Source organism: Acomys russatus, chromosome 28 (assembly GCF_903995435.1).
Source record: "Acomys russatus chromosome 28, mAcoRus1.1, whole genome shotgun sequence".
NCBI classification, from domain to species: domain Eukaryota; kingdom Metazoa; phylum Chordata; class Mammalia; order Rodentia; family Muridae; genus Acomys; species Acomys russatus.
Genome location: NC_067164.1, coordinates 24732826 through 25021183, shown reverse-complemented (window position 1 = coordinate 25021183; position 288358 = coordinate 24732826). Strand labels below are relative to the sequence as shown.

The window sequence follows — 288358 nt, the reverse complement described above, 5'->3', positions numbered from 1 at the left end:
CAAGGAAGAATCAGTGATGATGGGGGGTGGGGGGGGAGGGTCTTCAGTTGCCTTCTCCGGCTTCTTCATCCTGCTGTTCGCTCATCCAGAGGGTGAGGTTGTCTCGCAGCAACTGCATGATGAGAGAGGAGTCCTCACAGGGACCCTCATTTAATGTGCCCGGCTATGGCATCATCAGAGGCTTGTTCAGCTAAGAGGAGGGCCGGCTCTGGTGCATTATGGATCTCATAGTAGAACACAGAAAATTTGAGGGCCAGGCCAAGCCAGATGCGGTGTCTTCTGATGGGAAGACCTTGTTTTCGGGCCTCACTTATCAACGCTTCTAACCTCTGATAGTGACAAGCCGGAGGCAAAGTCCTTCTCACGTGGAACCCAGAGATATAACCACAGTGACATATGCTGCCGAAGAATTCCAAATTTGAGTGGCAGAATAAGATACTATAATAGCCAGTAAAAATTTCCATTTTGCCAAACCTTCCCCCAAGTTTTGATCTAGAAAACTTATGTTTATTTGTTCATTATCCCTTTCCTTTGTCTCCTGCACTAAGGGCATTGCTTGCATTTTACTGGTTTGGTTAAAAAATGGGATGGCACTCCTAAAGATTTTATTTTTACTTTCCAAAAGCAAAAGGTGCAGTTGAGAAAAACGTCTAGCAGAATTGAAAATCAGTTACTTCTGCAAGGACAGATGTTTCAGAGACTTTAAGAATATATGTTCTCAAACTCATTTATTTTTAGACACCTTGCCACTTAAAAATGCACAAAATTTGCTGGCCGGTGGTGGCGCCCACTTTTAGTCCCAGCACTTGGGAGGCAGAGGCAGCTGGATCTCTGTGAGTGTGAGGCCAGCCTAGTCTACAAAGTGAGTTCCAGTCCAGGACAGCCAAGGCTACACAGAAAAACCCTGTCTCACAGAAAACAAAAGAAACAACAACAACAACAACAAAAAACAAACAAACAAAAACCCACGAAATTCAATTTTGTCTCTAATTGTATTAGGCCTTTTTTTTTTTTCTGGTACTTGTCCTACATCTGGGACTTAATAGAAACATTGCTTTTAACTGTGAGCCTCAATTCCCTTCTCTACCCAGCTTCTTACCAGTACATAACCTGCTATCTCCTATTTGCCTGCGATCCTACCTTTTTAGTCTCTCGGAATGAGGCAATTAGGAGCACTGGAGTAATTTAAAAAAAAAAAACAGTGAAGAAGGAGCGAGCAAGTGAGCGGTCGGGGCAGGGCGGGTGCACCAGGCGAGGAGCAAGCGCCACAGGGGGGGGGGGGGGCGGAACGAGAGCAGCCAGACCCACCGCCTTCATGAAGGCGGTGACAGGGCTGAATGAGCCTCTATGGAACGGAAGGTCGGAATCGCCTCTCTGTGACTTACAAGGATGTAGTTGGTGCCAGGCAGTATTCTTGGAAGATCATTAGCAGCATTGAGTGAGCAGAAACCCATAGCACATGGAAATGAGAAGAAGTTGGAGAAAGTTAAGGCTCACCAGGAGAAGACTGAGAGGGTTAGGGTTAGGAGACAGTTTGTAATGATGTCTTGGCGCTGCTTGACAGGTCCCTAATCAAGAACGGCAATGATTTTCAGCATGAGAGCAAGATGTTCTACCTGAAAATGAAGGGCGATTACTACCGCTCCCTGGCAGAAGTGGCTTCTGGGGAGAAGGAAAACAGTGTGGTTGAAGCTTCTCAGGCCGCGTATAAGGAAGCCTTTAAGATCAGCAAAAAGCACATGGGGCCTTATGGTTTTCCACCTCACCTGACAAAACTCTGAGGAAGCTAGCAGACTGTATCAGCCACTTCTTGTAGTAAAGAGAAGAGATCCACGCTGGCTGATTTTAAGAGTATACATGGGGGCTAGAGAGATGGCTCAGTGGTTAAGAGCGCCGCCTGTTCTTCCAAAGGTCCTGAGTTCAATTCCCAGCAACCACATGGTGGCTCACAACCTTCTATAATGTGATCCGATGCCCTCTTCTGGCCTGCAGGTGTACATGCAGGCAGAACACTGTATACATAATAATAAATAAATCTTAAAAAAAAAAAAAAAAGAGTATACATGGATAATTTTAAAGGCAGAAATATTGCAAATATCCATTAATTAAAACCATTGACCCAACCAACAGTACCTGTAAGCATTATTCCTTTCCCCAATCTTCCTACATGCATATTATTACGTGGCACATACATTGTATTTTATACTCATTCTACTCCTCCCACATTATGCATAATCTATTACTACTTGAAAAATCAAGCCAAAACTCAGATGCTTTAAAACAAAATGCTAACAGGGGCTAGAGAGATGGCTCAGTAGCTAAAACCATTGACTGTTCTTGCAGAGGATCCAGGTTTGATTCCCGGTACCCACCTCAGAAAGCTCACAACCAGCTGCGACTCTAATTCCAGGGGACTCAGCTCCCTCTTCTGGCCTCTACAGACCTCTGCATGCATGTGGTACACATATTCAGTTAGATAGACAGACAGACAGACACACACACACACACACACACTAACTAAATAAATCCAAAAGAAGATTTTAAAATGCCAACAAGATTTTGTAATCATTCTTGAATATGACACTAAAATACAGGGCAATAATAATTTAAACAGGTGGTTTGGACTACGACAACATTTAAATGCTATGCACCAAAGGACACACACTCAGTGAATAAAGAGTCAACTCATTAAATGGGAGAAAAGATTTGCAGTTGCATCTACAGTCTTGAGAGTGTTGTAAAAAAAAAAAATGGCTAGTCAGTACATAAAAAGATCCTCAGTATCACTTACCTAGAAAGATGATAAACAAGACGCCATAACACACTACTTTAAGTTTGTTTGGCCTGTTTCTATAAAACTAACAAGCATTAGTAAGAATGTGGACAAAATGGACTTTTTCTATTCTTCTAGATATAAAATATCAAATGATATAGCTAGCGTGTGTGTGTGTGTGTGTGTGTGTGTGTGCAAATTAACCTTTAAAAAGAAGGAGAGTCTGACACATACCCCCACACAGAGGAAGACATTTTATATAAGTGAAATAAGTTAATTACTAAAAAGAAACTGTATTACTTATACATATGGGGTCCCTAGACTGATCAAATTCATATAGGTAGAAAGCAAGAATGGTAGGTGCTATGGAGAAAGCAGCTCTTTAGTGGATATAGACCTTCATTTTGTATGATGAATAGAGTTGTAGGGATAGATGAATGGCCATGACTACATGGCAACGTGATGTACTTGAACAGCACTGAGCTGGATGTGGAGAAGTGCTTAAATCCAGGTGTGATGGTGCACACACGTAACAAGGGCTTGGCACAAGTCCAAGAGAGAAACTCAGTCTATACTACTTAAGTTGAGTTCCTCACTAGTCTGGGCTAAACAGTGAGCTAAGCCAGTTGGGGATGAGGGGGAGCCTAAGTTAACATTGTAAGGTGTTTTATGTATAGTTTGCCATAATAAAAATAAAAGTGAAATCAAATCAATAACTGTCATTATTTCCTTCATGAACCCACAATCTGGGCAAAGATAGATATTATGGTTGTGGTTGAAGATCTATTTCCAGGATGTCTCACACATGGCTATCAAGCTGGCGCTGCTGTTGGCTCAGGCTGTCTGTCAAGAGCATCAGCTCTCCAGATGGCTAGCCCCAGGAGCCTTCCGTATGGCATGCTATAGTGCTTTGATTCTTAGAACAATATGCAAAGATCCATGGGCTGAAAACTGACAGTTTCTTCAGATCCTGAAATGGTAAGAGTCTCGCAGTGTTCTATTGATCGAGTAGTGAAAACAGTAACCGTCAAGCAAACAAAGAAAAAAGCAAAAAACCAACCAAATCAAACCAAAGAACATAAAGGGTAAGAAACTTGACACCAGACATGGTGGCGCACACCTTTAATCCCAGCACTCAAGAGGCAGAGGCAGGAGGATCTCTGTGAGTTTGAGACCAGTCTGGTCTACAAAGTGAGTTCCAGGACAGCCAGAGTTACATAATGAGACCCTGTCTCAAGAACAAAAAGAAAAAGTGGCCAGGCAGTGGTGGCGCACGCCTTTAATCCCAGCACTCAGGAGGCAGAGGCAGGTGGATAGCTGTGAGTTCGAGGCTGGCCTCATCTACAAAGCTAGCCCAGGACAGTCAAGGCTACACAGAGAAACCCTGTCTCAAAAAACCATTAAAAAAAAAAAAGAAAGAAAGAAAAAGAAAAGAAAAAGTGTCAAAGATTTTGCAGCCATCTCTGGTCACCCACACCAGTTAGCTTATTCTAGAACTTCCCTCCAGCTGATAACTTATCTTCACGACTCATTGGCTCAGCCTTTCACAGAAGTAAATCCCTCATGTGTGGCTGCCACTGGATCTCTAGCGTCCTCTGAATATATTGCGGAGCCTCAGAGCCACTATTAACTTCTGATTCCATCATTTTTCAGTTCGCATAATTAAGAGTGAGATTGTAATTGGCTCAAATTTCTATTTCTTGTGAAGCCATGCAGGACATATTAGCCAACAATGGATGCACTGGCTGCCATTACATTACATCCCGTGTTCTTAGTTAGCACCAGTAGCCAATGGGGATATGTTGTATGATACAAACCATGGGTGTTATTGCTTCTCTTTTTCACATAACAGTGAGCATGAGGATCAGAGGCATGAATGTAGTTGTGGGATGTCTGTGAATTCAGCAGGCACCATCTGTTCCCCCAAATAAAGTAGGGCCCTTAGTGGTACTGGAAATATTTATATAGATGTCAACTGCTACATGTCATCAATATATTCAAAATAACACTGCTTGATTCTCCCTTTCTTGTGATAGTTAATCTTGGTTGTCACCTTGACATACCTGCTAAGAGGGACTCTCAATTGAAAAAATTGTCTACAACAGGCTGGTCTGTGGGCATGTCTGCTGGGCATCTTGCTGATGGCCAAGCCCACATTGGGTGGCCCACAGCCTGGGCTGTAGAAGAAAGGTAGCCGAATAAGGCAGGGAGCAAGCCGGCCAACAATGTTCCTCTGTAGTGTCTGGGACTTCCCCATTTACTTCTCTACCTTCTTTTTGAGCAGGGTCTCTCTCTGAACCTGGAGCTCACCAAAGTTGCTAGACTAGCTGGTCCACCAGACCCTGGCATCTTCCTGCCTCAGCCCTCCCAGCACTGGCATTACAGGTGCATGCCACTGTGCCAGCTCTTTATGGCCATTATGCCTATGCCGCGGACACCTTAGTTACGGAGACATCCTCCCAGCTCTTCATTTTATTGGTTATGGTTCACATTTGACTTTGTTATTGGACTATTTTGGTTGGCTTTGGTCTTTGATACAGGGTTTCTCTGTGTCGCCATGGTTGTCCTGGAACTCACTCTGTAGACCAGGTTGGCCTTGAATGCTGGGATTAAAGGCGTGTGCCACCGACCCTTGGCCTTGATGTCTGACTTTAAGTGTTGCATTTCATGCCTCATCTTTTTCTTATTCTGAGTGAGATGTACTCTGCACAAGAGAGCTTTGATAGCAGACTTAAAACGAGAAATGGGAGAGATGGTTTGTATGTCAATGAAACACAAGAGAGTCTGAAGCTCCAAGGACAGGCAGACAAGAGACAAGAAGAATGAGTGAAGGCACCAAAGAGGACCCTGTTCATAAGAACCCTAGGCAGTTGTCACCTACTGCATGTGTACACGTGCGTACAAAGCTGGCATAAATCTGATATACACTCAAGAGGTAACACGTACCAGCAGACTCAAATGTTCCGGATTTCCTCTTCTGCAATGAGAGGTGATGAGCCCCATGTTTCACACACTACTCTATTTTCACCTGGTGACACAGAAAAGTGAGTTTCCAAGGTACTCACATTGCCCTTTCCGCTTTCCTCAATGAAGCCAGAGCTATCTTCTTAGAATTCCTTAGATCGGGGCTGGAGAGATGGCTCAGAGATTAAGAGCGCTCACTGCTTACTCTTTCAAAGGTCCTAAGTTCAATTGCCAGCAATCACATGGTGGCTCACAACCATCTATAATGAGATCTAGTGCCCTCTTCTGGTGTACAGCAGGCAAAATACTGTGTACATAATAAATAAATCTTTTTTTTTTTTTTAATTCCTTAGATCCTCTCTCTCTCTCTCTCTCTCTCTCTCTCTCTCTCTCTCTCTCTCTCTCTCTCTCTCTCTCTCTCTCTCTCTCTCTCTCTCTCTCTTAGTATGAAACTCTCTAGTGGCTGCCAATAAAATTAGAATGAAAGACAAATGCCTTGCTATTGGCCAGCTGGCCTTCATGAGCTAGCCTTTACCTGTCTTTCCAGACTGATTTTCTAAATTTTATACATTCACTCCCATGACCCAGCACAACAGTGTACTTCCTTGGATTTCTGCAGCCTTCATTTCACCTGTGAAATCTCCACTGCACTGGCATTGGCTCATAAAGCTTACACAGTTCTGGTCACTCTCTGTGTTACTGTCAATATTTTATGCCATGCATTGCTACCAGATTTACCACAGATTTGTCTTCGCTTACTAGCTACTACAGCCAAGACATTATTTCTTCCATCCGCAGTAAGCAGACAGTTGCCTAGCGTCTCTCACGAGGTCTTGGTAAATGTCTGTTAGATGTATATGCGGTGAGAACCATCACTCACAAACAGCCAGCTCTCCGCTAGGAAGCTCTTTCTCTTGGCAGTACAAAACTCTAGCAGTACAAAACACCCGTCTGATAGACCTTGCCTGGCCTCCAGGGGTTGGAGAGTCAAAAAGATTCAATAGCTATGGAGAGATTAACCCTTAGGAATAGTGATGGTGGCAGCTCAACTATCAATAATGCGACTCACTAGAATCCAGGTGCCCTTCCTTTCTTATCTGCTGCTGCACCCTGATGTATGGCTTTAAGAGCTAAGGTAAGAATTTATACATTGGTCTGCCTTAAGAGAAGAGCAGTGAAAGAATAAAGACATAGAACATAAAAACCAACTAAAAGCACTATTTTGATCAAATCCACAGAGGGAAGTAACTATCATAGCACTGATGTGTCACTGTAACAGAAGCAGAGCACAGAGTGATGTGTTTGGCTTAACAGGTGCCAGACAACATACAGACTAACAGTACTTACTTAGAAACAGTCAGAGGCCCACAGTTTCGGAAACAAAACCAGTACCAACAAAACATAGAGTGGAAATTGTGAATTTCAGATATTCAGTTTCTCAACAACAGTTTTACTTTTTTTTTTTTTTTTTTTTTTTTTTTTTTGAGATAGGGTCTCTCTGTGTTGCCTTGGCTATCCTGGACTCGCTTTATAGACCGGGATGGTTTCAAACTCATAGCGATTCGCCTGCCTCTGCCTCCCAAGCACTGGGATTAAAGGTGCGCACCACTATGCTCGGCCATTTTTACATTTCTAGTTTATGGATTAGACCATTAGTGGTATAAATAAGAGTTGAGGAAACATGCAAAATGTTAGCTACATGCCTTACATGCTGAGGGGTAAAATACTGATGGGTAAGGTAGACTATAGATATGCTTGAAGAGGAAATGCCACAAGGACAGCATTGCATCCTGCCAACTCTATCTTGCCCAAGTGTTTTTTACATTGACACTACGGGGTGCCCACATGAATGAACTTTGTGTTCCGCACCATAACCTGATCATCAGCACAGGTGATAAGACAGGTACAATTGACATGTATAGCATCTGCTGCAAACATGTGGAAGCCATGGCTTCTGCTGGAGCTCAGCTCACTACAGCTGAGGTGTTATAGCGTGCGGATGTCTATCTTTCTGCTGTGACAAATCGCCAACACCAAAATTTTACAGTTGGCAAAAAAAAAAAAAAAAAAAAAAAAAAAAAAAAAAAAAAAAAAAAAAAAAAAAGAAAGCACCTTGCACAGGTATAAATAAGAATAAACTGCAATCTCAATGCTAATTCTATCTCCGAGGAGAAGCTAGCAACTACAATGACAATTGTATAGTCTCAGTATTTCTTTCTGCCCTGATAAATTTCAAAATCAAAGCTTCATAGCTAGAAAAATTAGCCAGATCGACATGTATAAGGACAAATTTAACTCCCATGCTGTTATCCTAATTGGAAAGAAAATCGCAATTGAAACAATCTTGTTTCTATGACTATAAGGTCAGGAGAAACTATCTTTTTCAATTTTAAAATATAAATTGTTGGGTCTCTTAGAAAATCATAGTAGAAGCCGGAGCCTGAGGCAGGACAGTCAAAGCCGCCTGGGTTTCCAGCTGCTGCATGGCAACAAGAGTTTCTCCAGACTACAGGAAGTGAACAAACTCAGGAATCCAGGGGTTTTCTCCCAGTCTAAGGTCAAAGGTTGGCCCCATCCACATTGCCGCTGTTCTCCACTTTGGTTCAGGCTTAGACATCATCTCCTTCAGCATCCTGTCAATAAAAATATCTGAGTATCCGTTCAATTCCAAACATGCATGAGCAATGTTCCCATGGAGCGTACATTCCAGGCAAAAGAGACAGATAGATAATAAACAAATAAGCGTATTTCATGGTATATTACAAGTCTGTGTGTATCTATGGTTGAGGAGAGTAAAATCAGATGACAAAAAAATGGATGTGAAGGAGTATGTTTAAATAAGACAGCTTAGAGAACAGGACAGCTATAAATATTTAAGATAATGAGGGATGCAGATGTGTGGTCTCACAGGGCTACAGCAGTAGCTGAGTGCTTGACTTCTTCCTGCTGTCCCAGCACCCACATTGTGCTGCTCATAACCGCCTGTAACTCCTGCTCCTGGGGATTGGACAGTGTCCTCTACCTTATACAGATACTTGTACACATGTGGGACATAGTCACACAGACAATCACACAAATAAAAGTATTAAAAGAAGAAGAAGAAGAAGAAGAAGAAGAAGAAGAAGAAGAAGAAGAAGAAGAAGAAGAAGAAGAAGAAGAAGAAGAAGAACCAGGTTATGTGGGCTCCTGGAGTCTAATATTAAGTGTAGTTGACGAGTTGGAGGGATTAGCACAAGGCTAAGGTTACATGTTAAAGGAGCCCCATCCTCCTTAGGATGGGTCTGCGTACTCCCTAGAGGACGCCTGAGGACTCCGTTTCCATGAGCACAAATGAAGCAGAAAGGAAGCGAGGGTCAGATGCAGCATATCTGATGTGTGATGGTCCAGAGCCTTGCGTCTATCTCTCTGGTCTTAGAGGATACAAGCTTGCACTGGGGCGATGGGGGTGAGGGGGGAAGAAAGAAAGCAGGGAGCTGTGAGGTGGGATTAACTGGACATGCTGGAAAATGAGATCTGACAAGAAAGCAGAGCTTTGACTCCCAGATTCCTGTCTTGGGAAATACATTGTATGTGTTGCATGAAGCTAATATTTTATTTTGGGAGGAGGTGGGGGATGGACTGACATTCACTTCTTACTATCAGGGGAAATAATGCTCTCTCCTGTCAGTCACAGGCTTAACACACTGTCTTGTTTCTAACTCGATCCAGCATTATTAAACACTTACATAAATAATGGATTACCTTGCCTTCTGGGAACCTGTTCCTTTAGCACCCAGACAATAGCAGCAGGCTTAGTACTGTCGGTTATGTTAATAGGAAAATCTAAATTCTTCATGCTGAGAATAGATCAATTCCTAGAAGAAAGCTGGGAGAGGTAAAAATATTCCTGTGCTGAGGCAAATACAGGAAGAAAACAGCCTTTGTGGAAAGAACACCTTCAGGAGAGGACGGCAGCAAGCGAAGTGCAGCACAGGGGAACAGGTCCACTGGCCTTCGAAAAGAAGGTCCTCAGGAAGCAACAGGACCCTGGCTGGCCCAATCTGCATCCAGAGAACTGGGAAGACCAGAACTCAGGGTCACAGGTCACAGGAAGAGCAGTGGGACTCTGGTAACAATGGTGAGGACTAAAGGAAAGAACCAGAGTCAACCCTCCCCTCTGGAACCAGAGAGAGCAGAGTGGGTCCTCAGTGAAGAAAGAGGACACAGTCAGGGCATGGTTCTCCCAACTCAGTATCTACCAACCAAGGGCTGAAAATATTTGCAGAGAAATTGACATCTATACAAAGCCTATGTAGACTTCTTCCTGTCATTTTTCCCTAAATAGTAAAGTATAATAAATATTCTCATGGCTTTTGTTATATTAGCTGTTTTAGGTGATCTAGAAATGGCTTTAAAAAAAAAAAAAAAGTCAGGTGGTAGTGGTGCATGCCTTTAATCCCAGCACTTGGGAGGCAGAGGCAGGCAGGTGGCTGTGAGTTCCAGGCCAGCCTGGTCTACAAAGAGAATCCAGGACAGTCAAGGCTACACAGAGAAACCCTGTCTCAAAAAACCAAAACAAGCCGGCCGTGGTGGCGCACGCCTTTAATCCCAGCACTGGGAGGCAGAGGCAGGGGGGTCGCTGTGAGTTCGAGGCCAGTCTGGTCTACAAAGTGAGTCCAGGACGGCCAAAGCAACACAGAGAAACCCTGTCTTGAAAAACTAAAAACAAAACAAAACAAAAGAAATGACTTAAAGTACAATGGAAGGATATGCCTAAGACGGACGCAAGCGTTAAATTGTTTTATATCTAAGGGACTTGAACATCGTCAGATTTTGGCTTCTTTGGAGTCCTGGAACAAACGCCTCATGGATACCCATAGTGAGCCCCCTTGACAGGCAAGTAAGGGAAGAACAGAGAAAACAGCAAATAGGGAATAAAAATAAGAGTAGCTCTAAAGGGCTGGAGAGATGGCTCAGAGGTTAAGAGCACTGGCTGCTCTTCCAAAGGTCCTGAGTTCAATTCCCAGCAACCACATGGTGGCTCACAACCATCCATAATGTGATCTGATGCCCTCTTCTGACATGTAGGCATAGCACTGTATACATAATAAATAAATAAATATTAAAAAAAAAAAAGAGTAGCTTTAAATATAAGGCTTCCCTCTTTATAAAAATGGGGGCAAATTCAATTAACGAAAGCATGAACCCCACCCAGTCTTGGACTTTTGCACTAATTTGAGGCGTTTGAACAGCCAAGTTTTAAAAGAGCTGACTTGCTATAGTTGACCACGCCACAGTACCAGGGAGGTGTCGCTCACGAAGACAGATCTCCTGCCTCACTGCTATCATGAGATATCACCCTGTCCTGTGGCATTAGTAGGTTTATAAATTTATTTTCTAAAGATGGTATCAAGGAATAATTTTCATACTTCTACAGTTTCTACTGAAAAAAAAAAAACAAATTTCTATCAAAATTAAAGTACAATATTTGTCATAAATATTAATTACTAGTAACTAGTAATAAAATAGCTAACCAGACAGAAGTCAATGTTTTCAAATTGGATATGGTGGCTCCTGCCTGTAATCCAAACACTAAGAAGACTGAAGGCAGAGGTTCAAGGCCAGCTTGAGTTTGTTTTCAAAAGCTCATTTTGAATTAGAGCTTTAGTTTTATGTAAAAGTTAAGGATTTTGGGGGAGCTGGGCATGGTAGAGTACACCTGTAATCCCAGCACTTGGTAGGCAGAAGCAGGTAGATCACTGTGAGCTTGAGGCCAGCCTGGTCTACAAAGAGAGCTCTAGGACAGCCAGGGCTATTACACAGAGAAACTCTGTCTCAAAAAGCCAGAAGAAGGAGGAGGAGGAAGAGAAGAAGAAGAAGGGGAAGAATTTTTTTGGTTGGGACAGAAAAAAAATCTCGTTGTTTTTGACATTTGACACAAGTTAATGTATCCCAAACTGGCCTCTAGCTCATTATATCTGCCCGACCTTGAAATCCTTGAAATCCTGGTCTTGGCAGCAAATCTATGTCCCAAGTTCTGAAATTACAGATGTGCTCCAGCACACCTGGATCAACGTTCAACTTTTAGCACTGAATCCAACTGTCAGATACTTCATCTTAAAAATATAAGAGTTGTGACTTTTTTCTAGAGATTAAAGTAAAATATTTGCCTTCATCTTTATAACAACAATATTTACATTAAATTATAATCTAGCAAACTATACAAAGAAATTAATTTTAACATATTAATCACTTGTATTATTTCCATTTTCTCTAAAAGTATTAATTTCTTACATTTTAGCAATTTCTGTCTCTACATTGCAAACCCTTTGGGAGAAAAAAATTAGTTTATTATCTTGGTAATTTTCCATTCCCTACAAAACCTAGAAACAGCAGACATTTTAAAAATAATAATGGAACAAATCAAATATAATGTTGATCTCTCTATATATATCTATGTGTGTGTGTGTGCATGCGCACAGGTTCATGTATATACCTATATGAGAGTGGGGTACACTCGCCCACGGAAGCACACATGGAAGCCAGAGGTTGACAGGTCAGGTACCTTCCTTCATCTCATACCATGTTTTTGTTTTGTGTGATTTTGTTTGTTTGTTTGTTTGTCTGGTTTTTGTTTTGATGAATGCCTCCACTCAGGCAAGTCTAACAAAAAGCATGAAATTTGCTTACTGCCCTCAGGAGAGAGCCTTAAAGATAGATTTTCCTGCTCAGTAACTGAGTCTGACGCACAGCCAGAGAGCACTGTGCAGGACCTGAGGAAGGCAAGCTGTGCTTATCTTAAAAGTGCCAGCTACAATGAGTGACATAGCAGGAGGGTAGGATGTCCAATGGGAGCTGTAGTTAAAAGTCACGAGGACAGAGGTTCTAAAACGAAGACATGGCCCCATCGTCTTGAAGCTTCTCACTTGGGCCACTCTAAGCAGTGTGAGCCAGCACAAGGCACCAGGTGCGGTCCTCCATCCTCAGGAGAACAGCAGTGGTGATCAGTGACTACTGCTGGCCACACTGAGCTCTAGAACCAAGGAGACCACAAGGAAAGACAGTGGCTGCTGGGTAATGCTGGTGCCCTTAATAAAGGACTAGACAGAATGACAGAGAAACATTAGACAGTTAGGCCATAGCTAAATTCTGCTTGGTATATTAACCAGAGACATTCTTTTTTTTTCCTCTGGGAGTCTTGTTTGTCCTGGACTCACTCTGTAGACGAGGCGGGCCTCGAACTCACAGAGCTCCGCCTACGTCAGCCTCCCTGAATGCTGAGATTACAGGCATGCACCACCATGCCCAGCAACCAGAGACTTTCAAATGGTAACTTTTAAGCAGAATTTTCAAAGTGAGTGTACACGGCCGGGGACGTAACTCAGTGGTTGAGCACTGACTGGCATGTCCAAAACTCTGAGTTCAACTCCCAGCACAGAAAGAATTATCATCATAGTAAAAAGAGTAGAGGACATCAGTATGTCACAGCGGTCCATGGAATATATGCCAGCACCGGGCTCCCCATCATCTTACCACTCTGTGTTTTTTAAAGTGGGATTATATTGTATGCACCATTTTATACACAGGGTTATCTCTCAGAGAACATATAACATTCTTTTATTTAGAATCAGTGAGTTTCAAGGCACAGGAAAAAGTCACAGAATCTTAGATCAAATACAGGGTTTCCATAGGAAGCCTGGAGGCTGGGTGCTCAGCAGACCTTGAGCACGTGCTCAATTTCAACACAACACAACTATACTTTCTGTGTCTTTAAACTATGGTAGACATTTTAATTTACATTATCCTTGACCTGAAAGCTACAATGACTCCAGCAGAATCAACTGATGGGAGAATGGTTATCTCAGTCTGCCTTTAAGTGAATCCAGTAATTTAAATCTTAAGTAGTTACAGAATCCCAAACATTTCTACTATAACACCGAGTCTTCAGGCGGTGGTGGCGCACGCCTTTAATCCCAGCACTTGGGAGGCAGAGGCAGGCAAACCGCTGTGAGTGCAAGGCCAGCCTGGTCTACAAAAGTGAGTCCAGGACAGTCAAGGTTACACAGAGAAACCCTGTCTCGAAAAAACAAAAACAGAAACAAACAAACTCTGACTCTTTTTCTTCTTTTGAAACAAAGTACCGAACAGCCTACTCGGGCCACCGGCTCACTATGCACACAGGATGGCCTTGAACTTCTGAGCGTCCTGGGCCACAATATGCTGCTGTTGATACTGAACTTCTTGTTCAATCTCACATTCACAGTATCATTTCTTTCCTGTCAGGGGATTAAGTTCAGGGTCCTGCATGCAGTAGGCACTTCCATCTCCAGACTGTCCCCCGTGCCTCTATCACATCAAGAACAACCTTGGTGATGTGCCATGATGGTATATGTAGGTGATATATACTTTGGGACACTTGCGTAGACCCCAGGTTTGGTTTTTACTTTTGTTTTTTCAGATATATAAAAACCTGTGATGCCTGTCAGCGTACCTTTGGAGACAGGTAAAGTTCATAATTGAAATTCTTAAAAAGAATATCTGAGGTGTGAGATGATAGAGACTACTAGTCATCCAGTTAAAATGTCCTTCCTTCTTTCTAAACGGAGGCTGCCCAACTAATCTGCATCACCCAGGCTTCTTGGGAGATAAGTGTGTCCTTGTGACTAAGCTTTCAACTATATCAGTATAGGAGTAGGGATACAGGTTTCATCTTTACAGAACTGGCATGCGTCCTCCTAGTACTGGGTTGGTAATGTAGCTGAGCCTCCGTGCAAGCTTTCCAAAAAGGGACAGAGCAGAGAGAGGGCATCAAATGCCTACTACTCACATCAGGACATTGTAGAGCCTATGTGTTCCATCTGAGAACATTATTTAGTACATATGGTGTCCAGAAAGCTCACATTGACTTATGCTCCCTGTGGTATTATAGGAAAGTTCCATTTTTTCTATAACTGACTCAACAGAAAGACTTATTTTTAAATCATTTTTTAACTTAAAAAAAAAAAAAACTGCTACGCAATTTGAATGTCTCTCTGGTTTTTTATCATTTGTGGTTCTTCGTTTATAGATTTCCAGTTTCTATTCTTTAGTGTCTTTCCTGTCATGAATTTGTAAGAACTTTTCATAGAAAATGTGAGAGAAAAAAGATAAAATAAGATGAGCAAAAACATTTCTTTCTGTGAAACTGGGAGATAGCACATGAGCAGTTTACTATGTGGGTCTCTATTTTTGCACATTTGAAATTGTCTATAATAAGAAGTGAAGTTTTATGCTAAACGTGGTGCATACGCTTGTAATCCCAGCACTTGGGGGATGGACGCAGAAGAATCAAGACTTCAAGCACCCTCTGGGCTATACAGCAATTACAACAGCCCTGAAGATGTAACAAAACCAAGTATCAAAAAAAATTACAAAGAAATAAAAATTTTAAATATATTTTTTCTCACAATTTACTGAAAAGACCTAAAAGCAATAACCAAAACTAATGTCACAAAGGTAATATACATAATACATATAATATAATACATATCATACATATAATTTAATTCAGAGTCTTGTTCTGTAGGCCCAGGCTAGCCTCAAACTTGCTGAGTTGCCCAGGATGGTCCTTGTGACTCAATTGGCTTCTATAGGTCTCATCTCTTACCACTGTTGCATTGAATTTAGGAGGCAGAGGTCCACAGACATTCAAACTGAAGCATAATAGCAGTCATTGTAAGACAGTTATTAGAGAAAAACTATAGACGATAAATGCAAAAGCCATGATAGAACAAACAAGGAGTAGCAAGAAAAAAACTAAATAAGAAACTTTAGTTAGAAGAGGGCCGGTGGTGATTAAAACCTTAATCCCAGCACTCCGGAGGCAGAGGCAGGCAGATCTCTGTGAAGTTGAGGCCAGCCTGGTGTACAGAGTGAGTTCCAGAACAGCCAAGGCTACACAGAGAAACTCGGTCTCAAAATAACACAACAACAAAACAAAAACAAAAACGATCCGGGACAATGTCCCAACAGCAAAACCAGATGACTAAATCTGAACAAGTGGTCCCTGCACTCAGGAAGCAGACAATCTCTGTGAGAATGAGGCCAGACTGATCTACATAGTGAGTCCCAGGCCGGCCAGGGCTTCAGAGAAGAACCCAGTCACTCACACACACACAAAATAAATAAACATATATATATGAGACCAGTGATGAAAATTGTCAATCCGTGCTTTGAGCCACTGGGGACATGTGACATGGTGTGGTATGGTAAACATCACATCACACCGATGATCTGTCAGGCAAAAAGTGAAAATGGAATATAAATAAAAGCTTTCAACGAACTCTAGCTTAAGACGGACTGAGTTAAACACAGCTCCCTGGAAACAACTGGACAACATAATCATTTGGTATGTCTGGAGATTCGAGACCCACTGTGTTTTTAAATAAGTCAGTGCTAAATTTAAAAAGGATGGAAATAAGACTATTTGGACTCGATGAGAACAAATAATGTGTGAGTCTCCTGTGCATCCTATCAGCGTGCCATCTGTGAATTCTGTTTGCCTCTTAACTTAAGTAAACAGTCACTTTATTTGTATAACTGGGGGAATTTCTATATAGATTATGTATTAAATAATACGAAGGAAATCATTATATTTGATTAACAATGACTATGTTTATGCTAAAAGAAATGCTTGCTTGTTACTGGTATAAAACTATTTTTGGACAAAATGACCTAGCATGAGAAGCTTACCTTTAATATTGCATAGAGGGCAGGAGCGATGGCTTGGTGGGTATAGTACTTGCTTTAATGCTCCTGTAAAACCCAGGCATGGTTGCACATGACTGCTGTTGAGGGTCAGAGACAAGCAGATCTTGGATCTCATTGCTCATCCACCCACTAAAACAGGGACCTCTGGTTCATGAAAGCCCTTGTCTGTAGAAACTAAGGCAAGTGGAAGGATAAAGAAGGAAAGTGTAAAGAGTGAAGGCGTGTGAACAAGGGTGGCAAACACTGATAATTGTGTTGTACTGACAATGGACGTGTGAGCGCTCCCTACCTAACCCTCCGCTTTGGGCAATTTGGAAAAGTACTAAGCTTGTTCTCTTTATCTGATTCCAGATTTGGTCTTTTGAAGCTTGAACAGATTCGGGGTCCAGGACAGCTCAGTTCTCCACAGACACACACACAGATGTGCCAGGGACTCCCAAGAGTGTAGTGAAAGAAAGCCCCCAGGATTCGTATGAAAGTCAGACCTCACTCTCCACTCAGCGGTGGTGAATGTCCTGTCCATCTGCTAGGTCTGGGTCGGGGTTCGAAATTTACTGCCTATATTATCCTTGGCTGGTGCCATAGTTTGACCAGGTCCCCTGGATGGGGAGGCCTGGTGGCACTCAGAGGAAGGATAACAGGTCACCAAGAAGAGACTTGATACCCTATGAGCATATACAGGGGGAGGAGGTTCCCCTCAGTCACAGGCATAGGGGAGGGGAGTAGGGGGGAAGCGGGAGGGAGGAAGGAACAGGAGGATACAAGGGATGGGCTAACAATTGAGATGTAATATGAATAAATTAATAAAATATTAAAAAAAAAAAAAAAAGAAAGCCCACAGGAGAGAGCAGGATTCAGCCTGACTTGGGAGCATCTCCCTACATTCCCCCGACCCCAACATGTACCTTGGAATGGGGCGCTTTACCACTTGGCAGTCAAGTGTTCTATGTGGAGAATAAGGGAGGGAGACAGAAAGACCTGGAAATGTGGAGACGCTGGTGCTTACACCATTTCTACTTTACTTTTCTTACTTAGATGTGGCTTGGAATAGGAAATGGAAAACTGATAAAGTTCCAGATCTGGCCAACTGTCTGTTTCACTCACGATGTTTGCTGGACACAGCCAATTCAACTGATGTTTGTTTGTTTGTTTGGTTTGTTTTAATATGGCTGTTTTTATGATGCAGTGGCAGAATTGAGTACTATTCTAATACCTGTGCATGTTCTTTGAATAAATACAGCACACTGAAGTACTCACTTTTAAATTATGTATACCAACAAAATTTACGTCAAAGATAAAGAGTGTATTTGAAGTCATATGCTGACCACTTATCAAGCGTACACTTTTTTTCCTCTTAATCTCTGGTATATCAGCCCGCTGAAATTGCTTTAACAAACAAACAAACAAAAACACTTCCGATTAGGTGGCATTTAAATGAGAGGAATTTATTTTGCAGAGGCCCAGGTCAGAGTTTTATCAGACGTGGTATTCAGAGACTGTATGCTGGTTCACCAGTCTTCTGTGCTGTGTCTTCAGATGAAGGACTGATGCCCTTTGAGGCTTCTTTCATAAGGGCACTGACCCCGGTCATGGCACACTGCTCTATCCTCCTGTCATAATCTCTGTCCTGCCAATGACTTGCCTCAAATTCAACTCTCCTCTCTCTCTCCCTGCACTGCTAGAGCCGCTCCCTGTCTGTCCTCACGATAGTTGGGCGCATCTTGTCACTGGCTCATTCTGTCACATCTTTCTCTTCTTTGTCACTTTGTCTGCCCCTCAATTAGACATCACTGTTTGGGATTAAAGGTGCGTCCTAAGGGTGTGTCTTATTCCAGCCAGAGGGATCAAAGGTGTGTGACTCACCTGCATTCCAGCTGGATGACACAGACCTAGGTCTTTGGATACGATCCCTTGCCAGAGCAGCCATGTTGCTGGGTGAAAATTCTTCTACAAGTTTCTTTGGAGTCTAGGACAATTAGTCTCACCGATACTATAAAAGATTTCATGATTATGACATGCATTTTTTAATATTTAAAGCTTTATTATAAATTTTAGTTTTTATTACATTAGCCATGTGGTGACGTCTTTTGGCACTTTGTTTTGTGGAACTTGTTACTTGGTTAGTTAGTTAGCATTTTCCTGGAGACAAAACCCAAGGCTTCATGCATTTGAGGCAAGCATGGTGTCACTGAGGTATGTATAGTCCTGGCCCTAATTCTTATGTCCATAGTGCACAAATGACTTCAGTCTTGCTTTTTGTATTGATGAATGACAGAATAAGTGAATTGGAGTGAATTTATTGTTGGTCACATCCATCTCTGACCTTTTGAACTCTATGAAATTCAACTTGGATAATACACATAATTTTTCTAGGAAACATTGTTTTCATGAAAGAAGTTCCATATCTTTGAAAGTTACATTATTCAGGCTGGTATTCTTTAATTATTTATTACCATTTTCATTACTACTGCTGTTTTTATTGGAGTTTTGGAACAGGTTTTCATGTAGTCCAAGCTCCCTCACACTCACTGTGTACCTAAGACTGGCCTCGAACTCCTGAACCTGCCATCTCTACCTCTTGACTGCCAAGACTATAGGCATGACCATGCCCAGCTCTCACTTGTATTGTTTTTTTTTTTCATATGATTTTTTTTTTTTTTTTTTTTTGGTTTTTCGAAACAGGGTTTCTCTGTGTAGCCTTGGCCATCCTGGACTCACTTCGTAGACCAGGCTGGCCTCGAACTCATAGTGATCCACCTGCCTCTGCCTCCCGAGTGCTGGGATTAAAGGCGTGCGCCACCACGCCCAGCTTCCACATGATTTTTTTATTCTTATTTTGTGAGTATGAGTGTTTTGCCTGTATGTATTCCTAGAGCCTGCATATGCCATAAAAGAGCACCAGCTCCCCTGGAACAGGAGTTACAGACAGTTATGAAACACCCCACCCTGAGGGGGGAGAGGAACTGAGAACTCCACCCAGATCCTTTGAAAGGGTATTCAATGCTGTTAGCCACTGCGCCATCTCTACAGCCTATATTCCATTTTTTTAAAAAACAGCTATTATTGTTTTTGCTTTAATTTTAAGGGCACTCACATATGTATATATAATATAAATATATGATGAATTTATACTTTCTTTTGAATTTTGTTCATATTCTATATGCATATCCATGTGGTAATCTAGTCTAAAAATCATGACACAGTAACCAATTTTAGACTGTAGACTCCCCAAATTGTCTTTCTAAACCAAATGTACAAAGCTACTCCCACTTTTGTGTTTGCCACATGGAGCTTTAAATGCTCGTATATGTGATCTATTTTTAGCGAAGCTAAATCTCTCAAAATGAGCATAGAAGGATTCCTGCTCAGAAAAGGCCAATGGAACAGCAAGATCTAAGCCAGCAAATACGGAAGTGACACATGATGTGTTTCTCCCACACAGCGTAAGACTTTCATTGCTAGAATTTTGTTTGTTTGTTTGTTTTTCGAGACAGGGTCTCTTTGTGTAGCTTTGGCTGTCCTGGACTTGCTTTGTAGACCAGGCTGGCCTCGAACTCACAGCGATCTGTCTAGCTCTGCCTCCCGAGTGTTGGGATTAAAGGCATGTGCCACCACGCTCGGCCACTAATATTATAAAATACATGGGAATGTACAAAGCGAGCAGTCAAGCAAACGCTGCAAGATTCACCCTTGGTGATGCGCTGATGCCCTGGCAAGACCCGGATGGGACATCTGCTGTAAAGAACGGTTCTCATGGCTTCAGGAATGTCCACATCGGTTAACACCTTCTGCCTGCATTAGGTGTTATTCTGGCTGGTTTAATGTGAACTTGCCATAAATGAGAACCGCCTGAGCAGGGAGCCTCCAGAACTCCCATGATGGCCTTGATCCTTGGAAGGGCTTTCTCAGCAGGAAGATCATCTCGCCTTCTCCTTGCCTGATCTTCCCTCCCACTTCCCTGTTCACTTGCTCTGCAGCTGCTGCCGCTATTTCCTTCGCTGACGTCACAACCAGCCTTTCCAAGCTTTTGTCATAGATTAGTGACCAGTAACTCCCATTTCTGGGATTCCAGTGCCAGACTGGGACTGCCTACTGCTGAGGCCCTGGCCAAATGGTGGTTATTGACGCCCAGAGAGAGCCAGCTATTGTGGGACTGCTTTGACTGCTGAGGCCTCACCTGCAGGACCCGCTAGAGGCTTCTCAATGTCTCAGAAGTGACTAGGCTCTCTGGTATTTTAAAGATCACTTAACACATACATATGTATGTGTCTATGTACACATATTCGTGCGTGTGTGTGTGTGTGTGTGTGTGTGTGTGTGTATTTTCTTGATTCTGTTCCTTTAGAGGGCCTGACTAAAAAGGTGTATCATTTCAGCCATTTTGTTGACAAGGTAAAGAAATAGTTTTGCTTTTTATGATTAAATAGGAAATGCTAAAGATGCTCACTAATTGTATTAATTTTTAGGAAAAACTTGTGAAATCCTGAGGTGACTGTGCTTTCAGAAATTGCTGAAATATTGATAACATTTGTTTTCTGTTTGTGTTCTAGATACTTAGTGTCAAAATGGAATTCTAATCTTTAGTCAGCATCCTAAGGAAGACTGTTCACGCCCCACGTTGTTACAGTGTGGAACAGTCTTCTTTATTGTTAAAATTAAGGCACCTCTCCTCATATTTCCATGTATAAATTAAATTATCAGTTAACTGTGGTTTTATTATCAATCAAAGTCTTCTGCTCTAGCAGGGGAAACACATCATGTGTCACTTCCATATTTGCTGGCTTAGGTCTTGCTGTTCCATTGGCCTTTTCTGAGCAGGAATCCCTCTATGCACATTTTGAAACATTTAGCTTTGTTAAAAATAGATCACATTCACGAGCATTTAAAGTTCCATGTGGCAAACACAAAAGTGGGAGTAGCTTTGCACATTTGGATTAGAAAGACAATTTGGGGAGTCCACAGTCTAAAATTGGTTACTCTGTCATGATTTTTAGACTAGATTATCACATGGATAAGTGGAATATAGAATCTGAACAGAATTTAAAAGAATATATATATATATATATATATATATATATATATATACACTTTTATTCATGACTGAAAAAAAATCAAGCAAATGCAATAATTGAAGGGTTTTTGTTTGTTTGGTTGGTTGGTTGGTTTTTTGGTTTGGTTTGGTTTTGGTTTTTTTAGACAGGTTTTCTCTGTGTAGTCTTGGCTGTCCTGGACTCACTTTATAGACCAGGCTGGCCTCAAACTCACAGCGATCTGCCTGTCTCTGCCTCCTGAGTACTGGGAGTAGTTGAAGTTTAAAAAAAAAGAAAAGAAAAGAAAAGAAAAATGGGGCTGGAGAGATGGCTCAGAGGTTAAGAGCACTGTCTGCTCTTCCAGAGGTCCTGAATTCCTGAGTTCAATTCCCAGCAACCACATGGCAGCTCACAACCATTTATGCTGAGATCTGGTGTCCTCTTCTGGTATGTAAGTGTACCATTCCCACAGAACACCGTATACATAATAAATAAATCTTTAAAAACAAAAACAACGAAACAGAGGTAGAGAGATAGCTTGGTCTACAGAACAATGACCACTACCCAGGCTCAATTCTCAGTGCCCACGGTAACTCAGCCATCTGTAATTCTAGTTTAAGGTATCTGAGTATCTAATGCCCTATCCTCCGAGGGTGCCAGGCACAAATAGGGTCCACAGGCATACATACAATCAAAATACTCAAGACACATAAAAATAAAATTTTATAGAGACTGGAACATCATCTTCGTTTCCCAGTCTTTTGGCTTGAACTCAAGTGTAGCATTCATTCTTATCAGTTCAAAAACGGGAGCATCCGATCAAAACATGGCAGGCATGCACCTGTAATCTGAGCCCTGCAGCAGCACAGGCAAGAGAACCAGGAGTTCAAGGTCACCCTTGACCACGCAATGAGCTGGAGGCCAGCCCAGGATACCCGAGACCCTGTCTCAAAACCAAACAAAGAGAGTTTTTTTAAAAAAGAACTGCGACATCTAATTTGTAAGTTGTTATAGCTAACCTTGTGCACTGAAGGTGAGAAAGCCAGGGATGCCCCTGGGAAATTATCTGCACCGTGGTGCTCCCATAGGGCCTTTGAAGTAAACAGGGCAAGGTGCTCAACCATCTGACCTAAGGAGTGTTCAGCATTTGAGAACATGTGATGGCTAGCAGCCATTGATTTTCAGTCTGACAGGCTCTAAAGTCATGTAAGAGACAAACCTTTGGGTATGTTTATAAAGAAAGTTTTAGATCAGGTTACCTGAGATAGAATCACACTAATTGCCAGCAGTACCACACCAGGGGAACAAAAAAGAGAAAGCAAGCTAAGAACCAGCGTTCACTGCTTACGGCCCCCCAGCTGTGGATTCAGCATGCAGCAGCTTCACCCTCCTACTGCCAAGCTTTCCCCACATGATGAACTGTATCCCTTCAAACCATGAGCCACAATTACTGCTTTCCTCCTTAAGTTGCTTCCTGTCAGGTATTTTTAGCCAGAACAGCAAGAAGAGTAATTATTACAGAGAATTTGCTTGTGTGTCCGATAGCAGTATATTTAGCATCCGTCTTATTTTTACATCTCAGAAGTAAGAGCGGGAGATGGATAAGGTAGCTCAACAGATGAACACGCTACCAGTGTTTGCCTAGCATGCGGGATGACCTGGGTTCCATCCTCAGCACCACAAAAAAGTCAGGCAACCAACACAGCAATGCCTGCAACCCAGCACTCAGGAGGTGGCTGCTGGGCAGTAGAAGTCAAGGTCTTCCTCGCCTGCCGAGCAATTTCAAGGCCAGCTTGGGGTAACAAGACCTGGTTCTCAAAAATCAGTAACAATTTCACGAATGACTAGTTTCTCATATCAGGTATATTTCTTTGTGAACTCCTGGATTGCACTAGCTTTCGTGTGTTGTGTGTGTGTGTGTGTGTGTGTGTCTGTCTGTCTGTCTGTCTACCACATGTATGAGGGTGCCTATGGGTACCAGAAGAGGGTATTGGATCTCCTGGACCTGGAATTATGAGCAGTTACAAGCAGCCCAACATAGGTTCTGGGAATCAAACTAGGGTTCCCTGGAAGAGCAGCAGTGTTCTTAATTGCTGAGCCATTTCTCAGGCCTACCTGTCAGTTTTTTAAATGTTTAAAAATTTTGTTACATGTCACCTAAGCTGCTTAACCTCTCTAAGCTTCATTTTACTCAACCTTAAGATGGTCATTGTAATAATATTATGATGTAGTTACAATAATGTGCTGTAATTGTAACAATGTTATGATGTAATTGTAACAATGTAATGACAGATTTGCTATGATCATCAATCTGGATGTTATGTAAAAGAACGAGTTAGTCTGGCATGGTGGCACATACCTTTAATCCCAGCACTTGGGAGGCAGAGGCAGGTGGATCACTCTGAGTTCAAGGCCATCCTGATCTACAAAGCGAGTCTAGGACAGCCAAGGCAACACAGAGAAACCCTGTCTCAAAAAAAAAAAAAAAACAAAGAAAACAAAAAGCAAAAACAAACAAACAAAAGAACGCATTAGAGCCGGGTGGTGGTGGCGCACGCCTTTAATTCCAGCACTTGGGAGGCAGAGGCAGACAGATCGCTGTGGGTTCGAGGCCAGCCTGGACTACAAAGTGAGTCCAGGACAGTCAAGACTACACAGAGAGACCCTGTCTCGAAAAACAAAACAAAAACAAAAAGCAAAAAGAACATGTTAAAATTCTTTGTTAGTTGATAGGAATAAACCCTTGAGCAGGGTTTATAAGCCTACGGAGATCAACCAGGGATGAGTGAGGAGTTGTATGAGATGATCCTGTATCATGCTACTTGTACAGAAATCTTGGTTTTTAAGACTTTAAAGTATTGGCAGTGGTCAGGTATGACAGCGCACACTTATAATCCAAACACTCAGGAGACAGAATCAGGATCTCAGTGAGTTCCAGGCCAGCCTGGTCTACATAGCAAGGTCCAGGTCAGCCAAAGCTCCATAGTGAGACCCTATCTCAAAAAAAAAAAAAAAAAAAAAAAAAAAAAATCCAATAACAATTTTAAAAACTGACATTAAGCTGAGAGGTAGAGGTACACATCTTTAATCTCATCACTTGGGAGGCAGAGGCAGGAAGATCTCTATAAATCTGAAGACAGCTAGGTCTACAAAGAGAGTCCCTAGACAGTCGATTCTACACAGAGAAACCTTATCTTGAAAAACCATAAATCCTGACAGTAAGGTACCCTGATACTATACTGTGATGACATGCCTAAAACTGGAAAATAACAAAATTTCTCAAATAACATCACCCTGAAAATCCATGTAAGATATGCATCGGGGGGGGGGGGGGCTAGAAATATGGCTCAGAGGTTAAGAGCACTGGCTGCTCTTCCAAAGATCATGAGCTCAATTCCCAGCACCCACACGGTGGCTCGCAACCATCTATAACGAGATCTGGTGTCCTTTTCTGGCATGCACTCATTACATGCAGACAGAACACTGTATACATAATAAATAAATAAATCTTTTTAAAAAAGATATGCATAAGAGCAGAAGGAAGTAGTGACTTAGATTACAATGATTACAATCATGTTCAGGCTCAAAGAATCACTCACATTTAAAACTATGACTATGCTTTTAATCTTTCTTAGTACAAATTTTAATTTAAATCAATCTAAAACTTTCATTTTATTTAAAGAGGTTCCAACCAAATTAACTTATTTGCTAATATGAGAGACAATTATATACACTAATTTGTAGAGGAATGTTAATTAAGAATGTTAATTCCCTGGCAAGAGGTCACATCCAAAGATCTTCTAGGTCAGTGTGATCCAGCTGGAATACAAACACACCTTTAGCAGGGCATGGTGGCGCACACCTTTAATTCCAGCACTCGGGAGGCAGAGTCAGGAGGATCGATGTGAGTTCAAAGTCAACCTGGTCTACAAAGCGACTCCAGGACAGTCAAGGCTACACAGAGAAACCCTGTCTCAAAAAACCAAAACAAAGCAAACACACCGTTAATCCAGGAGACAGAGGCAATCAGATCTGAGTTCAAGGCCAGCCTGACATAGAGCAACTTTCTGGTAAAGAAAAGCTTAGGTCCAGGTGCGGTAGTACACACCTTTAATTCCAAACAATGAAGTTAGTCTGTAGAAGGAAGCACCCATGTTGGAAAGTGATGTCTAACTAAGTGGCAGAAAAAAGTGATGAATCAGAAGATTTGACAGAATAGGATACGCCCAACTCTCAGGAGAAGAGAGAGCAAAGAAAGGGAAGGGAAGGAGCAATGCAGAGAGGGAGGAGGAAGTTTTACTTGGACAGTAGTAGAGAGACGGGTTGCAGAAAGAGAACTCAGAAGAAGAGCGAAGGAACCAGAGAATGAGAGGGGCCAACAGATTAGAACAGATTGCTTGAGTTAGTTTGAGACCAAGCAGAGCAATTCAGGGGCCGAGAGAAAACGCCAGAGAGAAAACGCCAGATTGAATAAATCAGCTGAGAGAGGAGTTTGACCCAGAACAGCTGACTTGAGTCAGCCAGCTATGATCTCAGAAAGAACAAGAAAGTGTGAGCTCATTAAGCAGTTAAGTGTCAGAGGCTAAAACATTCGAGGCCTGGGATAGATTGTATGGAGACTAGAAGCTTCCAGGACTAGGCAATGAGCCTCTGAGAGATAACAATTGAAAAAGGCAAATAAAGTTCCTTTGACAGTAATTTGATGATCCTGTATAGTAACTGCAAATGACCAAATTTAACAGACAATCCCAAGGATCTGTTTATTTGCTCTACCACTAACGTAGCCCCAGCCTACAGACTGAGCTTTTATCTCTACTGCTTTTCCTGACGTCTCGGTGAGTCCCTCCACTCTCACTAAAACAATACTTACACATAGATTACTACTAAAGAACTATCTTTGAGCCAAATTTCTCTTCAGAATTGTAATTCTCCCCCATTTAAATCTCCCGGTTTGTGGGTGTTTCAGGGGGGTCATATTTAGACTCACAAATCTCTTAAAAATGAAGCATCCATACTCTCCACCCAGCCAGTCACCTAGCCCCTCCCCCCAACCCCCCAGCGCCCGGCACACTGGCACTAGCACTCGCTAGCCTACTTAGCTGCAAAGTCAACCTTTCAATAGTTTCCCTTCGCTCTTCAAATTCACACAAAAGGCTTCACGGTTTCCCATTAGGAGATTTATCATCTCTCCAGCTCTCGGGAGGCAGAGGCAGGTGGATCGCTGTGAGTTCGAGGCCAGCCTGGTCTACAAAGTGAGTCCAGGATGGCCAAGGCTACACAGAGAAACCCTGTCTCGAAAAACAAAACAAAACAAAACAAAAAAAAAAAAAAAAAAAAAAAAAAAAAGAAGAAGATCTATCATCTCTGCCTTAGGATTCAACACAGTAACAAGAAGAGACACTAAAACAGTACAAGAGAGGCATAAAGCAGGGCTAGTGCACACAGAAAATCAGCTAAGGGGTCGAATTTGTTTTTCCCTAAAATTTGAGAGAAGTAGCTCATATTTTGAGTCTGAACAAATCTGCCATCAAGCCAGGGTGAAGGATAGGATATGAACTATTGTATAGGAAGGGGGTAGTTGTGGTTAACCAACCACAGTCAGGAAAGACAATACACGTTAAAGTGAATGAAGATCCCACGTCATGCTTCAAACCTTGTTTAAACTCGTCTCCTGTCTACTCGAGGACCAGCAGTTGGGACACAGGCTGCTAAGGCTCTCCCATCGATGCTACTGCTTCTACTAGATTTGACCCCTGATGCTCTTACGGAGCCAGCGGTATCTGGTCTTTAATGTATTTGCAACCACTGTGAGGAGTTGGGGGTCACACTAAAAGATAAGTCATTGATCCAACGGGCACTTGTCCTGCTCTCTTTAGCCAAGATACTAATTTAAAAAGAAAAAAAAAAGAAAAAAGAAAATTGTCCTAATCATAGTGATGAATGATACAAGCCTGAGTAGTGTTTATGATTTAGTCGGTGGTGATCCATCTCTTGTTCCATTTGCCACCCCGCGTCCACAAACTAATGAGATAAAGCTGTTTGTTTTCTCAGTTTGTCACGGGAACGTTGATCTGCTCCCTGCTTGGGCTTGGGGGAAGACACGACTCTCATTATTTTTTAAGTGGAGTCAGTAACCCTCTTGTATTATGTAGAAGCAAACAGCCAATCAATATCCAGAGAGTTAAGTGCAATATGTCTGCGCCAATAACGGAGGAAAGCAGAGGTCGGGCACAGAACAGAGCAGAGCGGCGAAGCAGATAGAGCAAGAACAGGAATTTCACACTGGCCAAAGGAAACTGAGAGGAAACGGGGCAGAGACAGAGGAATGTAAAGCCTCACTTAGGTGTGGGAGCCACGTACAGGTGTCTACACAAGAGAATACCACTGAAGGATGGTGGGTTGAAGAGGGACCAGAGCACAGAAAAGGGTGTGGCAGCTGGGACTGTGGGAAGTGAGGAGAACTGCCCATAAATGTTGGGCACAAGCTCTCTCTTACTCCCTGAGGAGAGAGCTACAGTTGCTATGCTTACCCACCTGAGCCAGCTACATAATTCCATCTCTAGAGCCTTGTGGGGAGTTTCCACCAACCATACACCTTATACAATGAACTATAAATATTTATCTCTGTGCCCCAGAGAGTCCATAGTTCAGGGAGATGAACTATTTGTGTTTACGTAAAAAAAAAAAAAAAAAGTTCAATGCCTCACAGTGCTCAAGTCTCCAGGTTCAAGTACATTGCGTAGAAGTTTCTGTATACTTAGTTTACTTCTGCCTAATTTTTGGAAACAGTTTTAGCTCCAATTTAGACTGTTTCTTGAGGCAAACTTTGTGCTGGTGGCAGTGGCGGCTGCAGTGGTATTGCAGCTTGAACTAAGGACTTTGCATATTCTAGGCAAGTGCTTTGCCACTGAGCTATAACCCCCAGCCTGGACTGATTATCTTCCCACGGGGATAATTATAAAAGAAAAAGGAGGATGGGAGATAATATTCCAGGGACCAGGTATATAAAATAGAGTTATTGCCCAGCACTCAGGAGGCAGAGGCAGGCCGATTGCTGTGAGTTCGAGGCCAGCCTGGTCTACAAAGCGACGCCAGGATAGCAAAAGCTAAAACAGAGTGACCCTGTCTCGAAAAAACAAACAAACACACAAACAAATATATAAAATAGTTATTGGAAATGGTGGCTCACACCTGTAATTTCATCTTTTAGTTTGCTTCTCTTTTACTGTGATAAAAATTTGAACAAAAGCAACGTGGGGGTAGAAAAGATTTGTTTAGCTTACAAGTTCCAGCCTGTCGCTGAGGGATCCACAGTAGGAAGTCCGGGCAGGCACTGGAGCAGATGCCACGGAAGAACGTTGCCTGCTCCCCGTGGCTCAGTTTGTGGTTTTTATATAACCCGGCCCCACGTCTGAGAGTAGCTCCGCCCATGGGCTGGGCCTTCTCAACCCCAATCAGGAATATGCTCCCCCATCGCCACGCCCACCGGCTGAGTCCGAGGGGGTAATTACGCAGTTGAAGCTCCTTCTTTCCCAGGTGACACTAGTTTGTGTAAAGTTGAGAAAAGTAACCAGCATATCCCAGTGCCTGCAGAGCAAAGACAGAAGTTTGAGACCAGTCTGCACGACACGGTAAGTTACAGGACCACCAGGGCTACAGCGTGAGCCCTTGTTTACAAAGTCAGGTGGGAGGAAGTGTGGGGTGTGGCTAAAGCAGACAGCCCAGTGAGGGGGGAGGGGAGAGGAGGAGAGGTGGGGGAGGGGAGACGGGGGAGGGGACGGGGTGTTTCTCTGATGCTGCCACATCTAGGAGAAAGAATCATAAATGAGGGCGTTTGCAGCACTATGCACGGTTTTAGGAAAGAAGCGTGCACAGAACTTACAGTCAATGAATCTTTCTTTCCTTTTTTTTTTTTTTTTTTCACCCTTTTGGTTTTTTGAGACAGAATTTCTCTGGGTAGCCCTGGCCGTCCCGGACTCTCTTTGTAGACCAGGCTGGCCTCGAACTCACAGAGATCCACCTGCCTCTGCCTCCTGAGTGCTGGGATTAAAGGCGTGCGCCACCACGCTCAGCTCAGTCAATGAATCTTGTTAACCTAAGACAAGAGTGCTCCTTAGGCAGGCCACGGTGCTCCAGGCTGTTTTATTCCTGAAATGTGGAAGGATGCATGACTTTGGCCTCAGGAGTACAGTTTTTCTTCACAGTGTCTCCAAGTCAGAACATTCTACTCTGTCACTGCCCAGTTTGCTCACTGAAGACAGAGCATGCATATGTGCTTTCCTTTCTTCCTAATTCCATGTGTAGTGTTATGCCCCCACCGTCCTCACTCCTTATGTACTGTGAGGGTTTAAATGAAAATGGCTCCCATAGCCTGGCGGTGGTGGCTCACGCCTTTAATCCCAGCACTCGGGAGGCAGAGGCAGGTGGATCACTGTGAGTTCGAGGCCAGCCTGGTCTGCAAAGTGAGTCCAGGATAGTCAAGGCTACACAGAGAAACCTTGTCTCGAAAAAAACAAAACAAAAAACAAAAACAAAAAGAAAGAAAGAAAATGGCCCCATTGGCTCATAGGGCAGGGCACCATAAGAAGGTGTGGCCTCGTTGGAGGAAGTGTGTCACTGCTTTGAGGTTTCAGATACTCAGGTCAGGCCCAGTGTGGCACTCTCTTCCTCCTGTTTGCCTCTCCAGCACTATGTCTGCCCATGTCCCTCTATGCTTCCCACCATGACAATACTGACAGTGGACTAAACCGCCAAACTATAAGTCAACCTCAATGAAATGTTTTCCTTTATAGGAGTTACCATGCTCAGCCAGGCATGGTGGCTCACACTTTTAACCCTAGCACTCAGGAGGCAGAGGCAGCTGTAGATCTGAGTTCAAGGCCAGCCTGGCGTACAGAGAATGTTTCAGGACAGCCAGGGCTACACAGAGAAACCTTGTCTCAAAAAAATAAGAAAAGGAAAAAGGAAAAAAAAAAAAAAAAAAAAAGAGAGAGAGAGAGAGAGAAAAAGAAAGAAATGAAAAAAGAAAAAAAGTTACCATAGGCATGATGTCTTTTTATGACAATGGAAACCCTAAGTAGGACATGTACCCAATTCATTTTAGGACTGATAGCCAGGTGGTGGTGGCACGCGCCTTTAATCCCACTACTCAGGAGGCAGAGGCAGGCAGATAGCCATGAGTTCGAGGCCAGCCTGGTCTACAAAGCAAATCCACGACAGTCAAGGCTACACAGAGAAACCCTGTCTCGAAAAAACAAACAAACAAAACAAAACAAAACAAAAGACTGAACTCAGCCGGACACAGTGGTGCACACCTGCAATCTCAGCACTGTTTGGACTGTTGGACTGCATGATACTTGCGAGATTGAGGTTAGCCGGGCATGGTGGCATAGGCCTGTAATCCCAGCACTCAGGAAGGCAGAGGCAGGCAGATCTCTGTGAGTTCTAGGCCAGCCTGATCTACAAAGTGAGTCTATACCTTTAATCCCAGCACTCGGAAGGCGCATCCTTTAATGCCAACACTTGGGAGGCAGAGGCAGGCACATAAGAATTACAGTGATTTAAAATTAAAAGCTGCTTGCAAAAGGCAGGATGAAATCCAGGGTGAATGTCCTTTGTGATCTAAAAATAAATACACTTAGACCTTGAATTTATATATAAAGAGAAAAGGGGGCCGGACGTGGTGGCGCACGCCTTTAATCCCAGCACTCGGGAGGCAGAGGCAGGCGGATCGCTGTGAGTTCGAGACCAGCCTGGTCTACAAAGTGAGTCCAGGATGGCCAAGGCTACACAGAGAAACCCTGTCTCGAAAAACCAAAAAAAAAAAAAAAAAAAAAAAGAGAAAAGGGAATATGAGTATATTTATCCACCTTATACTAAGGTATATTTAGTTTCAAAATTTTCAAAAGAATTTCAATTGAAAGATAATACATTTTCTGTTGCAAAAACAAAACAAAATAAAAAACAAAAACCAAAAACAACCATTTTTCCCTAGGAAAGATATAACCTGCCGAAAAAAGGAAACCCCATATTTAGGGTTGGGCCAAGGTTGTGTTTTTATATTTCCAAGAGAATAAAAGCATCCAATGAAGGAATCCAGAGACCACTGGGCAAGTGAAACATCTGAAGAAAAAGGACAAATCATCAAGGAAAAATGTGACAAGAAAAAGAGTAAACTGGCCCTACCCACCTAATTGACAAATGGTCTTTATGTGGTCCCAATTCAATTAAAAATTAAAGCTGGCTTTGGGGTGCTCTCCTTCTCTAAGCCCACAAATGCTTCTTAAAGGAAAACCAAAATATCTGCCTCATATCAAAAGAGCCACCTGGTATGGGACAGAGGAAAACAAAAAATAAGGGACTATTCTATAGCTACTGATCTCATAACCTTTTGGTTGCTAGTTGACTCTAAAAACTATCTTAAGGTATAAATATTACCTCAAAATCTGAGTGACTATTATGTGTGTATAAACTTTCTATTGTGATACTAGTAGTCTTTTCTTTTTTGTTTTTGTTTGTTTTTGTTTTGTTTTTTGAGACAGGGTCTCTCTGTGTTAGTCTTGGCTGTCCTGGACTCGCTTTGTAGACCGGGCTGGCCTGGAACTCACAGCAGTCCTCCTGCCTCTGCCTCCCGAGTGCTGGGATTAAAGGTGTGCACCACCACTGCCTGGCTGATACTAGTAGTCACACAGAGCACTAACTAGTTCTAGAAATAAGCTTCACCTAGCTTCCTGTACGTTTTCCGGTTTGAGTCTGAAGCAGGTAACTAGGAACTAAGTTTTTATACCTCAGATGTACTTAATACATTGTGGTCCACAAACCTTTCACAGTTCTGCTGGATATGGCATTTAAAATGTTTTAAGTTTTTACAATAAACCGTGGCCATTTCTAACAGTAACCTTTGCGGTCTCCAAGAAGATTATTGGGCCCTGCAGTGACAAATCCACGTGGATTGTGGTAATGCTAATCACTGGGGGAAACTGTCCCATGCCTCTTCTGCCACCTGGTTCTGCACAAACCATGGGTACCTTTGGTTTGACTGCTGTCTCCTACCTAGACAGGATTGCCACTAAGATGACAAACACCCAAAGATCAGCTTCAGGCTACGAACTGCTGAGGACATTCAAATTGATGAGTTCATAGGAGACTGAACATTTTACAGAACTTTGAACTCAAAAACAGTTGATCCTAAGACTGACAAATACAATCAAGCTGGACACTGTGGAAAGCTTGGCAGAAATAACTTCCTTATTGTTACTAGTCTTACCATGCAGAGTTAAAATCTTTCCTTTTTATTTAGACAAAAAGGGGGGAATGTTAGAGGATATTTCTTCACATTCTTGTAAAGAGACTGTAACCTTGCCTTAGGCTGGGCCCAAGGTGAAATCAGTCTCGGGTGGCTGGACCCCAACTGAGACTTTGTCTCTACAAACTAATAAAGATCTTAGATAGACTCAGAGAGAGGCTCCGCCCAGGGTATTGTATTGCAAAGGACCATGGATTAGGGGGCTGGGGGGGTTGGTGGGGGAGGGAAGCTGGGAGGAGGAAGAAGAAGAAAAAAAGGAGAAGACATTTAGGGAATTAGAGTGAGAGAGATCAGGGGTTCCTGCCCATGGTGCGGGGAGTTGGAGGGTTTGGCAGAGGGCAGGTGGCGAGCTCAGTGGATTCCTCCAGGTTTGGTGTGGCTTCTTCTGTCAGATGATCTGCTCGACTCCTGAGATTCCGCTGGGATTTGCCCCTTGGAACTGATGATACCCAGAAGGTTTCATTCTTGTTCTCCTTGATCTCCTTTCCCTCCTATTTAGGGTAGTTGGGTTGTAAGGGAGGTACATGACTTTAATAAATTCCTAATAAAGTATAATCGTTAAGGAATCAGAGCCAGCACACTCTGGACCCTGAGATTGTGTTGTTTTCTGGAAAAAAAAAAACCTGTTTCTAGTTATGTGGCTCAGTCCTACCACACACCATTAATCCAAGAGCTTTCTACTTGAGTACTGTAAACAGGACTAAAGCTTTCTACTTGAGTACTGTAAACAGGACTAAATAGCATCAGCCTAGGTCAAAAGGTGGAACAAACAACCAGTTGGCAGGGAATGAACATAGGCAAAACAAAACAAAAACAGCGAGATTAAGAGTGAAACAGAATGGATAGTCACACAGGAAGTAGAAGGAAGGGACAGTCAGTTTGAGGTTTGGTTTGTTTGTTGTTTGTTTTTTGTTTGACACAACGTTGACGTTGAAGAAGGAGAGATTCCTTCTGGGACATAGGCTGAGGAGTAGGGCCAGCTGGGTGCTTTCTCTGCCTCTCTGAGCTATCAGTCTTTCACCCCAGCATCTGGCTCCCAAGTCTTTATTGGTAACATCAAACGGTTGAGATTTTGTTTAAAAAAAACCAAGCTGGTGGTGATCTGTGGTCTCTCCACTCTCCTGGCAGCCATAGTATTATTTTGTTTCTACCTCTGCACATTTCTGTACTAATAGTTGTGGTTTCGTGCGCTGGTAGGCAGGTGGAAATGAAAGTTTTCAATGTCTCCTTTCTGTTCCTAGAGTAGTTTAAACTGTGCTGTTAGGTCACAACTTGAGCAGTCTGTTTTTATCCACCCTTTCTCCTTCAATTTCCCATAATAGTAGAAGCTTTGAAATAGAAGCAAAGATACTAAGTCAAAGGTCTGGGTCTAGATTTCAAAACAAGAAATGTTTTGGCAGGTCACACACACAAGAATGAGAAGACTTGCCGGGCGGTGGTGGTGCACTCCTTTAATCCCAGCACTCGGGAGGCAGAGGCAGAGGCAGAAGGATCACTGTGAGTTCGAGGCCAGCCTGATCTACAAAAGCGAGTCCAGAAAAGTCAAGGCTACACAGAGAAACCCTGTCTCGAAAAAACAAACAACAACAACAAACAAACCAGAATGGTGAGTCTTCCTCCAATTGCATCCCTGGCGCACTGCTTCGGTATAGATAGCTTCTCCTTGTGCCCTCCCTGGAAGGGAGGACTGGGAGGAGGTGGCAGGATGCCTGAGAGGGTGACAGGTCACTGCCTTTCCCTGGTGACCTTGTCTACTGCAGCAGTGGAGACAGGACAGTCGTGATTCCCCAGGAAGTGTGGGGACCCTGAGAATACAGGAGATGTGGGTCCTGGGTTTGCATTATCTCCGCCTGCCACCCCGGCCAGAACACCATGAGGATTTTCACTCATAAAACAATTTTTATGCAGAGCGCCATCACTGAGACAAGCATCGGGAGTAAGTGGGTTTAGGAAACGGTCCCAGCTTTACAGAGCTGAGTATGAAGCATCAAGAAAACAATTGGCAGCAGGGCGTGGTGGCGCACGCCTTTAATCCCAGCACTGGGGAGGCAGAGGCAGGCAGATCGCTGTGAGTTCAAGGCCAGCCTGGTCTACAAAGTGAGTCCAGGATGGCCAAGGCTACACAGAGAAACCCTGTTTCGAAAAAAAAAAAAAAAGAAAAGAAAAAGAAAAGAAAACAATTGGCGGGGCTGGAGAGATGGCTCAGAGGTTAAGGGCACTGCCTACTCTTCCAAAGGTCCTGAGTTCAATTCCCAGCAACCACATGGTGGCTCATAACCATCTATAATGAGATCTGGTACCGTCTTCTAGTGTGCAGACATATATGCAAGCAAAACACTGTATATACAATAAATAAATCTTTAAAAAAAAAAAAAGAAAGCAATTGGCTCTGAGCTGAAGGTCTGGGTTAAAGATACTGGTTTATAGCATCTGTGTAGCCTTGGAGTCACTAGACTACTGAAAAGAGCAGTGGGTGACAGCATTCCCTTAGCAAACAGGAACTCGGGGTCAGGCAGAGGAAACAGACCACGTGAAGGGGAAACAGCGTGAGAAGCGGCAGGCAGGGTCGGTGCTCCTGCACGAGGGAAGAGCTTGGCGTCGGGAGAGAGGATGTCTAGGATGGTGGGAGATGCTATTTCCTGTTGCATTAGGAGTGCACTGAAGACTCTGGTGAGGGTTTCAACAGAGAGGAAAAGTAGGAAGTCAGTGCCAGACTTGGAGGAGAGTGGATATCAGAAACTGAGGTATGCCCACTTGTAGCCTCACAACTTGGGAGGCCAGAGGTCCCAAGTACTCATAGAACCAGGCTCTATTTTAAAACCAAACCAAAACAAACCAGACACCCCCAGAAGTTACATATAGTTATAGTCAGTGTTGAATGTCATAGGTTTATTAAGGGGGCGGGGACTGATTTCAAGCACCAGTTTCACCAGGAACACTCTCTCAGACACAGCAGAGTCATTTTTAACCAGATATCTGAGTAGTCTATGGCCCAGGGAAGCTGACACATAAAAATTCATTTTCACAGTCATTGAATTAAATTCAGATTTATTTGAAAAATATTTGGCATAGTGTGTGTGTGTGTGTGATGTAATTGATTTTACAGGACCTTAAATTCAATATCGGATTTAATTTCTTGAGAAGGCAAGAAACAGAACCCTCTCTATTGATGAATGAGTCTATGTAGAGGGCTAAACTGTTGGGAAAAAAATTTTTTTTAATACAGAATGAGACATGGGGTGCTCATCTGCAATCCCAACACCGGGGGAGCAGATTCAGGAGGGTTATGAGCTTGAGGCCTAGCTTAGCTACATAGCAAGACTGGCCTGGGATGCATAGTAGGACGACATGAGTTGGAGGCTGGACTGGTCTACACAGCAGGATTCAGGCCATGGAGGGATGCATTATGAGAAGATGTGAGGGGACAGAGGCAATGGCTCAGTGGGTAAGAATCCTTGCTGCTCTCCCAGAAGAACTAGGTTGAGTTTCCAGCACCCACATGACAGCTCACAATCTGTTACTCCAGTTCTAGGGGTCCAGTATCCTCCTGTGGCCTCCCAGAGCACCAGGCACATGGTGCACACACACACATGTGTGTGCAATCACTTACATACATGAAACAAACATAAATAACTAAATTGAAGGCAAGAAAAGAGTGGGTTGTGTTTCTGGTTGTTTTATTTGTTGTTGTGTCATCCTATTTTTCACTGCCTGGAAGTTCTTCCAAAAGTTCCATGAAAAAGAAACTTTATTTTTTTAAAGGTAGCAGATGCCAAGAGGAAAGGAAGAGACAAAACATGAAATATCAGCCATAGAAGGTCTAGGAAAAGCTCAGTTGACACTCGCAGATGCTTCCCAAGTAAAATAGTGCCTTAAAGACAGATTGTTTCCAAGTGAGCGACCCCGTGACTTCCATAGCAGAGCCCAGTAGGCAACTGTGCTGGAAAAAAAAAAAATTATTTTCTAGTCTTAGCACAACATATAGCAAAGAAATATGAAAAAAAAAGAACTATATGGATATTTGAGTATTCTAACAACAGAGCCCATGTTTAAGGTGATCAATAATCCAGAATATTTTATCCATTTATTAGGTTAATATACTTCATTAAGCTGTGATAATTGCTAATAGCTTGTCAACCCGTGTCTACTATGAGTTAAAGGTTTTTTAATGGAAAGTAATGTAACCAAAACAGGAGCAGTGAAAAGCTCCGACAAACCCTGACTTGCCCTGCTGAGTTTGCAGGTTTAAGCCAGAAAATAAACCAGTTCGCCTTTAATCCCAGCATTCAGGAGACAGAGGGCAGGCAGATTTTTGTGAGTTCGAGGCCAGCCTGGTCTGCAAAGTGAGCCCAGGACAGCCAGGGCTACACAGAAAAACCCTGTCTCGGAAAAAAAATAAAAACAAACAACAACAAGAAAAAAGGGCACCCATGATGAGTGTCACAGAGGAAGGATGTTTTTGGTGCAGGTGAAGAAGAGGCCAGGTGGGTGGACTGTATAAAGGTCCTGTGGCAGATGGATGATATAAAGAGACTAAAAGCAGGCCAGCATGAAAAAGTACAAGACATCGTGTTCTGAGCTGAGCCGCTGGAGGCTGGTGAACCATTCCCTGTCCCAAAAGCCATGACTATTTCTTCAGTAGAAACAGGATTGGAAGGAGCTCAGCGAAGTGTGCGTGGACCAGAGGTGATACTCTGTTCGTAATGGGGAAACCAGAGTGGCATCAGAGAAAGTGGAAAGCATCGTTTGCATTTAAGAATATGCAGGAAGTCAAACTGATAGGGCTCAGTAATGCGCTTGATGGAGAGGTGAAAGAAATCCAAGTGTCACAAATGAGTCTTGGGAGGTTTCTGAGTGAAGCAGTTACCCTTGAGACAACCAGGAAGGGCACTTCTTGACAGGTTTGAGCTTTGATTGTAATCAGTACAGCAGGGCTCGGGTTGTGCGCCCATTGACAGTTCTTCGTGTGCACCGTTAGGGTAGAACCGAACACTCCAGTATCCTCTACCTGGTACTGGTACACAATTTAATGGTCCTGAATTTGAATATAAGAAGTGAATTAAGACAGGCGTGGTGGCGCATGCCCTTAATCCCAGCGCTCAGGAAGCAGAGGCTGGTGGACTGCTGGGAGTTCGAGGCCAGCCTGATCTACAAAGCGAGTTCAGGACAGCCAAGGCTACACAGAGAGACCCTGCCTTGAAAAAGCAAAAAAAGAAAAGAAAAAGAAGTGAATTAAGTATACAACACCCCTTATATTTTGAGCACAATTGGCAGACGTCAAACAGGCTGGGGATGGGGCTAACTTGGTTTGCCTAGCATGGGGAGGCTTTGCTTGAGACAGTAGGTGTGGCAGTGTACACATAATCTCAGCTCTTTGCAAGCAGAGGCAGGAGGATTGTGGAAATTCCAAGCCAACTAGGGCTACCTAAGGAGACCTTGTTTCAAAAAAACAGATAAACAAAAGACAATAAATTCCCAGATTCCCCCCCCCCCTCCCCATAAAGGTCTGATTGACGTTTTCACTGTAGCCGGTAGATGGCAGTATTTTACCTTGTTTAAGTGTTTGTAATTGGCTTTTGTTTTGAGCCCTCCAAGCAACCCATGAAATAACAGTGGCTTTTGAGAGCTCACCTTACACTTTTTGATCCCAAACTCCTTTAAACTCCTGTTCAACTTGCTTCTTACTTGTTAGTTGCAAATAATTGTTATTAGTTTTGTAAACAGGAAACTCGACTTTATTCTTTTTTTTTCATATTTCTACAAAATGCAGCTCAGGTTGGCCTCCAAATTTCACTACCACCTTTATCTTCTTTAACTTTATTCCTTCGCATTTTTTTTTTCTGAAAAAGGCCAATAGTGATCAGAAATTCCAAAGATAAAGTTTAATGTATTTAACTGAATAGGGCACAGTTAATGATTTGACTGGCTTTCCTTTCCCATGGGGAAGATGAACCCCTGCAACACTGGTGCCTCTGGATTTGGGACTTAGCTACAGGCAACCCTCTCATTCCCATGCACGTGTCTGCTGACAGCCTTTGATGAAATTTTTCCTGTAGGTGTTTGATGAGTGACTTAAACCCAGTACACATACTGCTGTCTTGTACTTGTGGGGAAAAAAAAAATCACAAATATGCTCATTTTAAGGCTCTAAACTCTTCATAACTCCATAAAGAAATATGAAGAAATGGAAAATCAACATACAGATGGCCTTGAGTTGTGCCGAGCAAGTCTAAGCCCATCCTGGCCTACACAGTAATCATCTCAAAAGCAGAAGCAATGACAAAATATCAAGAGGCGTCAACTCTGTGCAGAAATAGGATTCCTTTCAATGAGATCTTCCAAATATCCCACTCCCATTATAAACATGATCATTGTGATAATCAAGAGGGGACTGTGGCTGTCCCATTTCTGCCTGTGGTCTTGTTACTCTAAAGCTTACAAAACCTTCATTACTTAAGTATAAACAGAAACAATACACCAAGTTACAAGCCCCCCAAACAAAAGGAACGCTCCAGTACCTCCTTTGAATGTATGTACAAGAACAGAAAATGCCTCTAATTGGACCTTTCCAGATGCATTTCTCCCCAATTAGAGTCAGTAATGACTCTAAATGGCACCGTCTTGGGGACAGCTCATCAGTTAATTATAAGGAGTCCTCTAAATTGAGGAGGGAAGGGTGATACTCAGTTTTGATCAGCAGATAAATATGGCTTGTCATTATTCACTTGATATTTTAGACAGTCCAGCAGAGGAAAACAAGGAACAGAACTAATTGTCCTTTACAAAGAACAGAGATTGTGTGAATAAAACTGACCATTTACTTAACTTTGTCTTCTTTCTGGGGTGTGTTTTTCTGGAGCATTCCATTCACATGGCCCCCCCAGAGACTCCCATTTGCTCTCTTCCATCTGGTTATTCTAAACAAGGGAAAACAATATGGTAATTTTATTGTTGTAGCTAATAACCTGGAAAATGGAAAAATACATTTTAAATATAATAGTGACATAATTTAGCAGCTAAGTAAAATTTGAATGTCAACGGCTAAAGCCCTGCATAAGTTTTGTCTTCTAGAATCCATAGCATTCTATATTCTAGTAACATCTTAAAATTCTAGAATTTACACATATATACATATATATATTATATAATATATATAACCCCATATGCCCAAGTTTAAATTAATTCTTCCACTTTATAGTAAAATATAAAAGAAGCCATTGTGTAGATAGAAAACTCTCAGCTCATTGTTTATCTTAACCATCACCGCCTTTCTCATTTAAAACACGCCTTTCTTTCCATGGCATGTTTCTTGATTATCCTACCTCCATCTTTCAATTGTGCTTTACTGGGTTGTCATGGAGGTTGCAGTCACCTTGACCGTGTGGTGTGGCAGCCTCTCCCTTGCTGTTGCCTACAGTCACCTCCTGAACTGAACTTAGGAATCAGACTCCTGGTGCAGAACTGTTTAGAAATAGCCTTTCAGCTTTCCCTATCCCCCAAGGAGTTTGTCGCACATGCCTGGAGCTCCTTCCATCTGGCCTCCGCACAAAGGGCTTATCGCATTTTAACACAAGTCTTTGTTTTATGGGAGTGTGTACTCCTCCGAGTGAACACCTATGGCACAAAGTCATGTTGCTGGAGAACCTGATCTCACCAATTTTGTTTTTGTTTTTGTGTTTTTTTAATGCTTAAACCCAAGATGACAGAAACTACAATTGGCTGGCAACAAAGAGCAAGGAAGGTAAGGGCTGTGGTGATGACAGATCTGAGGCAGAGCAGAGAAAAAGCCACTGGGAAGGGTCTTTTCCTGATCATTCTTCTTCTTCTTTTTTTTTTTTTTTTTTTTTTTTTTTTTTTTGGTTTTTCGAGACAGGGTTTCTCTGTGTAGCCTTGGCTGTCCTGGACTCGCTTTGTAGACCAGACTGGCCTCGAACTCACAGCGATCCGCCTGCCTCTGCCTCCCTAGTGCTGGGATTAAAGGCGTGATCATTCTTATAATACTGATATTTGTATGGCTCAGTAAACCAAGAGAAGGCAGCTGCATTTATGTTTGTGCACTAGAAAAAACAAACCTTTGTGAGATATTGTCTAAGTGACACCAACAAGAAAACTGAGGCATTTGCATACTGATGTAGCCTTGAATTTTATTGCAGTGTTATTTTTTTCAACAACAACAACAAAAAACCCATTTATAATCAATGTACTAATGACTTAAATTTCATTAATTTTTTTCTTTCAGTGTAAAGCAAATTTCAGTAAAAAGAATCCGAAACCACATATTTAGTTGAAAATCTCCCGTTTGAAAGTGCATGGTGGTCATAATGTTGACTCAACTGATTTTCTCATCCTATGGAATCATGGCACCCAATAGCCCTTCTTTTCACCATGCTCCCAGAGTTAAGAGTCCAGAGTTTTGTGGTACTTTTATCGAAGGATAGACTGGAGAAACAAAACCTAAAGAATAAACATCAAAGGGTCCAAAGATTAAGAGCAGGGACACCAAAACAGAAGCAGGCACACCCCTCCCCCACACTGCGACTTGGCCTGTAATGATTTATTTAAAACTGTATTATAGAATGCTATAGCAAAGATAGTTTGGGTTTAAAAGAATTCTTCAGATGGCACTGCCTGAGTTAACACATATGAATTGCCAGTATAGTTACAGGTTACTTTATGAGCACTAGAGATAAAAACATCAGAATCCTGTATCCCACCCCCCTACCCCTCCAACCCAGACCCTTAGAAGATGCTAATCTTGTTATTAAGGCTTTTTTTTTTTTTTTTTTTTTTTTTAAGGGTTTTGTTTGGCATATTCTTTTCAGAACTTAGTAAGATCTAAATTTTTATTCTGTAGCCTATCCCTACTCTCTTGCCTTCCCTGCCTCTCTCCCTGGCCTCAAACTCAGAGCAAGTCCTCCAAGTCTTCACCCCCTCTCTTCCCCAACCTCATCCTGCCTCAGCAGCCCCAGCATAGGCCTAACAGGCATGGCTTTCCACACCTGGCATGTTCCTTGCCGTGGCCCCAACATACCACATGCAACATAACCGTCTGGGGGTGCCAGCAATGTGTAATGATGTAACAAACAGCGAGCAAATCGTTACAACTGGATCCAATTCCAAACACAAACTAGATTTTAAAAAAGGAAGCAGCAAGTCCAAATTGCTTCGTGGTTTTTTGTTGTTGTTGTTGTTTTGTTTGTTGTTGTTTTTTTTTTCCCCTTATAGGAAATCTTAAAACTGCTGTAGATTGCAGCGTTGGGAAAACAAGCTCAGGATTCCAGTTTCTGTAGTGCCACTTCCCCACTCTGAGCTGTTTAAAGTTCAATCATGCATGCTGACTCAGTTTTGTCCCCATTTGCCAGAACAGATCTGTGACCCAAATGGTCGGCTGGGTTGACTATACACAGAGACTAGCGGATGCCCGCTCAACTGTTTCAGGTTTACCAATACTGATTTTGCCCAAACATTGTGTTGGTCGGGTCCGTGGGAGGTATAAATAATGCTCTTTCCAGAAGGAGCAAACCTAACGCCTCAGTTGAAGGTCTCAAGGTCACTGACCCAGGACAACCCTGGACCTTGGAATCTCGGGGTCCTGAGCGGCATCGGGCAAGGTGGGGGGTTCGGGGCTGCATAGTGAAAGAGCTAGCGTGGGCAGTTCTTTTGTACTCTAGCTAGAGTAAAAATGAACGCAGGCTTGCGTGTTGCCATCGCTGGTGACAGCATCCAGCAATGGGTGTAGGGTTCAGGGGCGGCGCGCGCGCGGTGGCGGTCCTTTCTCAGCAGGGTCTCCCGAGAAACCAGAGGAGAAGGTGAGCACCAAGATCGGGGAACCGGGGTTCCGGCAACTGGGGCGAGGAGCGCGGATTCCCGCTGCGCTCCCGCCGAGGGTGCGGGAGCGCGGGAGCGCGGGAGCGGCGGCTAGGGAAGGAAGTGGGAAAGAGGAAGGAAAGGCGGGAGGGGCCGCGCCGGGCGGCTGCAATTTCTGTGGCCGGGCTGGTAGGAGGAGCGGGAGGAGCGGGAGGAGGATCCCGAGCCGTCCGTCAGCAGGCGCGGGAGGTGGAGAGAGCAGGAGGAGGAGGAGGATTAAAGATGGCCACCAGCAGCTGCGGGAGACGGCCACCAGCCTTCACTTTCCGGGATGTTCCCCGCGGCCCGGCCCGGCTTTGATGGAGAGGAGCAGCCGGTGCAGCGCCGAGGCTGAGGCGGCGGCGGGGACCCGGCGAGGGAGAAGACGCGTCGGAGCAGAGACCCAGGCCGGAGGAGGGAGCGGCGGCGGCGGCGTCGCTGTCCCGGCAGCCTAGCGCGGCTTGCCGCCCGGCGGTCCCGCAGCTCACCGACTGCAGCGGGCGCTCGGCCCGGCCTGGGGGGTGGCTCCGGGGCCCCGCGCCCAGGCTCGCCCGGTCCGCGGTGAGTGCTGCTCGCCCGCCCGCGGGGCGCTTTGTTCCTGCGGGGCGGAGGCGCTGTCCGCGCGGCCCCGCGCCCGCCGCCGGGGACAGGCCGCGGCCCAGCCGCTCCCCCCCCACCCGCATCCTCCGCCGGGCCTGGAGAGGGCGCCGTCGGCGTCGGTCCCCGGGTGGCCGCGGAGGGGCGTGCGGGGGGCCTCGGGGTTGGGGAGGGAGGCGGGGGTGAGGAGGCGACCGCCACTCCGGGCAGGCGGGGGCGTAACCTGGCTGCCCCCGGGATGGGAGGGGGTCAGGCGGGTCCCTTCGGAAGGACCCTCCGGGTGACCATTCCCGGATCCCCCCCCTCCTCCCTCCCCCTCGAGCGCCAGGGCGCAGCGGAGCGCGGCCTCCATCCCTCGGGCGCCGTCTCCAGGGCCGCGGGCCTCTCCTGGCTCGTCCCTCTACGCCCGTGCTAGAAACCCTTCACGGTGGAAAGGACCTGGGATGCTTCTGCGTGAGGGATGTGGTGGGCATCACCAACATCCATGGTTATGGCGGGGTTTAAAAAGCAGCGGTGACCTTTCCAACCAGAGCCCTCTGTACAGTGATTGCATCGGGGGTGCTGCGTTCCATTGATTTTTTTTTTTTTTTTTTTTGAGGATTTGAGTTCGAGAGACAGAATATGAGGTCTTCCTTCGTAGAAATAATAGGATAAAATTGGGTCTAACAGATGTTTACCATATGCATGGCTTTTCAGTACCTCACCGATGGCTAAGTGTTTTCTGTGGGAAAATGGTGCTTATGCATATGACAAACTATTTTTGTACACTAATAGCTGTGGATGGGTCAATACCAAGTGCTTATTATGTTGTCTGAAAAGCCGACAGAAAAGAAAAACAAGTCCTTTGCGTCCAGACAGACGGCTTATATTTCCAGGCTGGTGTCTACCAGGCAGGTTTACATCAATTCGTTTTCACTATCAAGACATATTACAAATGAAAATAACAAAACAATGAAAGAATTTGCTGTTTTACAGGAAAGCTAAATGTGGTATTAGTATACACACACACACACACACACATACATATATATATATGAAAAAATTCCCTCTTTAAAAAATAAAAACAAAAACTTTCATCGTGGGCCCCCCAGTGTAAGAATTTGCTAGCTTGATACACTTCTATGCTTTAAAAAAAAAAATCCGTATTGCATTGGGTTTGAAATCAGTATGTGTTATACTTAGAACAGTTCTGCTTCGAACAACTAGAAATACAGGTTTTTAAATAGTTTTTTTCCCTTAGTTGAAACCCATTCATGTAAAAATATGCTTCTAACAAAATTTCTGTACAAACGTGATATGAGTTAGAAAACACGAGGTTCTGAAGTTACTTGAAAAATATGAAAGTTAAGCAGCACTGTAAAATTCCAGTATCAGATTCTGTACTTTGAAGATGCTGAATTTGGCAAGTCTTCACTGTTTACACCTGACATTATCATCCTAAATATTACTAATGTGCTACATGTAGTAGGGTCCTAGAGTTTCCAGGAATTATCCTCAGGATATAGCATATCTTAGCGCTCCCCACCCCACTCTTATCTGAAACCACAAAGGATTATGAATGACTGGACATAATAGCTACAGAATAAATACCCTGCCTGGGTGTGGTGGTTCATACCTGTTGTGCTGGTACTTGGGAGGCGGAGGCAGGAGAATAAATAGCTGAGCCTAGTAGTTGGCCAGTCTGAGCAGCACACGTGCCACCTTCTCAAAAAAAAAAAACAAAAAAACAAAATTAAACAAAAAACCCTGTATTTTGCACCTGGCTGTGTCTAAGGTCTGTGATGGGGAGTATAGCAATATAACATACCAAGCTGTTTTTCATGACTTCTCAGTCACACATTAGGAAAATGTGGAGCCCAATGTTGTACAGATGGGGAATCAGGCAATTTTGAAAGTCTAGGGCCCAGATGGTCTAAATTTAGAGCCAGCGATGACAGCTGATATATGTTAAGAGGAGTAATTGATGTTTTAGGGCACCAATTAGACGTGAAAATGTATCTGGGAGTCATAGTAGCATGGTATTTTGGAGCCATAGGCTTGCCAGAGAAAGAGCTCGGTCATAGGGCTTGCTTGGGTGACCCAGGTATGCATGCTGCTCTGCAGTGACACCCCAGGCCCACCCACACTCCAGTTTTAGTGCTAGTGTTTTCTGTGATTACAATTTCACACCCACCCCTCTGCCTCTTCATCTTCACTTCTATTTATGCTGTGTGCAACTACTTGTCTGGCATTTGCGCTGATTTCCAGCCCTCTCTTGCATACCTGATAACATTTATCAGTAACACAGTTCACAGATTAATGATGTCTTTAGTTTTTTTCTCGGGTTTGGTTTATTCAGGAATCATCTCCACCAAGTGAAATTTTCCCTATATGTGCGCTTGGGCAGGCTCTATTACAGACTGGGGAGGCCTTTCATGCCTCTTTGCAACCCTTGACAACCATTACGGCTTCTGTAGAACGCGGTTCGGGTGCATCGGACAGAATGTTGCCTTTCGTGTCTTCGTGCGTTAAGCAGAGCTCCTGTGTCCATAGTCATGGGCTAGTAAATGTTAGCAGCTCTGGTAATTACCCTAGTGTAATAGTCACCATGGCCTACGTTAAGCTTTATACACCAACATGGGAAAGTCCTGAAAACTCAACCAGGGCCTCTGTTTAGCTGGTTCCAACCAGCTCTAGCATATTCTGAGTTTCTTTTTTCAGCTGAGCACCATGACTTCTTAGCATGGTCTCACGTTTCGTCCATTCATGCTTGGTGTATGTTTGAACTCTCCATTTTGGTTAGTTATGAGTAAAGATAATTTCGGACGTCAGCATGCAGGTTTCTTGACTCACCATGCAGAGGTGGGACTTGTAGGTCCTAGCATAAGGATTGATGGATGCACTGATACCAAACTCAGCGTAGCACACCTTTGTGAGCCCTTGTTATTGTCAGCTGATACTGCTTTGGCCACTTGCTGTATGTATATATGCTTTTAATATTTTTGACTTCTTAGCTCTTAATTTCAGTAGTATTTGTGACAACAGGGAGTTTAGGACAGACATTCCATGAAACAAATTTTCATCTCAGTTGTCAGCCATGATCGCATTTTGATGGCCATAGCATAATCATCAAGGACGTTTCCTTGTTGCTGTGTGCAGCTTGGGTATCAATTTGACTTTACATTTAATTTCACCAGGTTGTTTGTTTGTTTATAAGCTCATTAGATGTATTTCTTACAGTTGTAAAGCTAAAGCCAGCTGTGATCCCAGCACTTGGGAGCTGGAGGCAGGAGGACCAGAAGTTTCAGACTAGCCTCAGTTAAGTTGCAGGTTAGAGAATGGAGCTGTGATTCTAGTGTGGGCAAAAGGCTGGGCTGGATTATATAAATTCATCATAAACATTTACAACTTTTGTTTTGTTTTTTGTTTTTTGTTTTGTTTTGTTTTGTTTCTGTTTTTCGAGACAGGGTTTCTCTGTGTAGCCTTGGCCATCCTGGACTCACTTTGTAGACCAGGCTGGCCTCGAACTCACAGCGATCCGCCTGCCTCTGCCTCCCGAGTGCTGAGATTAAAGGCATGTGCCACCACGCCCGGCAACATTTACAATTTTTAAGTGCTTACTTACTTTTAAGTGTGTGTGTGCGCGTGTGTGTGCGCACACGTGTGCACATGTGTGTAAGGGCCCCTAGAGGCCAGAGGCATGGGACTCCCTTCAGGTGAATTTGGAGGCAGTTGTGGGATTCCTGATGTGGGTGCTGGGAATTGAACTCAACTCCTTTGAAAAGCAGTATGTACCCTTAACTGCTGAGCCATCTCCAGTTCCCTAAGCATTATTATTATTACTTTTCCCAGACAGGGTTTCTCTGTGTAGCCTTGGCTGTCCTGGGACTCACTTTGTAGACCAGGCTGGCCTCGAACTCACAAAGATCCGCCTCCCTCTGCCTCCCGAGTGCTGGGATTAAAGGCATGCGCCACCATGCCGGGCTCTAAGCATTAATTTTAATAGTAAAGATACATGTTTAATTTTTAGAATACTATATTATCGATTAGGAAAGGATTGTAAAATACAGCAGTTAGAAGTTTATATATAAGTAGCTACATTAGAATACAAGTGAGTAAATCATACTCACAGTTTTAGTGCCTGCAATGTAAGCGGGGCTTGTGTAACCTCACACCTGTTTGGTCACTGAGTCATACCTCTGTTACACTCATAACAAGCATCTTGTGCATGTAATGTAGCTTGCAGAATATTTGTCACAGCTTAGAGCTCAGTGAAAGAGACCCCTGAGCAGGGCCTTGCCTACACGATGTCCTGGTGTATACGAGGTGGGGGGGTCCTGAGAACCCAGACTTGAGGTTGGTCAGGACTTCCTGGAAGAAGTGCCGTCTACCTGGAGACACCCGGAGTGTAAGTGGGTGACATGGCTTTGGGGTGTCTACAGAATGTGCACACGCCCACATAGGAAGAAGGCTCAGTAGTGATGCTGTTGTCAGGTAGCCAGTCCTGCGCTCCTTGCCCAGTCTCACCTGCACTTAGGATGGCCAATAGAAGTAAAACCTGAGGAAAAACCCAAACAGCAAACGCATGCTCTGTTAGTGAGTTGTTATTTTGATGCTTTCCTGTAGGAGGGGGCATTTATAGTCTGAGTACCTTTAACTGTGTGGACTTTGATCTTACCCTCAGATTTTATTTAAAAAAAATTTTTTTTATTCCTATATTAGTATAGGAATAAAATTGTGGCATTACTTTTTAATATATATCCCTACTTCAGTATATTTGGTATTTATTGTTGCCATCTTTTATCATGTTTTTTTGTTGTGCACTATTTATTAACCCGTAAAGCTATGCTTTTTGTGCTGATAAAGGATGTTTAGTTTTTCACATGGAGCAATATATCTGATGCCCAGTCGTTTACTTCTGGGTTTTGAAACAGTATGTGTTTGATTTCTTTTCTTTCTTTCTTTTTTTTTCCTTTTGAGAAATGGCCTCCATAGCATTCCTGGGCTCATGTGATTTCTTTTGCGCCAGCCCATGTTACTGATGGGCCGCACTGTTTTTTTTTCCCCCCAAATGCTCCATGTCCAACTGCCATTTAAATGACACAAGGCAAAAGCAGCCCAAGCCATGAGTCCTAGGTGTGTGTGTGTTGGTGTTCAAGTGCTGGTCCACGCGTGGCCACTGAGAGGCTGCTCAGGCCTGTCTACCTCAGCATGCCTGAAACCCGACAGATGCTGGCTCTTGCAGGTGTGTCTGTCCACTGTGCCTGCCTTTTAAGCTATAAAAGCTTCGATGCCTGTGCTGCTACCCGACTGAGACCTGGAAACTCCCACCCATTCCTCAGGGTCCCTCAGGCCTACATCCACAGAGGTCTCGGATCCTCTAAATATTCCTCCTTCTCGTCGGCCTCTTCCTCCCTGAGTTGGTTGTCAGCCCCCTTTGGGATTGGTGAAGTGTTACAGTGATCTTGCAATGATCTCAGCTCCATCCTACCCCCTTCACAGAGATTCCCCTGTACCCTTTCCACAGTGAATTCTGTCTCTTTGTCTTTCAGCTATTTTTCCTGCATAAAATCTTTGCATCTCCCGACTTACTATGAAATCGCTGGGAAAGCAGCTCGGTCAGATGGAGACAAAGGTCCGTGTGACCTGGCCCCAGCTTTTCCTGCCCTGTCTCTGATAGCCATTTATTTGTTCAGTTTACAAAACAGGAGGGAGTACCTGCTGTCTGCTGTGCACGCTGCAAGGTAGCACAGTGCTCAGTCGGTCATATGGAGGCATTGATAACACATGAGTGCTGTTGTCAGTGACATGGACAGGCATGTAACAATTTTGTGCTCAGTTACAGTGTTCAGTATAGCTGTCAGCTCCCCTATGTCCCCGAGTGCTATAAGTGTCATGGAGTAACAGGCTGGGTTCAGGGGGTTCAGAGGGTAAAGCCAGGACTGGGGCACTGTATGGGTGGCGTTGACATTTATAGATGAAGAAAGTGTCTCTGGTGGAGAAAAACCTGAAGCAACTGGGGTGAGGCGAGCAGGTGCTGAGGCCTGACACGGGGATGTGTGCCATGCTGGCTGCACAGAGATCAGAGTGGAGCGGGAGTCCGTGTCCTTAAGTAGCGACTTTGATTTCCAAGTTCAGGAACTTGTGGCCCATGTTGCATTCTCTGAATGGACAGAGTTGCGTCCTCGACTTCTACCTGAAGAATCAAAGTATGCCACTGTCACTGGCCCCTTGTGTCCCCTTAGCACCCACGTCGCACCGTGTTTGTCTCCCATTTGTCTGTACCTCTTTGGGGTACAGAGGAGGGCTAGACTTATTTCCGTTTCTGAGTTCTTGTTTCAAAGGATTAGTGTTTGTGGAATTAGGGAACCAATGAAAATGGGATCTGCCCTCGATAGCTGGGCACCCAGTGACACTGCAGTGATTCCCAGCTCCTGTGGTTTCGGTGTCTGCCGCACACTGAGGATTCCGTGCTCTGCCTGGTGAGCTGTGTGCATAGGTGTGGTCAGTCAAGTGCATGTCCACACGCTGACCCTGATAGCTCTCTTCATCTGCTCCCCTCAAATGGACATCCCCCAAATCCTACAAAGCATCTCATCGTCACTGCCTTATCCCTACGCTGATGTTGTACTCAAGAAACGCCACACAGTAGGGAAGATGACCTTTAAATAAGGGAACACGGGAGCAAAGACATGGAAAAATCACTGCAAGCTAAATACAAGGGCTCATTAGAGGGGGCTTGACTCACTCACTCTCCTTTTTGCCTTTCTTTAGTGGACTTTTCTTTTCTTTTGAGGTTATTTATTTATTTATTTATTTATTTATTTATTTTGGTTTTTCGAGACAGGGTTTCTCTGTGTAGCCTTGGCTGTCCTGGACTCACTTTGTAGACCAGGCTGGCCTCGAACTCACAGCGATCCACCTGCCTCTGCCTCCCCAGTGCTGGGATTAAAGGCGTGCGCCACCACGCCCGGCCCTTGAGGTTAATTTTTTTATGGCCACATTAGTCTTTATTTGCAAGATATTGACAGGTCAAATTCTGTGTACAACTTGAAACACTTTTGAAAAAAATCTAGCACCAATGGCTTTACTGTTTCATTTGGCTGAACAAGGAGTTGCCTTGTAGTTTATTTACTCAACTATGTTGGTTTAGGTCTTTGGTAGTTGTTTTGTTGTTTTTGTTTGTTTGTTTGTTTTTGTCTTTTTTGTCTAGATGTCACAGATTCCAGCAGAGACTTTTCTTTTTCTTTTTTCTGAGACAGGGTTTCTCTGTGTAGCCTTGGCTGTCCTGGACTCCTTTTGTAGATCAGGCTGGCCTCGAACTCACAGCGATCCGCCTGCCTCTGCCTCCCGAGTGCTGGGATTAAAGACGTGCACCACCACACATTTTAGTGGCATCCTAGACATTGTTTGCTACCTGCAGTTCTAAGCCACCTGGTTCTTATTCCTCAGACTTCCAAGCCCTCAGGTTCCTGCTATTTTTAGCTTCCCAGGAAGGACACTGGGAGACAGGAGCACTGACTGCCCCTGAGGCGCTGAGAGGCTGGCGGCAGAACAATTACGTCTGTCAGTGATATGAGTCTGTCCTCCCATTACTGTTTAACCAAAGGGCATCATAGCCAGTAGGTTGAATACAATAGCTCATAAATACTGGGTTATGGATCTTGCATAATATGTTATATTTTGACCATCTACGCTGTGTATTTCACAGAAGGCTCCTTTATTGCCCCCCCCCTTTTTTTTGTTGGTTTTTGGAGACAGGGTTTCTCTGTGTAGCCTTGGCTGTCCTGGACTAGCTTTGTAGACCAGGCTGGCCTCGAACTCACAGAGATCCGCCTGCCTCTGCCTCCCGAGTGCTGGGGTTAAAGGCGTGCGCCACCACGTCCGGGTCCTTTATTGCCCTCTTGGGTTTAGTGCTTCGATTTTAGTTCTTCGTTAGAGTGCTTTCATGTGCACTTGGGGTTTGTCTTTCTTTCTTTCTTTTTTAAGGATTTTATTTGTTGTGTATATGAGTGCTCTATCTGCATGTATACTGCACACCAGAGGAGGGCATTGGAGGGTATAGAGAGTTGCTGGGAACTGAACTCAGGTCCTGTAGAAGAGCAGACAGTGCTCTTAACTGCTGAGCCATCTCTCCAGCCCCGCTCTTTGGGTTGTTTAATAAAAGATGCAATTTTTTTTTTTTTCCTTTTTCATTTGAGCTTTAACTTCTGGGAGTTTTCTTTTTAACTTTGCTTCCATTTGGCTATTAGTGTGTTTGAGTGTGTGGTGTGGTTTCACAGAATGTTAAGGCCTCCAGTCATTTCTGTATCACTGTTCTGTGATGTTCCACAAAAGGGCATTGTGTTGGTCAGAAGCTGCTCTACTCCAGCAAGCTCAGGACCTAAACTGATTTCCAGGCCAGGGAGAGCTGGTGTGGATGGGGCTACTGTTAGGCATTTTGGTCAGGTTGCAAGCTGAGCTTAGAAACTTTTTTTTGTTTTGTTTTGTTTTGTTTTGGTTTTGGTTTTTCGAGACAAAGTCTCTCTGTGTTACCCTTGGCTGTCCTGGACTCACTTTGTAGACCGGGTTGGCCTCGAACTCACAGCGATCCGCCTGCCTCTGCCTCCCAAGTGCTGGGATTACAGGCATGCGCCACCACGCCTGGCTGAGGTTAGAAACTTTTAAGTCACTAGGTATATGAGGGAAGCGGCAGTAGACTGAGAGAGCGGTTCTTATCATTTCTCTCTAAATGACTGAGGCGGTGCAGCTCTCTGACCCTTTCTGTATGGCCTGGTCCTTTTATAGTGGGTCTCAACTTTCCTGATGCCGTGGCCCCGTAATACAGTTCCTCGTGTCAGGGTGACCCCCCCTAACCATAAAATTGTTTTATTGTAATTTTGCTGCTTTTATGAGTTATAATGTAAATAAATCTCTGTGTTTTCCCATGGACTTAGGCGACCCCTGTGAAAGGGCCATTCGACCCCAGAAAGGCCGAGACTTGGTTGAGAACCAGTGCTTTAAAGCATCTGTTGTTAATACTGTACAGGGACCGGGCTGAAGACCGGATGTGAGGCCCCTCGCTCCGTAGGCTCTGTCTGCAGAGCTGTGTCCCTGTCCAGCCTCTTTGCCCGTGCTTTCCATTTCAGACCCTCGACTTAATACTGACCTTTGAACTCTGCCACATACTGCCTCAGTTTAGTTGTCTGTTTCTTAAGCCTTTGGTACTTACATGTGACAAGGTAGTTTCTGACATGTCAGTTGGTATGTTGTCAACACCTAATGAATCCGTACATGTTTGGTACCAGCCCAGCCCAGCTTCCTCTTCCTGTGTGAAGTTTCCTCCTGGCCAGTTTCCCTCTGTCCTAAAGCCAGTAAGTATTATGGACGTTCAAGAGGCCTGCCATCTAAATGGGAAAAAAACCCAATCAGATTCGTGGCCTTTATTTGGTCTGTTCGAAAGTTAGGCCCAACTGTCTTGTGTTCCCTGCTGTTTTCACCTGCTCTAACTAAAGCATGTGATTTGGGGAGTATTAAATTTTTGCAAAGGGCTCAGCACTTTTACAAGAATCCCTACAACTGTATTTTTTCACAACACGAATGCTACGTAGAGTATTTTATTTATTTAGTTTTTGTTTTTTTTTTTTGAGACAGAGTCTCTCTGTGTAGCCTTGGCTGTCCTAGACTTGCTTTGTAGACCAGACTGGCCTCGAACTCACAGCGATCCTCCTGCCTCTGCCTCCCAAGTGCTGGGATTAAAGGCATGCGCCACCCGGCTTTACTTAGTGTATTTTAAGCACAACTTTGGACAAGCACTTTACCTGTTTTAATTTCACTTAATATTTATTAAAACCGTGTTTATTACCTTGCTGATTGTTTTGAAGTATTTATAAATGCATAGGAAGTAGCAGGGGAGGGGGAAACAGTCTCTTGTTCCATCACCCCAGCTAACAGCTCTGTGCCCTTGCAGTGAGTGGCTTACATTTTAATACTAACAGTGTCTGAGTGCTTCACTTGGAGACATGTTGGCAAGTGCAGGAATGTCAGTGTTTTCATCCCCTGTGTCTTCACTCTGTAGGAACCCCACCAAAGGGGTTTCTTTGCTGCATTTTCTACTGACAGTTAACTGGGCAAGGAGCTTGTTATTTTCAGCTTGGCAAATATGTCACAGCCATGGACAGTACTCATGTAAAAATTTTAATTACATGGCATTTATCATAATTCCTCTTTGTTTAGACTTCTCTTTTAATAAGTACTAAATTCACTTATTAGGTACTTTCATTCCTATCATGTAAATGAGTGTGCAGAGAAAGAAGTACTCAGTCATCAGTCAGGGATGGTTTACTGTTGTTTGCGCATGCTCAGAATCGAGGAACTTTTCGGGGGAAGGAAGGGCGTTTGCGGTGCACTTCGCTGAGCCGATACACAGCGCCATCACATAGTGCAGGTCAGCACAATGTTCTATAAAAACAGCATAGGCGGGAGGTTGGTTTTCATTATGTATTTGAGTAAAGTGTGCATAGTAATATCGTAAAATTGTGTAAGTCTTACAAGAATAAACGCTAAGGGCTTGGGATTTAGTTTGCTCAGTGGAATCCCTAGACAGCATGCGCAAAGTCCTGGGTTACAGCCACAGCACTGGATAAAATGCGCGCGGTGTCCCATGCCTGTAATCCCAGCCTGGGGAAGATTGAGACGGCAAATTCAGAAGTTCAAGATCATCCTCTGCTACATTAGCTAGTTTAAGGCCAGCCTGGGCCTCATAATCAGATTTCTTTGACTAAAGTCTCCGCATCTGGCTCCAAGCTCTTACTCCACGCTGTTTCTAGAGCACAGGATTAGGTGATTTAGATGCCAGGAGTTGTTTGTTTATGAGACAGGGTCTCCCTCTGTGCCACCAACTGGCCTTGAACCAAGAATCTTCTTAGGAATCCTCCTATGAATTCTGGGCTATGCGGGCTTCAGTGTCGTGCCTGGCTTAGATGTTAAACATCATATTTAAGTTATCAAGTGTAAAATAAAAATAAACTCATTTATCTTGGGAATAATGGTTGTGCACAGACTGCCTAGTAACTTGATGTCACTTGGTTTAGTTGTGTAACAGGTTGCGACCAAATTAAAAGCGAAAGGGATTACCCTTGCCCAAGACTCAAGAGATACTGCAGCCCTTAATATTAATTTCCGTGACTCCTCCCGAAGTGTCCATCAGTAGTGATGTCAAGACGTGGTTTTGCCGTCTTTATTTCCATAGTACAGGCACAAGAGTAACTTCCTGGTGTGCACAGAGGGTCTATGGACCCTGAGAGGTCACGTTCATTGGTGTGAATAGGAGGACCCTAAGGCAATACTTGGTCCGAGTGACAGAGGAGGGGTGAAAGAATTTCCTTGGTAAAAGCTTCATGAAAATCTTTATAAAACAGTATAGTATTTGCATTTAACACACACAGTGTAGATTACATAAAATACCGAGAATAAAATACCCAATACCATAGAAACACCAAGTAAATGCTTATAGCACTGAAGCATTTAGGAGGTTTACAAGAAAACAAAAGTTTTACGTGTTCAATGTAGACACATTTTGTATTTTGTAATGCCCGGCATTGAATCCAAGCTCTCATTTATCTAGGGAGCCATTCTACCATTAAAATGTACACTGAGTCCTGTTCCCGCTCTTTCATGCGTTCCCATCCAAGGTTGGTTGAATCTATGGATTCAGAACCTATAGTTATAAATTCTCAGTTTATGGTAACATAGTCTATTGGATAAATGTCAGATGTGCTTTGAGTATTTAATTTGTCAACTACATAATAAATCAGATGACTTTTATCTTTGATCAAAATGAAAATTGATTTATTGCTTTTTTTTTTTTTCTTTTTAATTTCAGAGGTTCCAGTGTTTAGGTATTTCTATTTTATTTTACGTATACTAGTTCTGAAAGGATTTGGGGACATTATGGGATGTAGAATTGCTGAAGTAGCTGTTAGTGGTTAGCTTAAATGTCTCAGGGTAAAGAGAAAGGACAGTGGGTGGGTGACAGGAAAGGGCAAATGCGTTCTTTTTGTGTAATGGGGTAGTCTGCCGTGGGTACCTGGTCTAGCCCGAAGTGTGTCCTCCAAACCAATGAAGAATAGAAATGCTTGGAACTAGTAGTTAGTTGTGCAACAAATGTTAGTGGGATTGTGTCATAATGTCCACTGTGTTCCCCACCTCCTTCTCCACAGAGACCTAGATTAGCATCTGACTCACCAGAGGCGCTCGGTGACGCCCAGCCTGTCTTAGGTTACATAAGCACACATGGGTTGGCATAGGTGTCTATAGTCTCTCAGAAGGAGATGGGGAGCCCAGGGAAGGCATGGCAGGCTGCTGAGAATGCTGCAAGGCCATGGCAGTCACTGGCGTTCACCTGGGTGCTTGGGGCAGGCTGGTGGGGTGGGGGTGGGGGGGGGGTGGGGAGGGGAAGCTACCTGTTGCGGTTCCATGAAGACAAGTGTATCGCTCTGTATTCCACAGCTTGGAGGCAAGCAGTGTGTCTTTTTTTTTTTTTTTAAGATTTATTTATTATGTATATGTTATTCTGCCTGCATGTATGTCTGCACTCCAGAAGAGAACACCAGATCTCACAGATGGTTGTGAGCCACCATGTGGTTCCTAGAAATTGAACTCCAGACTTTCGGAAGAGCAGCAGGTGCTCTTCACCTCTGAGCCGTCTCTCCAGCCCTGCAATGTGTCTTTTTTAAAGAAAGATGTTGACTTTCTCTGTGTGGACTTTCATATATTTTGAGTTTTTCTCATCAGTCTTGACTAATTTCCCACTGCTGGGGATCAGCCCTAAGGCTTGACACATAGGATGGAAGTCTCATAACACGTATCTCCATGACATTTTTTTGATAATTGTTCACTGTTATTGGAAAATGTTTAGAAGTGAGGTCTGCACTCTCGCCTCTCTTCTCAGTCTTGCTGATAACTAACGTAGCCAGGGTTTACCCCAGGGTGCAGTTGTTGCTTTGCATATTCTGAGCCACACAACTGAGCACGAGGAGCTCATTTAAGAAGCACATTTGTAACGGAAGAATTGCTTGCACCTCTGCATCTGATTGTTACTTAGGTGTTCATAGTGCCCAGTGTGACAAAGCTTAGAAATCCTCTTACACAGTCTGTTAGGTAAGTTGATGGCCCTGTTTGTGGCCTCCACTTTCTTTTTTTTGGTTTTTTGAGACAGGGTTTCTCTGTGTAGCCTTGGTCATCCTGGACTCACTTTGTAGACCAGGCTGGCCTCGAACTCACAGCGATCCGCCTGCCTCTGCCTCCCGAGTGCTGGGATTAAAGGCGTGCGCCACCACGCCCGGCTTTCCACTTTCTTTTTTAATATTTCCTCCTTGTACTGGTTAGCATTTTTTTTGTTTTGTTTTGTTTTGTTTTGTTTAAATCAGTTTGACACAAATTGGAATCTCCCGGGAAGAGGGACCCTCAACTGAGCAAGTGTCTCCAGGTTGGCCTGTAGGCAAGACTGTGGGGTGAGGTCTTGATCGATGATTTACGTGAAAGACCTGCCCACTCAGGGTTGCCACCTCTGAGCAGGTGGTCCTGAGCAATTGGAGACTCTGGGCCAGGAAGCAGTGTTCGTGTGTGGAATGGTCTCTGCGTTAGTTCCTGCCTCCACTTCCCACCGTGGCTTCCCTCGGTGAGGCCCCAACCCAAATAAATAAGTGGAAAAGTGGACTTTCACAAATAAGTTTTAAGCTGGGCCTGGTGGTGCACACCTTTCATCCCGGCACTCGGGAGGCAGAGGCAAGCAGATCTCTTGAGTTCGAGGCCAGCCTGGTCTACAAAGTGAGTCCAGGACCGCCAGGGCTGTTACACAGAGAAACCCTGTCTCAAAAAACAAACAAACAGACGAGTTTTAAACACAGGATTAGATTTTGGAAAATATGGTGTGTCTTGGTCCTGGAAACCTGAATGGGGGTAATGCTGGAATGGAGAAACAACACAAAGAAAGGAGAGATGTGGATAGAAAAGCTGGCATTGGGTGGACCCAGGGAGTCAGTGTGCCATCGTGTAATTCATGGGAGGACCGATTAGCTGGTCTCTGGGAGGTCTCTGTGGGGGAGCACTCTCAGGCTGTAAATGTCTGAAAAGAGGAAGCTGAGGCTGAAGCTTTCTGCACACACTGGCATCTGTCAGCATTTGCACTTGGGCCAGGGGAAGTCTCTGTGATTTCCCCTGACCCAAGGCACCCAGGACCTTATCTGCTCCCCATGGGAAAACATTATAGAAACATAAAGGTAGATGGAAAATAACTGCTTGACAAGAGGGTGTGAGAGTTGGGCTTGGGAATCCACAGGGACCTGGTTTTGGTTGGATCCTGTCTTAGGACTCACTCTGTACTGTACTCCTGAGGGAGGGCAAGGTCCTCCCTGATGCTTAGCATCCCTGATGATTGTGTCGCAGGACGGGTGACACACCTTTACTTCCACCTGAGTCCTTTTCTCCCCAGGCACGTGTATTAAGTGTCCACTTCATATGTGGGAAGTATGAGGTGGCCTGGATGCTGTGCCTCAGCACACAGGCGTGTGCTGCTGGTTTTGATTATGAAGAATTAGCCACACAGCAGCCTCTGTTCCCAAATGCCCTTGGCTTCCTGCCTCTCTGGTGTTTGCAAGTCCAGAGTCAGCCTGTTACACTTGTCTGGCAGCTCTGGCCTCCCAGGCCTCCGGCAAATATACATGCTTTCCTCCCCCAATCCTGGCTACTTGGCATTTATTGCTTGCACCGTAGAGGACCTCATTTTCTGTTTGTTCTTTAGATGGGTGTCACACTTGTAAAGAAGGCCAGTGACAACAACTTTAGCCGGCCATACTCCAGCAAAGCAGGATTTTGATGAAGTGCTAGGAATTCCCTTTGAAGGCTCTAGTGGGCTTAGAGGTCTAGTGAATTTTATTTATTTATTTTTTTGTTTTTGTGTTTTGTTTTTTGTTTTTTTTTAGAGACAGGGTTTCTCTGTGTAGCCTTGGCCATCCTGGACTCAGTTTGTAGACCAGGCTGGCCTTGAACTCACAGCGATCCGCCTGCCTCTGCCTCCCTAGTGTTGTGTTTTGTTTTTGAGACGCTATGTAGCCTTGACTGGCGTGGATTATTTTGTGTAGACCAGGCTGGCCTCGAACTCACAGATGCCTACCTACCTCTGCCTACAGCATACTGGGATTAAAGGCAGGTGCCACCATACTGGAATTAGAATGAATTTCAGCATTGGTTGAAAGAGACATTGATTTATGGGGCCAAATATGTATACTAGCTTATTGTTCTGTTCTGCCCTGTCTGTTTTCTATCAAGGTTCCTGCTAAAACTTGGGAATCAGATGGTCATCCCAATATCCTGTAGTTGAGTCTTTTCACAAAATGTAATGCAGCCATTCATGTTCTCTCTCTCTCTCTCTCTCTCTCTCTCTCTCTCTCTCTCTCTCTCTCTCTCTCTCTCTCTCTCACACACACACACACACACACACACACACACACACACACACTGCCTTTCCCTGTATTTACAAGCTGTAATCTGGTGATTGAAAAACAAATCTTGGCATGAAAACATTCTGCAATTCCTTCCTGTACTGTGTTATTGTTTTAATTGCACAGTATTTCAGTTTCGCACCATTTAGGATTTTTTTCTTTCTTTCTGTTTATCTGGTTCTATATTCGGCATGTTTACTACTTGTCAACTTTCATTAAAGCTTTGTTGTATTTGTCACTGGCCAGAACACGGTGATTTCAGAGCTGGTGAGATGACAGGCTCCACTGAGTGAGATGGGTTACAGTCAACTTAGCCATGGTCAGGTGCTCAGGGGCCCTCCCTGGTGGAGAGCACGGCTTTCAGCTTTTCTTCTTGGGAATTCAGGTGAGGACACACCTGGAATCTGCGATCGGGACGTGTGTGAAGCCCTGGTGCGTGAACAGAAATGTAGCTGTGTACATGTGTCTGTATGGCTGTCTACCAGCTAGCGCCCTCTGCAGATCCTGGGCTCTGGGTGATGGCCTGCTGCCTCTCGTTAGGATTGGGACAGGTAATTGAAAGTCTGGTCAAGACAGGGATCAGGCTAGGGACCTCAGAAGTATAAAAAAAAAAAAACTGCATGTTTGCTTATAACAACTGAGCTATGAACAGGGTTAGGATGGTGAGGGAGGAGCAGCAGCAGGAATATAACAGAAGGAGCTAGAAGCCCTTGTCACCCACCGCAGGAGCATGGGAGAAGCAGGTCCAGCTTGACATTCTTTCCTGTAAAGTGCCTTTTCAGGGCAAACTCAGCCCTGGGGTTAATCAGTGACCATCCTCTGCTCTGTTGGCACTGCTGCCGGCAGTCACGAGACTGCCGAGATTGCTGACACTTCCCAGTGCCATCTTCAACAGGGAACTGGAGCTCACAGACAGAAAGAAGCAAGCTTGCACCGCGTGTGCTTCCTTGCAGAACAGGAGGATGTGAGAAAGCACTGTAGGCCCGAAGGTCCTAATGTCAGAGCTCTAGAGGCAAACCTGCAGTGTGGAGTGACAGGAAGCAAAGGGAAGGCATGCTTGTTGGGACACGCCATGGTAGTGTGAGCTTCCATGCCTCTGTTTACTTCCCTGGCACAAGCCTCGCTGGCTTGACTTTTGGTTGCACTTGAAGTGGGAGAGGGACCTCGCGGGAAGAGGAGGAACACAAGCTGCTTGCTCCCCCCCCACCCCCTCCCCCGCCGGCGTTATGTGCAGGAGTTATTTTTATTTTTATTTTTTTAATTTTTGTTTTTTGGGTTTTTCGAGACAGGGTTTCTCTGTGTAACCTTGGCTGTCCTGAACTCATTTTGTAGACCAGGCTGGCCTCGAACTCACAGAGATCCGCCTGCCTCTGCCTCCCAAGTGCTAGGATTAAAGGCGTGTACCACCATGCCCTGCCAGAAGTTATTATTTGCTGTTGAGATAGTGTCTCACTCTGTGGCCCCAGGCTGGATTTGGAATTACTACTCTCCTGCCTCAGCCACCGGGTGTTGACTGCAGGCCCGTGCTTCTACACTGGCCTTTAGACATAACACTGAAGGTAACTTTGCTAGAAAGACTTGAGTTGGATCAGCTGTATTCATATCAGGTATTGGTCCCTGCCTGAGTCAGGATACAGAGATGTGACGTGCGGCTGGTAGTGTTAAGGTTCTTTCTTTGGGCACCAAGGGCCGTTCCCAAGGAAACAGACACTAGAAGCTGCCCATCCTTCCTAGAAATGGCTAGGACATCCTTTTTGCTTCTGTCACTGCTTATGCTTACAAAGAGAGCCAGCCCGGCAGTGTGTCTTCCTTGTTTGTTTGATTCATGGTCATTTGAAACCAGGTTTTACTGTGTAGCCCAGGCTAGCCTGGCACTCCTGGCTGTGCTCCTGCATCAGCAGTGGGTACTAAGCACCCGGTGCTAAGCATTCAGGCTGGGTGCAGCTTTTCCTGTGGAAGAAGGACCCAGATGCAAGCCAAGGTACCACAGCTAGAACCAGAGCAGAGTAGAAACAGACAATGGGCAGGAAGCATCCCAGGTCCATTGTGACGGTTTCTTGGTATTTCACCATTTAAAATATGCCAACTTGTATCTGCATGAGGGAGCAAAAGGAAAACGTATTTAGGGAGGAAGATGAGAGGTCCTTGCTACACTCTAGTGACCAGTAAGGAAGTCAGTGGTGGCTGAAATCCCTTAAGTGTCTGTCTTCACAAATCCCAAGCCAGTTCACGCCATACTCAATAACTTGCTTTCTGCTACTGTTTTGGCTCATGAGGGCCACGGCTGTAGCAGGCCATCTCAGCTCTTCAGTCCCCAGAAGCTTCTTCCTGGTCTTCCCAGACTCGGGGTGCAGTGGCAGCAGCCCACCCAGTTCATGTTTGTTTCCTTTCTGTGTCTTTGCATGCGTTGGCATTTTGCTCCTTTTAAAACTGGAGATGGTTCCCTTGGCGAAGTGTCTGCTGTGCAGGGCTCAGGGTCTTGGTTTGGTCCCCAGCACCTGTGTAAAAGACCAGGCACAGGGGACATGGGCAATAATGCCAGCATTGGGTAGGCAAAGGCAGGCTGGCCAGCTGGTCTACCTCCATTGGTGAGCTCCGCGTTCAATGGGAGAGCTGCCCCCAAACAAACAACTAAACGAATAGGTGGAGAAACAAGCAACAAGGCACTTGCTGCTGACGGCTGGTCTCTGCAGGTACCTATGTGCACACCATGATTGCTGTGTACTTACACACCAAACGCACACTTGTTTGTTTGCTTCCTTTTAAATTGAGCGGCTGTTTTGTTATATATGTTGAATAGCAGTTTGTCACATCTTTGATGAATGCTCTCCCCCAGTTTACAGCCTCTCAGTTATATAAGCATTTTTTAGAGAGTAGAAGTTGCTTTTGGAGAAGTCAAAGGTGGGGTGTCAGCAGTGTGGGGGGCTGGCCACACCACATCTGCAGTCAGGCACAGAGAGACGACTCCAGGCCCAACTTTCTCCTTTCTCACTTTTCCTTTATTGTGGGACCCAGCCGCGAGCATGGTGCCACCCACATTCAGGATGAGTCTCCCTGACTCAATTAAACTTTTCTGGAAACACCCCCATGGACACACCTAGAGGTGTGTTTCATGGTGATTCTAAGTCTAGCCAAGATAGAAGTGAAGGTACCACAGCCCTACCAGTCATCAACTTGACACATTTTTATATCATAACATAACACCCTGGCCACCAAAGTGTTATTATTACTCAACATGTAAAATTGTCCGAGTCCACCCTCAGAGTCCTCGCAACCTTTGTCAGTCCCAGAACTGTTCAAAAGTCTCTTCTGAAACTCAAGCTGATCTCTTTAATTGTGAGTCCCTTTTAAAAATGGACAAGCAGGTGACGTACTTCTTAGGTACAGGGGCGCAGAGTAAGCAGTCCCATTTCAAAAGAGACATAACAGGAGGATAGCAAGGAGACACTGGGCCATAGCAAAGCCTAAACACCAGGGCAGACAGCAACCATGCTGCTCCATATCCCGCTCCTGGGGCTGACATGCACTTACCTGGGTTCCAGCAGCCATGGGCAGCCCTGCCTTCCAACTCTGCTGCCCACCTGGTGGCTGTGGAGTCTTGTGGTTACACCTGCTTAATGGTCACACACTGTGATCCACTGGGGAGTTTGGCTGGTTTTTGGAGACAAGGTCTCATTCTGTAGCCGAGGCTGCAAGGTTCTTTCGTGTGCTGGGTCTCCATTGCCACTGCTGTTTGTGACTGCTGACCTTGCCTTTCTTTTATGGGTCATACTTTTAAATACGGAGTGTGAGTTTTGGCTTGTTGATATTTTGTTAAAAGTTCTTGATGTGTGAGTACACAGGGCATCAAGGTTCCAGTCATTTCTTTTCTTTTTTTTTTTTTTTTTTTGAGACAGGGTTTCTCTATGTAGCCTTGGCCATCCTGGACTCGCTTTGTAGACTAGGCTGGCCTCGAACTCACAGTGATCCACCTGCCTCTGCCTCCCGAGTGCTGGGATTAAAGGCGTGCGCCACCACGCCCGGCTGGTTCCAGTCATTTCTAATCTCTCCGTTTGGCTTTAGTGTCATGGTACTGCTACTGTATAAGATGATTTATAAACATCTTCAGGCTGAAGAGCAGGGTAGTGTAACCAAGTATATTAAGAGACTTTGCTGTCATTTATGTAAGTAACAAGAGAAACAAGAGTATACACACATGTCCTTGAATCTATCAAGAGAGGGGGTAAGGGAAGTATTGGGGTCACAAGTTAATGAAAGGGAGTGGCGCTTCAAAGTTAACCCTTTTTATATAGGTTAGGCTTTTTCAAGCTTGCTACTTTTAATATTTCAGATGAGAATGGAAGTTGGAAAAATCCTAAATTGCTAAGGCAGTTGAACTAGGCTGTATTTTAAGTTAGTACTGTGTCCACATTAAAGAAGGCATCTAAGTTGCCTACTAGCACTGTCCTTGAGTGTTTACCCTCAGCCTGAGTGGAGGTCAAGGGACATGAGAACTCTGAACTCTTTGTATTGGGTTTTCCTTTTGCACCTGTGTGGACAAAATCCTTTAGGGGCATTGTTAGGTACACCGAGGATTGAGTTTTGAAGTTGTAACAAGGGCTTCCTCGAGAAAGGAGAGACGAACAAATACGGTCTGGGGGAAGGCAGAAGCAAGTCTTTTGGGGGTGGCTTGGAGTTGAAGGCATCAGTAGAACCCATTATTTTTAAAGCCAGCACATATTCATGTACCTGATGCACATAATACAAGTCATCATACGCACAAACCTGTTTGTATGCATGCACATCTCCACACCTGTGCTTTCTATCTCTCTCGCCATAGAAAGGCTGAGCCACGAAGAGTACACCTCCCTCCTAAACCTTGGTCTGTATTGCCGTCTCACAGGATATCCAGAGATACTCAGAGAAACAGTATATTCTAGGCTAGGCAAGCTACATACCAGGCGACCTTAGATCTTTCTTTTTTTTTTTTTTTTTGGTTTTTCGAGACAGGGTCTCTCTGTGTAGCCTTGGCCATCCTGGACTCACTTTGTAGACCAGGCTGGCCTCGAACTCACAGCGATCCGCCTGCCTCTGCCTCCCGAGTGCTGGGATTAAAGGCATGCGCCACCACGCCCGGCTCCTTAGATCTTTCTTAATGTGAGAAAATAAGAAAAAAGTAAGCCATTGATACCTCCATTGTTTAAATCTGGGATCATTCTTGTCACCCAATATGTAAAATCATGTATTTTGAAACATTAAAAATAGGAATCCGTAAACTCAGCTCCAGGGGATCTGGGACCCTCTTCTGATCTCTACAGGTGTCCACATTACATGCCATGCCATGACACACACACACACACACACACACACACACACACACACACACACACACACGTAAGTAAAAATTAAGACAAACATTTAAATTAACAAAATTAGAATCCATAGTAAACTGATTAATAGGCAAATACACGGGGAGTGGGGGGACGGGGACGGGCTCTTGCTTACAGTAAAATTCCGGTTCAAGAGCTGGAAGCCGTTAGCACGTAGCCAGTTAGCATGGCTAGTGATGGTCAGCAGTGTTAAGGATCGAAACAGCAGACGACACTGATGAGGGTCAGGTATTTCCGCAGTCTTAAAGCCTTTCCCCACTCTCTAAGTTTGGGTCAGGTGAGAAATTTGACCACACCAAGTGAGGAATAGAGAAAGTTATTATAATGCCTTAGTAGATGGCTGAGCTTTCTCTATAGAGGAAAGCACCTCTACCACAATGCAGGTAGTGGAGAAAGCAAAGGGCAGTGAGGCATATGACATATGTGATTTATCCTGGGGAGCGTGGCGGTGGCTGAGAATGGATGAACACACACTAAAATAAAACGGGTAACTAATAATAATACCCAGGTGAGCCTGGATTTCATTGTGGTTCTTGTGGGCTTTGTTTTTGCTTTTGTTTTTGGAGACAGGGTTTCTCTGTAGCCCTGTCTGTCCTGGACTCACTTTGTAGACCAGGCTGGCCTTGAACTCACAGCGATCCACCTGCCTCTGCCTCCCTAGTGCTGGGATTAAAGGCGTGCGCCACCACGTCCGGCCCGGTTCTTGTGTTCTTAAATAGTTCTTGTAACTTTTCTCTAGGTTTGAAATCATTTCCAAGTAAAATGTTTAAAACATTCTGCGCTTTATTTCAGACCATTCTCACAAAGACCTTGTTTCATTGCTGGCATCAGGATTTGGAGTGAACATTTTCACAATATTTCCCTCTTTTGGTGGTGACTCTCAGATGTAGCAGCAGCGAGTGGAAGAGCAGCCATTCTGTGGGCTGTAAAGCCTCAGCATCGTTGTGGCCAGGGCCACACCTGCTATGTCACCTGCAAAGCCTCATATGTTAAGGAAATTTTAGAATGGTTGATTTAAAATTAAAAAGTCCCTTGATTAGATTTTCCTGTTTTATAAGTTTAGAACTTTTTATTGCCATAATAGTCATACGTTTGCTAATTAACTGCCTGTCGCCACTGTCTTCTCTCCATTTCTGGGCATTGAAGATGTAGTACCAAACTAAGCAAAATTTCTATTCTCAGGGATTTTACTTCTTTTTTCCCCCTTTAGTTTTTCAAGACAGGCTCTTTCTGTGTAGCCTTGGCTGTCCTTTGTAGACCAGGCTGGCCTCAAACTCACAGAGATCCTCCTGCCTCTGCCTCCCGAGTGCTGGGATCAAAGGTGTGCGCCACCACCGCCCGGCATGGGATTTTATTTCTTATGTGTGTGTGGGGAAAGGGGGGTTATGAATAAGAGTAGAAGTTATGTGGTGATGTTCGAGAAAGATCAGAGAAGGGGGTTAGGGGATGCCAGGGTGGACTTGGAGAGACCGCCCAGGAGACATTGGAACAGTGACCTGCAGATGGGAAGGAGGGACTGCCAAATGCTGTCTCCTAAGATGCCTGCAGACAGACGAGCAAGTGTCAAGGCCTTGAGGCCGGATGTGCCTAGTCTGCAGGAAGTATAAGGAAGTAGTGGAAGGTGATGCCAGAAGCACAGCGGATGCCAGAGGGGGTCTTCTATGACAGTGTTGGTTCTTATTGTGACATAGGGATGTTCCTTCCATTGTATGATGTAGCCTAGGTGGCCTGCTCATTCTTAGCACTGTCATGAGAGAGGACCGTGGAAATCGGTAGGTCAGTCTCTAAGCTTTGACAGAAACTCATGGGAGACGTGACACAGACTGTGAGCACCACGGGTAGTGTGTATGTGGAGAGAGGTAGATTCTGGATAAGCTTTGGGAATAGTAGCTGCGGATGGGGAGTGTAGGGCGGGAAGGGAGAAGAACTGGAACATTTGAGGTTGTGAAGAGAGGCCTTCAGGTGAGGAGAGATGGGGAGGGAGTTGCCAACGAATGGCGTCAGAGTAAGAGTGAGTGCAGTGAGCCGTGCCATGTGCTGCCCATAGCTCAAGAACAGCGAGGACTGACAGCCTTTGGAGTTCACTGTGGGGGTGATTGGTTACCTCCATGGTTCAGTGGTGTGTTCGGGGTGGAGGTGGTTGGTGGGGGGAGTGCACTCAGGTTGAATGAGAGGATCCTAGCAGGCAGAAGGTACATGTGATGTTTGTGATGTGTGACCCTCACCTACAGGGGCGTGGAGGGGACGGATTGTTCATCTTCTAGGAACTGAAGATCTGCCACGAGTTGTTATTTTATTGAGTGGAGAAACTTGATGACTCAGGAGACAGCAGCCAGCGCTCTTGCTAAGCAGCAGGCTGGCATCTGCAGTGACAGGGTTAGACCAGATGTGGCCCGAAGCCAGTCCTGTGGGAGGTGGGTACCAGCAGCGCTCCCACGGCTTTCTCCTGACAGCCCGTGGGATCAGGTCAGCGTGTAAGAGGGCCGCAGATTTTATGTGGCTCTTGTTTGTTTCCTGGGTGCTTTTCATAACATGATCTGGCAGATGTCCCAGAAGAGCCATGGGTGGCTAGAAAATTGCTTATTAAAAGTTTCTTTCAGAAAATGAGTATTTTGTTATTATTTAATAGTCCACTTTGTTTAAACTCAAAGACCCCTGGAAATTGCTAAAGATTGAGAAATGGTATTTTTTTCCCCCAGTAATCTACAAACTATAAAAAGTTTAGTTCTCAGCTCCTTAGACTTTGTTCAGTAGAACCTCGTTGTTAAGTCATACAGCGAGACAGGCACACCTAACAGTTTAGTTAAATCTGGAGTGCAGGTGACTGTTTCTAATTTATATAACGGTTTTGAAATTCCGATTTTTATGTATGAACATTTGTGCATTTATCAATACTCAACCCTTTGACACTGTGTCAGATTTATCCTAAATTAGAGGCAAGCAAAGCATGATATAAAAATAAGTTATAAGGGTCAAAGTGGAAATACTGTCTAGATTGTGGCCTGTTTAAAACTTGACACCTTGTAGTTGTGTTGTGTGCCACAGTTGGAATGTGCCAGTGTCATTTCCTGAGCATTTCTTTTGGCTGAACTTATACTGAAATGGAAAGCTAGATCCACTGTCTAGTGTGTTTTGTCTGTCTTCACAGCATCTGTAGATTGCTTGCTGCTCAGAAGGGTGGTTGAGGAAAACGGTGCACCCTCGCCTCCTGTTTCCAGTTGCCTAGGCTCCGCGCTGCTTTTGCTTCTACTTACCTGATGTCTACTTGGGCCTGGCCACTCAGAACTGGCAGAGCTAGATTATTAGCAGGGAAAGCATGTGCAAAAGAGGAAAAACAACTCAGGGAGAAAGTGAGCACAAAATAGGGCCAGGCCTTTCACCAAAGGAAGCCATGACTTAACCAATAAATATGGTTTTAATTATTTTTGTTACATAAATTTATTATTTTTGGTGTTACACATATAAATAAATAAATAATAAATATCAATTAACCAATAAATATTTAGCACCATTAATGAGCAAGAAGGTGCAAATTTGGATTGCAGTTGAATGCCATTTTATATCCCAAAAGTAAGGAAGTGAAAGGATGTGGCAAAGTATGAACCATTATTGCTTGTGAGAGCGTAATTGCTTAGCACATTGTGGGGAATAAACTTGGCATCACCGTGAAAACTGAAAATATTAAGTTCTTAGTGTAAATGTACCACAGTTTCTTTATCCATTCTTCGACTGAGGGGGGACACTATGGAATACTACTCAGCTATTAAAAACAAGGAAATCCTGAAATTTGTTGGCAAATGGATGGAACTAGAAATGATCATACTAAGTGAGTTAACCCAGACCCAGAAAGACTCACATGGTATATACTCACTTATAATTGGACACTAGCCCAAAAGGGATGTCTCATGAACGTCCTCACTTACCAGGAGATTGGGATAGATGCAGGGACTTCCTATTGGGACTCTAGGTGAGAGAAGTATGGGAGAATGGGGAAATAGAAGGATCCAGAGGGTCCTAGAAACCTACAAGAAGAACATCATGACGGGTGGATCTGGGCCCAGGGGGTTCTGCACAAACCACTGCACCAACTAAGGACAATACATGCAGCAGACATTGAACCCCTATTCAGATCTATCCAACGGGCAAGACATTCTCCACAGTTGTGTGGAGAGTGGGGACTGACTCTTACATGAACTCTGGTGCCCCATATTTGACCACTTCCCCCTGGTGGGGAGGCCTGGTGGCACTCAGAGAAAGAATAAGCAGGCTACCAGGATGAGACTTGATAGGGTGTGACCATATGGTGGGAGAGGAAGTCCCCTTCTGTCATAGACCTATGGGAGGGGAATAGGGTGAAAGAGGGAGGGAGGGAGGAATGGGAGGATACAAGTGAGGGAATAACAATTGAGATGTAATCTGAATAAATTAAATAAAAACAAGAAAATATTAAGTCCTATAAGATAAGAGCTGTTTGATGTCATTTTATGGATTTACAAAGTCGTAGAATACCACCCTGTTGAAAGATACATAACTATACCACACACCTAAAGCAATGCAATGATAAGGGAGACATGAGCGTGCGTCGTTAGAGAGGGCAGGGGTTGAAGGTTTGGGATAATACAGGTAACTTCCATTCTGGAGTCAGGCGACAGTTACCTACATGTTCTGTCTGTATGAGGCAGGGTAGCCCAGGCTAGCCTCCAACTTGCTATGTAGCTTAGGATGGCCATGAATCTTGTTCTGGCTTCCACCTCCCAAGGTGCTGTAGCCCGTGAATGCGGTTCATCCTCGTTCACTGCAGAATGACCCTGTGCGATGTACACAGACCCCGGTGCTGTCCCTACTTCCTTTGTTAAATACATCCGAATTTTATTTTGGTTTTCTATTAAACACACATGTGCTAGGAAAGTTCTGGTCTCCTGTCCACGTGTCACAATTCCCCTGAAATGCATGCCTAATAATTAAGATTGTGTTTATATTTAATTTCCATTCAGTAGGATTTAGAAACACGAGCCTAGTGATGTTCATCTTATTATTTTGCTTTGCATTTAGCTAAATATTTTCAAGTAACTGTTGTAGGTAGCAAATGATGTATTTAACATATAATTAAAACTGGGCTATAGCCCTGTTACTACTAAGTTCTTGCTTAGCATTTATGAATGTTGGAAATGTAATATTGAAAGAAAGACAAGACCCCCGTTTGATGTCATTTTTATGGATTTGTGCATAGAATCCCCAGCATTCTGTAAGGAGCTGTGGTGGCTCACTCCTCTAATCCTATCCCCCTGGGAGGAGGGTGCAGGAGGCTCAGTTATGTAGTGTGTTCAAGGCTAGCCTATGCTGCACTAGACCTGTTAAGCTATGCTCTGAAGTCAGAATTTAGAACTCAAGTCATCACTTCTTGTTTCTTCCATGCTGTCATTAAAATTCCTAACATTCCTCTTAAGCTGCTGGTTCAAAGGCTTCTTCATCAGTGAGCTTGTGTGTGTGTATTGTGTGTGTGTGTCTGCCATCTGCTGAATCACACAACTAAGACATGTTGAAGATGAGATACAGCATTTAAAAAGTAACATTAATTTATTATTTATTTGCCTCTCACCGTGGGGGAGGGGTACCTGTGTGCTGTGGCATGCTTATGGAGGTCAGAGGACAACTTGCAGGAATTGACTCTTTCCTTCCACCATGTAGGTGTCCGGGATCAAATTCAGATCATCAGGTTTAGGGATAAAGTACCTTTCTTTCCAGCTTTAACTTCTAATTAAGTGCCAGCCAAGCTTGGTTGGGATAGTGGTATGTGCCTATCTATAATCCCCACACTTGGGAGTTCAAGGCTAGCTTGGGCTGCAAGAGACCTTGTCTCAACAGATAAATAAACAAATGCAAACAATAACAATGAGGAAAAAAAATCAGCCCATCGAAGACGTGAGACACTCTTCACAAGTAGATTATTTTGGATAGGTCTCTGATTTTGTTTGAGTTATCGTACTATGATTAGAGACCAACAAAGTCTTATGACTCAAACTAGTATTATGCAGGCTGACACATGCTAACGATGACAACGCTTCTGCAGGCACAGAATATTGGCCAAGAGTAAGAGTGGAGTTAGACAATCCTGCCAGACTTAGTGCAGGGTGCTCATTCCTGAACATGGGAGACGTGAGACCAAGGCAGTGACTGGTTGAAACTGTGGAAGCTTTTAGAGCAGAGTCATTGACGTCCAGAGCCTAGAGACTGCGTATCCATATGCTAGGACTCTCCTCCTGAGTTAGGGAACCACTCAGATAACCAGCGTGTGGCATGGCCAGAGTATGACCTGTGAGGGAGCATGGGGGTTTGCTAGTGTTAAATATGCACAAATCCACTTAGCTCTCACTTCTTTTACCTGTTGACACATGACAGGCACACCTAGAGAAACACTGTGGGTTTTTTTCCCCCTTCCCTTAAGGGGAGACAGTGTGTTCTGTGCTATACAAGCAAATGCCAGTCCCAGAGAGTAGAGCTGGCTCTAGCTGTGGCCCTACCACTCTGTTGGTGCTGTCACATTGCCTTTACATGACTTCTTAGGTCTCAAGTTCTTGACAAGTAAAGAAGCCAGACTGGGTGATCTGTAGCAAATACTTTTAAGTGACCTAGTTTTCACAGATTTTAAGAAAAATGATCAGCTCTATGTCATTTTAAAAAGCTGTTTACATTTCTGTGTGTGTGTGCGTGCATGCATGTGGGCAACGTTGTGTAGGTCAGTGGACAGCTTGCAGGAATCAGTTCTCTCCTTCCACCATGCGGGCTCCAGGGCTCAAACTCAGGTTGCGGTTGTCAGGCTTGGTGGCAAGCGCCTTTACCCACTGAGCCATCTTGCTGGCCCCTTTCACACATTATTTTAATAGCAAAGTTTATCTACCTTAAGCGGTGTGTTCTCGGTTGTTAAAGGAAGGTGACGGGTGACAAGGTAGGCTCACAGAAGGTGCTGAGTCAGCTGTCTTCTGAACACCCGCTGAGTCTCTCCCTCGTCTCTCACAGGCGCCATCTGCTTCAGGAAGAGAGTGCCTGTGATCCCCTGTCTGCAGATTCATGCCAGCCCAGCACACGGAATCAGGTCAGTTTCAGGACTTGATACAGCTGTTGGTAAAGGGAGCCTGGGATGGAATCACTGAGGCATATCATGTTTCCTGAGCTGTGACTTCAGAAGACCCAGGCTTCCGTCCTGGTTTATCCCTGATAGCGGGTAAATGAGGAAAGCCACTTCATCTTCATTCTTAACCCAAACTGAGCAATACAGGAAGTCACTATGTCCAGCTACAATTCTTTCTGTCTTTCCATCACTGGTCATTGTGGGTCCCTGTCAGTGACAAGACCACATGTCAGAGACACTTATCCTGACTTATCACTGAGGTTTGATGAACTAACACATCGTAAAATGAAATCATACCAGGTTGTTAGTGTGCTCGCTCACCTAGGGGAGCTTCGTGGGCTAGCAGCACTCTGTGTTGCAAGAGCCCTGGTCACTCACCCCGCTGGCCCGCCCACTGGGAACTGCCGCTCTCTGCCTCTGTCCAGTGTCACTGGCCCCAGAAGATAGGGAAATTCAGAACGGAAAGCAAGGTTTTCAGAAGGTGTATACTGTTTGAGCCCTGGTGACGTCAGTCAGCAACAGGGAGCTGGGACCATGCATAGGACTTGTTAATCAGTCATATGGTCCCCACTGTGAGTGGCCAGCTTAAGTGGAAAACAACACTGTAAGGCGCTTGTGAATCCCACAAGTCTACAACTGCCGTGACTGTAGTGTTTCCTTTTAGCCGTGGGAGTTTGACCTGCTTAGTTTTCATGGGCTCTCGGTGCTTTAGTCATGTTCTTCATGGTGCCTTTTGGGCTATGTTAGTTCTCTGCTGGTCAAAAGTCTCCCAACTGAAATTCAATTAACCAGAAAGGGCAGGGCAGCAGGTTTTGGAGTGTTCCAGGAGCTACAGTTAAGATGCACAGTGGCCACCCAGGGACCTAAGCAAAGAGGTTCCCTGTCCTTTGCACACATGTGTTGCCCTGCCCTCTGCATACACACACATTTCTCTGTCCTCTGCACACATACACATATTGCCCCGTCCTTTGCACACACGTGTTGCCCTGCCCTCTGCATGCATGTGCGCGCGCGCGCGAGCGCGCGCACACACACACACACACACACATTCTATGTCCTCTGCACACATGAACATTTCTCTGTCCTCTGCACACACGGTGTGTTTTCCTGCCTCTGGCAACTCACTGTCTTCAGCCCATTCTTTGTGGGAAGCATGCTAAGCCACTCCTCCCAAGCTGTGTCTTTAGTCTAGGCTCCCCTGGCAGGCTTTTCTGCCACGTACCAGCCTACATTTCCCAGCGTGCACTGTTTCTCAGTCACCCCAGACAAGCTTAGGATGGGCATTTAAAACTTCACATTGGCCTTTTGTTCAAAACCTGCTCTCTAAAAGCCAACAGATTTCCTCCTCCTGAAATGCAGGCTGTGGGACAGCACATGCTGAGATTCAATCCCTAGTACCAAATGAGGGAACTAAGTAGTTCCGAGAAGGAACTCAAGAAATTAAGGTGATTTGTGAATACAAACACTGAACGTGATGCTCAAAATGCCAAGTGTAAAACATTTTATAATCAGAAAAAAAGTTGTAAAATAAAATTGCATGGCTAATACTTTTAGGATTTTAAATTATAATGTGTTTTTCCTTAATTTTAAGAAACGGTGGTTAAAGTTTAGGACCCAGGAGGACTAGATGTGTCTCACTCAGTAGTAGAGCACCCACCTGCCCAGCATGGTGAAAGCCTTGGGCTTGGTCTTCCTCAATGTAGATAAACTAATGTCACCAACTAGATAAATAATTTAATAAGACTTAGGAATGTTGATAACTTTCATCACACTTTATCTCTTGCTGTGAAACTTTGTGTAATTTTTCCTTTTCTGTACACTTCTGCCTTATTGAGTAATTCCTGAGGTTTACCTGCCCTTCCTCACTGAACTGAATGTTAAATCCTTAGTAGCCCTTCCTGGGTGCTTATTCAGAGAGCAAAGTGTGCATCAGCCTTCAACAGTAGGATAATTAAAACCAGCCCCCGTAGAGTGTCCCCAGTGGGTTAAGTGAAAGCCTGCCAGGTTTTCTAACTGTTTAACTCAGAGCGTTGTTCCTTTCAGCAGTCTGCCTGGGGCAGATTTCTTGAGCTCTTCTCGTTTTGTCATCAGTAAAATGGCTTGGCTACTGGTTCTCAATGGGAGAGTAGGATATGATGGTCTCGCATAAGTGGCCTGGTGTAGTGAGTGACACTACACTTTGCTTTGCTTTGCCTGACACAGGGGAAGGAGCAGAAGGGGCACAACAGCCCTCCTCCAGGCCTTGGTAAGATGTGAGCGGGTCATTCTGCCCTGTGGTCTGTTTTACCAGGATCTCTGTTAAAAACACTTGCATGGATTAATATGATTGTGAGATGTCTGGCTGCTTGTGGGCCTCCTGAGAGAGCTGATCTTAGAGAAAAAGGCTCTGTGGGTAAGTGAAGAAAAGGGAGGAATTTAGGAGGAAGTCTCTGACACCCAAACACTTTGACCTAATTTAGTCAGGCATGTGCCCAAGCACGTTGGTTTGTTTTTTTATTTATAGAACAGAAAGGAAAACTGCTTTTTCTTTAGGAGCATATGGGATTCTTGTTAATCTCAGTACCCGGAGGCCACAGTGAAAGGAGAGAGTGTGAGGCCAGCCTGGAGCACATAGAGAGGAGAGTGTGAGGCTAGCCTGGAGCACATAGGGAGGAGAGTGTGAGGCTAGCCTGGACTGCACAGGGAGGAGAGTGTGAGGCTAGCCTGGAGCACATAGGGAGGAGAGTGTGAGGCTAGCCTGGACTGCATAGGGAGGAGAGTGTGAGGCTAGCCTGGAGCACATAGGGAGGAGAGTGTGAGGCTAGCCTGGAGCACATAGGGAGGAGAGTGTGAGGCTAGCCTGGACTGCAGAGGGAGAGCCTGTTGGAAGGAAAGAAAGAACAAACACTAATGAGTCCAATCAGAGTTCTCGGCAGTATAAGTGACGGAGAAGAACGACAGGAATTGGCCGTCTCTGGGACGTGAGCTCTCAGGGTCTTTGCACGATGGAAGTACTTCAGAGAAACTGGTCTAGACCCATGCTTCAGAAGCCCAGGTTCAGAATCCTGTGACTGCAGGGATGATGCCACATGGAAGCAGGACATGTGAGCAGCCTGACTTCAGGACAGAACAGAGAAAGGCACAAAGTCCTCTTTCTTTTTTTTTAAATTACTTAATATTTTTGTTTCATATAAATTAGGATATCTCATTACCTAGTTCACGAGATGCTTCTGAGAACCTCACAGGTATAAGTTTTGATTTAAAAGTCAAAATTTTAAAGAGCAGAGTAGTTAAAAAAGCAAATCTTACCTTCTCCAAAAATCGTAGGTAAGGTAAGCCTCGTGTCTTACCACACAGGTGTGTGTTTTCATGTCTCTGAAGGAAGACTGCTAAAATGTTTTTCAGAAAGCAAGTGATCCCACCTGAAAGAGTGCGTCATGCCAGGCTGGTGACAGGGGCGAATCTCAGGCAGACAGGACAGCGAGGACAGCGCTGCTGTGAGAGGCTGGGAGGTGGAGAGAATGCTGAGCGTCCAGGCCAGTGTCTGCTGTACCGCAGCAAGTAGCAAAGAGACTGTGTCAGGCAAGATAAAAAGTCAAGTGCCTAGACCCAGAGCTGTCCTCTGACCTCCATATGCATGTTGTCACATGCGCATGCGCGCGCGCACACACATACACACACACACACACACACACACACACACACACACACACGCACACGATTAAAAGAAGACAACCCGTCGTGCCTGGCTGTGGAGGTCTTCCCACACGCTTGGGTTCTCTAGAAATCAGTGACTACATTTAGATGTGGCTCCTCTTTCTCTCCTGCTTCTTGGATCACGCTTTTCAGGGTTTTTCATTTCTTGCACCCGCTGAAGAATGGCCTGTTCAGAGATTTAGTTTGATAATGTCACATTTATATTTGAAATCCACCCACTTCCTCTGAGTAATAAATAGTTAATGGTAATAAAAGTGGTGTTATTAGCATTTGCTGTTTCCTTGGTTTTCTTTTCCTTCGTTTGTTCTTTTAACAAGTAGATTCCCTTATTGTTACTCTAATCCTCAGGTAGGAGATGACGGACTTGTTGGCTTCGGGCCTCATTCTGTGGCTGCTCCGGTATTACAGGGACAGCATCTTGTCTCCTCCTCCTCCTCCTCGTCCTCGTCCTCCTCCTCCTCCTCCTCCTCTTTCTCCTCCTTCACTTAAAAGACCATGAGGCACTTTGTTGTGTGTGCCTTTGAACTTAGTGTTTGAAGATGCTCACTGCTATACAGGCCTGTGGGTGGCTATTATCGTAAACATGAGTTTCAAACATCTTACTCTATTGGTGAGAAAAACAAAAAGTTCCTGGTAGGAAGGTGTTTGCAGTAAAATGACCATTGGAGTCTGCAGTGACCCTGGATGAGGTTAAAATTCAATTTAGGGGGAAAGAACCTACTGGACTTGAAACTGAATCTCAAGCATTGCTGGACCTAGCTGTGTTTTTGGCATTTCCTGTGTGGATTAGTTTACTCTGGCACACTCTATCTGTGTAGGTAGGTAGATGCCATACTTAGCTTTTCTGTAGACAGTGTGTATATGAGACAGGATCTCACTTGATAGTCCTTGAAGGTTTCAAACTTGTGATCCTCCTGAGAGCGCTGGGTTATAGGCATATGATATTTTAGTGCCATATACTAGAGAACTCACGTGCAAGGAGTGCAGTCAGGCTGCCGAGGTCACAGGTGCTGTAGGCACTTGCCCTTTCACCTCTTTTCCAGCTTCCCTGTGCTCGGCTCTTGTTTCTTTCTGCTGATTGGGCAGCTTTCGGAGCTGTTTAGCGGCCCAAGTGTGAATGGAGCCAACTAGATAGTGACCCCAGTAGTGTGTCCGCTCAGCGGGAGAGGGGAGCCACAGCCCGGTTCTGAAGGAAGGCAGGCCCATTCTCAGAGGAGTCCACTGCAGCCTTCAGGGTTTGCTGCCCAGAGCAAGAAAGAGAGGACGCTCTGTGGCGCGTGACGTCCTGTGGTGTGTGGTGGGAGCAATGTGAAAAGTTAGCTGTGGTAACGAAGGAAACTGAGAAACTTGTCCTTGAAAAAGCACTTGAGGTTGAAGTCTATTGCAAGGTTACTCATTTGAGGAAGCTCTTGGTGTTTTCTCGTGCTGGGTTTTAGGCTAGACTTTATTTCTGCAGCTCTTCTTCATGAGTCTGAATGAGAAGACATTCTAAGTCTCCTGGTGGAGACGGGAATCTAACTGAACGAGTGCTTCAGTCTTACTTACAACTCTGCTAAAGACGCAGTGGCCTCAGGTCAAACCTGCTTTGTCTGAGGAATAGGGGAAAGGCTATGTGGTAACCTTTGCCGTCTTTGTAAATTTGTCTCCAAATTGAACATACCAGTTCTTATTTTCTTAAAGCTTTATTTTATTTTATTTTATTTTATTTTCTCAGACATAGTCTCACTCTGTAGCCTTGGCTGTCCTGGAACTCACTCTGTAGGCCAGGCTGGCCTTGAACTCACAGAAATACACTTGCCTCTGCCTCGGGAGTGGTAGGGCCCAGGTTTATTTCTTTAAAATGTTTGCACTTGCCTCTGCCTCGGGAGTGGTAGGGCCCAGGTTTATTTCTTTAAAATGTTTGCTCGCTTGGTGTGCAGATGCATGTCCAAACACTCACACAGCATTGCAATCGTGAGAGCCACAGGGCAACCTGCAGCAGTGTTCCTTTCATGCCATGTGGGGCTGCAGCTTGAGCGCGGGTTACCAGGTTGGCAGCACGTGCCCTTACCCTCTGCCCCATCTTTCCCGCCCTGTCCTCCTCCTCCCTTCATGCTTTACACTCAGTCCTGGGTCCCAGAAGTTTTGGACTTTTTAAGAATTAGAAAATATCCCGGGATGGTGGTACATGCCTTTAATTCCAGCACCTGGGAGGCAGAGGCAGGCGGATCTCTGTAAGTTCCAGGCCAGCCTGGTGTACAAAGTAAGTCCAGGACAGCCAAGGCTACACAGAGAAACCCTGTCTCAAAAAACGGGAGGGGGGGGGGCCGGGGGAGAGAAAACTACTCACAATATAAGAAACAGACGATGTATAAGGCATTATAAAGAATTCATGTTTTATAAAAACATAATTTCATTCTCTAGTTGATTTCCTTTGGCAAGACACTCCAGGGAACTTTCTAAATCCGTGTGCTTTAAGGAGAGATTCGTGTAGGTGAGCCACAAATCTCCATCGATGTACCAGTGACGCGGCTCTGGGCCTGTCCTTAGTGTCGGTGGAGCCATGTGCATTTGTTTATACAAAGAAAAGAAAGAGCAGTCATAATCCCAAACATCTTCTCACTTTTAACCTGACTGGAGTGGCATCTGTTCTGAGAGTGAGCAGTGGGCTTTGCAGGAACTACATGTCACCCAAGGATGGAGTGCAGCACAGGGGCATTTGCTTAGCAGATGTGGCCTTTGTTTTCAGAGGTCTCCAAACAACAAACAAAACAGAACAAAAGTCCTGGAAATCTAAAACCAAAGAGTGTGTCTCGATACACAACTCACCGCTCACTTCCTTTGCCTCTTAGGGCAAGCTCGCTGTGCAGTCCAAGTCCGTATCCAGCTGCTACCCTCTGACTCCCAGGCTCACTGGCTCACCCTGCAACCGTGCCCAGCTTGCTTTCTTCTTTTGAAGATAGTGAGACTAATATTCTTATAGAAATCCACATTCTTTGTTTGTTCTTCCTGGAGGCTGCCTAGCAACGTGGGAAAATAACCCCTCTCGTAGGAGCAGGAAGCCGCATGAGATTTAAAAAAAAAAAAAAAAATCCCAGGAAATTGGATAGTGACACCGTGGTTACTGCTTGACTGAGGTTGAAGCAGAATGTGGGGGGCCAGTGAGCCCAGGCTGGCATGATTTGTGGGGTGAGGGGTGGGCAGAGGTTGTATGCATTAGACAGTCTGTCAGGTTGTCAAAAGGCTTTTTTTCTATGTGAGTGAATTCTACAGGTAAAATTAATATTTTGCGTTGCTTCCTGCAAATTCTCCAGGTGCCGCTCTCACTTGGTGGCTGCACTACTGTACAGTAGTGGGGTGAGAGTCAGAACCAGATCCTGGTGTGAGCTGGTTTTCTCGGTGCTGGGTAAGCAGCTCTGCCCAGGGCTGGAGCCACTTCCTTCTCTGTGGTGAGGAAGCAGCTGGTGTAGGGAAAAGGAGCAGCCGCTCTGCAGCCAGCACACCCGCCTCACGCCTGCTTCCTCGGGGTCCTGGCACAGGGACCTGTGGCTGCTTAACTCCCTTCACGACCTAGCAAAGTCCTCCCCAATTCATAAAACTAAAAGATATCCTTCACAGCTGGGCCTAAGCATCAAACAGTAATAAAAATAGGATTGATACTGTCTACACCACTTGATTATTGTTGGGATTAAAGAGGCAATTTGTGAAAAATGCTGAAAGTGGACGTGAAATAAAGCAGCTACTTGGATCAAGTCAAATGGTCAAATACATGTGGAATCTCTTTGCTGAAGGAAAAAAAAAAAAAAAAGCCCTAGACAGAAAACTTGTGGATGCCCAAGAAATAACATGTGGGTATGAGCCGTGCACTTACTCTGTCCACATTGCAGAAACCTGGATAACAATGTCCTGAGAGAAACAGCGAAATGTGCTAGAAAGTAGCATTTCATTTCAGAAATTCATTTGAAGAAAGCAGAGCGAAGTAGTTAAGTACACAACGTGGAATGTGTGTGTGTGTGTGTGTGTGTGTGTGTGTGTGTGTGTGTGTGTGTGTGATTCCTTTGATCTCTCAGGGTAGAATGCTAAAGTCGGAGTGCCTGTGTGACTGTATTCATGGTCTCAGTGCATTCCTTTTGATGTTGCTTAGAGGAGATTTGTTTTATTTTTAAACATTTTTGTAAAAACAAAATAAGCCTGTCACAGCATTTGCAGTTTGACAGTATGCAGAGAGCAATGCCTGCTGCACAGGGCTAAGGGCCGTTCTCTTATCCAATTGGAATTTTAACTTGATGCTTAGACCCAGCTGTGAGGAATATCCTTTAGTTTCATGAATCTGGAAGAGCTTTACTGAATACCTAAATGTCTTTTTCCCTTGTACGGAGCTCCATCCTCCGCTGGCAGTGGCTGGGCCAGTTTAGGTAACCAGACAGGTTGCCACAGCTGGTTCCCACTGCTGTGGGCACTGGGAAGGAAACAGCTTCCAGGAGCAGGTACTCTGTCGCTGAGGTTTCCATCCGGGATCAGCTGCTCTGTGTACTGGGCTGTGCTGAGGGGACATCATGGAAGGAGGCATGATGGAGTGGATCTCGTTTTTTTTGTGGCAGATAGCAAGCACAGAGCGGGAAGGAGGGAGGGCGGGAAAGCTGGGAAGGTAGGAAGGGGCCAGGTGTCCTGCAAAGGCACACCCAATATTTTTACCCCCTTCTCAAATACTGTCACCAGCTAGAGACTTAGCCTGTCACACATGTGCCTGCAGGGGACGTTTGATGTTAAAGTCATAACATGTCACATGGTACAGGAAATAGGGGACATTTGATATTAAAGTTATTACATGTTACATGGTACAAGACATAAGGAAATATTTCAGAAGGAAATAAAGGGCCGAAGCAGCAGCTGGAACAGAACACTTACGCAATGAACAGAATATTAAGTTGAGAGAATTCGATGAGGCAAGATGGTGTGCTTCTGTGGGGTGGTTAACTGGGAAGAGGCAGGCTAGCAACACTCGGCTGGGCAGGTTTCCAGACATCGTGTTTTCACTCTTCCTGATAATGCCTGTTCCTTCTAGTACAGAGGAAGCACTGTCTACATGTGAAGTTTATTCCTTCTGTTTAGTCAGACATGGTGGCTCATACCTGTACTTATAGGATTCAAGAAGTTGAGGCAGGAGAGTTGCTACAAGTAAACTACAACCTGGACTACTGTGGTACTTTGAACAAGAATGGGTCCTATAGGCTCATATGTTTGAATGCTTAGTCATCAGGGAGCAGCATTGTTTGAGAAGGATTAGGACGTGTGGTCTTTCTGAAACAGGATTGGCCCTGTTGGAGGAAGTGTGTGTGTAGGGGGTGGGGTTTGAGGTTTCAAAAAGTCCATGCCTGGCCCAGCGTTTTCTTTCTCTTAGCCAGCGGATCAGGATGTAGTCCTCAGCCGCTGCTCCAGTGCAGTGTGTGCCGCTGTGGCCCCTTCAGCCCCACCACAACGGTCATGGACTATACACCTCTGAAGCTGGGCAAGCCCCCAGTTCAGCGCTTTCTTTTTAAAGAGTTGCCTTAGGCATGGTGTCTTTTCACAGCCGTAGAACAGTGATTGAGACAACTACATAATGAGTTCGAGGCCAGCCTGGGCTACAGAGAGGACACTGGCTCAGTCTATCAGTCAGTCAGTTAATAGAAAGAGAAACAGTGTAAGAAAATAATGTACTTATTCCTTTTCAAATGCCTTTAAAATTATTTTGAGTGCCTTATTTTTAACTTCCTCACCCCAAAATACCAATATAATTTCTCTTTCCCCCAAGAAAAGAGGCCCAAAGCGGAAGATGCTCTCAGCAGTTTCCAGCTAAGTGGAAGTTAGGTCAAGCATGTCAACTTTGGGCTGCATTTTAGGTCTTCAAGCAGTCTGTATGAAGAGCAAATTAAGCAATTTAGCTGCATACAAAGTTGGGTTGTTTTGTTTTGATTTGTTTTTAAGGACACGTATTGGCATGCACAGATCTATGGAAATCCAAGCAAGAGCTGAATTGGAATTGAAGGGATCTTTGATTTTTTTTCTCTCTCCCCTCTCCCTCTCTCCTTCCCTCTCTCCCTCTTCCCCCTCCTCTCTCTCTCATGAAAATTCTCACCAAAGGCAGGAATTGCACTCTGCAGGGAGAGGTCATTCTGCAGGTCCTGGCATCTTCGTTTTCCTGTCCAGCTTACTAGCTTTCTCCCTGTGCAAACTGGAGAAGATCTCCCCTTGACTCCTCCTGGATCTCAACATTGACCATGTTTTACATTACTAGTGTGGAACATCAAGGAATGTTCATGCTTATGAACTATTCCAAAAGTTCCTCATGGAAGTTACTTGAACCTGTTACTATTATCCAAAATCAGTGGGTCCTAGAATATACAGGTATATTGTCCAACTTCGGTATATAATAAGCATAGGTTTATGTGTATATAGCTTTATTCACATATGGTTGTGTATTGATTCTGTGAATTGGGGTACCACAAATCTGCAAGAGGAAAGCAGTACAGACAGCCCTGTGCTCACATCCTAGCCAACAGCCCTCACACAACATGTTCATAGGACCGTCCCATGTCACTTCTGAGGGAAGTGATGAAAGTGGCTTTTCAGTGTCAGCCATGATGGTGCATGTCTCTCATCCTGTGAGGCTGACACAAGCGAGTGCGTGAGTCGAGGCAAGCCAGTGCTGCATAGTGAATGCCAAGCCAGTTGTATGCCCTAGTGAGGCCCAGTCTCCAGCGAAACAAGATAAACAGTAGTTTTCCCTGACTGTGTCCAGTTGGCTCATCGGTAGTCCTCAGGGTGCTGCCTGGTTAAGTAGAGAGGATTTGCTGTGCTGTGTGATCTACAGACCAGGCTTCCCTGCGTCCGCTGTGTTGTTGTATTCGTTGCCTCTTTTTCGTTCCTTTTGCGTTTCTACACCTCTGTGTTTTCCTTCCTTTCTGTTCTGTTTCCTTCCCTTCTTTCCCACCTTTTTCCTGGAGCACTGTCCCATGGTGTTTGTGAAGGAAGCACTGACTGAATTGCTTCCCACTCGTTTCCCTAAGAGTGGCTCCCAGAGGGCCAGCAAGATGGCTTAGCAGGGGAAAGAAGAGGACCAATAGGGGTACATTGTCCTTGAACACACACACACACACACACACACACACACACACACACACACACACACACACACACACACAAAAACAAAAGACTGCCTCTGCAGTTTTCTCCTGATTAAGTTCACAGAACTCATTGGACAGTACTTTTGAGAAATTACAGAAATCCCTAGGTAATAATTTTTGCATATTTCTCAAGATCCGAAAGAAGGAAGAAATCTAAAAATACATCTGTGATGTAGTTTGTCAGTGTTGTGACTTTCAAATTCTTGTAATAACTTCTTTCCTGTTTTACTCAGCACCTGTTAGGCAATCTAGAGAGGACCATGTTCCACTTCCATCTGACCGCAGGATGGAATAGGACTCTGTAGCCGTGTGCAGGATAACTCAGGGCCATGGTGAAATGGTGGCTTTCATCCATCAGATGTGATGCTCAGGGTTGAGATCCTGGGCCACGTGAAATGGAAAAAAATGACAGTGGGCAGCATCCCCCCCCCTGCCCCCCAGGGTACTAAGTCGGGTGTGGGACCGGAGGGAAAGGCTAGGAACGTGCAAGCATTGCATAATGTAGGTCAAGGGTCAGCTTTCTGGCTTGGTGATTGGTTGCTGCTGAGCCCCTGAAACTGTGTGGGTTAGAGATGGAGCAGAGCTCAGTGTTTGAGGGTGTCCTTCAGAAGTAATTTCAACCATTACAGAAAAATTGCAAAAGACACTGTAGAGCTCATCATGTATACTTGCTTGTTGCTGCTCTTTCCTTGCAGGGACTTTATTACTCACACGTGACTGCTTTTGTATAAATAACACGCTTTAGGTTCCATCAGTACATGATAGCCCATTTGCCATAAGCCCTTCAGTGTAGGGAATCTGTTATATCAACAGGCAGATACTTCTGGGTTCTCAGGCCTGTTGATGTCACTTTCATCTCCCATCATGCTTGCTCAGTGCAGCACTGTGCTGTCCCTCCAGTGCCTGAGCTTATCTGTGGCCCTGTTTTGACCTAGGTGTTGTATTAAAGTTGCCTTTGCTTAGCTGTGATTGGACATCTGAGAAAGAACTTGAGGAGGAAGGGTGTGCTGGCTCACGGTTTCAGTGGGTTCATCCCATGCCTGGTTGGCCTCATCACTTGGGTAGAACATCATGGAGGTGGAAGTGTGGCAGAGGCTTAACTTCCCAAGAGGAAGGGGAGGTAAGGAGGACAGACCACCACAGGTCACCTTGGCAATCTCCTCCTTCCAACTAGACACCAAGCCTTCAATACACGAGCCTGTTGGGGATGTTTTACGCTCAGACTCTGGTGGTTTGGATTGGTTTGGCCCCATAGATGCATGTGTCTCAATGCTTGGCCCATGGGGAGTGGCACTGTTAGGAGGTGTGTCCTTGATGGAGTAGGTGTGGCCTTGTTGGAGGAAGTGCGTCACTATAGGGGTGGGCTTTGAGGCTCGGAGTGCTCAACTATGCCAATGTGGGACAGTCCCTTTCCTGTGGATCAAGATGTAGAACTCTCTCGGCTCCTCCTGCACCGTGTCTGCCTGCGTGCTGCCATGCTTCCCGCCATAATGATGATGGACTAAACCTCTGAACCGTAAGCCAGCCCCGCTTAAATGTTTGCCTTCATAAGAGCTGCCTGGGTTATGGTGTCTCCACAGCAGTGAAACCCCAACTAAGACAGACTGTAACAAGTCCTGACTGTCCCTTACTCTGGAGTAGTTGTTCAGTTTGTTGAATGTCGTAGGACTTATCCTGCCTTTCCCCTTGTTTTATTGTGGCCATGCTTTCTACTTACTGTGATTTCAGGTAAGCATCCTTGGATAAAGTATTACATAAGGAATATGTCTTGCCCATTATTTGAGATACAGATTTTGACCACCTGTTTCACTGTCAGATTTCCTCACTGTAAACCCCCTGGCAGCTAATGCAGTCTGTGGGGAAGGAGGCACCTTAAGATAATTTTTGGGGGGGAGGGTTCGAGACAGGGTCTTTCTGTGTAGCCTTGGCTGTCCTGGACTCACTTTGTAGACCAGGCTGGCCTTGAACTCACAGCAATCCACCTGCCTCTGCCTCTCAGGTGCTGGGATTGAAGGCATGCGCCACCACCGCCTGGCCACCTTAATATAATTAAAATGCAATTCCTTATAATATTTTTTATCTCCTGTATGTAACATTTGTTGGTGATACTTATTGGAGTTATTCTGTTTATTATTGGTGTGAATTCACAGTTTCTTCCCCTCCACCACGATTAATGAGTCATTATCCTCTCAGAATTTTGGTTCTTAAACTGCCCCATGTTGCACTGGAGTCTTCTGCCCAACATTTTTTTTTCTTAATGAGCATGTCATTATTTTTACCCTTTATAAGAAGGCTTATCATGTCCTTTAATGCTCAGCACTTGGAGTTAGTCATTGCCCTGAGTAGCTGTGAGTTCTCATCAAGAAGAAATGAAGATACAGATGCTCTCGGCATGTATGCCGGTGCTCTGTATTTTGTTTGTAGGCTCTGCCATGGAAGAAAGCTAGTTAACATATGCATCTTTATACACAAAACACACATATAAACATACATTGTCGTGTGTGTGTACACGTATATATATATGCTCCTGTTTCATAGATAAGTGTGTGAGATGTATGAGCAGTTATGTTTCGTTGTTGTGTGTTCTTTTGAGACAGGGTCTTCCGTAGCCCCAAACTCACTGGGTAGCCAAGGAAGACCTGGAACTCCTGAGTGCTAGGTTTAAAGGTGGAGCGGGCCCAGCTGTATGTTGAGATGCGGATTCACATTGATGCCTTCACTTGGCCCTCCCCATAGTAGGAACATGAGCCCCACTCCTATCAACATTTAACTAGGAAGGCACCTTTTCACGCATCACTCCATTTTCTCAAGGATTTTGTATTTCAACTATTCAACCCGTTATCTACAGTCAAGCTGGTCTGTAATGTACATTGTTAAGTGCTTTCTTATTTGGCTGTTGACATTGCCTGTAGTGTTTTCACTACTCAGAGATTTAAAATTTTTATGTAAACCCTACTTGTTAATGACTCTGTTATTGCTCTAACATTTTGCATAATGAAAACCATAATGAATTTAAATAAAGTGCTTATATAAGACAGAGAAGAACGGAAGTAGTGGTTTCCTAGAGAAACAGCACTAACTCCCACTGCTGTCATATGCCGCAGGGTTACATGTCAAGGCTGGACCCCAAAGGAGTGTGAGTTCAGTTACAGAGTAAACTCACTTGACTTTAGATTTCTCTTGCTGCGTTTTCAAACACCTTAGACCTCTCCTCACACTGTCTGCCTCCCTTCCATTCTTGCCACTCCCCACCTACCCTTGCTGCTTCCTTCCCCAGGTCAGTGGCTGATGGTTTTGTTTTGTGACTGGGGCCATCTGTGTGACTCTTAGATTGGATCTCCACTGAAGCTGTGGTGCCACCATTGGGTACACAACTAACCCTGTGAGTAGCAAGTAGTACAGCTGTGAGTGGTAAGGGTCCCCCGAGACCCTCCCATCCAGGCTGGACTGCCATGGCCAGATCGAGTGCAGACATCCACAGCCGCCATGAATTGTGATCGCAGTGGCTGTGTCGTGCCTAGGAAATGACACTTCAAAGCCTATCTTCTGGGTCTTAGATTTTTTTTTTCCTGTTTCCCTCATATTCGGTGTTTCCCTAAGCCTTAGGTTTTGTTTAGGGCCGAGCACTCGTTCACCATTTGTTTTCTGCATTGCCAGTCTACACCGGAAAAGAGAGGCTTCTCCGATTAAGGCTGAGAGCAGCCTGTGTCAGTGGGTAAGGACATACATATTTAGAAGGCAGCTCGACACTATGGAATTTGCTAAAACACAGTATTCCGACTCGGTGTTCCCAAGGGCTTATGATTTTCCCTGCTGTGGTTTTGACCAGGTCTATGGAACCATGCGTGAATTCCTTTCTGTGGTGTAGCAATCTCAAATCTGCTCAGATAGCAGCTGGTTACCCACACAGCAGTAGTGCCACTATTGCACAAGTGGGCATATCTTGCCTGGCAGATTGGTCTTGGAGATGTAGGAATAAAACTGGGTTAACTGATATTTTTCTGATCCACTCACTACCCCCAGGAAGCCTGCGCAGTAGTTTCTGGGACAACGAAAGCTGTCTGTGAGAGACGGGGTGGCCCCAGCTCAGTCCCAGCTCCATTTCTCTATATGTATCCAAGGTATATGGTGCTTTTGGCAAAAGGTTCTTACCTAATTCTGGTAGGCAACCACAAAGCATGTCGGGATCCTGTACTGTTTGGGGATCTGTTTGGGCCTCTTTGGCCAATAACTTTTTCCCCCCCCCCAAGACATGGTCTCTCTGTGTAGCCCTGGCTGTCCTAGACTCGCTCTGTAGACTAGGCTGGCCTTGAACTCACAGTGATCCGCCTGCCTCTGCCTCCCAAGTGTCGGGATTAAAGGTGTGCGCCACCATGCCCAGCTGGCCGATAACTTTTTTTTTCTTTTTCTTTTTCAAATTTTTGTCTTTATTTAATTAATTTATTCAGATTACAACTCACTTGTTATCCCATCACTTGTATCTTCCCATTCCTCCCTCCCTCCCGCTTTCACCCTATTCCCCTCCCCTAGATCTATGACTGAGGTATGACTGAGGGGGACCTCCGATCCCCACTATATGGTCATAGGCTATCAAGTCTCATCTTGGTAGCCTGCTTATTCTTTCTTTGAGTGCCACCAGGCCTCCCACAGCTGTCACTGGAGCGTTAGCTAAGGTATCTCCCCTCAAGCTCTTCTTCTAATTATCCCACATATATATCATATATATATATATATAGAGAGAGAGAGAGTTGTTTTTGTTGTGGCTCTTGTTGTTTGTTTGAGAAAGGGTCTTACTGTGTTTCCTTTGCTGGCCTGGAACTCACTATGTAGGCCAGGCTAGCCTCAAACTATGCCTCTGTCTCCCGAGTGCTGGGTTTTGAGGCACATCCAGCCTGTATTTTTAAAATTTGATTACAAGACAGTATTTTTTTTACACTTCCCTTATTTTAGTTAACTCTTCTCTCCCCTTGTCATCTTCATCACCCCATTTTCTCCAGCCTTCATCAGTACTCCTCTCTCCACTTTTATGCTGCCTACGTTCTAACCCTCTCCTTTAATGCACCTCTCTCTCTCTCTCTCTCTCTCTCTTTCTCTCTCTCTCTCTCCCCCCCTCTCCCTCTCCCTCTCTCTCTCTGGCCTTTTTTCTAGTTTCTGGCTTCCATAGGTAATCAAAATCAAATAAAAAATTAGAGATTTGAAGTTAGGCGCCACATAGAAGAGAAAGCATGTGCTGCTGTTTGGTTTCTGTGACTGAGTAACAGTATCATTTTTTTCAGTCCTACACATTTACCTGCAAATTTCATATTTTTTTCCCATTGGAGTAAAATACCATTGTATTTACATACCATATTTTCATTCCTAAATCCTCTAGGCCGGTTCCATTTCTTAGCTTTTATGAACAATGGTGCATGTGAATGTTCCATTTGCAACACATTCTGGATACATTGAAATGCCTGGAGAGTTTTGCATAAGAGCTTTTTGGTTTTGGTTTTGGCTTTTGGTTTTTCGAGACAAGGTTTCTCTGTGTAGCCTTGGCCATCCTGGACTCACTTTGTAGACTAGGCTATCCTGGAACTCACAGCGATCCACCTGCCTCTGCCTCCCGAGTGCTGGGATCAAAGGCGTGCTCCACCATGCCGGGCGCCTAAGAGGTTTTTTTTCTCCGGTTCAAGAAGCAGATTGCAGTTGGGCATGGTGGCACACGCTTTTCATCCCAGAACTCAGGGAGGCGGAGGCAGAGGCAGAGGCAGAGGCAGAGGCAGGTGGATCTCTGTAAGTTTGAGGCGATCCTGGTCTGCAAAGCAAGTTTAGAACTGCCAAGGCTACACAGAGAAACCCTGTTTCAAAAAAATAATAAAGAAAGAAAGCAGATTGCTTGCTGGTAATCCTGTGCTGAGCCTCTTGTGCTGGGACATAAATCATTTGCACAAGTAAGGAGAACGTGTAGTTCCCTTGCTGAGGACTGCAGTGCTAGTCATCCTGACAGGACAGAGAGTGCCTGGCAGGGGCAGGGTGACGAGGGTGGGGTCAGCGTGGAGATGCAGCTGTAGGGCTTGTGCTGGTTTCCCGGTGGCCATCTCCTGTGAACCGCCCCGTGGGACTACATGCTCTCTTCCCCCTGCATTTCTTGACCTCTTGTCTCTGGGGGTTTTTGTTTTTGGCTCATGATGTTGTTTATTTCCGCTCTGAAATTGCAGGCTGTCCACAAAATAGATGTTTTCTTATAACTAGCCAGACCGATAATAAAACATGGACTTTTTATGATGAGCAGTTGCCCTTTGGTGTATGACAGGGCCCTGGTTTCATGGTTAAGAACATCGGCTGTAATTTCAGGATTAGTGGATTACGAAACAGGCTCTTGATCAGCTTGTGAGGAACACCTGATCTGGTGATTGGAAACTGGTGCAGAGGGTGACTGGCTCACGCCTCTTGCCAGAACCCTGGAGCGCCTGGTTGGTGTGTGTTTGTAGCACCAGGCCTTTTTCATTCTAGTCCCATTAACTGAATTTCACACACTTACTATTTGTACTGTCCATCTATACAGGCTTGGGTGTGTTTTCCCTTTATTACACACTTTGAGTGTAGGCATTTGCTCTTGGGAATTCTCACTTTAAGCTACTATAAAGAGAGAATTTGAGAAAAGGAAATAGAAATGAAGTAAAAATAGACAGCAAGACCCCAGGCCTTCCTTGAATCCTGCATTTGCTTCTGCGGAATGTCTGAGCTCCCCTCGTGGTTGGAACACTGAGTCTGCAGAACATTAGGCCCATTTGTGAGTTTCCCTTCACTATGACCAGAGAGTTGGACACTTTAATGTCCATGTTCACTTTGAACACCATCAGTTGTATGTTGGTTTGAAATTTTGTGGCGACAAGCTTTAGATTTGTTTAAATTCTGTGACTAATACAGTAATATGTTTTATTGTGATAGAATATGCCTAGTCCAGAAGTGCTATTTTAATATTTAACTGTGATCTGTTGACACTTTATGCTTTCAAAATGTTTTGTAATCGTCACTTGAAGTTCCAGAACTTTTCGTTATCTTAGATAGAATCTCATTTTTTAGGACAGAATAATACTTTATCACGTGTATATACTACATCTGTTGTAGATTTTTTTCCCTTGATAGACAGCTGAGTCACATCTACTCTTTGCTGTCGTGAAAAGCCACTCTAAGGATCTCAGTCTCTGTAGCTGAGTCTGTGTTCAGGACTTTCGAAAAGAGCTTGCTGGACCTTATAGTGACCAGCCTTCCACATGAGTGCATGGCTGACAGCAACACAGTATCTTGGCCAGTGATAGACAGACAGACAGACAGACAGACAGACAGACAGACACTTGGTCAGCAGTAGATGGATGGATGAATGGGAAGACAGATAAATAGATAAAAGTTTATGAATTCATTCCTTGGGCTATTTCAAGATTGCATTAACCTTCTTGTTTGTGAGTTATAAGACAGCTCTCTGTATACTGGATATTAAACTATCCTAAGATATAATAGTTCCAATGATTTTCTTGTTTTCTTTTTGTTTTGTTGATGGGGTCCTTTGATATACTGAAATACTGAATTTTGCTGAAAGTCGGTGTTTCTTGTTGTTTTGGTGACATATTTAAAACAAAGCATTATGAAATTCAAGATCCTAAAGGTCTGCTCCTCCTTGCTTGTTTGAGTTTTATGGTTTCATCTTAAAATTTTACATCTGTTGTATATTAGAAGTTGACTTTTATGTGGCTATTTCTATTTTTAGAATATATTTTTGTTTTTGTTTTTAATTTACATGGAATTCTCCTTTTCCTGTTAAATGCTCATAGTCTGCCGATTGAAAATCAATTGGCCGTGTGTGTGAGGTGTTTTTCCCGGGCTCCCAGTACTGTGTGTGTGTGTGTCCATTATTAAGCCAATATTACATTATTTTGTTATATTTAACTTGCTATATGTTGGTGCTAATGAATGGAGGCGCCTCAGTTGTCCATTTCCACTTTCATTCTTGTTTTCTGCCATATAACTAGGGCAGTGGCTTGTGAGCTTTTGTGGACTCACTTGCCTACACCTCCCATGTCCCCTTAGGAGACTAGGTGAGATTACAGACACTCTGACATTCACCTGCCCTCTAATGTGGATTCATGTGCTTTGACACACTGAGCCAGTTCTCCAACCACTAACTATTACTTGTAATATGTAATTTTTAAAAAATATTTCTATTTCTAAGCTCTGGGGATGTGCAGTGGGAGAGAGTTTGCCTAGCATATGTGAGGACTGGGTGTGAGTCCCTGGGACCACACGTACACATGTATGCACGTGTGTGTGTGTGTGTGTGTGTGTGTGTATGCGTGCGCATGTGCATACATTCCTAATATATTTCTTAAATCATGCTACTTGGGATTCTTGGGCTCTGCCCCCTGACTGCTCTGGGTTGCAGCATGTGCCACAGGTCTTGCTTAAGTTTCGCTCGTAATAGTTTCCCTTGTTTTGTGGTACTTCAGAAAGTACTCAAAGTATCACATTTACAAGTTCTGATGGTTATCATCATTTGAGGAAAATGAATGCTTGGCCTAGCAAATGTTTGGTTATTCAACGGATGCTATTCTTTCTTTACAAACTAGATACTTGGGGCCTGAAGAGGGAGCTCGGTGAGTAAGAGCGCTTGTTCTTTCAGAGGACTTGGGTTCTACTGCCAGCACCTATATGGCTCAGCACCATCCACAGTTCTAGTTCTAGTGACTCCAACTCCCTCTTCTGACTTCCTGGAGTTCTAGGAATGTATGATGCACACAGACATACATGTAAGTGAAAGTAGATACTTAGAAAAGCATGGAGACACTAGATGATTACTGCATGCTTCGTAATTGGCTACAGAAAGAATACAGACGTGAAAGACAACCAGTTATGTACATGGCTAGTAGCTGATGTTTTTAAGTCGGTGGTTTGTTTTGTTTGTGTGAGACAGACTTCCATGTCCTTGGACTTATTTATTTTCCCTGAACATTCTATGACATTTCTGTGTTTCTGTATGTGGACAGCATGTCTATGTGTGCACAAGTACATCTGTGCGGAGGTGCACATTTGCATGCCAGGGCTGGTCTTTGTTGGTTCTCTCCACCTTCTGTATTGAGGAAGGGTCTTTCTGTGAACAGACTGCTTACCGTTTCTGATGCTCTGTCTCCGCCTCCCCAGAATTGAGATAATTCACGGGCCGCCATGCCCATCTGGCATTTATTATAGGTTTGGGGGATCCAAACTCAGTTCTTATGTGCTTTAACCGTGACGCCCTTTCCCCAGCCCCCTGCCTTGAACTTCTGGTCTTTACTGTGGACTGCATGTCACGCTCTGCCTCTGAAAGTCTTTGGCTAAAAAAAGACTAAGAAAGCCCAGAATGATGTCCAGCAGCTTTCTATCCCCACCAGAACCCGTGTCTCCTGTGTGTCCCCCGCCATTCTCGGCCTCTCCCCTTCTACTCTCTTCCAGATCAGCGTCTCTCTCTTGCCCCTCTCACACTTTATTTTGTTTTCTTAGTCTTGTAGGTAAGATTTTATATTTGTTTATTTCATTTTATTTATGTATTTATTATTATTCTGCTTTCTTTGGGTCAAACTCATGTTATGTAGTATCGCTTGGTCTAGTATTTGCCATGTAGTCCAGAATAGCCTCAAAGTCACAGCAAGCCTCTTGCCTAGGCCCCCTCAACTACTGAGATTTTAGATGTGAGTCACCATACCTGGCATGTATCTGTGTGTTTGTAGAGCGCTGACACAACAGTGTGAGACTGCATCTTTCCCTCCTTGATGTAGCCCAGTGGAGAGCAGGACCAGGGAGGGGCAGACCAGTAGTGATTAAATGAATAGATGTGTGTTAGTCACATGACGATGCTATTCAGACTTGCCCACTTAGAAAGACGCACATTTATTTTCCTGATTCCTGTGGGCTGGGCATTCAGGACGGGTTAGCCAAGTGCTGCTGGCTTCTGAAGTCTCAGGAGATTGTGGGCGGGACATCTCCTGGGTGTATGGTTGTGACAGGGCTGCGATTCCCTTCCAGGACGGCTCATACCCGTGGCTGTTGACAGGGGCTCAGTTTCTTACTAGTTGTCTTCAGGAAGCCCGCTGTCTGCTCACGTGGGACGCTCTACAGGGCTGCCTGTGGGTCTTCCCAGTGCGGACAGGGGCTTCCTTTAAAAGGAACAAATGGTGCATGAGAGAGAGGCAGGGGCGGCGGCCTCACATTGTCTCTTCTGCTGTGTTCTGCCACGTGGAAGGAGAGGGGGACTAGACTTGTGTTTCAAAGGAGGAGTATAAAAGAGTTTTATAGTCAACATAGTAATTTACACTTTTGTTTTTAGACCTGACCACAGTGGACATTTTCTTGATATTAAAACAGTGGTCCAATAGAAATAGTTAATAGATGTTTTAAAGAATGTTTTTATTAAAACATTTTTGCTTATTTTTTCATGATGCAAAGTAGCCAGGCTACATATAAATATACTTAATTTCATTGCTATCTAAATATTTATAATTTTATTTCAGTTTTTTTTACTGAGATTTTAGAAATGTGAACATTATCTGTTGAGTTCTGTGTTGCTTGTAAAAGGAGTATGCTGCAAATCCGCTGTATCTTTTTTTTTTTTTTTTTTTAAGATTTATTTACTATGTATACAGCATTCTGCCTGCACGACAGAAGAAGGCACCAGATCTCATCATAAATGGTTGTGAGCCACCATATGGTTGCTGGGAATTGAACTCATGACCTTTGGAAGAGTAGTCAGTGCTCCTAACCTCTGAGCCATCTCTCTAGCCCAATCCACTGTATCTTTAAGACAAAACCGTTCTATCTGTGAAATGCATTTAGGCATGTTTGACAGAAAAAGTAGTCTTTTAAATTTCATGGCCTAGAACAATATACAATAAACAAAAATTAAAGCCTTCGTTTCTTGCCCATTCAGGAAAATGTTGAGTTTTTACTGTACGCCAGGCATTTCTCTAGGCATGGAGTATTGTGACAAGACAGGCATGTTTGTTCTGCCCACTTGGAGTTCATGGTCTGGTCAGGAGTTAGACTAGTGCATAGGTATTTAGCAAAATTGATAACTACAGTCCGTGGATGGACAAAGGAAGATGTGACAAGAGTGTGGGGGGAGGTGTACCTGCATTGTCAGAAAAGCTGTCAGTAGGGTGGACTTTAAAGCTGAAACTGAGAGCTCTGTGTGCCAGGAGCTCATGCGAAGAAAGAAGGCCCTGTGGTGTGAACAGTTGGTGTGTGAGGAGTTGGAAGGATGCCGGGAGATGCCCGGCCAGAGAGTGGAACGCAGTTTGAGAGGTAGGAAGGGATCAGATTCTCTGGAGCCATGAGAAGGAGGATGGAATTTATTCAGTACACCGAGAACTATTGTTGGGTTTAAATTTACCAATTCGGGTTTCTGTTAACCAGAGGTACCTTGCCTGCAAAAGAAAGAAATCATGGACAGGAGAAAAGTTGAAAAACAGGAAAGAGGCCATTGTAGTTCAAAGAAGAGAGGGCATGGCGGTTACATTTTAAGTGATCAGAAAAGAAAGAAGGATGGAGCTGAGATCTGCCTTGTCAGCAGAGCTGATGAAGGAGACAGGAAGGGTGATACCTAGGTTGATGGCTAGAGTAGACAGGTGCTACCATTAAATGAGACGACGTTGGAAGAGGGAAATCCTAAGTTTATTTTCAACATGTTGATTATGTGCAGCCTGCCTATCTAGTAGAGAAAATGCTCAGTCCTGGAATCAGGGGCTCGGGAAGAGAGTGCAGTAGGTCATCTGGACCCAAGAAACACAGCTTTGAGTGTGCATGCACGAGCCTTGCCCTCACTGTATAAAAATGAGAAAGGGCAGCCAGAAAGCTTGCTTTGTTTATGTACACACATAAACACCAGTCTGTGTGTACGGTCATTTTTCTATTGCTCTGATATGATAGCCCCACAAAAGCAACTTCAGGGAGAAAGGGCTTACTTACTTGGCCTAGAATTTGAGATGTATAGTGCGCATCACCACAGGGAGGTCAAGGTGAAAGGACTTGAAGCAAGTGATCATTTCTTATCCACAGTTATGCACAAAGCAGTGAGTTTTAACTCGTGTGTGCTAGTTAGTGCTCAGCTCATTTTCTCTGCATTGGCACATATCAGAACCTCCTTCCTAGGGAGTAGTGCCACTCAGGTGGTCTTCCCACCTCAATTGCGCCCCCTTTCCCCCAACACTGGTCAACCTAATCGAGACCCTCACCGAGGCTCCTCCGGTGATTCTAGCTAGTGCCAAGTTGACAGTTAAGACCAAGTCACCATATGATTTGTATGTTTTTTGTATGCATGTTTTTTGTTTACTTTTGTTAATTATTTTGTGTATGAGAGAGATTTAAACCTCCCCACTGGCTCTCTGTGGAGTGAACAGGTGGCAAACGCACTTCCTAGTTGTATGACTTCGGAATGTTGCCCCTGAGCCTCACTTTATGTCCTGAAGACAGCAAGAATTACTTGTAAGGTTAATGTCTAGGCCAGTCTGTTCGTAGTAAACATAAAAGATTCTTTCATTTCCCCATGTTTTTCTCTCATTGTAGATGTGTCTGGCCTTCTTGTCATATGAATGCACACTGTCCCACTACTCTCATGTGGTTTATATTTGTTGTTTGTTTTCTGAGACAAGGTCTCACTGTATAACTTTGGCTACCCTGGAACTTGCTATGTAGCGCAGGCTGGCCTCAAACTCATAGAGATCTGTCTGCTTTTGAGTGTTGTGTGCTGGGATTAAAGGTACGTACTACCATACTTTCAAAGCCCTCATGTGTGGTTTTAGGTTTCATATGTGAAATGTATGAAACTATTCCTGAAATATTCATATATGATCTCCCCATGCTTTTATCTGTCTACAATAACTTTGATGCAGCAGCTTTCAAGACTGCTACTTACATAGCAAAAGTCTTAAAGGCAGATTTTTCAAGTCTGACGAGTAGAACAAATTAAAACAGTATCATCAATTTATTTTTTACATCTCTGTGTTAAGCTTTGAATAATTAATGTAAGACTCCGTTTCATTTTCGTTGTCCAGGGTCAGAAGTGACGTTGGACAATTAGGTGTAGAAACAATGTTTAATGTGCTTCTCGTTGTTCTGTTTTTTTCTTTCCTCTGTCCCTCACTTCTCTTTTTTTTCATCTTAAATAGAAGCGGTGGATGCAGACTGCCCTGTGTTGTAGAAAGAGCCTTCGAATGCCTTTTCTGTTTCCGGTACCTGTCCACAACCTTTAACCCTTTATTTCCCATTAACAGTGTTACAGTAAAGCCCCTGTCTCTCTCCTCCACCAGTCTAGAGAAAGTAGGAAATTCTGCTCAGTGGTTGCATCATAACCTGTTTACATCACTCCAGAGGGCCGTGGCATAGCATTAGTTCCAGCACATATATATTTTGATTACAATTTGAGAATTTTGGAAACAATGCATTTTTATTTAGAGATTAGCTTTGCCTCCTGCTGTTATTTCCCGAGTGCTAAGAGTGCAGGTGTTGCACCTCCACATCCTGCTTGTCATCCATCTTTTAGCAGATTTGGTGGTTGTGTCATGTTTGAATTGACATTGTCTTTCATGGCGTGAATAACAAAGTCTAACAGTTGGTGAGGTCTTTGATTTGATGAAGTAGGGTAGCTCTCAAACTGTGCTTCTCTGTACATTAGATCTGAGTCAGTTTGTGTTTATGTAGAGAGAGTAAGGGAATATTTTTAAATATCATGCCATGTTTTTTCTACTTGTTTTTGGTGGGTGTGGCACAAAAGTGATCCAGTTTTCCTATAAAAGGCCTTGGTCCATTTGGGTTGCTCTAACAAAACCACCACAGATTGGGAGGGTTATAAACATCAGAAACTTCTCATGGTTCTATAGATAGGCCAGGCCTGTCAATCACTGTCCAGGAGTCCGCGCTCCAGGAAAGCTGACTCGCCTGAACACTTACTAAGGCGATGGGAGGAATAATTACCCCTTAATGAAATAGCGTGCCTGTTGTTTCTAGAAGCCCCTCCTCCATGCAGTGCCTCACAGAACCTTCACCCACAGCCTGATGACTTTTAGTGTGACTTTCCCTTCCCCAGACAGTGGCTTAGGCATGCTTTCCATGATGCTCTGGGCTTTCTCACTCATTCTCGGAGCCCCTGGCTAACCCCCCCCCCCCCGCCATGTTCTTTGTCACCCATGTGCCTCCATTGCTGAACCTCCTGCTTTCTTGGACTCTTAACCAAAAGGCACATCTTTCTCTTCCTCTTTGCTATCTTCTCTTGGCACCTGCTGAGGTTTTATTTCAAACTCTAATGAAATGGTCTTCTAGCTTTCTTCTAAGCCTGGCTCTAAATTATTTTTTTAATAAGACTAGTAAGTTAAAAAGAGGTAACCCCAAACTCCTAGGTAACCGTAGTTTATTCTGTTTAGTCCTGTGCCTTAATTGACAGGGAGGTGACACGGTGATTTTAGATGTGCAGAGTGCTCATGACTTGTGTGATCCACACCTGCCAGTTGCCTGGCTTTGGGCTGCTTGCTTTACCACTGTCTTAGCAACTTTTTTGCTACTGCACCCGGAGGTACCGGGGACAGCATAACTTAAGGTTCACCTGGCTGAAGAGCTCAAAAGTCTTGGCACTGACTTGGCAAAGACTTCCCTGTGGTGTCATCACGTCGCAAAGGGTATCACACGGTGCAGCGACAAAAAAGAAAAAAAAAAACGTACTCTATGGTCGCTTTGGCTTATTCATGAAGACAGAGCCCTCATGGCTCTCATTATAGTGGTAGCTACATTTCAATATGATGCATAGAAGTAGATTTGATAGTAAGACCCAGTGTGAGTCTCTGCGGCTTCAGAATGGCCGTCCTGGCTGTGTCAAGGTTCACTGAGGTACAGCTTTTTGGGCCCAGTTAAATTTGATGCATGAAGGTTGTTATTTACTAAAACATTTTAAAATTCTTTAGAACATGCACATTGCACACACTCTACAAACAGGAAACATAAACGCAGTCAGCGAATCATGTTAAATTTATGATGTGATAAATAATTCACATACAGTGTTGATTAAATTATATAAAAAAAGGCTTATACTGGCGTTTTTATACGTTTTGCTGATTTAATGAATTTCTGTTCCACCTTAACCAATACTTGCCTCCCTGTCTTCCTTCTTTCCTTCCCTCCCTCCCTCCCTCCCTCCTTCCTTCCTTCCTTCCTTCCATCTATCCATCTTGTAGCCAGCTGGGCTCAAGCTGACTGAGCCTCAGCTGGCCCTGAACCCTACATCTTCCCACCTCTCCCTCCCAAGTGCTGGAATTCCTTGCATGAGCCACCATGCCCAGCCAGCTTTCTGGAATATCCTAATAGGAATTTACGTGCTTTGCTTAGCTACGTGAGAACGCCTGCGTTTCCTCTTTACTCGGGTGCGTTCTGACACAATGATTACCTTAGGCTTCATTTTGAAGTATCCGTTCCAACACATAGTCCCATGCCCAAGGAACTCTGTAGTGAGATGAGGCTGAAATCAAAGCCCACAGTCCCCAAAAGAAAGGAGAAGCTGTACAGACTGCGTGGCTTGGATGATGGTCGTCGTCTCTACCTTCTTTTCAGGAACTGTTTCCCGGCACAGCAGGCCAGTTCTTCCTGAAGAGTTGAATGGCGGGTGTGTCAGTCAGTCTCATCTGTAAGTTCTATAAGAACAGGCAAGAGGTAGTTCCCACCTAACTGTAGTGTAGATTGGGTTTCTAACCATTGTTCATGTGGACAGTGCATTGAATTTTGGCTTGCCTAGAAGTGTCAGGGTGGCAGGCATGGACTCCAGTGTTTCTCCCTGTAAATGGCACCATCCATTACTGAAGGTACAGTACAGTTTTGGTCAACTGCCATGGGTCCATATGCTTGAAAATGTTCACTTCTGTTCTATTTCTAAGTAGCAGCTCAGCCTGTTTGCTGTAAACTCCCACCAAGACCACATCATTCATGGTGTTACTCATGTACCAGGTGATGGACTTCTGTTCCCCTCTGTGAATGGAGCCGGCAGGATTTAGTCCATTGTCAGCCTGCTCCTCTGTGCGGGCCTGTGGTGAGGAGAGCACCATGGTGGCAAGAGGGTGGTGGGGCAGCTCTGCCCATCTCAGGGCATCCAGGATGCGGAGTGCTGAGTCTTTAACAGGTGAACCATAGAGTGACTCACAGAGTGGCAGGTGCAGTGAATTCAGCACAAGAATTTTCTTTTAAGCCTACTTTCTTTGTGGCATGGGTTAATTTTTCAGTAGTGTGTAGCTTTCGTTCAACAGCATAATTTTAATTTTTAAATTCTGAGAACATGTTTTCAGAGAGACTGAAAATTGAAAGGAGATTCTTAGAAGCCACTTATCATACAGTATGCTGGCATTGAGTAAAACTCTTTGCATACGCTGTTTCTACTTTTCTGTGACAATCCTGAAAGGGAAAAATAAGAGGCAGGGCTGGGATACGGTCTCCTTCATGGTCCCACTCACAAGTCACAGAGTGTCAGCCTCAGCATTTACTTGTTAGGACATCCACTCAGGGGGAATGGAGAAGCTTCTCCTTTTAAAGGTAGGAGGGTGGGTTGATTTGCTAGGGACTTCCTGATGTACTTCTGTTGTGCTGGGGATTTGAGTCCGCCCTCCGATGCAGGTGGGAATGACTTACAGAAGCTTAGCGTCTGAGCTGAGCACTTGTCTTCCAGGTTTTAGCCTAGATGGGTCTTTTTAGTTGTACTTGAAGGAAGTGCCTAGTGACTAGTTTGCTTTGATGGAATGCAAGTCTTCATGATTTTCAAAACTTACTTCATTGGGTTCATAAAATTTATATGTTTCTTTTAGTATGTGTAGTGTATAAGGGGTTTGCATGTATGTAGTGCACATGTGTATTCGTGTGTGTGTGTGTGTGTGTGTGTGTGTGTGTGTGTGTGTGTATGGAGACCAGAAGCTATGTTGAAAGTCTTCCTTGATCAGTGTCCAATCTCTTGCTTGAATCTAGTGCTTGCTTGTTCTAGTTTGTTGACTGACTCTGGAGATTCTTTGTCTCTGCTTCCTAAAGTGCTAGCATTATGGATGGGCCATCACATCCTCCTCAGGCTTGCCAAGCAATTGGCTGACCGAACCCTAACCCTAACTCTCTCCCTACATGTTGCTCCTATTGTAAGGGGTTGCTTTTGTGGTAGAGTGTCCCAGCAGAGATGAAATGAAATGCTGACTCTCTATTAACAGCTTGCAAGTGGGAAATAATTTTGGGAGTAGACTGAGGAAACTCGCATGTGTGAAAATGCAGACCCTGATGGAAAGCACACCTTTGTGTTTACAGCTGGTCTTCAGAGTAGGAGGAAAGTCCCACAGGGAAAGTGTAGCACACTCAGACTTAATAGTACCTGTCAGATACCAACCATCAGACTGTGCAGAAAAACCCATAGAAAAATTAGCATGATTTATTGATTTAACACCCTGTAGTGAGCCAAAGATAGCATCAGGAACGAAATGCAAGCGGGTAGAGATTCAGACCATACTTTCTACTCTGATCTTCCTGGGAAATTGCTCAAATCTGCTGGGAGTTGGGGGAGGGGGCTGCTTTGGGATGCACACCTTTAGTCCCAGCCCTTGGGAGGCAGAGGCAGAGGCAGGTGGATCTCTGAACTTGAGGCTGTGAGTTCCAGGACAGCCAGGGCTACACAGAGAAACTCTGTCTCAAAAACCAAAACCAGCCCCCCCCCCAAAAACAACAACAACAACAACAAAAGAAATTGCTCAAATTCTTTATCCAGAAATTAGAAGTATTTTTGTTTGTACTTTTCTTTTTAACTATCTGCTATTTTTTACATGTATCATCTCCAAAATTTAGTTATTAAAACTACTGGGCTCTGATGGTTGCAGGAGGTGATCAGGCAGCTCTCATTAAAAGAATGTGAAATGGGTAAAGTTTTCACAAGAATCTCCACATAACAGCTGACCTTTCCCGCCTCCTCCTCCTCCATCTTGTGAGGACACTGTCCCTTTCTTCCAAGGGATGTGCTCAAGGCACCAGCCTGGGGATGGAGCAGCCCTCATTTTCAGTTTCAGCTGCTGGGCTGCTGAAATAGGAAGGCAGCCTGGATCTTTGTTTCTGTTATCTGCCCAGATGTTTTCAGTGTGGGAGCCTCGGCTGGAAAGTCTGTCCAGAACAGTGGCTCACCTGGATGATCAGATCTTTTGTTCCGCATATCGCCCTGATGGCAATGTCACTGTTAATCTTCCTGTTGGAAGGCTGTCGTGGGTGGGGGTGTTGCATTTGGTTGTGATTATATTTGACATGAAGAGGAAACATCTGGGGAACCGGTAGCTGGTGATGTTGGAGCTGTCGAGCGAAGCAAAGGAAGTCTACCTGGTCATGGCCAGGTTGTTACATCTTCCTGTTGTTCCAGCACTGTGGCGGCATCCAGGCGGGCAGGGAAGAGCAGTGGTAGGAGCTTCATCCTGTTTATCTTGGGGCCAGAAGCTGTGGTCTTGGGCATGAAGGGCTGCTGTTGGTAGAATGCATTTTGTTTGTAACTTTGAAAAGCGAGCTTTTTCCTGGTTTCTGTTGGCTTGTGCTAGATGATTGGAGCATTGTTCTGATGGCTTAATGTTATTAAACCTTGATTAAAAGTTACAGAGCATTTTTCTAGAATATATTGACAAACATGGATGAAGTTATTTCCATGCTAACTGTCCAGCGTGACTTGCTAATAACTGAAGTGACTGTCTCTCGGCACACTTCACAGGTGAGCCATTAAGCTGGTGAGGAGGATGTTTTACCTGTTATGTTGACATTAATGTGAGCTAAAGCCATGCAAAGGTGGTGGCTGCCAAATTAGACAATACAGACTTAAGCCCCCAAGAGCTGTGGGTTGTAATCCCTATAGAAGAGGTCTGTGTGTTGAATTGCCTGAGGGCTGCATCTGTTCACCTCACTTCTGAATATTGAAGTCAAGCAGTTACCTTACTGTTCAAACTGTAGCACAGCTGTTCAGTGTTTGGTTCTGTCTCTTCTATAATGCCACGTCCAGAGTGAGTTTGTCTCAGGCTGCTACATTTGTTAAGATAGTGTGAGGGAAACAGCTATCCAATGCTATGGTGGAATGGTGGAATGTCCCTGTCACTGTGTCCCCTCTTAGGAAAACACTGATGATTTAAAGCCATTTATTTGCTCAAGTATTTTAAAAGTGCGGTTCCCATAATTGAACATTACTTAGTACTAACAGTAGAACTTTAGGAGTGGCCTTCCTAAAATCTCATGTTTTATCTCTGTGGCAATGGTTCTCACCCCTAGCACATGTTAGAAGCCATTGAAGAAACTCCCCAGCCCCAGGCTCCCTGACTGGGGCAGAGGAGGGTGTGGGCAGCAGAGCATTTTTTTTTTTAGCCTCTCCTATGAATGGAAAAAGTAGTGGGCCTGAGGTGATTAGCAGGTGTGGGTTTCTGTTGGAGTGAAACAGTCTCAGTTAGAGACTAATTCATAATCTGCCTTCCCTTTCTAGTTGGAGCCCAGATTTCCAGTCCCGAGTAAGGCGCCATCTGGGGATGGGCCCCATTGTGCTCACACACTCAGAGCGAGCTATCCCAGGAATGCCCTAAAGGTCAGTGCGTGCCAGAGGGGCCAGTGGCTTCTGGTCAGGCTGTACCAACAGTGAATGTTAGTGAAGTGCAGGGATGATTGCTTGTGAGTACAAGTGGCTTTTAAATTGACTTGATTAGCAGTGCTGTCTTTATATATTTGGTTATTTAAATATGTTAGGAAATGTGGAATGTCTGAAGACTTACATTTGAATGGGCCATTTAAAGGAGGATGTGTTGGAATGTCTGAAGACTTACATTTGAATGGGCCATTTAAAGGAGGATGTGTAGAGGGCATTCATCTGTGTGGTTATAGATGTGTAGCCTGTAAACAAAGATATTAAAAAGTTGGTGATGATGGCTCTGGGGAGGGGAGATGAGGCTGGGGTGCTTTTCAATGTATATTTTTGTATTATGATATTAAAAAAAAACCTGTGGTGTGGTAAATGAAAAAAAAAAACCATAATGGCTGAAAAATTTGTAGAGTTTTGACAGTTTTTCTTACTAGAAGTACTGCCTTTCCCCCTTTTAAAAACAGATTTTGGTTTTTGTTTTTCCCTGTGTAGCTCTAGCTGTCCTGGGATTCACTTTGTAGACCAGGCTGGCCTTGAGCTCACAGAGATCCTCCTGCCTCTGCCTGCTGAGTGCTGGGATTAAAGGCATGCGCCACCATGCCCAGGCAACCATCCCTGTTGGTTGATTGCCTCTGCTGATTTGGTCTGGATGTGTGATTTAGTGGCACTCGTCAGCTTTCCCTGTCCTGAACTTTAGGTCTAGGGTTTTTATTTTCCTTTGCATTTTCGTATGCTCCATTCAGCCCACCATGACCACAGGTTCTTCTTGAATCATGGCTCTTTCTCCAGCTCAGTCCCTCGTACCAGCACTCCGCCGGCCACACGGCTCGATGCCTGGGTGTTCTGCACCTCATTCTTTGATCCTGAAGGACGGGGAGCCCTCAGCTGATGCCATCTTGTGTTGACAGCATCACTTACCCCATCACTACTCCACCTTTCTCAGAGCAGCAGCAGCAGCAGCAGCAGCAGCAGCATTATTCAACTCATCCACCAATGTTTAGGGATTATTGTTGGCCTCACAATAAGCCTTCCGTGATCTGTTTGTGTCTGCTTCTCCTATGCAGATATTATCTCCATCACACCCCCCCCCATCCCCTCCCGCTCCCCTCCCCATCACCCCCTCCCCCTCCCAACACACACTCAAGTTCACCCTGTGTTCTAACTGTTCCCAACAGTAAGGGGACCCAGCATCTCATCTTATGCGTTTTCCTTTGTTTTGTAGTCTGCTTGCTGTTTGTCAGATAAGGCACATCCCATTGAATGGGCTTTAGTTGAGCTCACTAGATCTGGTTCAGACTTTGAACCAGAGGTGCTAGTCACTCCTGGTGCTAGTTGATGTCACATGACCCTAGGTAGTGTCTGTTGCCTTTCCTGCCACCGTCATCTGTCCATCTAGTACTTGGATGCCAAAGTGTTTCCAACCGAACAAGAGAATAGCAGTTAACATGTGCAGGTTTAATATTCTTGCTTTTAAATATTTGCACTGACTACTTCAGCGTCTTTGATAAATAAGAACTAAACTGAAGTTGGCATCTATGAAGAAGTGGGTCATTGATTACTTTTATTTGGAAAGGGTGGAATGATCATCTTTTTGAAGGAGCTGAGCGCATTCCTCACAGATGGCCCATGTGGTAATTATGGGGCAGTTTGGCTTTTTTTATTTCACATTTATTGCGTTGCTTGGATGTTTCTCTTTCTCCTCACAACATTTTCTTTGGAAATTGGCATCATTTGCCATTTGCCATTTTGTAGTTTGACGCACATGCCGTGGTAGAGATTCGCTTTTGCTTCCAAGACGCAGTGCTCTAGTGAGTATCCAGAGCTGGGTCTATGCTAATTTCTTAGTGTGCGGACCGTGGCGCACTGGATGTTTTCAACATTGCAATTAGGAGATCCTGTTGGTTTGGAGGTCATCATACCCGTCTTGCCGCTGACACTGTGGTAGGTGAGGAAAAGGATTCCATTCAGAGCTGCCAGAACCCAACACAGCTGAGAGAGTAAAGGATGCTGACATCCGTTTTTTCTCCTTCCTTCTAAAAAAATCTAAGCTCTAAAACGACACGTACTTTTACTACGTAACTTCCTAGAAACCAAAACATTGTAGTCAGCTCATAAATACTTGTTACATTGTTTCAGCCAGGAGTTCCATTCACAGTTGTAATCCCAGGACTCAGGAGGCTGAGATGGGGTCGTCACAGGTTCAAGGCCAGCTTGAGCTATATAGTACATACTAGGTCTGCCAGGGCTCTACAGCAAATCCTTGTCTGCTAGTACCAACAGGTTATTAAATGAATAAGTTCTGATAGGAAGAGTCCAGGGAGAAGAGTACGAGACCATTATCAGCCCATGGCAATAAGTGATCACTGTTTTGAGCCTGACTATAGAAAAAAGCTATGGAAATAATGCCCTTTTGGGAGAGGATTTGGACACTGGATATTTGAAGGTGAACAGTGCAGGTCATCCAGATGTACTGCTGCACTCCTGTGAATCCTAGCCCCAGGAGGCATAGGCTGGAGGCTCTCAAGTTCAAGGCCTGACTCTGGTCCAAGGTCAACCTGGGCAATTAAGATTTTATCTAGGCTGGGTGTGGTGGCACACACCTTTAATCCCAGCACTCTGAGGTAGAGGCAGGTGGATCTCTGTGAGTTCCAGGCCAGCCTGGTCTACAAAGTGGGTCCAGGACAGCCAAGGCTACACAGAGAAACCCTATCTTGGAGAGAGAGAGAGAGAGAGAGAGAGAGAGAGAGAGAGAGAGAGAGAGAGAGAGAGAGAGAGAAAGAAGATTTCATCTAGAAGAAAATACTTCTAAAACGTCCCCCAGGGGAAGGGCAGTGATAGATGCTTACCTGTTGCTCTGGCTTGCTTTCTGTTGCTGTGATAAAACACTGACCACAACCAACTTGAAGGAGAAAAGGGCTTCTATTGCTTGCAGATTACAGTGCTTTACCTAAGGAAGCCAGAGCAGGAGCCTCCAGGGAGGAACGGAAGCAGTGGTCTCCGGGGAACAGGAATACACACTTGCTTCCAGGCACGTGTTCAGCTGGCTTGCCCAGCCCAGGCCTAGGGATGGCTCTGCCCAGAGTGGGCTGTGCCCTCATTCATCAAGTAGCAATCAAGGAAATGCCCCCACAGACATGTCCAACCAGCTCAATGTGATGGAGGCAGTTCCTTCCCTCGTCCCAGGTTTGTCAAGTTGAGGACTGACACTAACTGTGGTACCTTGCCTGCATGAAGCCTGGGATTGGCGTCCAACTTTCATGTACTAGAGAAGCAGATTTTAGAGTTGTAGTTTGGATCTAATTAAAGCAGAGGAAACCGGGTGGGGTAACATAGGCTCTAACCCCAGCTGCTGGGAGGTGGAGACAAGAGGATCAGTTCATGCAGCCTCAGCCACATGGATTAGGCTTGCTGCTGTTTGTTGGTTAATTGGCTGTCCTGGACTCGCTATATAGACCAGGCTGGCCTCAAACTCAAAAGATCCACCTGCCTCTCCTGGGACTAAAGGCGTGCTGTACCACTGCCTAGCTCCAGAAGCCTTTTCTTTCCTCAGCAAAAAGAAACATTTTCCATAGACAAAATACCAAGGGAGTTCACCTTCCCTCTGCTCTTTGCACTTATAGCACAGGCTTCCTAACTGCTAAGAAGGCATGGCAGCTCTCCTTCCCAGTGTATGCATTCATGTCTGTGTGGTCCACACACAGAGAGGACTCTGACTTTAGGGATCAACGCAGTTCTTATTTTCTTCTTTTTTCTTTTTGTTATTTGTTTTGTTTTTCGAGACAGGGTTTCTCTGTGTAGCCTTGGCTGTCCTAGACTCGCTTTATAGACCAGGCTGGCCTCGAACTCACAACGATCTGCATGCCTCTGCCTCCAGAGTGCTGGGATCAAAGGTGTGCACCACCACGCCTGGCTGCATTTATTTTCATGATGATTGGCGTGGGAGATCCTCAGGGCTCTGCTGATTCCTTGCAACTCTGAGTTTGTAGCTCAGCTCAGTGCTCTCCTTTTATACGTAAGGCATGTAGAGTCCCTCCTCTTCCTTTTCTCTGTGGGTCTGTATCTCTGTCTCTTATCATATGATATAGCCCAGGCTACCCTCAAACTCATAATCCTCCAGCCTTAGTCTTCTGAGTATTGGAGCCATAGTTACGTCCCCTACTGCTAACTGCTGTATTTCATTTTTTTTTTTAAATAGCTTACAGTCATTCCCAATGAACTTAGACTATTCACAGTGTACTCCTAAAATATGATGGCAAAATAAGCTTTAGTGTGATAATGTGCATTTATGTGTTGAACTATGAATTGCAGAACCAGCACCCATTCCAGTCAGTTTAAACAGCAGTGTCTTATCACAGTATTAGAGGAGTATAGAACTGTGGAGCAGAGGGAAGGGCCGGAAGAAATAAATACTTCCCTGTCCTATGCTACAGAACACACCATTAAGGATACTTTTTAAAAAAGGATTTATGTCTGAAGATCCAGAAGAAGGTGCTGGATCCCCTGGCACTGGAGTTACAGGCAGTTGTGAGCTGCCAAGTGGGTGCTGGGAACCAAACCTGGGTCCTCTGGAAGATAAGCAAGTGTTCCTGACCACTGAGCCACCTCTCCAGCCCCAGTCAGGATGCTTCATGTGTGGGTTCTGAGGTATGTAGGCATGGACAGCTCAAAGTTGGAGGCCATATTTTGGCGTAGGACCTGATTATGTGTGTTAACTTGTATTGTGAATAGGTATCATTTTAAAATATTTGGAAAAAAAATACTCACAATAGTTTGTGGTACCATTGTCCATATACAGCATAGCCACACTTATTGCGACCACTGTTCCCACCTCCACAATGGCAGCGTTAAGCAGTTATAACAAAAACTACCTGGTAGAGTAGTTACTGTCTGGCCCCAAGGGAAAAGGTTTGCCAGCCTTTGTTCCCCGATATACACTCTAGGCCACCTCAGAAGGCTGCAGTTGCTGCCAGCAAACAGATATGACAGGGCCTGGATCTCTAGTCCCACAGATGAAAAGGAATCACAGTCAGCGTGTTCTCTGCTCTCTTCCGCCCTTGAAAGCTAATGCAGGTAGGATCGATTGGCTCATCCTTAAGTGCAGCCAGAGCCCCTGTGTGGTCTGTAACCCCTGCTGTTCAGCCTTAGAGCCTGTGAAATATACGAAGGTACATTATGAAGTCAGGCAGAATGGATGCCTGGCTTCCGTTCCTCCTGTGTTTATCATCATACTGCGGGCATAAGAATCAGAAGTCAAGTATCCCGGGGCTCATTAAGTGAGAACTTCCACTGGGCTTGGTGGCTCGTGGCTCCTTCTGAGGAGCCTGTGGAGGAAGATCTCAGGTGTGAGGCCATTATGGGCAGCTCAGCAAGACCATGTATCGAAGTTTAAAAGGAAGATACGGGATGAGGATGTGGCCTCCGGTGTGGTGCTTGCTTACTGTTCATCAGTCTTGCATTTGATGCCAGCACTTCAAAAAGCAACAGTAATGGATCCGTTTTTCACATAGCTCTAAATCACACAGAGATCAGCTGTTATTACAACTGTGTTCTAAGGAGACACTGATGATGCACTGTGTGATGGCCCCACACATGTGCTGCAGTGTCCCACTCTTTTATGTAAAGCGGAGGGAATTTACCTCGCTTCACAACACTGGGGACGGTTTGCTTGCTTTTCTTGTATTCTTTCCTTGGGACCGTTTTACCACCACGTTCTACTAGTCAGCTAACAGAGATCTTAGTGACTCCAACCAGGAATTTTGTGTCACATACTGACACCATGTAAACATTGTGTCTAGTTTATTTCTGAGCTCTTTTAGAGAAATTAGAATCTCTGTGTTTGAATTTACCTTCCTGGTAAAACAGAGCTAGGATTGGTTTATAGTTAAACGCAGAAGGTCTTTTGAGAATGTGTAGTGCTGCGGACAATAGAGAACATGTCTTGCTTCAATAGATTTGAAGCTTTGGTTCTATGTTTATTGAGGACTTTTATGTTGATTTTTTGAGGAAAACATAAACTTTAGACAGAATGTTCACAGAAAGCAATAAAAATGTGCACCAAGAAACGTGGCAAGGCTGGGCTAGACCAGGCTAAGGGGGTGGGGGTCCAGGCCCCATCTCCTCTGTGAGCACTTTAATTTGTTTAGTCATAATTATAACCTTTGAAACTAAATCTAAGTAATTTTAATCCAGGTGTTTGAAAAAGAAAAGCATAAAAATCAGAGGGAGAAACGAAAGAGGAGGGAGAGTGGGAGAGAAGGGGAGGGAAGGAGGAAGCTTTTGGGGGGCGGGGCAGAGTGCAGTGTTGTAGGGATTGCTATCTGGGGATAAAAGATGGGAGAGCTGACACTTGCTGCAAATCTGCCCTGGTGCATTCCAAGTGATTGGCTACCTGGGTTCTGAGGGTTGAGCCAGTCTCTTCACTGGCCTGGATGGGTTGATGCGATCTGGCCCCAGCAGCACAAGGTCCAGAGCTCATGGACTAAAGGGCCTTCTGTGTTTCCACTGCTACTGGATATTTAGGGGAGATAGTTCATGGAGCCTGGCTTTCATTTTTAAATCAATGTGATTATTTAGAATATTAAGGCCAATAGTTACTATTGTTGCTGGGGAGCCAGTCCTCCGCCCCCGAAGTTTTAAATCTCATTTTCTTACTCATGAAGAAATGTGTAAGAACTTTTAAAATGATGTAGCCTATTATCATTATGTTTAACTGTCTTTTTATTTGTGGTTCCCCTCAATGGGTTCCACCAAGGAATTGTTTCCTTAATATCTTGAGTGTCATTCATTTTTGAGCGTGGTTGCTAAAATCAGGGGAAATGAGCTAAAAGAACAGGAAACTCGTAAGATTGAAGAAAATGTAGTCAGGTGTACAGAACACTTCCCGAAGGTCAGCTGTGTGTGGGCATACTGGAATTCTCTCGAAAGTCTACTCATGACACAGTTCCTGTTTGTTACCAGGCTGGCTCCACCCTTGTTGGAAGATACTCAGAGTGAACAGAGGGCCGGCCATAGGCAGTCTCTGCAGCCCCCCTTTCTCCCTGTGTGTGTGTGTGTGTGTGTGTGTGTGTGAAAGCTTTTTATCTAAAATTACTTGATGTGATGACTGTATCTGAGCGTTAAAGGACGAACAAGTCATACTGTCTCTGCTAGGATTAGCTATAAAAAACAAAGATCACTGTCATTTGAATAGATAGTTATTTCCTGGGCTGGAGAGATGACTGAGTGGGTGAGGCTTGCTGTGCCCACATGAAGACCTGAGTGCAGACCCTGGCACCCATGTAAAAGCCAGCGGGGCTGTGTGCACCTGCAACCCATTCTGGGAGACAAGCCGATGCAAGGGCTCTCTTGTCAGCCAGACTGTCCAATCAGTGAGCCCCGGGCCAGTGAGAGACTCTGTATTAAAAACATAAGATGGAGATGTGGTTGAGGAAAACACCTTGTGTTAACCTCTGGCATCTACACGTGTCTTCAGGGGCATGTGCGCGCACAGAGATGGGGGGGGGAGGGGGAGGGAAGGAGGAGAGAGCTATTCCTGACTTAGCTTCCAATTAATAATACAAGTGGGACCCGGAGTTCTGTATCTTAAACTTTTCCCTAAAGCTGGTTTTTCAATCTTCCTGGCAAGTTGCCTTAGCCTCTCTTGAGTGTGTTTCTCCACTGGTCATGTTGGGCAGTAAATACATGAGTCCATTTCTGTGGAAAGACCTAACACTGTGTGCCTGAGGATCTTAGCCTGCACTTCCCAAATGAAAACTCACCCACAGGCAGGAAGCGAGAGCTCCCTTGGGGCCAACACCAGCCTGGATACTAAGCGTAGATATGGTCCCTTTAGACTTCAAACAAGTCAAGGGCAGAGTAGCTGGGGATTTCCACTTGGGAAGACTGGTTACCAGCCGGTGAGTGGAAAAGATTGTGTAAATAATTAACAGGCAGAGGCAGAGCTGCAGAAACCCGATGGGCTGCACTGGTTTGAGGACAGGCCAGGAAACACTGTCACCCACAGCCCTGCCTCAGCAGCTTGCTCTGCTCTAAGGGGGGATGCCCCTTCATCCCTCAGCACCCAACCCAGATTCTGTCTCTAGGGAGCTGGCATCATCTGGCAGTCGGCTGTGACTTCTGCTGGGCAGTACTCACCGTATCCCAGGGATCTGCCTATCCAGGGAACAGTTACCGCCTTGTAAAGGGTGGTCGTTTAGAACCACAGGTCTTAGCACACAGCCACAGTACAAATGGGAGACTATGCTGAAGTTGGTGCTGGCTCCCAAATGCAAAAGGAAGCTGTCAAAGCCAAGCTGGGGTTCTTGACCACTGCAGAATGGGCTTGGTTTTTGTTGTTGTTGGAGACCAGGGGAGGCTTGTCCTGAGAGTATAAGATCAGATGTATTGTGTCATTGAGCGCTGCACAATCTGTCTGAATGTTATTTTATTTATTTCCAGACAGGGTTTCTCTGTGTGGCCTTGCCAGGCTTGGGCTGACTTTGTAGACCAGACTGGCCTCGAACTCACAGAGATCTGCCTGTCTCTCTATTCCAGCTTGGATGCTGTTTTTGGTTTTTGTTTTAGATGTATTTATTTATTTATTATTTATACAATATTCTGCCTGCATGTACACCTGCAGGCCAGAAGAGGGCACCTGATCACATTATAGATGGTTGTGAGCCACCATGTGGTTGCTGGGAATTGAACTCAGGACCTTTGGAGGAACAGCCAGTGCTCTTCACCTCTGAGCCATCTCTCCAGTGTCCTTAGGTGCTATTTTAAAGCACTCAGTTTTATTCCTTTTTCTCCCTCATGCAGGAATCTTCCTGGAGTTGAGGGAGCTGACAGGTTTGACCCTTCTCCCTCTTTGGGGTCACTGAGCTGGACCGTGTTTCCCTAAGGACAGACACTTGCCAAGCTGTCACCACTGGCTGAGAGTCATTTCTCCTTCCCCAGAGGACAGAAATGCCCCTCCTGAGTTTATTTTTGTTTGTAGGATTCTCAGGGTACCAGGTTTAAAAACAAACAAACTACTTGAAGCTAAATACATCTGCAGATGTAATACTTTTCTTTTTACTTGGTGAACAGAAAAATTATATTATATATATTTTTAAGTTTTAGAGCAATAAAAGGAATAAAAAGGCTCAGTGAAAATAGCTGATAATCAGTTTAGACAAAAGTATATGAACTATCTCATTTAAGTACGGTTTGCTTGAGACTAACCTGAGAAATAAGTTGCTGTTTAAATATTTAATCTTAGGTGTCTAATATAAATATATTCTTTTTAAGATTTATTTTATGTGTATGAGTGTTTTAGCTGCATCTGTGTCCGTGTACCATGTGCATGCCCGGTGCCCAAGGAGGCCAGAAGGGTGTCGGATCCCCCCAAACTGGAGTGAGCTGCCATGAGGTTCCTGGAACTGGAACCCAGAGCCTCTGGAAAGGCAGCCAGTGCTCTTATCTGATGAAACATCTCTCCAGCCCCCTAAAAATAAATTCATACGTGAAACTGTCATCTGTTGGGGTTAACTGCACTCAGAAGCATTACAAAATGATTATTTCCTTTCAAAAGCTATACTTTTTAAAAAGGATTTCTTTTGTTCTTAATTATGTGTATATGTCTGCTTGTGTGTGTGTGTGTGTGTGTGTGTGTGTGTGTTCATGTCTGTTGAGTGCCCAAGCAGGTCATAGGAGGGTGTGGGATCCCCTGCTGCTGGAGTCACAGACAGTTGTGAGCCCATAGTGTAGCTGAGAACAAAACTTGGGCCCTCCGCAGGAGCAGCCAGAGCTCTCAACTGCTGAGCCGTCTCTTCAGTCTCTACTTTCAGTTTTTACTAACGGGGGACAAGCATAGCCATTCCCAAAACAGGTGTGGTCAGCTGGTGTTGTCATGTGTAGTTTTCGAGATTATTAGATTATGGGTGTGTTTTTCCATTTCTAAAAACTAATATTATAATATTTACCATCTTTCGAAGTTCTTTTTACCTATCACTATATTCTCTATGGACTCCTATTATAAATGGTGTGAGCTATATAGTTTTAATGGCCCTGTATGGTTGTGTAGTTTTGTTTTGTCTTTATTTGCTTTTAAAAACCTTTTACATTTTATTGTGTGCATATATGAGTGTAATATACGTGTGTGTGCTTATGTGTGCATGTGTATGTGTGTGTGCTTATGTGTGTATGTGTGTGCGTGTGTGTGTGTGCATGCAGGTGAGCAGATGAGCAGAGGTCAGTTCTTTCCTTTGGTCATGTAGATCCCAGCTGTCAAATTCATGTCAGACTTGGCAGCCGACCCCCTTCTCCACTGCGTGGTCCCATATGCTTTCCTGTTTCTCTTCTCAGCGGTGGTGCCTTTCTGACAGCCGTCAAGGCCCCAGCCCCAGGACGACAGCACAGTGACGTCTTTGTGCGAGCCCCACACCATGGGCATTCCTTTGAATACAGAGATCTTGAGGATGCAGGAGTCCCCATGTAGCCCTCTGCTGTCCCCTCACAGCCTGGTGCTGTCCACGCAGACGTTCTTAGCTCTGTGTGCGCGTGACTAATGCTGACCTGATAGGCATCCTGCAGCACTTCCTGTTTAGTCTGCATCTCCTGGTGACTACTTCCTTGACGCATCCTGGGTGTTTTCCTGTTTTGCCTGTCTTCATTAGGATTGCTGTATTTTGCTGACTTGGGGATTCTTTGTAAATTCTAATTGCTGTCCAGTACAGACCATTGAGGTGTCTTGTTCCATCGAGTCCTTCTCTTTTAAGATGGTTCCCAATAGGCTTTCCAGCGTCAAACGACAGCAGTAAGCTGGAAGCCCCGTGCATTTGGAGAGCACAGACCGTCCCTCCCTGAGTGGCTTCCCTTGGCCACATGCTGCGCTGCAGCTCATGGCTGCCTCCTTCATGTGCTGGTTGACTGAGAACCACGGCTTGTCGCTGCTGCCTTGAACAGAGGCAGCAGCACATGTGGCCTAGAAAAGACCAAAGTTCACAGTCGGTACAATTATAATTCAAACTGTCCTAAGTTGGAAACCACTTGTGTACTTATTTAATTTTTATTATTCTGTGTGTGTGTGTGTGTGTGTGTGTGTGTGTGTGTGTGTGAGAGAGAGAGAGAGAGTCAGAGGACAGTAATTGTACTTAATAACACTGGTCAAGTATTTCTAGTATGTATGTTTAAGGAGCCAAGGTTAAGCCCTTGACCACGTATTGGGAAGGTCCGAAGGGACGGTATTCAAGAAACATGACAACTAAACTAGGTTACTCTTAAACTGAAAACAGCCCCTATCAAACCATGCTAATCAAATCAGACAGATACAGGAAGACACCAGCCAAGGGTTAGGAGAGACACAGCCACTGTGGCTCTAGCCTCCATCCTCGAGAATACTGCTGAGTGCACGACTGCATAAAGCTACAATGCCTGGTGGCGCTCCATGAACTAAAGACCCAAATATGAGAGGTTAAGTCCAAGTCTTTGCACCTTGCTATCCCCTACCTGGGTGCTCAGTTTAAATTGTCACTTTTAGTTTTGTTCGACACAAACTGTTATCTCTGGCATGCATCTTAATCTATATTAAACATGCGATGCAGCCAGCATACATTGATACTGTGCTGTGGTCATTAAAACAGAAGGTCACCTGTGCTTCCTCAGGGAAGTTAGATGATGGCATGAGCAGTTCTGTCTTCTGCAGCCTGTGTTTTCCGGCTAAGCCTTCAGAATCAAAAGCCCAGGCTTTAAATACACTCAGTAGATTATTATTTGTTCTTAATTGTCAAATGCTGACTTACCAGACATGTTTAACCTGTGTTCCAGTTGTCTGCTTCTGTCCTTTTCCCAGGCTCTGTGTGAGCTGTTGTCGGTAGAAGACACCAGAAAGGCTTGCCTCACCCTTCAGCCCGAGGACAAGGCTGCACATGATCAGGGTCTTCGCCCATGGTGCCTGATGTTGTTACAGAACGCTTGTGAGGAAACACTCAGTTCTCCAGCACCAGAGGAGCCTTTAAAAACAATTTATGTATGTTATTATATAGTGTCAATCCTTCCGTGAGGAAGATGGGCCTCTAAAAGGATCGCATCTTGCACAAGACTAACATTCCCCACAAGGTAGGAAAGCAATGCATTTAAGGTAGTGTCTGTGTTACAAGGGTTTTGAAAACATACTGGCTAGCTGATGCAATCACCATCTCCTGCCTGAGCAGCAGGCACCTCACAATGAATCTATCACCCTAGCACTGAACATGTTATTTTTTTTTTTTTTTTTAATCACTGCTGGGCCTGCTCTTGAACACGTTATCTTAACAAGTGTGTGATGCGGAACCCGGATGAATGGTAGGGAGTATTCTTACTGACTGAATATTCTTTCCAGTATATCCTCTACCAAAATTATTTCAAACACACACACAATCTACTATTCAGTCATTTAGCAAGGACACATGGGTGGGAAAAATTAGGCACTATGAAGCCTCAAAGAAACTCTTTAAAATACAAGCAGCATTACCAACAACACAGCATGACACATGATGTGAAGTAGCCTTGTGTTCACTGGAAATCCCCTTAAGAAGTCCCAAGATGCTTTTACTGACCTCTGGTAGGGTGAGAAATGGCCTCGTGGATCGGACTCGGTGATTGGCTGTGTTGGTTAGCAGCATGCCGTGATGGCAAGGCGTGGAGTGGGGTGCTTAGGCAGTGAGCTGTGTCTGCATTTCCAGCTGAGTGGATGTGAAGTGATGGAACAGCAGACACACAGTAGGGCGTGTGTAGACTGCCTGCTTACAGCAGACACACAGTAGGGCGTGTGTGGACTGCCTGCTTACAGCAGACACACAGTAGGGCGTGTGTGGACTGCCTGCTTACAGCAGACCACAGTAGGGCGTGTGTGGACTGCCTGCTTACAGCAGACACACAGTAGGGCGTGTGTGGACTGCCTGCTTACAGCAGACACACAGTAGGGGCGTGTGTGGACTGCCTGCTTACAGCAGACACACAGTAGGGCGTGTGTGGACTGCCTGCTTACAGCAGACACACAGTAGGGCGTGTGTGGACTGCCTGCTTACAGAGCTGTGGGAAGGCTGAATTCAGCGCTGAGTTACGCTAGTTAGTAAGGACTGGGAAGAGATTACACGAGGCAGCTGTTGTGTTCTCCTGTGCTTTCTTTCTTAATTACAAAGCCTACTGTACACACACACACACACACACACACACACACACACACACGCACATGCACATGTATGCACGTACACACACATGATCACACATACATACATGTACATGTTCTCTCTCTCTCTCACCCACACACCCACACACATGTACACTCTGGCACACTCGCACACGGACATGCACATGTATGCATGTACACACATGCACATGCGCACACACACAGAACAGCTAACCACTGGTCTTAAAAGTCTTTTATGATCTCAAGGATTGCATTTTAATTTGAGTTTTATAAAACTGTTTCATGGATCTACCCACACAGTAAATGAGATGTAATTTGACATGCTGGGAAAGAGGCTGGGCTCATTGACAAGTATTTACCTTAGATAGACTTTCTTCCTTGCAAGAAATGACTGTGACCTTTCTTTATCCTTATGTTTGAAATAAATGAAGGCTAGCCTTTTTCTAAGGGTTAAGAAAAAATTAATCTTCAAAAATGATAATTTTCCACCAACTTGAACTTTTGGTATTGTTTCTGGTTCCCCTTGCTGAGAAGTTGCCTCGGTCTTAAATGGCAAATGGTGACACAAAATTTTTATCATTTAGTCCTGAGGTCAGAAGTCTGAAATCAGTCTAACAGTACAACATGTGGTGTCCAGGAGCTGTGTTCCTTCTGACGGAATTGGATGGTGTGCTGTGAAGCTCTTCCTCCCTCCCTTGTCATCCTCTGTGGGCCACCACATTCCTCCCTCATGCCTGCGTCTCCTTGACCTGCCTTCCACAGCCACACCTCACCTCACTCTCACACTCCTCCCTCTGCCTTTGTACTCACACCAGCCTGGCTCAGATCTTACAGAACATCCTTCTCCTCGTTTCAGGGTCCTTGACGTCATCATATTCACAAAGCCCTTTTAATTTCTCACTGTGTAGCCCTGGCTGCATGGAGTTAGCTGTGTGGACCAGGCTGCCCTTGAACTCACATAGATCGGCCTGCTGGCATCAAATGCATGTGCCAAGGCTGGAAAGATGGCTTAGCAGTTAAGAGCACTTGCCCACAGGGGCCTATAACTTCAATTTCAGGGAGCTCTAGAGCCCTCTTCTGGCCCCCAAGGGTACAGCACTCACGGTACACTTACATGCACTTACATACACTTATACACGTAAGGTAAAAATAAATCCTTAACCAAACAACAAACAAACACGTGCACCACATCTGGTTTTGAGAAATCGTTTTTGCCATGGAAGCTGACATACATCCTAGCAATCTGTTTTATGTTAGTGTGGATCTTTTGTCTTAGTGGGGAAAAGATTTATCTTGGCCCACTGTAAACTTGTTTTATTAATTTTCATTTCCTTTATTATTAACCAGGTTGTGCAGCTTTCCCGAGACTTTTTGTTTGTTTGTTTGTTTGTTTGTTTTTGTTCTGTGAAATGTGTATTTGTGCTTTGCTCACTTTTGGGGTGGGGTTCTCTGTCATTGATTAGAAGGTGCTCTTTGTATGTTTTGGATCTCATGCTTTTCTACTTATTAGGTGTCACAGGGTGCTCCTCTCTACCCAGTTTGGGACTTGTGTGTTATTAATGTTTCTTTCATTCATTTGGATGTACAGATAAAGTTGATTCTGTATGTGTCTAGTTTAACATTCTTTTTTACCCTGAGCATAGGGAATATTTTCCAACTTTGTTGTTTCTTTTTCTCCAACACTCAAGAGACCATATGCGGCTGGAGGATCATGAGTTTGAGTCCAACGTGGCTATATAGCAAGAATCCTTAAAAACTAGTTTGATTGTCCATTAGTGTCTAATACTGTGGTGGTGAAAGCGGAAGTGAGTGACCATGGAGCTGAACCCAGAGAGGTTCAGAGACAGAGGAGGAGTTGACATGGAACTTTTAAAAAATATATATTTTATTAATTTATTCATATTACATCTCAATCGTTATCCCATCCCTTGTATCCTCCCATTCCTCCCTCCCTGCCTCCCATTTGACATGGAACTTTGAATTAATACACAGGGTATTTCTGCTCCTATGTGTTCACAATTGCCTTAGCATTAAGGAAATCAAGAATCCGTGATAAATTATGAGGCAGCTAAAACATTTTTAGTTTCAAGCAGAGGATAGCCTCTGTGTAGGAAGCCCAGGTTGCAGCATGCATGGCAGGGTGAAGGCCTCTCACCCTGTGGTGGGCTGACTCACTTTTAGGAGGATGTACCTACTTGTTTGAAACTTTGGGGAAAGGTATGGACTGAGTAAAGAGGAGCTGGCATTTCCGTGATGTTTTGTATGTAGCAGACACTTAAGGAATTCAATTTCAGCAAAGCCCTTGTGGCTGGAATTCACAGCAGTGACCACAGCACATTGTGTGACTGTTGGCCGAGGCTTTGTCTTTAGTGCTTAATAGGCAGACACATTTTGAGGAAGTCTGGAAACAAAGGCAAATGAGTAAACTGGGTAATTCCATTTTTGCTGAAACAGACAATGATTTTGCATGGAGTTTGTGAATACTCTGAAAGCAATTTAGGTGACTAGAGAGGCATTCAGGTAGGTTCTTCCTGTGCCCGGGTTCAAGTTCCCTGCGAAGTGCAGGCTGTCCTTGAACTCAGATCTCTTGTGTCTCCACCCACAGACCAGTGGATTAAACCAAGAGTCTTAGGCACAGGAGGCAGAGGCTCAATTACTGCCCCATATCTCCAGGCCCATGTTTACTTTTCCTCATTTTGATTTTTGAGATGGGCTGGCTGAATCTTGCAATTCTCCTGCCTTAGCCTCTTAAGCACTAACATTACACATCACCCAGGGTCTTGCTGTATATAGCCCTAGCTGGTCTCCAGTTAGGGACCCTCCTGCCTTTGTTTCCCAGCTCTGAGATTGTGGGTGAGCATTGCTGTGTTTGGCGCCCTGACTGATTTAAAGTCACCTTCACTTACCTTTGCCTTGAGATACATTTACTTTATTCATGTCAACAATATTGATCATCTTTTACTCATGCATCAGGCTGTCTCTCTGTTTCTCTGTATCTTTGTGTTTCTCTGTTTCTTTATCTCTCTCTGTGTCTCTCTTTCTCTTGCTGAGACAGGGTCTCACTATGTAGTTTGGAATTAGCTATACAGATCAGGGTGGCCTCAAACTCAGAGATCCATCTGCCTCTGCCTCCTGAGTGCTGGGCTTAAAGGTGTGCTTTTTGCCTCTTTCTTTCTTTCTTTTTTAAGATTTATTTATGTATTATAATTTATACAGTACTCTGCCTGCATGTGTGACGGCAGGCCAGAAGAGGGCACCAGATCTCATTATGGATGGTTATGAGCCACTGTGGTTTCTGGGAATTGAACTCAGGACCTTTGGAAGAACAGTCAGTGCTCTTAACCTCTGAGCCATCTCTCCAGCCCCTCTTGTTTCTTACTTACCAAGTATCATCAGGTGTTGTGGGACATTACCTTTGCCTCCTATACCATACCCTTTTGTTTGTTTTGTCTGATGTTGGAAAAAGACAAAATAGCAATTCCACAGTGCACTATGGTAACAAAACAGAGTTCCCCTGTGAAGCCTGCAGGGTTGGGGTGAGTTCTCCAGAGAGGGGCAGCTGGGCTCATTAGTGAGACAGAACATGGAAGGAGGTAGCTGGAGACCTGGGTGTGTGAGTCCCACCAGTGCAGGGGCCACAGGTGAGGCCCCACAGAGTGGCTGCCCACCTACAGAGCAGCAGCAGTCACTGCCACATGTGCCTCTTCATTTTCACTGTACACTAGACCTCTTCAAGGGGCCGAGGATGTGGAGACCACAGTGAGACATGAGGGAATCTGTACCTCACCGAAGGACACCAATGATCAGATAGCAAGAAGTGACTTTAAGCAAACTGACACCTTTCAACTTGGAGGAGTGTTTAATCAGCTTTTAGTCTGGAGACAATTAAGGGGTTTTGTGAAAATTTTTCATTTGATAAGAACTAGGGTACATTACATTACAAGTTTTAAAACATTATATGCTACAATACTTAATTTTTTACGGAACAATTAATCTGGCCTACTCAGAGATTGGAATAACTTGAGAGAAAAATCTGGTTTTGCCACTTATTACACAAACGACACTTTATCTTTTTAAGTATTTGCCTATCAGAGACTATCAGTAATAAACCTGAGTAAGATCTGGTTCCCACACTGAGGAAGTTATTACATTAGTGAGCATAAAGTCACCCATACATAAATGTATCTTAAATAGATTAATAATAACAATAATAATCATGTTAATAACAACAACAACCAAAACTGTGTACCCCTGCCTATGGCAGTTTATCCTGGAGCCACATCTGAGTGGCCAGAGCCTGGGAACACAGATTCTTTGTTCTGTAGCGGTGTCATAGTAACAGAACTGAGAGCCTGTAAGGCCGGTACCTTGAGTCTCACTACTGTGAACTCTGGCAACACTCACAGGAGGGAGTGCTCTGGGGCTGCCTGTGGCATTTTTAGCCTTTTGGTGGGTGGAGTTAGTGGTCTCTGCACATTCCAAAGATTTACCTACCTAGGCTAGTAAGGGCTGAGGTAGCCCAAGCTGAGCTTGCACCTTGCAACACACCAGCCTCTCCCAAACACTGAAGGTCTGGTCATCCTGTGGGAAAGGGGCGTGTCTTTTTTTCCTCTGGGAATCTTGGTCCATACTTAAGAAAGTATTCTAAGTCCTACTATTAGGAGCGTGTCCTGGTGGGTTAAAGCTGCCTGGACGCTTGGGAACTACTTAGCCCTGAGAAGATGACCACAAGGCTGTGTAACTTTGCCGGTAGGCAAATTGAGGAGGGCAGAAAACAGGATCTTCTTGTGTGCACTGAAAGTTCCTCCAAGGCTGGGGTACTTCCGCCTGGGGGATTTGCACTGGAAGCTGCTGAGAGAGGAGGCAGAGAGTCTGAGATATTAGGCTGAAGGTTTAAAAAGATATATTTATTTATTATTACGAATACAGTGCTCTGTCTGCAGGTACACCTGCAGGGCAGAAGAGGGCATCAGAACACATTATAGGTGGTTGTGAGCCACCATGTGGTTGCTGGAAATTGAACTCCGGACTTCTGGAAGAGCAGTCAGTGCTTTTAACCTCTGAGCCATCTCTCCAGCCCAGGTTGAGTTGTTTTAATGTATTCCCAGGAATAGAGAATTAACATATTGTGGTGTCTGCTTTGCTATTCAAAAGGCAGTTCAGGAACAGTGGAGGATGTAGTTTAGTTTTATTTATCACCTTTTGACTTACTTTTTTTCTTTTTCCTTTGTGTTTTTTTGGCTTTTGTTTGTTTGTTTGAGGCAGAATACATGCATACATGCTCCAGGCTGACGTGGGACCTCTGCTCATCCTGACTCAACCTCAGAGGAGCTTGACTTTCTATGTGAAAGCCACCATGCCTAAGTTTCTGTTTGCTTTTGGTGTTGGAGACATGGCCTCTTGTAGCCCAGTCTAGTCTCAGACTCTGCATGTAATCCGGAGACTTGAACTTCTAATCTGCCTGCCACTCACTTTTGAGGGCCGGATTACCAGTGTGTGACAGCCACCATGCCGATTTATGTGTTGTTTGGGTGAGATTGGGGGGGGCGGGGTCAACCCAGGGCCTTGTGCATCCTCGGCAAGTGCTTTGCCACTGAGCCTCATCCCCTGCCTGAAATGGTTCTCGATGATTCCTGACTGCATGCATGGTATTTGACTTCCAATATTTGGCACTTTTCCCTCACTGGTTTGCTCTGTCTGATTTCTGTGACCTTAACCTTCCTACGGTCTGTTTTTATTGCCTAGCGTGAGGCCTGTCTTAGTGAGAGTTTTGTGTGGATGTGAGAAGCCGTGTTGTGTATTGTTGAAGAGAGTGTTCCTAATATCTGTAGTGGGTCCAGATGCTTGCTAGCGCTGTTTAGGAGAGACTTCCTAGAGCATATATCTTTTGAAATGCAGAGCTAATTCAGGGCCCTGTGCATGCTGAGCAAATGCTCCTCCACCCTGCAAGCCCAGCTTGAAGTGTCTCTCCTTAATTCTTGACTCTGGGATTAAAGGCTTACACCAAGAGAGAAGATAAATGGAAATTCTCCAGGATTTGCTCTATCAAATATTGCATAAGGACTTGAGGCTTGAAGCCATGTCTTTGATTTCTTTCTCTGTCAGTCCTGTGGGGTTTTGCCTCATGAGTTATTAGCTCTCACCCCTTCAGGAGTGGTGAGCTGACTGCCAACATGGATATTTCCCCTTTTTTTTCCAACGATGGCAATCTGTGAAATTAGTCTAGTTTCTCCATTTTCCCTTTTGGTTGAAGTTAAAATGGTATGCCTTTTGCCATCTCTCTACTTTATTTATGTATTTATTTGTTTGTTTGTTTTTTTTAAAGTCAAGGTCTCCTTGGGTAGGCTCTTGCTACTGTATCCAGTATGTAGATCAGAGTGGCTGCAGGCTGCCGGGGTTCCTCCTGTCCCTGCTTTTATGTCTAATAAATAAGAATATGATATGAGAAGATGATAAGGTAATAAAGGTACCAGATGCCAGATATTATGTTATAGAGGAGTTTATTAAATGAGCATGGGGAGAGAAGGAAAGGGGTTGGAGTACCCCAGAGAGGGGACGGAGGACAGAGACAGACAGGAAGAGAGGGGAAGAGTAAGAGAGGGGCAAGGTAGGTCTGTCCTTTTATATAGCCCTGGGCAGGGCCACATCCCTGTGGCAAGTAAGCAATGGCATCACAGGTAGCAGGATGCTAACACCTGCGCCTGCCCCTCAAGTGCTGCGATTATAGTCAAGTGTCACCACCCTGGCTATATGTTTAATCATTCTTATTGTGTATATGTGCAGTTACTTTCTCTAAATGCTCTCTGTGCAGCTGTGGGGCTTTCACATCATGGCTTGTTATTGATGGTGACACAGTGATTTCAGCAATTACAGCTGTGCAGTTGTGGCTACTTTGTGTCTGTTACGTAACTTTCCTCTGTTGCTTTTGTTCCTTACCTCCTCCCCCCCCCCACCCCCCACTCTTCCCTCCTTACGTTTTTCACTCAGCACTCTCAAATTACATTTATTCTTCCTTCTTCCGAATCCCAGGGACATCCGTGATAAGGTTCTGGAATGGCCCTTCCCTCAGGTGGCCGGTGCTCTCTTGCCTGGCTTTCTTTGGGGCAGTATTCTGGGTGGGACCTTTTCATACTGAAAATCTTCCTACCCTTTGCCAAAGGCAAAAGCCGGTTTCCTGCTCTGCAGCGTCAGACTGCTGTGCTAGCGCTGCCCTTGAAACCTTCCTAGGTTTTGCCTGCTGGTCCCTTCCTGCTGGCTTCTCTCTCCTGCAGCTCACCCCACTGGGGCTGTGGAAACAGTCCCGCCAAGGTTTTCACTGGTTCATGGCTACACGGGCTCCTGATGAGAAGCAGGTTTCACTCCCTTGGTCCAGTCCAAAAAGAGGCTTTCCTGTTTACTCAGTGGCTTCCTGTGTGAGGGTGAGAATCTTGCTTCAGATCTTTTGTGTTAGGATAAACTCGCTTTGCTTTTTCTTGAACTTTTTCCTGCCGCTGCTTCTCAGCACTCACTAGTTAACAACTGTATGTAACTGTACGGGCACAGCATACCTTACTGTTGACAGCCACCGATTACTTCATGTGGTGGTGTGGGACTGTTAGCCTAGAACATGGAGGCGGGGATAGTAGGACCCTGAGTCCTATGGAGCCTGGGCTGTAACGGCAGCCCTACTAAAAGTCATAACGGAGCTAAGGTCACATGACTTTACACCTTGTATGGTGCGCTTGTGACCTCTGCATTCCTATGAGGAAGCATCCTTAAAGATGGGCCAGCCGAGAAGCCAGTCATGGAACTTCCAGGTTGCTCTAACAAAGACAGCGGTTAGCTTCTAGTAAACAGTGTTTGTACGTCTCCGTCTGTGCTGTATTTACTAAGTGTGCAGTTTGTTAACCCTAAGTTTTATCAAATTGATGAACAGAAACTTTTGTTTTGACTTGAGCTCTCATGTTCTTACCGTACTTACAGTGATGTGCTCCTTTTACCTGCACTAGCTTGTTGCTTGAATTAATTGGTTTTGTGCTTTCTATAGAGACAGGCTTTCACTCTGAAGCCCATGCTGGCTCAGTTCTCATGTCTCCTGGCTTCTTGGTTATTCAAGTGAGCCACTAGGTTTAGACAGTTTTTTTAGGTACCCATTGGCCTGTGGTTTGTGATACAAATGATCCCATAGCTATTCTGGGTACGAAGGCTTGATTAGACAATCTGAAATATTTTTTTCTTATTTTTCACTAGCTCATTTCTTTCTGTATTCATTGTTTATTTACATATCTTTTAGATCTGTTTCTGCTTGTTTTGTATGTCATAATAATATTGTGTTATTTTTGTTCTTTTGCTTTGTTATAAATTTATAAATAGAAGTTATAACAGTACCTTTTGTTTTTTTGAGGCAAGGGGCTCTCTATGTAACCTCTGCAAGCCTGGAACTATCTGTGCTTCACCAGGCTGGCTTCACAGAAGTCTGCCTGCCTCTGCCTCCCTGTTCTGGAGTGCTGGGATTAAAGGCCTGCCCACCACGCTGTCACAATATATATCTTAAACACTATGAGGAATGACAGAATTTTCTCTGCCTTAGCCCAACAGCTAACTTAGAAACTGGGAAGTGGTGTAGTTGACCACATTCAGGTATGAAAGTGAAGAAGGGTTTTGGCTGAACACCCTAACCTGGACTTCAGCAGATTCTTCAAGAATACAGTGTCAGGCAGCAAGGATTACATAAGCACTGAACTGTAACAATTCTTTGTAAGTCTTTGATACAATATATAAGCACTTACTTTCATAGAGTGCCAGTAATTGTAGGTCTGACCACAAGCATTTATTTCGTAGTGTAATTGAATTATACTGATGAGTAATACCAACTAACCTTCATTAAGGTAATGTTCCTGTGAGGTGTCTGTCAGTGATAGTTGTCCTGATAGCAGAATAGCTGGCATAGCCGAGGATGCTAGCCTGGAGATGTCTACAGCATCTGCTCTGAGCTGGCGGTCATACCTGAGTGTTGTCTGGTGGTTCTTGAGTCTCTTTTGTGTGCTTCCTCCACCGGAAAGATGTTTTAAGAATTGTAAGAGCAATGAGTTTAGCTTGGAGAATGTTAGGGAATAGATCTTAACTATTTTGTCCTATAAAAGAAATGGATGGTGTTTAAACATCTTACATTGGCCTAACTCTTATGATGGCCATTGGAAGGCAAAAAGTTCAGTCTCAGAAAGTAGTAATTTGGTGGTGATGATGATAGTTGTTGTTGTTGTTGTTGTTGTTATTATTATTAGTAGTAGTAGTATAGACAAGAGTCACTCTGTAGTCCTTGATGTTGATGTCCTGGGGTAGCCTTGAACTTACAAAAACCTGCTTGCTTCTGCCTCTAGAATGCTGGAGTTCAAAGTGTGGCCACCACGCCCAGCAAGAATTTTAACCTACTCTGAATATTGTTTATGATAGTAGCACTGGCCATTAGGATCTCTTACAAGCCAGGGACCAATGTAGAATTTGAAAAGTGTGGCTCAAAACTGTATCTAGTCCATGTACTAAATTGTTGCCTTACATGTACTTTTCAGAACCCTCTAAAAGTTTTGTCCTTACTCCTCAAGAGTAATAAAAGGCTGATTTTTTTTTTTCTTTCTAGAAAGATCAAAAGGAGGAAGTGCCTGAGGAACTGCCAGTCCTTGGTGCAGCTGTTTCGGTTTCTCCTAAAATGAAGGCTAACTTAGCCAAGCTGTTTCAGGTTTTAAGCGAAGACGCCTCTGGGAGGCAGCTGGTGCCTGGACAAGGATATTCAAAGTGCAGACTGTGCTTCTGTCATTTAAATAATGAAAATCCTTTTAAAGGATTTTGGGAGGGGAAGTGTAAAGTGATTTTCAGGCATTAACATAATAGGTTAGATTAAGGAATGCTGTCTGGATTAAGGCGCATTATCCCACTGACACTTAAATACCCTCCTGTTGGCAGTACAAACGCTTTTTTCTTGTGGAGGAAAGTTAGGGTTTGTGTTGAAAAGCCTATTAAACACAATAATCTTCATAATTTAAAAACCCAAACCTGTCAACATTCCTCCCGGAAATATAACTCCTCCCAGTTTGTCCTCCCAGTGTGTATCTTGCACATCTCCCTAATCTTTTTTTTTTTTTTTTTTTTTGGTTTTTCGAGACAGGGTTTCTCTGTGTAGCCTTGGCCATCCTGGACTCACTTTGTAGACCAGGCTGGCTTTGAACTCACAGCGATCTGCCTGCCTCTGCCTCCCGAGTGCTGGGATTAAAGGCGTGCGCCACCACGCCCGGCTCATCTCCCTAATCTTTTGCTTTATAATTTTCCTCTTGAGTTGGGCATGGGGGCACAAGCCTGTAATCTCAGTTCTTAGCAGCTGAGGCCGGAGGCTTGCCATGAGTTCAGTCTAGCCAAGCCTGAGCAGAGTAGACTACAGAGCAGTGAGACCCTGTGTCCAAACCAAGCTGTATTAAGTCTCTTCCTGAGCATCCATTGCAGAATTGATTCTAGCTGTCTGTCTGTCTGTCATCTAATATTACAAGTAACATTTTATTATCTCTCAACTACTAATAGTAGTATTGGGGATGAATGTGTATGTGTGTGTGTGTGTGTGTGTGTGTTTATACATATATACAAATATATATGTTTGTGTAGATTTGTATATGTGTGCTTCCTCATTTTGAAAGTCTCTGTAACATTTTTTAAGAATTTATATATTTTACTTGATTAAAAAGTTGCACTTGTTAGCCGGGCGTGGTGGCACACGCCTTTAATCCCAGCACTCAGGAGGCAGAGGCAGGCAGATCACAATTCGAGGCCAGCCTGGGTCTACAAAGTGAGTCCAGGAGAGCCAAGGCTACACAGAGAAACCTTGTCTCGAAAAACAAAACAAAACAAACAAACAAAAATTGCACTTGTTGGGGCCATGGTAACAGAAGAAATGAATATTTATTGAATGTCAGTAAAGCGCATAGCACATCATATAGACGTTGTTTGTGTTTTACCAAAGGCTGCGCAGGAAGATGTCACAGGTGAAACTCAGATCCAGGGGGTTACAAGCCTTATGCTCAACCAGTGTTGTGGAGTTTCTGGTCTTCCCTCCTCTTACTTCTCAGCATGAAGTTCTGCTGTCCTCAGACGCCCCTCCTTCCCTCAGCCTCTGGGTACTAGAGTTAGAGTTAAGCACCTATTTCTGTGGCCTTGTTTTTAAAGTGAAAATATATTTATTGCTAATAAATTTTCAGAATCTGATTATTCCTTTATGTTAAATAAACATTAATCTCACAGTTTCCAAGAGTTATCTAAAATAGATGCATTAATGGTAAGGCAGTGATCAGAACATAGTAAAAGCTGAAAGGCCAAGAGTCCCCTCCAGCCTTATTTTTGTCCCCTGTGGTAATATAGTCTATTTATTTGACTCCCAGAGAACTTCATTAGAGAGAGGGAACAATTAACGTTCATAGTACAGCAAAAATTATATGACTCATAGGAACAAGCTCTAGTAAAAGACTTCTGCAATGAGCCCTGGTGAGAGGTGGGAGACACAGGGCAAAGCAGGCCTGTGCTCGTGCATTGAACATTGAACGGGTTAATGGAAAGTTCACATGCTGTAGAATCAGTTCAGATGCTATCCAAATCAAAATGGCCTTCTTCACAAAACCAGAGATGAATAAACAACTGAGTGAACAAAGCCCCCAAATAAACAGCCGCAGCAGCAAGTGGGCAAGCCGGCGCTCGCTGCTGTCCAGCTGTGCAGGAGGCGGGCAGGACCAATCTAGGCTGAAGGCAGAGGCTGATGCTAACATGACAGGATCTGCTCTTGTCTGAAGTAAAGTCAAAATGGAAATCTTAAAATTCACATGACCCTAGAGAGTTTTCACAGCTTACAGCAGTCTTGAAGAAAAAAACAAGAACAAAGCTGGAGACTTTGTATTTCCTGGTTCCAAAATATATCACCAATCTGCAGTAGGACTGAACGACAAAATAAAGAGCGAGAAATAAGCCCATGGGTAGTGGCAAACTCAACTTCCTTCAACAAAAGTACCAAGGACACATAATGAACAGAAACAGTCTCTGTAACAAATGTTTTTAGGGAAAGTGGGCATCCAGATACAGAAAACTGACATTACAGTCTTACTTTACAGGATCTGTAAAAACCAAGTTGATCCAGGTGTGTAATCTCAGCACTCTGGGAGGCATAGGCAGGTGGATCTCTGTGAGTTCGAGGCCAGCTTGGTCTACAAAGTGAGTCCAGGACAGCAAGGGCCACACAGAGAAACCCTATCATGAAAAATCAAAGAACAAACAAACGAAAACCAAGTTGAAATACTTTAAACTAGAACCCAAAAGCTACTAGGGAAAAGCAAGTAAAAGCTTTTTGCTATCCATTTAGGAAATAATAATGTTGGGTATGACACTAAAAGTACAGTCAACAAAAGCAGTCAGATGAGCATGTATAAGATGTGAACCTGTCTGCACAGCAAAGGAAACAATCAGGAGGGAACAATCAGGTGTGAACAGACAGCCTCCATACAGGAGGGAACAATCAGGTGTGAACAGACAGCCTCCATGCAGGAGGGAACAATCAGGTGTGAACAGAGAGCCTCTGTGCAGGAGGGAACAATCAGGTGTGAACAGAGAGCCTCCATACAGGAGGGAACAATCAGGTGTGAACAGACAGCCTCCATACAGGAGGGAACAATCAGGTGTGAGCAGAGAGCCTCTGTGCAGGAGGGAACAATCAGGTGTGAACAGACAGCCTCCATGCAGGAGGGAACAATCAGGTGTGAACAGACAGCCTCCATGCAGGAGGGAACAATCAGGTGTGAACAGCCTCCATTACAGGAGGGAACAATCAGGTGTGAACAGACAGCCTCCTTGCCTGTACCTGCTTGCGCCTGTTAAGAGGTGAAGATCTCAAATATAGAAGAGATTCAAATAATTTAGTAGTAAATTCCCAAATAACCCAACTAAAACCTGAGCAAATTATCTGGACAAATATTTCACTCCTGTGAGTGAGGTTTATATGAAGATGTGTTCAGCGTCACCCAGCTATCAAGAAGATGCCAGCCCAAACCATGAGCTGCACCTGCACCTGTACCTGGTAAGGTGGCTGTCATATTGGCCAGGAGTAAGAAAGACAGCCTCTGTGCACTGTTGGTAGGAATGTAAACTGATATATGCAATGTTCCAGCAATCCTACCTCTAGATATTGCAGTGAAATCGATCTTGGAACCTCCGTTCCCATGCTTGCCCGAGGGCTATTTACAATAGCCAAGATACAGAAACAACCCACACGCCTCCTCATGTGGTTTGAATGAGAGTGGCCCCCATAGGCTCATATATATGAATGTTTGATTATCAGTTGGTAGACTGTTTAGGAAATACAATCCATCCATCCTCACACCCATCTATCTAACTTCCTATCTTCCTTCCTGTCTGTCTGTCTATCTATCTATCTATCTATCTATCTATCTATCTATCTATCTATCATCTCTCAATCATTTACCTACGTACCTACCATCTTGTGGATCAGTTCCTGGTCCAGTGAACCTTTGCCTACATAAACTGTAAGCAAGCCCCAATTAAATGCTTTCTTTTATCATTTGCCTTGGCCCTGCTGCCCCCGAACAGCAATAGGACAGTGACTGAGACTATATAAATGGGTCAAGAAGAACGGCGTTAGTGTGGATAACCAGTGGAATATTACTCAGCCGTAGAGAACACAGAAAGCCTTTCATTTGCGAACAGTACGGATGCGCCTAGAGAACATTATATTGAGTGGGAATTAAGGTGGCATTGCAAGTACAGATACGGTATGCTGTCAGTTATATGACAAGTCAGCGCAGTAAAAAAAAGTAGGATGGTGGTTGTCAGACTCCAGAGTTTGGGGGGAAGTGGAGGAGCTGTTGATCAAGGGTGCAAAGTTCTGGACATCTGCCATACAGCACTGTGGCCCATAGTGGTAACACTGGATGGTGTAAAATCAATATTTATTTGCTAAATGCATAGATGTGCAGGTCCTCACCATGTTTTTTTAAATAAGAGTTTGTGTGTGTGTGTGTGTGTTTATGTGCACCACCTGTGTGCAAGTGCCTATAGAGGCCAAAAGGAGGCACTGAGGTTACAGGTAGTTGTGAGCCGCCCAGTGTGTGTGCTTAGTGATCACTTCCAATTTTATTTGTGATGTAGAGGCTTTCAGGGCTGCAGAATACCAGCACATTCTTAGGCCTCTTGAATGCATTTGCTGAAATCTTCTTATTAACATTTGGCAGACTTGAGTTGTATTTTCCAAAAATGAGTATGTTGGACAGCCTTGAAAGTGGACTCATTTTGTTTGTTACTTTGTAGTTAAGTGTCTTCCTCCTGTTGCCTGGCTGTCCCAGCATTCTTTGCTGCAGCGGGGCACTTGGGCACAGTAGGGACGCCATACACCCTCAGCACAGTCCAGGCAGAGCTCTGGACAGCATGGCTGCCCCTCACCTGGGAGGCGCCCTGTCACGCCTTCCTGCCTCATGGGAGACAGAGCACCAGATGCAAGCCTGTGGCTGGACCCCCACAATGGCTTCAGCTCCTTGTTCTCAGAGTTCTAGGAACTAAGTGGAGGGTAGCAGCTCAGTCCCTGCGAAGACAGAGCCTTTCACATAAAAAAAAAAAAGCAGAGCATGTCCCCTTCTAACAGGCCATTAACAAACTGTTTTTCACCCAGATTGTCCTTATCCTGGTGTTCTCCCAGACTTCCTGGTTCCTGTGTTAGACTTCCTGGTTTTGTGTCTGAGATTAGCTAATTCCCGGCACAGCTGGAAGTGACTGAACAGCTGTTGGTACTTTCTACAAATGTGGTTGAAGTCAGGGCTTAGTTTACTGACTGTGGGTCCACCATGCATTGTACATAACTGCACATTGTCCACTCATATGTCCTTACCTGAAATACACAGCCTCAGAGTTAGCCATCCTTACACACGCGGTCCATTGGCTTCTTTGCTGTTTCTTTAAAAAATGTCCATCGCTGTAATGAACTAATAAGAATTAAACGTTTCCAAGCCAACTTAAGAAATGGGCTTGGAACCCCTACCCAGATCTAGCCAATGGTCAGAACATTCTCCACAGTTGAGTGGAGAGTGGGATATGACTTTCTCACGTACTCTGGTGCCTCACATTTGACCATGTCCCCTGGAGGGGGAGACCTGGTGGCACTCAGAGGAAGGACAGCAGGTTACCAAGAAGAGACTTGATACCCTATGAGCATATACAGGGGGAGGTAATCCCCCTCAGGAACAGTCATAGGGGAGGGGAATAAGGGAAAAATGGGAGGGAGGGAAGAATGGGAGGATACAAGGGATGGGATAAACATTGAGATGTAACAAGAATAAATTAATAAAAATAAATAAATAAATAAATAAATAAATAAGAAACGGGCTTGGAACCCTAACCTCAAAACATCCAAAGTCAATCTTTTTATATTTACAACATGAAGGGGGATTTCGTTGCACTCAACTCATGCGTTTTTTAGACTCACAAATTGCTCAAAATTCTTCACATCAAAGCATCAAAACTAGAAACTTTGTGGATCTTGATTTTGGGTGTTTTGAGGTTAGGGTTCACTCTCTGACTTTATTCTTTTTCCATGTGCATAGCTGTTAAGCCACATGGTAGTAATAAAGTTTGTGGTCCCTTTATGACTTGAATTTGCTGTTATATGAGTCAGAAGCATTTTTTTTTAACTCACCCCGTTATATTGTATGTAAGTTTTGGAGCTGTATGGCTTGTGTGGTTGAGGTTGTGTGGCTCATAGGGTTGTTCTGGGGGTTTATCAACGGTAGCCCTGCATTTAAAGAGGAAAACAGTTTAAAGAAGATTGTTCAAACTGCTCATATGCTTGCTTGTCCGAGGCAAGGCAGGACCGTGTTGACTGTTCGTGTCTTGACATTTTCCTGCAGGAACAGAAGCGTGTTTCACCCACCAGCCAAGATGAACATGGTGAAGAGGATCATGGGGCGGCCTCGACAGGAGGAGTGCAGCCCGCAGGACAACGCCTTGGGCCTGATGCACCTCCGCCGGCTCTTCACCGAGCTGTGCCATCCTCCGAGGCACATGACCCAAAAAGAGCAGGAGGAGAAGCTGTACATGATGCTGCCGGTGTTCAACAGGGTGAGTCCAGCTTGCCGGGTCCATGCCTTCCTGGACTGCCGGGAAGGTCGGCGGTGCGTCTCAGGTGGGTCTTGTAGTCAGTCATCTGTAATCACAGCACCCGAGATTCTGAGAAGGTTGCAGGTTCGAGGTCAGCCTGGGCTACAGAGGGAGACCCATCTCCAAAACATTTCTTTTTTTTTTCACTCTACATTTCTGTAGTGAGAGAGGGTGCCTGACGTGGAAAGCGGCTGAGTTTAAGAAGAGGGAAGGTTGTTGGTTGCCATTGTGTTATTCCGTTGTGCTTCTTAATCTCTCTGCCATCCACTCTCTCTCCTTCCTGTCCTCTTCCCCTCCCTCCCTAGTTTCTGATTGACCCTATCATCTTCATTTCTGTATTGTCCTCTCTGTTGGCACATCTTCTGGGAACTGTCCAGGCATTTCTCTTCTCTTAATGGTCCATGCTGGTATTTAAGGATAAGAGGTTGATGTGTGGAAAGGTGGGAGCTCAGGTGGCACGATGCCGTGGCTCGGTTACCCAGCTTACATAGACGAGATCTCTCCTAGTTACAGTATCCACAGGGCTCGTTTTTTGAATGGGAGCAGGAATCTTTCATAAGCTTGGCGGCCAGTGTTTTCTTAAAGCCACCTGAATCTTATCAACCCCTGGATATGAGATTGAGTGTTCATATTAAGTACACAGATGCTCATTTAATCTTCATTTTTTTCTTGTACCACAGCCTTGTCCTCAGTCTGTACTGGTGTCAGAAACTTCAGTTGTTTATTGCACTAGAGAGGGACAGTCACTATTTTCTAGGTTGTAAAATAAAAATAAGATTATCCACTTACAGTGGTTGCTTTTATAATTACTGTGTTAACAATCCTGATCAACGAAACTTAAGGGGAACATAAGGTTTTGGCTCACAGTTTGAGGTCACAGACTGTCATGGTGACGGAGCTGCAGTGGCAGGAGCTTGAGGAGTCTGATCACATTGCTTCCACAGCCAGGAAGCAGAGAGAAACAACATTCAACCCTCAGCTTGCTTTCCCACATGCTAATCAGTCAAGGTGCATCTTCCTACCTCAGTCAGTATAAACTTGGTTCACACACCCAGAGGCCAGGCTAACCAGACAGCCCTCACAGGTGTGCCCAGAGGCCAGCCTAACCAGACAGCCCTCGCAGGTGTGCCCAGAGGCCAGCCTAACCAGACAGCCCTCACAGGTGTGCCCAGAGGCCAGGCTAACCAGACAGCCCTCACAGGTGTGCCCAGAGGCCAGGCTAACCAGACAGCCCTCACAGGTATGCCCAGAGGCCAGGCTAACCAGGCAGCCCTCACAGGTGTGCTCAGGGGCCAGCCTAACCAGACAGCCCTCGCAGGTGTGACCAGGGGTTAGCCTAACCAGACAGCCCTCACAGGTATGCCCAGAGGCCAGGCTAACCAGACAGCCCTCACAGGTGTGCCCAGAGGCCAGGCTAACCAGACAGCCCTCACAGGTGTGCCCAGAGGCTAGGCTAACCAGACAGCCCTCGCAGGTGTGCCCAGGGGTTGGCCTAACCAGACAGCCCTCACAGGTGTGCCCAGAGGCCAGCCTAACCAGACAGTCCTCACAGGTGTGCCCAGAGGCCAGCCTAACCAGACAGCCCTCACAGGTGTGCCCAGAGGCCAGCCTAACCAGACAGCCCCTAGTGGAGCTAGAAGACAGTGAATTGAGGAGTTGAGTAGGGGATGAAAAGAATATACTAGGCTCTGATAAATTTGAAAGAAATTAGAACAAACTGTATTTACCCTTTGATCACTTCCCCTGGTATGAGGTGTCTTACCATGCCACAGAGGAAGAGGATGCAGGCAGTCCTGATGAGACTTGATAGGTTGGGGTAGTTGGTAGGGGAGAACGGCTCCGCCTCTGGGAGGACTAGGGGAGGGGAATGGTGGGAGGGAGGGAGAGAGGGTGGGACCAGGAGGAGACGAGCGAGGGGGGCTACAATTGGGATGTAAAATGAATAAATTAAAAAAAAAAATAAGATTAAGAAAAAGAAGAAGTTGTCTTAGTCTGGTGTTACTATAACAAAATACTTGAGGTTTGGTACTTTGTGTAAGAAAGAGGTTGGGGGGTCTAGACAGCAAAGGTGCTAGCAGCCCAACAAGGGTTTTCCTTGCTGAGTCATGCTATAGAAGCAAAAGGCAAGAAAAAGTTTATTTGGTTTATGGTTCTAGATCGCAGTCGATCATTGACGGAAGTCAGTGAAGAAACTCACACAGGAGCAGAAAACGGAACCATCGAGGGGTGCTGCTCCCTGGCTAGTTCACCCTGCTTTCTTAGACAGCCCTGGACCCTCCCGCATCAGTCACTAAGAAAATGTCCCCACACACAGACTTGCCCAACGACCACTGTGATGGAGGCCGTTCCTCATGTGAGGTTCCTCTTTCTGGGGACTGTGGTCTGTGTCCAACTGGCAAACCCAGCAGCATATACGGAGGTTTAGGTTTTTTGCTTGTTCACAGAATTTTCTGTTTTTATTTTTGTTTTTATTTTATTTTTTTAAGACTAAAAAGATTCAGGCTTGCTAATAAAAAGAGACCAAGGCAGGGAGAAATTTGTGAATTTTCAAGGACAATAAACTTAGATCAAAGAAAGAGAGAGTGTAGCGTCAATTACAGGTGGGTGAGTGAACGCTGGACAGAGGAAGTGACTGAGCTCCTGCAGAAAACAGATTTGTGGTGGTGTTGGGTAAGATCTTGCTGGTTGTCATTGGCAGAAAATGTCCTTCACGGATCTGAGGTAAGTAGACGGAATAGGTAACGGAAGAAAATTTTAATTTTTGAGATATTAGTGCAGACAGCGAGAAGCTATAACAGTCGGTCAGTCTTGAGAGTGTAGGGAACATTGGAGGTGATGGATCTGTGCTGGGTCTTGTCCAGACTGTCCTGTTGGGAGTTAGGAGGTGCCTCGTGTTTGGGATTGAGGACTTGCTGGATGGTCAATCAGAGTAGCTGGAGTGAAAGGAGCGAGGAGCAAGATGGTTGCACAAATCATCGGTTGGGCTGTGTTCCATAGAGTGCAGAGGTAATAAAAATGCCAACACATTCAGAGAGCGCACGTATGGGTTTTTTTGTTTTGTTTTGTTTTGTTTTTCCTCCCTGCCAAGAATGATCAAGGAGGAAATGGTAGATGATGAAAGCACAGGAAGAGGTAGTAAAAGGTTTAAAAACAGCGGAAATTGGCTGTGAGTGGGTCACTGTTTCAAGCCCTGTTCAGAAAAGTCATTCGTTTTATTGGAACCAGTTGTAGAATGTTGTTTTTCTACTTCATATTTGTCATTTAAAAAAAAAAAATAACATTCATGATCTGCTACTGGCTACTGATTAGTTTAAGATAACTCCTTTCTCTCAGACTATGAACATTTCAAAGGAATGATATTTTAAAACAGGCACGAGAACTGCTTTCAGCTTTTCTATTGCAGTTCTTTGGGTTGGAACACAAGTAAAGTTATTTTTATAAAACTGTTTTTGTTTCTCTCTTAACCTAGCCATCACCCAAATAATCGAGACTCAAACATATTTGCTTAGTAAGTTTCACAACACACCATGTAGCATTCATTTATTACTTTATTCTTGACCCTCTAAGCTAATCTGGCTTCTTGTTTACCAAAATTCCCAAGTACTTGTGCCTTGTGTTTTACCCTTCTCCAGCTCCTCTCCTGATGTCTCCTGGACCTCTCCTGGGGATGAATCCCCTACCTCCTCCTCTAACTCCTCCTCCCTGGCTGGCAGGAAATCCAGCCCTGTTCTCTCCCCTGCTCCTCTGATTGGCTATAAGCTGCTTTGTTGGCATATCAGGAGACAGCTGGGGAGCATTGTTTACATAATATTGAGACAGGAGATTCTCAGAATAAGGATTACAATTAGATACGGGTTGGAAGCACAGAATCCAGCATTTGAATTACACGATAACCCTTACGCCTACAAAACTCAGAGCCTCCTGTGTTCAGATAAGTAGTCTGCCCCTGCGCAGCCTGCCCAGCTCATTCCTCAGCTGTCAACATGAACTCCTAAGTGATATCTGTCATGTGTTGTCCCCTCATACACACATATACACGCATGTATGTGTGCATCCTTGTGTGTGTGAGTATGTGTCCAAGTGTGTGTGTGTGTGTGTGTGCACACTCGCGCGCTGTGGACAGGCCCCTTACATGCTTAGGCAAGTGTTCCACCCTAGAGTTACACTTATCTTCCTAGAAAATTCCCAAGTAATGTAAAGATTGAATGCTATTTCTATACCATCATGACCACTTAAAGTATATACAAATTATATTCAATTGTGTGAGCAACAGCAATCACAAATTACATTTCCTTTAAATCTACAAATCTATAGTCAATTGTTTAGTAATGTTTGGCCACTTGTGAATGAACATTCTGTGCCAGTAGGAAATATTTGAATGAATGGCTCAGTATGGTGTTATGGCCAAGTATTCATATAGTGTTTACTGAAAACCAGCTGATTTTTGTGAGTTTGCTTGATTTTTGTTTTGTACAGAGTAAATCACCATGGTCAGACACAGTCCTCTCTGTGGCGTAGCATCTAAAGGTTTGCTGTAAGTGTTACTTCACATGGGATTTTCCACATCAGGAGACATGACTTGGGGTTGACATGTGCCGAGGAGTTCTTCTGGGCCAAGCTTCATGCACAGTTCTTGAAAAGCCCCCACCCCCACCCCCAGCCCCTCCTCCATCCTCACGGGCTTCATCGTAGTCCTGCAGGGTAGCTGCTGTTATCCCCTCTCAGACCACACGATTATGGGGAGTCTAAGAACAGAGGATAATATTTACTCAGCATTCTAAAAAATAATTAACCTTTATGTCCAAGAGCAAAATCTCACAGAGGAAATACTTAGAATTAAGCCCTTGGAATGAATAGGTTTTTATGTCTGAAATTTTATAAAATGCCAGTGTTAATTATCACAGTATATCATCATATTATTTTGAAATGAATATTTATAAACTTGATCCTCAAGAAATTCCTCTTGCTTTTGAAATTACTTCCAATTTATATTTGAGAAGTATCCAAGTTGAAAACTGTCCAAACCCCCTACAAGTGATGTTTGCTTTTACAATTGTTGGCTTTAGACAGGGACACACATGTTTAGAACCAGCTAAGAAAAAGATCCCAAATTCAAACAAATGATCTGTTTGTGGCGTCTTTTATATCCATAACAATTTATTTTAGGACTAATGATGGACAGTTATTGTAACTTAATTTTACGTATCACATGTATTTAGGAAACAAAAGATCCTGTGTAGAAGGTTTTTGTAAACATTATAGCTTCTTTTATTAGTTATATCTACTTCTTATTAAATAATATCATTCAGTGCCGGGCGTGGTGGCGCACGCCTTTAATCCCAGCACTCGGGAGGCAGAGGCAGGCGGATCGCTGTGAGTTCGAAGCCAGCCTGGTCTACAAAGTGAGTCCAGGATGGCCAAGGCTACACAGAGAAATCCTGTCTCGAAAAACCAAAAAAAAAAAAAAAAAAAAAAAAAAAAAAAAATCATTCAGTGACAAATATAGACTGGGCTCCTAATTTATGCATATCATTAAATAGCGCCATTAATTTGTTTTCTCTGAATATGCCAAAAAAACTTAGTTTTAAGTGCAAAGAAAAATTTCAACATTTAGATAGATATTAGAAATTGCTGTTTTAAGGAGGCTTAGGGAATAGCATACCTCTCACATGAGGGAGGCCCTAGGATTGATTCATGATACTGCTAAAATTAAATAACCCATAAAAATGTCCCCTTTAGCAACAAGCCAAGCTCTGTCACTCCCCAGTATAGTGTGCATAGTCACCAAAATAGGGCTTAGACGAAGTTTAACTGATAAAATTATACTGAGTGCTTCTTGGAACCAGACTGGCCTCATTTGTAATCTTGTCTTCTCTCTACATAGTGCCATAGGTTAATGTCATTGACCTTAATTCCCTTAACTGTGAAAGAGGATGCTACCAGCACCTGCCTGCTCTGTAGAGTTTAGTGAAATATTAACAACGTGTTGGGTGTTTGAACAGTGCTAGAAACACTGTAAATCCTTGTTATTTCTAAGTATTCTTACTATTGAACATGGTACACAGTGCTTTTTGTTTTTCATATCTGTCATTCCTCCCCATCCTCCAGACTTGGTCACCATTGTTACAAAATTGTCACACAGCCGCCCTTTTCTGATTCGAATGCATTAAGAGTCTCCTTGACTCTCTCCCTTACTGGGTGGGGAATCATTTGAGCAAAAGTCCCAGAAAGATGGAGAGGAAGAGTGAGAAGAGGGAGGAAGAAAGAGGAGGAGAGAGGCAGGATAGAGGACTACAGTCTTCTGCCTCGCGGCTCCACGCTCTCCCAACAGAGGGTCACATGGTGAAGTTTGTTGAAGGTGGTGAGTAAGCATGCCTGTATTTACAGATGGGAGTTACTGTAGTCAGTTACAGAGAGCACACCTCCTTCTCTGCTCCCTGATGGAGTTACTGTAGTCAGTTACAGAGAGCACACCTCCTTCCGTGCTCCCTGATGGAGTTACTGTAGTCAGTAACAGAGAGCACACCTCCTTCTGTGCTCCCTGATGGAGTTACTGTAGTCAGTTACAGAGAGCACACCTCCTTCCATGCTCCCTGATGAAGTTACTGTAGTCAGTTACAGAGAGCACACCTCCTTCCATGCTCCCTGATGGAGTTACTGTAGTCAGTTACAGAGAGCACACCTCCTTCCGTGCTCCCCGATGTGCCAGCTTCACCAGCCTGCGGTTTTCCTCGCTGTGCTCCTCCATTTTACCTTGGTCCAGGCCGCCTGGACTCTTCATCCTCTACCACTGGGGCCTCATTTGCACTTTTGAGGGTTTACACAGCTCTGCCCTCACTGAAGCATCACATAGTGCCACTCTTGGGTTCTATGTCACCATGTCCTCAGGCAGACTTTTGTAGCCAGCCTTCCTCCACTCTGGCCGTTCTTTTTCATTCTTGCACATAGTTACCTTCATTCTGAAAGGTTTTAATTGTTTAAGACAGGGTCTCATTGTGTATGTAGCTCAGGACTTCCTGGAACTTACTGTGTAGATCAGACTCACCTTGAACTCACAGAGACCCACCTGCCCCTGTATCCTAAGCGTGCAGATTAGGGTGTGTGCTGCCATGCCAGAATTTTTATTTTTATTTTTTTAATTACGTGTGTATATGCATGGACTGAAAAGTCATCAAATCCCTTGGTGCTGGAGTTTCAGGTGACAGTGAGCCTCCTAATGTGAGAACTGAACCTGGCCTTCTGCCAGCACAGCAAGCGCTCTCAGTTGCCTGAGCCATTGCTCTGGCATCTTAGCTTTATTTTAATCTCAGTATTTGTGTTTATATTTATTTTTGGTACTTGGGCTAAAACCCAGGGACTCATACATTCTAAGAGCATGTCTACCATTGAGCTGAACTCCTGACTTTAATAGTTATTAATTTGGCTTTTGAAGCAAAATCTCTCTGAAGTTTCAAGGCTTCCAGGCTATAGGATTATAGGTGTGAACTATAAATTGTTAAATTTTAGTGTGGGTGCAGCTGTTCGTGTGTGGGGGTGGGGGTGGTGGAGGGGGTACTAGGGAGTGAACTGGGCCATTATAATTTTTAAGTTGATTGCTTAACATTTGTCATTTGAATTAAAATGTGCACTTGGTGAACACTAGAGCGTGGCCCTACATTTACCTGTGAGTTCACAACTCTTAGAGCACTGCTTGGCACAAGAGGGAAGCCGGGAGTATTTGGGAATGAGTGAGTGAAGGCTCAGGAGCACTGTTGCCTTAGGCTGCTGTGGCATTTGTGTGGAGGAAGCCATGCTTGTTCATTTCAAATGAGCAGCTAGAACAAATCCTTTTTATCTTTTCAAAGGATTTCTTGATAAAAAGAAAGGAATAAAATTCAAGCTTGCTTGAATCTCTACATTCTTATACTATGGAAGAGATAACTGTTTTTATAAACTTTCTTCAACTCTTATAAGTGGTAAAAATTCATGTGTGTGTCATTAGTGGGTGTCTGATATTTTTATCTGTTTTTGTGATTTGTTTAGGAATATCAGCAATATAGCCCCGCTGCCAGGCATGTTTTAAAGCCCTGAGCTCAGACCCCAAGGTTTCCAAAAAAAACAAACAAAAAAACCCAAAACAGAGTTATGGGGCTTACTTAACAACAGGTGATATATTTAAAACTAAAAGTATTCTTTTATTAAAGAAAACGGAGAAGCTCACATGTAGATAGCACACATGTATGACAGATGCCGAGAAGTCCACATGCATACACACATGTATGACAGATGCCGAGAAGTCCACATGCATGCACACATGTATGATGGATGTCTCAGTGATCACCTAGGAGCGTGTTCTCTTTTGACTAACCAGCAACACCTGTGACCAAAATATGGGAGAATAAAGAGTTCTTTTTAGGCTTTGAGTTTGCGGTCCCTCTGGCTTTCTATCTCCTGGTTTATTGTCGGTTTGCTTTTGGGTTTTTGAAGCAGTGTCGTACTGTCGGCCAGACTGGCTTGGGGCTCTGGGCTCCCTGTCCCAGCCTCCTGAGCTGTAGGTCGAGATGTGAACGCCCATGCTCACTCTTAGCCCAGGGTTCCTCTAACAGTCTCCAAGTAGCATGTGCTTGTAGGAACAGTCTGCATATGAACAACCAGTCTTACCTAGGGCGTGTTCGTGCAAAAGCCTTGTGTGCTGTCAGCTTGGGAAAGAATGTAAAAGTGTGTGAATTAATGTTTTATCTCTTTATAGTGACTTTTGAATAGTAATAATATGAATACTGTGTTATAAATGGGACGTGTTATGACAGCTTAAAAGACAGAACTCCCTTTCATCTGTAGAGAACATTTTTAAACATTAAATCTATCTACGTAGCTACACAAATCTTCTTATGATGGTCCATCCTGGTTTCATTTCTTCCTTCTTTGCTGAGCCCACAGAATTATTAGAATTGTTTATTCTAAAGTTCACTTGTCCTAAATTTCCTGAAAAGAAGTTTGTTTATGAACCTTCTATCTACTTGTCTATCTCTGCCATTTTCATGACAGTCTATATTAGAGGTGATTGTGGCTAGAACTTAGAAACTTCTGAATTTCAAACAAGGGGCATGAGTTCTCTGCTCAGCGTCAGGCAGTCTTGCTGCCCCTACCCGTTGAGTGTCTGAATTCCATCAAAGCGCCTCCCTTTCAGGACTTTTCGGGCCAAGTTTTCAACTTCAGTTTCCTCAGAGAATGCTCTGTGAGGTTGTTAGTGAGGCTTTTCGGTCTTAGCTAATCATATACTCAGTACATGTATAAGGACGTGTGGCCGCAGGCGCCTCATTAAGTGCTTTCTCTCCTTTACAGGTTTTTGGAAATGCTCCACCAAATACAATGACAGAAAAGTTTTCTGACCTTCTGCAGTTCACTACGCAAGTCTCCCGACTAATGGTGACGGAGATTCGGAGGAGAGCTTCAAACAAGTCCACAGGTACTTCCAGAAGCAGCGAGCCAGAGACAGGGCTTCTGTTGCTTTGAGCCTGACCCTGCTCCTCCAGGGCCACTGCCCCCCCCCCCACCCACTGTCACCCTTTCATCACTGTCATCCTCTTGTGCACGGTGGGCACACAAGGCCAATCTGTAATCTGACCTCCTGGATTCTTGTCGTTGTTCTTGGTTCCTTGCCTGTGTTTTGATCAGAGTTAGCTGCTGCAGCCTACAGATATGACCGTGGCTGCATTTCTATTCTCCGTGGCCCTCCCCAGGACAGCCCTCTTCTCAGTGCGTCTAAGTCTCAGCTAGGATTGTCATACTTCCTGATGGAGTGTTCTTGACTTCTATAATCAAAGCATTTTCTACACTTCCAAAGTACTGTGTTGTTTTTTTCAGTCTCAGGGGTACTATGTGTATGCATGTGGTATGTGTGAACGTGTGCGTGCGTGTGCATGTTGTGTGTGTTCTTCCTGTTACACTATAAGCAAACTGCTTAGTTTTTTCAACTTGACAAAAGTTACAGTCATTTGAGAAAATGTCCTCACTTGATTGACCTGTGGGGCGTTTTCTTGATTAGTGACTGCCCAGCTCACTGAAGGCTATGCCGCCAGTGAGCCCATGGTCTTGGCTGGGATGAGAGAGCAGGCTGAGCGAGTGAGCCAGTAAAGAGCATTCCTTCATGGCTTTGCTCTTCAGTTCCCTGCCTTGAGTTCCTCCCAGTTCCCCCAGTGATGGGCTCTTACTGAGAACTGTGAGATGGAACTCTTCGTTCTACAAGTTGCTTTTGATCATTGGTGCGTCATCCAGCAGGAGAAACCGCAAGTCAGGTGTCTTCATGCAACAAAGTTAGGCTGGCGAGGTCATTCCGCAGGAGCCGGGATGAGGCAGCATCCTCTGGGACAGTCTTGTAACAAGGATTGTATCCATCCTCCTTTCAGCAAAAAGCCTTAGTCATGGCCAGAGCGTGGAGTCATGAGTTCAGAGTAAAGTTGTCTCGTTGAACCAGTTGGTGATTTTTCTCCTAATCAAAGAGGGATTCCTCAGAGAATTATTCAGACTCTGCTTAGAAGACATGATATCTGATGTGGTGTTTTGGAAGCCAACAAGAGGGGATGGAGGAAGATTGGGAACTTCCAGAATGTACGTCTCTGCTTTGTTCTTGTGCCCTGGTGGTTTTCTCCTTTGCAGACAGCCAGCTACCTTTTCACCATGAACAGATGGGAGACGGAGCTAGCCAGCCCTTAGGACTCTTTCCTGATGTGCGTGCACTCATCCCGTTGTGAAGGACTCACCCTCAGGACCTGATCTCACCCTGCCTCTTCCCAGATGCCCCGTCTGTGTATAGAGTCACCATGGGCATGGCAGGTCAGACCACAACAAGGGCGCTTCCTCAAATAGAGCTCAGTGCGCGATCCGAGATGTCCATCTGAATCCCAGCCTGTTATGCAGCCCTTGGAATAATTAGAATGTCTTTAATGGAGCACTAAACCCACTCATGTAAGATGGTACAATATGTGATTTATTGGATAGATTTAAATCCTAGGTGGCTTTGATTGTATTTGTACCGACCAGTTAAAGCGTCTGAGCCTGGTTCCTCCTGTACCCACAGCGGGATCGATTCCTCCTTTAGCACACACTATTGACCTAGTTAAATTTGTCGAAGCGAAGGCTTGTTATGTGAGATTTGTGTGGCTTTAGACAGATGGCAAGAAGGGAAATTTCTGTCATGGTAGCTCCCGTCACTGCATTTTCTTCTTTGAATGACACCCAAGATTAGAAAACATTTTTTAAGACTTTTATTTTCACTGGCCCCACTTTTACCCTGAGCCATCTGTGGGAAGACATTTTGCTATACTGCAGATTTGTTTTCTTAACTCCTTTGAAGATTTTTATACCTGTGAGATGATCTTTTCGGTGAGATGGCAGGTGTCTTAAATACAGAATATGCGTCACTCTCGATTACTCTTAATAGTTAATGCAGATATTTTAAGTTTTAATTTTGAAATATTTGTAGCCTTGTGGGACACTGCAAGAATACTACAAGAATGCAACACAAGAATGCAGGACTCTCATGATGCCCGGGTTTACTTTCCCCATTGCTGGTGTCTCACTTAAAAGATTCTAACGTATATAGTTAACTGACTTTGTAAGTCCATATAATATTTAGCTTTAACATTTATACGCTTATTTAGGTTTTCTAAGGTTTCACTTTTTTTTTGTGTGTTGCTTTGTCGCTTGTGTACAGTAATATCTTCAGTTTATTGTGCATGACTTTGCCTCATGCTGGAGGCCCCTGTCGAGCCCAGTAGTGCAGCTCCCAGTGGCGCTATCCCACCAATAGAGGCTGGGCGATGACGGCCGCAGTCTTCCAGTGGCCGGCTTAGAGGGGTGTAGTGAATCCCCAATTAGACCTTGCAGCCTTTCTCTCCAAACAGGAAGACAGTGTGCTGTGTGGTCCTCTAAGGAGTTCAGGGCCACAACATCTTCAGGTAGCTCCGTCCCCAAGGTGCACATGTGGTAGATTAAAAAAAGGCAAGCACGGAGCCTGTGAATTCTAATGCTGCTGTTTCTAGCCAACTTTGCAGATTTCTTTTTTGAGAGCCAGGGCTTTTTAGGGCTTTGTTTCTTCACTAATGAAATGAATGTACTAAAACTACTAACTTGGCTTCAACTGTCACTCTGAGGCATATGCCTTCAGTGGGATTCGCATGTGTCATCGACATTTTGCGTTCCCGTTGCTCTAACGCTGTCTTCTGGAGCTCACCTGCAGTTTTTCTGTGTGTGACAGGAACTCACGTTTGCCTTGAGGTTGTGTCCATTCTTTGCCTGTTTAATGTAATTCAGCCTCTACTATCCATGTTAGTTTTTCCGTCTGTTTATCTTGCTGCGCAGTGGGAAAAGCGCGGACTCACATCACTTGTTGTAGCTTTACGGATGAGTTAACGTGTGTCTTCATTAACCCTTAAGTCATCATTCAACTTGGATTTGTTAAAATGGCACTGAAATTAAAAGACAGACACCGTGTCTGTGACTAGAACTAAGGGCTTTGGTTCTCCACCAGGCTCCACCCTCAGCCTGGACAAAAAGTCTTAAAGATACTGTAGCTGCTTCCTCGCCTAAAGAAAAAGTGGGGGACCCCCTTGATTGACTGTAAATGACAATATATTGAAATTGGCGGGTAACATCGGGTTTCTGCCATGCGCTTGTTGTATTATTGTTTGCTGTTGTGGGTTGTGCATGTGACCGCAGATGCCTTTGGAGACCAGGAAAAGGCCTCTGACCCCGAGGAACTGGAGTCGCAGGTAGCTGTGAGCCCTTTGATGGGGGTGCTGCAGGAGCAGTGTGTGGAGACCCCCACCCGGCTCTCTTCCCCAGCCCTGAAGTTCGGGACCTCCCTCATAGCATCCAGCCACGAGGCGTCTAGACCTTTTCATCTGCTCAGCTGTGCGCTTCGAAGCCCGGCATCAAATGCACCACAGTGCTGATGTAACTTAGGTCTTTCCTACCTCCTCCAGAAGGATACTTGTTAAACAAACGTGTTCAGAAGACGCAGTGGAGGATTATGCTGACTCAGTTCTTTCTGGTTTATTTTCCCTGTTTTATTTAGTTGGCATACTTACCCTCAGAGACTATAGTAGTGGGATAATGTCTGTCCTCCCCCCCTGCGACCCCTCCTCCTTTTAAATTATGAAGAATCTTTTAGTGTTCACTGTCAGACGAAACATAAAAATCACATCTGTGCCAGGTGTGGCAGTAGGGGTTGAAGCAGGAGGTTACAGTGAGCAAGGCTAGTCAGGGCTGCACGGGGGCCTGTCTCAGAAATGACGCAAACAGGGCCAGGAAGATGGCCTGGATGGTAAGAGCCTAATAACATACGTTTAGTCCATGGACCTGTGATGGACGGGGAGAACCAGCACCGGATGCTGTGCCCTAACTTCTGTGTCCATGCTGTGTAGGCCCTCGCAGTCATGTGTGAGTGTGTGTGTGAGTGTGTGTGTGTGTGTGCGTGCGCACGCACTCGCGTACGTGCACATGCACACATGTGCATACACATGCGTATGTCTACGGATTCTGGTCTTCTCTGCCAGGAAAATTACAATGGTTTGACTTGTAAAGTTGATTTAGTTCTTTAAAAATCATTTTTTTATCCTTTGTGAGTAGTACAGGGAATATTGACAAATGTATTTGTACCCAGTGTTGTTATCAGGTAGTATGCCAATATATTAGGTAATTAGACACAGTCAATATGCGAAGTACATGCCATGTTCTAAATATGTTGCATTATGAACTTAGAGGTGCACAGTTTAAAAATCAAAGGTGCCCAATTATGAAGAAGGCATTTGATCTTCTTTGGTCAAGAGTTGTGGCTGCCTGGGGCCAGTCTACCTTGTATCTATTTAATTCCTCTCACGGGTAGAGGCATATGGTTTCTCACCCCTGGCAGTTGGCTTCTTTGTAGCCTTGTCAGTAATAATTTCAGTTCAGTTTTTACCTGTACTCTCAAGCTAAAGTTGCTAAATTAGATTGCTGAGTCTTTTTCTTTTCCTTTTTTTTTTTTTTTTTCTTCTTTTCTGTGTAATAAAAGTGTCACAACTTTGTGAGCTACAAACATCACTCTCTGTTTCTCCCCTTCACTAAATGTTAAGGAATCCCAGCTGCCCACAAGAAGTTGGCTCTCAGTGACACTCTGTGACATCTTTCCTGTGCTCTGGTCAGGCTGCCCACAGGCTGACACTTAACTCAGTGCACTCTTAGTGTCAGCACTGTGCTCGGTCAGTGACCAGGATCACAAGTGGACGAGACTTAGCAGGGAATCTACCCATGTGGATCTTGCCCTCTTGAGAAGGGCTGGAGAGTGTAAGCTTGTGTCTTCACCCTGCCGCCTGTCACATCTCAGATACCGAGCTTCTCTTGACAGGGTTTCTCTGTGTAGCCCTGGCTGTCCTGGACTCACTTTGTAGACCAGGCTGGCCTTGAACTCACAGCGATCCACCTGCCTCTGACTCCCAAATGCTGGGATTAAAGGCGTGCGCCACCACATCCGGCTAAGATTCTTTAAAGTTGTCCGGTGATATATTATTCATACGTCTACAATATGCAAATGGACATTACAGAACTACTTTTGGCAGTCATTTCTCTCCTACCACCATGTGGGTCCTGGTAATTGAATCCAGGTCGCGTCATACCTAGCAACAAACATCTTTACCTGCTCAGCCATCGTGTGTGTGTGTGTGTGTGTGTGTGTGTGTGTGTGTGTGTGTGTGTGTGTGTGTGTGTGTGTGTGTGTGTGTGTGTAGGTAGCATGTTCCCTGGTGGTGAGAGCGTGCTTACTTGCTTTCTCTCTAGTGTCAAGCTGCACCCTGGCCCGTCTTTTGTTTCCTCCTTTCTCCTTCCCATCCTTAGACATGTGCTCGCATTGCAGACAGCCCTAGTTCAGATGGCACTCCTCCATGAATGTTGTTGATTAGTTAGTTCGTCATAGGATTTCCCCCAGTGTACCTTTTTACGTTTCCATAAGGGTATGGAAATACATATTCATTAAAAGATTACATTTAACTCTTTTCATAGGGTACAAAAATAATGCTGCTGTAAAATGTGTCCCTAGGAAGCGGCCTCTTCCCTGGTGTGTTTCACAGACTTAAATGTATAAGTGGTTCCCCTGTTTACTGGCTTCCCTTTAATTTTACAGAAGCTGCTAGTCGGGCCATAGTCCAGTTCCTGGAGATCAATCAGAGCGAAGAAGCCAGTAGAGGCTGGATGCTCCTTACAACAATTAACCTGCTGGCATCGTCTGGGCAGGTGAGCGCTCCGTGTTCCTGTTTGGCACTCTAGCCCTTCTAGCTTGGGATTTTGATGCTGTAATAATCGTTTCTGTCCTGTGGATGCTGCCTCTGTGTGTCTCAGGACAGCTCCGTGAGATGCTGCCTCTTGTTCCCGCTTTCCTCATTAGGAAATGCATGTTTCAAGCAGTGTTTTCATCTTTTGTCATGTTGTGGAACATATAAACACACCATTACGGAGCATCATGGGCAGCAAGATGGACCGCTTAGTGGCCAGAGAGAGGTCGTCAGCAGTGGGTGTGCCCAACATGGCTGTGACTTATGCTAGGAAAATTTTGGCTTGAAAAAATGTGTGAATAAATGACAGAATATTTGAATATTTATGGTTTTTTTTTTCTTTTACTAGCATTAAGCAGTAGTAAGTTGGGGCTGGTGTATGTTCTCACCTGATCTGCTTTGCAGATGGTGCTTTACCTCTCTCGACTGAGCTTTAAGTATATGCTGAATGCTCTCGTAGCAAGCCCTTTGGACATCTTGTGTTTGCCCTTCGACGTTCTTGGGGTGCGAAGGGTCGTGCGCTTTTCTAAAACCTGGAGCATGCTCACCTGTCGGAAGACCCATGTCAGCGTCTGCTGTCAGTAACAGTGGTGGCACTGCTGTGGCTTCACCGCAGAAGCAGTGAGCGCCTCTAGCTCCCAGCAGCCTTAGCGCAGCCTTGGACCTCTCCCTCAGGACAGCCCACTCTCCTTGAGCTTCTTGTCCTTAGTCTCAGGACTTGAACTTTTACATTTCAGCACGGAAAGCCCTGCATCCCAGACATCCCCTGAGTCCCAGGCCCGGGGTGGGGGTGGGGAAGTAGGGGTAAGAGGTGGTCAGTGACCCTAAGTAACCTCAGATAGTCCAAGCATGGACCGTCCCACTGTTGGGTGAGACTGTCAAGGAGCATCTCAATTCTCTCTGATGTTGATGCCTGCAAATGCCTCTATGCCACTATACCAAAATTTGGTTTAAAACACCATGTCATTATATGCTATTTAAATGTTAACACTTAAGGGAAATAATGCCCTCAGTCGTCCCTATGTGTTAAGACTTAATTGACGTGCTTCTGGATGTTACTAATACTTTTCATAAATGCTGAGTAGAATCGCACAGTAACATCTAACATGATAGAAACTCACTAAGTGTAGATTAACTGCGTCCATGAACGGAGAGGCAGCTTTTCAACTAAGAAAACAGCCTGGCATGGGGGCACACACCTCTAATCAGGGCTGAGGCAGAGCATGGAAAAGTGTGAGGCCAGCCTGGGCTACGTAGTGAAACCAAGCCTCAGAAACAGGAAAAGAGTCCAGTGGCGCCTTAACCACTTCAAAGGATGACAAATGCAAGATGGCAGCTTAGATACCACACCGTACTTTAATCTGCCTCTGATTAGACGGAAGTGGAAACCACGCTGCTTTGCATAGTGGAACGGGGAAGCTAGTGATGACTTGACTGGAAAATGACGCTTTTAAAAAGCAACCTCAGCCCTGTGCCTTGCACTGCTCTTTTGTTTGACTACTGATTTCTGCTGGCAGCAGCGTCATACCAAAATGACTATAGTCCCGGCTCAACATACAGGAAGTAGATAAAATAGAGGTAGCATCGTCACACACACTGCTAAGCTGTGTGTGGCCCCTCGACAGTTGAGATGCTGGAATCGAGCATTCTAAGACCGAGGGTTAGATAAAGGAACGGGATTTGGGTAAGTGGAGAAATGGCAAAGATTTTAGCCGCTTACTAGATTTATAGTGTCATGAGGTGTTGAGAAGCAGTAAGCCGAGAGCTGGGGCCTTACAGGAAATGAAGCGATCTGTATGGTATTGGTCAGATAGATCTTCAAGGCATTGTTCTGGGGGCTTTCTCCACTCATCCCCCCAACTACTCTACCCGCCTGAGGCTTTCTGTACTAGTTTCCCCCACCTCTCCCAGCTAGCTTATGATCTGTGCTACTACAGATAACGAACATGATTTATGCTTCACTTCTGTCTTGTTGGTTAATACTTAATTGGGTGTCCACCATCAGTTTGGAAAAAGCAAGCCAAGGGAGAATGTCAGACCGCGTCTGTGGATCACTGAGCATGCGTTCAGCTGTCTCCCCTACCTAGAGCTCATATATAAATGATGAGCCTTGGTTGCTCTCTTTGTAATTCGAGGACCGTACAGTGCTGGTATCCACCATACAGTGCTCGTGTTGATTCCGAGAAATAACTCATGCACCTGCGGCCCTTTTGCTCATAGAGCAACCTTTAAAAGGAGTCGTTACTGCGGCTTTCAAGTGTCGGCCATTTTGGACTCTGGGTTTTCCAATATGCCGCCATGTGTCTAACATCTTGGTGTGTTCAGGTGGTGTTTCCCCTACTTACTTTAGTCATTTGTAACCTTCCAGGCCTTGTTAATCAGTCCGATTCCTGCCAGGTTCTATGTAATACTCTGTTAGTGGGAGCTTACATCGATCGGAGTTACTTATAGATCTGCTAATGCCTGTAGCGCAGGGTCCTTCCAAAGGTCCTGCATGTGGCTTTCTGTGTACTGCCGCGCATTCCCTGGACACACAATAAACGTGGTTGATGAGAAAGCAAATGAGTGAATTGAAAGATGCCAGTTCCTACTACAGTGTAACCCTATGCCACACACACGCCATGAACTTTGTTAATTACGTCAAGCTTCTTAGCAATGTTGAACTGATTTCCAAAAGACTTGTCTATAATTTCTTCTTGTAAATATTTGAGAATAAGGCAGAATGTCGTTTACATTGGTGATGGCTCGGTCTCTCAGATGCCCTTTCTACCCAGGAACGTCCAATAAGAGAATAATAAACGTGGTGGTAAAGCAAACACTAGTGTACAACTTAGTGTAAGTCTGTTTATTGATCGACTCATTTATTTTTTGATATTGGAATCGGACTCCAGGACTCTCATATGCTAGGCAAGAATTCTGCCTCTAAGCTTATCTCCAGCCCTTGTTCTAATTTTCATTTTGAGACAGGCTCTCCGTAACTTGACTAGATAGACTGACCTTGAAGTTACCTTGTTGTCCAGATAAACTTTGAACTTGGGATCTTTGGTCTCTGCCTCTGGGATAGCAAGGATGGTAGCCTGTGCCACCAGGCTTTACTTTTTTTGTACTTATTCTGTCATTTTTGCTATCATGTTTATCCTGAGCTGTGTGCACGGTTCTATTCATTTGTGTGTGTGTGAGAGAGACGAGGCCTAAGAAATTAAGTAGTTTCACCATTTGTGGTAATTAAGTGTGTTTTTCTTAAATTCCTGATATTCATGCCCTTTGAAACAAGCTGCTTCTTAATAAATAGATATCAAATTTAATAAACAGCTTGCTGTATGACCAGCAAGCCAGTCTCAACATCTGATTGAAGCAAATCTGTCCAAATGGCAAACTGAGTGTTTCTCAGTCTGAAGTTGGTTTTTTAATTCCTTGTTCCATTTAAATGAGCTCGGAATCTCTGTCGTCCTGCAGCCCATCGCTGTGACTGAGTTCTTCAGCTGCCTCGGTTGCAGTTGTCCGTCCCCCCCGTCCCCCCCATCTGTCTATTCACGTCTGTTGCTTTGTTTTGCAGAAAACTGTGGACTGCATGACCACGATGTCGGTGCCTTCCACCCTGGTCAAGTGTCTGTACCTGTTCTTCGACCTTCCGCACGTGCCTGAGGCAGGTGGAGGCGCACAGAACGAGCTGCCTCTGGCCGAGCGCCGGGGACTGCTCCAGAAGGTCTTTGTGCAGGTGAGGGCGCTCCTCCTCCTCAGCTCGCGTGGCGGCTTCTCTCTCTTCACAGTGAAACAGAGCGCTTCTTCCGTACATGTCCTGTGTGGTCTGTTTGTCCTGTTTTGTTTTAATCGGGTTCTCACTTTGTGGGCCTCAAACCCAGATCCCCCTGCCTCAGCCTCCCATCGGCTAAAGTTATAGGAGTGCACACCCATACTTGGTTACTTGTTCTACTTTTCATAAAGTTTTGTTCTGTTTATTGTGATATGGCTTTTCCTCAGAGTTATATTTTCACATAAATGCTTAAGGAATATGGAAATGCTTTTCTAGGTATTTAAAGGCAGCGTTAGGCGTTACTGCATTTGTCTCTGCAAACAGATCCAGCTGTTAAAATTACATTTGAAGTATCAATAATGTCTCTAAAATTAAATTGCGAAGTAAATCATTTTTGATGAGTTTATAATACTGAGATATGGAAAATATGTCTTATAATGACAAGAAAGTCTGTATAATTTCCATTTATATATAGGATTTTCCAAACTTGTAAATATTGAACTTAGAAAGTATAGTCTATTATACTGGCTACTGCCACTGCCTACTGGCTACTGCCACCTCCTCTACACAGTCCGTTCCCATCTCTGCTATGGTTCTTTTATAACATTGTGGGTAAACAGAGGTTTAAAAGACCCCTTTATACCGGGCATGGTGGCACATGCTGTTGATCCTGGGACGCGGGAGGCAGAGGCAGGCGGATCACTGTGAGCTTGAGGCCAGCCTGGTCTACAAAAGTAAGTCCAGGATAGCCAAGACTGTTACACAGAGAAACCCTGTCTCGAAAAACCTTTAAAAAAAAAATCCCAAACAGGGAATTCCCGAAATTTGTGGACAAATGGATTGAGCTAGAAATGATCATAATGAGTGAGTTAACCCAGAAGCAGAAAGACTCAAATGGTATATACTCACTCATATCTGCATACTAGCCCAAGGGGCATGTCCCATGAAAGCCTTCACTTACCAGGAAACTGGGATAGAGGGGAGGACATCCTATTGGGACTCTAGATGAGAGAAGCATGGGAGAATAGCAAAGTAGAAGGATCCAGAGGGTCCTAGAAACCTACAAAAAGAACATTCTGATAGGCAGATTTGGGCCCAGGGGTCCCACTCAAACTAAGGCACCAGCCAAGGACAATACAGGTGGTAAACTTTACACCCCTACCCAGATCTAGCCAATGGACAGAACATTCTCCACAGTTGAGTGGAGAGTGGGGTCTAACTTTCACACGTACTCTGGTGCCTCATATTTGACCATGTCCCCTGGAGGGGGAGACCTGGTGGCACTCAGAGGAAGGATAGCAGGCTACCAAGAAGAGACTTGATACCCTATGAGCATATACAGGGGGAGGAAATCCCCCTCAGGAACAGTCATAGGGGAGGGGAATAAGGGAAAATGGGAGGGAGGGAAGAATGGGAGGATACAAGGGATGGGATAACCATTGAGATGTAACAAGAATAAATTAATCAAAAAATTTTTTTTAAATCTCTTGAAAGCCTCCTGGGGACAACATGTTTTTAAACATGTAACCTACAAACATTTAGAATGTAGTGTGTCCATGGACCTAATATAATAATAATTAAACAAAACAAAACAACCAAACATTTTTAACTCAAAAAGGCAAAGACTGAATGATGTCACTTGCACGAGGCACCTAAAGTCTTCCGGTACTTAGAGCAAGAAGTGAGTGATTTCACAGTCACCTGGTAAGGACAAATCGGTAAGGAATGCTTTTCTTTGGGGTCTAGCGATAAGGCTCCCCCTGTGTAAGATGAGAAAATTCTAGAGTTCTATTGCCACAGCAGAGCATACAGGTAACACTGCAGACCATCACTTCCTGTGCTAAAGATGAAGTTTTTAAAACCTCAGAAAATAGTAAGTTAATAATAATACCATAGGATATGGATTTCTCAGTACAATGTGAAAAAGAGTCTGTGCCTAAAAGGCTTCAATAACAATTTGCTGCTGTGGTCATTAGAGCAGAGAGAGACTAGAAAGGTCTGTTTTAGGTGAGGTGGCGTGGGTGTAGTTCATGGTGGCCTGTGTGCCGCAGGTGTGGAGTCGTCACTGAAGGAATGGTGGCTTTGAAACGGCACCACGCAGCAAGGGTGGATCCTGGGATACTAAGTCATCATAGACTTGGATTGCCAAACTGAACACTAACTCAATATTCAGGGTCTGCAGATGTAGCTCGGTTGGGAGAGTGCTTGCCCAGCAGGCGGGAAGTCCTGGGTTCAATCCCCAGCAAGGTGTGGTAGTGCATACCTACAGCCCTCGCAAGCAGGAGGCGTGGGGCCAGATCTTCACGGGCAGATTCTGTTACCCATGGCATTCAAAGCTGCATTGTGCTACATGAAACCCCGTCTCAAAAAAAAAAAAAAAAACCCAAGAAATCCTTTTGAGCACTTGCTTCATCACGTATTTTTGTGCCAAGGCTTACATTTCATCTCACGGAAGAACAGTGTTTAACTCCAGAGAATTTGTTCCTCCAGAGTGATGATATTAGCATCTGCCAGGGGTGGGAGTAAGTGAAGGCGTGCCCACACAGGGATTAAAGGTGCTTTGAGGACTTGGTGACAGTGACGAGGGTAGTGGGTCAATGTTAGGCCCATTCCAATGAAGCCTTTCTTTAAAAAAAAAAAAAAAAAAAAAAAGTCAAGACCCTAAGCGGTGAGTGGAAGCTGGTTTTCTAGTTCTAGCATCAAAGCACAGTACACGTTTTCTTTAAGGACTTAGTTAAGCCCAGTGCCTGAAAGCAGCGGGTGCTGACTGTATAGTGGCACAGGGCTCATGTTACTGTGTTGCTGCTGTTGAGTGCACAGTAAAGGGCAGCTTCAGTCAGACTTCCATTTCACATTGTGGGAAGTGATGTCACGCGTGATCCATGGCAAGGACTCTGTCCTCTCCCGGCCCACACCTCTCCACTGCGTCTGTCCCTTTATTTTCCTACCTCATCCTGGCTACATGTCCTATCTATCGTTTTGTTCAGGAAACTAATTGAGACAAGCTTATTAAATGTGTCAAGCTAGATGAAATTCCTGTTTGTGTCCCATGACAGGTGGCTGCTGCTTCGCAGGCATTCCTGGCCTGGTAGTGTGAACAGTCCATCTTCCGCCACACTTGGTTGCTCTTTGTAAAGCTTCCCTAGGAGTGTGGGGAGGAGAGGCGGAGCATTAGAGTGCACTTCCGGTCTGGGAGCAGAGTGTGAGACTGTACTTCCGTACAGCAGGAGAGGATCAGGCTGTACGTTTTGCAAAACTCATTTTGACAGTGAAGTTGAGAACCAATTATCTTAGGGCTCAGCAGTGAAGGAATCATTACATGTAGCTGGCTTTGTGAGCAGGCATTGGATTGGGTCTTATTTCCTAGTTTTGACTATTTTGGTTTGTTTTCTGTTGTGAATTAGAAAAGGTGGCATCTGTCTGTCTAATCGCATAAGGGAGCATGGCAAGCATGAGCAAGCAGAGCTGACAGCATCCCTTTGTGCGGCCTGTCCTTGCTGTGTTTGCTTGGGCATAAGACGCTCGCACACGTCAGTGGATGCTCTGTGCACAGACGCTCCTCCAGGCCGCTGCAGAGAAGATGCCTGCGTCCGCTAACCACGTGAGCCTTTCACCAGCCAGTCCTCAGCCCTCCTCTCTGCCTAAGGTTGGCAGGAGTGACCTACTACAAAGCCTTTGTTATTTAAGAAAGGTTTGGCTTTGTGTAGGGATAGGAGGACCTAGCTGTGCCAGCAGGGCATGGAATTCCACACACTTGTTTCTTTAGTTCCTTTAGCGATGTTCTTACTGGCCTTACATACTCACGTTTCATGAAGAATGTTTTATGCTAATGGGATGACTCTGTAGTATCTTATATCTCAAAAAAAAAGAAAAGAAAAGAAAAGAAAATATACTTAGGGAGTTGAGCACAGAGAAGAGATGCTAACTATTCCTGACATTGAACTTGGATCAGAAGGAAGAGACCACTACGAGCAAACTCTCTTGGCACTTCCTGTGTGGAGCAGGCCCCAGTGCAGGGAAGCACAGAACCAGAATGGCCTTGCAGGTCACAGTTAGGCCTTTGTTCTAGACCCCGTAGAACACTGGTTCTCAGCCTTCGTAACACTGTGACCCTTAATACGGTCCTTCACATTGTGGTGACCCTAACCATAAAATTGTTTCACTGCACCTCATAACAGCAATTTTGCCACTGTTATGAATCATAATATAAATATCTGTGTTTTCTGATGGCCTTAGGTGGCCCCTATATAAAAGCTGTTCGGAGAGCCGGGCATGGTGGTGCACGCCTTTAATCCCAGCACTCGGGAGGCAGAGGCGGGTGGATCGCTGTGAGTTCGAGGCCGGCCTGGTCTACAAAGTGAGTCCAGGACAGCCAAGGCTAACACAGAGAGACCCTGTCTCGGGGGGGTGGGGGGGGCGGGGAAGCTGTTCGGCTCCCAAAGAGTTCGTGACCCATAAATTGAGAACACTGGTCTACAGTCTTTTGTTGAAAGCTAGACTTCAGAAAGTTTCTGTAAATTAGATGTAATTAAAGATATTTTCAAATTATGATGATTTACACTATTCAAATATCTCCTATTTGTATATAAAATGGAAACAAGGCTCAGTTTACATTCAGTTGCCTAATTTGTCAGTTATGCCATGCCTTTAAAAGTAGAAAAGTTAGGGGCTGGAGAGATGGCTCAGTGGTTAAGAGTGCTGCCCGCTCTTCCAAAGGTCCTGAGTTCAGTTCCCAGCAACCACATGGTGGCTCACAACCATCTACAGTGAGGTCTGGCGCCCTCCTCTGGCGGACAGGCATACATGAAGGTGAGACACTGCATACTTAAATGAATAAATCTTTAAAAAAAAAAAAAAAAGTAGAAAATTATATTTTACAATACAAATAAGGAACCTAATTAGAAAGTTAAAACAGCTAGTTGTGGTGCCATATACTTTAATTCCAGCACTGGAGAGGCAGAGACAGGAGGATCTCTGTAAATTCCAGGACAGCGAGAGCTACTTGGGAAAACCCTGTTTCAAAAACCAAAAAAATTTTAAAAGGGAAAGTTAAGGCGCTAACTGTGAAACGGAAGACTGGGTAGTGAGTGTTTCTTTGAGTAAGCTCTCTTTAAGCCCCAAGTGTCTTTTTAGTGTTCCCAAAAGCACTGAACTGGTGGTGGTAGTGACGGCCCAGTGCGTCTCTGGTGCGTGAGTAAAGTTTGGGCTCAGTGTTTCCTGTCCTACCTCCTCTTGACTGTTGGCGTACTGCACACGCTCATTTCTGTTTGTGTTTACAGATCTTAGTAAAACTCTGCAGCTTTGTTTCTCCGGCGGAGGAGCTGGCTCAGAAGGACGACCTGCAGCTCTTATTCAGTGCAATAACCTCTTGGTGCCCTCCCTATAACCTGCCGTGGAGGAAGAGCGCAGGGGAGGTGCTGATGACCATCTCCCGCCACGGGCTGAGCGTTAACGTGGTGAAGTATATTCACGGTGAGCAGGACGCTGTCTTACCTTTCCTCCTGCCATCTGCTGGCTGTGCAAAGGCTGCCCTCCAAGTTAATTAATTATGTATAAATTCGGACAGATCTAGTTTGGCTGAGGCACGGACATGGAGAATTCAAGGCCCATTCCAGCGACAAAGTGAATTTCTGTCCAATCTAGGTAACTCAGTGAGACCCTTTCCCAAGAAAGGGAAATCGAAGACTGACTGAAGCTGGCAATGGAGCCCTTGGCTAGCCTGTGACAGAGTGTCCATCCAGTCCCCAGGGTCCCCAGATACACATGTGCGGAAATCTGCCAGGAGAAAGAACATTGTTTCATTTGTTGGCTCTTTGCAATGCATGACATTGTTGTAGGTTCAACAATGTCCACTCTTAATTCACTGTAGGTTATTTCATCGACTGGTCGTTCTTCTACTGAGAAAAAGGCACAGGACACCCCAAGGCCAAGATTCCAGCACAGAGGAGATTGATTTGCCCCAGAGGGACAAAGGGCAGGGGAATGGGAGACAGAGACAGGAGATAGAGGATGAGGGAGAAGGGGAAGAGATGATTTCCCCTGCCTCTGCGTGGAGGAGACAGATGTGGTCCATAGGCAAATGGCAGTTCATAAAGGAAACACCATGTTAGGATGAGTTGAGTTGAGTTTTTTGGTTCATTTTTGTTTTTGTTTTTTGGTTGCGCATGTTAACTAGGTAAGCCAAAGGCGGGGGGGGGGGGGGCCTGTTGTTTCTTGGACTTCAATACCTTGATAGCTGGACCTTGTTGTCAGCCTCAGGAGGAGTGAGTGTCCAATAAGAAAGACCTTGGAGGCTAGCTTCAGGATTGTAATCTAATGTTTTTTTTTTTTTTTTAGTGCAAGGGCAGAGGGAATTGGGGAGAAGGGCCAGGCCTGCGAGAGCCATGTCTTCCACACTGGGGGCCTGCTAGAGCCCTTCAATAATTGCCAGTGTTTCTGAAGCTATTTCATAAACACCCAGCTAGTTTTTCTGATACAAAATAGTTAAAATAAGCAGGCTTTTTCAAAATAAGTGTTAAGGAAAACACCTGCCAACGTATACCGTTGAGAGGCTATTGTGAGTGGTAAATCTGTAGCCTCTGAAGTGCTTCACTTAGTTTGTACAGAAGCACATATAAGCAGATGTGTCCTGGAATTCCCTAATTAACTGCCACAATTATTTGTTCACTTACGTATCTGGGAAACCTACTAGTGTGTCCCTGAAGTAGTCACTAATTTCTCTTCTTTCCTTGCGCTAATCTTAGCTTTTGTTGTAGGACACTGGGTCCTCAGTTGGCGATGCGTATGACTGTGTTCTGAGCTGGTAATTTAAACTGCAAACAACATTTTTAATATTTCATCTCTTCCTTTATATCAGTAGCTCACTGGTCTATATTTGTACTTTGAATACTTGATTATTTATTCTCTTTCACTTTTTAATGAGTTGCAATCATATCAGTATAAAAGATGAAAAACTATTTGGCAGTGAGCAGTGGTTTAGGTTTTGTTTAATAACGACATCAAAGTGTGATGTGAGAACTTTGATAAACGTCAACACACTTCTGTGTTATCCTTTGTTACTGCTGAGAGAACCGTGCATGAATCTGAGACATCGTTTGCCCTTAGGATGACGAGCATTTGCCATGTACCATGTTACACATGCCTTAAAAGTTGATGCTTCATTTAAAAACCTGTTTCTTAAGCAGTAGACATAAATAATCATTTTTCTTTCTTACAGAAAAAGAATGTCTTTCTACATGCGTTCAGAACATGCAGCAATCGGACGACCTGACTCCCCTCGAAATTGTTGAAATGTTTGCAGGGCTTTCTTGTTTCCTCAAAGACTCCAGTGATGTTTCCCAAACACTTCTGGATGACTTTCGGATATGGCAAGGATATAATTTTCTTTGTGACCTCTTGCTCAGGTAAACCCTTAACTTCAGGTTGCATTTTAAATTCCAATGGAAACAGTGGGATGATCAGAAGAAATCAGTAAACGTGTATTTAGTGCATTCTTGGGTGTCTTCTTGGCTTCGTGCTCTTTCATTCCTGTCTTCTGTCAGAGGACAGAAGGTGAGTTTGAGGGAGCCAGTCAAGTGCAGAGCACTGCATTGAATCTGGGCTAACACAAGAGAGTAGAGCTGGGCTTTCCTAGCAACCAGCGAGCTGGTCAGCCTGGCTCTCACGGTTAACTCCTCCTGCTTGGTTATGGCTTGCTTTTCTTTATTTTATAGGACTTGCTGGTGGGGGGGCGGTGGGGTGAGAGGGGGAAGAGAGAGAGGTTTTTTTAGCTTAATTTTTGAGATTTCATTTATGAGTATTGCATTTCCATCATTCCCCTCCTTCCCTCCCTCCCCCCTCCACCCCTTCCACACCCTCCTTACTCCTCCCACGTTCATGGCCTTTTATTCCTCAATTATGGTTATGCATATGTCTTCTGGTTATTTTTAGTAAGTTAATGGCAGGAACGGTATAGAGACTGTACAGTGGTGTTTATAAGGCAGCCACTGGCGAATGTTTTGCCTCCTTGTCCATTCCCAATACTACACACAGGAAATAGCTGGGCCTGTTTTCCAGGAACTGCCACTCTCCCCACTAGCGGATGCCCATTATCATTAAAACGCTTGCTGTGTCACAAGAAAAACACTTTCTGTAAACGTTTCCTGCAATAACAGTTTATCAAGCAGTTTATTCTACTTTACTTTTGGCTAATAGTAGGTAACCCCAAGCACACCCCTCCTCATCTGTAGGAAAGTGTGTGCGAGCATCACTGCTGGGTAGTAATCGGTGCGTCCCTTTACGGTTTAGGTTGATAAGCTATCCCCTCAAATCCTGAGATGGCATGATCCAATCTTTTATCTGTAGTGAGAGGATAGGATTCTAAATATGAAGGAAGCACATTAGCTTATTAGTGGGCAAAGCCATGGTTGGTCTGAGTACCATCAGAAACACGTGTCTGGAGACGAGCGTATACTGACACGGCTTACTTAACACTGTTAGATGGGAGAGAAAATGCAGCCTGTACAATTGTGAATATGGTGAGAACGTGAACAACATAGTGGAGACAGACTAAGACCGTTTGAAAACCCGCAGATGCATGCTCCAATGGACAGCCTTGCACTCGTGCATGTACAGGCATCGCTGAATAGACTCTGGGTTTAAAAAAGGACTACCTGAGGCTGGGAGGGAAAGTATGGAAGGACTTGGAGGCGAGAGAGTTGAGGTGGGCTTGCTCTCACACACAGATCCTATGAAAATCTCAGACAATCCATGGGAAAGCACACTGGACTAGAGATGCGGGTTCTCTGAGTCATGGCACTATCTTTTTCTCTTTTCCCAATTCTTTGTATTTCCTGAGTTTATATTGATGAGAATTGGTACCCTATGGTGAGGAAAGTCCCAGTGAATCCTACTCTTTCATAGAATGAGATTCTTTCAAGCATTGTGTGTTGTCAGTGAAGCCATGGTGAAAGTCACGTCCTTGGGTCTCTCACAGGCTGGCCGCACAGGACCTCAGGCAGCCACTCTTAGGCAGTCAGCTCAGCTCGGGGAATTTGCCCCCGCCCCCAAGACAGGGTCTCTCTGTGTAGCCTTGGCTGTCCTGGACTCACTTTGTAGACCAGGCTGGCCTCGAACTCACAGCGATCCGCCTGCCTCTGCCTCCCGAGGGCGAGGATTAAAGATGTGCGCCACCACGCCCGGCTAGCTCGGGGAATTTGTTTTGGGTTCAGAGTGTCAGCCGGCAGTGTCAGCTCCACACACCTGTGCAGCGCACACACACAATTCTTCGAACTCTTTCTGGAGACTTGATTTTAAACATTGTCTCTAGAGGAAATTTAAAGGACATTTTAAAAAGTGGATAAACCACCTTTGCACCAAAGATTAGTGCTTTACTTATTGGTGACAAAACTCAGACTTGTGCTTATTGATCTGAATATCTGCAAAATGCATCATAATGTAGAATAATGAAATCTTTAGATTTAAAAAGTATCAATATTTTAAAAATGTAAGATACTTTAAGTTCTTTGTACATTTACTTACAGAATCTGGAATTGACAAGTAATTCTGTATCAAATTAATGGATATTAACAAAATAGAAAAAAATTGTGAATCTTTGTCTAGATTGGAGCAAGCGAAGGAAGCCGACTGCAGAGATGCCTTGAAGGACTTGGTGAACCTGGTAACGTCCCTGACCACGTACGGGGTGAGTGAGCTGAAGCCGGCTGGTGTCACCACGGGCGCCCCATTTCTGTTGCCTGGATTTGCAGTACCTCAGCCAGCAGGCAAAGGTGAGTGCTTACCGGCTCTGTCCTGATGCTCAGCCCCCCTGGAAGAGGAGGAGTGGACCTGTCTCCTGATGGTCGCTCCTGTGGGCACTGCCTGTGTGAGTGTGACTGTCATTGTTCTTTGAGTCCTCCTGTCCACGGGTGAGGATGCAGAAGGATTGCCCCAGTCTTCAGTCGGATAGACACACACTTGAAAGCACCACTGCAACATTGTTAAGTCAGATGAGATCTGTATCATATTGGTTCATTTCCACCTCTTTGTCATTGAGCTACTTTCTTTCCACTCTGGCTCCTGCGCATGTCTGCCGTGTGTGGGTGGAGGTCAGGGCACACCCCGTCCTCCACCCCTGCCGAGTAGGGCTGCTAGGCACATTTGGTAAGCATGAGCTGTGAGCGCTTTTCTTTTTCATTAAAGCCGTGCCAAACTTAAGACAAAGAAGCTACATTATTTCATTCAGGTCAGAGAGTTAAGTTTTCTTTTCTTTTCTTTTTTTTTTTTTTTATTTAAAAGATTTATTTATTTTATTTATTGTATATAAGTGCTTTATCTGCAGAAGAGGGCATCAGATTACATTACAGATGGTTGTGAGCCACTATGTGGTTGCTGGGAATTGAACTCAGGACCTCTGGATGAGCAGGCAGTACTCTTAAGCTCTGAGCCACACCTCCAGCCCCAAGTGAAGTTTTCATAGGCGACATTTCTCTAGCATTTTGATCCTCATGTAATGATTTTTTTTTTTTTTTTTTTAGAACACTTATATTATTCTGTATACAACACTCTGGCTGCATGTACACCTGCAGGCCAGAAGAGGGCATCAGATTACATTACAGATAGTTTTGAGCCACCATGTGGTTGCTGGGAATTGAACTCAGGACCTTTGGAAGAGCAGCCAGTGCTCTCAACCTCTGAGCCATCTCTCCAGCCTCCAGTGATTTTTTTTTTTTTTTAGCTCAAAAACTTACTCCATGATTAAGACCATCTAATTATGGGGGGACATAATGGCATATGTCTAGAATCCCAGCACTGGGAGATAGAGGCAGGGCGATAAAGAACTCGGGGTTAGTCTCAACCATACGGCATGTTTGGACGCATTAGCTTTTTAAGTGTGTTATAGCCAATCTCCAAAATTTAAGCGTATAGGCCTCTATTGTTTCTTTTTGTTATTTGGCAACTTATTAAATATATCTTTGATAGGATCATGATAAGCCCATGTAAAATTTAACTGATCAGAAGTACCAATGCATCTAGGTATTTAAATTCCACAATAAAACTTACTCATTTTGTGAACTCAGAGTTCCTTTAATAAATGTGAGTAGATGGGGAGTGGAGCTCACTGTGGTGTGGTGTGCCAGCAGAGTACAGGCGCCCCGTGTCTGTTGCCGGGATTTGCTGCAGGCTCCTACACACTCAAATTTCCATATGATGGAACACATAGTAGTATCTCAAAGACCTTATTTTAAAACCACAGTAGTCCAGTGAGCTGTTTCTATGAGCCGATAGGAAGGTAGCTCGGCAGGAGCTGGCAGCTGGCTCGATGGGTAAAGGACACTTGGCATGCACGTCTGGCGATCCAAGTTCCAGCCTCAGGACCCGGTGAAAGGTGGAAGAAGAGAATCTACTCCACACGGTTGTCGTCTGACCTCTGTACACATGTTGTAGTCAGGTGTGTGATCATCCATATGCACATGCACATGCGCGCACACACACATTCACACAAACATGTGCATGCACACACACGCCAGAAAAAAATGATGACCCTATAATAAATAGTGTATCAGTAAGCATGAGTGTGCAAGAATCTCTGTGGAATGCATACGTAGACTCCTTCAGGCATTACCTCAGGAGTCACATGTGGGTCATGTGACGGTTGTCTTTCTAGAATTCGGATGAACCGTATTGACTTCCATGGTTGTGACACCAGTTTCTGTGCCTACCAGCAGTATCCAGCATTCCTCTTTCCGCCCAAATTCATCAGTGCTTGTTTCTGTTTCATTGTCTTTTTTTCTGTCTTTTTGGATCTCATTATGTATCCCTTGCCTAATGTAGAAAGGGCTGGCCTCAAACTCCCAGAGTTCTGCCTGCCTCTGCCTCGACGTGCTCTGCTGCCACACCTGGCCCGTTTGTTTCCTTAGTAATTATAATAAATCTTTCTCAAAGAAATAGAACCTCCTTAGCTTTTACATTTGTGTTTCCATTGGTTTGTTTGTCTGAGCTTGATCTTTAGACAACTATAGAAAATAAGACATCTGTTCTCAGAAGAAAAGCCACACTGTTAGCAAGAAACTGAACAGGAATGTGTTTGGTGCTTTCCGTCCATATAATAAATCTATGTTATAGACGAAAACTGTATCTGTAACACATGTAATATATTGTATTGAATATACAGTAATATATATGTACTGAAGATTGGGGAACTTTAAAAGAATTTTTCAGAAATATCCATGCTGACAAGTATCTCTGATCCACTTTCTGATACATTGTATACTTTTTTAGCTTGTGTTTTACTCTTTTTCTAAAATCTTGTTTATTATGTAAAAACCAATGTTAATTTGCCACTTTTGCAAGTACTACATATTATTAATAATTGTGAACCCCGAGCAATTTTTATAGAAAAACACTAGTTTTTAATGTACTTCAAATACAACTTTCGGTATTAATTTATATATAATAATAATTATTATTATCATTAAGTTTTCTCACAGCAACTATATAAAAAGATGCTTAACTTTTCCATTTGATGTATTTGAAATATAAGTTTAAAGATACTGATAGTGGCTATAGATTGTTTTAGCAAATGTGTTAATGTAAAGAAATTCTAATTTCAGCCCGAAAACAGAGCAAATTTCCAAATTACCTTTTATGAAAATCCCACCACACAGGAGAATCTGAAAGAGCAGGAATCCTAGTCCCCTGCTCCCTGTTCACACTGAGCCTCCTGTGCTTACAGCTGTATCCTTTCTAACTGACGATAACTGTTCCTCAGTCACGCTCAGTCTTCCGTCTAGTACCCTGTTTGCACAGTCACAGGGCTGAATGCATGTGATTCTTAAAATGTTTTTAATGATTCACTAAATGTTTGGTTCGTTCTATTTATTTTTAATTAAGTACTTGAACTTGATGAAGAAAAATAAGGCCTTTCATGAAAATGGGACATTGTCTTAGTAAATATTTGATAAAGGGTGAAATTCATGATGTGTTGACACAGGCTCTTTGACCATGATTAAAGCATCGCATAGCACCCACTTGTGTTTGTGTTTTCTATTTTAGGTCACAGTGTGAGGAACATCCAGGCCTTTGCAGTTCTTCAGAATGCATTTTTAAAAGCAAAAACCAGCTTCCTTGCCCAAATCATCCTGGATGCCATCACAAACATCTACATGGCTGACAATGCCAATTACTTCATCCTAGAATCCCAGCACACCCTGTCGCAGTTTGCAGAGAAGATCTCCAAACTCCCAGAAGTACAGAACAAATACTTCGAGATGCTGGAGTTTGTCGTTTTTAGCTTAAATTATATCCCTTGTAAAGAACTCATTAGTCTCAGTATCCTGTTAAAATCTAGCTCTTCTTACCACTGTAGCATTATTGCAATGAAAACCCTTCTTAAGTTTACAAGGCACGACTCCATCTTTAAAGATGTCTTCAGAGAGGTGGGCCTTCTGGAGGTCATGGTAAACCTTTTGCATAAGTACGCTGCCCTCCTGAAGGACCCAGCTCAGGCACTCAGTGAGCAAGGTAAACACTTCCTCAGGTGACGCCGTGTTTGGGAAGGGGGTCAGGGCGATGCCGCGTGCCTGTGCTCCCTTCTTTCTGATGCTCCGGTTGAATGATCCCCTGTTGTCTGTGAGTGTGACCTCCTTCTAGTGAGGATCTCCCAGCGTTAACTCTCTTCGCCTTTTGTTATCACATTGGGTAAGGGGAACCTGGGACTATGTTACACTAGTGGACGAGCAGAAGAACATGTATGGTCTTCATGATTTCTGTTGCTTTCTTTGAGATTTTTTTTTTAATGTCTTGAGATAATGAACATTTTATTAGTCATAATTACAAGTAAATGTGGCTATCTCAAAAATATTTTTTTATTAATTTTTGAGAGGAAATATTTAGTGATGTTTTGTAAACATCATTGGATGCCTTTTTTTTTTTTTTTTTTTTTTTTTTAAGAGACAGGGTTTCTCTGTGTAGCCATGGCTATCCTAGACTCGCCTTGTAGACCAGGCTGGCCTTGGATGCCTTTTTTGGTGATAGAGTGCTGCTGTATCTTGCTATTATTAATTTTAATTAGGAGTTAATATGTGTTGAATAAGCAGCTAATTCATAAACATCTTTCTTTTTGTATTTGATAATTCTCCTCTTGGCCTCGCTGATTAGAACCTCCATGACAAGGACACATTTAACTTTGTTTGGCATTTTCATTTTTAATATTTGTTACATAATTAACTTCTCCCACACTAAAATAAAAGTTCTGTTAACATCAGTTTGAGCATATTTTGGGGAGATGCTGGACACGCATTGGTTTAAATGGGTGTGTTGCTATCAATTGTGTTAGTGGAGAAAGTACATGTTAAACATGTGATAAAGGAAATTAATAATTCAGGTGAAACTGGCTGAAAATAGTGAGCATTACTTTTACGATCTGGACCTTTGAATCTGTTTTCTAGGGGACTCGAGAAACAATAGTTCAGTTGAAGACCAAAACCACTTGGCCCTGTTGGTGATGGAGGCGTTGACGGCACTGCTACAAGGGTCAAACACAAATGCAGGTAACCATAAGAACCAGAAGCAAGGGATCTGGGAGTGGGTTGGCTCGCGTTTTAAGCTTCTGCCATTCAAAGGAGAAACAGTGTTCAGTAATGGTGTAGTCACTCTGTAAGGTACAGTCGTGAAAATGAGACACTGGCCTGTAAAAATATCTTCCTGGAAACTCTGAAATGGTTTTACCATCTTAAAATATTTCTGCTGCTTTTTATAGTATACTTTCTGTTTGGCTTTTTATTTATTTATTTATTTATTTATTTTTGCTAATCTTTTAACTTATCCTGTGTACTCTTTTTCAAATAATTGTCTTATTCTAAAATACCTCTTCATAACTGTGGTTCATACATGTGGTGGGACAAGGTTTTAATCTTAGCACCCAGGCAGTAGAGGCCAACAGCTCGCTCTCTCCTCTCTCTCTCTCTCTGTCTCTCTCTCTGTCTCTCTCTCTCTCTCTCTCTCTCTCTCTCTCTCTCTCTCTGTATCTCTGAATTTAAGGCGAGCCTGGTCTACACAGAGTGTAAAGGCTAGCCAGGGCTACATAGTGAGATACTGCCTTTAAAAAAAAATTCTTAAGACGGTATGTTCAGTACATATTGAGAGGACTTGGTGAGTGGGAGTGAGCTCCGGTGAGCAGTCAGGCTCATCTCATACAGACCCTCTCAGGACAATGGAGAGGAGCTTGGATTGGATTGTATGTGGGAAAACCATGGGTGAATGAGCGGATGATTGCACAAGGGAATCTTCTGTAAAGTGCATGACTGTTGTGGGAACAGAGAAACCCCACATTCTACACATTTAAATGTCCTGTGTCCCAGTCCTAGTGATGGAAAGATAACTCCTCCCCCCAGGAAAATTACAGCCCCACTGAGAGAGGTGTAACGCATAATTCTCTGAGGAATTGTTTAAATGCAGTTTTGGTAAGTTCTGAGGCAGTGCTAACTAAATTGAGTAGGTAGCCGAAGCTGTGAGTCTGGTGACATTTCCCGGCCTCTGTAGGAACATTCGCCTAGTGTAGAGTGCATAATATGCATATTGCCACCAACTATGTTTAGTTCACGGAGCTAGAGACACAATAAGTAACTGATTTGCCAAACTAGTTTCCGTGGCGTTGTGTGAAGTTGTGCAGGCTGGGGTCAGGCCGTTCCACTGTTACAGAGTGTTCTTCTGGTGTCTGTCTTTTCCTTGTTAGGAAAGATCTTACTCGCCTTGTAAACTGAGGCTTGGTGTTATGTCCATAGGAAGTATTCCTCCGCTGTTAGCCATTGTGGACCCTGACTGACAGGCCCAGGGTTCATAACCCTTCCTATTTAAAGGACGCCACAAGTTTATGTCGTAAGTGAGCCCAAGGTTGTTGTCACCGTTGTTGTTTTAAAGGCAGTCTTGGGTAGAGCTCAGGCTAGCGAAGCATGGGACTTGAAGTCTACAACTACTGCATATCAGCCATTGGTGTTAGGTCTTAAGCGTGTGACTTAACACTCACTTCAGGGTGTTAGGACACTTACGGAGTTAGCAAATGGAAAGCTACTTAAACTGAGGCGATCGTGGCCACCAAAGTAAAATAGACTCTTAGTTATTCACTTAACATATTTTCATTGAAACAAAATCAGAAGAAAATCCAAGTTTTGTGGGTGGTCAAACAGGTACACAACAATAACAATACTGATACAATTTTAACGGAACTGTAAGGTGTTATGTAAGAAGGAATATAAGAACTATTTGTAAGAAATACAGATTGGTATAGCCAGGCATAGTGAATCACTCCTGTAATCCCAGCACTCAGGAGGCAGAGGCAGGCGGATCTCTGTGAGTTCCAAAGCCAGCCTGGTCTACAAAGTGAGTCTAGACAGCCAAGGCTACACAGAGAAACCCTGTCTCGAAAAACCAAGAAGGAAGGAAGGAAGGAAGAAAGAAAGAAAGAAAGAGAAGTCAATCCAGATTGGTGGATCATATGACTTGAGCAAAGTGCTTAAAGGTTGAGGGCACGCTTGACCTGAGGTCAGGGCCTGTGGGCAGTCAGAGCGGGCTGGGGGCCTGCCTAGAACATGCACTCTGCTGTCACTTGCTAGCTGTGACTTTAGATTAAGTAATTCTAGGGAAGGCTTGGGAGCAGGGCCCATGACTGATGTTTTCTGTTGTAGAATTTGCCTTTTGGGGTCTTGTGCTTTGTCTCATTTCCATATAATTTTCCCACAGGGTCTTATGCCAGTTGTTTTTCCTCCTGTACTGTTTTGAAAGCCTCCTTAGGTGCAAATCTTGATTATTTGGGATCTGTATACCTGTGTATACAGCCGTGTAAGGTCTCTGTGTGTCTACCTACTAAATTTTCAAATGTTCTAGAAATGGTGGCTATCAGGATGCTTAGCATCTTAGTTAAGAAGTCTAGAGGAGGTGTCTGTATGTTTTCTGACATCCCACAGTGCAGTGTTGACATCATCATACAGAAAATAAAATAGGTACATCTGCTTTACAAGGAAGTTCTTGAATCCTGTTCTTATGGAAGCAGTTTTCAGTCACCTGACTTGACCTGGATGTTCTAACTTACTCCACAATGTCCTTTTACTCCCTTCTCCAGGAATATTCCGAGAGTTTGGAGGTGCGCGATGCGCGCACAATATTGTGAGGTACCCGCAGTGCCGGCAGCATGCCCTGATGACCATCCAGCAGCTGGTGCTCTCTCCAAACGGTGATGACGACATGGGCACGCTCCTGGGGCTCATGCACTCAGCCCCACCCACAGACCTGCAGTTGAAGACTGACATCTTAAGGGTACATCGATAAGTGTGTCTGCTTTCTTACTGCTAAAATCTAGGGCCCTTTTGAACTTAAATGTAGTGTCAACAAAGAAATTCTTTAAAGAGATGTATTGCTTATTGCTGTTTTAAATCATGTGTCTGGGTGTATGTGTGTGTGTGGGCACATGCTCTTAGCTGTGGGTACTAGGGGAGGCCAGGCCTAAGATCCCGTGGAGCTGAAATTGTAGGGGATCTGAGAGGTCAGTAATGGAACTCATGTCACCTGCAAGAGCAGTACACGTGCTTTTAACCACTGACCTTGTAGACTCCTAAAGAGAAAATTTAAAGTCCAAAATAACCAAATCTCCACAATTTATATACATTAGGGGTTTAGAGACACTGTTACTCGTGTTTTTCAGTGCGTACCGTCCTTCTGCTGATGGACCTTTGGAACAGCTGCCCTGGCTCATTAGAATCATCTGGAATTATTAAAAACTAAACCATATTATCTATTCAGTGGAAACCATCCAGTGTTATGCATATGTGAAACATGTTATGTGATCCTGCATGTAACATGTTCATGTGTTTCCATGTCTGTAATAGATAGTCTAACATCTTACGGTCTCCCTTTGGGTTTAATGTGTGTATTGATTGTTTTATGCCTTGCCCAGCAAGCCTGCAGAACAGTTCTTGCCCTCATGTGCATAGGAGAGAGATCTGGAAGCTTGACTGTGTTCCCTGTGCCGACACACATTCTTTGTGTTGCACTATCCTTCCTCACCAGGATTTGTGCACACACCCACTCACGTTGCTGCAGTCACTGGCATTGCCGTGCAAGACGTTTTTAGGACAAACTAAAGTTAAACATTTCCCTTTTAAATTGACGTACATGTGAGTTCTGTGACTCAAACCAAGGTATAGCATAGGAGTGAGGACTATTAAGTGGCATGTGAAACCGCTTCTCTGTGTTCCAGACAACACCCCTCTTAATAGAGGTACGTGCTATTAGTGACCCTGCGTCATTTCACTTTGGTTTATGTTCTTCCAGTTTCTTGGGCGTGCTGGACACACCTCTGCCACTGAGATCCTGCCTGTGTGGCATACACTGTGTATTGAAGCCACGCTCAGACAGCCGCAGTGTGAATCTAGAGGGTAGAGGAGCTGAGGCCAGAGCCACGTGGCCTCCACAGTTGTGCTTTTTAACTTCTGTGATATGAGTGACAGTTTTAATCAGAAGACTGTTAATGTTTTTGGGGGGGGGGCTAGGACCTCCTTTTTGCATTTAAATAACACCTGCATAAGTTAGAAAAGTCATTAAGCTCTTCTGTCTTCATTAATTTGTTGACCCATGACTTCTAAATACCGTTGCCATTGTAAGCAAGCGGGGTTCCTTAGAGGAACAGGCTATTTTAGAGCTGAGGCAGATAAAGAAACAAAGTGGACCCAACCCGTCTTAATCAGCCAAAAAGTAAGGAAGAGAGCAAGGTAGGGAAGTAGACAGCTGACTGAGGAAGTCAGCACAGGCGAGCGGAGCAGAAGGCTATGCTCACTGTAGGGGGGTGAGAAGGAATACAATCTGCGTTCTTATCACACACACTAGGTTGGTTGTTCTCACAGCAGCGCTGGTCACTGAAGCGCTTCAGCCTGCGCTGGTGTGCCAGCCGTGGAGATCTCAGGACTTGCATCTCAGTGTTGGGAAGCAGTGGGGGTGGGGGTGGGCTCTCAACCTCAATTTCCATTTTTGCTGTATTCAAAACTGCCTCCCAGAGTCTCCAACTGTGGAGACCACAGACATCTGCTAATTTACTTTGAATAATTTACATATAAATCTGAAAGCGTGTGTTCTTCATAATCCTGCTGACACATGCATTGAATATATGGATTATGTTTATGCCAAATAAATGATACATAGTACAATTTTCTCTAATTAGCCTCTGGGATCCAGATCTCATGATAACTTTGTTATTCACTGCTTATCATTTATTGATTTAAGAAAGAAGCTAAGTTGTCTTGGTTTTCAAAGGTTTTCCAATACCGACTATACCATGACAATGCCAACAGATACCAGTTGTGAAGAAATAGGAGATGAACATATCCTAAAATAATAGCTCTTAGGAAAGTAAAATTAAAAAATAAAAATTCTAAATAGCCATCTGAACATTTTTGTTTTTAACTCTGAACTCGCCTATCATCATGAATAAACGTATAGGTACATTCCATGTACAGGTGTGTCCACCACACATAAAAAAGTGATAATGGGGTTCAGAGTTCCTGTGTTCATTGTTCCTTTCCTAGGCTTGATATGTTTAGATGCACATGTACTTTGCTGTCTATAGCACACAGCACCTTAGAGTATGGTAGACTCCAGTTCCCTGGGCATGCTGGACACACCTCTGCCACTGAGATCTCCCTGTGTGGCATACACTGTATATTGAGGCCCAGCTCAGACAGCTGCAGTGTGAGTCTAGTGGGTAGAGGAGCTGACTGTGACAATTCAGTGTTCACAGTGGAGTCATTTCTCATCACGTACCCTTGTTGTTAGAGAGTTACACATGGTATGTACTTGTTGTATATTTGTCCTGGTGCCTTCAAAATTGTGATGGGTTTATGTGTCATCCACTGTACAAAACAATTTGTGTATGTGTGTGTTCGCGGGGGTGGGGTAGGGTGGGGTGTGTGGAGGTGAGGGAATGGGGTGGGGTGTGTGGAGGTGAGGGTGTGGGGTGGGGTGTGTGGAGGTGAGGGTGTGTGGTGGGGTGTGTGGAGGTGAGGGAGTGGGGTGGGGTGTGTGGAGGTGAGGGAGTGGGGTGAGGTGTGTGGAGGTGAGGGAGTGGGGTGGAGTGTGTGGAGGTGAGGGAGTGGGGTGGGGTGTGTGGAGGTGAGGGGAGTTGGTGGGTGTGTGAGGTGAGGGAGTGGGTGGGGTAGTGGAGGGAGGGGGTGGGTGGGTGTGTGGAGGTGAGGGAGTGGGGGTGGGGTAGTGTGGAGGTGAGGGAGTGGGGTGGGTGTGGTGGAGGTGAGGGAGTGGGGTGGGGTGTGTGGAGGTGAGGGAGTGGGGTGGGGTGTGTGGAGGTGAGGGAGTGGGGTGGGGTGTGTGGAGGTGAGGGAGTGGGGTGGGGTGTGTGGAGGGTGAGGGAGTGGGGTGGGTGTGTGGAGTGAGGGGTGGGGTGGGTGTGTGGAGGTGAGGGAGTGGGTGGGGTTTGTGGAGGTGAGGGGTGGGGTGGGTGTGTGGAGGTGAGGGGTGGGGTGGGTGTGTGGAGGTGAGGGGTGGGGTGTGGAGGTGAGGTGGGGGGTGGGTGTGTGGAGGTGAGGGGGTGATGTGTGTGTGGAGGTGAGGGTGTGGGTGTGTGTGAGGTGAGGGTGAGTGTGTGGAGGTGAGGGTGTGTGGAGGTGGTGGAGTGTTGTGAGGTGAGGGGGTGAGGTGTGTGGAGGTGAGGGTGTGGAGTGTGTGGAGGTGAGGTGAGGGGGTGAGGTGTGTGGAGGTGAGGGGGTGGGGTGGGGTGAGGTGTGTGGAGATGAAGGGGTGGGATGGGATGTGGAAGTGAGTTCTCATTCTCTCCATTTTACCTTATTGAAACCATAGCACAGACAAACCATAGCACAGACAAACCATAGCACAGACAGATTAAGGAACTGGTATGTTAAAGCAGGTTTATGTTAGAGCCAGAATTGGAGTCCAAGCATTCTGACTCTGTGATCTGCATCTACTCTCAAGGGTATTGTTAAGATTTTATAATGTTGAAATATCTTAACATGAATTATAATTGTTAAGAATAATTTACTGAACTTGGCAACATAGATGTGATACCGATACCAAATACTTTTAAAAATGGATTAGCGAAAGAATGAAAGGAATATACTCGATGTTTTAGTTATATGCACAGATTATATATTTTCTTTTAAAGTAAAAAATCTTAGTATACACAAAGAAGTCATCATTTCTGAAGCAGTGTGTCTCAGAAGGGTGGTTAAATACAGTATGTGCACTTATACCCTAGGTTAGCACAGAGCCTTTTCATTCTTTGACTGCCCTTAGAAACGTGCAATATTTTAAGAAAATGGCCTTCTGAAATGTGGTGACTGCTAAGATGAAAGTGTATCTGGTATAAGGGTAGACATTAGCCTACTGTGTTACAAGAACTGAGGCAAGGGAAGAGCCCATCGCATCTGTCAGCAGATGTCAGAGTGCAGCTCAGGACAAGAGAGTATCACAGATGTATCTGGGGAGCAGGAAGTTCCTGGGTTAAGCCTTGCCTTTGCCAATTATTAATTCAATGTGGAAACTTTGGTAATTTTTAAAATATGGACTGAATTTCCCATCCAATTAATGATGATGATGATGATGACGATGGTTGAACAGCCTTGTTTTGAAAATCCAAAAGTTCAAAAAACTTCAAATTCTTAAAAAAAAAAAAAAAAAAAAAAAAAGTAGCGGTGTTTGCCTGTATATTTGCTTGTATATCGTGTGTATGTCTGGTGCCTATGAGCCCGAAAGAAGAAGGCTGACAGATCCCCTGGAACTGTAGTTACAGACAGCTGGGAGGCCCCCATGCAGCGCTGGGACCTGAACCTGGGTCCTCTGCAGGAGCAGCCCGTGCTTGTAATTTCTTAGTCATCACTCTAGCCTCAAATTCTAGAACTTTTTGATATGATGCTTCCTGTAGAAAGTCCCCTACAGTAGAACTCTTGTTTAATACATAAAATTGTTACACACATACACACACAGATTTTCTATTTAAACTTGCTTCCCATACCTAAGGTATGTCATTGAATATGTTTTCTGAAAACAGTACAAGAAATTCCTAGGCCTAAGCTGTTTGGCTGAGAAGCACTCAGTTTACACCCTTAACTCTGTTGTGGGTGAAGATCTAGTGCTTTGCATGCTTAGATGGACAGTTAAATATCAGGTGATAGTGACTGAGTGACAAATGGCAGGATGACCGGCCTTGGCTGCCCTGAGTAGGCCCTCCTTGTGGTCCTCAGGCTGTAAGTCCTTTCCTAGAGCGCCCGTCTTCCAAGTCCTCTGCGCCTGAGAAGCTGTGTGTATGAAACAGAGACCTCAGCTCTTGGCTGCCTATGCTCATCTCTCTGATCCCCTGGAGTGATTCATCTGCTGCTCAGCTAAACAGCCACAGGTCCTCATGACCACATGATGTTAGTCTCCCTGTCTCACTTACTTAATACATTAAGTAATTGAATTTGTTGATTACCTTAAATGAGGTAAGGCTGTGTGTCTAGCCGTTGTCTGCATCTGGTCTTTTCCTATCAAAAGATATGTGTGGTGGGGCTGGAGAGATGGCTCAGTGGTTAAGAGCACTGCCTGCTCTTCCAAAGGACCCGGGTTCAAATTCCCAGCACCCACATGGCAGCTCACAACTGTCTGTAACTCCAAGATCTGACACTCTCACAACAATGCACATAAATTAAAATTAAATAAAATATTAAAAAAAAAAAGATACGTGTGGTTACTACCTGAAGTTTATCTGCATGTTCTTTGATGGGACTCAGCAAAACTTTTCAAATGCTTTCTAGATTATTTATTGGTTAAATGACAAAAATGTTCATATCCGATACTCACAGAGTGACGTTCCACTTTTTGATGCCCACGCGTGGTGCTTTTGCTCTGGTTTTTAAGTCGAGTGACCTTTGTTTCCCCTCTTCTCCCCTGCAGGCCCTCCTGTCAGTCCTTCGAGAAAGCCACCGCTCAAGAACGGTTTTTAGGAAAGTCGGAGGCTTTGTGTACATTACATCCTTGCTGGTTGCTATGGAGAGGTCTCTGAGCTCTCCTCCCAAGAACGGCTGGGAGAAAGTGAACCAGAACCAAGCGTTTGAGCTCCTGCACACTGTGTTCTGCACGCTGACTGCCGCCCTGCGCTACGAGCCCGCCAACTCGCATTTCTTCAAGACCGAGATCCAGTATGAGAAGCTGGCGGACGCTGTTAGGTTTCTCGGCTGCTTCTCAGACCTCAGGGAAATAAGTGCCGCGAACGTCTTCCCCTCTCACACACAGCCTTTCCAGAGACTTCTGGAGGACGGCGCGGTCACAGTGGACTCGGTGACACCCACCTTGCGGCACTGCAGTAAACTCTTTACTTATCTCTACAAGGTGGCCACGGATTCTTTTGACAGGTACGGGGCCTGCTTTAACCTTCTGAATTCCAGGGTGTGCGGCGCAGCGTGAGTTAGCTGCAAGGAACTTGAAAACCAATGACATTTCTGTTTACCTGAGGCCTGCCACTCTGCTGGGGGTGGGGGTGTGGGGGGAGGGCTGGCTTACTGTTACCCGGATGTTGAGTTTGCAGCGCAGACAGGCTCTGCAGGTTGAGTAAATGCAGGTTCAGTCAGCTCCATTGCACTTAGTGGAACAGCTTCCGTGACTTTCTTTCATGGCATGTTTTTGTTCTTTACTCTGAGAAAACCTTAGGTACATGCCAGTGTGTTCATCCTGGGTACCAGCTGGAGATCACAGTTACTATGATACATATTTGCAGGCTGGTGGCAGATAGCTTGTCACACTCCGCATTTCCTAGTCCTTGAGAATGGCACGGCTCCCTAAGAAACGTATGTGTACCTGGAACATCCCAGCCAGGAGTCCATCGGAGTCGTTTACCCAGTCCTTGAGTAAACAAGTGCATGATGGGATAGAGACCTGCTGCATGCCAGGGCACTGTACATTCAGGAGTGAGGCTTTAGCTCTGCACAGTACTGCCTGGGTCCTGGCCACCACTCCCTGACAGTGTGCACACAGTGGGTGATGACACGCTCTCTGAGGAAAGGCTCAGGGTTCTGCACAGAGCACTCCTGTACCGGCATCATTGACGCTCATTGCTCTGACTGTGTTTTCAATTAATTTCTGGCTTTGAAAATAATGCAGTCCTGTTCTAATTTCTCCAGTTTAAGCATTAGCATTAATAGTTTCCAGATTTCTTTCATAGAATAAAAAGGATTTTTCCACTTCAGCCGTAAACAGACCAAGTAACCAGAGATTCTCATAGGTTTTTTTTTTTTTTCTTTTTCTTTTCTGATCATGGAATTTCTACTTTTAAATATAGGCTTGAGATGATGTTTCTTGCTTCTTGACAACAGTCCTTAGTTATGAGCATATCTGGAGAGCCAGGAATTAGAAAGCGTTGCTCATATCGTAGTTGCTCACTCAGGGAGGCAGGGCGTGGTGCAGAACTGAGGGACTGAAGCGCTGGGGGCAGTGACTGTGGAATTGTATGTAGGCTCTCCTACTCTGCTCCTCTTGCTGCTGACCCCAGTTACTACCCCCTTGGTTCTAGTTGCATCTGTCTAACAAGGTCCGTGTTAACTGGTAGGAGCAGCCTCTGCCCCCAGCAGCCTCCTGTCCTAGTCAGCATGTGTGTCCTGCTTGTGGTCCACGCTCCCGCGGAACATGGAAGATGTTTCTCATGCCACTGACCCCTCATCTCTTGCGAAACTAACCAGCTGCCAGCAGTGCTCTCTCCTAACCTCTAACCCCTGTCTGTTTTGTCATCTGTAGTCGTGCAGAGCAGATCCCTCCTTGCCTGACAAGCGAGTCTTCTCTCCCCTCTCCTTGGGGGACGCCAGCTTTGTCCAGGAAAAGGTACTGATCTTACACAAGAAGTCGATTTGTGGGGTTTCCTGTGCTGACTTACGTGTTGACATAGCTACTGTGCCTTATAACGTAGGGTTCTTGTTTACGTTTGCTTTTTGAGCCTTAAGAAAAGATACTTTTCAGGTTTTGGGATTACTAATTTCCCTTGAGTATGCTGAGGAAAATAAAATATATTTGTTCCGTGAGAATATGAGCGACATGTAGAATATTTACTTCACTCCTGTTATCTAGTTTTCACTATGTTCATCTGTAGAGCAGGTGTTTTATCCTGGGGCTGGGGACGTGGTTCAGAGGTAAGGTGCCTGCTGCATAAATCTGATGATCTCTGTTCGGATCTCCAGTCCCAGGGCTCAGAAGGGGAGCTGTGAGGCAGGGACAGGAGACTCTCCAAAAGGTTTGTTGGCCAGCGCACTTGGCATACACACAGCGGTAAACAAGAGAAAGACCCTGTCTCAAACAAGGGCGATCCAAGGGCTGCCACCTGAGGTTGTCTTCTGACCTTTCCACACAGCACACAGGTGTAGGCCCGCAAGCGATTCTACCCTCCTCACACAGCATGAATCACACACCAGGAAGCTGTGCAGAGAAGTGAGCCTGGAAGTGCTTCCCAGGAGCATTGCTCACTGCGGCCCTCCTTCAGTGGACAAATAGACTGTTCCCCTCAAAGATTAATAGCAGCGTAGCCTGAGTGCTTCTCTGAGGAGGCTGCGTTGCCCTTTCTCATTAGGTGTTGTTGGGGTCATTCTTGGTTTTACTGTTATTCCAAGGTGAACTTCATAGCCCTGGAATGTTTATTTTCTCAGTCGAGTGTAATCTCTTGAAATACAAGGCTGTTACAGAGACTGTCAAAGCTAAGTTTTGAAAAAGCGAAGAAAAAAAAAGCCCCTGAGCCAGGAACTATGGTGCACGCCTTTAATCCCAGGTCTCGGGAGGCGGAGGTAGAGGCAGAGGCAGGCGGATCTCTCTGAGTTCAAGGCCAGCCTGGTCTACAAAGCGAGTCCAGGACAGCCAAGGCTACACAGGGAAACCTTGACTCGAAAAACAAAAATAGCCTACTGAAAGTTTTACTTCCACATATTTCATGAAAATATGTAAACTGGTCCAGTTTATTGCACATTTAAATTATATAAATTTTTTTAAAAAATGCAGCGAGCCAGCAGGAGATTGGCTAAGAAGAGCTAAGGTCCATTTCAGATTCTGTGTAAACCTGCACCGAACATGATCAGTCTGTACAGCCAGCTCCTTCTACCTTCCTCTTTGTCCTCACAGGCTACTGCAGTTCCTTAACTCTTCTGTAAACAACTCCAGTTTGTGGGAAATGAATCTGTGAGTCTGTAAACATTGTGCTTTTGATCCTAATGACAGTTGTTCAGATTACAAAACAAATATAATTGCGGATAATGGCTAAGCAATATCATACATTCTGCATTTTATTTCTGTGTCAGCAAATTTAAACAAGCTCAGATTGAAAATCTGGTTTGTATTGGATGCGTAAGAAAACCTTTTCATCTTGTTGCCTGAGCAATATGGTCTATGAACCATTTACGTCATATTGGGTACAGTAATAATCTAGGTAAGAAACTGTGCCTATGTTACAAGTTATTACCCCACTTGACAGGTGAATCTTGAGCTTGGAGGCGGCTCACCAGGGCGTCTAGGAACTGGTCCCCTGGGGACACCCAGAGCCAACTAAACCTATAGCACCCGTCCTGGAGATGCGAGGGCACATTTCATCTTTTGTCTTATACTGGGGCTTATATCCCATTACAGTTAATCACAAGCAGTTTTAGGTAAATTTAGCGTTGTTCAGTATTTTGTGACCTCAGATGTCCTTTTCTGTCTTGTGTGGTCCCATGAGTAAACAGGACTCTGTGCATGCCAAGTTGTTTTTCCTTAAAGAATTGAGCTTAATTCAGGAAGCCGTGAATTAAAGATGAATTTGAGTTAGCCCAGTATATCTTTCTGTTGTAAACTGAGTGTGATAAAAGACATTTAAGTTTGAACATTAGTGTGCTTATGATCTCAAAATATTAGTAAATGTGAGTGAAAGCATTATGAGGTAGTTGAAACCTCACAATTACTAAAACTCCTGATTTTAAAATGACCATATCATAAATGATAAAGGGCTACAATTTTGCTATGTTCCAAAGCATTTAGTCCTTATATTTATTCACTGAAGCTCACAAAGTAAGCAATTGACCGGCTAAAGAATATATTTCTTTTTAAAAAATTCTCAAAGAATGGCTGATCTAAATGATAACTGACAAAAAGAAGATGGGTCTGCATAGCGTTCTGCGTGTCTATAAATCAGAAATGGGTTTTCATTGTTTGCAGTCAACTGTGGAGATGCTGGAGATTTGACTTAGTGGAAAGCTGTCACTCAAGCAACAGAGTGTGTGTGAAGAGCCCTAATCCCTATGTTTCCTCCATCCATCTTACAAGCCAATACCATGACACTGTCCATGCTAAAAATTCAGCACTGTCCCACCCCCACTGCACTTGCACATGCTAGGAAGGCACTCCCCCACCAAAGCCACATTCCCCAGCCCCCAGGCCAACAGCTACAGGCTGCCGGTTAAGTCTCCTCCTGAGTTATAATCAAGCAAATAATACTGTATGTTTATTCACATGCCCAAGTATAGTACGTTTTGAAATTTGAATTGCAGTCATGTAGTCACATTATTTCTAGAACTCCTTAACAAATTACATCAGCTCACGGGCATCTCTTCCTTTTGGCAGCACATGTTGGGCTTGCTGGCAAAGGACAGACCAGCCCTGCACTGTGTTTTCATGATCTCTGGAACATTCTGACACTGAAGAAGGTTGCCCTTCTGCCCCCTGTCTTACATGGAAACCTGGGATTCTTCTCTATTTTCGAGATAAGAAGACCTAGCCAGCCTCATGTTTGGGAAGTTAAGACATGTGACTTTTCCATTGCTTTTAGTTTCAGAGAAATATGAGGACAAAGCTGTAGATGAGCAATGTTGAGACGAGAAACAAAGCCTAAAAGTCAAAGTAGATCTGGGCAGGAGGAGGCCATAGCCACTGGGGTCCTGCACATATCCTTGTATCTTTTGAGATACCTGATAAAAAGCACAGTAGAGTTTGAGTATTTGACTGTGTATTACCAAAACAGGCTGATGGAACACAGCCACAACATTCATACTAGCTGATGGTTGAAACGTTACTTTATTCCCTTTGCGCACCTGGGTCTTGCTTATGAACTAAATATTTAATATACTTCCCATAATCCATAATTGAAAAGTGGTCATACCTGTTACCTGGTAACAGTTGTTTCTGTATACTTGTCCTATAAAGTGTACCTAATTTTAGTGAGTATAAAAAACATGTCGTGTTTTGAAGTTTTTTTCTGATTTGAAACCCATCTGTTTATGACAGTATTGCCCTACAAAGTTCATGATGTTTGCCCCTATATTTATCTATTAATGAAGACAGAAAGGTGTCTTCCTGAGCATGACCCTGATCTAAGTTAAAATTTGAGTTAAAATATTAATTCAGAAATAAGCTTCTAAGGAAGTTGTACATGTTATCTATATCTGTAAAATCTATGTACATGTAAAATGTACAACTGAAATCTATGTTTGCATCAAATTGGATTTGTTTTGTTTATAATGAAAATGTTTTTATGACATTTTAAATTTTCAGTGGATGGGGATCTCTGTTACATTGTAAAATTAATTTTTTTTCTAGATGGATAAAAATATTTTAAGGAATAAAGGAAACAGATACAAGGCAGCTACCCATTAGTAAGATGTGCTTAGAAATCCTTCCTTTTCTTTTTATAGGAGTGGTCTGTTTGCATGTATGTGAGTGCACTGGGTAGAACCTGGTGCCCAGAGAGGCCAGATGAGTGTGACAGATCCTTGCAATTGTAGTTACAAATGAGTGGTTGTGAGTTGTCATGCGGGTGCTAGAAATAGAACTGGGGGCCTCTGCAAGAGCAGCCAGCGCTCTTAATTGCTCAGTTATCTTTCCAGGCTAGAAACCGTTCTTGATAAACTTAGACACTACCTCTTTCTGAATGTAAACCAGCCAAATCCAGAGAGTGCAGCCATAAACGTGTCCAGGATTGCTGGGCTTAAACAGAGAGGGCCCGTGTGCAGCTGAGTGTGTTTCTACAATTTCTGTAAAGAGTATATCATATATTTTTGAGATACTGAGTCCCTGATGGAACGCATCTGCTTGTGACCTGCTTGAGCTGGGGAGCTGCGGCAGCACAGAGCTCTGCCGAGGTCAGGCTGCCACCACCCGCTGGAGCAGGAGCACCACAGACTGTGGCCGCAGCACGTTCCCCCGAGTCTACAGAAGCGTACACTTTCTTGAATTGTACATGAGCATAACATGAGGTAGAAAAGGAGACCAGTGAGGGGAGGGGATGTGCGTGTGCAGGGACTGGCCTGACTGTCCATCTGATAGAAACTTATTCTTTGAAACATGCCTTTTCGGGCTGGAGAGATGGCTCAGCGGTTAAGAGCACTGGCTGCTCTTCCAGAGATCCTGAGGTCAATTCCCAGCAACGACATGGTGACTCACAACCATCTATAATGAGATCTGTTGCCCTCTTCTGGTGTGCAGGCATACATGTAGGAAGAACACTGTATACGTAAAAAATAATTTAAAAACACAAACGCCTTCTCGATTTATAAGACTGAATGTTTTCAGTATAGTGGGGAGACACACAAAACATGCGTGCACTTCTCAGCTGAGCCAGCACTCGCCCAGTCACCTCTGCCAGAGCAGAGAACTCATACCTCATTAGCGCAGGCTTCTGACTGAGTGGTTCAGCATTGTCAGATATTAGCTAAACTGCTATCTTCTTGGAGTTGTGAATCACTCACTCACCTGCTTTTAAAAACTACCTTCTGGTACAAGTGCCAGTGTTTAATGAAACAAGCGAGAGAGTAGATAGCACAGATGATACAAGGCAAGAATTGCCAAACTGCCTGCGTGAGCTCGCTGAGGTGGCTACGTATTGTTTTGCTTTTATAAATGACTCACCCGTCAGGTCTTTTGCAACCCTGAATTTCAAGGCTTTTTGCTTATCAGAAAATGAACTATGAATAGGATATTAAGCAGATTCTAAAGAAGCCCCCCCCCTTTTTTTTGTAGGCATGCATTTCATTGCGTTTCAACTCCCCCCGTGTGTCCTGCAAAAAATGTCACTGACCTGAGGCTTCATGTGACGAGTTCACCTCTACAGAGTTCCGACGCTGTCATCATCCACCCTGGGGCCATGTTGGCCATGCTGGACCTCCTGGCCTCTGTGGGCTCAGCGACACAGCCAGAAGTAAGCTGGGTTATGGTAGTTCTCTTCCTGTTTAGTGAATGGAAGTGACGTGTATTTATCTGAGATGTAAGGGCCAGGAAGAACATGGGATGTAGTTGGCCCGTCACATCCGCCCTTGGAAATCCCTGTCCGAGCCGTGCATTCTGGGTAGCAGTTTTGCTCTTGGATCCAGTCAGTCTGTTTCCAGTAGGGCCCAGATGGCTGCTTCTGCTATGGGGCTCTCTTTCCCCTTGTACATCCTGCCCAGTGGTGGGAATGGCTCAGAGGCGATCGATCCAGAAGGAAAACCGCCTGTAGATGTCACACTGGGCCTGTGTATCCGTTCTGTCTTGGAGCCCTCAAAAGTTTGGGTTGCTTACAGTTGGGGTGACTATTTGTGATAAAATGTTGTATGGCTTCTCAGCCCAAAGTGTCACAAATGTCAATGACAAACTTCCCTTAAAGCTAGCTAGCTGTCACCATGAAAAAGACTGTACAGCCCAGATATGGTGACATACAGCACTGGGAAGGCAAAGCAAGGCCAGTCTCTGAGCTCTTGGCCAGCCTGGTCTACGCTATAAGTTCCTGGATGCTTAGTGATTCCCTGTCTTAAAAACAAAAGGGGCCTTACAGGTACTGTTTCTACGGAAACGGAACTATCATTTGAGCCGTTCAAAGACTTCAAAGAGAATAGAGTTCAGTCAAGTGTGAGTGGAACAAAACCAGAACCAGAGATTTCTGCCTGACTTTGAATTACTATATGGATTGCTTTGAGGTAGTTCCGTAATTTATGTGAGATGTGTTTTCAAGTAACTAAAACTTCCTGTTGCAAGTGGTGTTTCCTGTGGGAAGAAGTGCCACCTGTGTCACTAAGGATGCCCTGGTGGCACGCATCTCTTTGTTAACTTTAGCATGCTTTGGACCTTCAACTTGCTGTGGCCAACATTTTGCAATCGCTGGTGCACACAGAGAGAAACCAGCAAGTCATGTGTGAAGCTGGCCTTCATGCACGGCTGCTGCAGAGGTGCAGCGCTGCCCTGGCTGACGAGGACCACTCTCTGCACCCACCCCTGCAGCGCATGTTTGAACGCTTAGCCTCCCAGGCCTTGGAGCCCATGGTGCTGAGGTTAGTGAATTCTTCTTATTTACCTAAGTTAGTTCGTGAAGGCAGTTCTCAGAGTCTTTTGCATGTGAGCTGGGGGTTTTGCACTCTGTTCTGACCCTGTGGTGAAGGCCTGCAATCTCAGGTACTCAGGAAGCTGCAACAGGGGCATCTCAAATGCTCGGCTTGTCTGGCGGTGATAGTCTGGGGAACTTTTGTCACGTAAGGAAAAGTGAATGGAGTCTGGGGGTGTGGCTCAGTGGTAGAGTGCTCGCCTGGCATGTAGGAAGGCTTAGGTCCAGTTTCCCGGTACCACAAAGAAAAAAAAGTTTTCTTGGGCTGGAGAGATGGCTCAGTGGTTAAGAGCACTGTTTGCTCTTCCAGAGGTCCTGAGTTCAATTCCCAGCAACCACATGGCGGCTCACAGCCAGTGCAATGGGATCTGATTGCCTCTTCTGGTGTGCATGAAGACAGAGCACTCACACATAGAATGCAATAATAAATAAATCTTATGAAAAAAAAAAGTTTTCTTTCATGGACTTAAGGTATAGCTACACAAAAGACAAAGTATTTAGAAGTGTCACAGCTCCAGACCTAGCAGTCATGATTTGAGGCAGAAGGATTGTGAGTTAAGGCCAGACCGGCACACCTTAGTGGCACCGTGTCTCTGTAAATTAAATAAACAAACAAACAAGTAAGTAAGTAAGTAAAAGAGAGTGTGTGTGCGTGCATAAATAAGAGCACATGCGTGCTTATTAATAGTATTTCTGATCATGGGTTATTTCTTCTCCTTGAATCTAGGAAACTGATTTTTCTTTAAAATATCATATTTAATAAGAATAGAAATTACTTTATATTTAATTAAATCAACTTTGTATTTAAAGATGCTTTTAAAAAAGTGCTTTAAAAAGAACTCTTTAAAATGGGGCTAAAGGGATGGCTCAGTGGTTAAGAGTACTTGCTGATCTTTCAGAGGACCTGAATTTCATTCCCAGCACCCTCATCAGGCTTCCGACAACTGCTTATATCCCCAGCTCAGGGGATCCAACACCTCGGCTGCCCTCTGTAGACACTGCACTCAACGCACAAGCTCACACAGAGACATATACACGTATGCACATAGCTAAAAGTAAAATGAAATCTTAAAAAAGACTTTGTAAAGTGAAAAAAATATATATATATATATGCCTAAGGTTTTATATATAATACATTATATATATATATCCTTTAAACTCTTATTTTAAAGTAATTCTGTTTGCACAGTACTTGCAAAGACAGGTTCATTTTCTCTCTCACCTAGTTTTCCCCTGTGGTCCCATCTTCCGTCAGTATCAACAGGAAACATATATGCTACGTGTGCATAACACAGCTATTCTTCCTTTTGGGATGCATCTTTAGGTACTTCCTTATTTTTAGGAGATGGGCTTTTATTAGTTAGTTCAGGTAGCTTATTGCCCACGGCCCACAATCCCTCACGTCAGCCTCCTGGGTGCTGGATTGCAGGTGTGTGCCAAGTGTATCTTATGTCACTACTGCACAGTTCAGAAAACGATGAGTGTTTTGCTTGTGCTGCCCCTTTGTTTCCTCCATACTCCATGACCACCTACCGTCCCCACCCTGTGTACACAGCTGCTCTGCTCTCCAGCTCCATAATATTGTCATCTTGAAAATGTTTTGCTTGCACACATACTATATAATATATGGCAATAATAGTTTGATAGCTTTTATTTATTATACTGTTCCTGAGATATATGCAAGTTTAAAGTAGATTCTTAATTTGTTCCTATGTATTGCTAAGTAGTATTCTATGGTGTAAACACACTAAAGTCTGTGAATCACTGAAAACTGTATATATGTGTTTGTGTATATGTGTGTGTGTGTGTGTGTGTGTGTGTGTGTGCATGTGTGCTGATAATCAACCCAGGGTTCATATCTGTGGACAAATACTCCTATCGCTGAGCTATACCTCTAGCTTCAGAATTTTAATTCAAGAGAAAAATGCTGTTTTAACAGATGAAACTGGGGGGCTGGAGAGATGGCTCAGCGGTTAAGAGCACTGCTTTCCCAAAAGTCCTGAGTTCAGTCCCCAGCAGCCACATGGTGGCTCACAACCATCTGTACCCTCTAATGCCCTCTTCTGTTGTGCAGGTGTACATGCAGATAGAGCAGGCAGAACACTCACATACATAAAAGAAATAAATAGAATCTTACAAACTGAAACTTGTCCGGTTTTTACACTTTGTGGGAGATCTCTTAAGATGGCTCGGTAGTTAAAAGCACTGGTTGTCATTACAGCAGACCCCAGTTTTGATGCCCGGGATGCATATGGGGATTTTTGGCCCTCTTAACTCCATGTCTACGGCATCTGAAATCCTCTTCTGGCCTCTGTGAGCACCAAGCACACATGCGGTGCAACTCCTTATATGGAGGCCAAATACCCATACACATAAAATTAAAATAATTCTTTTTTAAAACTCTTTTTTTTTTTTTTTTCTGTTTTCTTTAATCATGTAGTCAGTTATCTCTAGTAATACATTGCCCCACTCCTTCTTTTAAAAGTTTACCTGTGGCTTCTTGTTCTGATTATTCTCGTCTACTCTCGAAGTACTGTTACTTTGAAACTTTAAAAGCTTTTCAAAACCATGTTTGAGATGTTATTTGTGACTTTTAATGCATCCCCCAAACTTAAGCTGATTAAGAGAGACACTTGAGCTAAGCACCTGTGTGACAGCACCCTATCAGCTGGCATGACACCTTACATGACAGGCTCTGAAGGAATCGTGCTCTGGGTGTGCACACATCCAGGAGGACATGCTGTACCTCCAGCCCTTTGCATCATGTTATTTTATAACTGTTACAGGTATGGGGTCTTGTGTACCTAGTGTTACACGCCATTGTTCGGACCCTTACATTAGTGACCAGACACGAAGCTTTATCAAATAATTGGGAAGTTAAAATACTTGTATTGTAAATTCTGTAATAGCAGCGATGGAGAATCTATTGGCTCTCTAGAGGAATTGACAGTATAGAGATAGAATATGGAAGGCAGCTACCAGATTGAAACCAGGGGAAATGGAATCCCTTTGCAGTGAGATGGACAGACGTGATGGCGCGGTGAGCAGTGCCACAGCCCTGTGAAATGAAGAGCAAGCCACATTTGTGGATGAGGTGAAAGTGGGTGCAGGGACGCTGGAGCTGAGGGTAGCTGGCAGGTCACGTGTGGGGCTTCCACGTGCCAGGAGTGAGCAGCCACTGAAGTCTTGAGCGAGGCGGTGGCCATCCGTAGGTTTGCGTTTTGAAAGCTACTAATGAGCAGACTGTGTTGGGCCAAGGCAGGGTGGTGGGTCAGGGACGGAAGAGGAAGGGGCAGCAGATTGGGGACAGTTTAAGGAAGTAGGATTAGCATGATCTGGGGATTTCATGAATGTAGAAAGCAAAGTAAACAGGAAGAGTTGAAACATTTCAGTGATGTGTGCGTGGATGGTGATGTGTGGGGTGGGGCACACCGGAGTGTTTAGTAGAGTGCCGCTATGCCGTGACTGTAGCATGTTCACGTCACATACTGTATCATAGTAGCTTCTTTGTGTGTGGTAGCTACTCTTATCAATCATCATGCCCCACTCCCACCCCTTTGATGTGTGTTTTGTTCTAGAATAGTCTCAGTCAAGGAGTAACTTTGCTTCCTCCTCTTCAGGGAGTTCCTGCGTTTGGCAAGCCCTTTGAATTGTGGGGCCTGGGACAAAGAGCTGCTGAAACAATATAGGGTTCACAAACCGAGCTCACTGAGCTACGACCCAGACATGAGAAGTAAGTTAAGTTTTGAAATTCTTTGTCTTGGTTTATTTTGTTAGTGAAATCCTTGTGTGTGTGTGTGTGTGGGGGGGGGTTTAAAAAGAGTTATATTAGCAGCTTTGCGCCTGGCATGGAGGATTGCCTATTTCTCTCTTTTTCTCTGAAGAGCCATTCTCTCTCTTTCCCATGTGGCCTTTGGTGCCCTGACCAGGGAGTATTGATTGGACTGTTTAAATGAGGCAGGGTGTTTGCAGGACATCTGGAGAGTGAGAAATTAGAAATCACAACAAAAATAAAATTAGGCCTGAGAGGGAAAGAAGGGAACCCAGTTGGTTTCTGGAGTCTGGTGGTCCTGTGATTGGAGGCAGGTGTCCTGTGGTTGGAGGCAGGTGTCCTGTGGTTGGAGGCAGGTGTCCTGTGATTGGAAGACAGATAATCCTGTGGTTGGAAGGGAACTGTCTTGTCATTGGAAGGCAGGTATCCTGTGATTGGAAGACAGGTGTCCTGCCATTGGAAGGGAACTGTCTTGTCATTGGAAGGCAGGTGTCCTGCCATTGGAAGGGAACTGTCTTGTCATCGGAAGGCAGGTGTCCTGCCATTGGAAGGGAACTGTCTTGTCATTGGAAGACAGGTATCCTGTGATTGGAAGACAGGTGTCCTGCCATTGGAAGGGAACTGTCTTGTCATCGGAAGGCAGGTGTTCTGTAGATCACACAGGAACAAAACAGCTCTTCCAGCACAATAGTTTGAGAGAGCACAGAAAGACAGAGTGGACTCAACAGTGGAGCGAGGAGGACAAGGGTAAATGTAGTCTCCTGGACAGCTGTGGCAGATTTGCTCAGTAGCCTCCGAGGAGATGCCACACTGAGCAAAGGGAAGAAAGTAACCCAAGGAGTGATCAGAATGTTCACTAGTCTGTCAGGGTTGCAGGAGACCCACAGGCACCATTACCCAAAACTAGGGGAGTGTCTTAGTAGAGCCTGGCTAGGCTAGGCTAGATTGTGTCCCATGATTAATCCTGTGGTGTTTGGATTTCCTTTCATGGTTAATTCTGTGGTTTTGTGCATTTTTTTACTTTATGGCGATTCCTTTTGGATCCCTCTTAGCCTTGCTGGTAAGGCTGGTAAGGCGGAACCCTAACCCTGAGAATGACAGTGACGCAGACAGTGCTTGTGCGATACCTTGCCGAGTGCAGAGCCATCCTTTGTAAGTCAGAGTGACGACCTTTCCTTGGTCTGTGCTTTCTGCCCTCTGGGACTGATGTGCTGCGGACTAGGCCGCTGCTCTGTCACTTAGGCACCCCCACCCCGCACCCTCAGTGGTTCCTTTGAGAGGCTGTAATGTATGTCCACAATCATCCCCTTCAGCTCTGAGGTAGATTTCTGAAGTCGGATTATCAACCTTCAGCCATTGCTCCCTGCTAGGGATCATTGTCATGTTACTGAGTGCTGTGTTATGGAAAGTTAAAGTCTCTGGAGTTCCCATATGGATTCATAGGAGGGCAGAATGTATTACAATTCTTCCTGTTAATTAATATACATCCCCTTTATGGACTTCTGTTCGTTTTTTTGTGTTTATACAGTCCATTACTATTGAGTTGTAATTTCCTGTATTAAGAATAGAAAAGCAGTTACTCCCTAAAAAAGTATTAAAACACTATTATGGTTGGCCCAGTGTCAGACAATTGAAGGGACATAGTTTGTGCACCCTTGAGGTTCATCTTCAGAGTGGACATTTTCTTTGTTGCATTTGAGATGTTCCCTGGAAAGTCAGGACTGTTTATCACTTAAACTCAGTGTTTTTGTGACCATGGTTTATTGTGTTAGACGCAGGATACAGGAGAGAAAGGAAGACAGGAGAAGCGAGTGCTGCTCTTCACCTCTGAGATAGCACCAGTTGCTTTAGGTTTTGGAGCTCATGGAAAACAAAACAAAACTGCTGTCCTTTCAAAGAGAAATAAGAAGCAATGCTGTGAGATTTACTCACGCTGCAGGGGTGGGCTTGAGCGGTGGTTGTGGACTCGTTTATTCTTTTTAATACTCTGCTATCTAACGTTTCTACATGTGAGGGGAGCAAGCTCTTTGAGTCTGACAGGGAACATGCAATGCTGCAACTGCACAAAAATGTCCTCAGTATTGAAAAAGAAAATTGTAGCATGTGGAAATAAATCAGTCTGGTGAAGTTATTTTAAAATTCAGTACATTTTTCTAAGAGACTTATTTTTGGATCGCAGGCAGTGTGGTCACCTCTCTGGAAGGTCTGGGCTCTGATAATGTTTTCAGCTCACATGAAGATAACCATTACCGGATAAGCAAAAGTCTGGTGAAGTCTGCAGAAGGAAGCACTGTGCCCTTGACCAGGGTAAAGTGTCTTGTCTCTATGACAACCCCTCATGACATCAGACTTCATGGTTCATCTGTTACTCCAGCTTTTGTTGAATTTGACACATCCCTTGAAGGCTTTGGGTAAGGACACTGCAAGGTAGCCAGGCCTTGCCCTATTAGCTTGAGCCTCCGTTTGATATTTGCAAATATACTTTGGATTTAAATCGTTGGGTTAAAATACGCTGTGACACACACTATGCTGTGTATTTTTAAATGATTCCACTTCTTTGAGCATGCTGTTTTAAGATTTCTATGTTTAGCTTTTTGAATTACTTATTATATTAACTGTGTTGCTATAATAATGGAGTTCGTAATTGAAGGTCCATGGCTGAGTAAGGTTTTTGTTTTTGTTTTTGTTTTTTTAAAGCATGATGTGGATGAAGATGTTTTACAGGGTCATGTCCAGCTCATTCATGTATCTTCTCTGACTGGCAGAATTGTGTTATCCTAGTAGGAAGCTTCCTTCATGAAGCAAGTGTCTCATCTGGCTCCTTTCAGAAAGCTAGCCTCTCACGGTGTAGATAACAGACAAAGGCAGATGTCAGTCTCTAATTGAGCCCTCCCATCTCGCCTCCAGTTTGTCTAGCGTAGAGTTGTGAGCTGTATGAGCACTCAGTGGCATGCCTGGCATCAGGTGAGAAACCCTAAGTCCCATGAGACGGCGACAGTCAGAGAAGCAGCAGCAAAGGCTCCCTAGTGAATCTCCAAGTCAGCCACGCCCGCTAGATCAGAGTGTGCACAAATATCCCCCGTGCTGCACTTTGAAGAAGCATTGCAGAGAGAGTTTTTCTGTGATAATGAAATTACTACAGTGTTTTTTTAAAATTAAGATTGTATATTTGTTTTACAAATGCATATTTAACCATAATTTTAAAATACTTTAAAGGTTAAATGATACCGTTAGAAGTTTTAAAGTTCATCATTTGGCATTGTCGCATTATTAAAAGGCGGGGAAGGCTTTGCTTGCCCCAGACTCATTCGATAATCTCTAATCGCTAGATACAATTATGGTTACTCACTTGTACTTCAACCATTTATTTCGGTTTTTGCAGATTTTTACATGTCCATTGTGTTAAGGCAGCATGGATCTCTAATGCCGATGTGTTTTCTTTGCTAGCTGCCTGTTTCTGCCCAGCGTAGCTCCCCATAATGCCCCTACCAACAACGCTGTCACAACAGGTCTGACCGATGGGGCCGTGGTCAGTGGCATTGGTTCTGGTAATTGTCATTACTTTTTCAGTAGTTATTTTCACTAACAGCGTACGTTCAGTCGTTGCCTCGTTTAAAAACGCAAAAGTGCGCCAGAGCGCGCCCTCGCTGTTTTCTCTTTGACTGCAGGCGAGAGGTTCTTCCCTCCCCCTTCTGGCCTGAGCTATTCCTGCTGGTTCTGCATCGAGCACTTCAGCTCCCCTCCAAATAACCATCCCGTCAGGCTCCTCACTCTGGTGCGGCGAGCGAATTCGTCCGAACAGCATTATGTGTGCCTTGCCATAGTTCTGTCTGCAAAAGACCGGTCCTTAATTGTTTCCACGAAGGAGGAGCTACTCCAAAATTATGGTCAGTGTCAGTCTTTTTCTGCTCTCTTAGGAGTCTGTAGGTGAAGAGTTCATCGTAATTATTTTCATTTCTAAGTTCAAAGTGATCATTAGGATAGCAACCAACAGGCTATATGAAGTCTCACATATTTACCAGTAAATTTTAAGATACTGTATTTTCCGGCATATAAGTCGACTCCCGACGTTAGCTTTTCCAGTTAAAACACAGAGTTTCAAATATACTCACTGTGTCCTCTTCCAGAGCACACCCTGTGCAGCAGACTCGGGCTGCAAACTCTATATTTTAATTGGAAAAGTTACAGTTGGGGGTTGTCTTATATGCCAGAAAATAGGGTACCTTCCGTGTGCGTGCGTGTGTGTGTGTGTGTGTGTGTGTGTGTGTGTGTGTGTGTGTGTGTGTGTGTGCGTGCGTGTGAGTGTGTGTGTGAGTGTGTGTGTGTGTGTGTGTACATATATACATATATATTATATAAAATTTACTTTTTGAGGATTTCATACACGTATGCGTGTCTTTTGGCCGTAACTACCACCCCCACACATACACATACACTTCCCCACTTAAAGACTTTCAAAAGTGACTTAGAAAGCAATAAAGCTGAGCCTGAGCGGGCTGTATCTTGCTTACCATTGTCCAGGATTCTGCTGTGGAAGCAGCTTGCATGCTTGTTCTGTTTTGCTGAAACAACGATCCACTGTGGGTTTCCTTTGTGCGTTCGTTGTGCGCCTGGGTACCATCAGTGCATCTCTGTGCTGCACACAGCCACCTCTCAGTCACATCACCCACCGTTTACCTCCAGGGCATTGTATGCTTTTTTATAACTCCCTCCACCATACAGCAACTGGCCCTGATGTGTGGTATAACTTCAAATCCACGGCATCCGTGAAGACCGCCCTAAGCTTGTGAACACCATCCCATCTTACTCAGTTTTCTTTGTCCTGAATGTAAAAACTGCATACGAAAGAATTTTTGTCATCTAAGTTTTGTTCTAATTTTAACCAAAATATTCCTTTGATTGGCGTGCGGCTGATAATAAATGTTCATGGGATATGCATACCAGCTTTTAAATGTAATCATAAAGTTTCTCAGCGTTGCTCATGGTTGTTCAGCTCTGAGTATCAGGGTATTAATTTCAGAGTTCTTATCATTGGGCTGAGGATGTTTCTGAAATAAGTGCAAAGCTTCCATGAGTTTGATGCCCCAAGCAGCTCTCACCTTTGTGCTGCCCTGCATTGTAGATCACCACGTTTGTCCTCTGGCAGCATTTGGCTTCTCCTCATTAAGGGCATTTCTGGCCTGCCATTGTGGCGGGGCCACTTCAGTCACTGAGTGTTTACCCACCCTTCCTCAGCATCCCCTTTGGTCACCTCTTGCATCTTCCCTTCAAAATTAGTGTTCTGTGGTCTTTATATTCAATCTGTTCCTCCTGGGGCAGTAGAAACCATTGTTTGTTTGTTTACTTAAGGCCACTTTACCCCAGGAACCATGAAATCATTTTTTAAAATTGTGTCCTAAGCATGCTGCTTACATTTCCCCTTGAATAGTGGAATCTGCATTTAAATACTTTAATATTCTGTTTAGGTCTGTATATAATATTATAAAAATCCACCTCTCCCTGTGTTTCCTATCTTGATTGCTGACAACCCACAGCTAATTAGCTAGCCAGAAGCCTTGTATAAACCTTAAACTCCATGCTTTACACTGTCATATCCTCACCTGTCCTCCCCAAAAGTGAAACTCTCACACCATTTCTATTGGTTTGTTTCTGAGATGTTAGCTCAGGCTGGCTCACTGTTAGCTCAGGCTGGCCTGGAATTTCTGACTCTCCTGTTTTCACCGCCAGATGCTCTGATTACTGGAGTGCACTGCTGTCTTTTCCTAGGTTTTCATGCATAGGAAACGAGCTGTGCCCCATCTCTCATGAGATTTAATATTGACATCATCAATACTAGAGGATAGTTACAGTTTATTAATTAGTAAGGAAGGGGAAGGCACAAAGCTTAGTTCTCTGCTGTTCCTTTTTTCGTGGAGGGTTGTCTGCACCACCATATAAATGGGCACACGTTGGTTCCATGTGGCTTCTGGGATCAAACTCAGATCATGATGCTTAGCAGTAAGTGCCTTTACCCAAGAGCCCTCTAGCCTGTGCTGATGTGCGTGTGTGTGTGTGTGTGTGTGTGTGTGTGTAGGGGGTGGGAGGGGGAGATCGGGGCCTTGGTGTCTTACATGCTAGCCCTCTACTCTCCGTGACATTCTTCACACCCCTCAGCCTGTAACTGTGACCCCTGAGGACATCTAACTCCGAGTTCTATGTCACTCTGCTCCAGTGTATATCACCCAGGGGATTTGGCGTTTGTCGTATCTTAACTCGTCAAGAAATTCTCATTCTAAAATATAGCCTGGTATTTACCATACAGTAGCTATCTTGGTAGTCCAAAATAAAAATTAGCATTATATTCATATTTCTTTCATATGATCATACCTTTCTTTTCAGATGCCTTTATTTGTGTGTTCTTTCGTAGCCGCTTTAAGTTGTGTGGCTATGCATCACATTAGCTCCTTCTTGCTCCTTTAAAGTGTGTTTTCAGCATCAGCCTCTTACTATTGTGGGACTGTTTTAGCTCCAGGGAAGAACGCAGGCTCTGGTTTGACTCCCAGCACCACCAAGAGCAACAATCAAAATAAAACTACATTAATTTTCAATTAGATGAAAATAAAATTAATTTAACCCCATTGTTTCTTTTCCTTAACAGTTTGTTGAGTATGGAGATGGGAGGGATCTGGGGGGAGTTGGTGGTGGGGGAGGGTTTACAGAAAGAAAGGGGAGTAATGTTGTGATTAAATTACAGTCTCAGAAATAATCAGTATAGGACAAAGAAAAGAAGATTCTCACTGTCCTGTGGTCTTACTGTCTACGTATGAGTAAACCGACTGTTTCTTGGCATGCTCTGCCTGGTGCTCGATAAGTCAGAACAGGTAGAGGGCAGAGTTAGGCAGCGCTGGCCAAGAGGTCCGCTATAGGACAGGGTCCTCCTGGGAAGCAAGAGCTTGGGCAGCAGGTACTTTACATGGTGCCATGCAGCACCTCTCCCCGCAGCTGCTGCTCTGAGGTTCTGGGCAGGATGATCACAGACCAGCAGCAGTCTGTGGGACGAGCAGGGACAGACAGTGAAAACCTGCTGGTGGAGATAGGTGTGGTCCTGGAACAGGGCCCGTGTGGGCAAGTGCTCTACGTCTTTCCTCTGCTTTGTCTAGTTGATGACTTCAGTGAAGAATCCTCTTTCTATGAGATCCTGCCGTGCTGTGCCCGCTTTCGGTGTGGAGAGCTGATAGTGGAAGGGCAGTGGCATCATCTGGTGCTGCTGATGAGCAAAGGCATGCTGAAGAACAGCACCGCCACCCTCTGTATTGATGGGCAGCTTGTCAGCACTGTGAAGGTAAGTAGTCCAGAAATGCAGCAGTTCTCAGCTGGGGAGGTGGGGAGTTTTGAGTGTCTGTGTGCGCGCGCGCACGCGCATATGTGGAGACCAGAGGTTGACATTGGGTGTCTTCCTCTGTTGTTCACCACGTCATTTTCTGAAACAGGGTTCTTCTCAGAACTTAGACTCACTGAACGACTGTACTAAGTTGGCTCCAGACCCAGACATCCTTCTGCCCCCATATCTTCTGATTCTGGCCATGGTGCTGAGAACACAGGTTTAGGCCCTGGTGCAGCAGGCCCTTTACTTGATGAGCTACGTCCCAGCCTTCTTTGCTGAAGGAAAGGGAATGTGAGCGTTACTCAGGAAAGCCATAGTCTAGTGTTCAGGAGCAGCAGGGACAGAGTGCTAAAGAGTCACTTTTCTTAGAGAAGATGATATTGTTACAGTCGGATATCCCTAAACCTAAAGTTCAAAATACCGACTTCAAACTTCGAACCCCTACCAAGACCTAGCCAACGAACATGATATTCTCCACCGTTGAGTGGAGAGTGAGATCTGACTCTCACACGAACTCTGGTGCCCCTTTTCTGACCACGTCCCCTGGATGGGGAGGCCTGGCGGCACTCAGAGGAAGGATAGCAAGTTACCAAGAAGAGACTCGATATTCTAAGAGCATATATAGGGGGAGGAGGTCTCCCTCAATCACAGACATAGGGGAGGGGAGAAGGGGGGAAGTGGGAGGGAGGGAAGAATGGGAGGAAACAGGGGAAGGGCTAACAATCGAGATGTAATATGAATAAAATTTAAAAAAAATAGATACAGGCAAAAAAACCCAAAATACCGACTTCTAAAGCCTTCTGAGAGTTGGCATCATTCATACACACACACACACACACACACACACACACACACACACACACACACACACACACACACTTCAAATCGCAAAGTATTTTGAATTTCTGAGAGGTGAAGTTGGCACAGGTGCTCCAAAGTCTGGAAGGTTCTGTCTGAAGCACGTGGTCCTCAGCACTTTGGACCAGGCTATACAGAATTCAGTGAGGTTAAAGTTACTTAGCTTGTGTGGGACCATGTCCACTCTTTTTGTGTGTGTATGAAAACAGCAGCATACACACACACACACACACACACACACACACACACAGCCTGAGTGGTCAGGGGACAGTGTGTACATGCAGGTCTTCACTGGCATGGTTGCAACAGCACTAAGACCATTCTTTATATAGAATAATGTGAGATCTGAAGTTGGCTGATGTTATGAAGAAACAAATCAATGGAAATGTCAGTCACCTGTGACAAGGCTCCCTTTACAAGCAGTTCCTCATCTCATACCCTAGCCTACCCAAATACATATTTATTTAAAATGGGTTTATTGATAATTAAGGAGTCTCGTCAGTAAATAGAAGCATTTCCAACTCCAAGTATGTCAATCAACCATGCCTATCTTTTAGAGATAATGTATGTGCATATAAAGTATAGATTTTTACTTTTCTAATGATTAAGATACCTTTAATCAGTAATTAGTATACTTGCATCAGAAGTTGTTTATCATAGAACAGTGAGCACTGCATTTTCAGAGAAGTATCATTAATTTGATAAGTAGACCACAGGAAGTGACTGACAGTATCCCTATATTTAATTGTTGCCATTTCTTTTTTTTTTTTTTTTTAATTTATTCTTGTTACATCTCAATGGTTATCCCATCCCTTGTATCCTCCCATTTCTCCCCCCCCTCCCATTTTTCCATTATTCCCCTCCCCTATGACTGTTCCTGAGGGGGATTACCTCCCCCTGTATATGCTCATAGGGTATCAAGTCTCTTCTTGGCACCTGCTGTCCTTCCTCTGAGTGCCACCAGGTCCCCCCCTCCAGGGGACATGGTCAAATGTGAGGCACCAGAGTACGTGAGAAAGTCATATCCCACTCTCCACTCAACTGTGGAGAATGTTCTGACCATTGGCTAGATCTGGGTAAGGGTTTAAAGTTTACTGCCTGTATTGTCCTTGGCTGGTGCCTTAGTTTGAGCGGGACCCCTGGGCCTGCCATTTCTTGATACAGTTTACTTTGTCAGAATTTGTAAGCAGATTTCAAACTACCACATTGAGTGCCCAGTTAACAGATGCTAGAATTTTGGCCTTGTGTTTCTCAACTGGTTTTGAATATCTGTAAAGTCATGTGGCCTTGAAATGATGAAAATACATAAGATAGTTATTCCTGGCTTAAAGGTTTTCACGCCTCACATTTGTGTCTTCTCTATAGCTGCATTATGTCCACAGCACCCCTGGGGGCTCCGGCTCTGCAAACCCCCCAGTGCTGAGCACAGTCTACGCCTACATTGGTACCCCACCTGCACAACGCCAGATCTCTTCGCTGGTTTGGCGCCTGGGACCCACTCACTTTCTAGAAGAAGTTTTACCTCCTTCCAGTGTGACTACTATTTATGAACTTGGACCAAATTATGTTGGGAGTTTTCAGGCTGTCTGCGCGCCATGTGAGTTAACTTACCAACTGTTCTCAAAGCTCTACAAGGTTTAAGTCCTGAAATATAGATGCGTGTGTTTGTAGGATTGTGACTATCTTTGCCTGGGAAAGAGCTTCTCCATTCATTTTCTTCAGGGCAGTTTTATTGATTACTCCTGTGGAAAATGATTTTCTGCAGGTTGAGGATATAGCTCAGGGTTAGAGAACTTACCTAGTATGTGTAGACTGTAAGTTCAATTCCCAGCATTGCAAATGGATACATGAAATAAAATATGATGCTCTGCCCCACAGTCGCACTGTTCTTTTCTGATTCATTATCTGTTCACTAATTAATTTCCCAGCTTTTCTTCTTGGATTAAAGATGAGGGTATTTACCCTGTAAGAGGCCAACCTCAATCCTCACTTCCTTCTACAACATCTATTGCATGAAGTAATTTAAAATACTTAAACATTACTAAAGGAGCAAAGTGGGCTCAATAAACACAGAGTCTCAAGAGTAAAGCTATTATTCCTAATAGTTAAAATTCCTTCTTTCAAACGAAATACAACAGAACTGATGTTGGCTGCAGTTACTTGTGCTGTGCAGATGCGCCACATCTGCCTTTTCCTTTTTCTCATTCCACTCATGGTCTCAAGGAAGTGTCTCAACAAATATATTCTAAATGCTAATCGTCTGATGATGACTGAGAGCCTCATCTGTTCCCTCAGCATCGATTCACAGACCGTGTAATCAGAGTCGACACTGAAAACTTGCTCACGTTCTCAGCCCCGCCTCGTGTATGTTTATTTATCTCAAAACAGGGCATTAGCTCCTCCCACTGTCACATCCGTTTAATCAGTGTAGAGACAGAGACAGACAGACAAGTGGGTCTACCACATAGATTTTAAGTAATAAAATGAGATTCCAAAATGTATGGTCTTTGCCACCCTGCTGTGTGGTCCCGAGACGTGGGAGATGTGGCTGAGAGTTCTTTGTAAGAGGGCAGCCAGTCCCATTAAGCTGTAGACACTTGTGTGTTTTCCTTCCTTTCAGTGTAGAAGGAAGTGTTTGATGATTTGTTAGGTACCATTCTTTTGTTTCCTTTACAGTAGGCTTTATGGGAAGATACTTTAAGAGTAAACAGTGCACAGTGTATGACTGTCAAGTTCTTTCCCATACCATACTCAAAGAAATAGTATGCTCAAAGAGCTCAAAATGAAGTAAATGGCTTTCAAATACGGCTCTCTTTCCACTTTAAAAAAAAAATGACAGTAAGAATAAGCACTTTGTTCTGAGGATGAAGAAAACAAGTATGGAAAGTATCATTCTTCTTTTGAAGGTAAAGATGCAAAGTCTGAAGGTGTCGTCCCATCTCCTGTATCGCTAGTTGCAGAGGAAAAGCTGTCCTTTGGCCTCTACGCGCTCTCCGTGTCCGCACTAACAGTGGCAAGAATTCGGAAAGTCTATAACAAGGTGGACAGCAAAGCAATCGCTAAGCAGGTGAGCTGAGTGCATTCGCAGTGAACTGTGGCGATTCTCCCCGGGAGGACAGTGTAGGGGGTGGGCACGTTTGAACCACAAGGGTCTCTCAGAGGGAAAGACCAATAAAGATGAACACAAGGGGCCGTAGGCCAACAAATGCAGGTAGGAAGAAGATGGGTAGTTCTCCACAAGCAACACGACCCTGCCAGTACCTTCCTGTTAGGCTTCAGGACCATGTCTTAAGTCACACCTGCAGAACTAAGATAATACAGTGACATCATCGTTAACTTGATGGTAAATTAGTACAACAGCTATAGAGACTGATGTGGTCTCCCCACTTCAGGGCCGATGTGCTGACTGTAATACTCTGCGATGAGGAGCATACGCTTTCAGTACTTAATATGTTGTCACTTCCTGTTCTGGTTTCATTCTGTGGCTGTGACACAACACTGTGACCAAAAGCAACTTAGGGAGGGAAAGAATGATTGTATCTTACAAATTTCAGTCCATCAGTGAAAGGGTCAGTGGCGGACTACTGCTTGCTGGCTGCCTCACAGCTTCATGCTTAGCTAGCTTATATACAGGTTATATACAGCTCTCCCTGGCTTGCCTAGGGATGGTGTCACCCACAGTGGGCCAGCCCCACCTGCATCACTTAGTAAGACAGTTCCCCACAGACACGGCCACAGGCTAATTGGGTTTACACAATTCCTTCTTGAAGGCTTTTCTCTCTGATGAGTCTCAGCTGTGTCAAGCTGACATGTCAGGCCTTTGTTGCTTTGTCTGTTTTTTTATGTAAAGCTGGAACACTTGAAGGGACTTCTCTGGGTGCTTTCATATTCTTAAAAAAAAATTTTGACCTATACAAATTCAACTGTGATACACTTAGCCTTTTTGAAAAACTTGTGTCCTAATTCGGTTTGTTGATTCTTTTGAACTACAATTTCATATCTCTCACACTAACTTTCAGTAGTTATATTTGCAAATACCTCTTTCTGTTGCATTTTCTTAGTTCCATTCTGGGACCGTATTTAGCTTATTTGTCTTTTTCATATTTCCACCCTCGGTATCATTTATATTTGGTTTATTTTGCTCCTAATTTAGACCAAACATATTTAGATACTTAGCTTAATTGGGAAAGTTAGTTTGTGCTGGCAGGTTATATTTCAGCCATGTGTGAGGCTCAGCCTTAGAACACTTACCTGCCACACACCAAGGCCCTGGGTGTGATCCCAGCTCCACAAAAAGCTAATTAAACAGTTGAACCTTACAGCAATGAGGAGCACGAGTGTGGGTTTTGTTTGGGAATCTATATGGTTGGCTGCTTAGCTTGAGACTTTCTGAGACAAGTAGCCCTAGTCGGCCTTGGGTAGCCAGTCCCCACTCCCTGCCTGAACGTCCCAGATGCGCAAAGTCTAAGCTTCAGCCACCACACACACTTTCTGTGTTGTGGTTGTTGAACTGACATTGTTAAAATGTAAGGAAATAAAGGCTTATCCCTGCTTCTGGCTCTGTGGTAGTGGAGCCTACTGTGCTTCGTATTTCCTTCATGTGCTATCTGCAATCTTGAACATTCTATACAGATGAAGCGGGTCGGACCTAGAATGAAACTGAATCATCAGCAATATTCATCTGTGAGGCACTGAGTGCTGGGCAGCCGCCAAGCCAAGGAGGTTCACTCAGGAAGACTCGCAGAGCCCTGTGCCAACACCTCTGCTGCCTTTCTCTCCGTAGACTGTGTTTTAAGTTACTTTCATGAAGTTTCACACTTTGGAAGTGCTTGCCTGATTTTTTTTTTTTTTTAATTTTTTTAAAGAATATTCATACTTTACGTGGTCTGCTAAGTAGGAAACAGAAAGGACTTGTTACCCGTCATAAAAGTGATAGCAAGCCAGGCGTGGTGGCACAGGCCTTTAATCTCAGCACGGAGAGAGGCAGAGGCAGGCGGAGTTCGAGGCCAGCCTGGTCTACAGAGCAAGCTCAGGACAGCCAGAGCTACACAGAGAAAGCCTGTCTCAGAAAAATAGAAACAAAAAGTGATGTCAAAATGTCAGGGCATTCTTCTGTGATCACATCCTTTTCCTTCCTGTTCCCCAGTTGGCCATTTCCTCCCACGAGAACGCCACCCCCGTGAAGTTGGTCCACAACGCGGCGGGCCATCTCAATGGGCCAGCGCGCACCATCGGGGCCGCGCTCATCGGTTACTTGGGTGAGTTCAGTTGTCTTTGTTGTTTCAAACGTCTTCATTTACTTTCAAATTTGTATTTCTTTCCTTCATATTCATATAAGGGGCAGGGGAGAGGGATGTCTTAAGTTTATATTTTGAAGCACTTGACCTGGAGTGTTCCTGCTGTGTTTACATATTAACACCAAGTTCCTGGCAATTTTAAAAATCATGAGGCTGAGCAGTTCTGTACTAACTGCAGGTGTGTTAGCTCAGTAGTGGGTTTGTTCCTGTCTTTCTGCCACTTAAAAATGAGCTAAAAGAACTGGGGCTGTAGCTCCATAGAGCCCATACCCGTGTGCGAGAGGCCCTAGGTGCAGTCCCCAGCACCTCAAGCCACAGGAGGAGCTAAGGGAAGAGCCGCAAGTGTAGACACTGGGTCCAGCTGCAGTGAATGTCAGAGTTGCTGTGGCCCTAGAGCTCCATGCTTTCTGTCCTTTAAACAGTTGAGGATTGTGCTTAGGCGGGATCTAAGACACAGTCCAGCCGGGCCTCCTGGCCTTCAGAGCAATGACTAAAGTGTGTGGTACTGATTGCTTAATTATTGTTATTATTGTTGTTGTTGTTGTTATTATTATTATTATTATTATTAAATATATTTTATTAATCTATTCATATTACATTTCAATTGTTGTTATTATTTTTATTGATAATTTTTTCACATTGCACCCCAATTGTAACCCCCTCCCGGATCTCTTCCCCTTCCCGTTCTCCCTTCCTCTTCCCCCTTATCCCTGTCCCCTCCTTCTTAGATGGCCACACAGTTTTGCTGGTCCAGCGTCTGTGTTGAATCAGTTTCTGCAGTTTTTAGTGACCCGTGATTGCCATATCCTGAGTCTGCATTTCTTTGAAGATAATACTGCATTATTAAAATAGCTTCCTGTTTGACCAAGCACATAGTAGCAGTCCCTTTTCTGGTTCAACAGATTCTCAGGGAGTACCACTTTAGGGAGCAGTGATTTACATTCTTTCCAGAGCTCCAGCACACTGTGGTGTGGTGGAAAGTGGTGAATAGAGCATCCGTAGACCAAATTCCAGTCTCTGCTCTCATTCTTAATGACTCAGGCCAAGCATTTAAACTCCCTGTGCAGTAACACTTACCCTGACAGCCTTAGAAACCTTTTCAAAGTCCAGTGTTCACATGTATTAAGACGTCATAAGTGCTGCAAATCTTGTAAACATTAAATTCATATCACTATGTGGGTATATTTATATTGTTTTCTAATTTAATTAAAATATAATTATATCATTTTTTTCTCCCTCTTACCTCTTTCAAGTCTTAGCAACATTCCCCTCCTTGCTTCCCATACATATTCATGCAAATGAACCAACTTACAAATATAACCTGCTGAGTCCGTTCAGCTGCCTGCCTGCGTATGTTTTTAAAGCTGACCACTTGGTATTGGAAAGCCAATAGCATCGGTGGTAGAGACTGATTCCCCCTCTCTGGGCAGTTGTTAATTGCCTGTCACTCTTCATCAAGTGGTGGGGCCTCATGAGATTTTTCTCCGTCTACATTAGCATGTCAAATTTGGTTGGGATTGCTCGGGGCTTTAGGCCATCGTGTGGTTGAGATTTCATGATCGTAGCTTCCCTGTCCCTTCTAAGAGACAAAATTCCACAGCAGCCGTACTGCTCTCCTGGCGCTTACACTCTTCCACCCCCTCTTCCACTACGTTCCCTGAGAGATGAGGCGTGTGGGGCCGGGTACTGCAGGATCAGTTGATCTGCATTTTGACCAGTCGTGACTTTCTGTAATGGTTTCCTGCTGCTGCAGAAATAAACCTTGGTGAGGAGTGAGATCTACCCTTATCTGTGTATATAAAGATAAATATTCAGAATGTGCTTAAGAACTCTAGAAGGCTCTCCTCCAATTCTCCAATTCACAGCCTTATCGGTCACATGTAAATGGCTAGGCCTGCAGGACTAGGCATGATTTCCCTGCTGTTTAGTGGACCTTGAATCCAATTAGACAGCTGTTAGTTACTACAAGATACGAGTGCCACTATTGCACCTTTAGGGATAGCTTGGGGTAGAACTTAGGTGCCATACCTGGCTAGGACTCTTTTTTTTTTTTTTTTTTTTTTTAATTTATTTATTTTTATTGTATGTGCATTGGTGTTTTGCCTGCATGTATGTCTGTGTGAGGGTGTCAGATCTTGGAGTTACAGACAGTTGTGAGCTGCCATGTGGGTGCTGGGAACTGAACTTGGGTCCTTTGGAAGAGCAGTCAGTGCTCTAAAATGCTGAGCCATCTCTCCAGCTCCTGGCTAGGACTGTGGATGGCTTTCCTCCCTTAGCAGCTTGCATATCAGCTTCTAGGACTATGAAAACTAGTCCTCAGGGAAGGAGGCTTTTAAATCAGTTCCAGATTAAATCCTCAAATCCCATATCCAAAGTGTGAGGTGTTTGTAGCAATAGGGAGGCAACCGAGGGCTATAGCAATAGGCTCTATGGTTTTAGGAGTGTTGTGGACTCCCTGACCAAGAACTTGAAAAGTGTCCCATGCCTGGTACTAGGTGGGTGTTTGTTAGTTTGTGGGGGCTGTATTGTTACCACATATGACATCATGATTTGAAATGTGTGGCGTGTGTGTGTATGTGTATGGCACGCAATTTTGGCTAAGTGTACAATAATGATTCCCTATGTCTTTTATGTTGCCGCTAATCTCAAGCCCCTGGGTTCAAGTGGTCTTCCTCCATCCTTCTTAGAAATAAGAACTATACTTCCCAACTACTTTAATTTTAATTTTTAATTTTTAACCATGTGTATATGCGGGAGGTAAGGTGCACATATGTGCAGGTACCCTCAGAGACTGGACACATTACATCCCCTGGAACTGGTGCTTTATATAGGAGTTTGTAAGCCACCTAATATGAGTGCTGAGGATTGAACTCACATCCTCTGGAAGCATAGACTGCACCCTTAATGCCTGAGCCATGTCTCCAGCCTCTGCTTCTGTATTTTAACAACTCTGTCCTAAAGAGCAGGCAGGTAACATTCGCCCAGAGCATTAATAAATGCTTCAAATGCAGAAGCACCATGCCTGTACTCCATTCGAGTGTCCCCAAGTATGTTCCCAGCAGAAGCTAGTAGGCACTCTGACTTAGCTCTGCTTACATTCCTCTGACCTCTGTGCTTCTGCCAGTCTCTTGCCCAGCACCGTGTACTGAATGGCCGATGCTTGCTCCAGACACATTCGCTATTCTCTTCACACACGTTTCTGGGAATTTGTAAATTAACACTTACTGCCTTCTCCCAAACTCTTCCTTTGCTCTTTTTTTTTTTTTTAAGGAATGAAATGTTTGGGTACAAGCAAAGTGCTTGATATGGCTCCATTCTGGCTCACGTGGTTAATTTATTTTATTTATTTTTCGCTCTCTTTTTAATCAGGAGTAAGAACGTTTGTCCCTAAGCCCGTTGCCACTACTTTGCAGTACATTGGAGGAGCTGCAGCCATCCTAGGCCTGGTGGCCATGGCCTCCGATGTGGAGGGGTTATATGCTGCAGTCAAGGCCCTGGTGTGTGTGGTTAAGAGTAACCCGCTAGCCAGTAAGGAAATGGAGAGAATCAAGGGGTACCAGGTTCGTATCCATAGGCTTTGCTTTCAGTTTACTTCATACCACATAATCAAGTTTTCGTTATTCTTATTTCGTTTTTAACTCTGCAAGAGTTATATTGTCCAAGTAAAGTTAAAAGCCATCAGCTTGTATTAAAAACACACACACAAACAAAAAAATACATCAAGTGAGAAATGTGGGGTTTTTTTTGTTTGTTTGTTTGTTTGTTTTTTGTTTTGTTTTTTTGTTTTGTTTTGTTTTTCGAGACAGAGTTTCTCTGTGTCATCTTGGCTGTCCTAGACTCACTTTGTAGACCAGGCTGGCCTCGAACTCACAGCGATCCACCTGCCTCCTGAGTGCTGGGATTAAAGGCGTGCACCACCACACCCGGCTCTAATTTTGGTTTCTTAAGTTCCCTCCCTTTCCCTTGGTCTCACGTGTTCTGCAGACTGAATTGTTTCAGCCAGCTTTGCCCGTCTCATGCGCTGGACCCTCACATCCTGAGGACCAATTCTAGGACCTCAGTTAGCTCTCCATGTGCATCTCATAAGATTATGCTGCTCTCGCACATCTACTCCGTGCTGAGATCTGCTCGGAGATGTAGTTCACTCCTGATGTGCATGCTATGCCTACAGCTATTACATAGTGTGGTGGTTAGGGGATAATACAGGCAATGTCTGGACAGAGTTCCTAAATAAGATCTCTTTTTGGTCCTCTTTGGACTCAATCTGCACATTTAAAAGCCATGGATAGAGGACCATCCATATTTTCAGCTCAGTTTGCTTGCTCAGACATTCTTTCTCTTTATGCAGAAGACAATGAAGTGAAATTGGATCATATTAGCCCCTGCCTGATGAGACTCAATTGACGATATAGCTAAACTCTCACCATTTTTTTTATTTTATTTTATTTTATTTTTTATTTTTTTTGATGTGGCTCCCTTCCACTTCACACCCCTTCATCTTTAGATCCCTTATTTACTCAAATGATGGGAAACCACTCTACCCCGAACATAGCACATCCCCAGTAGTTCATTTCACCCAGTGAGACCTCACCTGCCATAATGCCATGATCAAGAACTTATCCCATTGCCTCTGGCCGGGGCTCGCTGTGAGGTGCACACGGTCTGCCAAGAGGCCTGCTCTGTTTCTCTCCTCCAGTTGCTGGCGATGCTGCTGAAGAAGAAGCGCTCCCTTCTCAACAGCCACATCCTCCACCTCACGTTCTCCTTGGTGGGCACGGTGGACAGCGGCCACGAGACATCCATCATTCCCAACTCCACTGCTTTCCAGGACCTGCTTTGTGATTTTGAAGTAAGTATACACACTAGCTGGTGACGTAAAGTTGATGGATATGTTCCTGTTTCCTCACTATGGCAGGGCTTAATTTCATGCTGACCATACCAGTGCCTTTGAGTAAAACAGAACAACAGAAGACTTATGTTTTCTTTCCTCCAAATATATCCTGCTCTGCAAATGGTACGGCAATTAAATGCATAATTCATATGCTGAGCTGCCCATCTCCAGTGGCCAGGCACGGCAAGAGGGAGGCGTTCCATTAAAGAATTAGGATAGAAACATTTCCACGATAAATAGAATCTAGACGTGCCATTTGGATTATTAGCAGCTATGTAGTAACAAGGTTTCAGCCAGGCGGTGGTGGTGCACACCTTTAATCTCATCACTCGGGAGGCAAAGGCTGGTAGATCTGAGTTCAAGGCCAGCCTGGTCTACAAAGAGTGTCTAAGACAGCCATACTATACAAACAAAACCCTGTCTCGAAAAACAAAAAAACAAAATTTCTGTTTCTTCTGTCTTACTACCCTTAGCATTCTCTGCTGTTCTTTTTTTTTTTTTTTTTTTTTTAAGATTTATTTATTTATCATGTATACAGTGTTGCCTGCATGTAACGCCTGCAGGCCAGAAGAGGGCACCAGATCACATTATAGATGGTTGTGAGCCACCATGTGGTTGCTGGGAATTGAACTCAGGACCTTTGGAAGAGCAGTAGGTGCTCTTAACCTCTGAGCCATCTCTCCAGCCCTCTCTGCCGTTCTTTCAGCACACCGCGTGATCACGGCCTTTGCTCACCGAGCGCCTCTCCACCCTGCATCATCTTTTAGTGACTGTGTACTAAGTGTTCCTGACACATTCCTTGGGAATAGCAGGGTCTCCGGGCATCAGGAAGGCAGAGCCTGTGTGTCTGTACCACCCAGGGCGGTCCCAGGACCTCCTGATGGCAGGCAAAGGTGACACTAAGTCCCAACTCTTCTTTATCATGATTCCTACAGTGTTTCATCCAGCAAACAGTGGACTCTCGCTATTTTAACTAAAGGTGCTTGTAAAGCTTATTCACAGCTTCCTTGCGTCTGTGCCCAGTGCTTAGCATCTCCCACACCCGGCACGTGGAATTGCTCTCCTCCTATAGTGCCAACATCTTTTGCCAGCTCGCAGGCATCAACACCTTGGTCTTTTTACCCACCTCACTGTTCTTAATATGATTCCGCCTCCATGACGTTTGCATGTAAGAACTTGGATCTCCCTGCTCTCTTTGTCCCTTTATCTTCCCTGGGCTCACACCAACCCGCAGCCCCCAGGCCTGAGCTCACGTTGACCTGCCAACATCTGTCTCTAACCTCAGCATCTCAGTTCAAGACTTCTGACTTCTCGCTCAGTGTTTCTGTTGGTGTACCCTAGCGATGCCTTAACTGAACCCGACAGCCTTGCCCCGAGTTAGCACTTCCTTCTCACTGCTCTGCTTCTGCTAATAGCGCCACTGTTCAGCAGGATTGAAATTATGAGATCAGCTTCCTCCTTCCTCCTGTCTCATAGCGGTCCAGTGTGAAACCTTGCAGACCTCACTCTCGCTTTGTGCACTTTCTGCCTCCACTGCATCTTAAAGAGGCTTTATCACCGCTCCACTTACGTACCGGGATAACTGTAACTTCTGTCTTTCCTCCGGTTTCGCTGTCCACCTTGGGTATCTCATTCCTTTGTAAGGGCATACTTATATAATGTCTTAGAGAATTTGTAGCACTCTCTCTTTTCTACATGATAAAGTATACATTTCTTTGTTTTCAAAGTTCCTACTTCTCAGGTGTCTTCAATGAAGATGTTGATGGTCGTCGTCATCATCATCATCATTATTATTTGAGACAGGGTCTCACTGCATAACCCCCATCTGGCCTGGAAATTACTATGTAGACCAGGCAGGCTGGCCTCGGAGTCACAGAGATCTGCCCGCCTCTGCCTCCCGATTTCTGGGATTAAAGGTGTATGCCCTTTCATTGAGCCAAGCACTACATTACTTGCAAAAGATATAAAGCAAAATTAAAACACACAGCCCATGTCTCCATTAGTCCATTAGAAGAGAAAAACAAAGAAATAAGTAAATACTTGTGAAAGCTCAAAGTTAAAAAGGCTGCATGTAGTAGGATGACAAAATTTAAAACAACCTAAGCCTGCCTGACTGTTTTTTCCTGGGAATTTCCTTTGGTTTCAATTTGGTGATTAACATTTAATATACAAATTTAGCTGAATACCAAATTTTGGCTCCATTTCACAATACCTATATACTCTGTGGCCTTCTGGAACATCTTTTATTACCAAGCCACAGAGAGTTTATAAATAATTCTTCCCCCTTTTAGAAACAGCCATTTTACAAATATAAGTTAAATAACAGCATACAAACATTTTCTTTATTTTTCTAGAATCTAAGGTAACGTAGTTTATCTTTGAAGAATATTATACTTTGTCCATTTCTTCTTTCCCATTCTTGTGTTGATTTTATACATTTTGTTATAATCTCAAAATAGTTTGTATTATTTTTTGCTTTAAATGATCAATTATTTTTAAATGCAACTTAAAAATCTTTATATTTGCCCACACATATGGTATTTACAACTCTTTATCTCGTTAGAATTTTTTTTTAAGTGTATTGGTGTCTGTGTGTAGTACCCAAGGAGGCTAGAATATGCTTTTCGGATCCTAGTGCTGGAGTTCTGGGCAGTTGTCACATGTGATTGGGTGCTGGGGACTGAAGTCACCCCCTCTGAAGAGCAGCCTGGGCTCTCAGGCTGAGCCTCCTTTGCCGCTTGGTGACACAGTCTTTGTGACTATGGACCTGTCCTGCACTGGGGTCACTTCTCTTTAAAGGTCACATAGCAGAGGGCTACTGGCAAGGAAATCCCATCTAAAGGAGATGTTTTCCTCCCCCTCCCCCCATTTTTTTTGTTTTTGGAAAGATGCTTTTGCACGGGATGCACTTCTGCTTGGCCATTCTCATTTTCCACAGTTTAAAAATGCCGTTGATGATGATCATCTTTCCGTAATGTTCCTAAATATGTAGAACGTTTATGATAGATTCTAAATGCATGCTGTGTCCGTTTTCTGTAGGTTGGGTCTGTTTATAGTGACTGACTTTTCTCCTGCTGTGTCCCGTTGATTACGGTATACAACTGAAGTGTGTCCCGTGTGCTGTATTTGATCTCGTTGTACTGACAGCGGGCACACGTTCAACCTTAACCATGCTGCTGTTCACACTTTGTTACAGGTCTGGCTTCATGCACCGTATGAACTTCATCTGTCTCTGTTTGAACACTTCATCGAACTGCTCACAGAGTCCAGGTACTAGCCGGCGCTCAGGCAGTCAGCCGTTCGGTTACAGGAGAGAGCGCCATCTTCCAGCCTGTTAAACTGGCCTTCTCTTACAGCGAGGCTTCCAAGAATGCCAAGCTGATGAGGGAATTCCAGCTCATCCCCAAGCTGCTCCTGACTCTCCGAGACATGTCCTTGTCCCAGCCGACCATCGCTGCTATTAGTAACGTGCTGAGCTTCCTGCTGCAGGGCTTTCCCAGCACCAATGATCTGCTCAGGTAGGTTGTCGCTTGGTTGACTGAGCCAGCGAGGGGAATGCAATTGGGCCCTGTGGTCCCTGTGATGGATGCCAGCTGTGATGTCAGCAGCATGGGAGGGATGCGGTGACCGAGATACAAGGTTTCAGGATAGGAGTTATCAGTCTGCATCCTTACTCCTACAGGCCTGTTAATGCTCAAGGGTGTGTGCCACACACATGCAAACTGGCTCCTGCTTTCCTCTTTGCTCCCTGGCACTCAAAAACAGATGGCACTTTATTGTTGAATACTTAAATGTCTCATGTAAAGTGCAGTGTTATGTTGTTCAAGTACGAAACGGGGCTTAGACTAACTGAAGTGATGGCTCAGTGGGTAACAGCACTTGCTTTGCAACTGTGGGGACCTAAGTTAGCACCCACATAGCAAGCCAGGTGTGCCTTAACCCCATCTGTGTGGGCAGAGAGACAGAAGGCTCACCGGGCCTTGCTGGCTGCCAGCCCAGCTTACAGACAGGAGTCCTGAGTTCCAGAAGAGACCCTGCCCCCCCCCACACACACCATAGGGGCCTACACACACACACACACACACACACACACACACACACACACACACACACACACGTCATATACCTCTCTTGTGCACACGTATACGATGAGTGATAATTTTTCTTTTTCTTTTTTTAACACGAAGGAAGTGTGGAGCCTTTGCTTTTATTCTTGGAGTCCCTACAGAAAGCTGTTTTACTTTTTAAACTTTATAACATTTGAAGCTGGAACTTTAGGATTATTTTGGAGAATTTCAGTTATCTTTTTTGGTTTTTGTTTGTTTGTTTTGCTTTGCTTTGCTTTGCTTTTCCAGACAGGATTTCTCTGTGTAGCTTTGGCTGTCCTGGAATTCACTCTGAAGACCAAACCGGCCTCAAACTCAGAGATCTGCCTGCCTCCCAAGTGTTGGGATTAAAGGCATGTGCCACCACCTCCTGGACCAGTTACTGTTATTACCATTGTTTATTTAGAACTCATCCTGTGGTATGATCACGTAGATGAAATTATCACCAAGCCTCATCAAAGTTTTAACTTTCCCATTTTTCTGTATAACGAAGAAACAAGGTCCTAGAGAACTTCTGCTACTTGTCTCAGGTCACATGGTTAAAAAGTCAATCTGCGTGCGTGCGTGCGTGCGTGCATGCGTGTATGTCCTAGCGTCATTTCTAAAATCCGAGTCCTCAATCACTAGGCGTCAGTGCATTCACACGCCAAAGCGTTTTATCTTCATCAGTCATGCTGTTCAGCTTAGGCCATGCAGGTTAGCGCGCTAAAGAGTCCATGCTTCTGAAAACCTGGATTCTCTCTGGACTTTAGAAACATCATTGTATGTTGTCATTAGGTGTGCAGGCCAAGAGGAAGCAAACTGAATACAGTTACCTAAAGTGCCGCAGAAACCAAACAGAAATGTGTGTGTGTTTGTTTTCTCATTTCTTTGTATTTTGTGGTTTCTGGAAAAGAAAACTGAGAACTTGTTATTCTCTTCTCTATTTAAAGGTTTGGCCAGTTCATCTCTTCTACTTTGCCAACCTTTGCAGTTTGTGAGAAATTCGTAGTTATGGAAATAAACACTGAAGAGAAACCTGACACTGGTGAGTTGACCAAAGAAAAAAGTCAGCTAATAAGTCTACCCACCATATGACACAAATTCGACTGAATTATATGTGAAAATATTATATAACTTGTCTCCTCATATTACTTTTTTTGGCCTTTTCTGGTACATTTATCCTATATCCAATCTACACAATACGCAAAAGTATAGGGTGGCCTAAAAACTTTAAGGGTATGAAATCTCTCCTGATTTTAGATTCGTGGTAGTACACTTCTAGTGTAATTGAAATTACTTGATTTTTAACATTTTGTCTGTTGCTAGTATCATTTCTCTGTTAAGTAAACTATTCAGTAGTCATTGAGAGAAACACCTTTTTACTGGGGTCAGTTTATATAAGTCTCACAAAAAATAATATACTAGTTGTGAGTCCCTGAGTGTGTGAATGAGTAATGTTTAACTTGTTTGGTGTCTTCTTACCTGAAGACACACGGGCCTTTTAAAGCCATTTGTGGTTTTGGCTGCATGATTGAGAAGCACTGAAAGTTTCCTTCCCTCCCTCTCACATCGTTCCTTCTCAGCATGCCTGCATTCTCCATCTGTGGACCTAACAAGTGTTCTGGAAAAATACTACATTGTATATCTGTCATCTGCAACTTCACTATATTAATACAGCCGTTTATATGGCATTTACGTAGTGTTAGGTATCATAGATAAAGGTGATTTCGGGTTTGAAGTTTTGTGTTGATGGCATGCAAATGTGTCACCGTTGTGTGGTAGGTAAGATCTTGAGCGTCTCTGGATATTGGTGTCTGCAAGGGTCCAGTGACACTGAGAGTGCCTGTTCATTGTTCCCATAGCATCACCACTGCTCTTGCCCTATTGCATAAGCAGAAAATTATTGTGCTTCCTGTCAGCTTCTGACAGACAGGAGTGCTGCACGCCACAGTGCCCCGCTGACATGCGCGGCATACATGCGGCACTCAGCTCCCTATTGACAGCTCGTTTGAAACCACCCTGATAGACAACACTGGCTGAGCATTCGTTATATGTTCTGTCTGATCTCACAACAGCCATATGCTGTGACTACTGCTACTGCAGTTTTAGGAGGAAAGAAACTGCCACTCACACAAACATAACTGGGAGGAAATTACCCAAGGTCATTACTGTATTCGAACCAAGGTAGCCCAAACCAATATAAGTTCTTTGGGTCTCTTTGAAACTGAAAATAGGTTTTTAAATATAGTACATTCCATGTATGGTTCCCCTCTCCCAACCGCTCCCAGACCCTCCCCACCTTCCAACCCCCCCCCCCCAATTCCACACCCAATCTTTCTTCTCAGAATACAAACAAACCAAAATGGACAAAACAAACAATAAAAAAGAGCCAGAGAGGAAGCACGAGAAACACATGCAGATGCTGAGACACACACACTGACACACACAGAAAATCACGATGTAGAAGCAAAAGGTCTGTGAGGAAAAAAATAAACCAGAACAAAGCAATGCACAAAGTATTATGAGACAAACAAACAAACAAACAAAAACCTTCAAAAATACAATTACCATTGAATTCGGTTTGTGTCGGCTCCCTCCTGCCGGGCATAGGGCCTGCCCTGAAGTGTGGTATCTCCCATGAGACTCCAATGGAGAAAGCTGTTTTCCTTTGCAATCAGTTGTCAGATGGAGAAGTCTTCTGGGTTAGGGGTGGAGGGTTGTGTGTGCTTCTCTCAGTGGTGGGACCCGTCGGTCCTAGCGCTGTGCAGGCCCTGTGCGTGTTGCCGCAGTCTCTGAGTTCATATGTGTGTCACTTCTGTTGTGTCTAGAAAGCCTTATTTTCTTGGTCCTTCATCCCCTTGGTTCTTACAGACTTTTTGCGGCTTCATCCCTGAGTTCCCTTAACCCTGAGGGGGGAGGCATTTGGAGATTTAGAACTAAGGATTCCAAGACCCTTCACTGTGGAGGAACGCTGAGTGGATGTAACAACTGTCAATAAAGCGCTGTTTAGCCAATCAGCTGGGCAGAAGGAAGAGTGGAAGGCGGGACCTCCTGGAGGAGAGGGATGAGGATTGTCTGTTAGGAGCACAGAGAAACAGTTGACTGCGCAGGAAGAGGAAGGGGAGAATGGCCGGAAGAATGTCTTAGTGGCAGATGCTTGGGGTATATGTATTACATATCAGTTTAGAGTAGTTTGTTTACCTTAGTTTAAGAGAAGCTAAGTATTAGTTTAGTTTCTGCTCAGCGTTGCGCTGGCAGCTTTAGAGTACACTTCAGACTGTGTATTTTATTAGCAATCTTAGGCTGAACCGATACATTTTTAATGTAACACTTAGCTCTCTGTCCATTCTTAAGTTGTGAATCTCTTTATTTGTTCCCAGGAGGGAACTGCAGGAGGACTCTGCTCTGATGGTGGTGGAGGAAGACACTGATGTGTGAGCATAGCAGAGTGTTGTTGGTCATCTCACTGCCCCATTCCTTTAGCAGAACAGTTTGGCTTGGTTTCCCCCTGGCTTTGTGGCCTATCTAGTTCAGGATCTTGGCCACCTGGGCAGGTCGAGGCATAGCTTCCGTCTCACGGAGTGGGCCTTAAATGCAACCAGATAGTGGGTGGTTACTGCTGCAACTGTCTTTGCACCAGCACATCTTGCCAGACAGGCTACCATGGTGGATCACAGGATTTGTGGCTAGCTTGGTGTTTACCTTTCTCCTCTCGTGGTGTGCAGAGTACCTGCCTGTACCATTACTAGTAGTCAGCAGAGGTGAAGGCTCAAGGCAGGCATCAGCTTGATTTTTTTTTTTTTTCTCCATGTTCAGTGAGTTATGTAGGTGTTGTCTTCAATGAAAGGGCCCTACCATTAGTTATGGAGATCAACAGTAATCTTGGCATTTGATTGGGTTGTTTAGGAGTTTCCATGACATGCTTTTGGACAACAACTTTTAAAATAAAACCCATTTTTAGCACTGTAGGTTTCACTCGGTGGTGAGAGACCTAGTTGAGGCTTCGTTCCCCCTGTCCTATGTGGGTCTAATTTAAATTTCTCTCATGTATTTATATATTTTTAAGGAGCTTCTACTGTGTTAGGTTTCCATATGCATCATCAAACGGCCCTTTGTTTTAGTTATCCCTCTCCATATCCCCTCCCCCATCGCACCCCTCCCTCCCCCTCCCCATCTGATCCTGTTCCACATCTTACCTCCTCCCTCTCCCCCTCTGGCAACCCTCACCCTTGGTGCATCAGGAGGGATCTCCCTTAGAGGTGGAAAGAAAAGCTTGTAACACCCCAGCACATGTAAAGCTGAAGAAACATCAATTAGAAAATGAAAATGCTCCAAAAGTTGTTGGAAATAACATAACAGTTTTATCCCAGTTATACAAATGATGCAGGAAAAAATATCACTGTATCCTCTAAATGTTTTGTAGCCATTCAGTTCAGTAACCACAGTAGCGTTGTATTCCTGATGATGGGTACTGCACTAAAGATGTACAAATGGCTGGTTATCTGTTTAGAAGCCAGATCACCTGGGCTGTTTTTGTCATCACTTTGTGCCATTTGAAAGAATAGCTTGTAGATAACATCCATTACCTGTTCACCACAAAATTGTATTGAATATGATATGATACCCCCCAAAATAAAACCAGTAAAGAAAAACAGTATGTGATGGCTGTAGAAAACCTCAGTGCGAACGTTAGCCTGGGAGCTTCTCTCAGATGGAGCTCAGGGTTTTAAGCTATATTTGAAAACTAGGGGACACAGAGTTATTAGAAAGTAAAAAAAAAAAAAAAAAAACTGGGCGTGGTGGCACACGCCTTTAATCCCAGCACTCGGGAGGCAGAGGCAGGCGGATCGCTGTGAGTTTGAGGCCAGCCTGGTCTACAAAGTGAGTCCAGGATGGCCAAGGCTACACAGAGAAACCCTGTCTCGAAAAATGAAAGAAAAAAAAAAAAAGATTTGTAAGAATTTTTTGAGAGTTTTAATATTGTGTGTATATTGTCAGTTTATAAGAAGTGATTCTTGCAGCATTAGCTTTGTGGTACCCTTTTCCTCATACTTTTAATTGCTTAGAAGAGGGATTCTTGAGTCTCTTTTGTTAACTTGAAGCATCGTAATGAGTGAAGCAATAAATTCACTTTTTTTTTTCCCCAGGGGGAGTGGGAGTCAGGGACTCTGACTTTGTAGCTCTGGCTCTCTGAACCTGGTGCATAAGCTAGGCTGCCTCTCGCTTCAAGTGCTGGGATTAAAGGATGCAACATTCTACCCAGATAAACTCACTGTTTTTTGTTTTTTCACTCTGTAGCCCTGGCTGGCCTGTAATTCACTTTACAGATGTGACTGGCCTTGAGCTCAGAGATGCCTGCCTGCCTCTGCCTCTAGAGCGCTCGTTTAAAAGCATCTGTGATCATAGCCAGCTAAATCCACATTTCAAGGCCACAAACCAAACAAGTAGAAGCATAAAACCACAGTGGAGTTCAGGCGGGGCCTCAACGCCAGCAGAAATGGAAGTGTGGGGAGTGAGCAGCCACACAGCTTTCCCATGGTGCAGCATGCCTGGCACTGTGGGCTTCTGGAAGCTTTTGTCCAGTTTCTTCTCTGCTTTTGTGTGGACTGTGCCTCGTTCTGAGATATACAATGCCAACTTTGCTTTATGTCCTGTATTTGTTGAATAAACTAGTGATTCCTATTTTCAAACTTTAAAATACAGTCTCAACACAAAACATTGCTCTCATCACAAAGAGACTAAGAGAAAGTTTATTCTTGAGGTAATAACAAGTGACCGTGGCCTGGGGACATAGGCGTTTCCCCCAGGGGACATGCTTCAACGTGGAAATGTTTCATGGAGGTTTTATAGTTACAGAACAAAAGCAAGTGGATTTTTTTTCAGATACACCAGTGGAAGCCTTGGGTAGCAGGAGAACATCTGCCACAGGGTCAGAGGTCATCTTGAGGATTCTCTTGAACTGTGGCTGGGGAAAGCTCGCGGGATGCTGAGTTCATTCATTTCAGATAGCTGCAAAGGCCTTAGAAGAGAGGATAATGAGTGTAGGGCCACCTGGGTCTGCATCTGCAACAGTCCGAGCCTTCATAATTGGGAAGTTCAGCCGCATATATCGACGCTTTAATGTGGATGTTGCCTGTTCTAGGTCCTTGAGTCCTACAGTTACCCGTGTCTTTAAAGAAAGAGGAAGTTGAGGGCCTACCTGGGAAACTGAGGTTCTAAAGGAGCAATTGTTTTTATTTGTACAGGTGATTTTGTTGTTTTGTTTTGTTTTGTTTTTGTTTTTGTTTTATTTTTTTAAGGCAGGGTTTCTCTGTGTAGCCTTGTCTGTCCTAGACTCGCTTTGTAGACCAGGCTGGCCTGGTGATCCACCTGCCTCTGCCTCCTGAGTTCTGGGATTAAAGGCGTGTGCCTCCACGCCCGGCTTATTTATACAGTTTTAATTGATGGTTTCCTCCTGTTGAGGAAGAGAAGAAAATATTAGCTAATATAAAGAGGACAAAAGTCTTCATTGTCGCTATTTTTGATCGTATTGGAGGTATAAATTGAACAATTGTCAGGGTTCTAAAGAGAAATTTATCTTGTTCATTTTCTTGTCTGCTATAGTGGAAAGACCTTCTTTTTAAAAAAGGTTTCCCTGGAGATTTCAGAGAGGCAGGTTGGGTGTTTTATCTGTTACCTCTGAGGTATTTAACGTGTGTGTTTCCTTTCAGGGGCAGAAGAAGAGTTTGGCGGTCTTGTGTCTGCTAACCTTATACTTTTGAGGAACAGGCTGTTAGACATCTTGCTGAAGCTCATTTATACATCTAAAGAAAAGACAAGCATTAACGTGCAGTAAGTGAAACCTTTTTTAGAATTGATAGTCCTAGCCAGGCTGTGATGGATGCACATCTTTAACTCCAGCACTTGGGAGGCAGAGGCAGGTGCATCTCTGTAAGTTCAAGGCCAGCCTGTACGTAGTGAATTCTAGGACAACCAGGGCTATATAGTGAACAAGAAAGAAGGAAAGAAGGAAGAAAAGAAAAGAAAGAAAGAGAACTGATGGTCCTGTATGCTGTTACTGGTCACTTCCTATCAAGTGGGATGAGACTTCTGTAGACTTGAGTGGATCGACTCAAACCCTGAAATTGATAGTATCTCAAAGATGAGGCTCAGGCGTATTTGTCTAATAAGAAATCTGAGTTCCAGAAACGCATTCCATTTCATTGACGCCGTCTGCCTTTGAACAGGGCTTGCGAAGAGCTGGTCAGGACGCTGGGTTTCGACTGGATCATGGTGTTCATGGAAGAACACTTGCACCCCACCACAGTGACAGCTGCCATGAGGATCCTCGTTGTCCTGCTGAGCAACCAGTCCATCCTCATCAAGTTTAAGGAAGGGCTCAGTGGTGGAGGGTGGCTGGAGCAGACAGACTCCGTCCTGACTAACAAAATCGGGACTGTGTTAGGTAAGAGACTTGAGGGGTTGTTGTGTAATGAGTGTGCACTTCAGTGCACGTCACAGCCCTTGGGAGTTGTGACTTTTACTAACAACATAAAGGAAACCTTACAGTTCCGAGTTCAAACCAACACCAAAGGTAGGATTTTAAGACATGGAAACTCGGAGAACTGGTTGTGCTTTTGCTATGACATACAACCTTTGACCTTTAACCCAGTGATCATCAAGTGACAGTGGCGCTGTTCGTGTCGGTAGCTATCCATTCGCTGTGTGACTGGGTGAAGCGTTAATGTATCCTCCACATCTCACAGAAGGTGTCACTAGGCTGCAGTAACACAGCTGGGAGGTGTTGTAATTTAAGCCTCATTGACCCATACATATATGACGGTGTCTAAGCCACACGGTCACTCTGATTTAGAAATGAGATGACGTATGCGTAAGTGTAGTAAATTGCTGTGCAATTTTTTCGTCATTAGAGTATATTTTAGACAATTAAGTCAAACTGAACAATTGATTAAGATACATGTACTTAAAAGCAACCTAGATGTAAATTGTGCTATTATTATGTTAAATAATACTTATTCTTATCCCCAAACAAAATTGAAAAAAAAAATGCAAATCTCCCTTTGAAACTTTGGTAGCCTCAGAGTGCAAGTCAGTCATTCGTCAGTGGCATCTGTTCACAGCAGGTTTCTACTGGGCTCTTGGCTGACATTTGCTCTGCACTGAGCGCTCTACTAGGATTGGGGTGGCCAGAGGACTGTGCTTGGGTTGTACCTGGAAACTGTGTGTAATCCAGGACTCCTATAGACACAGGATTGGTAGATATGTGCACGTTCTTAGCCACAGTAGTGGCTCTCTTCTCTCTGTCTCCTGGCACAGCCTCAGAGGACAGTGGGTGACCCACCCAGCTTGTGGGGACCATAGCCACAGTGGGTGCCTTTCTCACACCTGGCAGCCTTCTGGCACAGTGCAGATTGCGGTGTGTGAGGAAGTCGGGGGTTTTTTCTTCATTTAGTCTGAAATCTGAATCCATATATGATTTAAGGTCACAAGTTTATAGTGACTTTTGAGGACAAATGAAATGTATTAATTACTTTGACCGCTTGTAGTTCCACACATAGCATCTTCTGTTTGCCCCTGGTTCGCTGCATTCTTTTGGAAGCATGAGCAGGACGTTGCAGCTCTTCTGAGCTTGTTACACAGTGAGAAGCATTTGTAGACTTGTACCTGGTTATCCCAGCTCTCCGTCAGAACCTGTGTGCTAATGAGCAGTGGTGCAAAGTCAAACCGATGGTGACAGAGTGGGCTAAAGGGGGTCAGCCTGTGGCAGCCAGCTGGCTTTCCGTGTATAGGTTCAAAACAGGTGTGCCCCACCTGCCCAGCTGAGCCCCTTTCTGTTTCTGACTCTTTCTGACTTCTCTTCTCTTAGGATTCAACGTGGGCAGGAGTGCCGGTGGGAGATGCACAGTCAGGGAGATTAACCGGGATGCCTGCCATTTTCCTGGCTTCCTGGTTCTTCAGTCTTTCCTTCCTAAGCACACGAATGTCCCTGCCCTCTATTTTCTCCTCATGGCCTTGTTTCTGCAACAGCCAGTGAGCGAGCTGCCTGAGAACCTGCAGGTCAGTGTGCCTGTCACCAGCAGCCGGTGTAAGCAGGGTTGCCAGGTAGGAATGGCCTAGTAGGTGCCACTGTAAAACATGTAAAGTCTGTTGCTTCTGACAGTTAAAGTTTAATTTGGGAATTTAAAAACCCTGTACATTTGCTAGGCAATTTTCCTAAAAAGACATCCTTTGTCGCCCATTTGCCTTCTTTCTTTATGGTTGTTTTATATGACTGTCCATGCATGAGCACTTTGGGTGGCATTAATTGTGATCTAAAGGATTGTTTTGAGTAGCCCAAGTTCACCTAGAAATATGATTTCATTTCCAGAGAATTAAAATTGAAGGGAGGGCCTGGGAGATGGCGAATCTGTGAGGTGCTTAAGAACCTGGGTTCAGACCCCAAAGCCCAAATAAGAAGTCACCACTGCTGCATATGCTTGTGACCCCAGCCCTGTGGGATGGGAGTGGGTGACCCCGGGAGCTCATTGATGATCTCTAGCCAAATTGGTGAAATTCAGGTTTCATTAAGAGACTTTGTCTCAAAACATGACAATGAGGGAAGGATAGATGGTGATCAAGGATGTCAACCATGAGTCTTCATACACATCTGCTTATCCTGTGTATGGGGCACGTTCACACAGACAGACAGACAGACAGACAGACAGACACACACACACACACACACACACACCACATATACACTAAAAAGAGTAGGTACAAGTTTTGATTTTAAAAATATTTTTAATTTCTTAATAATAAAGAACAGCTACATTTTCAGGAAACCAGCAATGCTTTATTTGAGTTGTCATTGAAGACTATTAAAAATGCTTATATTTGGGGCTTCATCTTTAGCCTTTAAATTCAAATTTGCTTCCATCCTATGCCAAATGATATTCAAATCACTTTCAATATTTGACCAAGCCTTTTCCATGAAATCTTAAGTGGTACCCTTACATTAAACAAAGGTAAAGACTTCTGCTTAGCAGAATTTGGCTTCCCAGGAACTTTGAATCACATGGCACCATAGCCATAAGTGTAAGGTAAAACTGCCCATCACTTCATCTGTTTTGTGAACTCTTACTTGTAAGTAATATGAATTTGAGTCATTGGAGAGTGAGTTTACTGTGCTCATTTAAGCTTCTTGCTGAAGACTGTCGCGTTAATAATTTAATCTTTTGCAAATGCATGCGGGGCTGGGGCGGGGGGCATAGTTTTTTCTAGGGAAAAACAAGGCTGAGACGGAAGAGAATGATGGTACATTACCACAGGCGCCGAGGTCTGGCACAGTCAGGAGGGTTACTAGTGATCTCTTTGTCATTAAACAGTTAAAGAGAAAAGAAGAAAGAAAATAAAAGGAGTTTCAAAAAATTTTTAGAGTATTAGAATTTCTAAGGATCTCCTCTAGGGGCGGGAAAATGACAATGACTGGCCGTTGCTCATTCGGTCTGCAGTTTGATTTGGATTCCATCTGGACTTTCATCTTCGGCGTCCCCGCCTCCAGCGGAACGGTGGTCTCCTCCATCCACAACGTGTGCACAGAATCTGCTTTCTTACTCCTCGGGATGCTGCGCACCATGCTGAACTCAGTGAGTTACTGAAGCCGCAGTGCTGGGCCCTACAGTCTGCACAGCCTGCGCGCAGTGCTGGCTGCCTTATAGCCCAGGCCTGGCGTTATTTACCATAGCTGTCTGTTTCCTTGTGGCTCTAGACCCCACCCTGTTTTCTTAGCTCTAAAGTAAGGACAGAAGGTAAGACCCCACACCGTAGACGAGGGTGGTGGCTCAAAGGGAGACTGTTGGCCTTGTTTGTGTGAGGTGGGTTTGATTCCCAGCACTTGAGAGACCAGAAACCACAGGCTCTGGAAGCCAGGGTCACTCCCGGTATTCCAGGCCTACTACCTTCCTTCTGCTTCTGTTTCCCAAGTTTAAATGTCAGGTGACAACAGCGTTTGCGCCACAGTGTTGTGAGGATTTAAGGAAGTAATATGTACACTAAATACTTAGAAGAGTGTCCTAAGTACCAGCCAGTGTTACCAATGCAGGATATATCCTAATAGATGCCCATGTGTAACCATGGTGTCCTGAGAATGCTGTATGGTTACATGTTGAGATTCTGAAATTACTCTCATTCAGATGTTCAAACATTAACAGAGCACATTTCCGTTTTCACTTCTTTTTCCTCTGAACTTAGAGATGAGGAATTTGAGTGTAATGACAGAATCTGTCCCTGTCTGCCTCACAGGCATACTGTGAGTGATGACATAGCTCACTGCACAGCTTAGGGCTGTGTTTTAAGAGAAGATGCTAACCTGCATTCCTTGAACTATGTGCATCTGATAATTGTAATTTTAATTCAAACTCATTCTCTTACCTAAAAGCAAAACACTGCCATTAATGCATCACCTTAGGATGCCTTGGGAGGGGGGGTCTCACTTTTGTGCTGGTCTGTAAACAAATGTAAAATTCTTTCTTAAGGAAGAAGCCACTGTCAGGGCAAGTATCAGGAAGTGCATGTTTTTCAGAAACTTAAAATACTCATATTTTCTTTACTGATCCCCTGCAGTGCTTAAGAGTGTTGGGGTAAGGCTAGGAAATCCCTTCATATCTTTTATCCTACTCCCAATTTTCTGATGGAACGCACAGGATCACTGAAGGCTAAAGCCACTAGGGCACAGGCCACACTCACACTGATAACAACAGCTGTTCTTGGCTGAGCCATGGGGGTGCTGGGGAACAGTTTATAAGGCTGTGGCTGGTTTTCTGGTGATTAGATTTATCTGCCTGCTTGTTCATGTACGACTGATCAAGTTTTGGATCATTGATAGCCTCAGTGTCAGAAAAATAATAATAGTAAGGTTTTCTTCTCTCTCTCTCTCTCTCTCTCTCCCTCTCTCCCTCCACCCACCCCCACCAATTTGAGACAAGGTCTCGCTCATAGAGCTCATGCTGATCTGAAACTCCCCAGGTCTCTGAGGATGACCTTAAGTCCTGATGTTCCTTCCTCCGCTTCCCAAGCGCTGAGATGGCAGGTGTTTGCCACAAGCTCGCCTTAAGGTCTCCTAGAAGTACGGCCCTGTCTAACACAGTTGTTCTCCTCCTGCCCGTGTTAGCCATGGCAGTCGGAAGAAGAGGGCTCATGGCTCCGAGAGTACCCAGTGACCCTGATGCAGTTCTTCAGATACTTGTACCACAATGTTCCAGACCTTGCCTCCATGTGGATGAGCCCCGATTTCCTGTGTGCCTTAGCAGCCACCGTCTTTCCCTTCAACATCCGACCGTACTCAGAGATGGTAAGGAATAGAAGGGACCTAGGGTCAGGCTCAGACCAGTCCGCCCTGGCGAAGAGCAGGCCTCTGTGTTCCTGGGCTCCTGACCAACTTTGGTTTGTCGCTTTCTTCCCCTCCCTCTGTCACAGCCTGTTGTCAAAGCTCCCCACAGATGCCTTCCGTTTTCCCCTAAGTGAACCGTGAACTCTGCTCCCTGCCTTTTTTCCTCCATGCCCTTGTAAGTCCGTTGCTGACATCCCAGGCCAGGCAGTCACTGTTGCATGTCTTTTCCACAAAATGATGACTGTGCTTAGAAAGAGCTCTTCATAGGTCACAAGACTCTGACCAAACCAAACTGCTCTCTTTTTTATTCAGAAAGTAGATGTGCATGCATGTACATTCATATATGAACTTGTAACGCCTCCTTATCTCCTTATCAGCATTCAGGGCTTATTTACTATTCTCTCTCTCTCTCTTTCTCTCTCTCTCTCTCTCTCTCTCTCTCTCTCTCTCTCTCTCTCTCTCTCTCTCTCTCTCGATTGACTTCATCCTGTTGCTATCTTGTTTATTTGGATTTTGCTCACCTGCAAAAAAAAAAAAGAAAAAAGAAAAGAAGATCAATCTTTGGGGATCACCCTTATAATAAGTACCTCTCTGACCTGTGACCTTTGCCTTCTCAATAGCAACCTTCAGACATGCACAGTGCAGCCGTTCTCACATCCCCACTTCATTTATCTGAGGTGTTTATAATCCCCCAAGGAAGCGGAAGTGGTACATAAGGTCAGTCAGAAAGTGCTTAGCAGCACAGTGTAGGGCCACGTCACCACCTTGAAGGCAGCATACTGTGAGGTGATGCTCAGTGCAATGTAAGCTCTGCTTACCTGCTGCCTTTGCCATGCCGCTCCTGGTGCCATGCCGCTGCCACGGTGCTGTTTGGTTTCACTGTTTTAGCAAGCATGCAAGTGAAAGGTGTCACACAGACTCTAATGTGACTGACTGCCCCTGGTTTTTCTCGTCAGGTGACAGACCTGGATGATGAGGTTGGGTCCCCGGCAGAAGAGTTTAAAGCTTTCGCGGCAGACACGGGGATGAACAGGAGCCAGTCAGAGTACTGCAACGTGGGCACCAAGACCTATCTGACCAGTCACCCGGCTAAAAAATTCGTTTTCGACTTCATGCGAGTCTTAATCATCGACAACCTCTGTCTTACCCCGGCCAGCAAGCAAACTCCACTAATTGATCTGCTGCTGGAGGTAAAGACAAAGAAATGTATGATAACCAAGTATGTTCTATACAGAAGACTTTAGATTCCTAGTCCTTCTGGAGGATGTGTAGGCAAAATGCAGGAGAGTAGACAAGTTCTAACATTACATGTATGTTGGACCCTCCCACTTTGTTGCACATTTTTTTTTTCATTTTCTCAAGCATATTTCGACTTTAGTTCTTTGTCACCCATTTTCTATGGCCGACTTTTCCAATAAGGGTCAAATACTTATTTTAAGTTTGTGTCACAATTCTTCACCTGCGTCATGACACTGACTAGAACTAGAGAAAAGACAGGGCACACTGAATAGGGCTGTGCTTCCATAGAATTTTATTTTCAAATGAGACCCAGGCTGGATTCAGCTCATAGGCAGTAGTGTGCATTTGCCAGGTCCTCTAGACATTCAAAACACTGGCAGTTTCCCTCATGTCCCCACTTGAGTCAGTCACACTCACCCATCGCTGTCACTGTCCAGTGCAGTTTACAACACCGGGTACTGCACACAGAAGGTTCTCAGCACACACTGGGTGACTGCGGTTTCTCCTCTCTTGTGGTAAGTGAGAGGAATTAGTGGCCTGGGAGAGACTGAGAGCTTCTGCAGCTTGTGGTTTCACCAGTGGCCATAGATGTGACCCGCCCCTTAATGTTCGTCTAGAGCTGGGCTCGCCGTTGTGTAATGACTGTACGAGGCTGCGGGTTTGAGTCTAATCAACAGTGTCAAATGACAAAAAACAACAAACTGTTCACCTCCTGACATCACTAAAGAAAAGAGATCAAGAGAGAGAATCTAAATGACCCATCCTTGCTGGTTCTTCAGCCCAGTGCATTTCAATGGAGCCAGAGTCCTTGCCGTGCAAGGTGTGAGGTTAAGATGCGTGGGGACCGCTCTCTTCCTCACTGCTCTCTCAGCTTGACAACCCAGTGGCTTTCTCTGTTCCCTCTAGTGGCTAATGCAGCTGACTTTTTAATTACAACCTCAAAACCATGGAAGGTGTTTATGTCACTCCTGTGAAAACATCTCAGCTCGGACAGTTAAAATAAGTCACTTACGGAATTTAGGAGCATTTTAAACAGGACCACAAGCGTTTAAAATTGGCAGGGAGAATAATGTCTCAGCAGTAAGCCACAGGATTAAAAGCTTGCCTGATAGAACTTGTCCCTCGGGGAACCTTGAGGAATTCGTAGGGCTAGAACTGGAGCCTAGTGATGGAGCTCATGGTGGAGATGAGTCACTGACAGAGCTCCATGAAGGAGCCTGGTGATGGAGCTCAGTCAGAGAGCTCCAAGATAGAGCCTGGTGATGGAGCTCAGTCAGAGAGCTCCAAGATAGAGCCTGGTGATGGAGCTCAGTCAGAGAGCTCCATGAAGGAGCCTGGTGATGGAGCTCAGTCAGAGAGCTCCAAGATAGAGCCTGGTGATGGAGCTCAGTCAGAGAGCTCCAAGATAGAGCCTGGTGATGGAGCTCAGTCAGAGAGCTCCATGAAGGAGCCTGGTGATGGAGCTCAGTCAGAGAGCTCCAAGATAGAGCCTGGTGATGGAGCTCAGTGGTGCAGTTGATAGAACTCCATGATGGAGCCTGGTGATGGAGCTCAGTGGTGCAGTTGATAGAACTCCATGATGGAGCCTGGTGATGGAGCTCAGTGGTAGAGCTCAGTCACTGATAGAACTCCATGATAGAATCTGGTGATGGACCTCGGTGATGGGTAAACAAAACAGCTCAAGAAGAGAGATGGTCAGTACCTTATTATCTAGAGTAAAAATCAGAAAAACTGAAATCACAAGATGTGATTCAATAAATTATACAAGAAAGGGTTAAGTATCCTCAAGAGTAGCACACAGTTAAGAGTGTGGATGATTGTGCCAGTGAAAGCACATCTTAGGCTTCAAAGAACACTAGCAACTAATTAACCATTCATGAATAAGTTATAATTAATTAGTCATGAATAACCTATGGCCTTTGCTTCCTACGGTAGCAGGAAGGGCTTCACTTACCCGTGTTAGCCTCGAGTACAGGTCTCGTCGTGGGTGTGTGGAGCTGTGCCCCTTGGGCTCCAGAGCTGAATGTTGGAATTTTAGTTCAGGAGCAACAGGAGTGCCAGCTTGAAGCCCTGGACAGATGTTAAACTCTTTAGGCCCCAAATGGCTTTCATGTGTCTTTGTCTCCCTTAAGAGGCGGCAGAGGCCTTGCTGTGTGAGTGAGTACTTCCCACTCATGTACCTCTTAGCTGCATCCCTGCCAACCACGGAGGCATGAAGCCATCCTAAGCAGAAAGGCTGAGAGAGATGGCTCAGACACCACACACAGACATAAATGAAAAGCAAATCTGAGTCTTTAACAGGTACCTTGCTACATTAAAGAACTTTACACACTTCCATGTCTCTATGCAAAAGCAGGCTAGTTAAAGTAGTGCTGCTTTGCATGCCTTCCTAAGGAGCAGGGTTCTTCTGCTTGAGTCTAACTGTGCAGGGATTTGAGAGCAGGGCTGAGTGTCTGCTGCCTCCCAGCATGAAGGGAGGCCCCTGAACCCACTGATCTTTAATATGGCAGCTGTGAGCCACACTCTTTAGTCTTGTTCATGTTTGATTTGTGATAGGAGAACATGCTCTCTTGATTATGTCTGCCTAAAGAGCAATCTCTAAAACTAAGAGATTCACATTCTCATCGAGATTTAGGCCCCTGTTCATATAGAATGTTTGAGTGTGACACTGAGACCGTATAGAATGACTTGAGTGTGTCCGTGAGGCCCCTGTTCATATAGAATGTTTGAGTGTGACACTGAGACCATATAGAATGACTTGAGTGTGTCCGTGAGGCCCCTGTTCATATAGAATGTTTGAGTGTGACGCTGAGGCCTGCTATAAGGAAATAAATGAGACGCAAGAGAAAAGAGGGGTTTTCAGTAAGAAATGCTCTGTTTATCACAGAAGTGTGTTCCCCTCAAACTACATCCATTCTTTGAAGAATGGTGTCCTGTGACAGTTCCTTCGCCAAGTTCATGGAAGGGTTAAGCATGTGCACGTTACCCAGTACTTCTGAAGTCCTGTGTGCAGGTTCCAGCTCTGACCTCATCAAGTTCAGTATGCTCCTCCCTTGTTGCTCGTCTATCTAGTGACCTAGTAGAGGAGCCTGTCCCTGAGAAGCATGATGGAAATTGAACAAGGTAGCATAGGTAATAAATAGCACTGTGGCTGGCATGCCGAGGAAGCCTAGTGGCCTGGCTTGAGTGTCCAGTGAGTCTTCTCAAGTGCTTTGCTGCCCCCTCCCCTCCCCACCCCCAGCTGCTCTGCTGGAGCAGATGGGCGGACTGCCTACAGGTTAGATTGTGGCGGCGGGAAGGAAGCACAGAGAACAGGGCAGAGGAATCAAAGCCAACACTCAACTGAAGTTGGTCATGAATATGTCCTCCTTTGTTCTGCATGATGTCTCTATTTTAAAATGACAGGCTATGGCAGGAGGACCTAGTAAAGACCGTTTGCACTGGTCTGAGAAGAGAAAAGCATCTTCTGCTCATAATCTTAGTGGAACAGACAACCTCAGAATCAAGGACATGTGACCATGGCCTATCTGGTCCTTGGGACACATCACACTGAGAGTCCCACACCTGGCTCTTAAGAGGTGATAACCCTTATCAATTTGTAATAAGAGCAAACCGGTAGTTTCATTAAAGTTTCTTTGGAATCAGACAAGTGACCATATTATCCAAAAGCTCGAGCTGTTGAAGTTGACCCAGGAGTGAGACCGCCCAATTCCAAGTATGTGACAACTCTGAAGAGTGCGGTTCTAGTGCCACAGCCTGAGGTGCTTAGGGAGACAAGTACCAGTGAGTGAACAGGCTCACCCAGAGTAGTTGACAAAAGGAAAATAACACATTGAAGCGTCTTATCACTCAACAGTATTTAATTCTAGTCCCGGAAGGATTTGTGGGTGACTCAGTCCCAGGAATTTAGCCCTCTGACTCTAAGTAATGATGAAGTTTACATTGGTTCCCGGCCCTACTTGCCTGGGGGTTCACTGGGTCTTCCTGGGGGTTGCCACAGCCTCACCTTGAAAGAACTTAAGATTTGTGACTGTGGCCATCACTGTGTCCCTTTAAATTCCTTGGAGTGTACTTACGTGCCAGCTGCAGGGCCTTGTATATACATTTATGTCATTTAACTGCCAAATGCCACTTGAAACAGATACATCCTCATTTTAGAGACAGGGTGTGACCGTTGGTCATTGTCAACTCGACACAAACCTTGAGCCACTTTGGAAGAGATAGTCTCAATAGGAGAAATGCCCCTACCAGGCTGACCTGGGACCTGGGAGGAGCCTGTGGGTCACTGTCTGCATTAATGATTGATGTGTCAAGCCAAGCTCACTGTGGGCTGTGCCACTCCTGGTCAGGTGGCCCTGGGTTGTATAAGAAAGCAGGCTGAGCGAGACACAAGGAGCAGGCAAGATGGTCAGAAACAGCCCTGGGGCTGGGTTTTTCTCTGTGTCTGCAAAGAACCAGCAGCCAGCCTCTACCTACACATACAGCAAGAATGTTGTGATGGTTGGAATTGTTCACTGTGTGTCAAAGGCCTAGCCTTCAGAGGAGGACAAAGGGATCCTAGTGCCCTGCCATTGCCAGGGGTTGTTCCCCATAGCAACCAATGCAAACAGTGTAGATCAGCTGTGTCCTCAGCTTTCGCTCAAGATCGGTGCAGCACAGAGGCCAATCAGAAATGCCAGCCACACAGCTGCTGCTGTCTGTGTGGAGACCACGCTGCTGTAGCGAAGCGCTCTGTTGGCCCCAGTGAGCCACGCGGCTTCCTTTCACAGATAGGAGAAAGCACAAGCCATAGCTTCCTTTTTCCTAAGGTACGGGAAGTTCAGCACTGAACTGTTGGCCTAATTAACTATTGTTTCCCTATTGAGGGTTCTTGGCTACTGTATTTTTTTGAGTGTTTATATTTACTTCAGTGACTTTATGGGTTATTTTATATGCTTTTCCTTATAAACTGCTGAAATGAGGTATATTGTTAAGTTATCAAATAGATTACACATTATGTTTAGAGTCAAGATTCCAAATCATTTTTAGAGATTTTTCTTTTTCTTTATACTGTTTAAAGTTCTATGATTTTAAAAAATAAGAGCATGGTTATGTGCACACACAGCCTCCCTTGTGCCTTTGTCCTTCAGTGTGCTGAGATAGGTGGCATAGTTCATAGTGTAACTGTGGTGGGACCATCTTTGTGTCGTGAAGTCTCTTTCTGATTCGTGTGTGTGTGTGTGTGTGTGTGTGTGTGTGTGTGTTAATACACAGGCTTCTCCTGAAAGATCTACAAGAACTCAGCAGAAGGAATTCCAGACGCACATTTTGGACAGCGTGATGGACCATTTGCTTGCAGCTGATGTGTTACTGGGTAATTCTGTGTTTATTTTAATTTTTTTTTTTTTTTTTAAGTGCTGATATTACCACTGCCCTCTCTCTAAGCTCCACGCTCTCCTCCTGCCTTCTTTCTTTTTTATCTGGCCTCTTACTGTTAGCATTTCCTTATATTCATGTTTGAGATGATATATTCATGTTTTTGCATACAGCAATTTGTTGTCAACACTATACAGTGGTATATGCCACTTGGACATATGCTTGTTCGTGTTATTGCTGATAGATATATTGAAGTTTCCAATTAGAGACAACTCCAAATAAAACTGCTGTAAAGATTTCTTATTCAGGAGCCACAGACATGCATAGTATGTGCATCTCTTGGGTAGTGGCATTTTAGGAATGTGCCCGCTATTCTTCAGGATGTGTGTCACAAAGTCAGAGTGCGCTGGACTGTAGTCTTTTAAAACATTTGTATTGGATTGCAATACAGTTGTGACACTTGCGACATTTACAGTAGAGACATCACTTATGTATCCAACAACATGAAATCTCTAAGAGGAGAAAATGGATTGGTCCAAGCCAGGAGTAGGGTTGCCTACCTGTCATTCAGGCATGGCTGCAGAAGCAACCAGGAGGGTTGAAGAAGGTTCACGGAAAGCCTGGGCTATGTGGTGAGAGCCCCTCAAAAGGCAAAAACATCAAAGTTTTAACAACTTACTTTCTCTAGCACTCTTGAGTGAGCGTCTGTATCATAGAACCTCTGCGCTGGTAAATTCATCTCAGGATTGTCTTACTACGTAATGTTGACTCTGTTTCTTAGCAATTAAACTTTATTATGCAACCCAACTAGCTTATACAAGAAGGAAAAAGGTTAAAGGGACAAAAGAGTGAACCTTCCGGTAGCTGTTCCACTGGACGGATCCTTAGGTGTCTCTCTGGCCTGTGTGCTGATCCAGCTTGTCCGCTGCCCCCCCCCCCCCCCCCCCCCCCCCCGCACGCTCTCTCTGCAGCTGACTTTGTTATTCTTTTTTCCCCCCAACTCCCTCAGTCACGTGAGAAGGACCGGCTCCTTCTCCTGGTGAGGGTCCATTAGAAAGACAATAGTCCAGGTGGGGTTCCCAGGTCTGCTTCCTGAATTCCAGACCCAGGATGGCTCCACTCAGTCTGTCGCAAGGTATTCATGGGGTGCCCCAAGGGTAAAGCCCGCCAAGACTGCTCCCACCTGTGACAAAGCTTACTCCTTCCCACAACGTAACTGAAATTTCAAAACTAGGAGCCAGGTCACATTTTTGTGCTTGCTGGTACCCACTGAGATCATTGTACCACAGAGACCCCTTAGTGTAGTGCGAATAGTTAATGAATCATCCAGTGGGATGAGGAGGAGGGATGTCAGGACCAGTGTGGTCATAGCAGCCCCTGGGGATGCCAGGGTAACCTGCTTAGGAGGCTGCACTGCTGGCCACAGCTCTGTGCACTTAGCTGAAGCCGTTTAGCCAGCTCTCGCAGTCTTCTGTCCGTGCCACTGTTGCTGTGGAAGTGCACCACGAATAGAGCTTTCTTTGGGAGCTGGCTTTCCCACTCACTATTTGCACACAACCCATCTCTAGTTGACTTTTTATCAGGTAGGGATGCACTGTTGCTGACAGTTCACGCTGAAGAACTGTTTGCTTCCCACAGGCTGGCTTTAGGTGTAAGGTTTCGCAGGGACTCTCAGGCCACAAAGCTCTTAACCTGGTAAAAATATTCTTTCCGCTGTTTATCTTGATTTCTGGCTGTGCACATCGTTTTCTTAAAGTAGTCCCTAAGAGCGTGTGGTCATGTTCCCTAAGGGCTGTGCTACACTCGCCCTAGCCTGTGTCTTTGAGGTCTTGTGTTGGTAGATACCAATTGTTTTAAATCTTTTTTTCCTTCTGGGATTTAGGTGAAGATGCGTCTCTGCCTATTACCAGTGGAGGAAGCTACCAAGTGTTGGTGAACAACGTGTTTTATTTCACCCAACGTGTGGTGGACAAGCTTTGGCAAGGCATGTTCAACAAAGAGTCTAAACTTCTTATAGATTTTATAATTCAACTCATTGCACAGGTAATCCATTGTCACTGCTTACTGTGGAGTATGTGTTTTCTCTTGATAAAGTTTTTTTTTTCCTGTTGTGTCAAAATTATTGGAAGCAGGTGTAACTAAAAATAATGAATATTAACATTTGATATACCCAGACTTTGTAAAAAGTGAATTTAAAAATGCAGAGTGTAGTCCTCCTTAGCCTGTGGCAGTGCTCCCCTCACCCAGTGCCTGGTGTTTTCAGCTGTGGGTGCTCTCCTGCCGACCCTCCCTGCCCAGGCACATTTAAATAGCTCAGGGAATACAACCAGATAAGGTTTCATAATATGCCATTGTATGAAGACTAGGGGGCAGGCGCATCCATACTGAGGACGCATCCTCTTGTCAGGATGCGCACCAACAGTTGATTGTCATCCTACTCCTTTGAGGACGTCACACCCCACCTGTAGGAAACATCTTCCATGTATATTATGGTTTCTGGTTTTGTATTTTTATGGGCTTTGTGTGCACATGCGCAAGTGTGTGTGTGTGTGTGGTGTTTCTTGAGTTTTTTTTTCCTGTTTTCACTTTATTCTGTCTTGGCTTTGTTGTTCGTTTGCCTATTTTTTTTTTTTTTTTGTTTTTTGTTTTTTTTTTTTTGTTTCTAAAGAGGGAGGGAGTGGAGCAGGGCGTGTAGTTTAGTGGAGTAGTTGAGAGGGACACCGAGATCAAAGTCTATAGTATGGTGAAAATTTAATTTTAGAAAGACAGATTTTCTTTTACAATTATATGAGTGACATATGGTGATTATGAACAAATTTACAGCTAGATGTAAAAAGTAAATGAAAAGGGCAAAAAAATATCTCATCTCTATGCCAAACTGCAGCACTTGCCCTGTCCGTTTTCTGTTGGGCTGTGACAGGGTTCTGTTCCCTCCTAAGACGTGTGTGCGTTTGTAGTTAAGCCAGAGAGCACAGCTTGTGAGTGAGCGTGCGGTCGGCCTGCTCAGTTCTTGGGCCCAGCATAGAGGCCGTTCATCCTGAGGAGGTAGTTTGCTAGAAGCTTCCTCCCAGCGACATCTGTGTGCTCTCAGGGAGGCCACGCTGCCACACTGGCACGGACTCTGCTCTCCTTATTCTTAAGTTGCATTTATGTGTCTCGTGGGTTCTGTGGGTTCTGAATCCATAACCGTGGGAGCTCGGTATTTTCAGCTAAGCACTCCGAGGACTTAGCACGGCACCTGTGGCATAACAGCTGATCCATGTGTGCTTGTGAATGACAGCAGGTTTTGCATTTTTGTCCTCTTTCTGAAAAACGTATCTTTCATTTTTTTAGTCAAAGAGAAGATCGCAGGGATTGTCGCTGGATGCAGTTTATCACTGCCTCAATAGGACCATCCTGTACCAGTTCTCACGGGCACACAAAACTGTCCCGCAACAAGTAGCTCTCCTTGATTCACTCAGGGTCCTTACTGTAAACCGGAACTTAATCCTAGGACCTGGCAATCATGACCAAGAGTTCATTAGCTGTCTTGCTCACTGCCTGATTAGTCTACATGTTGGAAGGTAAGCCTCGGGTTCCGATTGCCCAGTTGTCTCTGGCAGCATCCCCTCCCACCTCCTCCCGGTCTCCCCACTGACTCAGCTACCCAAAGAAACCAGAATAAAAAGAAAACAGAGTAAAACACAAGAAACACACAGGTACATGTATGCAACCAACAAAACCCATAAAAGCACAAAACCAGAAACCATGATATACACGCAAAAGGCCACTAAGGTTAAAATAAATAATCCCAAAGCACTGAGGCAAAGCGCCAACAAAAACACTTATGGGTTCCTTTGTGTTGGTCTTCTGCTGTTGTAAAAGGAGTTATCCTCAGGGAGGGGGAGAGCTTAGCACCTCAGGGCAGCTGCAGATATCTTGCTGCTGCTGAAGGGAAGAAGGGAGATCAGCTGCAGACTGCAGGAGACATATGAGTCAAGCATACTCTTGGATACACGATCTTTTTGCAATTTTAACATGACAGTCTTGATCCCTAGAGACTGCTTCAGCCACATGTAGCTAAGTGCATTTGTGAGGTCACTCCGTGGATAGGGCACCTTTGTGGTAAGTCAGGAGTCCTGTTGTGGCATCTGCTGAGTGTCCGTCTACCAGTAATGGACGGTGTGATGGGGCCAGTGCTTACGCGTGTCTGCAGAGCCAGTCATAGTAATTACAGCTTGCAGCTGCCTCACTCTCTCAGCTAGTTGAGTCTGGCTTGCATGTTTCAGCAACGTGGAAGGGTTTGGCCTGGAAGCAGAAGCCCGCATGACCACGTGGCACGTCATGATTCCCTCCGACATTGAACCCGATGGTGGCTACAGCCAGGACATCAGTGAAGGTAACCTGCGCTCGCTGGCTGTTCGGTCCAGTTTTCAGACATAACAGCAAGGCTTTCAAAACCTAACACAACCAACCTATACACGTACCAGCCTGCACGCAAACCAGGATGCCAAGATGAGGGAAACACTAAGCTGGTTGATGGTAACCTTGTCTCAAGGGAAAGGAAAAAAAAAAAAAGAAATAGAGCTACCGTATGACCTCACTATGTACACTCCTAGGTGCATACTCAGGGGACTAAGTCAGCTTACCGTAGAGATATGTGCAGATCCGTGTTTATGCCTGTGTTGTTCAGCTATTCATAATAGCCAAGAAATAGAACGAGCCTAGAAAAGAAAATGTGCACATAGATTCAGTGGAATTTTGTTTAACCATAAAGAAAAATGAGGGGCTGGAGAGATAGCTCAGAGGTTATGAGCATTGACTGCTCTTCCAGAGGTCCTGAGTTCAATTCCCAGCAACTGCATGGTGGCTCACAACCATCTATAATGTGATCTGATGCCCTCTTCTGGCCTATGAGTATACATGCAGGCAGAACACTGTATACATAATAATAAATAAATCTAAAAAAGAAAGAAAAATAAAATCTTGCATTTGCAGGAAAAAAAAAAAAACATGGTACTGAAATCACTCTTAAGTGAAATAAGCCAGCCTCAGAAAGACACGAACTACTGTTTACTATCATATGTGAAATCTAGATTTACATGTGTTCATGTGTGTAAGAGAGACAGACAGACAGACAGACAGGGAGGTTAGAGCTGTCACTGTGAGAGAACGAGAGAGTAAGGTGAGAAAAGAGTGTGGAGGGCGCTTGTGACCAGGAAGCAGAGCAGGGCGGTGTGGAGGAAGGGACAAGAGAGAGGAACATGGAGGACAGAGAGCAAGAACTAAGCATAATGGTAAATTTGTGAAAGTGTCACAATGACACCTCTTGTTTTGTATTCTAGCTTAAAATTAATGTAAAGCTAAAGAAAGAAAAAAATTGTTTTTCAGGACCTGAGCATATAGCCCATTGACAGAGTACTTGTGTAGTGCATACGGGGCCCTGCATTCAGTTGGGGGTAAAGGGCACAGTCTGAGAGAGCAATTCTTACCTGGAAGTCAGGAGATAAATACTTGTGGTTTTTCTGTTTTTTAAAAATACTTTCTACAAAGGCAAATCTTCACTTTGGCCCATCTAAATTAAATGCCTCTTTTCATTGAACTGAATATAATCCAATTATAAATTTTGCTTTACAATTAAATATAATACCTGGGTGGAGCCCAGGAAGAAAAGAGCTGCCTTTGTGTTCTCTCTGGATTCGTTTCTTCTCCTTTTCAAGGGCGCCAGCTCCTCATTAAAGCTGTCAATAGAGTTTGGACTGAGCTGATCCACAGTAAGAAACAAGTCCTGGAGGAGCTTTTCCGAGTCAGCCTGCCCGTGAACGACAGGGGCCACGTGGACATAGCCATCGCGCGGCCACTCATCGAAGAGGCTGGTTTGAAGTGCTGGCAGAACCATTTGGGTAAGAATGCCCGCTGGGCTCCCCAGCCTCGGCCCTCCGGTGCTCTGCACACTGCTCCCGCTTTGTACCCAAGCCTCTGCACTGGCGTGAGTTTTGAGTGACACATCATTGATGTCACTATCTCAGCTTTTATCCTTAACTGAGATTGTAGAAGCCTTAAACCGTGGGGCCTGGAGGCTGGAGAGATGGCTCCATGGTTAAAAACACTGTCTGCTCAATTCCCAGCAACCACGCGGTCGCTCACAACCATCTATACTGGGATCTGCTGCCCTCTTCTGGCCTGCAGGCGTCCCTGCAGATAGAGCACTAAATAATATTTATTAAAAACTGCCTTGGTAGCTGATTCTACCTTATTAAACTCATTCACGCACTCATTTTGCTGTGGCAATGCTTTATTATGATATACTGCTGTGGATCCTCAATGGTTTACAGTATACTGTCTGCACTTCGGAGCTTTCTTAAAATCTAAACTATTTTATGTTCCAAAATTTTCTCAACAAATGTTTCTGAGATGACAGATTGTGAATCATTAGCATAGAGACATGTTCTAATTTAAATAAATGTTCATATTAGCAGAGGTAAGTGACATCACGACCGAGCATCTGTCCTTAAACAGGTCAGCAGTCACAAGTCTGTGGCTCCTAAATCAATCTCTGAGGTGAGCGACTTTTGGTAACCGTAGCAGTTCCTCATCTGTGAGTGGACTCACCCCCACAGCTGCTCACAGGCCCAGGGAAGGCGCAGGAAGCGATGGGTTCTACATTGCTGAGTGTGTTTTTAATACCTACAAGCTTATGGAGTTTTATTTCCATGGGCTCAATAGCAGATGGAAAACAATAACTAGTGAAAATAGAAGCGCGATGGCCCTGTACCGTGATGGAAGCTGTGAGAATGTGGTCCGACTCTGGAAATCTAATTTCTTATTGCGTTGCAGTGGCATCTGCAGGCTGTGCTTGACCACTGAGAGCTGCAGAGCTACGGGAAGGAAGCCGTGGGTAGTTAGTAGGGAGAGGATTGTGCCCTGAAGCCATGCTACGAAATAGTAAAAGACTAACAAATACGTGGAAACTTGTACAGTTATCGAATTTTACACTTACAGCCCATGAAAAGAAATGCATAAGCCGAGGAGAAGCCTTGGTGCCTACCACACAATCCAAACTGTCCAGAGTCAGCAGCGGCTTCGGCCTCTCCAAGCTCACAGGATCCAGAAGGAACCGAAAGGAAAGCGGCCTTCACAAGCACAGCCCTTCCACGCAGGTACGGGCTTGGCTTCAGGGCCTGTAGGGTTTACCTCTCCAGAGCCCAGCTGCAGGGTTTTACGTGATACCGCTAACGTATGCAAGCAGAAGTCTTGAGATAAAACTTTTCTACATTCCGAGTTAGAGGAGAGAGGGGTGAGCCGGGCGTGGTGGCCCCACACCTTTGGAGGCAGAGGCAGGTGGATTGCTGTGAGTTCGAGGTCAGCCTGGTCAACAAAGTGAGTCTAGGACAGCAAGGCTACACAGTTGAAACCCTGTCTTGGAAAAAAAAAAAGAAAGAAAGAAAGAAAGAAAAAGAAAAACAAAAGAAAAGAAAAGGAGAGGAGAGGGGTGACAAATTTCAGAGAGTCTCCATTTTTGTAAAATACCTGTGATACCCGCCATGGTAACAGGACCAAAGGCAGTCAGAGACTGATAGGCTATTAAAATTTTTTCAGTTTTTCTGGCTGTGGTTATACTCCTATTGATAATTACAGAATTATAAGGTGGTAACAGAGAAGTGTTTATATTCTAGTTGTATACTTGGGATTGACTTTTTAAATCTTACCTTCCTCCTCCTCTATGACCTTTTGGCCTTCACACCTCACGACCCTTCAGCCAGGGGCAGTGCGGAAGGGGTCCGGAAGAGCCGGTGTGTCCCTGCCGTGTGCTGGGTCACACTGTACTTCTGAGAAGGGAGAGGCTTCGGGCATGCCCTGGGTGAAGAGCAGGAAGTGTTCCCTGGGAAGTGTCACGCTGTAGTGTACTTCACTCTGTCTGGCTGAGGGAGATCATAGACCACACTCATCTCTGAGATAGTGGCCTACACAGAGCTGACGCCACCGAACTTCACAGCCCCAGCTCAGCTACCCATTGGCTCTGCGGAGGCTGTTTCTGAGCGTGCCAACAGCACCCCAGAAGCCAGAGCTATGATGCTGGGGTGGGGGACTGCTGACGTGTGGCCGCCCAGTAGCCCTAGTTATTACCATATGATTTGTCACTTAGCATTTTTGCTTTGCTTTTCTATAGTATCACATGAGCCAAATTTTAACTGACTGTTCAGCATTAATTTCAGGCACAGTTAATTTAAAAAAAAAAAATCGAGAAATGTTTAAGGCTGTTTCCTTGGTGGTTTTTCAGGAGATTTCCCAGTGGATGTTTACACACATTGCTGTTGTGCGCGACCTGGTGGACACGCAGTACAAGGAGCATCAGGAGGTGAGCGTTCACAACAGCAGAGGTGTTGTGTCAGGCACCCTTGGGTGCAATGTTCGCTGTCTGTTTTCAATGTCACATTCTTGGGTCACAGCAAACCCCACCTCTCAGCAAACCATTAACTTTCTTTCCTTAAGCTAGAAATAAAATGTGATTTATACTATTCACTGAAATGACTTCAGTTAAAACTTCAAGTTACTTACATTTATTTTTCTGGTTGGAAAACCAACCTGGCCTCTTCCGCTTCAGCGTCAGCAGAACGCCGTGAAGTACGTGGCTGAGGAATGGTGCCAGATCGAGTGTGAGCTGCTGCGGGAGCGAGGACTGTGGGGTCCCCCCATCGGGTCCCATCTAGACAAATGGATGTTAGAGATGACGGAGGGCCCGTGCAGAATGAGGAAAAAGATGGTACGCAATGACATGTTCTATAACCACTATCCTTACGTGCCCGAAACGGAACAGGAAACAAACGTGGCGGTGAGTACACATCACTGTTTATGATAGCTCTTTCCAGTCCCAGTCACTGAAGCTGCTTTCTTATTGGTTGGTTCCCTGGCTAGGTAAACTGTCACTGGAGAACCGTGTCTGTGTAACTAGTGATGTCACCCCACATGAAGGGTGTAGGACAGGCTGGAGCTTCATGCTGCCACACTGCGTGTTACAGAACGCTTTAGTTTTCCACACTGTTGGGAGGGCTGGTGAGCTGAGTCCGTTGAGTCTGAGAGTAGTGTCTGCCATGGAGTTAGGCACCCAGCACCTCTTGTCTTCCTGTGTGGGAGTCCTGGCTCCATTCATCTTGTACACTGTGGTTTCAACCCCTGTTCTAATGCTACCCCGGATGAAGGCCTTCACATCAGCCCGGATGGCCATCAGATGCTGCCTGGAATGTAGGCTTTAGAATCAGCCTCAGTGCCCATCTGCAGAGAAACAGAAGGCGTGGCCCGGAAGCTGCTGGACATTCTTCCGGGTGTAGCAAGAAGGAAATGTTAGAGACGTGCCGTGTGAAGTAAGGGGTCGCACAGAGAGCAGTTCCAGTCTCCCTTAGTGCGGTATCGCAGGCAGCCAGGCTCAGACCCAGAGGGAGGGTGGTGGTCAGGGAGTCGGGATGTGGCCGCTGCAGCTGCGCCCAGACCACTCTTCACGGAGCTGCTGCACTGTGGGTCACCAGACTGAATGGTAATGTCACGGGTGTTTCAGAACTGACGGGACTTCGTGTGCCTCCTTACAAAATGATGAAACTAAAGCAATATATTAGCTTGATTAAATCATTGCAAGTTGTACAGTGTACGTATAGTGTCACTTTTTAACCTCCTAAACATGTATGGTCATAATTTGTCAGCTTACAGTATTTTTAAGAGACTATGGGTCTTAGATGCTATTAATCATCACGATTATTGAAGTTAGTTCCTTAAAGGCTGCTCTATCTCAAAGCTGTCTGTCCATGAGGAGCTGCATGCTGCTGGGTCTATGTCTGTGCACTGTACCTTCAAATATGGATGCTGTCCATACACGTTGAAGCTTTTCTGGCTCTAGCACCTGCTTTTGTGGGAGCAGAGCAGTGAAATTTAACTTTTGGTTCTTTTTCTACAATCTTTCCTTAGGGGGTTAAGCCTATGACAACTTGATAAGTTGTTTAAGTGACAACTCACTTAGCTTGAACCTTTCAGAAAAGCTGAACCGACCTGGTTAAATGGGTCACAAAACATCCGAAAGCCATAAACCAGGAGAACGGACAGGCAGGGGTTAAGGAAGGGAGAGGAGAGGAGGCGGGGAGAGGGCAGTCAGGATCCACAGGAAACTGTCCAACAACAAAATGAATATTCTGTGCTGTAAAATAAATACACTCTCCGAAACATGGAACCAACTCAGGGCCTTACTGTAATTCCTACGTTGTAAGTTATTTCTTACCACAACTATAATGCATTTTACTGTGCGTACACTTTTTTTCTTCTTTGAACAATCTTAGTAATTTATATAAGTATGTGAAAACTTCAGTATCGGGGAAGACCAAGCCATTCAGAGTCCATAGCTAAACCTTCTGTGTCTTCAGCATTTTACCCACGTGCAGGAGCCCACCAGCCTGTGAGACCTAAACAGGCACTGCCCGAAGAATGCACCATTATAAAGCCAGCTGTGGCGATGCATGCCTGTAATCCAGCACTCCAGGAGGCAGAGGCAGGCGGATCTCTGAGTTCGAGGCTAGCCTGATCTACCAGGCGAGTCCAGGATAGCGAAGGCTACACAAAGAAACCCTTTCTCGAAAAATCTTTTTTTAGAAGGCCAGTGAGAAGCGTTGAAGTGGGTATGAAGGCAGACAGTGGCAGGATACAGAGTCTGTGTTACATGTTGCACATATTACGCACAAGTCAAAAGTGGACCTGATATGGTAACATTTTCTAAAAGAATAGTTTTTAGTTTTTGACCATTTGAAATCGGACGAATTGCAAAGGCATTGCGTATGCATTTCTGCTGCATGGTGCCTGCAGGCTGTGGTGCAGCAGCACCCAGTGTGTCTGCACAGCAGTCACTTAGACACTGCAGAGCAGGTACCTGCAGCTCCCTCCATCTAAGTCTCACGAGAGCCCTCTGTAGTCCACCCAGGTCACCCCTGTTCCAAGCACAAGGAGCTGGATGGGGGGCGGGGGGTGAAAGCCTGCTAGGTTGGAGCTGCTCGACAGCGGGGAGTGGGGCGAGCATAGGCCAGTAGCCCCTCAGTATTCAGATCACATGACAAAGCTGCTATTCCAGTGTGGTGGTGCAGGACTGCTGTCACTCCACCCAGCCGGGCTGGACGACAGTCGCCCTGAGTGAGTCTGCACAGAGATGGTTTGCTAGCCTTCCTCTGGTGCTGAATGCCTCGTAGTTAATCCTGAGCTACTGCCCCCTTTTAAGTCCGAGGCTCATTTTCACTGCTTTGTTCAAACGGCATTTAGGAGGACTTTCGTAATTCTGAAATTTTGGTACTGTTAAGGAACCAGTAATTTGGGAGGATGGGTATGAGGAAAGTCAGTTTATGTGTGTGAAAAAGAACAAAGTGTGTGTGTGTGTGTGTGTGTGTGTCTGTGTGTGTGTGTGTGTGTCTGTGTCTGTGTGTCTGTGTGTGTAAAATGAAACCGTTACTTTATATGTTCACTTAAAAATAAGTTGTAAAAGTATCCAGTTTTCTGGGTCCTGAAGTGGACATAGTATAGTCAAGCCTTTCCTCTAAGAGGAGGCCATGGAATGTAAGTATGACATTATGGGGTGGGGTTTTTAAGAGGGCCACAGAAAGTGTGCTGTGTTGGAGTTTAAACTTGCAGTTCTTAGAGTGCACTCCGCTCTGCCCTCCGCCATAGTACCTGACCTTCTTTCAGTTCCCTGAGCTCATTGCTTCCCAACTTACAAAACACAGCCAGATGTTTGCATTCGGCACCTGCCGGAAGGCTACTTCTGAAGGCTGCTGACAGGAAGAACCTGCTTTGCCAGAGTAAAGGCCAGCGAGTCGGTCTTGTACCTTGTTTATGGAGCGGCCATCATTTCTACATGACGTTTTCGTTACTTTGCTCCATAAAGCGAAGGATACAGTGACTAAAAGGCTAATTCTATGTTAGAGCTTTCCATTAGAAATTAAATTAGTGATTATTTCTGTCGTTTATTAGGTGTTGTTTATTAACCCTTTGAGGATGGCTCTAGGACGTTGTCTGGGGTAAGGTAGATTGAGCCGGGGTCTCACAGACCCTAGGCTGGTGCAGATCTTCCTGCCTTCACTTCCCCAGTGCCGAGGCTACAGATGTGAATTCATTTGCGTGAGTGTTTCCCTACGTGTGTGGCTGTGTCACGTGTGTGCCTAGTATCTTAGGAGGTTGGAAGAGGGTAGCAAATTCCCTGCAGCCACAGTCATGGCCGGTGTAGCCACCATGTAGCTGTGAGGAACAGAACCTGGCTCATCTCTCCAGCCCCCACCCAGACGGTTCTTAAGCCTTAATAATACTGCATACCATATTTATAAATAGTTTGGCTGTTTGTCCAATTTTTGGACTTTATTTCTGGATAATTTTGAAGCTTCTTTATGGAATGTACAATATAGTTTGGTGGGTTCATGCGCCACAGACTTGATTGCTTTGGCAGAGTGTCAACTAAAAGTATCCTAACAAAAGAACCTAAGTAATCACTGCCTTGAGAAAACTCAGTCAGAAATGGTAAATTTAGGATTCTCATTTGAAAATCTTTCCTCTCTGCCTTGTGAAAACTTAATTAAATATAACAAACTTAAGGTTGTCACTTGGGAATCTATCCTCTCTGCACAGTGGGTATTTGAAAGGGGTGGGACATTTCTCACAGTGCAAGGAGCTGTGTTGACCGCCGCTGCTACTCTGTGGCCACGTAGTACTTCCAGCTGGCCAGCGTAGGCCATGGTGAGGAGGTGCGACCTGAACTCAGTACACCGAGTCCTAACGCAAGAAAGTAGGACCCTGGGCTGGCAGATGGCTCTGCAAGTAAAGGTGCTTACCACAGAGACTGAGTGCCTAGGCTCACACTTGGACCTGTGTGGCAGAGGAAAGAACTAACTCTAGCTAGTTGTCCTCTGGCACACGTATGCACACGCACACATACACACACACAAAGTAACTAAATGTTTAAAAAGTTAAGTTAGGTTGTATTTTCCCATTTTAAATATACCGTGCAAATACTGCACTGGTTTTAACTGTGCAGTTTCTTATTTTCACAAATTAACAACTTGAAATAAATGTGCTATTCTCTGCAGACTTTAGTGTGCTGAGGACCCAGCTGCGTACCTCTTAACATAGGGTAGTTCCGGACAGGGAGCTGACTTATTTCATAGCTTCTTTTTCTGACTAAGTGACTCTTGTAGCTGCCTCTACATGGATATTTTCATGTAGGTCTTCAAAAACCCTTAATGGTTCAATTGGGAAATTGAATTTTGAAAGTATAAGATTATTTTCTAGAAATTCTGAATAAAAAAAAAAATAGATTTCCTTATCACCATAACTATAACAATAATTGAGTGTAATTTTCCAACTATAAGAGAAGTGTGGTAATACATTTGTTGCCATACCACTCGTGTCTGGCATTCAATCCGTGACTCTTTATTAAAACATACAACCCAGTTTAACATAGCACGTAATTGTGCACACGTGTGCTGCCCACCTTCTGGCTGGGGCTCTATAGCACAACACGCAGCAAACCCAGAGTTTGCTTCAAGAATTGTGATCGGTCCATCTTGTTATGTCTATCACACGTCTATTTTGTGGGGTTTTTTAAAATTTATTTTTAATATTGATCAAATGTTAAAACACTTAACTATTAATTTGGGCTCAGTATTTTTACAACTTTTGTTGGGGTAAATCTTGTGTTCATTGAAACCCACAAATCTCAAGAAGGACGGAGCTGAAGGCCTTGCTCTGCGCCTGCATCCCGAGCCACGCACCTGTCCACTTCTTTTCTTCTCAGTGCTCTGTTTTAACACCAGATTTTTGCCTTTGAAGTGTTTTTACTTGCTGCTGGGCATGGCACCCGAGTCCTCCAGCGTTCGGGAAGCAACTGTGGGAGAACTGTCTTGATTTTGGAGCCAGTGTAGTCTACATAGTGAGTTTCAGGGAGGCCAGGGCTGGGTAACAAGACCCTGTCTGAAAAAAAAAATCAAAAACTTAAAAACAGAAAAGGGTTTCACTTCTCTTAGGGTCTATCCAATGAGTTTTAGCAAATCTTTACCATACATTCGCGCCCAGCCCTCTGCTGATGGGAGCCCTGCCATAGAGTTTACAGGGATCTCCTGGTGTGAGGCGCTTGCCTATTTTCTTTTAAAGCTCAAGATTCACTGAAACCATGAGAAATATTTCAAGGCACACTGCTGCTCAGGGTCTGCACTGCGTAGGAAAAGAAACAGGAAGAGTCCTGGAGAGCCCTGCTGGCAGTGTCCCCCCCCCCCCTGTCTCCCCCCCCCATCTCCTCCCCCTCCCCGTAGCTGGCTGTTTCCTCTCTGTAGCAGCAGTTCCCCCCCCCCCCCCCTGTAGCTGCCTGTTTCCTCTCTGTAGCTGGCTGTCTCCCTCCTGTAGCAGGAGTTTCCCAGGTGCTAGCAGGACTGTTTTCTGTCAGTCAGGTGACTGCTGATTCTTCTAAAGTTCTTTCAGAAAAGCCATTGCTAGGGGCTGATGAGAGCACTCACCTCTCACCATTGGCTTTTCCTAGCTGCAGCTGTAAGGCTGTGAAGGGACTTTGTTCATGGGCTTCTTTGGCAGGGTGGGTGTCATCCAATCGCCCCTGTGTTTATTTACCAAGAGGTAGTGTAGATATCACCTTAAATCTCATGAGTTGTTGCAACACAGATGTAGGGTGAGGGGAGTGTGGACAACACTAGCTAAAATGAGGGTCTGTTGCCATGTTTGTGCTGAGTTTTGGTGTGTGTTTTGTTTGTTTTTGTTTTTTTGTTTGTTTGTTTTTTCCTTTTGAAAACACTTGTAAAGTCATCCATAACTGCAGTGCTGAAGTTTTCTCGTTTTGTTTGTTTGTTTGTTTTTTGGTCTGTCTACTCAGGGCACTGAAACTTTTAGTATGTTTAAATTTTACTTAGAACTAAGCAGAGATACCCAGTGCTTGTGTACCCAGCTGAGCAGCTTGTGTTAATTCCCTTTGCGTTGAGTATGCCTTCTGTATTTGTTATGGTCCTCAAGAAAGTTTTGTTCTTATGATTTTTATATGCCTTTTCCCCTGATGTGTCTATACTTAATACCCTGTTTCAGTCTGAGACCCCAAGTAGACAGCCCGAGACACCCGATGATGTCATTGCTCAGAAGGTAAAACACTAGTTACCATGAAAGAACGCAAACTTCTTGCAGCTCTGTCTGTAGTGCACGGTAGCTGGCAGACACACTAACTTGAAAGCCTGACTGACTCTCGTGTGAGTTCCCGGATGGAAAGCTGCTGTCCTTCTTGCTGAGATCTCTCCCTTCCTCGGGCTTCCGGGGTTATATGTTGCTCACTAACAGGCGGGGCTGTCGCCCCTCACCATGCACCACTCCACGCATAACTAACCAGTTGTGAGGCATATTAGTAATGGGCAGCCTGGCACCCTCAGCTTTTTGAAATGTGATGTAATGATTTCAAATGCTGAGTTATTTTAAATACAAGACTATGGCTTGTAAATTGCTTTCCAGTCAGAAGAAATTGATCCAATAACTAAGTGTGTGGTCATTTTTTTGAAGTACGGCTTTAATTGGCATGCATTTTTCATTGTTTTTTTTTTTTTCCAGCCAAAAAGATTCAGTACTTCCACAGTATAGAGAGAGAAATGTGCATTAACAGATTTTGGGAAAAAAATCAGTAACCAAATCTACATCTATCAAATCCGTGACCTTGCCCATCACTAACCGTGCCTTCATCTTTTAAAATGTTAGCAGTTTTGGTGGGTGATACCCTGTTACTGCATAGCCTCCTACTCCTTGCAGGCTACTAAAGTTTTCTTTCTATTTAATAAATTATAAGCAGTTTTGAGTTGAATATGACCATTTTGCTTCATACAGAACCACCGTAGAGGTACTGAATTTGTTGTGTTCCTTTGACTTCCGCTCTGTGAGGTTCCTTGCATCATTCTGGTACCCTGCAGTACTGTGTAATGTCTGCCGTCCCCACCTCCACACAGCCCTCCGCAGTTACAGGTCTTAGTCGCCCGGCTCCACACTCCTGTGCCTCCACTTAAGTTATCTCCTGTCTGGGATCTGTTCAGTGTTTCAGCCTAAATAGCCCACCCACTCAATACTTGTTGTCCATCTTAGTTGGAAATCAGTTTTAGGAATGTGAAAAAAAAAATAGGATTTTAAAATTTTGAATATTATTACTCATAAGAAAGGAGAAATAAAATGCTGTCTGAGAAGGAAGTTTAAAGCACGTTTTAGAGTCCTTATTTTTTTTTTTTATCTTTAATCCACATCCTGGGTCTAATTCTGACCATAGCAGTTACATTCACATACATTTTTAGGTTTTGAGCCATTACTTTCTCCATGTATGTGATTTTTAAGAAGGAAAACAAGTTTAGGTCAATTGGAAAACTTATTTTAGAATAAAGATTATTCTGTGAAAGAAATGCCCTATGTGTCTAGAACATTGAGTCTTTTCTTACATCTCTGTCAACAGTCATTTCTTCATCAGAGTTATGTCTGTTTACTTAAGTTACCTTAAGTTACCTGCTGCCAGACTTGCTGCAGGAGCAGGAGGTACCCGCTCATCTCACAGGCTAGCCCGAGAGCGCCATCTAGTGTTTAATGCATCTCATATGCTGAGTCAGGCTGCGAAAGTGGCAGGTGTTGGCTACAGAAAGGCACAGCGCAGTTCTTACTCTCTTCTGCCAGCCAGGTGCCCTCCAGCCTCCTCAGCTGGGCAGTCCTGTTGCAGCCCACTGCCCCTCATGGCAGGCATGCTGTCCTCTGCTGCTCTATAAGGTCAACATAGCCAGAACTGACAGGGAACGTCACTAGCCCAGAACATGGTCCACTTCTCTTTGGGAAGAACAAAACTGCTGATATTGTTCAATATATGTCATGTACAAACTGTGGAGTATTTTAATAGAACAACTTAACCCAGAAGTCTGTGTGTTTAATATATATTCACCTAGTCTGTGCAAAGCCCCTAAACAGTAGGAACACAAAGGAATCTTGACAAGCTTGTGTTGTAGTTGTTGGAAATAACTGTGTCATTTTTTTCCTCCTTATGTCTTATCTTAGAAGCCTGCTCGGTACAGAAGAGCTATAAGTTACGACAGTAAAGAATACTACCTACGCCTGGCCTCGGGTAACCCAGCCATCGTTCAGGATGCTATCGTAGAGAGTTCAGAAGGCGAAGCCACCCAGCAAGAACCAGAGCACGGAGAAGACACCATTGCCAAGGTCAAAGGTCAGCCTCCTCTCTGATTCTAAGTTGAAATCATTTGGAAGCATTCCTTCCATATGAATTTTTTGTATGAAAATGTGAGCATTTGGAAGCAGAAAAGCCAGCTATAAACATGTCTTATATACTTGACAAGTTACAGATTAATTTATGAATGAGAACTAAAGAGACTGTCCCTTTATTCCCTAGAGATGCATATGTCAGTCTCATGGTCATTGGCTCAATAATACTGTATTTGGCAGAACACTCAGTGAAGCCTGGTTCTAAGCAACTCAATAAGTAATTACAAAATTAAAACAATTAAATATAAATATAAATATATATATCATCAACATGTGTTAGCCAACAGTAAAAATTAGTGGTTTTTGTGTAGCTGCTAGGAGGCCTCTCAGATTGAGCCTTCTGAAGGGTCGGTGTAACTAAAAGGCCACCTGCTTCCTGCTTCTGTGGTTGCACAGCCTTTGCACTTCCTACAACACGTGCAGGGGCTGGACTCCTGCCCACGGGTAGAGCTTTGCTTTCTCTCCCATACAAGATGCAGCGATTTCTTTCTCACTGCTGCACGGCTTTTTAAATGTATACTTTTTCTCAAAGGCAGGGATTGTTTGATTTTGTGTGGTGTGTGTCTGTGCGTGTGCACACAGTTGTGTGTGGGTACAAGTACACACGTGCGCGTGTACATGGAAGCCTGAGCTCATCCTCCTTGCTCTCTGAGATGGCTCTCATTGGCCTGAGGCTTGGTGGTTCTGCTAGGCTGACTGGCCAGCAAGTCCTGGCAATGCTCCTGTCAATTTTAATGTCAAAACTAAGGAATATGAAGACACTGAGAGTGCAGTTTTAGTACATTTTTTAGAACGTCTAGTATTTTAGGACCTCGCTGATTTATATTTCTTCTATTATGATTTTTCATGACGTTATCAAAGAACAAGAAACAAAGTGTTTAATTCTTAATTAACCTGCAAATTAGAGACATGTCCCTGTGTTATTAAAAAGAGTTTTATTCGTGTTCCTCGTGACCCACTGTCTGACTAATTTCACTTGTTTATGAAAAATCATATTGTTGCTTTGAATGAGGCTTGGCACAGCCTCCATGGGCCCTCTGAGAGAGTTATACTATGTTTGTCGTGTGCCGTCCTTATGTGTGTGACAGTGACTTGTCACTTACCACTCATGGTGCCTCCCCAGGGCTACACATCTTTGTCACCAATGCCCAGCTGTTCCCTTCCACATCCGACTTCCCTGAGAACTGACTGTGTGACCGTGGTCACAGCACTTCACCTTCGTTACTGCAGTTAGCCCTCCAACCAAGCTCTGTGGCAGATAGAATCCTCATCCCAGTTTCATAATGGAGAAAACCGTGCTTCACAAAAGGCAGATAATCTCTAAGCATCGTGCAGTGTTTGGTGTCCAAGCCTTTGTTGCTGACCTCCGAAAACTGCTGCCCATCTGTGCTCCCTAGAGTTCTCTGACTGGAGAAGCATCAAAGGGTCTGTGTGCGAGTAAGCCCTCGGCTGCTGTGAGAGCACGTGACAAGCAAGTTCAGGGGTTTCTGTCTCACGCTGTGGTCTGTGACAAAACAAGCAGGTACCCTGTGGAAGACCAAAGATGCTCACCTCATGGCAGCCACAAAACAGACAGGAAGGGGCCAGGGTCCAACTATCCCCTTCAAGGGTGCATCTCCTAATGACCTAACTTTTCTCGCTAGCCCCACTCTAGGACTTCTGCCACTATACCTAGGACCAAAGCTTTATCATGTGGGCCTCTGGAGGCCACCCCAACCATAGCTGACTCTGCGTGGCCCTGCTGGTGTCTCCACTACAGGCCTAGTGAAGCCTCCCCTGAAGCGTTCTCGGTCTGCACCTGATGGAGGCGACGAGGAGACCCAGGAGCAGCTACAAGACCAGATTGCTGAGAGTTGCTCTGTGGAGGAGGAGGAGAAAACAGACAACGCCACCTTGCTGCGCCTGCTGGAAGAAGGGGAGAAGGTACTGTGCTTCTGAGCACTCAGTGTGTGGGTTTAAGTAGCACCCTAAGGCAAGATGCAAGCGAGCCCAGTAAGTGAGGGCTCCAGCCTGTCTGCACCACGCCATGCGGTTTCAGCAGAAACGGGGTTCATGGTGACCCCTGGTTTGCTCTCCGTAGAGCAGGTCTATGCAGACAAGCCACCCACCTGTTGCAGCTTTAGTGCCTTTTGTCTCCATAACTCTAGTTATCATGAACAAACTACTCTAGCTGATCTGCACTCTCGCCTCCAGCGTGCCTTTAGCCCTCTCCGCCCTTGCTCACAGGAAGCTATCAAACATGCCTCCCTGTTCTGCCCACCACCTCGGTCCTGACCACCTTGCCCACCTCCCTGGTGCATCGCAGCCCGAGCGCCTGCAGCAGCGTCCACCCTGCTGCTCACTGCATCCACCATGGTATTAGCTCTGAACTTTGCTCAGGCTGTTTTCTTCTGACAACGCCCCTCACTTCCTTTCACTGATGAGACCTCTAGGATGGTGCTTCCTGTGTCGTCATGTGTCCCTCTCACGCTCGGCCTCGCTCAGGCGCCCTCAGTCTGTGTCTATGGACTGTAGGACAGCACATCCATTCGCTGTGCCGTGTTTTCCTGTGTCTCCTCTTCCTCTTGGTGGCGTGCTTATCATCAGGCACTGCTTCTATTCCTATCTCATTGTCTCGCACGCCCCAATCATATAATAGGCATACAGACCTTGGCGTAGTAAGTAGCTGCTAGAAGGAAGGCTTGGTTACTGTGTCGTGAACTTGAATATCACCCTTCTGGAAAGGTTAACCTTGTTTTTGCCTGTTGTGTTAGCCCCGGGGCGCCTAGCTCCATCAAGAAGCAGTACAAAGGAGCTGGCGTGTAATTAAAGCAGTGCTGTTCAGATATGTGCCCTGAATAATTCTGAACGAAGTTATAAAAAAAGAGAAAAATGAATAACTGTGAAAGTGCATCCATCCAGAAGATGGCTTGAGAGGGAGGCTCCTGTGGCCCTGGGATGTGCAAGGCCAATGCTGCTGCCTCACTGCGCTCTCGGCGTTTGAACACTCAGAAAGCTTCTGTTCTTCCCTCCCATCCCCTCCTCTCTCCCCATCCCCCCTACATTGCAGTAGTTATTATAATGTAAGTCAGAAAGCAGAGGGCTGAGCTTAGTGGTGGGGTAGGTTTCTGACATGCATAGTGCCTTGGGTTTCATCCCCAGGACCACAGGGGGAAAAAACATGTCGATGCCTTTGAGATATAGCTCATTTTGTAGAGTGCTTGCCTAGCACACAGGATGTCCTGGGTTCAATCCCCAGTCCTGAATTAATGGGGTAAAGTGGTGCAAGGCTGTAATCCTAGCATTCAGGAGGTGTAGGTAAGAGACTTTGGAGATCAGGGGCATCCTTGAATACCTAGGGAGTTAGGGGCCAACCTGGAATACATGAGACCATGTAAAAAAAAGTTTAAATAAAAAGTTTAAAGAGTTATTTAATATAAATGAGTGCTGTGTCCACCTGCAGGCCAGAAGAGGGCACCCTATCACATTACAGATGGGTGTGAGCCACCATGTGGTTGCTGGGAATTGAACTCAGGACCTCTGGAAAAACAGCCAGTGCTCTTAACCTCTAAGCAGTCTCTCTAGCCCATGTTAAAATAAATTTTAATGCCTGGATTTCGCTATAAACAGCCTAATCTTCTGTTGTTGAAATGATTCGGGTGCTCAGTGACGTTAATTTATACTTAGATATTTGAAAAATGTATTAATGATTTCATCTTTAAATGTAATTTCTAAATGACAAGTAGTTGTATACGTCTTTAGGATACAATGTGGTGTTCCTGTCTATAAACCTAGAAATATTCAGTTAAGCTAACAAATAAACCCATCCCTTCACCAATATTTTATAGCAAGGTAGTCACTAAAACTCACCCTCCACCCCACATGAAACTTTATGCCATTTGGGAAACATTTTACTTTCTAATCCTGTCCCCCTAACCTCCAGTGACCAACTTGATATTTTCACATCATTTCTCAAACTTCTATGAATGCATTTTTTCCTGTAAGCACTTTACATTTGAAGGGGCAGGAACTAGATTTGTTTGACTCTGCTTCAGTTGCTGATTTTTTGTTTCCCCTTTGACTTGTTTTGAAATGAGTTGACTCAAGAAGGAATGTTTGCTAGGTATTAGCCTTTTGAAAAGAAAACGATACTCACATTGATTTAGTAACCTGCCCCATGAGGAAATAGCATCTGCTCAGCCAGGCTTTCACAGTGGCCTTACAGTCTGGCTAGGAGTCAGGGACCAGGTGGGCACTGAAGGACACATTCCACTGTGTGGCTCTTGGAAGGATTATGCAGAAAGGACAGTGTGCTCTGGAGGGAAGACAGGCCTTACAAGAAGCCTGTGGTGTGCATTAGAAACAAGCAAATGAAAGCAGGAGCTCCAAGGAGTTGACCCCCTCCCCAGATCTGCACATGCTTTACCCACCAAGCTAGGCACTTCGCTGGGGCCACGGGCACTGAGGAGGGTTGCAGCGTGTCACCTTGCCCGTTCTAATCTTCCCATCAGGGTGCTTGAACCCTCTGTTCTGCCAGGCTTACGCTGTGCCCTCCGTGAGCGCAGGAGCCTCGGCTAACTTATTTCTCACTTCTAGACTGTAGTAGACTCCGTGCCTAGCATCAGAGACGGGGTCCTAGGTGGGGTGCAGGCTTAAGCAGATAGTGTGAGTGAAAGCTTGTCTCATTACTGAAGGCATCTGCGTGCAGGACTGAGCGTAAGCTGCTTCTGTGCCTGCATGACCTCAGACTTAACATGCTTAGCCTGGCCCTTACTGTAACAGTAACAAAAGAGGAATCATGCAAACTTTGTAAAGTTACAGGAAAGAATATCTGTGACTTTCTTTGTAGATCCAACACATGTACCGCTGTGCTCGGGTTCAGGGCCTGGACACAAGTGAGGGGCTCCTCCTGTTTGGTAAAGAGCATTTCTATGTGATTGATGGATTTACCATGACGGCAACCAGAGAAATACGAGACATTGAAACTTTACCTCCAAAGTAAGTAAATGAGTGGAGAGACACACAGTAAAGCTGCCTCTAGCCGACAGCAAATATATTTGCATTATTTCTTTTAATCCCAGACATGTGTCCTAAGTCATATTAAGCCATGTCCTAAGCCATGTGCCTCCCAATTCACGTGTGCCTCGGGGCAATACTCTCATTTCCTAAGTCACGGCACTTCCCAGTTGATGTGTGTCTCCGGGCTGTGCTTTGATTTCCATTAAAGAAAAGGGTGCTTGTTCATCAAGTGAAAATTGCATTTTATGTCTTTGCACTATTAGCATTATATGCCAAGTTACAGTCATTGTTAACCTGTTGTTTTAGTTAGTTTCTTGCTGTGATAAACAGCATAACCTTAGAGCAGTTTGGTGAGGAAAGAGTTAATTTGCCTTACATTTCTGTCAAAATCCCTCACTGAGGGGTGTCAGGGCAGGAAGGGGAGCTGTTTCTTGGCTTACTTAGCTAGCTTATACAACCTAGAACCCTCTGCCCAGGGAATGAATGGCACTGCCCACAGTGAGCTGACCCGTCCCAACATCAGTTCTCAGTCACAGACATGCCAACAGGCCATGCTACAGACAAGTTTTCACAGTTGACCTTTCCAGATGACTCTAGCTGTGGCAGGTTGACAAAGAAATCTAACCAGCACACCTGTCCACTTAAAAGCTCATTCTGAATTTGAGATTATTGATCAGAGGCCAGAGAGCTGGCTAAGGGTAAAGGCGCTTGCTGCAAGAGCATGAGAGCCTGAGTTCAAATCCCAGCACATAAAGACACAAGCATGGCCACCCAGGTGCCTGTTATCCCTGTGCTATGGGACGAGGATGGGGAAACGGCCAGGATCAGTGGCTACTGGCCGTGCTCCAGGTTCAGTGAAAGACCCTGTCTAAAGGACATGAGGCCGACATTGATAGGGCAGGACACCTGACGCCTTCCACTTGTTTGTGCCAGCATACAAGTGTGCATATGCACAAACAGACATAGGCACACAGCTGTATAAACACACTAGGGAACAACACTCTTGACGACAGAACAATCCTTGTACTTTGAGAATCTTGCAGCGTGGTGACGTAAGCCCACACAGACTGACTAGTGGAGTTCTCTTCCGTTTTCCATCTTCCTTGTCTTCTCCCAGTCCTAGGGGAGTCTTGGGTAATGATCACTCTGTGGTCAGAAGACGCACATGGGCTTTTGTCTCTTCCTTTAGCACTCTGAACACTAAAGATGACTGTTAATGAGACAGGGCCTCTGCAGTTCACTCCTAGGGAAAATAATTAACTTTCTTCAACTGGTCAAGGCTACAGTTTGACCTTCATGGGCCCTTTTTCTGTGTAGAAAAACTTTTAATTGTCTTTTATAATTCCTGAAAAAAAATAAAGTAAAACCATGATTTGTGCCACTTGGTATAAAAATAAATCTATATTAAAATATTTTAGGTCATTTTATTCTGATTTGGAAAGAAATAAAATGTTTTTTGGAATCCCCAAGTATGTTGTTGGTTTACACCCTGTGCCAACTGATAGAAAGGCTGGTTCTAACATAGGTAAAGCGGGTTTCCTGTTCAGTAGGAGCTGATAGATTATCCTCTCTCCACCATCCCCCACCCCACCCACTCAGGTTTTTCAAGACAGGGTTTTTCTATGTAGCCTCGGCTGTCCTCACTCTGTAGACCAGGCTGGCCTCGAACTCACAGAGATCCACCTGCCTCTGCCTCGCTGAGTGCTGGGATTACAGGTGTGCGCCACCATGCCCAGTTTAGATTGTTCTCTTAATCACATTTTGAACTGAAACTTTTGCTAGGTTGGAAATGGCGTGTCTTGGGCTGATGAGCTTACCTCTGTTGTGGGTTTGCTTGCTCCCTTTTTCTCTGGCTTCTTGTAGTATGCATGAGCCCATCATCCCGCGGGGAGCCAGACAGGGCCCCAGCCAGCTCAAGAGGACATGCAGCATCTTCGCATATGAAGACATCAAGGAGGTGCACAAGAGGAGGTACCTCCTGCAGGTGAGCCGGGCTGCGCTGAAAGCCCACCCCTTCCTCTCTGCCAAACACGCATAACTTTTAACAGATCACTGTTCTGAAAACTGCAGCATCCTCTTGGATCCCTGGACACTTGATCCCAGGGCGCACAGCGCCTTACAATGCATCTGTGTTTTCTTCATCACAATCTGACTTGGGGGCTACCCTCCGGGTGCACCTTTCTCTCTACTCCTCAAATGCACATTTGTCTTTTCGTATAAAAATCATGTCTTCATTTCAGAAACACAATTTTTAATTGCTATTTGTAATTCTGTTTTTAAAGATTTCTTTAATTTTGGGCAGAATAAGAAAAAAGCTAGATTGCATGCCTTGATATAGAGAGAATTGATGAGTCTAAAGTATTCTGCAGTCAAGAAGTTCAACAACATTATAGAAACTCACAGTGAAAAAGTTAGTGTGTCTCTTATGATCTGTTTCATCATTTCTTTTTCTCTAACCATTTTAGCCTATTGCTGTTGAAGTTTTCTCCGGGGATGGACGGAATTACCTCCTGGCTTTTCAAAAGGGAATTCGGAATAAAGTCTACCAAAGGTCTGGCTAATGGGGCATTCCTTACGTGCTGTTGTGGGACGAGATGGGAGGGGGCCGTTGCCATCGTGTTTAGCTAGTTGCTTAAACCCTAGAGTCCAGACCACTGAGCCAGCGTGTCTGCAGAAATACTCCTTGCATTCCAGCCTCTGAAAATACGTTCCTTTAACTAACTTTTAGAACACTGCCAGTTGCCTTTTCAAATAGCATTTCTCCTTCTGCTAACTTAGAGTGGGAACTATCAAAGGCTATTCCATCACAAAGCCTAATGAATAAAATGTCATTTAAAAAATAATGCTTTACTGGGCTGGAGAGGTGGCTCAGTGATAAAGGCCCTTGGTGCCAAAGCCCAGTGACAGCTCGGTCTCCAGGACCCACAAAGTGTAGGAGAGAAGCAACTTCACAGGGTTTTCTCTCTGCTCCACACACACATGCCATTGCACATGTACCCACATATACACATGCACAACAGTAATAAATCACATGAAAACTGAAAAACAACACAATGGGTTCGAAATGTTCCACCTTCCTCTTTACCTTGCTGTGGGGCTCCAGACCCCAGTTCCCTTAGACACAGTATCCACTTGGGAGTCTTCACTGCCCTAGAAGGAAAGTTGAATTTTCACTTTCAGTGCTGAGAAAGTAGCAGGGCCACTGAAAACTACCAGTCTGTTCCAAACATGTTTTACCATTGGTGCAAAGAGGCCACACTTGCAGTGCTTTATGTTAGGAAGAGACGAGTGGCCTCATATGTGTGTGGATGCTGTGGTTCCTGGTGATCCCCGTGTTCTCACTTTTGTGTTTGTGCCCATGAGGAACAGCTAATGCCATGCAGTGCTGCATGTCACTGTGGCGCAGTGCCATCTTTTCTCTGGTTATATGGTGACCTGCCAGGATGATCCTCGGGGACCTGCACATAGTCCAAATCCTAGCTGGGTTTCTATGTAGCCTGTATGTATATCTGTGACAAAAGTTAACTTGTAAATTAGGCAGAGCAACAGACTAACAACAATAAGATAAATGGAATAATGATATCAATATATTATAATGAAAGTTATTTAAAGCTTAAGTTTTGTTTTTTTTTTTTGGTTTTTCGAGACAGGGTTTCTCTGTGTAGCCTTGGCCATCATGGACTCGCTTTGTAGACCAGGCTGGCCTCGAACTCACAGCGATCCGCCTGCCTCTGCCTCCCGAGTGCTGGGATTAAAGGCGTGCGCCACCGCGCCCGGCTTGCTTAAGAATTTTTTATGTCTATAGTTTCCCATTTAACATTTTTTAAAAGATTAACTTATTTATTATGTATACCATGTTCTGCCTGCACAGCAGAGCCAGAAAGGGACACCAGGTCTCCTTATAGACGGTTGTGAGCCACCATGTGGTTGCTGGGAATTGAACTCAGGACCTTTGGAAGAGCAGCCAGTGCTCTTAACCTGTGAGCCATCTCTCCAGCCCATTTAAAAAAATATATATTTTATTTATTTATTATGTATATAGTGGTCTGCCTGCATGTACACTTGCATGCCAGAAGAGGGAAGGAGACCTTATCATAGATGGTTGTGAGCCACCATGTGGTTGCTGGGAATTGACTTCAGGACCTCAGGAGCAGCCAGTGCTCTTAACCTCTGAGCCATCTCTCCAGCCCCCCTCATTTAACATTTTTGAATTATTTTTTTAAAAATATTATTTTAGTTGGCCATAGGTAGTTAAATGACAGAAACTAAAATTGTAGATAGCTGAAGACAGTGGCATTGTCTGTGAGTATAGAAACGAGACATCCTTTAAATACCGTCCCTGGATTGACTGGTGATCCAAACTCCTTTCCCAGGGGAAAGAGCCCCCTTCCTTGCCTGACCCAGCAGCTGCAGAGACCATTGAGATGATTTAGCTGCAGTCACTCACTTGCTAGCACGACACTTGTTGACTGGAGCAAACTGGTGCTCCGAAGCCCCTCCCCACTGCATGTGCCAGACAGGTACCAGGCAAGGTGGCGCTTGGCCTTCCAGTCAGCATCCTGGTCATGTGTGCTCCATGTTCACCAGTTATGGCTTACGGGCAGGTCAGGCAACAGTAAAGCTGAAGACTTGTCCGTTAGATTCCTGCTGAGATTTCATTTGCAATTTAAATTTTTTAGGTTCCTGGCAGTTGTGCCATCTCTCACTGACAGCTCAGAGTCAGTCTCCGGACAGAGACCCAACACCAGTGTGGAACAAGGGTAGGTAGTATGCTGCCTGCTCGGCACTATCTCAATGTGAAATTATGGTGTCTTATATCTACAGAGAATAATTTGGAATTTTTCATCAGTTGTTCCAGAAAAAAATGTCAATTCTCAAAATACAAGCTTTTATTCTTTCCTTTAGTGCTATATATGAATGTTTCTCATCTTCAAAAGAATCTATTTTGAAACATGACTTTTAGTCACTGGCTCGTCATATGTATGAAGCGTTCTCTTACGTCTTGATGCCACCTTTTCCAGGTTTTCTTAAAGTACTAAAATGCAATTCCCTCTTGGTTTTGTTCGGGTGGACTGTCCATAATAAAATGTACTGTGTAAGTTCTAAGGCTCTTGATACGCAAAACCCAACTGCAGGAAGTTCTCGTGCTGCAGCTCACCCTTCCTAGATTGCTTTGTTTGTCTGAGTAGATACCAGCTGTCTGCATTAATTATTTAAATTTTAGATTTTATAAAATGGTTTCTTATTGTATATTTCATTAAGAGTACTCTTGCGCTGTGTTTGTCAACTGACTTTGAGTTACTCCTGTCTTGTGCCCACTTTTCCTTAAACAATTGTCCTCAGCTTACAGGGGAACCTTCTAAAATAGGGTCTTTTTTTTTTTTTTTTTAAGATTTATTTATTGTATATGAGTGCTTTATCTGCAGAAGAGGGCATCAGATCACATTATAGATGGGTTTTGAGGCACCATGTGGTTGCTGGGAATTGAACTCAGGACCTCTAGAAGAGCATGCGGCGCTCTTAACCACTGAGCCATCTCTCCAGCCCTAAAATAGGGTCTTGATGACACCTCTGCTTGTTGCAAGTAGCCCAGCTTCCTTCCCCTTTTGCTCTCTAAGTCTTTAAATTTAAACGTTCTTGCTCTGCATGCAAGCCCATCAGCCTTTTCTTATACCTTCTTTATAGCTCCTTTTAATCTTAAAAGGTTCCTCTGGGTGCTACAGCCATGTCAAGAGTCCATAAACTCTGTTTGCAGTCACTCGGTGCCCAGCCACCTGGAAGGAAGCTGTTGTGAGACTGCAAATTAATTTATGAATCTCACGCGCGCGTGCGCGCGCGCACACACACACACACACACACACACACACACGTAAAACCTTAATAGAGAGTCTGCCTTTTATAAATGATTTTTCTTCTACTCTGTGTATTGTACGTCAAAATATATTAAATTGGGCATAGTAAGTTAGCTCAGCAGTTAAGAACACTAGCTGCCATTCCAGAGGTCCCAGCAACCACATGGTAGCTCTCTATAAAGGGATCTGGTGCCCTCTTCTGGCATGCAGATAGAGCACTCATACATTAAAAAAATAAATAAATAAATAAATAAATAAATAAATAAATAAATAAATAAATAAGGCTGGGCAGTGGTAGCACACACTTTTAATCCCAGCACTCGGGAGGCAGAGGCAGGTGGATCTCTGTGAGTTTTAGGCCAGCTTGGTCTACAAAGAGAGTTCCAGGACAGCCAGTGTTATACAGAGAAACCCTGTCTCAAAAAACCAAACAAGAAAAAAAACAAACAAACAAACAAACAAACAAAAAACCAAGCAGGACTGGAGAGATGGCTCAGTGGTTAAGAGCTCTGTCTGCTCTTCTAGAGGTCCTGAGTTCAATTCCCAGAAACCATATGGTGGCTCAAAACCATCTATAATGGAATCTGATGCCCTCAACTGGCACAGGCACACATGCAGGCAAACACTGTGTACATAATAAACAAACAAATAAACAAATAAATAAATCTTTAATAAAATAAGTATTTTTTAATTTTAAGAAATATGTATTAAATTGATAAAATGTTGCTTTTATTTTTCTTTAGCCAGTAGCAAATAAAAAATGCTAAAACACACATTTGTTAACCTCAAGAACAGGTCCTAGAGGTTCCAAACATTTTTCACTGTTAACATAAATACAGGAAGGGAAAAGTTTTTCTCCGCTGTCTTACAATGCTGAGGAATGTTCTAGCTAACTTCCAGAGACATATGCACTTTGCGTGTTCACTTTGCCTGGTTGAAGGACTTTATTGACATGGACAATGATACTTGTGGCACTGAGCCTGGTGTGTGCCATGTAGGTCCCTTCAGTAGTCAAGGGTGTAGCCAATGACTCTTGGACCAATGATTACTTTTCAATACTACAGTGATGATACCTTCACTGGTAGGATTTTGCTCTGACAAAATGTACTCTCCAAAGTGTGGTTAGAAATTTAAATGATCTGAGCTACAGTGCTGGCCTGTCATAAATTCTCAGTCTGTTCCAGGAGCTGTGTACCTCTTATGTGGAAGTGATGGCATATTTCCATTCTTTTGCCAAATGTCTTTGATCTTTTTGCGTGGGAACTGTAGTAAAAATGAGATGGAGGGTTAGACCAGAGCTGTTCCCGCTCTTTGACCCATGATGAACAGGGACACATACAGTGTGCTGTATCCCAGGGCTCTTAGGCTGATTCATGTGTCGAGAGACATGGTTCATAGGAAAACGCCTCCCTCCGTATTTTCTTCTGGTTCAGATATTTCATATTTCAAATTGCCCATCACAGAGAGCTCTACAGTAACTCCATGGCACACGTTAACAGATCCTTCCTATGGGCTGAAAAGAATCTGTCAACCAGTGACTGAAATGTTTCTGTCGTAAAGCTGTTCAGATGTAAATTTCTGACCTATGCTCGGTTTTCTTCTGTGTTCAGATCTGGATTACTCAGTACTTTGGTTGGAGAGAAGTCCGTGACACAGAGATGGGAGGTAAGAACAAAGCCCATGGATGCTCCTTCCCGCCCTGCAGGCTGCAGCCTGCTGAAGGAGAGGTGTGGGAGGGGTTGCTGTATACTGAAATCTTTTGTTAATTTTCCACTTTTTGCATAGACAGTTTTTTAAAACCGAAAAAAAAAAAAAAAAAAAAAACCAACGTATTGTTCTAAGGTAGGTCTCTATTCTCTTTCCTAAGAGAGGTGAAATCAGCAACTTCCAGTATCTGATGCACTTGAACACCCTGGCCGGCAGGTCCTACAATGACCTGATGCAGTACCCTGTCTTCCCCTGGATCCTCGCAGACTACGACTCCGAGGTAAGTCCGTCAGTGGCCAAGTGGGATGCGTGTTCATAAAGGAGAGAAATTTCAGTTCCCAGGTACTTGCCTTACAGGTCACCAGTCCCTAATGGGCACGGACACGTCCCTCCTGTTCCCTCCGCTTAGCCAGGCGTCACTTGAGTCTTACTAGATCTCTGCCTCGGCTTCCTTCATCTTCCTCCTCTCCTCTCTTCTCCATCTCCCCTTTGGGTCCTCACAGATCTGATAGGGTTGCACCTGTTTAAATTATTCAGGGGGATACCCGACTCCTCTCTCCCCTCAGTAGCTCTTTCCGTGTGGTGCAGCCTGCATGGAGTTGACCCAAAGCTTTCTTGCCACCTGCCTCGTTTGTGGTACCCTTCCCTTGTGAGCACACCACTCGTGGGGAGCACTCTGTTCCCTTCTCTCCGCATCCTCGTGTTGTGGGTCTCTTGTAGTTTTTCCCTTGTGCTGCTTCATTTACGGTGTAGTGCGGTCCTCCTTGTCTGGCCTTACTTGTTCGTGAGGCCATCAGCCTAAGCAGAGACACTTCTCGTAGCTGGCTCCCTCTGTCCCCACTCTTAGAGCAATGGCTGCCATGTGCATTTTAGCGGTTGCTGAGTCTAGTGTAGATGAGGCATATTGTAAACATTTCACGGACATGTATTTCAAATTCCTACCGTTAAAAGCCAGCCCTAAGAGTACATTTTGGTTTTCTTTTGCATATGTGACTTAGATCAGCTAGTGGCGCTTTCAAGATAATCTTCTTTAGACTGAGCAAGTCATTGTGTTTGAAGTCATTTGATAGGGTGTGTGAACTGACTGCCGAGGGTTTTAATTTATCCCACTGCTAAACCACCTACACGGAGAAGGTCGGGAATGTTAGAAGGAACTAGAAGGGGGCAGGAGGGGCCATAGAAAGGCTCCGTCCTCCGGTTACAGGAGCGATGGCGATAATGCTGAATGGGAGCCATTGTGTCTACAGTGTCCTGCTATGGCCTGGCCAAGAACTAGAGCGTTGCCCTGTTTTTCCTACAACTGGGGTCCTAAACGTCTCCCTGTGACATGCTTGTCTAGAGGCTCCTCTCACCAGGCCCTGCGCCTGAACCTAAGCTGTGGGTAAACAGTCCACAAACTGTTACTTCTATGTCCATTTCTCTTAGTGCATTCCACAGATAGGGTCACTGCAGCCACTGCATCCGCACCAAGTACATGGCACCCTGGCATTGGGTTTTGTTTGCATTTCAGGAGATCGATCTTACAAACCCCAAGACATTCAGAAACCTGGCGAAGCCGATGGGCGCACAGACGGGCGAGCGGCTGGCCCAGTACAAGAAACGCTATAAGGACTGGGAGGATCCCAATGGTGAGGAGCACCTTCTGCCATGCCTCGAGTTCCAGTCTCAAAGGGAAACACTGTTTAGTGTGCTGACACCTGTGAGCACATCTGCAAGGTGCCGATTTGTTACATGTGCACACCCGCACGTGCATCGCTGCAGCACAGACCATTTTCATGCCCGCCCGTTGGCAGCCATCTCTAGATGTTTATAGCTGTCTGCAGAGTGCTAGCAGGAAACCGTCTCCTCTGCCTTGCTCTCCGGTAATATTTAGTCCAGGAACCACACATTCATTTATTGTGTTCCCTTTCATTTCACTTAGGTACTTTTTAGAACTCCCTTTATTTAAAATTATGAACTGATGATGTTTATAGATTGTACAATTTTATTATATTTAATGACTATCGTATTTCCCCCTCAGAGACATAGAGTGAGGGGGAAACTCTGGGATTTAAGCCTATTAGTACGCCCGTGTGCATTTTCTTTCTCTCCCTCCCCGCACCCTGTCTGCCAAGGAAGATAGACAGTAATAATGCATGCTATTGCGTTGCATTGTGAACATTTAGAGCTGCCTAGTTACAAAGCCATACCCTAATGACAACAAGTAGCTGCGGGGTCAGTATTCTGCTTCTGTGAAGGTGGCTTCCTGTTAGAGGGAATGGGGAGCCCCAAACTGACGGTGGCAGACGTTTGGGGAGAACCCAGCAGGCTTGTTCTGGATGCCTGCCAGATGTGTGCCTGAGGAGTGGTGGGGTCTAAGTGTCCCCGCATCAGTATCTATAGCAAGCTGCATTTGGGGTTCCAGTTGCCTGGCACAAGTGCTAACATTTCCAAGCCTACTGATTAACACCACATTTACTTTTATTTGCTCTTTGTTTTTAATGACGCTCCAACTGCCTGGAGCAGGGGAGACCCCAGCCTACCACTACGGCACCCACTACTCCTCCGCGATGATTGTGGCCTCATACCTTGTAAGAATGGAGCCTTTCACACAGATATTCTTACGGCTGCAGGTAAGACTCAAAGTTTACATTTTTACCATTATACTTAAGTCTACTTTCATTTAAAGTTGTCATTAAAAAAAAAAAAAAAAAAAACAACTCACCTTATACAGAAACCTGAAAGTTTAATAGTGACAAGTTGGTCATTTATAACTGAACTGAAACTCTGTTAGGCTGAAATTGATGGATTTATTTAGAATGAACAAGTGTCAGGGCTGGAGAGATGGCTCAATGGGGGCTCACAACCATCTATAATGAGATCTTGTGCCCTCTTCTGGTATACATGCAGGCAAAACACTGTGTATATATAATAAATAAAAACTTTTAAAAATAGAATAAACAAGTGTCAGGGTCCCATCCCAGCCAGGTGTTCGCTTAAAGGCCTCTGTGCTGTGTCTGTGGTTAGTCACCTGCTCCATCTCCAGCTCTCTCATTGTCCAGTGGTGCATGCTGGGTGAATCCCTCCTTTGAGCTCATCACTGTCTGGCCATCAGACATCACTGTCTGGACAAAGCTCTGTATTGTGGTTTCAGGGTTTTAGTTAAGGAGACAGCTAAACATTGTTTCTTTATGAGTAAACTATAAAGTGTTTTTAGAGTGTGAGCATATGTGACAGACAAACACAGACAGTGGAAGGTGAGGGAGGTGGAGGCAGCTTAGGGAGGCTTGGGGTCTGGCAAACACCTGAGCACAGAGTAGACCCTACACAAGGCCCAAGGCAGGAGCGGCGAGGTGGTGAGGGCACCCAGGGCCTTGTGAGCAAGGAATGAAGTAAGAAACAATCCAGAGCAGAGCGGACCATGGCAGCCACTTCCTGTAGCGACTGTCCTGGACAGCTGTGACGAGAGGAGGCTGCAGCTATGTCTAGGAGACTGTGTTGGCTAAGCGCTTTCTACCTGAGCTTGTTTCATCAACCATTGGCCCCTCATACCTTTCTACTCCATTCTCATGGCTTGGTCATGAAGCCAGGGAGTCAGCCATAGTCAAACACGAGCGAGAACCCTGTGTGAAAACCCGCTACCATGTAAGTTAATGCAAGGGGACTTGGCTAAACATTCTCCATGCCCAGACTTCCCAGTCACATGTGGTTACAAGAGAATCCTTCCTCGGGGCTCTATCAAACCAGAAGAAATACCATTTCCTTCTGGTCCTACTGTCTCACTAGGGACTAATATTTTTAATAAGTTTTTACACTCTTCATGTTTGAATTTTACTTTGATTACAAAACAGATACCTTGGGTATCCTTTGTAAAGAATACCCAAAAAAAAATAAGTTTTATGATTATTTAAAGTTTTACATACCTAATGAAAGATGGCAAGAAATTGAAATGTAGGCAAAGGTTTTTGAGGTTTTTAAGCCCTTGTGTGTGACAGAAACTTTGTGGCACAGTGGTTCCCTGACAGAGAGATGCCTCCTTCTTCTGCCCACAGGGTGGCCACTTTGACCTGGCAGACCGGATGTTCCACAGTGTCCGTGAGGCCTGGTACTCAGCGTCAAAGCACAACATGGCGGATGTGAAAGAACTTATCCCAGAGTTTTTTTACCTACCGGAATTCCTGTTCAATTCTAACAACTTTGATCTAGGTACGTAGAACTGGAACTTGCTAGGAGTGGTAGGAGAGGTGGAAGGAATCGCCACTCTTACAAAGACTGCCCACAGTGCTTGGACAAGACGTCCTCTGTGGTCTGCCGGCTTTCCCGACTACCCTTGAGTGAGACCATAAATGAAACACAAGGAAAGGAAAGGAAAGGAAAGGAAAGGAAAGGAAAGGAAGTTCTTGCCTCAAAAGAGCCAATTCAACTGAATGTCTGGGAAAATTTTAACACCACACAGATGGCATCCAGCAGTCAGGGCCATGTTGCTATAGTGAAAACAAATGGAATAAAAATGAATTTGTGAAACACTACTGCTAAAAGCCTATTAATGCCAAGGGTGGTATATAAAATCTCAGGTATCGTTTTAATCTTGTATGTTACCTGAGGCATTATCTGTTTGTATGCTTGTGCATTTTAAAGCAAGAATTTCAAAATAATTTAAGTCATGTTTCTTTATCCTGTGAATGTCCTATTTTCGAGGGAAAAAAAAAAAATAAGAACAGTACCGAATCAGCATGTCTTGAAAGGAAAACTGTCCTGTACAGTGTCCGCTCTGTTATCCACAGAGCGAGGGTGCTCGGCTCCTGGTCCAGTTTCTTGGATCACGATTTGCTGATCCATGCTTCTGAGGGCTGCTTTGAAAACATCAAAATTCCACTGTTTCTACTTGAGAATATTCTAGCCAGATACTCTTCTGGTGTTTTCTGTCCCCTTACCCCCAAGACAGGGTTTCTCTTTATAATGGCCCTGGCTCTTTGTAGACCACATTGGCCTCGAACTCAAAAAGATCCACCTGCCTCTGCCTCCCGAGGGCTGGGATTACAGGTGTGCACCACCACACCTGGCTTTGTTTTTTATTTTAATAGCCTATGTTTTCTATCAGTTTTAATGGTTACGCAGCTGCAGCCAGATGTGACGGTGCACATTTGCAGTCCTGGCCCTTAGGAGTCTGGAAGCAATGGTCATAAGTTTTAGGCCAGCCTGGTCTACAAACAAACAAAAGGACTATAACAGCACTGTATAGCCCAGCAGTTCACTCCTAAATGTACACAGGCTCAGGCAAGCACACAAGCAAGTGTGCTCAGGAGAAGGGAGTGGTCAGATAGCTCAGCCGTGTGTTAGTGTGCTGATGGAGGAGCACGTTGTGAGGGCACATGCAGGCACAAAGCATGAAACTGCCCATCACAACGTCATTTGTGACGATTGTGAAAAGCTTATGGTAGTCTTATGAAGAGGCTTGTGGAGACGTCAGGCCACAGTCCGGTTGGCCATGGTGGATTGGCCTGAGGTAAGGCAGAGAATCAGAGCAGAGGCAAGTGGTGTAGAGGACTGTCCCCCTGTGGCCAAAATGCAGAATGAAACAAGTAGTGATGCCCCATGGTCCCCTTCCAGGGCGTGCCCCCATGACCAGAAGACATACTCCCTCCCAGGCCCGAACCATTAAAGTTTGTGTCACCTGGTAGCACCATTCTGGGCACTGCACTTGACCAAACAAAGGCCTCAGGAGCACATTCCAGATCTAATGTAGCAGCAGCCGAATGCTGAGTGGGAAAAGCCCGGCACAGACCTCAGTCCGGGGGCGGGGCGGTGTTGGTGATGCTTTAGCAATCCCAGAGCAGGTGATGCCACAGATGCAAAACTGTGGCTACCACAAGCACGTGCAGGGGAGTCCTGGCCTGCTCCATGGTTGCCTTGGGACGGTAGAGTGCTCTGGGGCCATGCAGAAATGCTAGCTGCAAACCATGCTGAATTACTAAACACCATTGAATTGTTCTCTTGAAAGTTAATTTTGTTGTATGGCTCTTACATCAAGGACATATACAACAACAAAACTCAACATCAAATCCCTCGCACCAAGGAAAGAGCACCAATGGAAAAGAAAGAGCACTTGGCGTTGCTTTCCATCGTTCTTGGTTCCTTGTTTGTAGTCTTTTCCCTTGGGCAGGCTGCAGACTGTGTGAACCAAGGGTTTCTCTGTGGCAACACTGCCCTCAGGTGTCTTTAAAATGACCGGTACTTCTGATAAAGTATGTTGTGACATAAGTATTCTTTAAAGGAAGGTGGTTTTTAAGAGGCCTAGGGATTATTACTTGTATTTCATCGTCAAAAATTTAGGTCTGTGGGGCTGGAAAGATGGCTCAGTGGTCAAGGCTGAAGATCACCCTTCAGAGGATCCTAGTTCAGTTTCCGGCAGCCATGTAGACGGCTCACAACAGCCTGTCACTCCGGCTCCAGGAGATCTGACAACTCTGACATACGACACACACACACACACACACACACACACACACACACACACACACACACACACGGGTTGGGGCACACGTGTAAGGGGTGTGGTCACTACTACTGATCTGACTTTTTGTCCTAAGTCATGTGGTAACTTCTATCCCAGTCACCACATTGGTCAGTAAACTGGCTTTTGTATCCACCACATTATCAATAATCAGTTCCCAGCCGAGAACACGCAATGGTTTCTACAGGAGGATTTTTCCTGGCTTTCTCTTGGAGACAGCCCAGTAGGCTGAAATCTGAAAGCTGTACTAGTAGCTGAACATCTTTTTTTTTTTTTTTTTTTTTTTTTTTGGAGACAGGGTTTCTCTGTGTATCCCTGGCTGTCCTGGACTCGCTTTGTAGACCAGGCTGGCCTTGAACTCACAGTGATCCGCCTGCCTCTGCCTCCCAAGTGCTGGGATTAAAGGCGTGCGCCACTACGCCCAGCCTGTAGCTGAACATCTTAACACAGTGTTTATATAGCCAACTGCTGCAGAGTTAGGCCACCTGTTTGCTGCTTATAGTCATTTGTCATAGTGCTTGTCTTATCTGTACTCATGAAAATTGAAAGTTAAATGACTTTTTAGAGTTATTTCATTAAAAATAGTAGGAACCTGTCTTTTAGATGATAATTCCAATTAATTTTAAAAATCTTATAGCAGATGGTTCTTTTTTTTTTTTTTTTTTCCCTTAAAGTTGAGAATGTTATTTTCCAGCCCAGGCTGGTCTATACCTTTCTATGTAGCCTAGGCTGGAATCCAATCTGCAGCCCCATCTCCCTGCCCTAAGTCTTGTGATTATAGCTGTGTACCACCATGCCGGGCTCACATAATTTCTTCATATAACCTAAAATAAGTTTACGTGGGATAAATATTAATATATATTGCAAAATGATGTCTTTGTCTCTGCCAGGTAGCCCTAGGCTTTCCAAATATTTCTTCTCTTAATATTGCAAAAACTTTTTTCTGACTTTATTTTTAATGATAATCATCACTGGAAAATGTCTGTGTTCTACAGAAGCCACTTAGGATTTTAAGTGTCAGCCAGGTGTGGTGGCACGTGCCTTTCATACCAGCACTCGGAAGGCAAAGGCAGGTGGATCTCTGTGGGTTCATAGGCAGCCAGAAATACACAATAAAGAGACCCTGTCTAAAATTGCAGCTGGCAGCGTTCTAGAAACTGCTACGTCATTCTTAGGATAGTAAGTTTAGCTTGGCAGAGTCCTGAGGAGCCCTACCAGAGAGAAATGGGTTAACTCTGAGTCACCTTTCCAAAAGACACTTGAGTTTTGCTTAGGTTTGCCTACAGTCAGCATTCTCTCTGAGGCAAGCTCTAGGGAGCAGCGTTGGAGAGATGCCATAACAGTCTCAGGAAAGAGGGGAAGGTTCTGTGGGGAAATGGAGTAGCTCTGGTAATGAATCTAGCACAGGATTTCTGTCTCTTTAGTTGGAAGCTAACCACTGAACTCACTCTTACATTTTATCCCTGATGCGTCCAATTGCACAGGCTGTAAACAAAACGGCACCAAGCTTGGCGACGTCATCCTTCCACCCTGGGCAAAGGGAGACCCAAGAGAGTTCATCAGAGTGCACCGTGAGGTAAGGGAAAGTTAGGCTTCCTCTGGTCAGTGAGCGTGCTTGGAGAGCGGACCGTGAGCAGTGTGCCACACGGTCTTCAAACTACTTGTGTTGTCTTGTGAGTCTTCATTATTTTAATTCCTGTTGACCTCTAGCCAGGTCTCTTTTACTTTGGGGACAAGTAATGAGAGCCTGGCAGTGACTCCGCCTGATTGGATTGCAGGCGCTGGAGTGTGGTTACGTGAGTGCCCACCTGCACGAGTGGATTGACCTCATCTTTGGCTATAAGCAGCAAGGCCCTGCTGCAGTAGAAGCTGTCAACGTCTTCCATCACCTTTTTTATGAGGGCCAAGTGGATATCTACAACATAAATGACCCGCTGAAGGAGACAGCCACCATCGGCTTTATCAATAACTTTGGTCAGATCCCTAAGCAGGTATGGATGCTCTTGGTAGCTGGTCTCTTTCCTTTAGTAGGTGTAGTGTGTTTCTCTCAATGGGCAGATGACCATACAAGTGGTTAAGACTTGGTTACTAACACAGTCATACCGTCCACCCACAAACCGAACAGATGGCTTGTTGTTACTTTCCTTCCCATTTTACAGTCCACATTAGTACAGTTTTTGTTGTTTGAATAGTTTTCATGCATAAACTAGTGCATGTTCATGTATTCTGCTCAAGACCTACCAGGAGGGGCATGTGGGCCACAGAGGGTGGAGATGGGCTTTCATCCGGATGCTGGTCCAAACCCAGTGCTGACTGTAGGCAAGAAAATTTACTCCCCCCAACACACACACTCCCCCCCCCCCCCATCCCCTGTTCCGGGTTATGATCCATCAAGAAGTCAAGGCAGGAACTTGAAGCGTCTGGCTCACATTCCTGCACACACACATCAAGAGCCAAGAGAAAGAAATACGTGCACGCCCAGTGCTAAGATTGCTTCGCCTAAACCCCAAGGATGATGCCACTCGATTTCAGATTGGGTCTTCCTGCATAAAGGAAGGCCATCAGTACAGTCCCCAAAACCATGCCCAGAGCCAGTTTGGTCTTGATTATCTCCCATTGTGACTTCAGGTGACTCTAGCTTACGTCGAGTCGATAAAACTGATCACCCTGGAATCTACTCTAGTAGCTTGGGCCACATTATCGTGGAGCTATGGAAGGACTGCTGTGCTAGGTCAAGCTGGGACACACTGGGGGCTGCCTCCCTACCATCTGTATCATGGGAAGAGAGACCAATAGCTGGGGCCCTCGGCCCTCAGACTGGAGACCAGCGAGCCTCCTTCCTTCATCCCATCATGTAGGATGCACGGCAAAGTGGGAAACACCATACGTGACCTCCACACTGTGGGGGACATGCACAGGGCTAAGCTGCTCATGCCTCCTGCCCATGGCAAGGCCTGGAGCCTCTGCACTTAGGGGCTTGGTCTTCTCTGTTCATCCGTCATCTGTTATTTCTGGAGTTCTTCCTTGAGGGTGAAAGGGGCAGGCGCTTTATAGGAAATGGATATAATGAACAAACATTAAGGCCTTGCACCAAGGGCTAGAGGGATTTAGTGCCCACTACTCTCCCATGGGACCCCAGTTTAGTTTCCAAAACCTACATATGATGGCTGTGTAACTCACATCCATCATAACTCTAGCTCCAGGGGACTTTGACTCCCTCCTCTGACCTTTGGGGGCGCTAGTGGCACCCATGTGCGTGCACATACAATTTTAAAATAGGCTTTAGAAGACACTGTACTATTGCAGGACTTCTGCGTTGCTTTGGTGTAAGAGGCCAGCAGGGCTATTTCTAAGACATCCCAGTAAATAAAAGGGAATTCTTTCATACCTAGGTTATATGGTCACTGTAGGTACATAATGCTATATGGCTCTGCACCATAGTCTTCGTCTTTGTCTTCCTTAGGGCTTCTAATGCTGTGATGAACAGCATGGACCAAAAGCAACTTGGAGTAGATGGGGGTCGAGGGTATTTTGTCTTACAATTTGTAGTCCATCATCCAGGGAAATGAGGGCAGGAGCTGAGGCAGAGGCATGGCCGAGCACTGCTTGCTGGCTTGCTCCCCATGGCTTGCTCCCACAGCTTTCTTATCCTGCCCTGGGCCCAGCTGGTTCCTCCTTCCCAAAGGACTCCAGCTTGTTCTGAGTTAACATAAAAGTAGCCAGCACAGTCTTCATATAAACGTTACTCAGCATCTAGTCATGATGTGCTTTGTAATGTGTGGTCCTGTTTCCTATGTCTCTACATGCGTGCCTCTAAAATAAAAACAAGGTCCTCCAGGGCTTGGGAGTCTGCAGCTGTCTTCCTCTGTGTGGGGTGTTTTTGCATTTCTTTTCTCTAGTGATCTCAGTAAGGGCTCAGGGAATGCAGCCATGCATTCATCAGCGAGCTCAGATGCTTTCCTCAAATACTTGTTTCCCAGCAAAAAGGACAATTTAAGTATTTCAGAGACGTTGAAAAGTCTTTAAGTGGACTTTTAATATTTTTAATCTTGTAGAAACAATGAACAAAAAAAAAAAATGCCAAAGATTTAAAAGCATTCATTGCAAAAACACAAGTGAGTCCGACGAACACAAAGCACTTTGATGCTGTCATCCTGCCCCTGGTTACTGTGGTGTGAGCGCCCGCAGTCTTCTTAGCCTCTCTCAGTTTCTTCCCTCAGATGAAAGATGGGGTCACAGGTTTGCAGCAAATTATGAGCATCTCAAAGACACCAAAGTGGCATGGCTAAGTCCCAACAGGGATGCTGTACAAGGGGGAATGAATCCTGTCGCAGGGCTTCCTGCCTTCAGGGACAGAGTGGATCAGGTTATGCAGAACTACTTAACTTTTAAACATCATTGGAAAATAACAGTCAGTCAGCGTGTAGCTTAAGTAGATTATATCTTTTCAGAAAGTTAATCAGCTCAGTAGTGAGCATGCTAACCTGGTGCTGTGCTCCTGCAATCTCCTTAGCCTTTTAAATGCCTTTTCCTCAAATGAAAATGAAAAATGGGGATAATACAGAATGTGATCCTTGTAAAGCTCGTCAGTGGGGGGGGGGGGAATGTTTGGCATACAGAGGGCGGAGTACATGTTATCCTATAAAGTGTGTCGTCTTCTTCAGTTGTTTAAAAAACCTCATCCACCAAAGCGAGTGAGAAGCCGACTCAATGGAGACAACATAGGGATCTCTGTCCCACCAGGAGCCACAAGTGACAAGATCTTTTTCCATCACCTAGACAACCTGAGGCCTTCCCTAACACCTGTGAAAGGTAAGGCGCTGGGTGCCAAGTTCTGCAGTTGAGATCTCTTTTCGTCATCTGGTCAGGATGCTTGTGTTATATGTGGGACCAAGGTGCCAAGTCCCCACCCGTGATGATGCTACGATTTCTTTATAGAGCTCAAAGAGCCCGTGGGGCAAATCGTGTGCACAGATAAAGGAATTCTTGCAGTAGAACAGAACAAGGTCCTCATACCGCCAGCCTGGAACAAGACTTTCGCCTGGGGCTATGCAGACCTCAGTTGCAGACTGGGGACCTACGAGTCAGACAAGGTATGCATTGCCCCCCTCTTCTTCTGCCTCGCTCCTTCATGGTCTGAACAACCCGGCTTAACGGGTGGGGGGAACCTAGCCAAGGCTTCGTCCAAAGGCAGAGAGGAGCATTTCCTGCCTCAGATAGGATAGAGCTGGAAGGGCAGTAATGTTGCCTACTGAACAAGTGTTTTTTGGACAGTTGTGAACTGGGTGCCGGTAGCTCCCCTCCCACTCCCAGAATTCTCCTAAGAGCCTAGCCAGCAAAAGGCTCATTATTTCTGCAACCTGAATAGCCTCCTTTTTGGCAAGTCCCAATCTGGCCATTAATCATGGTAGTACGAAAAGCAAATGGGTGATCTGTTAGTGTCTATGGCCCTCAGATGGACCCTCCCGCCCAGACAGACAGACTGCTTAGCCCTTGGTTACACTGGGCACTGTTCTCTTCAGGCAGGGTGCTCCTTAAGTGAGCATGTGTTTGCACATGCTCATTGGCTACAGCAGACATGCTCTTTTACCATGCGAATCACACAAGCTGAACATCATTTTCCCAAAGTGGATAAAAAACAGACCCTGCTATGAACATAGTCTCCTAATTTTGATGCTTACCAGCCCCCATAGTTTAGATGCTCTTGGCAGTTGGGGTTAGAACTTGAGGTGCAACTGTCACTGTAACTGAACCCCGCCAACTGTAACTGAACCTGGCCCCGAGTGAGAGCTGCCTCCAGAGCCAGTCTGCAGTACCTGGCAGCATGTGCCTCACATCTGCTCTCTCCACAGGCAGTGACCGTTTATGAGTGCCTGTCTGAGTGGGGCCAGATTCTCTGTGCAGTCTGCCCCAACCCGAAGCTTGTGATCACAGGTGGAGCGAGCACAGTGGTGTGCGTCTGGGAAATGGGCACCTCCAAAGAAAAGGCCAAGCCTCTCACGCTCAAGCAGGTAACCGTGCAGCAGGGGAGAGGGGGTGGGCACACGGTCACCCAGAAACCACAAAAGGCCTCCTAAGCCAGAGCTACTCCAGACAAGGCAGACAAAACCAGGATGTGACCTGCGTGGAGGGTGCTGCCTGACTATAAGGAGTGCGGTGTGTGTTGTTTTTTGCTTTTGATTGCTTCCAGCTGTGTAGTGTAGGCTGTCTCACACTCACGTAACATGCCACCACACCTGGCCCAAAACAAGTTACATTACTAGAAATACTTTTCAATATTCAGAATATAGTATTTCTCAAAAATTGCTTAAGATCTAAAGGAAGTTGTCTTTAGGGACTATATTTCAGCATATCTAAGAAATACAAATGTTTCTTAGCAATTATATGTACAATGAATGTTTTACAACCCAAGATAGCATTACTTTGGATTCATATCTCTGCCCTTTATAGCGGCCTCCACTTGCCTGGACCACCAAGTCCTGGCTGTTTCTTTTGCCATCCGTTACACCTGAGCACATGTCAGATTCTTTCATGTAATCCAGAGAAACACCTAATGGTGTCACTGACAGGTATTTTAATCATTTAATCGAGGTGATTCTGTTACTGCTTTTTAATTAATATGAAGGTTTTTGTTTGTTTTTAATTACACTATACTGTGGCTAGTTTAAAGCCAACACCAAACAATGTGTTAGCTGTATATGGAAATAATTAAATCCCTTGTACAGCAACCTTCCAGGCAGACCAAAGGCCCCTTGGACTCTCTGAGACGGGCCCTGTACAGGCTCTGAACAGGGTCACACATGAGGCTCTTCATGGTGTTTTGCTGACCACATTCTGCATAAAATTCCTTGAAGCTCGTGTGGCAGCCATGGAGACTGAGGGCTCAAACAGCTCTCTGCGTTTTCTCAGCACACCTCCAGATGTCTGTGTGACCAAAAGGTCAAGGCAGCTCCCTGTTTAAGTGAGCACATCCCACTGGGGAACAGGGGGAGGGGGTGTATTTTCAGTAAGTGGAACCCCTAACAGCAATCAGAAACTTCTCTTCCCTTCCCAGCATCCACACATTGCAGTCCCTGGGTCCCCTTAGCCTCTTGCTGCAGTCGGGGACATAGATCTACCCCCCAACACAAAGCTGCTCAGATACCTGTCTGCAGTGTGGTGGCATGTCGAGACCATGGGTCACAGACCGCAACCATGCAATTTTAATGTTCCTTTTGACTAATGTAATAACTGCATTTGTTCCATCACTTTTTTAATTGTAGCTGCTCAGAGTCTTAGGAGTCTGTAGCAAAAGAATAGAAACTCAGCTTAAGGTCTCGACTTCAAGACCTATACTCCGTGATCACACGGGAAGAGTGGAAAGAAATCCAAGCCAGTTGCAGCTGATAATTCCTCTTCCTTCAAAGATCTGGGTTACTGTTTTCTTCCCCCCAGGAAGAAGTAAAGGTGGAGAGAAGCGTAGACTTGTCACCCCAATGCCTGCTCAGGGCATCCAACTTTATGAGCCTGTCCTTGCACTGATACATCTAGAAGCTTGGAGTCAACTAGGTGACGTGGCCACTGTGACAGGCCTGATTTGCTGTTCTCTTTTGTAGGCTCTGCTTGGCCACACGGATACTGTCACCTGCGCCACAGCATCGCTAGCCTACCACATAATTGTCAGTGGGTCCCGAGACCGAACCTGCATCATTTGGGATCTGAACAAACTGTCGTTTCTAACCCAGCTCCGCGGCCACCGAGCTCCCGTTTCTGCTCTTTGTATTAATGAATTAACAGTAAGTAGTGAGTTTAGGAAGCATACTGCTTAAGGTAAATACAGACTGAGCCTGTTTTCTAAGTTGATGGGTAAGTAGATGCCACTGTATTCTGCTTGGTTTGTAAGGTGCTTGAAAAGCAGATGAATATTAAATTTTATAATCCACACAACAGTTTTGTCCTAAAAATTTGTTCACTATTAAGCACTTTAAAGAGAGGAGAAATTGATGGGGAAAAAAGAAAAAAACCATTTTAGAGTATACTTCTTGAATAATGTGGGGCTTATGGGGATTGCTAAGATAGTAAAAAGTTATGTTGAAATATTTAATGCTCACTTAGAGTAAAAGTGTTAACCCCTGGGGCCTCCCTTGCTGTAGCACATAGGATGCAGCTGCCTCCTTGGTCACTGAAAAGACAAGCAGCACACCTGAGTATTTGGGGTTCATTACTCCTCTAACTAGAAGTAGATTTTAGCCACGCCCAGAGGAAGTCACACTCTCCCTGAGGTGACAGAAGTTTTGTGGAAGAGAGCACACTCAAGCAGCAGTTGCCTGCAGGCACCTCAGCTTTGAATTCTCTCTCTTTTTTTTTTGGTTTGTGTTTTGTTTTTGTTTTTGTTTTGTTTTTTTGTGACAGGGTTTCTCTGTGTAGCCTTGGCTGTCCTGGACTCACTTTGTAGTCCAGGCTGGCCTCGAACTCACAGCGATCCACCTGCTTCTGCCTCCCGAGTGCTGGGATTAAAGGCGTGCGCCACCACGCCGGGTCAGCTTTGCATTCTTGAGGAGGCTTCTGCTGGCGAGACTTAAATGAGCAAGCACTTGGCTTCAGGGTGCCTCCGGAGTGATTTCGACAGTAGGGAGTGAACGGTTCTACAGAGCCGGACATGGGATGTGAAGGTCAGAGTGAAGAGCGTGACAGGCGCCCCTTCTTTACTCCTCAGGGGGACATCGTGTCCTGCGCCGGCACGTACATCCACGTGTGGAGCATCAACGGGAACCCCGTCGTGAGCGTGAACACCTTCACCGGCAGGAGCCAGCAGATTGTCTGCTGCTGCGTGTCCGAGATGAATGAGTGGGACACGCAGAATGTCATAGTAACGGGACACTCAGATGGAGTGGTCCGGGTGAGTGACCTCAGAGATAAAACCTACACTCTGTGCCCTCATGCTGTGTCCGAGGCCTTAACCCCACACTCAGGCTGGCACCCACTTGACTTCCCCTGAAACGCTTCTGGCTGCTTTCTGTGTGGCGGTGACATCCCAGGAGAGACAGTGCACGCACAAACCTCTGAGGTCACTGAATGTTTGGACTTCTCCTAGGAGCTTTTTCTTTCTAGCTATATACTCGAGTGCCCCGCTTTGGGCCTATTTCCCTTAATGGTGCCCTTTGCAAAGCAGGGCGATTGGTCATCATCCCTAACGACAGCCACTCCCAGACCTGCGGGCCACATCCCCGTCTGCCTTCCTGAGGCTACAGTTCCCAGTGCTGAATGTTTAAGGCATGACCAAAATTACCACAGACAGATACGCTTGATGGGGTTTGTATCCACGTACGCAGACTCGGAGAGGTTTTGTAGGAAAGAGAGGCTCACTATCTTAGTTACTGTTCTGTTTCTGTGAAGAGATACCATGACTGAGGCAGCTTATAAAAGAAAGCATTTAATTTGGGGCTTTACAGTTTCATAGAGGGTGAGTCCATGGCCATCATGGCGGGGGATGTGGCAGCAGGCAGGCAGGAAAGGCGCAAAAGCGGTAGCTGAGAGCCTCCATCTTGGCCTCAAATTGAAGAGAGAGCAAGAGCAACATGGGTTGGAAAGGGAAGGGGGGAAAGAGGAGACGGGGGTGGGGCTAGCCTTAGCCTGGGCCTGCTATGAGCTTTCGAAGCCTCAGAGCCCACCCACGCCCAGTGACCTACCTCCTAATCCTTCTGTAACGGTCCACCCACTGTGAACCAAACAAATTCATGACCCTCTGGGGGGCCATACTCAGTTTAAATTTTTTGGGGCCATGGTTCTTTCCCTATGGTGAGGCAACTGGCCTCAGGGGTTCAGAAAAACCCATTTTTAGGCGGTCACTGGAGCTACCCACCTAACCCTCAGAGTACCTTCATGAGGTAACATGGTCACTGTTTCCGGTCTGTTTGAGTGGTGTTATTTCCACATTATTTCCATGCAGTTCTGGAGGATGGAATTTCTACAAGTCCCTGAAACACCAGCTCCTGAGCCTGTTGAAGACCTGGAAGTGCAGGAAGGCTGCCCTGAAGCCCAGCTAGGTATCTGACACGCCTACCAACCGCGGGGCCATTCCGTTTGTTTAGGTCTCCGTGGCAAGACCCACACCAAACAGCTTTAACAGGCATGGCTGGCGCCACACACAGCACTGTGCCTGCTGCTGTAGTGCCTGTGGTCAGGGTATCCACATTTGCAGTAGGTGACCAGTGACCTCCTAGTGGTACAGACTTAGTTGATGTCTACATTGCAAGCTAGCTAAATACAGGAGCAGTTTCTCTAAGTGTCCTGGGGTGCACAGTGTTAGTTCTAGCAGCTCCTCGCCTCAGTTCTACAGCTGCTGTCCCAACTTGTAGGTTGCACTGTGGACCAAGACAAGAACGTGCCAGGCTCTTAAGTAGTTTACGGTACTCACCCCGCCCGCTCCTGCTGGGGGGTGGGGTGGGGTGGGAGGCACTGTTGCTTCCATCTGAAGTCTGTTACCCTTTACATTCTCCAGTGAAACAAGGCCAGGTGATTTCTCTACAGAGTGACTGGGGACAGCCCCATAGAGCCAGCCGTGTCCTGCCCATGTTGCTGGTCTTCAGAGAAGCTGCCCTTCCCCGTCTGTCACTAATGGCTTGCTGGAAAGAACCAGTTTTCAGTTTGATGGCCTTCCAATGACCTCCACGTGCTTGGTTGATATAGGGAGCTCCTACAGGGAAGGCGGAGGGCACAGTTTGTCCTCATAAGCACAAAGTGTCTGCTTTCTGTGTCAGAGAAGCAATCTTTCAGCAGAACGTTTTTAATCCTTGCATTACACTGATGATGCAAATTCCCACCGGCTCAATGTAGCCCCAGAAGAAGTTACCTGAAGTGGTGGGAGGGAGAATTGTAACATTCAGAAATTTTGATTTAGTAACTTTTGGGGGGGGGGTGTGCGCCTTATCTAAGGCATTGGATTTCGGGGTCCACTGAAAAGTGAGTCACTGAGTGAAGATGGAAGAAGGGTCATCCTCAGGGTGGACAGGCAGGTGTGTGTCATGGTCCGTGTCTATTCACACTGCCACCGTTCTGCAAACGGGAAAGAAAACAGTCCTGAACAGCGATCCAGGGATGAGACTCGAGGAAGGCAAGCTGGGAAGCTGGGGGTGCACTAGCGATCCAAGCTGTCCCTCGGCGCCCCAGGGTGTGAGGATAAGCCGCTGAGGCTAGTGTGGGAAGGCTCATCAGTAGCATTTGTTGCTAATAGTGGGTATGTGCAGTGTGCCGGCAGTCGCGCGCGCCCTGTGGATCTCTCTCGCTTCCCTCTGTGCACACCGTTGGGAGTTGGTGTTGAAGGAGGTAGGGAATGTAAAATGGCGACGAGAAGATTCCAGATCAAGTCGCATGGCTCCTGGTTGCCATGGGCAAAGCTCGTGTCTGGAGAGAGTGCTGAGGTAATCATTTAGAAGGATGTTGGGTACCACGAGGCACATCAGGAAGATGTGCGGAAGAGGAAGGAGGTTCTTGGAGGAGAAGGCATTGGGTAAGAGTTTAGACTAAGAAGAAGTTGTAAAGTTGTGTGCCCAGAGACAGGTAACACCAGTGGACACAGGCTGTAGAAAGATGGGCTTAAGTAGAGTCAGTGGCGTGTGCTGACCCTACTGTGAGGAGCCAGACTGTGTGTGTGTGGGGGTGGGGTGTGCTTTGGGCTTTACTGTGATTTTCTCGGGTGTGCTCTACTGTGTGAGGTCTTGCATGGAATACTTGGCTGCTTGTTGTGCCTACCATCTACTAGAGGAAAAGAACAGTAAACCAATGTAAACTGATGTGTCTGCAACCTTCTTTCTGTGTTCCCAATGCTTCACCCAGGGCAGCAAGCGCAGGATGAAGAGAGCAGTGATTCTGAAGCAGAAGAGCCGAGTGTCAGCCAGGACCCCAAAGATACGCCCAGCCAACCCAGCAGCGCCAGCCACAGGCCCCGGGCATCCTCCTGCAGAGCCACAGCCACGTGGTGTAACGACAGTGGCTCAGATGACTCCAGGCGCTGGTCTGACCAGCTGAGTCTCGATGAGAAAGATGGCTTCATATTTGTCAACTATTCTGAAGGCCAGACCAGAGCACACCTGCAGGGCCCCCTCGCCCACTCCCACCCAAACCCCATCGAAGCACGAAATTACAGCAAATTGAAACCTGGTAACTTGAGGCCTGGTGTCTTTCTCCCACCTGTGAGGGGTGTGACTGACAGGTTGTGTGTGTGGGCTGTGGGGTCCAGCCCTACCCCTGATCAGCTCTGTGCTTGGACCACAAACAAAGGCCTCGTACAGTTCTCCAGTAGATCAAGCTAGGCATCTTTTAAACAAGAAACCACAGTCCCAAAATTACCTCGATTCACATTGCTCCGCAGGCTGAGTCTGTGTTCCATGTCACCATTCCAGGGTACCGGTGGGAGCGGCAGCTGGTGTTCAGGAGCAAGCTGACTATGCACACGGCCTTTGATCGAAAGGACAACGCACACCCAGCTGAGGTTACTGCACTGGGTGTCTCCAAGTAAGTGCCAGGATTTTTCACAGTCCCTCTCCCTTTCTGGGTCATTTTGCCTGGCTGAGAACCCATATTTCAACCAAGTCCCTTGAGATATATGGTATATCCTGTGTAGCTAGCTGGTCTCATTCTTCTGGTCTGAAGCTTGCCACTGCCAAGTTGAATTACTAACAAATAAACCACAGGACGGTCTGTGTGCTTCAAAGACAGAACCAAGTTTGAGCCAAAGGAGACTGAAATGGAAAGACTCCAGGCTCAGTTTTACTTTTTCTCTCCCTTATTTCCTTTGAGGGAATGGGGTCTCCCCTCTGAACATCCTCCCCACCCCCCTGCACACCCTGAGCCCTGTACCAGAGCCCTCTTCTCCATGTTTGTACAGGGATCACAGCCGAATCCTTGTGGGTGACAGTCGAGGCCGAGTGTTCAGCTGGTCTGTGAGTGACCAGCCTGGCCGTTCAGCCGCTGACCACTGGGTGAAGGACGAAGGTGGCGACAGCTGCTCAGGATGCTCCGTGCGCTTCTCCCTCACAGAAAGACGGCACCATTGTAGGAACTGTGGGCAACTCTTCTGTCAGAAGTGAGTTCTCGGAGTACCTGTTACAGGTGCAGGCTGATTGCTGGGCCCTGCAGTGTCTGATGGGCTCTGTGTGGTGGTGGTTGAATATAAGCCAATTTTCACTTTTGCTCTTCTTTTTCTATAATTATGAGCTATTTCTCTCATAGAAAGTACAGAAATAGTCATCAAATACCTGTCACCCTGATATGTGCATTTGGTCCTATGAGTTCTAGAGGCCCACAGGGTATGTGGGTGCCCACACCTTCACCTTCATTGATGGACCTTACTCTCCATGAGTCTGTATTCCCCTCCATATTTGTCACTCTACACACAGTGTTGTGTTGTTTCTCAACTTTTTTTTTTTTTTTTTTTAAGAATTATTTTCTGCCTGCACATGCACCTGTCCGCCAGAAGAGGGCATCAGATCTCAGTATAGATGGTTGTGAGCCACCATGTGGTTGCTGGGAATTGAACTCAGGGTCTCTGGAAGAGCAGCCAGTGCTCTTAACCTCTGAGCCATCTCTCCAGCCCCCATGTTTCTCAGCTTTAAGCTGTGCGCTGTTTGTGCTCTTCTGTGAAGCTGTACTCCATTTTTTTAAATGCATTCACAAATAGCCATCCTTCTGGTATATTTGCTGTAACCATGTGCAAGACTTTGTAGGAGTTTATGTCCCTTAGACTCACCTCCTAAGCATTCCTGATGGTTTCGTTCGGTTTTGCAAATGCTACAATATGATCTGGTCTCAGTGCTGGATTCCTTCTCAGGAGACGGACTAGAACATCCCACAGACTTAACCCTGGATCTTAACTGGGTCTTGCTAAATGACTCTCACAACAGTCCTGGTGCATCGCCTCCTCAAAACCTCCCAAACTCTTAGCCGTGCATGGCATTTGCGGAACCTTTTTCCTTTTGCCAATCTGAAGGTTAAGGAAACATGTCTTTCGGTTTCACTTCAATGCTAGAGGTGTTGGGGGTCTCTTTAGATGCCTGTTGGGAAACTCCATTTTCCTTGTAGGTCTGTCTCTCTGGCCTTTTTCTCTCTCCTGACTGTCAATTCTTTCTATATTCCAGACTCAGGATCTTCCATTGTCATGCACATAGCTCCTGCGAGCCTGTGACTTATTATATTTCCATTTTGGTGTGGCTGCACTTTATTAGGGGTGTGTGTGTGTGTGTGTGTGTGTGTGTGTGTGTGTGTGTGTGTGTGTGTTGGTGTCCTAAGTTTGGTCATATGGAAACTATTTTAATATTTTGAAGCTTGACTTTCTAATCTGTTTGGAGCATGCCCTGGGTTATGATGATGCAAGAGTCTGTCTTGGCCCAGGATGAGCATGAGCTTGCCGTCACGTGATTACACATCCAGGCCGCCTAGCCTGGCATGCCCAGAAGAGATCCCCTGGACCCCCCCCCCCCCCCCCCCCCCGCTCACATTGCCTCACTCCAGATGTGTTCATGGAAAACACATGTATAATTTTCTAAAGCAGGGTCTGCCGTTTCCTAGGCAACACATGGTTTCTGGTGAGGGGGTGGCCTTTCCACTGACTCGGACCAAGTGCTCATTGTTACCTCAGCCACTGAAGCCCTCTGAGCTTGTTCTCTCGGGGTAAAGATAGCTCGCTCACCTTTAGAGCTGTTGCGAGGAGGGAGCGCTGTTAAGTGCGGAGACAGACAATAGCAGGGGTTCTGCTAAGGTGCTCGAATTCCTACGGTTGTAAACCCTTACTCTGGGAAGTCCATTGCAAGATAATTAGCTGGAGCGCCCCTGCCTGCATTTCTGATTGGATCTTGTATGAGGTAGGGCAGAGGCTCCTGTCTCATAGCAGTGTGCTTTATCTTGGAATTACAGGTGGAGCACCACTATTCCTTATAGTATTTTCGAATTATTGAGTATAGGTAATTCTTTAAACCATCCATGGCTGGCATGTGTGCTGAAGGTTGTTGTGAGCACTGACAAAGCAGCGACGGGGCCTGAATCAGGCCTGGAAGAGAGCTGTGTAGGAAGGTAGAGAGCCTGGCCCCCAGCCTTCCTGCTCTTTGCTGCTGGGAACTGCCTCCTTCCTCAGTGCTCACACAAAATCCACAGCCAGGCAGGGAGCCTCCTAAGCACTTGGTTTATTTTCTGGATATTCAGCCAGGCAAACTGTATAAATCTGCATCTTTAGTCTTGTAAGAAGAGTCCAATCTAAAAGTGACAGCACCGTGCCCGATGCTATTTCAGTCCGTGAAAAGAAACCTGTGGTGCTTTTTAAAGACTATGGACATCTTCAGTAGCCTATGGAAGTACTTCTCTCCACAAGAAAAGGCAAAGAATTGCTTCTAAGGAACGATTGCGGTTCTGGGGCACAGTCTACAGTCTCCTTGCAACACCCTGTATTCCCATTTATGAAGCCCCAACAGTGTCGTGTCCCAGGGCTCCATCTCCAGTCCCATAAGAATAAAAATGGTCAAGGATATAAGGACAAGACTGGTGTGATAGCCAAGGTTAGGACCACCTAGCATTTATCTGCTTCTCAAACAAAACGCAAAGCATCACGGGTACAGCTACCTACCAAGGTGAGTGGTTGTAAGTGGACGCTGGAAACCAACAGGAGAGAAACAGAAACTTTGAGATTTGAGACAAAAGCACTCTAGGAGAAACCATCCCAGCACACCCCACTGGCCCGACCTGCTGAGGTGCCAGGGGAAGGAAGTCGGCTGTCTACCTAGCACAGACACGGGGGCTCAGCGGAGCAGAGCTCAGGCAGACACGGCAGCTCCTGGCTGGGGAGCTCCTTACAGGCGTATAGCTTCGCTAGCCAAAACACCTGAGGTCTATCACTGAAAAAGAAATTCATTTCATCTCCCTATGAACCCTAGGAGCCTATAGCCAGGAGCTATCTTGAAAAAGCCCCAATATCCAAATTGAGGGCTTCTCAGGGTGAGAATACCCTAAATATTCCCCCATGAGAATCCACAAATACTCCGCCACACTGGCTACTGCATAGCTGCCTCAGGATCCAAACACTGTCAGAAGAGTGGGTCTGACACCAAGTGTTGGGACCACTGCACTGAAAAACAAACGCAGGCACACAGAGATGAAGGACGATGCATCAAGGATGGTGAAGCCTGCCCTCGGATGTGGCCAGTTGGGACTAGTTTTTAAAAGGCACCAGGACAGAAGGAGGGCTGTTGTGCACGCGGCCACCAGACATTACCAAGAACTCTGCGGCTCTTTTGTTCCCATACACACACGACCTTCCCAAAGTCGTCTTAGCACTGCAGCAGGGCTAGCCGTGGCTTGTGCCCTGGGACACGGAGCCTGCGCATGCCTAGAGACAAACTTGGCCAAAGATACTTACATTCCACTCTGACCCACTCCTGCAAGCATTTCCGAATCAGGAAGAGAAAAGTTTCCAGGTCATCGCCCATCCTGCAGTCCCACTCTAAGCACGCATGGCCGTGGTAGCAGCAAAGAGGAATACAGCTGATGTCGCCACAGCTAAGTTGGTCCGCGCCATAAGTCAGAGAAACAGACATTATCCGGCCACATCCTGCTGACAAAGGTACCTCGAGGGCCCACCCCCAGCTCTTTCTCTGAAACAGCTGAGCCCATACCTTTGTCCAGTCAGGTCTTTCCACAGCACTGGGGCAGCTAGTGACAGAGGTCCTAACATGTGCAATAGCAGCAGCAGCAGCAGCAGCACCTGAGGAAATGTCCAGCACCATTAGCAGCCACCACTACTGTGCAGGAGTGGCACGTGAGCTCCACCCCTGGCTGAACTAAAGCATGCCCTTCATGCTCGCCCACCAGCGCTGGTTCTCCCCAGCCTTCATCCAGTAGGCCCTGGACCCAGCTTCACTAACACCAGCCAGAGAAGCCACAGGGAGATTGCATTATGATACTTACCTGGCATAAACTCAACACTACATCACTGATACTCCAAGACTCAGTGATAGAATTTCCCCTGAGAAGGCCATTTCATGGAAGTGGTAGAGACATCAACCCGTCCCAACCGGCTTTTCCTGTTGCTGTGATAAATACCGTGACTAAAGCAACTTGGGGCAGAAAGGGTTGGTTGGCTTACACCAGCAGTTACTTTCTGAGGGAAATCAGGGCCCGAGCCTGAGCAGGAACTGGGCAGAAGCCATGGAGGAACACCACATAACAGCTTGCTTCCTCCAGCTCATCCTCAACCAGCTTTTCTTTTACAGTCCAGGACCGCTTGCCCAGAGATGGCAGTGCCCGCAGTGGCCTGGGCCCTCCTATATCAATGCCCACAAGTCAGTTGGATGGAGGTGATCCTCAACGGAGACTCACTTTTCCAGGGTGACTTATGTGTCAGGTTGATAATTAAAACAAACCAATGCAACTCCATGAGATATGCAGATCTCAATATAAAAACGTGAATAGTATGAAGTGTAACGTGACACTTCCTCGGGAGCATAGCTCTAAAGTCCAAATTCCTAATTCACCGAAGCAGCTGAAAGCAGTGAGTGCTGAAAGCAAGCCAGTCACCATAAAAGGAGTCCTCGCGTGCGCGTACATACCTGAGAATAAACAACTGGGAAGGGACTGGCCAGTGAGACAGCGCAGATGGCAAAGTGTCCTGAGAGTGTGAGGACCCGAGGTAGAGCCGGGGCCCATGTGAAAAGCTGAGCACTCACGCGGCCCCAGCACAGCCTAAGCAGAGGTCTCAAGAAACAAGTATGACTCCTGAGAAAGAATACCTGAGGTTGACCTCTGTCATGCATGTTACACACACACACGCACGTGTAAATGACACCTACAGTGAAAGCCGTGGAACTCTGGAGAATGAAATGGAAGAGAACAGTAAAATGTTGGAAGGCCTCCTAGGCTCATGAACTAGGAGAATTAATGTTAATGTTCATGCTACCTAAAGAAAACTAAGGATTATGGTGGTCCCCTTCAAAATACCAATAATGGCATTCTTCACAGAACTTAGGGAAAACAATCCTAAAATTAAAATGGAAACAAAAGGAGTTATGATAGCCACAGTGGCATGGTACCAGGATAAAAGTATATAGATGGGACAATGTGCTGGCACGCAGGTAAGCCCTTGCACTGTAGCCCTGTGTTACCCTGTGTGGAAGTCAGCTCAAATGGATCAAAGACCTCGGTGTAGGACCAGAAGCTTTAAATGCGCCAAAGGAAAACACAGGAGATATACCTTAAGAATCTGGTTTAGGCCTGGTGCTGGTGGTGCACGCCTTTAATCCCAGCACTCAGGAGGCAGAGGCAGGCAGATCTCTGTGAGTTCCAGGCCAGGCACGGCTACACCCTGAGAAACCTTGCCTCCCTTTCTCACACACTTGTGCACAGATAGTGGTTTGGGCAGTTTCCTAGATCAGATGCCACAGCACCAAAAGCAAAGCATGATGAACAGAATGCCATCAGACCAACAGGTTCTGCGCAGAAAAGGGATGTGCTGAGCCAGTGAGGAGACCGCCTCCAGAGCAGGAGGAAACATCTAGTGGCTAGTCATCACAGGATTCGGGTCGAGAGTACATGAAGAACCAAGAACACAAGAGCTAGGTTAAAAATTGCATAAGTGGGGGGCTGGAGAGATGGCTCAGAGGGTAAGAGCACTGTCTGCTCTTCCAGAGGTCCTGAGTTCAATTCCCAGCAACCACATGGTGGCTCACAACCATCTATAATGAGATCTGGTGCCCTCTTCTGGCCTGCAGGGGTACAAGCAGGCAGAGCAATGTATACATAATAAATAAATAAATATTAAAAAAAAAATTGCATAAGTGATCCAAATAGTTACTTTACAGATAACCATTAAATATATAAAATAATAGTATCAATCAGGAAAATACAAAACAACAGTGAGATTCTATCTGACCCTAGTCTGAATTGCTGTCACCAGTAAAACAGCAACAAATGCTCCTAAGTACGAGGACAATAGGCTCTTACATACTGCTGTGGCATGTAAATTAGTACACTGGGTGTGGAAAGTTAAAATGAGAACTGCCATATGACCCAGCTACCCTGGGTATACAGCCAAGAGAAATGAAATGTGCCTATATGTATGGCCTTAAAGAATGAAGGAACGAAACTGAGAACATTGTGCTAAGTGAAACAGGCCATGCAGAGAATGACAGTGCAAACACCTTCAAGGCTGTGCATTGAGACTTAAAAAGTGTTAGCCTGACCTGAAAGTTGACTAGTGATGACTACACATTGGTTGGGGTGCTGGGGATGGGAGACAAAGACAGAAAACGATGAGTGGTTAAGGTCAATTGTGTAGAAACACCACTGAGTGCTGTTAATAAGTATATGATTAATACGTATTATAGAAATAAAATGAGCAGTTCCCAAGTAGGAAATAAATCCAAAACAAGGAAACAAATTTAAGCAGGCATTGGAGTAAGATGAGCGTTCAGTCTTGTGAGCAAACGGGAAGTTAGCCTCGGCCATGACAGAGACACTTGCCAGTTCTCGGTGTCTCCCTCGTGGCGCTCAGTCCTGAAACTCAGACCCCCTGGCTTACCGTGCAGCTGTGGTGCCCCTGAGCCATCTCTCTGGCCCAGAGCACTGATTCCTGAGCCACTTAAAAGCTGCTGATGCTCAGGGTGGAAACCACAGCAGGCTCCCAGCCCGACAGCTTGGTGGAAGCCTTCACTTGGTTTTGTTTTTCTAATTTTTCTCTGGTCAAAGAAATGGCCACGCTGACATCTCTGTAGGCATCCTTTAGTCCTTGGGCATTGTTCCAGCCTTGAGCTCTCAGACATCAGACTGCCTGCTTTCCAGTCCCGTTTCACGTCACCCATGTCCTCAGCCAGTGGCAGCTTGTGGAGAGGACCTATAACTAACCTGTCTTCTCTTCCTTTTAGGTGCAGCCGATTTCAGTCAGAAATCAAGCGCTTGAAAATCTCGTCCCCGGTGCGTGTCTGTCAGAACTGTTACTATAGCTTACAGCATGAGAGGGGGGCAGAAGATGGGTCTCGAAACTGCCGAGACTGAGGGGGCTGACAAGAGACCAGAGCCTGGGGTACTCTTCGGGCCCTGCCTTGGCTCCACAGGCATTGAAGCAGTCTCTGTTTACACAGCTCTTCACACTGAGTGTTTAAAGTGTTGAGTTCAAAGGGATCATTGGACCATGGGTTCTGAGGCACAAGACGACCGCAGAGGGGTTCCGGGGAGCGCTTCAGAGCCTGAGGCCCCAGAGCATAGCTGTCTCCAAGAGCAAACTCCGTGCTCCCCAGCTCTTTCTTGCATCTCATTTTTATAGAGCTATTCATCCTTATTTGGAAAAACCAACAAAAACTTAAAAAAAAAAAAAAAGAGGCTTCTAGAAAATGGTTGTAAATCTGACTTCTTTGCAAGCACCTGTGTACAGTGTGAATAGTATAAAGGCCTTTTTTTTTTTTTTTTTTTCTAAATAAGGACCTAATTGCCTGTAACATGAGACTTCAAATTAAGCCACTAACTCAATGAACTATGTAAGGTCTTTCTAACATCTCTCAGTTATAAATGTGGGTTGTTTTTGTTTTTTGTTTTTTTTTTTAATCCTCAGAGACATTATCTGTAATGTTTCTTTCCTTTCAAACCAAGCCTGTGTGCCTGATACATTTCTTTCAAGTTGCCCACAGTATCTCCTCTTAATATAGGCTAGTAACCAAAATACTGTGGCCCTTCTTCAGGGCCTAGTGTGCAAGGACAGAAGGCTGGGTACGAGGTAACCTGTAAAGGCCTGAGCATCGGTTTCTGGCTGTGTACCGCCACAGTGTTGTTCTTATGTGACTCCCCCGCCCCCATAAACTGACCTGTGGGCTGCATGTGAACACACCTCAGCATCACAGAAAAGGGGGTCAGGCGGCTGGTGTCAGGCAGGACACAGCCCTGCCTGCCTCAGTTAATGGAAATATATTTGCATGTTACCCCAAATTAGCTTCTCTGCAAAGAATATAACAAGTGTGTGTCTTTGGGGACACTGTGTTCTACTACAGCTTATTTAAAAAAAAAGGGGGGGTTTAAAAAAGTGTACAGAATTAACATTTAAACCTTGTAAAACTGGATCATGTCAGAAGTGCTTAAAATGAACCTTTACCATTTAATGCCATCTACCTGAAAACAGTGAGATTTATACTGTATCAATGTCTATTTTTTTGGTTTTGCTATGAATATAATTACAGTATTTTAATATTTAGTTATTTAATTTGTTCTACTAGTTGGATACAGAACACACAAATTCAGGAGGATCAAAGCTGGTGGGGGCTAAGAGATAAGTTTATAGAAAATTGGCTTTGGTGGTGGGATTTTTTTAAATGTGTGTAATGTACATAAATATAAATATATATATATGAAATCAAAAACAATTAATCTAGATTTTAACATTTTCAGATACTTAGTACTAATACTATGAACAATTCTAAAAACCCTGTGATTTGAAAAACATAGGATCACTAATGGCCCAAGAAAGGAAGGACGGGCCTTGACGCCCTCGTGGAGGGAGGTACCATGCAAAGGACAGTCAGTGGCTTTGGCTTCCCCACTCTCCATTTTTAGCCCTGGTGACAGGCACACTTATGCACTAACATGCCTACACATGCACATGTGTCCAGAAGCAGGCATTTGGTACAACAGTGACTTTGTACCCAATGGGCTGAGCAGCTTCCGAACAGACTCGTTCTTCCTGACAAGCAGGAGGAAATGGGAAGGCTACTGTAGTGCCTTATGCCTCCTAGAGTGAAACCTTCCTTTATAGGTTTCTGCCTCCAGGCTATGACACATATCAAAATTGACTCAACCAGTTCCATTTCTAAACACTCAAACATACATGTGAATAAAAGGATTGTCGGCATTAACGCTTTTCACTTGAAGAAAAGTTGCTTTGTTTCCCCGCCGTGTCTCACGCCACGCCATCTCCCCCCATCACGTCTTTAGAAGGACGCTGGTGGTCCTCGGTTGCAGAGACTGTGCTTTCGCCTGCTGGTGGTGAGCTGGCCCTGTCTTCCCTGGCGCTTTGTAGCGGTGTTACTCTACACTCGTTTTTAAGAGAAGCGCCTTCCTTCGGCCCATGACCCACACTGACCCCCATACCCAATGGCAGAGGAGTTTTCAAGACTTGAATATATAGGAATGTGTGTGTGGCCACTTGTTCCTCTGTCTAACCTGAAGTTCTATGGGATGAACACCCTTAAACTTTCCGACACAACTTCCATAACTAGTAGGTGGAACCCAACCCCCTCGCGCTGGTATTTCCTCTGGCAGCTGGTGCTGTGGGCAACTTTTTTTTTTTGTCCCGTCAAGTGTTGGTTTTTGTTTTCTTTTCACTTCTGCAGAAGTCACAGAGTCACACGGGGCAATGCACTCACTCACGTCCATTAGCTGATTGCTTCTCTGGTTAGCCCTCTGTGCTCTGAGCCAATCTGCTTCCCGACAAACATTGCGTGTGTCCGCCTCCCTGTGCTCTGCATTCTTTTGCCGAGTACCTCGCGGGGCTCGAGCCTCATCTGTTTGTCCCTACTAGTGCTCACCCCTGTACTCGGCACATCTGTGTGTAATGTGCAAGTGTAACGTCATGCTTTGGAAGACGAGAAGTAGCTGCCCGTAGCAGCCCGCCCCTCTGGAGAATAGCAAAACACTCTAGATAAGTTATTTTGCACTTTCTTATGTATAAAGGTGGTAGAAACTTATTTTTGCTTTGTATCATTTAAATACATTTTGTTTTGGTAAACAAACTGTATAAAATATTTATGCTGTTAAAAAACTTTTTAGAAAGTATTTTTAATTTCAGCAAGTTTGGTTACTTGTTGCATGACCATTAACACAGCTGACTTTTTGTGTCAGTGCAATGTATATTTTTGTCCTATTATTAACTTGTAAGCCCCAGTAATGGCCAATTATCTGTACAGCAACAGAAGTAAATTGAAGATGCCGGCTAAGACTGGATTGATTGTGGACCTTTGTACTATATTGCAGAATTCAATCTGTTTCCCTGGTGGTTATGTAAAAGGCCTGAAGAATTCCTACCTAGTGTGCAATCTGTGATTCTGAGTGTTCATTGTATCTCTGTCTGATGCAAAAAGGTAGACAATTGCAGTCCATGATTAAATGCAATAGTCCAGGTACTTAAGTATTTTTTTCATTTCAAATAAATACCTACTATTTACCACAAAAAAAAAATTTAAGTTGTTTTAAATTATGATCTTTAGAGAAAAAAAAACTAAAACTGATTCTATTTCTCCTCTATATGTGTGTTTTCCTGGTTGTGTGTACTTCTCCCCCCCCCCCCCCCCCCCTGCTTAAAATTGCAGAAATTGGCTGTTAGGGCCAGAGTGTAAGTTCCAGTTTGATCCATCCTTATGAACCAGGCTTTCTATAACCCTGAGCTTCCCAGGCTGGTGACTGTGGGGGGTGGCAGGAAGGGGAGACCAGTGGTCTAGGGGACATGGTTTCCGATTTTCAATTGCCCTACCAAAGACCTTTTTGCATGATTTTGGTTTGTTTGGGTTTTTTGTTGTGGTTTGTTTTTTTTTTTTTTTTTTTTCTGGGCATTGTTCTCTGTTCATCATTGTAAAAAGCGAGTGTGTGTGTGTGTGTGTGTGTGTGTGTGTGTGTGTGTGTGTGTGTGTGTGTGTGTGTGTGTGTGTGTGTGTGTGTGTCCCGCCCCGCCCATCTTAACTCCAGGAGAAACTGTTAGCAGCTGTTGTTTCCAGCTCAGCCTCCCAGACTTAGAATGCACAAACCTACCACTAATATCATCATTAGCTATTTGATTTTTTTAAGGTAGCAAAGAAACCTATAGAGAATGCTTTTTTAGAGTTTTTAGTCTATTTGAATTACTTTTAACTTGTCTAAAAGTCCTCTGCTGTCCGCGTAAGGAGTGCAGGAGATCAGTATATAATGTAATGCCAACATTTTGGCCTAAGAGCGATCATGAACATATTTTGAGAATCTTCAAATAGCTTTTTCTCATGTGGTTAATATACATTGATTATTTTGTTTGTTTTTGAGACAGAGCCTTGCTATGTAGCCCTGGCTAGTCTGGAACCCACAGAGATCCAACCTCCTGGCCTCCAGAGTAGGAGTAAAAGGCATGTGCCACTACTCCTAGCATAGTAACTCCTTTAAAGGTACCAGTGATGAAACCATGCTAACAAATGACATGTCTGGAAGTTACTTTTCAAAACGTTTGATTTAGCAACCCAAGCTCTGCAGAAGCAGAGGCTCCCTGGGGCTTGTTGACCTGCGATCTAGACAAACCAGAGATTCACGTTCCATACGGGATCCCAGCTCAGAAGAAGCCAAAGAGCAACCGAGGAAGACCCTGATGTCCGTCCACCTCTGATCTGCACTCCCAGGCACCGCACCCCACACAAACACATGCGCGCAAACACACAAGGATGGGCTTTCGTTTTTGTTTCATTTGTTTGTGTGCCTGTATGTGGGAGTCAAGGCAAGAGTCTTTAAGAGATTTGGAAATAAGTTCTCTCAGGCCACCATGTGGGGGCCAGGGATCAAGCCCAGGCTGTTGGGTTTGGTACGACCACTACCCACTGAGGCGTCTCACTGGTCTAGAGTTGTTTTACATCTCTGTCTCGCCTAAATGGGAACAGGTGTGCTGTGGGATGTGCTGCCTCCTTCCTGTCATTTTTTCAGTTGTAGTGAGAATCCTGGCTAGCAACTGTTTTAATTACCTTTCAAAATAATTGCTTCCTAATAGTTTTAAGCTTTTGAGGTTTTGATGGAGTTGTTTAGCGGTGTGTGTATGTGTGTGTTAAAGTATACAACACTAGGGGCCTTCCACTATGGATTCCATACTATCTTTTTATTAAAACCATTATCTTGCATCTGTTATGTTGCACATATATGCATGCACTCAAGTGCCTGCGAGTGCATGTATGTCATGACCTATATGTGGAGGTCACAGGTCAGTTTGGAGTCAGTTCCATTCTTCCAGCATAAGGGTTCAGGTTTCCAGGCTTGGCGTCAAGCACCTGGGCCACCTCACTCTTATCTTTTGAATCAGGGTCTCTCACTAAACCTCGCCAACAAGCTCTGCCGGTCTCTACCTCTCCAGTGCATCAGTCACAGACATGTGCAGTTGTGCCCAGGGGACACGTGGATGCTGCTGAAGACTGTGGCTCAGGTTCGCCGTGGTCACATGGTTTACCGCCGAGCCATCTCTCAGCCCCTGCTTCAACCTGGCTTCAGACTCACTACAATATAATCCTCCTGCCTCAGGTTCCCAAGTGTGTGCCACCATGCTGGGCTTAAAGAGACCTGGCATAAAATCTACTGCCTAGTCTCTGTTCCCTTTCCATAGTCATAAAGCCTTGTGTACTTAAAAAAAAAAAATGTTAGGGGGCTGCTGCAGAATCTGAGGATCTCCTGGATGCTCACACACCCCATTAGGTGATGTCGCCACAGGTACATTGTGTATAAAAT

General features: G+C 44.9%; 1 protein-coding gene and 1 pseudogene across 1 annotated transcript; both read left to right on the top strand.

Annotated features, from left to right (window-relative positions):
• The first annotated feature begins 1315 nt into the window (after window positions 1-1315).
• LOC127210540 (14-3-3 protein eta-like) lies at window positions 1316-1781 on the top strand (annotated as a pseudogene).
• A 57718-nt stretch (window positions 1782-59499) lies between these two features.
• Wdfy3 (WD repeat and FYVE domain containing 3) lies at window positions 59500-283072 on the top strand. Its single transcript, XM_051170516.1, has 67 exons — window positions 59500-59779; window positions 71091-71166; window positions 130759-130969; window positions 140330-140453; window positions 146145-146254; window positions 149849-150010; window positions 155326-155518; window positions 157263-157449; window positions 159647-159813; window positions 163079-163546; window positions 164473-164574; window positions 167142-167335; window positions 172970-173427; window positions 174803-174886; window positions 180029-180206; window positions 181097-181311; window positions 184982-185094; window positions 187313-187544; window positions 188581-188681; window positions 188802-189020; window positions 192273-192454; window positions 194720-194951; window positions 196261-196421; window positions 198501-198612; window positions 202021-202211; window positions 203348-203500; window positions 206739-206812; window positions 206899-207060; window positions 208581-208675; window positions 214341-214461; window positions 214857-215074; window positions 216497-216732; window positions 218121-218255; window positions 219779-219958; window positions 220954-221187; window positions 226490-226589; window positions 228474-228634; window positions 229925-230154; window positions 230860-230969; window positions 232291-232473; window positions 233573-233730; window positions 234852-234929; window positions 235176-235403; window positions 241667-241720; window positions 243644-243812; window positions 245628-245791; window positions 248697-248845; window positions 250730-250850; window positions 251332-251417; window positions 253546-253626; window positions 256329-256383; window positions 256586-256705; window positions 257936-258053; window positions 258931-259037; window positions 260457-260610; window positions 264403-264494; window positions 264697-264909; window positions 267583-267730; window positions 267857-268011; window positions 268771-268929; window positions 270514-270693; window positions 271614-271796; window positions 272847-272943; window positions 274733-275056; window positions 275299-275410; window positions 275784-275981; window positions 282799-283072. Exons 1-67 carry the CDS (start codon window positions 59758-59760, stop codon window positions 282926-282928), a joined length of 10719 nt encoding a protein of 3572 aa, XP_051026473.1. The 5' UTR covers window positions 59500-59757; the 3' UTR covers window positions 282929-283072.
• The last annotated feature ends 5286 nt before the right edge of the window (window positions 283073-288358 follow it).

Coding starts and splice junctions, on each gene's coding strand:
- Wdfy3 (XM_051170516.1), top strand. CDS start 59,758: ATGCTTGTTGGGACACGCCATG. Junction 188,682..188,801: donor GGTCAGTGGCATTGGTTCTG/GTAATTGTCATT, acceptor CTTTGACTGCAG/GCGAGAGGTTCTTCCCTCCC. Junction 248,846..250,729: donor ATTGAAACTTTACCTCCAAA/GTAAGTAAATGA, acceptor GGCTTCTTGTAG/TATGCATGAGCCCATCATCC.